The sequence below is a fragment of the Chiloscyllium punctatum genome, chromosome 42 (genome assembly GCF_047496795.1).
Source record: "Chiloscyllium punctatum isolate Juve2018m chromosome 42, sChiPun1.3, whole genome shotgun sequence".
Lineage (NCBI taxonomy): Eukaryota > Metazoa > Chordata > Chondrichthyes > Orectolobiformes > Hemiscylliidae > Chiloscyllium > Chiloscyllium punctatum.
The window spans coordinates 17,513,791-17,800,173 of record NC_092780.1 but is presented as its reverse complement, the minus strand read 5'-3'; the positions used below and the strand labels follow the sequence as shown (position 1 = coordinate 17,800,173).

Here is a 286,383-nt window from a genome sequence, read left to right as displayed (position 1 = left end):
AGCCCCAATCAGGGAACTCATATTCTATTAGATCTATTGTATTCTACCTGGCTGCCATTATCCCAATCACTATAGATGGCAATTTAAAAATCAGGTCTTTGCTCCACAAAGAGCCTAGCTTGTTTTTATAATTACTACCTTATTTTGTTATTACTTCCTATAATCTTTGTATTCTGGGAATACTTCTTTGATCTTTATCTTATTTTGTACTCCAAACCTCATATAACTCCAAGATAACTATGAAAGAGTTGCGCAACTTTTATAGCTCAATAGACTATCGGACTATTGTATTTGTTTTATTCGTATTTGTTAGCTATTATTTCCCATATGGAATTCAGGCAGCCACGAACAGTTTTGATGTTAGCTAAAATAAGTGACTTCAGTTAAGTATCTTCGGTGGCAATCTGGTAAATGATTACCCCAATGAGGTTCAGGAGGATCCTTAACTTTCTAGCATGTGAGGAGAAGCTTAAAATGCACATTATTTTTCGTGCAACATGATGACTCTTTTACCTGGCCAGGAAAGATTGGAGAGTTGGGACTGTATTCCATGGACAGGAGAAGGTTAAGAGGAGATTTGATATGGGATTTCAAAATCATGAGGGATCTGGGCAGAGTGGATAGAGAGAAACTGTTCACGTTGGGTAATGGATAGTGACCTAAGTGTTCTACAAAATAAGCGAATGCAAAGTAGAAAAAACATTTTCACTTAGCAGGTAGTGAGGGCGGGGAATGCACTGCCTGCAAGTGTGACTCAACTGAGGCATTCAAAAAGGCATTGGAAGAATGTTTAAATTGAGACGCTGTGCAAGATTACAGCAAAAAGGCAGGAGATTGACACTTGGTCAAAATGTTCAGAGGGTCAGTGCAGACACAGCTGGCTGAATGACCTCCTTGTACACTGTGAGATTTCTGTGACTTTGATTACGTGACAATAATTTCAGCTTTATCTTTCATGGCACCTTTATGCATCACAAGAATCGCATTTGTGCACAAGTCTTGATTTTTCCAATGAAACAAGGTAATACTCAAAATAAAAGTGGAAACTTTATCACACGTCTTCCTTCAAACCCCAGATTAGGCCAGGAATCAATATTTGTTCAGGTGGTTGGGCTTGGTTCAGTGTTTACACGTAATGTGGCATTCTTGATTTGTAGAAGAGGAAAGGGTTGTGCTACTGGTACATTGTTTGATCTATTTACATCTGACACTTATTACAACTGTAACAGAGGAGAGTAAATATTGTGGCTTGAAAAACAGAATTCTAGCCATAGCTGTCAAGCTGTACTGTTATATAATGAAACTACCAATTCTCAAGGACATGTGTGCTTGGATTTTACTAAAGTCTATGGATCAGAAAATTGCACTTGATAAAAAAATCCTCAATATGGCCAATTCCTCTCTCAACTAAGTATGCATTTAATGACATGATCTCAGTGTTAGGATTCAGGGCCTGAGCTTCATTTTCACCTTAAGTGCACTGTCAGTGTAAATCAAAACCTCTTCACAGAAAACCTCTTCTTTATAGTTGTCAGTGAAAAGGACCAAGAGATTCTGGTACATACTGAGAAGTTTAATGATAGTTGGAACCAACTTCTTGAGTCTCTGTTTGTATCCTTACTGAATATGTTTAAAATCTGGTTCAGACTTAATCTTCCATTGGATGACTAACAACTTGGCAAGAGTTAGCAGACATTGCATCAGCTGTAATGGAGAATGTGGCCCCTGACTGTCAACCACATTTTCTGTTCCCTGATCTGTGCATTTTTTTACTGAGGCTCTACTGTCTTCATAAACATTGTGTTTTCCTGCACCATTTCCCAGTAGCAAATTCAAAGTCGCTCCCACAGACTAGAGTAAACTGGGGAAAGTATTTGCAGACAATAGGAGACCACGCAAGTTTAAATAAAAACTTTATTTAACCAGAGCAGAAAAGTTTGTCTCTGGAAAGCACAATTAGAGCTTAACACTACTCTAAAGCACTAACTTTATAGACAGTAGAGGAGATGCAGACAAGTAACATACGTTTTTACACTGCAATCAATCATGCACTTATGTTATGACAGTTGTAGAATGTACTTGTTCCACTTCATTTCTCTCCAGATTTTCTTTTATTCAGTGGATATGGGCTTCACTTGTTTTATTGCTCATTTGTATTTGCTGTTGAGAAGATGAAGGTGAACTGCCTGTTTGAACTATTGCAGTCCATGTAGAGTTGAGACACCCACAACGCTGTAAGGTGGGGGAAATTCCAGGACTTTGACCTGGTGACAGTGAACAAAAAGTAATATACCTCCAAATCAGGGTGGTGAATATTTATATGTTTCTTTTTAAATTTATTCATTCTCAGTCATTCTCAGGGACAAAGTGTTGCTTGCCCAATCTTAATTACCCTTGAGAAACTAATAGTGAATTGCCTTCATGAACCTCTGCAGGCCGTGTGATTTAGGTGCTGTTAGGAAGGAAATTTCAGGATATTGATCCAGGGACGGTGAAGGAACGGAGATATAGTTTCGAGTGGGATGGTGTGTCAGTTAGAGAAAAACTTGCAGATAATGGTGTTTCACATCTCCTGCTGTTCTGGGTGCTAGAGACTGAAGGTTCGGAAGGTTCTGTTGAAGGAGTTACCGTGAGTTGCTGCAGTGCATCTTGCCAACATGCTCCAGTAGTGAAGGGGGTGAACCTTGAAATATGGATAAGTCACATTAAGCATTGTGGTTTGTTCCAAATCATGTCAAGCTTCTAATATGTTGTTGGTGCAGCATTCAGGAAAGTGAACAGTATTACACTCCTAATTTATGCCTTATAAATGCTGAACAGATTTTGGCAGTGAAGGGGTAAATTACTTGTTGGCACATGGTTCAGTTAGGATAGTAATGGTTTCAGTGAGGGTAGTGATTGTAAACTGGAAAGTTTTGACAACTGTGGATACATATTCCTCACAGAAGATGAAAAATTCTTCACATGTTGCACTTGCAATCCCTTTGAATTTGTGGCAGTATCTTGCTTACATTGATTAAGCACATACACACTGGATCAACATCCTGAAATTTACTTCCTAAAAATACATGGCTCAGATTTAATCTCTGCTTGCAATTACGCTTCTCATCAATGTTGTTGACATAGTTGTGAAATGAATCAACACTGATGTTTATTCATAGTTGCCTAAGTCAGCACTTTTCCTACAAAGTAGATTTCAAAGTTCTCCCATCTTGGAGTTAACATTTCCTATTGGTGCATATTGTTTAAGTTAGAACGTAATTCAGATTGCAGCTGGAATAATTTATATATTATCTATGCCTTCAGCCATTTCCCTCAAGAATATTGATTCCCCTAGGGACAGAGCTAATGAGGGTTATGCCAAGACAACCAACAGTTGAGTTGACTCATTGATGTAGGTGCATAGGGATAGCTCCTGTGGTGCAGTGGTAGTGGCTGTATCTCTGGGCTAGAAAGCCCAAACTCAAGTCGCACTGCTTCAAGATGTGTCAAAACCTGTCTGAACAGATTGTTTAAAAAACAGCTATAAACTGTGAAGGCAGTGCCTGAGGCAAGTAAACTCACATTCTTGTTTGCATGGTAGTTGCGGTTGGAAAAATTGTCCTCAATGTTAATATCCCCAGCTCCCCCCATTCGATATTGCTTGCAGGAATAGCAATAACAACAACATTAATGAAACATTGCATTTGTAAATGACACTCACCCATGAGTTACCCATACTGTGCATTCTGTATCCTGAGATTCTAGTTTTCAGTATTAAATGTATTTGGGGATAGTGTAGTTAGAGGCATAGGCACTTCTGTGACCAGGATTGAGACTCTCAAAAGGTGTGTTGCCTGCCTGGTGCTCAGGTTCAGGATATCTCATCTGGGCTGTAGAAGAGCTTGGAGTGGGAGGGTAAAGATCCAATGTTCAAACAGTCTGCAGGTACCTTGGATAAGTACACCACCACTGTCACAGACTTTATCAGCAAGCGTGTGGAGGATTGCATACCGAGGAAGACAATCTGGGTGTTCCACAACGGGAAACCCTGGATGAATCAGGACATACAGACCTGCTAAAAACCAGGTATAAAGGCCTTCAGATCAGGAGAGCCACTCAAATATAACTAATCCAAGTATGACCTTTGCAGAGCCATTAAGACAGCCAAGGATCAATACCAATCCAAACTAGAGAGCCAGACAGACACCCGGTGACTATGGTAAGGTCTGAATGACATCACAGATTCTAAAAAGAGACAGATCAAGATAGCAGACATATCCCTCCTAGATCGTCTCAACACCTTCTATGCTCGCTTTGAGCAGAATTTCGGCAGACAGGTAACACCTATTCCGACAAGTCCTGACAAACCTATCCCAACAATCTCTGCATCAGCGATCAGTTTTCCTTCGTGTGAATCCAAGGAAAGCAATGGGACCAGACGGAGTACCAGGCCTTGCACTTACAGCATGTGCAGATCAACTGGCAGATGTCTTCTCGGACACCTTCAACCTCTCCCTGCTGCAGGCTACAGTCCCTGCCTGTTTCAAGAGGCCCAACATCATCCCTGTGCTTAAGAAGGCTCTTGCAGCATGTCTCACTGACTATCACCCAGTGGCCCTAACGTCAGTGTATGAAGTACTTTGAAAGGCTGGTCATGGCATTCATCATCTCCAGCCTCCAACATCTTGACACCAAGAACAGCTATATAAGAATCTTATTCATTGACTGCAATTCAGCCTTCAATACTATTATCTCTTCGAGACTGTGTACTAAACTTAGTAATCTAAGGCTAAGCCACACTCTCTGCAACTGGATCCTCAGTTTCCTGACCCACAGGCCACATAATCAGTGAAGATTGGAGTCAATATTTCATCCTCACTAACACTCAACACTGGAGCCCTCCAGGGGTGTGTACTCAGCCCCTACTGTACTTACTGTATACCCATGACTGCATCAAATACCAGACTAATGCCATTTACAAGTTCATTGCTGGTATCACCATAGTTGGTTGAATCTCAGATGGTAATGAAACGGACTACAAACAGGAGGTGGAAAAATGGTGCACTGAGAACAACCTAGCTCCCAATGCTGGCAAAACCAAGGAACTCATTATTGACTTTTGGCAGGATGTTACTCATGCCCCCCTACACATTAACAATACAGAGGTGGAATGAGTGGAGAGTGTCAAGTTCCTGGGAATGGTCATCAACAACAAGCTTTCTTGGATTCTTAATGTGGACACACTGGCTATAAAGGCCCAACATCTCTTCTTCCTCAAGCAGCTGAGAAAATGTGGCACGATGGCGAATACCCTTGCCAACTTTTATAGGTGTACCGTCGAGAGCATAATGTCTGGATGTATCAATACCTGGTAATGGCAACTATACCATTCAAGATTAGAGACGGTTACAGAGAGTGGTGAACTCAGCCTGGACAATCACAAAGGCCAACCTCCCATCTATAGAATCCATCTACCAGGCCCGCTGTCAAGGAAAGGCCGCTGGCATTCTCAAAGATCCATCCCACCCTGGCAATGTTTTTCTACAACCTCTGCCATCGAGGAGAATGTATAGAAGCCTGAATACATGCCCGAGACAGTTTCGAAACAGTTTCTACCCTACTGTCGTTAGAATACTGAATGGACTCACAAACTCTTAGCATTTGCCCGTACCTGTGTTTTCTTTGCCGCTGTTTACCTATTATTTACTTATCTATGCTATTTAACAATGTGATTTGCCTGTATTGCTCACAAGACAATGCTTTTCACTGTGCCTCGGTACACATGACAATAAATTCAATTCAATTCAATTCAATTCAATGGCCATGCACTGTGTAGGTACCAGCAACAAAAAAACTCTGCCCTAGTTTTGTTTGCTAAAGGCATATGAACAGCTCAGTGGATATCTGAATGGGAAGTGTTTGGAGGGAAATGGGTCAGGTGCTGGCAAGTGGGACTAGATTAGGTTAGGATATCTGGTCAGCATGGATGATTTCGACCGAAGGGTCTGTTTCCATCCTGTATATCTCTATGACTCTATGAAAATAACCAAAAAGAGGTTAGAAAATGAAAACAAAAACTGTGAACAGGTCCCCAATCCATACATGCCTGTTACTATTTTACGGTGGTGGATTTTTAAGAATCTGAATCTTTAGGCATTGAGGGGCAGGACATTTCACGAACTTATTTAAATTGGGCTCCTACAATTAGGAGCTTGATTTAAATATTATACTTACTGTTTGGATTTCCCAGATGTTGGCAGCAATGCAAGGGATGTGGCAGCTGGATTGCAAGCCAAGTGCCTTTTTAATAGCATTCCTGCAGGCTGGGCAGAGAAGGAGTGTTCCCTCTCCTCCACAGACTTTCAAGGAAGTCTTCTGTTTCTTGTAGAGTCAGAGAGTCATACTGCACAGAAATTAAATTAGTGTACATTCACAGGACAAAGGTGTCACTGGCCAAGCTAGCATTTATTGCCCATCCCTGGTTGGCTGAAGGGCAGTTAAGAGTCAACCACATTGCTGTGGATCTGGAGACATATAGGCCAGATGAGGTAAGGATGGCAGTTGCTTTTTTTTGTCTCCCTCCTATCAGAAGAGTGTTGTGAAACTTGAAAGGGTTCAGAAACTTCTTACAAGGATGTTGCCAGGGTTGGAGGATTTGAGCTATAGGAAGAGGCTGAATAAGCTGGGGCTGTTTTCCCTGGAGCGTCGGAGGCTGATGGGTGACTTTATAGAGGTTTATAAAATCATGAGGGGCATGAATAGGGTAAATAGACAAGGTTTTTTCCCCTAGTGTGGGGGAGTCCAGAACATGAGGGCATAGGTTTCTGGTGAGAGGGGAAAGATTGAAAAGGGACCTAACTGGCAACTTCTTCACACAGAGGGTGGTGCGTGTGTGGAATGAACTGCCAGAGGAAGTGGTGGAGGCTGGTACAATTGCAGCATTTAAAAGGCATCTGGATGGCTATATGAATAGAAAGGGTTTCGAAGGATATGGGACAAATGCTGGCAAATGGGACTAGATTAGGTTAGAATATCTGGTCAGCACGGACTAGTTGGACCGAAGGGTCTGTTTCTGTCCTTCACATCTCTCTAATTCTATGACATTAGTAAACCACATAGGTTTTACTGCCAATTAACGCTGATTCCTTGGCATCTTTCAGTTCTTAATTCCAGACTTATTTTAGGCCAATTATGCTCTCTTCCTCTACCGTGTGATAACAGTAGAACAGTCCTTTCTTCCACAACAAGCCTAGGTAACTTTTCTTTGAATGCCATAATCAGGACCCTAATGTCAGACTTGAGATGCTTATTTTCCTGCAATTTGCCTGGCAAACACATTGAGACATACAAGATTCTGAGGGAGCTTGATCAAACAGATGCTGAGGGGCAATTTCTATTGGCTGGTGAGTCTTACACACAAAGACTCGTCTCAGATTTTTTCAGACACTGATGAGGAAAATGACTTTATTCAAAGGGGTTTGAATCTTTGGAAAACACCATCCCAAAGGTTTGTGGGTAAAATAGTGGTCATCTTTTCTGTAATGGATATCTAAATACAAAGCAAAACTCTTAATTTTATAGCTCTTCCAAAGGAATAAAATCTCTCCAAATGAATATATATGTCAAAATCTAAACTTTCTCTACTAACATAACTTTAAAAAGAAAATCTTTGTTACATAGTGCCTTTGGTGACTTCAGATTGTCCCAAAGTGCTTCACAGCCAATTGAGTACTTGTTGAACTGCAGTCACTGCTGTGACATAGAAACATGGCAACCAATTTGCACAAAGCCTGGTCCCACAAACTGCAGCATGGTAATTATCAGCTCAACTGTTTTACTAATGAGGAAGGAGTACATATTAGCCAGGACAGTAGAGAGAACTGGCAGCATCTGTGGAAAGAAAGCGGAGCTGATGTTTCAAGTCTAGTGACCCTTCATCAGAACTGGACTTGAAAGGTTAACTCTTCTTTCTTCCCACAGATGCTGCCAGAGTTCTCGCTACTATAAAATATGGCAAAGGACTGCAGGTATAGATCTCCTATACCTGCAGTCCTTTGCCATATTTTATATTCGCGAGAACTCCCTCTTTTTCTAATTAGTGCCATAGGATCTTTTACACCTTAAAAGGGCAGGAAGAGTCTTAGTTTATTCTCTTATTTGAAAGACAGAATTTCTGAGTTGACAACTTCTGCTTCTTCATAAACTGCCAATTCCCTCACCTCCAGTGGGATGACATCACCTGACACATATTCCCCTCCTGTCCCTTGTCAAAATTTCATAACGATCATTCTCTCCTGGCCACCCTGGTCCACTCCCAACACCACCCTATACCGCTATGGCACCTTGCCATGCAATTGCAAGTGTAACAACTGCCTGTTTATCTCCTCTTTCCTCACTCTGCAAGGTTCCAGACACACCTTCCAGGTGAAACAGCAATGTACTCAATCTAGTCTACTGTATTCACTGCTTACAATGTTTTTTTCTCCACATTGGGAAATTGAAAGGCAGAATGAATGACTGCTTTGTGGATTATATACGTTCTGTCCATAACAGTGACCCTGAGCTTCTAGTTGCTTGCCTCTTCAACACACCACTGTGATGTCTGGGCAACATTTCTGATACAGGGTTGATTCAGTGCTTGAGAAAAGTTCTTGGCAAGCTGGAACAACATCATCTCATTTTCTGTTTGAGGGCTCTGCAGCCTTCAGGACCTAACATCGAGTTCAATAATTTTAGGGCCTGAACATACGGTGGCACATTGGTTAGCACTGCTGCCTCATGGGACCTGGGTTCCATTCCAGCCTTGGGAGACTTTTGTCTGTGTGAAGTTTGCATTTTCTCCCCATGTCTCTGTGGGTTTTCATTGGATGCTCCAGTTTCCTCCCAGATTCCAAAAGATATGCAGATTAGGTGGATTTGCCATGGTAAAGACGAGGTTACCCGTATAGTGTGGGGGTTGAATCTGGGTGGGATGCACTGTGCAGGGTTGGTGCAGACTCGATGGGCTGATTGGCCTCTCTACATTGTACAGATTCTAACACACTGCAATAATTAGATATACATTATTTCACACCTAATTCTTTTCCAGTAATATATTTGCACTGGCTGCATTATAATGAATAACTGAATTATTTAAGGTGTTCTTCCGTTGAAGAAAGCAGGAGCTGTGTTAAGTTACCATTAACAGTTCAAAATGATGATAATGGAGCAGCAGCTGAAACGCGAGAGGGCACATGTCCCAAGGGCCGTTCCGTACTACCTCTGCGCATGTCCCTGGACTGCACGGTACAGCGCTCTGCGCAGGTCCCGCGACTGGCTCCGTACTCCGCTCTGCGCATGTCCCGCGACTGGCTCCGTACTCCGCTCTGCGCATGTCCCGCGACTGGCTCCGTACTCCGCTCTGCGCATGTCCCGCGATCTGCTCTGTACTCCACTCTGCGCATGTTCCGCGACCCGCTCCGCGCATACCCCAGTAGCCGTTGAGGAGAAAGTGTTAAGCGATGGCTTTTCAATGTCAGAAGCAATGCTACATGAAGGAGGTAAGAATAAACCAGAGAGGACGGCGAAAACCCCTCCCCATCCCCCACCCCCTCTGCACCCCCACCCCCTCTGCACCCCCACCCCACCCCCTCTGCACCCCCACCCCCACCCCACCCCCTCTCCACCCCACCCCCTCTCCACCCCACCCCCACCCCCACCCTCCAACCACCCCCACCCCCACCCCCACCCCCACCCCACCCCCACCCCCACCCCACCCCCACCCCCACCCTCCTCTCACCCCCACCCCCACCCTCCTCTCACCCCCACCCCCACCCTCCTCTCACCCCCACCCCCACCCTCCACCCCACCCCCACCCTCCTCTCACCCCCACCCTCCTCTCACCCCCACCCTCCTCTAGCTTATCTCTCCACGCTTCAGGCTCACTGCCTTTATTCCTGATGAAGGGCTTTTGCCCGAAACATCGATTTCGAAGCTCCTTAGATGCTGCCTGAACTGCTGTGATCTTCCAGCACCACTAATCCAGAATCATTTTTATAACTATCCATTGCGTCCTACCTTGCTTTGGTCTTCAAATTTGACTTGGTTATACAGATCATTGAACATAGAACAATACAGTGCAGAACAGGCCTTTCGCCCTGCATGTTGCACCGTCCTATGAACTAACCTAATCCCATCACCCTACGGTATTCCATCATCCATGTGCTTATCCAAGGACTGTTTAAATCTCCCTAATGTGGCTGAAGTAACTACATTGGCAGGAGGGGCATTCCAAGCCGTTACTACTCTCTGAGTAAAGAACCTGCCTCTGACATCTGTCTTCAATCCATCACCTTTCAATTCGCAGCTATGCCCCCTTGTACAAGCTGACATCATCATCTTAGGAAAAAAGACTCTCACTGTCCACTTTATCTAATCCTCTGATCATCTTGTATGTCTCTATTAAATCACTTCTTGGCCTTCTTCTCTTCAATGTCTCTCAGCCTTTCCTCGTTAGACCTTCCCTCCAAACCAGGCAACCTGGTAAATCTCCTCTGCACCTTTTCCAATGCTTCCACATCCTTCCCGAAATATGGCGACCAGAACTGTACACAATATCCAAGTGTGGCAGCACTAGCGTTTTGTACACTTGCATCATGACATCACGACTCAGTCCCTCTACCAATAAAACCTAACACACTGTATGCCTTCTTAACAGCACTATCAACCTGGGTGGCAACTTTCAGGTATCTATGTACATACACACCAAGATCTATGCACATCCACACTACCAAGAATCTTTGCATTCACCTAGTATTCTGCCTTCCTGTTATTCTTCCCAAAGTGAATGACCTCACATTTATCTACATTCAACTCTATTTGCCACCTTTCAGCCCAGTTCTGCAGTTTGTCCAAGTCTCCCTGCAACGTGCAACATTTTTCCACACTGTCCACCACTCCACGACTTTAGTGTCATCTGCAAACTGACTAACCCATCCACTTATGCCTGCGCCCAAGTTGTTTATAAAAGTAACAAAACAGCAGTGGTCCCAAATCAGATCCTTGTGGCACACAACTAGTAACTGGACTCCAGACTGAATATTTTCCATCAACCACCACTCATTGCTTTCTTGCAGTAAGCCAGTTTCTAACCCAAACTGCTAAATCGCCTTCAATGCCATGCTTCCATATTTTTTCCAGTAGCCTACCATGTGGAACCTTATCAAGGACTTTGCTGAAGTCCATGTATACCACATCAACTGCCCTACCCTCATCCACATGCTTGGTCACCTTCTCAAAAATCTCAATGAGGTTTGTGAGGCACCACCTGCCCTTGACAAATCCATGTTGACTATTTCCAATTAAATTGTTGCTTGCTAGATGATTATAAATCCTATCTCTTGTAATCCTTTCCAAAACTTTTCCCACAACAGATGTAGAGCTCATTGGTTTGTAATTATCTGGGTTGTTCCTACTGCCCTTCTTGAACAAAGGACACAACATTTGCAATCCTTCAGTCCTCTGGTACTAAATCTGTTGGCAATGATGACTCAAAGATCAAGGCCAAAGGCCCGGCCATCTCCTTCCTAGCTTCCCAGAGAATTCTCGGAAAAGTTCCATCTAGCCCAGGGGACTTAACTACTTTCACACCTCCTTTCTAACCTCAAACCTTTCAAGTCTAATAGCCTGTATCTCAGTCTTCTCCTCTACAATATTCTCCCTTTCCTGAGTGAAAACAGATGAGAAATATTTGTTTAGCACCTCTCCGATCTCCACATGCAATTCCCATTTCTGTCTTTGACTGGCCCTATTCCTACCCTAGTCATCCTTTTATTCCTCTGTCTATAGAAAGCTTTAGGGTTCTCCTTTATTCTACCTGCTAAAGACTGCACATGTCCCCTCCTTGCTCTTCTTAACTCTCTCTTTAAATCCTTCCAAGCTACTCTGTAACTTTCCATCACCCCATCTGAACCAACTTGCCTCAACGTCACATAAGCCTCCCTCTTTCGCTTGACAAGAGCTACAATTTCTTTAGTAAAACACGGTTCCCTTACCTTATCACTTCCTCCTTGCCTGACAGGGACATACCTATCAAAGACGTGCAATATCTGTTCCTTAAACCAGCTCCACATTTCGATTGTTCCCATCCCCTGCATTTTGCTGTCCCATTCTGTGCCACCTAAGTCTTGCCTAATAGCTGTATAATTGCCCTTCCCCCAACTATAACTCTTGCCCTGTGGCATGCACCTATCCCTTTCTATCGTTAAACTCAACATTACCAAATTATGGTCACTCTCTCCAAAGTGCTCACCTACCACTAAATCAAACACCTGGCCTGGTTCATTACCAAGTACCAGATCACGTGTGGCCTCCCTCTTGTCGGCCCGTTGATATACTATGTCGTGCTGGAAAAACACAGCAGGCCAGGCAGCATCCGAGGAGCAGGAGAATCGACGTTTTGGGCCTAAGCCCTTCCTGAAGAAGGATGCTGCCTGGCCTGCTGTGTTTTGCCAGCACAACATTTTTCAACTCTGGTACTCCAGCATCTGCAGTCCTCACTTTCTTCTTTGATATACGATGTCAGGAAACCCTCCTGCACACATTGGACAAAAACTGATCCATCCGATGTACTAGTCTTATAGAATTTCTAGTCAATGGAGATTAACTTCCCCCATAATGACAACCCTGTTCCTTTCACTCGTGCCCAGAATCGATTTGCCAATCCTCTCCTCCACGTCTCTGGAACTTTGCGGAGGTCTATAAAAAAAACTCCCAGTAGTGTGACCTCTCCTCTCCTGTTTCTCACCTCAGACCATACCACCTCTGTAGACAAGTCCTCATCAAATTTTCTTTCAACCACCGTTATACTGTCCTTGATTTAAAAAGCCACACCTCCCCCTCTTTTGCCACCTTCCCTGACCTTAATGAAAGATCTAAACCCTGGAACCTGCAACATCCATTCCTGACCTTGCTCTAACCATGTCTCAGTAATGGCTGCAACATCGAAGTCCCAGGTACCTTTCCATGCTGCAAGCTCACCTACCTTATTCCAGATACTCCTGGCATTAAAGCAGACACACTTCAAACCAGCTTGCTGTCTGCCAACACACTCGTGTGACCATGAAGTCCTGTCCATGTCCTCCCTACTCTCATTCACCTGTACACTGGAACTACAACACAGGTTCCCACCCCTCTGCTGAGCTAGTTTAAATCTACCCGAATAGCACTAGCAAATTTTCAACCCAGGATATTAGTACCCCTCTGGTTCGAGTGAAGATCGTGTTGTTTGTAGAGGTTCAAGTGAAGACTGTCCTCTACAAACAGGATGGTCTTCACTTGAACCAGAGGGGTACTAATTTGTAGAGATTTTGTTGAGATCAGAAGACGATGAAGGAAATAATGAGGGCAGTTTTTCAAGGTAAAGAAATTACATTAAGATAATGGTACATTTACAGTTTAATGTGCCTTTATGGTGTATGTACATAAACATTTATATAGCTACCTTTGTGTAAATGTTTCTATAATGTGAGCCACCCACAAATAATTGGCAGATCCAGATTATAATTGAACAACAAACTGATGTAGAGATTGCCATTGGAAGGGAAGGGCTGACATTCTGTACTATGCCCGGAAAATTCCGTGATCACCAGAGTACTCTTCAGGAAGCAGCAAAGCATGATGTGTAGAAAATGTTCAGATGCCTTCTGGGCATCATGGATCTACAAAAACAAAATTACAAATTGTCATGTACAATAAGAAGCATGGATATTTTCATGACATATATTTACATTTAACTCTTCTCCAGAGCTCTTTAGCTTTACTGTCCCTTAAAGTAACAAGTATATTCTGCACCAGCCATCGTGCAGATTTGAAGATGCTAATTCTCTTGGACATGGTGCTTCCTGGATTGATTCTAGGTCATGCTACTAATATCCATCAAGATAAAAAAAAGCTAAATGTATTTGAATGCATTACCCAGTCTACTGCTTCCAACATATTTATCATTAAAGCTGCAGCACCAGCACTTTGCCCTCGTGTTATAAACTTAAAATGTTCCTTTTGCTTAAAAAAATGTTTGAGAGAAGCAAGTGTCACTAGTAATGCACAATTTGCAAGCATTAAGGATAAGGTGAGCACCTGTTTGTTCATCCCAGTTTGCACAATCTCCTTGTGTCTGTGTGGGTTTCCTTGGTGTGCTCTAGTTTCCTCCCACAGTCTAAAGATGTGCAGGTTAGTTGAATTGGCCATGCTAAATTGCCCATAGTGTTCAGGGATGTGTAGGTTAGATGTATTAGACTGGGGGGTAGGGGAATAGGGGTGGGTGGGTTACTATTCGGAGGATCGAGGTGAACTTGTTGGGCCGAAGGGCCTGTTTCCACACTCTAGGGATTCTACAATTCCTCCACTTTCCCCCCCCATCTCCCCTTTTCCATTTCTCCTTCCCCCACTCAATCTCACCCCCTCCCCCAGTCACCCATCTCCCCTCCCTCTCCGTCTCCCCTCTCCTGCCACCCTGCCTCCCCTCCGTCCCCACCCTGCCTCCCCTCCGTCCCCACCCTGACTCCCCTCCGTCCCCACCCTGACTCCCCTCCGTCCCCACCCTGACTCCCCTCCGTCCCCACCCTGACTCCCCTCAACTCTCCTCTCTCCCCCATCCTGTTTCCTCTCTCCCTGACCTGACTTCCTCCCCCCAACTCTCCTCTCCCTTTCCTGTCTCTCCCCTCCCCGTCTCTCCCCTCCCCGTCTCCCCTCCCCGTCTCCCCTCCCCGTCTCCCCTCCCCGTCTCCCCTCCCCGTCTCCCCTCCCCGTCTCCCCTCCCCCACTATATTCCCCCCACCCCCTTCCCTCCAATACTGTGACCTGCTGTTCCTTTCCAGCTCCACTTTTTATCGACCCTGACTTCCAGCAGCTGCAGTCCTTACTATCACCAGTACCTACAAGTTCATCTAATGCCACACAACATCTTGCTTAGAAACTGTTAACACTGTTTCTTCATTGTCATTGTGTCAAAATATTTCTGACTTAAAGTAAATGTAGAGGTAATTGCAGGCTCAGTTAAATCAACCACGTGGTGATGTCCACACTGACACAGTGGCTTTGTGTGTTATTGAAAGTAAGAAGTGTTGTGATTTCCAAATAATTTCTGTATGACAGTTGTCACATTGGCTGCAGTGAAGCCTTAAAACAAAACTTTAATATCAATTTACAGATCAATTCTCAGCCCAAGACCTGTGATTGGTGCCTCTTGGTCTTTGTCCCTCCCCCTATTCTCATACAATGTATTTTCAAAAGTACATTACATGTAAAATTCTAATTATTACATAAAGTGCAATACACTTCAATTACAGTTAGTATAGCGCTTAGCACACTAAATTCTCTTACTATATCTAATATTAGATTTTATATTTATGATATGAATTTTGCGTCAAATATGCCGCCAGGTTTTCCACCTCTTTGGTGTGTTTTGGCAGCTTTTGTAGCTTTTCCAAATCTACAGTTCAGACAGTTGCCCCAAGCTTTAAGATGTATACCTCAGCACTTGAAATGTGCTGGTTTGCACCACTCCGTTGTCTTTGCTCTGGAAGGTCAGCAGGCACTGGGCAGGTCCAAGCATGTCTCTTCCTGAGTAGATAGACCTTCGGCAACTAATGCTGCGTGACTCAACGAGCTACATTGGGAACAGGAGAAAACAGTTTTTCTTCTAATCTTACAAAAACACCTGTTTATCTCTTAGCCAAAGATCTGTTGGATTGTCTGATCTTTTAAATGCCATAACCAGGTTTTCAACAAATGGTAGCCATGATGTGGAGGTGCTAGTGTTGGACTGGGGTGGACAAAGTTAAAAATCACACAACACCAGGTTATAGTCCAACAGGTTTATTTGAAAATACAAGCTTTCGGAGCACTGCTCCTTCATCGGGTAACTTTTGGGGCAGGATCATAGGACACAGAATTTATTGTAAAAGATTAAAGTGTCATACATATTGAACCAACCTAGATTGCAGTTAAGTGTTTTTTTTAAAAAAACTAGATTCCCTACTGTGTGGAAATAGGCCCTTCGGCCAAACCAGTCCACACCGACCCTCCGAAGAGTAACCTATCCAGACCCATTTCCCTCTGACTAATGCACCTAATACTATGGGTAATTTAGCATGGCCAATTCACCTGACCTACACATCTTTGTGACTGTGGAAGGAAATCGGAGCACCTGGAGGAAACCCATGCAGACACGGGGAGAATGTGCAAACTCCACACAGACATTCGCCGAAGGCTGGAATCGAACCTGGGACCCTGGTGCTGTGAGGCAGCAGTGCTAACCACTGAGTCACTGTGCTGGTTTAATCACTTAAAATGGGGATGCAGGTTTTGATTGATTAATAAGTAAATCCCAGAACTTCTTTGAGTCACAGTCCCAAGACAACTTAAGGTTTTATCAATATAAAAAAAGTTGACCTTAGTTGAGGCAATGTATTAAAGGTGTGAGGTTAGAGTCTGTCTGTATCCCAACCTTGAGTCAGACTCGTTCTCTTTCCAAAGTAGGAATTTATAAAATGTTACATGGATTGACTGCCTGCAGATTATGTGTGTGTGTAAGAGAGAGACAGGGTCTGTGTGAATGTGATTGTGTGTAAGAGAATGTGTTTGCATGTGTGTTTGTATGTATGTCTGCTTGTGTGTGTGTGTTTGTATGTATGTCTGCTTCAGTGTGTGTGAGAGGGAGTGTATAGTGTAGTGAGTTCCCCTGTGTCGTGACATGAACCCAAGATCCTGGTTGAGGCAGTGGCTGATAGCCAAGCTTGGTACCCAAGAGGATGGCTGCTCACTCTCTCATGCATGCACGCACACCCTCGCACGGGCATATACTCACTTGCACACTCTGTCAAGCGCGTGCACACACACAGATACTCTCTGACTCTCACACACACACACGCACACCCACATTTAGGTCCATGGGGTGAATTTGTATTTGCAGATACATGCTATTTTGTTCAAAAAGTGCACACTCTGCAGGCAGTCAGTCCATGTGACATGGTGGAAATAGAAACAGTCTGACTCAAGGTTGGGATACAGGCAGACTCTAATCTCACACCTTTAATGCATTGTCTGAGCTGAGATGTCACTTTTTTATATACTGATAAAACCTTAAGTTGTCTCGGGACTGTGACTTGAAAGAAGCGATTTACATATTAATCAATTGAAACCTGTATCTCCATTCTAAGTGATTAAAGACTTAACAGCAATCTAGGGTGGTTCAATACAAAACATCAGTTATATGAGACATCGATCTTTTACTATAAATTCTGTGTCCTATGATCCTGCCCCAAAAGTTACCCGATGAAGGAGCAGTGCTCCGAAAGCTTGTATTTTCAAATAAACCTGTTGGACTATAACCTGGTGTTGTGTGATTTTTAACTTTCTGCAAATGCTGAGTGACCTGTTGTGTACTAGAAATTTCTACATGTATTTCAGTCTTTTCACTGGTGCACATGTACACCTTTTTTTATTTTATTAACAACTATAATATGTGTGCCTTTGCAGTATAATACCCTAATCCTGTTTTTCTAGATTTTCTCGCAGCTTATGTCTTATTTGTATGATGCCTTTTATTTCAGTTTGAGACCTTGGTGGTATCGTGTACTCCAGCAGAGTTGAAAATCACTGTGAATGGGAAAAAAGAAACTCTGAAAGGTTTTAACGTGATTCTTGAGGACACTCTGCTGTTTCCAGAGGGAGGTGGACAGGTCAGTGGTTTGTTTCTCATAGGGTTGCCTTTATTTCTGCTGTAAATTGGGAGTTGGGGTGAGTGCACTTTCTGCATTTGGAGATGCAGTGTTGGATTGTCTCAAGCAAAAATGCTTTTAGTTTCAGTGCGACTTCCTGTTGCTGAATAATGTAGACCTACCATCTTGGTGAGAGAAGCCATAGTGTTGGCTGATTTGTTTATGTGCAACTGTTCCTGATACCTTTAAAATCACTGCAGGGGTTGCAGTGTGTTTTTAAAGAGCTGGATGGTTTAAGGTAGGTTCTCAGACTTACTTAGTTGAAGGGCACCTTTTAAAATGTATAAGTAATGATGGACAGTCCTTCCACCCATCTAAATTATAACACAATATATGTACAATATGTTTCAGTGACATACTTAAAAATAACTATTTGCTTACAGATATCAGTGAGATGGATCTGTCTGCTTCTTACTGCAAAGTTTGTCTGTCTCTGGCAGGAGATGAAGCTGGAGAGAACAAGAGCTGAGAGAGAGTATTGGGGAGCTGGGTGAAAGCAATAGTCTATAAAGAGCAACAGTGATACAGGGGAGTGAAGGATACAGCACACCTCTGACCACCTGGCACTCATTCACTCTTGATAGGTGCCCTGGGCATTGCCCATGTTGCTCGTGTATAAAGCCAGCTCTGTACCTCAAACTGTCCACATTTTATCTTATTTAAGAGCTAATTAAGAGTCATAGAATCATAGAGATGTACAGCGCAGAAACAGACCCTTTCATCCAACTCATCCATTCTGACCAGATAATCTAAATTAATCTAGTCCCACTTGGCCCATATCCGTCTAAGCCTTCCTATTCATATACCCATCCAGATGCCTTTTAAATGTTGTAATTGTACCAACCTCCGCCACTTCCTCTGGCAGCTCATTCTGCCTCTCGCACCACCCTCTGTGAAAATGTTGCCGCTTAAGTCCCTTTTAAATCTTTCCCATCTCACCTTAAACCTATGCCCTGTAGTTCTAGACTCCTGTATCCCAGGGAAAAGACCTTATCTATTTACCATATCCATGTCCTTCATGATTTTATAAACTTCTATAAGGTCACCCCTCAGCCTCCAATGCTCCAGGGAAAATAGCCCCAGCCTGTTCAGCCTCTCCCTGTAGCTCAAACCCTCCAACCCTGGCAATGACCATGTAAATCTTTTCTGACCCCTTTCAAGTTTCGCAACATCCTTTCGATAGGAGGGAGACCAGAATTGCACATTTTTCAAGTGATTTGTAGTGATACATATGAACAATGATAGAAAGAAAAGTCTGGTCCTTAGAGTCTGTGATCCCTTGTCAATCACAATATAAATGATACCAACAATACACCATGCCCTCCCCCAAAAAAGTTACATGACCTTCTAGAATAGGCAGAAGACCAGATTTACAACCCAGGCCATTTTGAAGTAAAATATCTGCAAACCTCCTTCCTTTCCTTTTTTTTTAAGATTAAACCTAATTTAAGACATCATTCTGGGTCTACTAATATTATCTTTTGGAGGATGTGAAAGTGACAGTTTAACTGCAGTGAGATTAGTGATTAAAAGTAGCAGGAGTGAACTTGTCTTGTGGGGAGCTTTAAACAATTTTGAAGTCTGTGATGTAGTCGCATAACTGTAAACTCATGTTGTTTGGATGATAGAATCTTGGTGCCCGGTGTTGCTTAGGAACAGATTAGATCATAACTGCTTCTTGACCTTGTCCTTAATAAATTTTAATTTCACTTTTAATAACTGCCTTTTTGAAAGATGGGCATAATTGTGCATGTGTCATTACATTGATTTCCACTGTGCCCCCAATGTTTGGAGTCTAAAACCAAATTTTGAAGTGCTGACAGATTTCATAGGGTTGGCATGATTCCTGTTAGATAGTTAGGCAGTTGTTTTTGACAGGCACGGACGCGATGTGCTGCAGATCTCTGACTCTATGAACTGTGAAAATGCACCAATTTCTGGTTGTTCTTTAGGGTAATGGTTTAGAAAGGTTAGTGTTAACATTAACCTGCATTAAGCTTCACCCAATCCGATGATGCCATGCAGCCTTGGGGAAGAATGAAGAATCTAGTTTGAGATTCCACTAGGATACAATGTGTCATTCCTGGCTCCTGATAATCTTGTGTGTGATGTCCAACTAGCCAATTTAACTTGTATGTATTGCATATTGCTATTACGCATTAATCTGCATTTTGTTGTTAAAGCAAGTGCCTCTTTTTTAAGGCTCACAAGTGGTTCATCCTCTACCACTGTTTACCATATTCTAAATGTAGTCAAACTTGGGTCTTGTATAGTTTTGGCAAGACCTCCATATTTTTATACTCCATTCCACTTGGAATAGAGGCCAATATTCCATTTGTCTTCACTACTTTTACTGAAATTGAATGTTAGTCTGTTGTGGTTTATGCATGAGGACTTCAGATCTCTGTGGTGCAGCTTTCTGTTCTTCCTGCAAAAGTGCATAATCTCACACTTTCCAAATTATTATCCCATCTGCCAACTTTTTTGCCCAGTCTCTCAACCTGTCTATATCTCTCCGCAGACGGTTTGCCATCCTTACCACTTGTCTTCCCACCTATTTTTGTATCATGTGCAAACTTAGTGATGCTGCATTCATTTCCCTCATCCAAATCATTCATACAAACTATACAAAGTTGTAGCCCCAGCACTGGTAACTGGCAATTCACTATTTAGTGGTTGCCATCCTGAAAGTGCCCCTGTATCTCAACACTCTCTGTCTCTGTCTCTTCGTCCAATACATGGCAGATCCACTGTGCATGTTTGTTTTTAATAGACATTTTTATTGAAAATTTAACATGTTTTTACAAACTTACAAAATAATGCACACAAATACAAACATTAATATACAATTAAATATTAAATAATTAATAACCAAAACCTAACAAACAAAGCGATAAAGAAAAAAAGGAGAAAACAAAACTCAACTAACTACTAACCTAACCTGTAACTAACCAGAGCATATAATAAAATATCTTACATTACTCAAGAGAAAAAAAGGATAACATAATAATTAAATAGTGAAGTACATGCTCAGAACGTATTCATACAGGATTCCTTCCCCCAAGGGCCTCCGGACCAGCCAGAACTGCTACCACAACCAGATGAAAGCCCTTGACAAAATGGCCGAAATATCTGTATCTATATAATTCAGGAAGGGCTGCCATATTTTATAAAATAATTCAGTTTTTTGGTGCACCATATTTGTAAGGAAATCAAGGGGAATACATTCCACGATCAACCTATGCCAATTCGAAAGTCCTGGAAGGCCCTCAGCTACCTAGTTAACGAAGATATTTTTCCTTGCACAAGAGGAGAGAATGGAAAATAATTTCCTCCCGTGCACATCCAGAGAAGGCAAGCTCGAAAAGCCCAGGAGAAGAGATACTGGATCTACTCTAATTTCCGCTCCAAAGACTTCTGTCAAAGCATTTGCGACTCTGACCCAGTATTTGCGGATCTTATGACATGTCCATAAGCAGTGTGCGAGAGTGCCTACCTCTATTTTACATTTGGGACACATTGGAGATGCTCCTGCCCTAAATTTTGCCAATCGTTCCAGTGCTATATGAGTCCTATGGAGTATCTTTAACTGAATGGCTTGGGTTCTATTACAGATGGAGATTTTTCTTGCACTTTCCCAGATGTCGTCCCACATTTCTGTGGATATTTCCAACCCCAATTCCTGATTCCATGTTCTAAGCAATCGTTCCAAGTCTTCCGAAACTTCATTATGTAATAAATGATAGAGAGTGCTGACCGAGGGTAAACCCATTGGCCACAACACTCTTCATTCCCTATCTGATTTCCAAACACTATCTAATAACGTAATCTTCATCTCTACGTAGTCTCGAATTTGGAAGTATCGAAAGAGGTCTCCATTAGTTAGTCCAAATTTCTGGTGCAGCTGTTCAAAAGACATCATGACACCCTCATCAAACAGATCCCCTAAGCAGGAAATACCCCTAGACCTCCAGGATTTAAATGTGGTGTCTGTGAGCCCCGGTTGTAAACCCCATGCCCCCACTATAGGAGTATAAGAGGAGGTTTTATGTGAATTACCCTCGTTTTGCTGCATTATCTTCCAGGCTTTAATTGTGTTTAATACTACAGGGTTTTTACAATGGTCCATAATGACTTTCATCTTATCTAAAAATAAGAGGTTAATAAGAGGACACTTTGTTTGAGAAGCCTCAATGTCCAGCCAGATTGATTGTGGGTCAGACGAGACCCAATCGGCTATATAGCTTAATAGAGAACTCAGTGGATACTTCCTAAAGTCTGGAAAATCTAGCCCTCCCCTTGCTTGTGGAAGCTGTAGCTTCTTTAACTTAATGAGGGGGATGTCTATGATTCCAGATGAAAGAACCAAGCCATCCATATAATTTGCATAATGCCGGCCTCGGCAGCATCACCGGGAGCATTCTCAAAGGGTATAAGAGACGGGGCAAGACATTTATTTTAATTAGAGCTATTCTACCTAGCCAAGAAATTGGAAGATCCCCTCCAACGTTGAAGGTCCTGCCTTATCCTTTCCAGTAGCCGCACAAAATTGACCTTGTATAGCTGACCAAATATGGGGGTGATAAAAATACCTAAATATAAAAAACTCTCCAGAGACCACCGAAAGGGAAAATGAGGTCTGTCCAATAAGTGGGACATATTAGCAAGACCACCCATCGGCATGGCCTCCGATTTTGAGAAATTAGTTTTGTAACCTGAGAATGCACTAAATAACTTGGATCAGGCGGGGCACAGACATCAAAAGATTACTAGGAAAAAGGACAACATCATTTGCATAAAGGGTAATTTTATGTTTACCTGTACCAACCCTCGGGGCCATTATAATCAGCCCGTATAACTCCTGCTAGTGGCTCAATTATTAGTGTGAATAGTAACGGTGAGAGAGGAATCCTTGACAGCAGCCCCTACCCACACTGAAACTATCCAAGCCAAAACAATTGGTGATCACGGCTGCTTTGGGGTCATTATACAATTAGGGGAAAGTGAGGACTGCAGATGCTGGAAATCAGAGCTTAAAAATGTGTTGCTGGAAAAGCACAGCAGGTCAGGCAGCATCAAAGGAACAGGAGAATCGACGTTTCGGGCATAAGCCGAATTTGGAAGTATCGAAAGAGGTCTCCATTAGTTAGTCCAAATTTCTGGTGCAGCTGTTCAAAAGACATCATGACACCCTCATCAAACAGATCCCCTAAGCAGGAAATACCCCTAGACCTCCAGGATTTCAATGTGGTGTCTGTGACACCACATTTTTAAGGTCATTATACAATGTTGAGACCCATTTAGCAAATACCATTCCAACACCAAACCTTTCCAATGTATAGAACAGATATGACCATTCAATCCTGTCAAATACCTTCTCCGCATCCACTGAGACTACTATTCCCGGTATTATTTCCTGATTAGATTAGATTACATTACATTACAGTGTGGAAACAGGCCCTTCGGCCCAACAAGTCCACACTGACCCACCGAAGCGCAACCCACCCATACCCCTACGTTTACCCCTTACCTAACACTACGGGCAATTTAGCATGGCCAGTTCACCTGAACTGCACATCTTTGGACTGTGGGAGGAAACCGGAGCACCCGGAGGAAACCCACACACACACGGGGAGAACGTGCAAACTCCACACAGTCAGTCGCCTGAGGCGGGAATTGAACCTGGGTCTCTGGCGCTCTGAGGCAACAGTGCTAACCACTGTGCCACCGTGCCGCCCACAAATGGGGTGACAGGCTTGAATCACATTCAAAACCCTTCTAATATTATTAGATGATTGATGGCCCTTGATAGATCCCGTCTGGTCCCCTTTTATGAGGCAGTACCCTCTCCAGCCTCAATGTTAATGTTTTAGAAAGAATTTTAAAATCTACATTTAGCAAAGATATTGGTCTGTATGATGTGCAATCTTCTAGGTCCTTTCCTTTTTTGAGAATGAGAGAAATATTGGCTTCTCTCAACGAAGGCGGGAGGCAGCCCTGACGATATGAGTAGTTGTACATGTCCATAAGTGGACCAGCTAGTACTCCTGTAAACTCTTTGTAGAATTCAACCTGAAGTCCATCTGGGCCACGTGCTTTACTGCTCTGCAGCTGCCTGATAGCGTCAAGTACTTCCTGGGTTGTTAGGGAGCGTTCAGGATCGACACCTGTTCCGGGGTTAAGTCCGGAAAGGCCAGGCTTTTAAAAAAGGACTCCATCTTCTTGGCTCTAGCTTCACAATCCTGCGAGTTATACAAATCAAAGTAAAACTTCCTGAAGATTGTGTTGATCCTTTTATGATCGTGAGTCAAAGTACCAGCACTTTCCCTGATGGACGTGATAGTTTGAGGGGCCTTTTTATCCTTGCGAGAAACGCTAGGTATCTACCAGGCTTATCGCCATATCCATGTAGTCTTTGCTTTGCAAATAATATTTCCCTCTTTGCCGTTTGGGTAAGCACGGTATTCAGGGCTGTCCTAAGGGCTGTAATCCTTTGTAATTTAGCAACAGAGGACCTATCAACGTACGCTGTCTCAGCTGCCTTTAAGCGAGCCTCGAGTAGACACTGTTGTTCTCCCTTTTGTCTTTTCTGGGTCGCCGAGTATGCAATGATCAGACCCCACGCATAAACCTTAATGGTCTCCCACATCACCGGTGAGTTACTAGCCATACCTGAATTAATTTCCAAAAAGTCTTGAGAGAAATATTTTACAAATTTACTATCCTTCGTTAAGACAGCATCCATAACCCAATGTCGGGTAGCCATCTCATTGTTACTAGTCTTGATTTCCATATGCACGGCAGTGTGATCAGAAATTATTATATTACCTATTTTACAAGATAATATGGAATTCAAAAAAGTTGAGGGGCAAAAAACATATCAATTCTAGTGTGACACTTATGTGGATTAGAATAAAAAGAGAAGTCTCTGCCTTGCGGGTGGAGGCACCTCCACGCATCTACTAATCCTAGCTCTTTATTCAAAACCGCCAATTGCCTGGATCTGGGGGATACACCCGTAATACTCTTGGGTATCCTGTCTACCTCCGGGTCCACAATGCAATTAAAATCTCCTCCTATAATTGTGTAGCGAACCCCAAAAGCCATCAGTTTGGAAAATGTTTCCATTATAAATTTGAAAGGATGTGCTGGGGGACAATAAAGATTCAAAATCCCATATTCCTCTCCATTCATAAGGGCTTTAATCAGTATGTACCGTCCAGATTAATTTTTGTCTGAGTTAAGATTTTGAAAGGGAGATTCTTCTGAATGAGAATGACTAGTCCCCTACTTTTTGAACTGAAAGATGAAAAGAAGGCCTGATCAAATCCTCACTCTTGTAATTTCAAGTGCTCTTTATCCAATAAATGTATCTCCTGTAAGAGAGCTATATCAACCCTTTTTTTTTGAGGTTTGATAGTATTTTCTTCCTTTCGATTGGTGAATTACTCCCCTTGACATTCCAGGTGCACCATTTAATTGAATGACTAACCATAATTGTCCAGGCAAGTCCGAGACCCCCCTCTCTACCCCCCTGAGATGATATTAAACAATAAAGGAAATAAGGGGAAAAAAAAGGGTAGACCGGGGTGGGGGGGAGGAAGAACAGCATCATCAACCTCCCTGATTAATTCTTAAATCTATTTAAAATAGTCCAAAAATTCCCTGGCCTTCTCCAGCGATCCAAAGTTATAGACGGATCCTTCATGGTTAGAACATAGCGTCGCTGGGTAGTGCAAGGAGTACTGGATGTTTAAGTCCCTTAGACACTTCTTAGTTTCATCAAACGCCCTCCTCTTGCAGACCAAAGCTGGGGAAAAATCCTGAAACAGCATCCCTTATATGTCATGGCGGGGGATCTTTCCCGAGGGTTCTGGAGGCTTCTAAGAGCTTTTGCTTCTCTCTGTAGAAGTGAAGCCAGAACAGGACCGGGTGGGGGCGCTGGTCCGATCTGGGCCTACGTATAGCAACCCGGTGGGCCCACTCTACCCGCACCAGGCCTGATCCAGCCTCCAGCTTCAACATCTGTGGGAGCCACTGCTCCAAAAATACTGCAATCTGGCCTTCCTCTTCCCGTTCGGAAAGGCCCAGCAAACAAATATTTTTTTGATGACCCCATTCTCGAGGTCGTTGATGTGATCTTCTAAGGCCCGGACTCGCTGTTCAAGAGTCTGGACCTGACCCACGGCCGATTCTACAGCAGCCTCAGAGGTCGCGGCCTTTAGCTCCACCCCTCCAACTCGATGTTCAATCTTTTCAATATCTCGGTCGTGATTTTGCAGCACGACCGAGAGCGACTCCCACCTGCTTCTGGACTCCTCTATGAAGACGTCGATCTTCTCTTCCAGCTTGGTAATCACAGCAACAAGGCTCACCACCTTAGGAAGTCCCTGGGGTAGCTGTGGACATCTCTGCTGCAGCTGGGGGGTGGTGGGGGAGGGGTTCCTGCCTGCTGCGAGCTGCGGGCATTCTTTCCGTTAGTAATTTTAGCAAAGCACCAAACTACTCAAGTTCGATGCAAAATTGTATTGAATAAAAGTTATTTTGAATGATTTGGCAGGTGTGGTGGAGGCGGGCAGCCCATTTTGCCTGAGTCTTGGGCAGAGCACTACAGACTCAGACTTGCTGGATTGCCGCCATTTTGGATCCCCATCCACTCTGCATGTTAACACACTACCCCAACATCATAGATTCTTATTTTAAAGCACCTAATGCACTGAATGTTGTCAAATGCCTTGTGCCATTTGCAAGTTCAAATATATTACAATTACTAGTTCTCCTTTTTCTATTCTGCTGGCTACCTCCTCAAGTAATTTGTCAAGCATGATTTCTCCTTTATGAAATCTCACTAACTCTGTTGGATTATATAATATATTCCTGAATGCACTGCTATTGTGTCCTTTATAATAGACTCTTACATTTTCCCAGCGATAGATACTAAACTAACTGGCCTATTGTTACCATTTTGTTCAACTATCTTCCTAATTAATTATAAGGGTGCTACATTGGTGGTTTTCTAGTCCTCCAGGACCTTTCAGAATCCAACAACTCGGAGAAAATTATAACCGGTCCATCAACTATCTCTGTAGTTACTTTAATATCCTAGGATGCTAAGGTCATATCATGGAGATATGAAAATTACTAATTCACCCAGAAAAACGGTGAATTAAGATGTCTAACCAAATTAACAGGTTGAAGTAAATAGCTTATATACTTCAACGCAGATATTTCAGCAGACTTTTCAAATATTTAGTTGAAAAATACAGATGAGCTGCATGGAACAAATGGAAGCCAGACCAACAGCCATAGATTCAGGACATGGGATGAAAATAGGAAATTGTTTCGTCTAAAAGGATACTCCAAGGAAGAAAGTAGTTTCTTCTGCTGTACAGCTGTTTACTATGAGGGACATTCATGAGATTAAACATATCGCAGATGATGCTATGGGGCAACAACTGATTTAGCAGGAAATGTTCTTCTGCAAAATGAATTCAAGAAAATTTAAAGGTTCTCCAATAGGGTAGTGGGTTTAGCAGGAATTCCATCCTTTGCAAAGGATACCTAAGTCTGAAAAATTTTTCAAGTGGAGAAATTATTTACAGATGATCAGAATCAAGGTCAACAATCCTCAAACCCAAAGACCAGCCATTCTTCCAAGTTTAAAGAGAATGCTTTATGCAAGAGTTATGAAGTATCAGACCACCCAGGTTTGTGAAGTCATAGACTTATTGAGGGAGGAGATTTTCCTGCCCCTCAGATGCTGCCTGACCTGCTGTGCTTTTCCAGCACCACTCTAATCTAGACTCTGGTTTCCAGCATCTGCAGTCCTCACTTTTGCCTTATTGGGGGAGGAGCCTAGTGGTAAATGTAAAAGTAGTTTTATGTTAACAATGGAGCAAATAAAACTTGAGGGGGTATGTTATAGGATCTAATGATTCATGTTGGTGATTGCGTTAAGGTCTTTGCACTCTGATGTCACACATTCTTGGAGGGAGAATGAAGAGCCTAGTTTGAGATCCTTCGCGGAGTCAGACACGCTATTGCTGACTCTTGATAGTCTTTGGAATTATATCTAAATAGATAATGTAACTATTATAAATAAACTACATCCTCTTGTTAAGACAAATGTCTTTTGTTAAGGCTCACTACTGATTCATCCTTTACTGCTTAGGGTGTAGGTTTGTTCGCTGCGCTGTAGGTTTGATATCCAGACGTTTCGTTACCTGGCTAGGTAACATCATCAGTGGCAACCTCCAAGTGAAGCGAAGCTGTTGTCTCCTGCTTTCTATTTATATCTTTCTCCTGGAAGGGATTCCTGGGGTTTGTGGTGATGTCATTTCCTGTTCATTTTCTGAGGGGTTGGTAGATGGCATCTAGATCTATGTGTTTGTTTATGGCGTCGTGGATGGAGTGCCAGGCCTCTAGGAATTCTCTGGCATGTCTTTGCTTAGCCTGTCCCAGTCGAAATGGTGTTTTTTTTCATCCTGGTGTAGGGCTATGAGGGAGAGAGGGTTGTGTCTTTTTGTGGCTAGCTGGTGTTTGTGTATCCTGGTGGCTAACTTTCTTCCTGTTTGTCCTATGACTGGGACAACACATCTATCCTGGGACAGGCTAAGCAAAGACATGCCAGAGAATTCCTAGAGCCTGGCACTCCAACCACGACGCCATAAACAAGCACATAGATCTAGATGCCATCTATCAACCCTTCAGAAAACAAATGGGAAATGACATCACCACAAACCCCAGGAACCCTATCCAGGAGAAAGATATAAATAGAAAGCAGGAGACAACAGCTTCGCTTCACTTGGAGGCCGCCACTGATGATGTTACCTAGCCAGGTAATGAAACGTCTGGATATCAAACCTACAGCTCAGCGAGCAAACCTACACCCTAAACCTCAACCTGAGCTACAAACCTTCACAAATCCTTTACTGCTGTTCACCAAACTGGGCCTGAGACTTTATATAGAAACGAAGATCAATTGGAGCATTCTACCTCAATCGTTAGCTGATAGTGATTGGTTCCACAGAACATACAGCACAATACTAATTAATATCTTATAATAAATGGGCTAAAAGTCTAAGTCAGAGTTTAAGGTTAAGTGAACTGAGAATTTGATATGGAACCATTTGGGTTGATAATTTGATTGAAGATTCCGAACCCATTTAATAAAATGAAATGAATGTAGAAACAGTAATAGAAATACTGGCTACCATGTGCTTTTGAAACAATCTGATTGGTTTCTGGCAAGCACATATCAATTCTGCCCTGCTATTGGTGCCAGATAGATCAATCAACCATGTTAGAGGTTGGACTATATAAATAGAGACTCTAGTAATGCAGAAAGATTGACATGATAAGTCAATTCTCATTTGCTGTTGAATATTGGAAATGCTTTAATTATTGTTGGAATTGAAATGTTGCCTGTGCTTAAAAAGCAATGAAAATAATGTTTTGAAAACTTCATATAATTTATTTCTTAAAGCCTGATGACCGTGGGTTTATAAATGACATTCCTGTGTTACGAGTGACAAGACATGGGCCAGAGGCTATTCACTTTGTGCAATCACTCTTGGAGCCTTTATCTCAGGTTCAGGTGAAGATTGACTGGGAAAGACGATTTGACCACATGCAGCAACATTCAGGTACTCAGCTGTTTCATTGAATTTTTAGGGTGTTCTGGTTTCTCTAAACTAAGCCACTTAATTTATTGCTTCAAAGCAGTGGGAGCATCCTCCTATCTGTCTGCTCTGAGATCCCTTTTTGTCATAGTTCATTTATACAAATTGATAAGGACCATAGAGGTAAGCACAAATGCTGATTATTTAACAGCATTCAGGCTGTTGTCATTCATTGATCAATTATAAATTGATATCTCAACAGGTGTTGTTGAATTGTTCAATTAAAGATTAAAAATGCAACTTTCTTGGAGAGACTTAACAATTTTGTAGTTTTAGACATAGACTTGGACTAAAAATGTCTTCAGTATTGACATTCCACTATACTGCTTAGACCATTTGGCCTATTGTGTTGTTCTGCCATTCAATCATGGCTGATAGGTTTCACAACCCATTTTCCTGTTTTCTCCCTGAAACCCTTGATCCCTTTGACAATCAAGAACCTATCTATCTCTGTCTTTAAAATACTCAATGATCTGGCCTCCACAGCCTTCTGTGACAATGAATTCCATAGATTCACCACTCTCTCTGGCTGAAGAAGTTTACTCTTGTCTCCGGTCTAAAGGGTCTTCCCTTTACTCTAAGGCTGTGCACTCGGGTCTTCGTCTCTCTTACCAATGGAAACATCTTCCCAATGTCCACTCTGTCCAGACTGTTCAGTATTCTGTAAGTTTCAATTAGATCCCCCCTCATCCTTCAAAATTCCATCAATATAGACCCAAAGTCTTCAAATGTTCTTCATGTTAAGCCTTCCATTCCTGGGATCATTCTCATGAACCTCCTCTGGACCTGCTCCAGGGCCAGATCATCCTTCCTGAGATGTGAGTCCCAAAATTGCTCACGATACTCTAAATGTGGTCTGACAGAGCTTTATAAAGCCTCAGAAGTACATCCCTGCTTTTATAATCCAGTCCTCTCAAAATAAATGCCAACATTGTATTTGCCTTCCTAACTAGTGACTCAATCTGCAAAGAATCCTGAATCTACCTGAAAAGAATCCTGGACTAGAATTCCCAAGTCCCTTTGCATTTCAGATTTCTGAATTTTCTCCCCATTTAGAAAATAGTCCATGCCTGTATTCTTCCTAACAAAATCCATGACCTCACACTTTCCCGCACTATATTCCATCTGCCACTTCTTTGCCCACTCTCTTAGCCTGTCAAATCCTTCTGCAGCCTCCCTGCCTCCTCAATATTACCTGTCTCTCCATCTGTCTTTCTATCATCTGTAAACATAGCCTGAATGCCCTCAGTTCCTTCATCTATACTATTAATGTATAAAGCTAAAAGTTGTCGTCCCAACACTGCTCCTTGTGGAACACCACTAGTCACCAGCAACCATCCTGAGAAGGACCCTTTTATCCCCATTCTCTGCTTTCTGCCAGACTGTCAAGTTTCTATCCAAGCTAGTGCCTTGCCTCTAACAACATGGGCCCTTATTCTACTCAGCAGCCTCCTGGTCAGCACTTTGTCAAAGGCCTTCCGGATGTCAAGGTAGATATCATCCATTGCCTCTTCTTGATCTTATTACTTCCTCAAAGAATTCTATCAGATCTGTCAGGCATGACCTTCCCTTGATGAAACCATGCTGATTTCACTCTATTATATCATGCATGCCCAAGTATTCAGAAACCTCCTCCTTCACAATGGGGACTTCAAAGTCTTATCAATGACCAAGGTCAGGCTAATTGGCCTATAATTTACTGTCTTTTGCCTTACTCCCTTCTTAAACGTGATTTTGCTGTTCTCTGGGAACCTCCCTGACTCCAGTGATTCCTGAAATATCATTACTAATGCCTCCTCTGTCTCTTCTGCTATGTCTTTCAGAACTCTGGGGTGTAGCCCATCTGGTCCAGGTGGTTTATCCACTTTCAGACCTTTCTGTTTGTCGAGCACCTTCTTCTTGGTGATGGCCACCATACTTACTTCTGCCCCCAGACTCTCCTGAATTTTTAGGATATTACTTGTGCCTTCCACTGTGAAAACTGACACAAAGTACTTATTCAGTTCCTCAGCCATTTCTTTGTTCCCCATTACTATTTCTCCAGCGTCATTTTCCAGTGGACCAATGTCCACTTTTGCCTCTCTTTTGCCATTTTCTATATCTAAAGAACCACTTGCAATCTTCTTCTATGTTATTGGCTAGCTTGCCTTCATATTTAATCTCCTCCCTCCCTATTTCTTTTCTCATTCTCCTCTTGGTCTTTGTCGACTCTCCAATCTCTGGTTTCCCACTGCCCTTCACCACATTATGTGCTTTCTCTTTTGTTTTTATACTGTCCCAAGCTTCCCTTGTCAGCCATGGTTGCCTCAACCTCCCTTGGGTATGTTTCTTTTTCCTAGGGATGAATTTTTGCTGTATCTCCCGAATTATTCCCAGAAACTTATGCCATTTCTGTTGCACTGTCTTTCTTGCTCGGCTCTTCTCCCAGTCAATCTGGTCAGCTCCAACTTCATGCCTCTGTAGTTGCCTTTGTTCAACTGTAATACTGTTACATCTCATTCCACCTTCTTCTCAAATTGCAGAATAAATATGGCAGAATATTATGGTCACTGCCTCCCAAGGGTTCCTTCACCTTAAGCTCCTTTATCAAGTCTGCCTCCTTGCATAGCACTAAATTCAGTATTGCCTGTTCCCTAGTGTGCTCCACCACAAACTGCTCCAGAAAGCCATCTGGTAGACATTACACAAATTCCTTTTCTTGCGACTGGCACTACAGCCTGATTTTCCCAGTTAACCTGCATATTGAAATCCCCCCGTGACCACTGTAACCATGCCTTTCTTACAATTATTTCTATCTCCTGGTGTATCTTGTGCCCAAAACCTCCTGTTTGGAGGCCTTAGATAAGTCTCACTGCGGTTTTTTTTATCTTTGCATTTTCTCAACTTTACCTACACCGATTCTACATCGTCTGACCATACTTCATATCTATTATTGATTTAAATTCATTTCAAACCAACGAGGCAACACTACCCTCTCTGCCCATCTTCCTGTCTTTTTGATAAGCTGTACAGAGGAATGTCGATTACCCGAATATCAGTTAACTGATTTTCGGATTATCTGAAGAAGATCTCAAGGTCATGATAGAAGCAATACATCAAAGAGGTGTTTCAACACTATTTGCGTCTTTTATTTACAATGATTAAAATGAACCCAGCTTACTGAAGTGCTGCTGAGAGCAGTCCTGGACATTGATGGGAGCCCAGGCACCATCTCCAAATGACTGAACACCCACCCTCCCTCTCTCTGGTGAAGGGGGGATTTAGGGTACATCCCTGTACATGGGGTAGGGTCGGATAGGGTTGGGGGGTGACGGGGCGGAAGTGGATGGGGTTGGGGAGGGCGGGGGCAGATCGTGAGGTTGATGGGGGCCGTGTTGGATGGGGTTGTGGGGCGAATGGGGCCAGGGTGGGGGGTGCAGACTGGGGGCTGGGGTGGATGGGAGCAGGGGTGGACAGTGTAGGGGTGGCAGATGGGGGTCAAGGGTGGATGGGATTGGGGGGGCAGATGGGGGTGGCGGATGAGGGCGGGGGTGGATGAGATTGGGGGAGCGGACTGGTTGCGGGGGTGAGTGGAGTTGGGGGTGCGGATAGGGGTTGGGGTGAATGGAATTGGGGGTGCAGATGGGGGGGGGTGTGGGGGTGGAAGGGGGTCGGGGTTGGGGGGCTCGGGTCTTGCGCACGGTGTGCTGCTGCCTACTCTCCTGAATGGGGAGCAAACCTAGCGAGCGCTTGCTGCATCAATCCCATTGAATTGATGGGGTTGGAGGGGAGGGAGAAGGATCCAGCAATGCTGCAGGTCTCTTGTGTGTCTGCTCAGAAACAAACCCTAAGACAGAGAGAGGGAGCAAGGCAGGCAGAGTGAGGAAACAGGAAACTTCAGAAACCTCCTAGCCCCAGAGGAGAGGCATTGAATCAATTAAACGAATAATCAACTATCCGAATGAAATAGTGCCCGCCCATCTCATTTGGATAATCAAGGTTCCTCTGTACATCCTTGGATATTTAGGTCCTTGTCCTAACCGCCTTGCAGCCACGCCTCTGTGATGCCCACCATGTCATACCTGCCAATTTCGGTCTCAGAGCTTAGAGCAGACACTTGTAGAAAGTGTTCTGCTCCCATAAAATTACTATTATGTTGACTGGAGGTAACCCAGAAAACTTGCTCTGTTCAGCCTAATTCTTGTCAATTTGTTGACAGGAATCTGTTGGGCTGGCCGTAGCTCACTGGGGTATGAAATAATGTTGGTGTTTCAGGGTGGGCCTGTCAGGGATCTCAGATGATGCTATTAGTGTAAGGGAGTAGTGGAAACTGAGTTTTGGAGTTGCCAAGCCTGAGGCTTCATCTGGGGCATGAACATAGCCCTTCCCTTCCCCAGGAGAATATGAGGACTGCAGATGCTGGAGATCAGAGTCAAAAAGTGTGGCACTGCAAAAGCAAAAGGTCAGGCAGCATCTGAGGAGCAGGAGAGTCAACGTTTCAGGCATAAGCTTTACCAATGATTATGAGGTTCAACATGGTGCAAGTCGAAATCATGGCAGTGGTCCCATTTGGCCAGCCAGTCATTTTTCTTTGTCCAAATTGTTCTTCTAGCTTTCTGAATGAATTGAAATCCTAAATTACTCAATCCCCTCTAACTGGTGTTTATTGACAGAGTCTGAGCGGATGTCTGGTGCAGATGTTTCTCAATAGTTACAGTGGAAAACCTATACTGATTTTGTGGCCTTCTTCTAAGATATTATTAAATATCTGACATATTCTTATTATTGAAGAAAATTTTCAATTTCTGAAATACCTTCATTTTGCTTTTTACATTTGCATTAAATTTTGACTGGCACTTTTACTTAAGAATAAGTCTGGATCTTTTTATTCCATTCTGTTTCAGGGCAACATTTAATTACAGCCATAGCAGATTTGATGTTTGGTTTCAAAACGACCTCTTGGTAAGCATAAATTATAAGTAGAGTCATAATCTATGTACAGAATCATTTCCTGATGGCATTTGTTTTTCCCTTCAGTTTCCATTGTTAAATAATTATAAATTAATGTTCAGTCCTGACCAGTGTGAGAAAAGAACATTCCAACTGGAGTCAATGACTGAATTTATCATGGGACCTTCTCCAGTTTCTGAATAAAATCAAACCATGACCAAAATATCTTTCTGTTATTATTCTGTTGAATGCGGCTTTTGATTTTTCTTTGGAAGAGTCATAATTGCCTCAAAGCATGAACTCTTTTACTTTCTTCACAGATATTGCTAGACCTCTTGAGTATTTCCAGTGTCCATTGTATATTGTCTTTGTGACCCCTTTACAAATTGGACTAAAATTTCCACTGTTCTGGGATTGGCAAATTTCTTTTGTTTTGTTCTCTAATCTTGACTCGAAGTTGATCCTTTAGTCTTGTGTTAAGTAACCAAGTCAAATAACCTGTTTGCTTCTAATTAATTAAGGCCCTTCATTATTTATAGACTTGAATCATGACTCACCTCAATCTTTTCTCCTGAGGAATGTATCTTTAATCACTGGAGCATTTTATTTTCACTGCTTAATTAACCTATGAAATGATACGATTGTAAGTCCGTGTTTTCTGAACCTCTATCTTTTAAAGTGAGTTTTTAAATACAGCAATAATCAATATAAGGTTTGTACAGGTCATTATTCGAACTGAAAATAATGGATAGCAATTTAAGAATACCAATTCTCAAGTGGTAATTGTACCTCATCCATCTGAAGTGCAGGCAGCTTTATTTTCAGTGACAATTGTAGAAAGGTTTAGGAAGTGAACATTAGTTTCTTCTTCTAATGATAAGTCACAGACCTGAAAGGTTAACATTCTTCGTGGATGCTGCTTGATCTGCTGAGCATGTCTGACATTTTCTGTTTTTATTTCTGTGGTGCTGCTTGAACTCGGCACAAATGTTGCTTCTTTGTTGGGGTGCTGGTTGAGTTGAGACAGGAAGCATTTTCCATCTTATCTGTATTTTATCCAATTTGCAAGTGCTTAATATCAACACTGGACCCAAGGGGAAAATCGTCACATTTCCCACCACTGATATTTATCAGCCTGATGATAATCAATTCATTGAAAAACAACTCTCAAGAATATGTTTACAAACTAATCAGGACGTGGCACAAAGCAGTTGGAAAAATGCATTTCCCCTTTGAGAAATAATACGTTCATGGGAATAGTTTTCAAGAATATCTCCTGATGAGGGATGATATTTGGCTTGCTGAAAAGTTTTTAAGTATTAAAAGTGGTGAAAAAATGGGCAGGAATAAACAATTTGATTTATTAATACTGCCCCAAAAGCATGATGTCTGGAGCATCATAGCTAGATATTTCCTAATCCCTGCAGCCACACATTTTCCTGGAAATACCAAAACCCAGGCCTATAAGGTAAAACAAAACTCTGAAAAATTTCCCTCCATCTGCTCACTCAGTCACACCTAGTTCAGAAAATTTTGTTAAAATTTATTTATTATCTGTTAATTTACTTGTCTTCTATATGATGTATCTGATTTGTCAAAACAGGTCTATGTTCTTCACAATTTATATGTTGTGTGAACAATAAAATATTCCAGTAATTTTGGAGAAAATGATAAAACATGATTAATATTGCAGCATTGAATGTTGTACCAGACCTAATCTAGTAATTTGGGACTTTTTAAATGTGTTTTTTTCCCAGGGAGCTGGGCCGTCAGCGTAGTTTCATTGAACTGGACACACCTTCAGTGACGGGTGAGCAGGTTGAAGCTCTGGAAGTAGCAGTAAATGAGAAAATCAGGGAACACATTCCTGTCAATGTGCGAGTTGTATCTGTAGATGACCCAGAGGTAGAAAAGGTAAATTAAGATCGAGGGACACTTAGTTTTGAATTTTCATTATTTGCTCGTATCCCTGACACCCTCCAGTTATGTCTCTGCTCTCCTGAGTGTGCATCCTAATAACTGGGTTTTGAATCCAATGAAGCCAATAAGTAACCTAAGTGGAAGCCTTCATATGCCATGTGGATTTAGGCACTGAGTATTGGCAAGCTATTTTGTAAAGTAGCGTAGCATAACTCAATCCTCTCCTTCCTTGAACTTTTTAGTAAGGAACACTAGTTGATCAGGAACAAATATCCTGCTTGATGTTTTTCTTCCTCTTGCATAGCTTAACTCAATTACCATCAGAATCACAGTTGCCTCTTGGGCCGGAAGCCTGCGAACTTCTCATTTGTGTGGCTGGCTATAATGGAGTAGAGCAGAGTAGCTTTTATTTGCTATTTCTGCCATATACAACTGATACAGTAAAAACAAGACAGCAGTCCTCCAGGACTGAGGTTGCTACATGGACAAACTACATACGGCACGGTGGCTTAGTGGTTAGCACTGCTGCCTCACAGCACCAGGGTCCCGGGTTCAATCCCAGCCCTGGGCGACTGTCTGTGCGGAGTTTGCACATTCTCCCCATGTCTGTGTGGGTTTCCTCCAGGTATTCTGGTTTCCTCCCACAGTCCAAAGATGTGCACGTCAAGTGAATTGGCCATGCTAAATTGCCCATAGTGTTAGGTGCATTAGTCAGAGGGAAATGGGTCTGGGTGGGTTACTCTTTGGAGGGTCAATGTGGACCGGTTGGGCTGAACGGCCTGTTTTCACACTGTAGGGAATCTAATCTCTCTAATCTCTACACAATCGTACACGCCATAAAGTGCATAAGAAGTGCAAATATGCAAGTTGCAGTCTATTGGAAGAATGATGAATAATAGACATTTTTCTAGTAGCAATACAGAAGAATTTCAGATGGGAAATTGTCCGATTATACTGTGTTAAGGAGCCTGATGGCTTGGGGGAAGAAATTGTTGCACTGTCTGGCGTGAGAGACCAAATGCTTTGGTATCTTCTGCCAGATGGCAGGAGGGAGAAGAGTTTGAGTGAGGGATGTGTGGGGTCTTCCACAATGCTCTTAGCCTTTCGGATGCAATGTGTGGAGTAAAAGTCTGTAATGGAGGGAAGAGGATCCCAACGATCTTCTCAGCTGTCCTCAATGTCCGTTGTAGGGTCTTACGATCCGAGACTGTGCAATTCCTGAACCAGGCAGTGATGCAGCTCTTCAGGGTACTCTCAATGAACCCTCTGTAGAATGTGGTGAGGATGGAGATTGGGAGGTGGGCTTTCTTCAGACTGTGCAGAAAGTAGAGATGCTGCTGGGCTTTCTTGGCTATGGAGCTGGTGTTGAGGGTCCAGGTGAGATTCTCCACCAAGAAATTTGGTGCTCTTCGCGATCTCCACGGGGGGAGCCGTTGATGTCCAGTGAAGAATAATTGCCCTCCTGAAGTCAACAACCATCTCTTTCGTCTTGTCCACGTTCAGAGACAGGTTTTGGCTGTATGGTGGTTGTATGGTAGAGCTAAATAATAATTTGACAAAATGTACTTTTCTTGTGTAGACCCTATCTGTTACCACAGTATCCTTGGTATATGAGGATGAGATACTGACTAAAACGAGATTGACTTGAAACTATTTAAATGAGCGATAAGTACCGATTTGCAATCAATGATTTCGTTCGTTAATGGTCAGGACACACCCATATTAAACGACATGTACTTTGGAAGCACAGTTAGATGGATTCACTCAATTCAGCATGCCATTTAGGATCCAAAAGTGATGTAAATCTATATTTTTAGAATAATTTAGTTTTTAGTATTTTTAGAATTTGAGAGTTGTCGAGGAACAAAGTTTATTATTGACAAGCAAAATGGGAGAAGAAAACTTGAGTTAAATGAACTTAGATTAATGACAGGTTGTGATTCAGGCTCAGGTAAGATGTTAAACCAAAGGGACCATGTGCAAAGAGCTTTAACACCCCCACCACCTGACACCAAGATTGTATTGCAGATCTTGATTCACTCCAGTTGGCTATTTATGTGAGATTAGCTTTTTTTGACAAAGATAAGATAATGTGTCTTATGTTATCTCTGGATGCCTTGCTGTAATGATGCTAGATCTTATATCTAAAGACAGACTAAGGTTATGGCACCAGTTCTGATGCAATCGTTTAGAGATTTTACCTTGTGTCTGAAAATGCCAGTAATAAAGCAACATCTTGTTGCTGTGAGACTTGGAACTTCAGAGATAGGAATATGTACTTTAATATTGATAATGCTATTTTCTTGCAGACTTTATTTTGCTGTACCTACTGTTTTTGATACACAATCATTCCTAGTAATGTCAAGCTTGAATATTAGAAATTTTATCAACTGTAAATTTGTCATGGCCCTTTGATATTGGAAATTCCCATTTATATGGCATATATTAGTGGAAGTGCAATGGTTCTTCAGTGTTCTAATTTTCAGTCTGCCTTTGTGTTAGCATCCAGACTCCATTGTGACCAACCTGTACCAGAGCAACATTAATGTGTGAACAGTGGTAGGAGAGTTTGTGAGTGGAGAAAGCATCAGAAGACCCCCTTTTTTCAGCATTTTATGCACTTTAACCACCCGAAGCTAAAGGAGTGATTTGGAATGAGTTTTTTGATTCCTTTTTTTTCCTGAAGGTGTGTGATTGTTTATAGCAGGCCTGATATACCAGAGTCACTCCATTGCCAAGTTCAGGCTGTGTTGAATGTCCATCTGTTCAAATTATGTAAATAATTGAATGACTTCTGGAAAATTCTTTCATGAAGTGTATTGCTGCTGACTAGGCCAGCATGTATTTCCCAGGTCCTTGGGAAGGAGGTGTCTTCATGAACTGCTGCAGTCACACAGTGCATACATCCATAGAGTTAACAGGAAGGGAATTCCATGGTTTTGACCCAGTGACAGTAAAGAAATTGCAATATAGTTTCAAGTCAGGAGCTGTGTACCTTGGAGGGAACCTTGTGAGTGGTGGTGTTCCCATGCTATTGCCTTTGTCCTTCCAGGTGGTAGAGGTTGTGGGATTGGAAGACACTATCTAAGGAACCTTGGTGAGCTACTGCAGTGTATCTTGTAGATGGTGGCACACTGCTGGCACTGTATGCTGGCCGTTGATGGAGGGAATATTAAAAGTGGTGGATGGGGTGCCAATCAAGCAGGATGCATTGAATTGGATGATATTGAGCTTTTTGAGTGTTGTTGAAGCTGACCTCATCCAAACAAGTGGAGAATATTCCATTACACTTCTGACTTGTGCCTTGTCAGTCCTGCAGCATCTGTGGAAGTCAGGATGTAAGTTACTAGCTACATAATTCTTACCCTCAGACCTGCTCTTCTAGCCAAAGTATTTGTATGGCTAGCCACTTCAGTTTCTGGTCAACGTAATGATGTTGGTACTGCCATTTAATGTCAAAGGCGGATGGTTAGACTCTGTCTTGGACATTGCCTGCCACTTGTGTGGCATGGATGTAACTTGTCCCCTGTCAGCCCAAATGTGCATGGTATTGATGTCCTGCTGCACATTGACATGAAGTGTAGTGTACATTATGGAGGCCGATGTAATCATCAGTGAGCATCCTGATTTCTGGTGTTATGATGGATGCAACTGGTGAAGCAACTGAAAATGATTGTGTCGAGCCCTCACACTGAGGAACTCCTGCCGAGATGTACTGAGATAGATTAATCTCCAACAACCAGTCGTTTTCCTTTGTGTTGTGTGACTCCACCTAGTGGAGAATTCTCCTTCTATTCCCATTCACTGCAGTTTTGCTTGGGCTTCTTGATGCCATACTTTGCCAAATCTCTCTTGTCCTTATTTAACCTAAGGCTGTAATGAGGCCTGGAGCTGAGAGCCTCTGGCTGATCCTGAATTGAGTGTCAATGAGCATTGCATTGTTGACAACACCTTCCATCACTTTGCTGCTGATTGACAGTAGATTGGGACTGTAACTGGCTGGGTTGGATGGAGCACATTTGCACAATTTTCAACATTGCCAGAAGATACCCGTGTTGGAGCTTCCTGGAACAGCTGAGCTGAGGTGCTACCAGTTCAGTCACTTTGTGATATCACATGGGTTGAAGGGAATCAGCTAAAGACCAGCATCTGTGATGCTGAGGACCTCAGACTAGTTGAGAGAGATCATCCACTTGGCACTTCTGGCTACTGATGGTTGCAAATACTTCAACCTTTTGTCCTACTATGCTGGGGTCACCTGCCAATAAGGATGTGCATATTTTATTGTGCTCCAGTATAGTTTTATACTCCAGTTAGTTGTTGACATATTCACCACTATTCACAACTGAATCTGACAAGACTGCAGAGTTTGGATTTGATCCACATTAAAAGTATTTCAAGAAACTTAACTTTTTAATAACTTTACAGAAAGCAAATAACAATTGGGGCTTACAAATGTGATTATGCCAGAAGCTGAAGTGTACAGATTTTTAAAATCTTTTTTTATCATGGATTGGAAAATTTTACATTTTGCAATATAAAGTGGGTTTCAGGGTCAGAAAGGTTGTTGTAAAGTAATTAACACTGATTTTCAAAAATAAGGTACAACTTTTTCAAGGATTTTCACAATCAGAATAACAGCATAATGAAATGGAAATGCACACACGTTCTGAGATTTATAATTGGTTTCGCACATGAGCTGATGCCAGACATTACTGTCATTTCGTCAGAGTAACAACAGCAAATGCTGACAGTTTGGCTATTGTTACAACTGAAAAGTCTGGGCCACTGCTTCAGTAAGTTTTCAGGTTTTACCCGTGATCCGATGATGTGGAAGGTTAGAAGATGTACTCCAGGTTTCACAATACCTCTTGTGCAATGCACTGGTAGATTTATTCTATTAAAAATGATGTGGGACATTTCATTGATGTAGTTTTATTGCTGGCAAAAGGAAAAGTTTGTTTTGTAGGTGAGAAGTCGGGGTTTACCAGATGATCATGCTGGCCCAGTCCGAATTATCGATATTGTCGGAATTGATGCAAATATGTGCTGTGGAACGCACGTATCAAATCTCAGTCATCTACAGGTGAGAACACCTTAATATGTCTCCATTTTCTTTCGCTAAATTATGGACTAAGAATTACTTGGCGACAGGATGGATCAAATTAATTTGCTTGTGCTTTCTAAGTTCAGATCCTTTGATTTGATTTCACATTATGAAAATAAATTTTCCTTCAGAATAACGGGATAGATTTGAGTGTAAGGGATTCACAATTTACTCCTCTTTGCTATCTTTATTAAATAAAAATGTTATTTTCACGAATTGCAGGTTTGTAACATAGTCACCCAGCTGCTACCAAAATTATCATCAAAAGTCATCACGAGAACACAGACATTCCTGAACTCTGGATCTCTGCTTACTGAATCTACATTGAAATTTGCTCAGATTTAGGACTGGTGGTGCACTGATCCCAGAATACCAATAATCACTTGTTCCCTGTTGTTTTTTCTGAATTTTCTGTAAATACTGACCATATCACTTTCAGCTATAGTAATTTGGGAGAAGCTGTATAGACTGGGTCTATTTTGCCTGAAGTATTGGAGGCTGAGAGGTGACCTTACAGATGTTTATAAAATCATGAGAGGCATGGATAGGGTCAGTAGACAAGGTCTTTTCCCCAGGTGGGGGGATACAAACTAGAGTGCATAGGTTTAAGGTGAGAGGGGAAAGATTTAAAAGGAACTTCAGGGGCAACTTTCCCACACAGAGGGTGGTGTGTGTATGGAATGAGCTGCTATAGGAAGTTGTGGAAGTAAGTACAATTACAACATTTAAAAGGCATCTGGATGGATGAATAGGAAAGGTTTAGAGGGATAGGGGCCAAGTGCTGGCAAATGGAACTAGATTTATTTAGGATATCCAGTCAGCATGGACAAGTTGGACCAAAAGATCTGTTTCTGTGCTGTGTATCTCAATGACTCTATGACTTTGTGCAATATACAAGCCAAGGCAACCAGAATAAAAAGCACCCATGAATTTAACCTTCTATCTAAAGAGAAGAACCTTTGCAAACTGAAGCACCCTTTTCTCCTCAAAATGGATTTCTTTTGGGCCAAGTATATGTTATCTGAAAGCCAGATTTCACATAAACTAGATGACTGGAAAAATCTGTATGCAATTTTTGAAACATATTATACACATAATATAATTGAAATAAAAACACAGAATGCTGTTTAAAAGCTGAGCAGGCCAGTCAGTATTTGTGGGGAGTGAAATCGAGTTAATGTTTCAGTTGAGAACAGATTTGGTGAAAAGCCATCAGCCTGAAATTTTAACTGTGTTTCTCTCACAACAGATGCTGCCTGATCTGCTGAGTATTCACAGCATTCTCTATTCTTTTTTGAGATTTTCAACAGTTGTCCTATTTTTTAAGTTTTTATAAAACTGTGGATTAGCTGTTGAGCAATTGATTGAAGCCCCTTCCATATTGTTTGTGACTGAATTATGTGTAACATGCCAATGAAGTTACACAATTCTCAACTCCTTCCTGCCAGTGGCAATGATATCTTTCAACTCATCAAATATAAAGATGGCCAGTATTATTTTTGCTGCTCTGATTGCAGCTCTGATAATCTGTGCATCTTGGCCTATTTTCCAGGTCATTAAAATTTTAGGAACAGATAAAGGAAAGAAGAACAAAACAAACTTAATTTTCCTGGCTGGCAATAGAGTCTTAAAATATGCAGAGAAAAGCTACACAGTGGAAAAATCTTTAACATCAATTCTCAAGTAAGTGGAATGCTTTTTCTGGAATACCATCATGTAAAACAGCTGAAATCACTTTTGTATTGGTCTGCTAATAGAATGTATGAACTGTTAAATAACAGAATAAAAATGTGCACGTCCTATGAAATGTAACATTGTGTTAAGTATACAATTTATTTGTGAGTTCAGATAACAAGACTGAGCAACCTTGGTTTATTTTGTTGAAGATGAGGAGGTTGAATTCTGAGGATGTCTGTTTTTGTTTTGCTGGGCAGGCCTAAGAAGAGTGTTTTAGATATAACTCTGGAGCTTACATTCTAGTAACGTGCATTGCAGCATGTACAGTATGTAAAAACTGACTGTGACACTTTGGCCAGAGAGCGTGAGTGAAGTTCCAGTGTCAAGGCTGCCAAAATGCAATTTCCGATTAACAATGTGGCCATTCATATGCTGCCATCAGAATTTTTAGTCATGACTTCAGAACATGAGATATCCCTGCACAGCAGTGCATTTGTCAGGGAAATAGGCAAAACAGATCCAGTCAGCGGAATCATTTTAAGTAACATCTTTCAGATGACACGTCCCTACAAAGCTGTCAAGCAATTGGCATTGAATGAGCTAAATTCACATCAGAAAATCATCAGGGGCATAGACAAAGTGAATGACTTTTCTCTCGGGTGGGGGAGTTCAAAATCAGGGGCCATATTTTTAAGGTGAGAGGAGAAAGATTTAAAAAGGATGTGAGGCATTTTTACACAGGCAGTGGTTCTTTTGTGGAATGAGCTGCCAGAGAAAATGGTGGATGCAGGCACAGTTACAACATATAAAAGACATTTGGATAAGTTCATGAATAGGAAAGGTTTGGAGGGATATGGGCCAAGTGGAGGCAGGTGGAACTAGTTTGGGATCATGGTCTGCGTTCTTGGACAGAAGGGTCTATTTCCATGCTGTGTGACTATGACTATGTTCAACTTATAATAATAAAACTTTGAATTCCAGAACAGGGTCATGATCTACTTTACCAAAGTATCTTAATCATTTTTTTGCAAGACAGTATAGTGAGGGAGGGACTCAGTCCAACTACAAAATCTTCTTTCTTTGTCTTGATTGAAAGTAGCAAGAATGTTTGATTATATTAAAAACATTGAAGTTGTGACATTGTATAGAATATTTAGAATTTTTGTGTATTCGAAAGGCGTTTCAGTGAATTTGTTTGAAATGAATTTGTTCACCCAATTTTTCAGGAATGGACCAGAGGAACACATTGAAGCTGTGGATAAATTGCAAAAATCAGTCAAATTGCTACAGAAGGTATTCCTGATAATTCAGTTTGATTATGACGTCAATTAAGAACTGTATTTGACCAATAATAATAGTCTAAATAATGAACTAACTACCTTGAAAATGTTTCTAAAGGGAGACTTTGAGGTAAAAAATTTTCTGATAAGAGAGATTAACAGTAGTGCTTTGTCAAAAATTATGTTAAACAAATTTTGAACTGTAACGATTATTTACACAAAGAGCTGTAAGTTCTTTTAAAGGTACATTATTATCCAATTACCAAGTGCATGAGGCAGAGCATTACTCCTCTATTTGTTAACTGGTTGCTTTGAAATAGGGGAACGAAGAATGTTATGCTAATATTTTAGCAATTATGGCAACAGTAATTTTCAGACTAATATTTCAGGTTTTACATGTTTAAGTGTGGTGACTGATGATTTCGATGAGTTCACTGAGTTTTACTGAGTGAACATGCTTTTTATGTTACTTGCAATGTAAAGAAAGGATTTATGATCTTATTCCTTATGACTCACAAAGGCAAACCTTCTCCAAAAGTTAATTTTGTCTGGATTAATACCAGGTTTATATAGATTGAGAGCAACTGGAAATTATATCTTCTGCTTCCTGGCAAGAAGCATTGCTCCGAAAACCATTCCATTTTCATTTATTAAAGTCATATCTGATGTCTTTTGTTTCAATTGCAAACTCAATTCCATTTCCAATACTTTTTGTATAAGTGTTAGAAATTTTCAATCGCTAAATCTTTGTGGTCGGAATTAAAAGTGTTAGATTGATTTGCAAATACTTGATATGACCGTTAAGGTTTACCTAGTAGTTACCACTTTACAAACAGTTTTAATGCAAAAAAAGCTTAGATTTAACCAAGGTATCTCTCCAGAGTGAGACTCACATGTTAGGAGAGTATAGATAAAGTTGACATAGCTTTATGATACCATAGGGCTGCTCTCTCGTTATAGAAAGAGGTGGTGGTTTAACCTGAGGGTCACCATGCCTCGGGCAAGGGGAGAAGCTGAGAAGGAGAATCCTTCATGGTAATCTCAGCCAGGAATTGAACCCAGTGTTGTGACATCACTCTGCACTGCAAACTTGCCATCCACCCAACCGAGCTATCTTACCTCTATGTTAGATGAGCTTATGAATATCTAAACGGAGAGATCTATGGGGAAGTTTTGCAAATATTTAGATAATGAACAGGTAATCATGAGATTGCTGTCTTCTGTTCCTGAAATACTCTTCCTACATATTTGTCAATGCAAGGAAAGAAAAAAATTACAAAATCTTGAATCGTGTTTGAGGTTGTGTTCTGTGGCAGTCGCTACAAGCTTTACTGGATGTTTATTTTATTTTGAGCACTTTTGGGAATAATTAAACCCTTGGGTGGAACTTACACGTAATATGTTTTTTCTTTTCTGTGCTCTAAAGAACAATCTAAACCTACTCAGGGATTTGGCTCTGTTAACAGCAAAAAGCTTTAGGAATGATCCAAACAAGGGCAAGTTATTAGTTTTGCATAGGTAAGTAACTTGATATTCTGTCATTATTCTTGTATATACACTGATGTTGATCGGGTTTGGAGCACAGCTTTTTCACTGAAGACAATAGAAGCTTATGCAGGTCAGAGTTTTGCTTTATTAAGTAAGCCATGTATCAAACTGAATGTAGGTCACATAACGTTCTGACCTTGAGTTGCAGTGCAGAGATTGCAATCAGTGGAAGCCAATACACAGTTGTGAAGCTAGTCAGTCAAAGAAAATCACAAGTTTGTGGCATAGTTGTTGATCTAAAATTAAGTTAATGATCTAACTAAATCACATAAACATATAGAGAATGGACAGCTATGTTTTAAACAAAGACTTCAATATCAAGACAGAAGAATGATCAGCTCTCATAGATCTTGAAGTTTATTTTTCTTAGTCATTCATAAGATGTGGGTGTCATTGGCTAGGCTAGTATTTATTGTCCATTCATAATTGTCCTTGAGAAAGTGATGCTGAGCTGTTGCCTTAAACCAGTTGCTGTCCACGTGTGGCAGGTGCATCCTCCATACCGTTGAGAGTGGAGTTCCAAGATCTTAACCCAGTGATATTGAATGAATGACAATATAGTTTTGTGTCAGGATTGTGTTTGTCTTGGAGGGAAACTTGTAAGTGGCAATGTTACCATGTATTCACCGCCCTTGTCCTTCTAGGTGGTGGAGATCTTGGAAGATGTTGTCTGAGGAACCTTGGTGAGTGGTTGCTGTGCATCTTGCAGAAGCTGCGTATGCTGCCACTGTGTACTGTTAGTGAAGGTGATGGATGCAGTGCAGGCTGTTTTGTCTTGGATGATGTTAAGTGTTGTTGGAGCTGCATTCATCTAGTCAAGTGGAGAGAATTCCATTGCACCTCTGACTTGTGCCTAGTAGATGGGTGGATGGGCTCTGGAAAGTTAGGGTGAGTTACTCATTGTAGAATTGAGAGCCTTTGATTTTGCTTTTGTAGCCACAGAAGGCCGGACCAGTTCAGCTTCTGGTCAGCGGTAATCCCCAGAATGTTGATAATGGGATAATGCCATTGAATATCAAGGGTTTAAAGTTTAGATTTTGTCTTTCTTGTAATGGTCATTTGTCTGTACTTGTTTCACATGAATGTTATTTGCTACTTACTAACCCAGGCTTGGATATTTATCCAGGGATTGCTTCAGTGTCTAACTCATCACAAATGATGCTGAGCATTGTGCAATCATCAGTGAACAAGCCCACTTCTGACCTTATGATGGAGGGAAGCTTATAGTTGAAGGAGTTAAAATGGTTAGGCCTGGGATACGACTGAAATGAGCTCCGGCACTGTTGTCCTAGGACTGAGATGATTTACCTCTAACCACCACCCATCTTTGCTTGTGTGAAGTATGTATCAACCAACAGAGAGTTTTCCCTCAATTTCCATTGACTCCACTTCTTCTAAGGTTTCTTGACGTAGCTCTCAGTCAAATGTGCCCTTGGTGTCAAGGGCTATCACCCTCACTTGCCATCTGGCGTTCAGCTCTTATGTTCGTGTTTGGACAAAGTCTGTACCAAGGTTAGGAGCTGTTGGCTTAATGGAACCCAAAGTGAGCATCATCGAGCAGGTTATTGTTGTGTTAAGAGCTACTTGGGGGCATGTCAACAACACATCGCTTTGATTGCGAGTGGTCTGAGGGAGCACTAATAGCTGAGTTTGATTTGCCTTGTACTTTGTGGACAGATATACCTGGGCTATTTTCCACATATCTTCAAGGTATTTTGTATATGAGCATCCTTGCACTAAGTGAAACTTCCTAATGCTCCTCCAGCTAGAGTAAAGAATCTGCCATTATGTCCCATTTTAAAAATATTTTTGGAAAAAGAATTAAAGTCGAGAGATATACTATTTTGGCCACTCAAAGCCGTGTTATCTCAAGCAGCCTATCCACAGTGAAGTCCTCTGTCAGTATGAAACCAGTATGACGGTTTCTACAGCCTTTTGTCCATTTGAAACCAGATGCCCCACTTTTAATTGATTTTTTTAATGATCGCTAATTTTCTCAGCAATGCTTTTTCAAAAATGTTGTTTTGAAAACCCAAGATATATTTGAAGTTTTAAGTTTCTGTAGACTTCTGTTTTGTTCTTCAAACTATGAGTTATGACTGCAGTATAGTCAGAGCTTTAGTTTAAAGGAAAGACTTTTGGCTTGCCTTCATCGATCAGAGCATTGAGTACAGAAGTCGAGATGTCATGTTACAACTGTACAAGGCATTGGTTAAGGCCACATTTGAAGCACTATGTACAATTCCAGTCACCCTGCTATAGGAAGGACGTTATTAAACTGGAAAGGGTGCAAACAAGATTTACAAGGATGTTACCAAGATCTTGGTAGGTTTGAGTTATAAGGAAAGGCTGGATAGGCTGAGAATTTTTCCCTGGAGTGTAAGAGGCTGCGGGGTGACCTTATAGAAGTTCATGAAAGGGCCATAAATAAGGTCCAGAGCTAAGGAATTTTCACGAGGATAGGGGAGTCCAAAACTAGAGGACATAGGTTTAAGGTGAGAGGAAAAAGATTTGAAAGGGAGTTGAGGGACACCTTTTCCGCACAAAGGGTGGTGCATAAATGGAATGAGCTGCCAGAAGAAGTGGTAGGGCAGGTACAATCAAACATTTAAAAGAAATTTGCACAGAAACATGGATAGGAAAGGTTTAGAGGAATATGGGCTAAAGGCAGGCAATTCAGCTGAGATATCTGGATAGCATGGGTGAGTTGGGCCGCAGGGCCAGTTTTCATGCTCTATGACTGTGTGACTCTAAGACTTTTTTATGTAGGACATGTTAAAATACAGTTAATGAAGTATTTTAAAATGTAGCCACTGTTCTTCTCTTAATTAGTTCCTCTACAGCACTGGAACTATATTGTATCTGACCTGGAATGTTTAATGCTGGTACTAGTGCGAATGTGTTGCTGTTCCCAGCAGTGACATGTCCTCAATTTTGAGAGCACAAAATAAGGTTTAATAAAACATAACAGAAGTACTTCTATATGTAACAATGTAGCTGTGAGGAAAGATTGGACAGGTGTTCCCTTTGGAAGAGAGAAGGCCGAGGAGAAAGTTGATTAAGATGTGCAAAATTGTGGGAAGTCTGGATGAAGCTTTCCTATTTACCTTAGTGGAGAGGTCACTGACTAGGGGGCATATATTTAATGTGACTGGTAGGGAGGTTAGAAGTGAGAAAATGTAACAAATTTTCACCGAGAGGCCTGGAGGGGTCTGGAGCTCATACCTGAAAAGCTAGTACATGGCAAAACTCTCTACTAATTAAAACAATGTCTGGATATGTACCTCAAATTGTGGAATGAGAAGGGCTACAGATCAAATTTTGCAAGGTAAGACTGGACTCAGTGACTGAGTTCTTTCAGCTGGCCCACATGTGATTGACCAAGTGGCCTTTTTTTGTGCTGTAAAGATTTGAAACTTCCACAGTGGATAACTGCCTATACTCTCATATTGTTTATAATGAACTGCCCTTTCAAAATTTCCACATCTATTTCCATTATTTTCTTTCAGAAAAGATGGAGACAATGAATTTATGAATATTATAGCAAATGAAGTTAGTGCTGAGGTAAGGTAGAGCAACTTTTACTGGTTATTTTAAAAGGTGATTTATTTTTGTTTATTCAACAGATTCTTGTTGATTGCATTAGTATCTGATCTTCAATAATGACCTCTTACTCCCACTAATATCTACCTTTCTCACCTTTCATATTCATTTTGTCTAATTGCATTGCTGACTCTCCAGGTTTTGTTTTGCTTTGGCCTTTGCTTTCTTTCCGTGTGTGTCTGTCCAACGCCTTTCTTGTTTTTTCTGTTGCGTGAACCATTCCATCACTATCTATGTCACTGAGCTGACTATTCCCACTCTCCTGCTGTGGAGTTTATTGTGGGGCGTGCTGGTGGCCATCAGCGGCAGTGCTGTGCTAGTTCATTGTAGCTCTCTTCCAATGGCATCAAGCATTAGATATGAAATTCAGATCAGATCAGCAGCCTCAAATCATTAGTTATTTTTGCATGTAATCAGCACAATACAAACCAGAATTTGTCAATTGTTGGAGTTAAATAAGCAATCCCATTTGATCAGGCAGCCTGCAGGATCAAATTTTTTCCCCCCAATATCACTATCATGAGTCTTATTGACTTGGCCTTATATTGAGCTTTTCTGACCATATGATACCTCAAGTTGCTGTACCGCCAAAGAAAATCCTATGAAGGACACACTGTTGTAATATAGGAAATGCAGCAGCGAAATTGTTCTCAGGAGGCTCCCACAGATAGATATGTGAAAATGACCAACAATCTGTTTTTGTGATGTTGATTTAAGAATAAATATTGGCCAGGACGTCAGACAGAACTCCACCATACCTGTTTGAAAATAGTGCTATGGGATATTTTATGCCTGCTTGAGAGGGTAGATGGGGGGGGGTCTCCATTTAATGTCCAATTCAAATGATGACACCTCTGACCATGGAACATTTTCTCAGGGTGTCAGCCTTTTTATTGTGTGATCAAATCCAGGAATGAGACTTGAATCCACAAACTTCAGTCTCAAGTGACAGTTCTACCCACTGAGATCCAGTTAACAGTAGAATAATGTCACACTAGTGGAATCCTTGTTCAGAGCATTGTTTTGAATAAACGTGCAGGCCTTTTCAGCTAATCCCTTCTGTCCTAAAGCTATCTGACCTTGGGTTTTGAACACAATCACAGCAGTTCTACAATATAGAAGTAGACCACATCTTTGTACACTAAATACCCATCCAATATGCCTCATATTGTACTTGCCTCCACCATAGCCACACTCTGGCAATGCATTCCAAACATTAACTACTCACCTTGTGCAAACGTTTATTTTCTCACCTTGTATTTGCTTGTTTTGCAAATCATTTTAAATCCATGCCTTCTTGTTCACTTTACAAACAGAAAATAGTCTCTCTCTAGACAGCTGGCTTACAATTTTGAAAACCTCAGATCTCCTCTCAGCTGCCTTCTCTCCAAGAAAAATAGTCCCAATGTCTTCAATCTATCCTCAAAACTAATTTTCTCATTCCTGAAGCCATTCTTGTAAATGGCTTTTGCACTCTCTCCAAAGAATTCACATAATGTGGTAGCCAGATCTGTACATAGTAGTCCAGTTGAGTTCTAAAAACTGTCTTGAACAAGTTCAGTAACACTTCCTTGCTCTGTGCTCTAAATCCTATTATGAAGCTGTACACTATATGCTTTATTAACTGCTCCATCCGTCTGTCCTGCTAAAATCACTGATCTGTGCACATTTACCCTCTGCTCCTGAAACCCCTTTAGAATTTTACCCCCCTATCATTTATTACCTTTCAATGGTCTTCCTATCGAAGTGCATCACCTCTCACTTCTTCACATTGAATCCTATCTGCCAACTACCCACCCACTCCATTAACCTTTCTATGCTCTTTTGGAGTTCTACACTGTCCTCCTCTCAGCCTACATAGAGTCATAGAAGATGATTAGCATGGAAACAGACTCTTCGGTAAAACTCGTCTACGCCGACCAGATCTCCCAATCCAATGTAGTCCCACCTGCCAGCACCTGGCCCATATCCCTTCAAACCCTTCCTATGCATATTATCCAGATACCTTTTAAATGTTGCAATTGTACTAACCTCTACAACTTCCTCTGGCAGCTCATTTCATACACGTACCACCCTCTCAGTGAAAAAGTTGTCCTTTAGGTCACTTTTATATCTTTCCCCTCTCACCCTAAACCTATGGCCTCTAGTTCTGGACTCCCCCACTCCAGGGAAAAGACTTTGTCTATTTATCCTATCCATGCCCCTCATGATTTTGTAAACCTCTATAAGGTCACCCCTCAGCCTCCGACGCTCCAGGGAAAACAGCCCTAGCATATTCAACCTCTCCTTATAGCTCCAATCCTCCAACCCTGGCAACGTCCTTGTAAATCTTTTCTGAACCCTTTAAAGTTTCACAAATCTTCCTGATACAGTTTTGTATCATCTACAAACTTTGAAATTGTTCCCCACAACCCACAATCTAGATCATTGTACCCTGTGCATTAACATCTAGATCAATAGTGCTGCCAAATTCAAAGGAGAGCCAAGTTTTATTGCCTGGTACAGATTCTTGTTGTCTTGATAAACACAAATAAATGTTTAACATCTTGGAGATCATCTTCTGTTTATTGTATTTCCTCAGGTAGTGCTTGCATTTCTTACAGTGGGTGATGAAAAAGGAGCAGGCCTATTCCTATTAACAGGTCAAGTGGATGCTGTCGAAGCACTAGGTTCAAAGTAAGGTCACATTGTCTAGTTTCTGTAACTGTTCAGACAACTTGTGAAATGCCAACTTCATTGCACCTATGGCTTACGTTTTTTTAAAAGCAATATTGATTGACAATTGCAAGATACTTTAAGCCCCTCCTAATACACCAGGACTTTCCAAATTGACCCCCAGTATGGTCAGGCTAAGATTTGGGAACATTAGCTCCAAGTGCTAACAGCTGCGAGGCTGCTTTAACTTGTGCAGTTTTCAAGTAGTGGGAGTGATCCAGCAATTCAATGTTGTCGGCATAAATCCAGTCCTAACCTAACTAATGGGAATGTAGGTGCTCTTTACCTGAAAATCCTGAGCATTAAGCAACTTTCCTTCCTGTTGCCCTCATGGGTTTCTTTCACTATCCCCTAGTCATGTTCCCACTGTCACAGACACCCAAATTCCCCATCCCCAGCTGTCGGCCCTTGTCCTGCTCCATAGCTGTGGATGTTTGACATGTTTCAAGCACCAAGATGGGCTCATAATGGGACCATGTTTGGGCGAAAGCACTGTATTATAAAGTCTCAGTAAATATTCTGTAAGTGTTAGCAGAGCAGCTGTCTTAGCACTAGGCAGTATTAATATACATAAAGAGAGGATCTATCTGATCCTGGTTTGGAAGAGGGATATGTAATAATATTACCTTCCTGAATAGAACCAAAATCTTAACTTAATCCACCTCCTTTCTGCAACATATTTTGGGCTAATTGTACAACAAGACTAATATCATGGGTGTGGTGGATTTTTCTCATTTTACCTTCCCAGTTGAAAGAAGCTGGTATTAGTGAGAACCAAGAAACAAACAGAGGGACATTGTTTTTAATAGATGGAGCAATTCTATAATTCTCTCTGAAATAAAACAAAATTGGTTTCTCCTTATGGTTTCACTTGCATACTAACTTGGCAGCCAATGAATGAGCTTGATCAGTTCTTTGCAGCATTATTGAGGAGAAACTTCTAATTCACTTTTAAATATTCAAACCCCCACCAGGAAAAAGTGAAATTTCCGCCTCATTCAAGCAACTCTGAAAAAAGGAATCAAATTGAGGGGAGGTGGGAGAAGTTTGATAATGCAAACCAAACGTTATCAGGCATTGTCTGTCCCATAGGGAGTGAAACGGATGTAATTAATTTCCCATTGTTAATTGAGCAAAACGAATTGGAAAGTACCACAGCTTCAGTAAAATGGGTAAAAGAAAGCGATTTATTGGCTGTCTCATTTGATTTTGTTCTTCAATGCAGGGTTGCTCAAATTCTTGATGGAAAAGGTGCCGGAAAGCGGGGACGTTATCAAGGTAAAGCAAACAAGATGAGCAAACGGCCAGAGGTGGAGGCCCTCCTTTGGCAACATGTGAGCAAGTTGGACACAAAAGAGGAATGAAGACACACAGTGAATACTAATGTAAATTTACATGTATAATACCATTTTGTCTTTAAAAAAAACTTCATCTTGACCATTTGCTCTTTCAAATGTAGTCCTACAGTATATCTGTGTCCACCATTACGTTTGTGAGTGCAAATGTTGCCAAGGCTGGCTCTGAAGGAAAAGGAGCGAGATCACCTCTTCCAAGGACTGTCATTCTTGCTCCTTGCAATACTGGACACAGCTATGACTCCCTAGTGTTTGCACTATAACTGTGGAGTCAAGGTGAAGTATCAGCTCGACAGTCTGAATGAATGTTTGCATGATCACTCCATTTACTACTGAATAGGGTTCAATGCTGGTCTGTACTTGGGGTATATCATATGGTGTACACTATCAATAAAATATTTTGTCTTTTAAGTTGTTTTGAGGCATTTTTCCTTTGTAAAATGTAAGGGAATTATGTTTTCCACAGCAACAGTTTTGCAAACTATAACAAAATAAAATGTCTTCACAGGAATATTTTTAAATTAGTGTAGCATACTAAGCCACATAAAAACAGGTTAATATAAATGACCAAAAGCTTGGGCAGTGGTAGCTTAAAATGAGCGGCTTAGAGAAGGGATGCAAGGTAGAAATGTAGGGAGAATGTTGCAGACTTTAATACCTAAGCAACTGAAGGCATGGCCACCAATGAAAATTAAGTATGTAAGAGAGGCCAGAATTAGAAGAGCATAGATATCTTGGTTAAAAACAGAAATTGCTAAAAAAAACTCAGCAGGTCTGGCAGCATCTGTGGAAAGAAAGCAGAGTTAACAGTTTGGAAGAAGGGTCACTGGACTCGTCATTGTTAACCCTACTTTCTCTCCCCTGATTTAGGTACAGAAAACTAGCACAATCTGCCTAATAATTCTACATGTCTGTACTACAAACTTACTTCCCAGCTTTTTCCCAGTAACATAGTATTACTGAAATTCAGAAAATACTTCGTTGTTGTTACCATTCATTTATGTTTAAAGAAATATTTCTAACCATTTAAAATTCTGTTTGTAAACAGCACCCACTTAAAGGACTGATAAACAGGGTGTCTGTTGAGGATGAAACCAAATATATGCTGCTTCAGCATTGGGACATTCCCTTGGGCTGACAGTGAAGATTAACACAAGCAATCAACAGGGAAACAAAAAAGCCAGCATATTAGTGAGTGGGGAGAGGCAGAGCACCAGAACTCCTATGTAGAACCAGCATCAGTATTTACTGGAACATACGTCCTTCCAGCTATTTGGGAGTGTTTCTTTCAGTTCCATATCTGAAAAATATACTTGGAGAGTTTATAGAAATATCTTTGGGAGTAGTTAAAGTTGTGAAAGACTAGAACACCATTGGCAGTGGCAGCATATTGCAGCATTTGAAAGATCCTCAATAACATGCAAGAGATTTGGAACATGTAGAGAAGGCGAATCTTTAGAGAGTTATAAGACTCTAGAATTCAAGAGCTTATGGTTGAGGTAGAAACTTATGTCAGCATTCACAATTTGATTGAAAGGTAAAGTGATAAACGGGCAAGCAAATGTCACTAGAAGTATTTGTTTGGATGAAAGACATATGAAAGCAGGGATTGGTTCGCAAGAATGGCCATTTCCATGTTGTAAACCTCTACGTATTTCTAAGAACATTTCATTTTCTTTTTAAAGTCCAAATTAAGAACATTTTCAATCCACTTGCTATCTAAAACAGCTTTCAGTGATTCACAGTTCTATTGTTCCTTTCACATTTGTACACCTGGTATAAAGTTGAGTGGTGTTTTGTGTTCTAGTCAAACACATGACCTTTTGGCTTGAGATTGAAAAAAAAACTTTATAGTGAGTCAAAATGGACTTCCATACTTTGATGAATAATATCTCCACAAAGTCCAACAGTTGGTGCACCATAGAATATTCTGTTTTCTGATCTTGAATTAGAGCACTAGGTCATTATATCATGGGACAAACAACTGGTACTGTATTTCTAATCAAACAATTGAATAGTAAGTTCTATTCTCTCGACAATAGATTGTAATAAACAATATATTTGAGAACCTTAGAAGAAAGTTATTAATGAATTTGCAATATGCTGAACAGTGCTTGTGTCATCTATGGAAAACCAATTGGATATCACAAAGTTATGTGAAGGTTGGATAAGTCAATATATTCCAAGTATGAAGGAATGCAAGATGCTGAGCTTCCATTATTTATGAATGGATTTAGCTGGTTGATTCACGCTGCAATTTCAAAGGTGGTATTCTATCCCCTCCACCTCCTGAGTGTTGATAATGGAGGATTCAGTAATGGTCCTATCATTGAATGTAAAACAAAAACGCTTGGATTTTCTCTTGTTTGAGATAGTCATTGCCTGACACTTGTGTGGTTTGCCACTTATCAATCCACGTTTGGATGTTAGAACATAGAACTATACAGTATAGGAACGGGCCCCTTGGCCCATGATGTTGTGCCAAACATGACACCAAATTAAACTAATCACTTCTGCCTGCTCTTAGTCCATGTCCGTCCATTCCTTGCATATCCATGTGCTTATCTAAAAGTCCCTTAATCTCCCCTATTGTATCTGTCTCCACCACCATCCCTGGCGGCGCTTTCCAGACTTCTAACCTTCTCTGTGTGAAAAAACTTGCCCTTCATATCTCTTTTGAACTTTTTCCTTCTCACCATAAATGCATGCTCCCTCGTTTTAGACATTTCAACTCTGTGAAGAAGATTCTGACCATCAACCCTACCTACGCATTTCATAATTTTATAGACTCCAGAGAAAACAACCTGCGTTTTTCTAGTCATTCATTTCAGCTTGTACCTTGTAATCCAGGCTGCATCCTGCAAACCTCTTCTGCCAGCACTCCAAAGTCTCCACATTCTTCCTGTAATGTGGTGACCAGAAATAAACATAATATTGTAAGTGTGGCCTAATCAAAGTCTTTCAAAACTGCAACATAACATCTTGAACCTTGTAGTCAATTCCCTGACCAATAAAGGTAAACATGCCATATGCCTTCTTTATCCACTTGCATGGCCACTTTCAGAGAGCTTTGAATTTGAACCCCAATAGCTTCCCAACCACCAATGTGAGACTCACTGGTCTATAATTTTCTGGATTTTCCCCATTTCCGTTCTTGATCAAGGGAACAACCTTAGCTACTTGCCAGTCCTCTAGGACCCCTCCAGTGGCTGGCAAGGATACAGAAATTTTGGTCATAGCTCCAGCAATTTCTTCTTTTGCCTCTCTCAATAACTTGGGGTGGATACCATTGGGCCCTGGGGACTTATCCACCTTAATGCTCTTCAAGAGACCCAACACCACTTTTATTTAATCTCAATATGCCCTAGCATATTAGCATGCTCCACACAAATCTCATTATCCTCCATAACTTCTCTTGGGTGAATACCGCCGCATATTGGTATTGTTGTGTACGAACACAAATTACTTCATTGCAAACGATGTTGAACATTGTGCAAGCTGTGAACTTGCTGACATCTGGATCTTATGGAGAGAAGTTAATTGAATGAAGCAGCTGGAGATGATTCTGGTAGACTGCTAACTTGAGAAACTAAGTACCCTGTGGTGTGGTGGTAGTGCCTGGAGCCCACATCTCTGGAGGTGTGCCATAACACCTTTGAACAGATTGACTGAAATGTTTCTCCTATGAGGATCTTCTGCAGTAACGTCAGAGTACTAAGATGTCTGAACTCATGCAAATACTGCAGACACTAGGAATCTGAAATAAAATAAAGAATTTGCTGGGATTCTCTTCAGGTCAAACAGCAACTGTGCAGACAGAAACCAGGTTGACATTTCAGGTTGATAGCCTGTCATTTGAAGAAAGTATAGGTTAATTCAATATCAAAATGATTTTTTTTTAAAGTTTTATTTTTAAATTTGACATTTAAGAGTTAAACTATCACCTGAAAGAATATGATGCCACAATTTAGTAGTTAATTTGTAGCACTTGAGAGATTGACTGGTAGCAATTAACAGTTATCAAGTTGCCAAAAGGACTATTTACAACCAATATCAATGATGAAGGTAGAGACTATGAGTGATGAGTCTAAGTTTGTTGATTGGGGGTCCTCTTGTGGTGCAGTGGTAATGTCCCCACCACTAAACCAGCAGGCCCAGATTTCAGCCCAACCTCCTCCAGAGATCTGCAATAAGGTCCCTGGATGGGGTTGATTAGAAAAATAGTTTTATGTTTGTTGATGTTGCAAAGCTAATGGGAATGTAAGCTGTGAGGAGGACTCAGCAAGGCTGAAAAATGATACAGATTAAAGGAGCTGTCAACATGATGGTTGATTATGAATAAAATAAGATAATGTGTAAGGTTATTCATTAAAATAGAAAAAGGAATAATTAATGTTCAGAGATACTTGGATATACTTGTACAAGGAATTCAAAGCAGTTGTAGCAAGCAAGTAAGAAGGCAAAATGATTTGTTATTCTATAATGCAAGGAGAATGGAGCTTGAAAATAAAGGGGTCTAGCTATATATCTAAAGGGCTTTAGTGAAGCTGCATCTGAAGTGTGCACTGTACTTCATTTCATGGCACTATAGCAAAGCTTCACCAGACGTTGAGATAAGAGGCTGAACAAATTGGGCATATGTGCTTCAGAGTTCGGTTGAATGCGAGGTGTTGCATTTTGGTAAAACAAACAAGGACAGGACTTTACAATTAATGGTTGGGACCTGGGGTTCACATGCGTAATTCTTTGAAATTTGCATCACTGGTAGACAGGGTGGTTAAGAAGGCATTTAGCACGCTTGCCTTCATCGCTCAGAGTTGAGTGCTGGAGTTGAGATGACATGTTGAAGTTGTGCAAGACATTGGTGAGGCCTCTTGAAGTACTGTGCACATTCCTGGTTGTCCTGCTATAGGAAGGATATTGTTAAATTGGAGAGAGTTCAGAAAAATTTGCCAGGAATGAAGGGATTGAGTTTTAAAAATAGGCTGGGATCTTTTTATACTGGAGTTTAGGAGATTGAGAGGTGACCTTGTAGAGGTATAGATATGGTGAATAGCAAAGGCCGTCTCCATAGGGTTGGGGAGTTCAAAACTAGGGGGTTATTTTTAAGGTGAGAGGAGAAAGTTTTAAAAATGATATGACCGGCAACTTTTTCACACAGAGGGTGGTTTGTGCATGGAATGAACTGCCAGAGGTAGTGCTGATGCAGATACAGTTACAACATTTAAAAGACATTCCGATAAGTATATGAAAAGGAAATGTTTATAGGGATATGAGCCAAACGCAGGTAAGTGGGCCTAGTTTAGTTTGGGAACATGGTCAGCGAGAACTAGTTGGACCGAAGGGTCTGTTTCCATGCGATATGCCTGCTAATTAAAGTAGATAAGACCTTGAAAGGGCCTTCAGGGTAAACACATGTTACTGCTAGATGGAAAATCTTGAACACTGGTACAGGTTTGGGATAAGGGGTCAGAGTCCATGCTGACCAGATATCCTAATCTAGTCCCATTTGCCAGCACTTGGCCCATATCCCTCTAAACCCTTCCGATTCAGATACCCATCCATTTGCCTTTTAAATATTGTAATTGTACCAGCCTCCACCACTTCCTCTAGCAGCTCATTTCATACACACACACCACCATTTGCGTGAAAGGTTTGCCCCTTATGTCCCTTTTAAATCTTTCCTCTCTTACACTAAACCTATGCCCTCTAGTTCTGGACATCTGCAACCAGGGAAAAGAACTTGTCTATTTACCCTATCCATGCCCCTCATGATTTTATAAACCTCTATAAGGTCACCCCTCAGCTTCCGACGCTCCAGGGAAAACAGCCCCAGCCTATGATCATTTAGGATTCGAGAAATTCTTGATTCAGAAGGTGGTGACACTTCAGTAGATACTGAATAGCATGTCCAATAATAAAAATAACATTTAGACTTTATTAATATTGCTTAAAACAGAAGACTTTATTCCGAGTGACTTAGACTGAAATTGCGTCTACTGGATTTATTGAGTACAGCAGTTGGGAGGTCATGTAGCGGCTGTACAGGACATTGGTTAGGCCACGGTTGGAATATTGCGTGCAATTCTGGTCTCCTTCCTATGGGAAAGATGCTGTGAAACTTGAAAAGGTTCAGAAAAGATTTACAAGGATGTTGCCACGGTTGGAGGATTTGAGCTATAAGGAGAGGCTGAACAGGCTGGGGCTGTTTTCCCTGGAGCGTTGGAGACTGAGGGGTGACCTTACACGAGGTTTAGAAAATCATGAGGGGCATGGACAGGATAAATAGACAAAGTCTTTTCCCTGGGGTCGGGGAGTCCAGAACTAGAGGGCATAGGTTTACGGTGAGAGGGGAAAAATATAAAAGAGACCTAAGAGGCAACTTTTTCACGCAGAGGGTGGTACGTGTATGGACTGAGCTGCCAGAGGAAGTGGTGGAGGCTGGTACAATTGCAACATTTAAAAGGCATCTGGATGGGTATATGAATAGGCAGGGTTTGGAGGGATATGGGCCAGGTGCTGGCAGGTGGGACTAGATTGGATTAGGATATCTGGTCGGCATGGACGGATTGGACAGAAGGGTCTGTTTCCATGCTGTACATCTCTTTGACTATGTGATTAATTCACTGTATGTTTAACTGTAAATTTTAATTTATGACCAGTGATTACAGTGGGGTCTTAACATCTTTTCTATATACAATTTTGAGGATAAGGTTGATTTAACAGACCCTCACAAGAATGATTCCTCCCTGCCTATGAACAGTTAGCAGGATGATTAGTCTGTCCAACACGAAGGTTTAATGAACTTGCACGAAAACACAAACCTTGTGATGCGTGGTAACCACAATTCACTCTGAGTTCAAATCCCACCATTAGACTTGATGGCCATAAACATGGAGTTTCGTCATGCGGTGAAAGGTTTCTCATCAATCAGTAATTACAGTAAGGTCAGGAGAGTAACTTGCCCAGCCAGAATCATGTGGTAGCTACATTGTAACAGCTGTTGCATGTTAAAAGATTCCTCATGCAGGCTATTGTCATTGCCCTCATTCTGAGGGACTATCACAATTCCACAAATATGCAACTTTACAGTGAATGAAGTCATCCTTTAGCACCAGACACGCCCTGCTGCACAATAGGTCAAGATTCAGAGTTGCCATTACGACTTAATGGAATTTGAGTTCCATACTTTCTAACTCAAGTGTGAAAATGTACCCTTAAGTGAAAAGCATCTTCTGAGAACAGCAGGTTCCAGGTGGCAGCCTTTGGGACAGAACAGTAGCCTACTCCGTTTTGCGGTCTATTTATTTTCTAAACAGAACAATGTCGTCTGATGCAGAGTATGAGCAAGCAATGATCCCTTTCAGCAGTAGACTTGGAGGTGCCTGTTTTGAACTTGGGGCAGTGTTGTGGTGATTTTTAACTTTCAGCAGTAGGTGGCAGCAATCTCGACTATTTTGTAGCTATGTTATTAGCTGCCCTCTTGAGGGACTCTAGGCTGGTTAAGGTTCAGTAAGTGTTTGTTATTTGTGCATCCAAATTAATTAGTGATTTACGTTCCCAGACTTGATAAAAGCACTGAGTACCTGTAGTATTAAAATGCATTGCTCTCCTGTCTCTATGACTTGGAGGTGCTGGTGTTGGACTGGGGTGTACAAAGTTAAATATCACACAACACCAGGTCATAGTCTAACAGGTTTAATTGGAAGCACTAGCTTTCGGAGTGCTGCTCTTTCATAGGTGTATAAGGAGTATACAATTGTAAGACAAAGAATTTATAGCGAATGTTTACAGTGTGATGTAACTAAAACTATACATTGAAAAATACTTTGATTGTTTAAGTCTCATCTGTTAGAATGACCATGTTAGTTTCACTTCTTTCATATATAAATCACAAAACCTTTTTTTAAAAGTTACATTCTCAGGTTAACTTTAACAATTGGTGTCAGCCCAGATAATGTGTTGTAGGTATTAGCCCCCGAGTGCTGCCGTCTGTGCCAAATTGTTTAGACTGATTCTAATCTAAAAAATGAATTAACAGAATCTTACATGGATTCATGCAATTTTTGAGCAAAGTACAATGTAACTCTGCAAGTACAAATTCACCCCACAAACGTGTGTGTATGTGTGTGTGTGGCGGGGGGGAGGGGGTGGGTGTGGTGTAGGGGTTGTGAGTTCTGTGAGAGAGAGTGTATATGTATGTGTGTGAGTGTAAAGGGGTCTAAGTCTGTGAGACGTTTATTTGGAAGCACTAGCTTTCGGAGCACCGCTCCTTCATCAGGTGGTTGTTGAGGTTAAGGTCATGCTGACAAAATTTATAGCCAAAGGAGCTGAACGACGACGCCATGTTCTTTGCAGCCTGCAACACATTTATCATTGAGGATGAGCACCTCACCAAGACCTTCCCTGCACCTCCACAACCACCAAACAGATCATGATTCGTAGTAAGCTGCCCAGCCTTCAGGACAACAACACCATACAACCCTGCCCCAGAAGCTGCTGCAAGATGTGTCAGAATATCGACACGGATAACACCATTACACGTGGGGAGACCTCCCACCATGTATGCAGCCAGTACTCCTGTGACTCAGCCAACGTGGTCTATCCTATACACTGCAGGCAAAGCTGCCCCTGAGGCATGAAGCATTGGCGAGACCGAGCAGACGCTACAACAACAGATGAATGGATACTGCACAACAATCACCAGGCAGGAGTGTTCCCTCCCAGTCAGGGAACACTTCAGCAGTTCGGGACATTTGACCCTGGACCTTCAGGTGACCATCCTCCAAGGCAGACTTCGGGACAAGCAACAACATAGAACGGCTGAGCAGAAGCTGATAGCAAAGTTCGGTCGCCATGGGAATGGCCTCAACTGGGATCTTGGGTTCATGTCACACTACAGGTGACCCCACTGCACGATACACTCTCTGTCAAACACAAACATACTTACATACTTACACACCCATGTAGACCCTCCCTCATACACAAGGTCTCTCTCATAAGCACACACATACACCCCCTGCCCTCACACAGACATATGCACCCTCTCACACTTATGCCATCACGCTCACACACACTTAACCAAGCTTACACACACATATGTAGACATACTCTCACACCCACATGCACACATTCACATGCACACTCAATCTGTCGCTCCTAAGTGTGCATACATATAAGTTTATGGGTTGAATTTGTTTTTTCAGAATTACATGACATGTTATTTTGTTCAAAAACTGCATGAATCCTTGTAAATCTATACAGAGTGTTTGTCAGTCTGACACAGCATTGGGACACAGACGGATTTCACACCTATTGTTTAAAAAGCTGAGCTGTCTTGAGATTTTTAATTTTAAAAGAAGTTCTGGGATTTACATATCAAAGAACAGAAACCAGCATATCCCATTATAAAAGATGGAAGTTTTAATCTAAGATTGTTTACGGTGTCACATCTCCATGATCCTGGACTCCTTTGGCTATAAATTCTGTGAGCATGATCTTAACCTCCACAACCACCTGATGAAGGAGCAATGCTCCGATAGCGAGTGCTTCCAATAAACCAGTTGGACTATAACCTGGTGTTGTGTGATTTTTAACTTTGCTCCTGTCTTTGAAAGTCTACATTGAGGAGACAGCACTACTGCTGAATTACTTTACCTTCCTATTAACCAACTTCTGATGTTTTGTTCTTTTAGCTAGCGTAGATCGTTCCTTAACTGAGAATCAATGTGCTGTTGAGTCTAACAAAACTTGCATTTAGTATTTGCATTTATATTTGAATATCCTATTGACGTTGTCACATGCTCTTAGAACTGAACTGAAAAAAAATTGTGGTTGTTAACAGGTCAAAATACAACCCTGAATTTTTTTGCGCATGCACTTGCGTGTACTGACGGGATCTGTAAATATTAGATGTTTTATACAAGTTAATTCACGATAGTGAGTATGTGAGGATTTGAGTTAGGAGCCAGCTCCTTGAGCCTGCACCACTGTTTAATAACACTGTAGCTGATCAGATTGTAATCTTCAATGCCATTTTCTCACCTACCCTGCCCTCACCTACTCTCACCTACTGCCTAACCTTTTATTCTCTTGATTCCTTAAAATCTATCCATCTCTGCCTTAAAAATATTCAAAGACTTTTTGTCAAAAGGCTGTGGAACAGAGTTATGAAGACTGATGACCCTCAGAAAGAAGATATCTCCTTTTTGTTGTCTTGTATGGACAACACCTTATTTTTAAACAGACCACTGTTTCTAAATTCTCCCACAAGAGAAAACACCCTTTCCACAACTCCCCTGTCAAGCTCCCTCAAGATGTTATAAATTTCAATCAAGTCACCTGTCACTCTCCTAAACTCCAGAGATACAAACCTAGCCTGTCCAACCTTTCTTGCTAATGCTCAGCATAACTGAAACATAATCTCCCCAGTTTTGTGTTCAATTCCCTTGCAATAAGCATTCACATTCTTTTAGCCTTTCTAATTACTTGCTAGACATCCATATTAACCTTTTGTGACTCACGCACTAGGACACCCAGTTAGCCAGTGGTAAATATGGACGAAGAAATTTTAACTTTTATCATTTGATTGTTATATCTTTCATGAACTAAAATGGTCTATAGGCAGCATGGTGGCTCAGTGGTTAGAATTGCTGCCTCACAGGGACCTGGGTTCGATTCCTGTCTTGAGCGACTGTTTGTGTGGAGTTTGCACATTCTCCCTGTGTCTGTGTGGGTTTGTTCTGGTTTCCTCCCACAGTCCAAAGATGTGCAGGTCATGCTAAATTGCCCATAGTGATAGGTGCATTAGTCAGGGTAGGGGAATGGGTCTGGATGGGTTACTTTTCGGAGGGTTAGTGTGGACTTGTTGGGCCAAATGGCCTGTTTCCATACTGTAGGGAATCTCATCTAAAGAAAAGGCCAAATAGTGATCTAAAATGGATGCCGCAATCACCTGGCCACAGAGTGAGGACTGCGCAGGTGACCATTGTAGAAGAAATTTGGACTGGAATTGCCATTTTATCTAAAGACATTGAAACTCGATAACTGAATCAACATTAAGAAATTCACATAATCTGATTTAATTCACAACTGTACGATAAGTGTACATATTGGAAAATGAAAGGCTTGTTTGCCAGATAGCCAACTTGGAAGACAATGGAGCCAGACTTGAAAATGCAAACCTTATTTCAGTACCAATTTATGAGCAGCAGGGTGGAGAAAAGAAAAATTAATTTGTGACTACAGTAGTTGGAAGTCTCTCTCTCTCTCTCTTTCTGACTCTCAGCTGCTCCAAAAGCAAAATTGATAATAAAAGCAGATTGGGGGGAGCAACTGTTCATCAAGATCGCAAAGATGTCTCTGAACTTTACTACTGTGAAGGGTGCCAATCAACAATTAAACATTTGTGGTCTCAGGTTAAAAATCTAATACCTCAAGGATTCTGATGACGTTTAAAGTGCATAATCTTTATTTTTCTTTTCTATACTGGACACTTTCTCCTTTTTAAACTTATTATTACCTGCATTAAGGTCTAGGTCCTTTGTATGTTTTGAGGGGGTTTGTTCTGGTCCATAACAGTCTACAGATGGCTTGCTTCACCAAGCTCGAACTGCCCATTTCTCTGAACTCTAATCTTGCTCAGTTGCATTCAGCAAATCCTGCTAATGGGCTTCTTTCACTCACTGTACTGAATTACTCTTATAATGCTTCTTACAAATCCTGTCCCATGATTCCCAAGATTTTGTTTTCTGAGCCTTAGCCCCAGTACCTAGCTGTAGCTACTAACCATGAAACATTTCCTGAGTCTGAACTGCACAAGGCTATCAAACAGTTTGAGGGACTTCTTCTTAAGCCCCTAAGCCTAGAACCAGGGTCGTCAATCATTCTCACAGTGGCATAAGTAACAGCAGTCTTCACACATGGAGCCTCACTCTCTCTCTCTCGCTCTCTCCGTCTCTCGTTCTATGTTACTGAGACTAACTCTAACCCTTAAGCTGTTCTTCAGTGACTTATTGAAATCCTCACAAACTGCTATTGTTAAGCAGATATTAATGTAAATAATATTGGAACACCAAGTTTCCTGAATGTCACGAATGTCAACGCTTGCTGATCTGCTCAGAATAAATGGGCACAAAATGAAATGGGACCTCGTCATCACAATATCAGTGTGTAAGGTGCATCCAAGACCTAGCAGCAATATTTTCACCGAGAAGCCAATAATCGTTTTTATGTTGACTGTCTCTCTATCAACAGATTGCTTGTCTGAAATCTTGACTGAAATTTCATCCAATTGGGAATTGTCGTCCCACCATAAATTCTGTTCACTGACCTCAAGTTCTACTTCCTTCGTTGCCCACTGACTTGGACTCAACCAATTCTTAATTCAGTCTGAATTCCTCAAGTTATCAATCCCTACGCCTACCTCAGCTTGTCAGAGGCTGAAATGCTCATCCGCGCTTTCTTTGTTAACGCTGAACAAATTGTATAAGAGAAGGACACTATGAAATGATTTGGAATTGCAATGCAGTTAGGGTTCAGATGAGAGAAATATAAAGGATAGATTGCGAGTTATGTGCAAAGTAAGATGATAAGAGTACTTAACAACTGAAGTTACAACACTGATTTCAAGTGCAGGAGCTGGAAAGCATGGTCTGGAATGGAAATCTCAACAGCACTATCACTTCCTGGAAAATGATTCACTACAGTTAATTAGACAAGCTCAACATTGTGCAATAGATAACAGTCCAACATGCTGTGAGCAGACTGTAAGCATGTGGGATGTGCATGCACTATACGCCTGTACAGTTTATGTGCTCCTTTCAATTTGTATTCTTGTGGACTGAGGCCAGAATGTCATGATCTAGGATAAACTTCTAATTTATCAAAGAATTCACTCACCAAGTGTATCTCCTAACTTGTTTGCACCAAAGAAAAATCACTGCAGACAAAAAACATTCCGAATGCTGGTCATCTGAAATAAAAAGTAAAAGTGCAAGAAATATGAAACATGAAAATATCTGAAAGAGAAAGGAAATATCAGTTTCTTGCATCTGGAAACTTTGGGTTGCCTTTTAGTCTTTAGGCTTGCTGCGAGTTTTCATAATTTTTTGTTATTATTTCAAATAATGTAACTACTTTTTCTCCCAGGCTTAGATGAAATAGAACATTCTTCTAAATTTACTTATGTAGGTTTTGCTGGTTAGGCCAGCAAATCATATGAAATGTGATACACATATGTTGAGGTTCATATAAAATGTTAGGACTAGTTGCAGATCATTTTAAATGTTAGGGCTTCCTGCGAATCATACAAAATCATCCCTAGCTGACAGAAAGTCAACTCTTATTGTGGGTCTGGAATCACATGTAGGCCAGACCAGGTAAGGATGGCAGACTTCTTTCCCTAAAGGAAATTAACAAATCCCAGATGGTTTTTGTAACAATCAAATCTACTTACATGGTCACCACTAGGCAATTTTATTCAACTTTGACCATCTGCTCCAGTGGGATTTGAAGCCATGACCCTCAGAACATTTGCCGGAAGGTCTGGATTACTAGTCGCACAACAATCAATAGACAGGAGTGTTCCCTCCCAGTTGGGAAACACTTCAGCGGTCCAGGACATTTAACCTCGGACCTTCGGGTGACCATCCTCCAAGGTGGACTTCGGGACAGGCAGCAGCGAAAAGTGGCTGAGCAGAGGCTGATAGCTAAGTTCGTACCCATAGGGAGGGCCTCAATCGGGACCTTGGGTTCATGTCACACTACAGGTGACCACCATTACACTAAACACACACACAGACACTCACACACACCCTTACAGACTAACACATGCATCCTCTCAGAGACTTAGACCACTCTACACTCATGCAGACACAAATACACTCTCTCTCACAGACACTCACAACCCCCCACCCAGACATACACACACACTCCCACACTCACACATGCACCCCCTCACAGACTTAAGACACCCTACACTCACATACACACATATACGCTCTCACTCACACTCAGAACTCCCCCAACCCAGACAGACAGACAGACACACACACACAAAGACCCACATGCACACATATTACATATATATTTGTGGGGTGAACTTGGACTTGCAGAATTACATTGTACTTTGCTCAAAAACTGCATGAATTCATGTAAAACTCTGTCATTTCACTTTTTAGGTTACAATCAGTCTAAAATTATAGCACAGACAGGGAACACAGTGGGCTAACACCTTCAACATATTGTCTAGCTAACACCAATTCTTACAGTTAACCTGAGAATGCAACGTTTTAAAAAAAAAGTTTGTGATTTACACATGAAAGAAGTGAAACTATCATGGTATTCGAACAGTTGAAAGATTCAACAAACAATCAAGGTATTTTTCAATGTATAATTTCAGTTACATCACACTGTAAACTTCTGCTATAAATTCTGTGTCTTACAATTGTGTCCTCCACAACCACCTGATGAAGGACTGGCGCTCAGAAAGCTAGTGCTTCCAATTAAACCTGTTGGACTATAACCTGGTGTTGTGTGATCTTTAACTTTGTACACCCCAGTCTAACACCAACATCTCCAAATCATAGTCTAGAGATATTATTGCCGTCACCATTTCCCAGAAATATAAACAATGCTCACTGAGTTAAGTCCAGGGGGTCCTCAATTTACACACCTGACTTATCAACAATTGGACTCACAATCGGGATCCCATACATAGAGGTGTATTAATATTAACTTTAAAGATCTGACATGTACTTTTGTCTCTTGGGGATGGGGTCCCCTTAGTGTTTACTTTCCAGTTGCCTGTGCTCAATTCAGAATATTAAGCCTGGAACTGCCCCCTCCCTTTCTATGGCTAAAAGATTCTAACGGATGCAATTTAGAAATTTGTTCCTTCTCTACGCACACTATCCCAGACATTATTTGGGTAATTAAAATCTATTACTTTAACCTCTGAACTTTGATTATATATTTGATCCTCTATCTCTCCATGATAGTCTGCAGGTGCATGTTACCCACACAATGATGTGTTTACCATATTGTGTTTTTTTACTTCTATATAGCCAAATTTGATGACCCTTCCAAGATATCATCCTTCCTCACTGTTATAATTAATTCTTTGATCGGTATTGCAAACCTCCTCCCTCCCTTTTCCATTCCCTCTCTCTATCTTATCTGAATACCTTATAATCAGAAATAATCAGCTTCCAATCCATCCCATCATTCAGCCAAGTCTCAGTCAGAGATATATCATACGTGCACATGGCTCAGCTTGTCTATCTTATTCTGGGGTAGACCATTTAGGACAGAGATGAGGAGAAACTTCTTCACCCAGAGAGTGGTGGCTGTGTGGAATGCTCTGCCCCAGAGGACAGTGAGGCCCAGTCTCTGGATTCATTTAAGAAAGAGTTGGATAGAGCTCTCAAGAATAGTGGGGAATCAAGGATTATGGAGATAAGGCAGGAACAGGATACAGATTAAGGATGATCAGCCATGATCATATTGAATGGTGATGCAGGCTTGAAGGGCAGAATGGCCTACTCCTGCACCTATTGTCTATTGTCTATTGTCAGCCTCATGTTTTTACTCATGTTTTAACTACTAATTCCACTTCAGCCTCTCTCTCCTCTGAACTGTCAGGATCCCATTCCCCTACCAATCCAGTTTAAGTCCATTCCAACAGCATGAGCAAACCTCCCCATGAGAATGTTGGTCACATTCCTGTTCCCATGTAACCTGCCAACTTGTACAGTTCCCACCTCCTCCAGAAACCATCCCAATGCCTCAGAACTCTAAAACCCTTCCTCCTGCACTATCTCTCCTGCCATGCATTCATTTGCTCTATCCTTCTTTTTCTATACTCATTGCTGTGTGACACAGGGTGAAATCCAGACATTTGGATGTTTGAAGTCCTCCTTTTCAATTTCCTATCTAACTTGCTGACATCTGCTTACAGAATCTTGTTCCTGGTTATTGGTCCCAATATGGACCATGGCCTCTGGTTGTTAAGCCCCTCATTCCAGAATATTGTGCGGCTGTTCCAGGATATCCTTTACCCGGGAGGCAATGTATCATTCTGGAGTTACATCTGCTACTGCAGATCTGCCTATCTAGTCTCCTTGTAATTAATTCCCTAATACTATGCCTTCCTACACTCTAACTCCCCCACCTCATGCCAAGCTAATGGCATCCAGAGAGGAGCCAGCATTCTGAGAAGACATTAGTCTATCTATTTCTGGAACATCTTCTGTTGCTGCTGTTACCAATTTCCATGCAAGTATGACTTTATCTGAAAATTGGGAAGCCATTGCCCATTCTGTCTGTTTTCCACTCCCCTGACATTGCCACATCTGCTGAATGTTCCCAGCTTCCATGAATTGGAGTTAATTGCTTTTTACTTTGGAACTACATTAGATGGTTAAGTTGTTATCAAGATTGTGAGTTCAAAATAATAAACTGAGTTGTACTTTCTCAGAAGCTACCAATAATGCAAATCAAGATTCGTTTCTATGTTTGGAAGTACTTACTTAAGCTAACAGGGACTTTTAAAAAAACAGTCATTGCAAACACTTGACTTAGATTTGTGTTGCAAGTGCTTGTTCAAGTGCTATATTTCTGTTGGAGATGTTTAATATACTTTTTGCAATTTATCAGGTGTTGCATTGATTTGGAACAGGAGAAACTCGAAATAATACCTGGAATTCTTCTGTTCAGTAAGGCCTTCCTGAATGCAGAGTGACAGACCTTTTCCCTTAGAGAGTGAGGGAATATTAAAGGGAAGAAACTTCAATTGCTTAATTGTACTTCCTGGTATTAAAAAGAGCAGGGAACTGGTGACCAGGTTACTCCATTAGTTGAGTTTGATGTGTTCATAGACTCGTCTAAACAGCTTTTTGTAAAGTTGGCACACTTAGAAAGCGATAAGAACTAAATTTTGGCAAAGTGGGCAAATACATAATTCTGGAGAATTCTTATTACCTTGGGCAAATGCTTCTAAAATAAAGCACTGGGCATGTGTATCTAGTTAAAAAGCAATAAGAAAGAATAATTGGTTAATGTTTGAGCATTGTCAGAGCTTTCACCTAGACTGAATGTACTCCCTGGAAAATGTGAGGACTGTAGATGCTGGAGATCAGGGTCGGGAGAGTGGTGCTTGGAAAGCACAACAGGTCAGGCAGCTTCCTGATGAAGGGCTTATGCCCGAAACATTGATTCTCCTGCTCCTCGGATGCAGCCTGACCTGCTGTACTTTTCCAACACCACACTCTCGGCTCTGAAATATACTCCCTTATTGGTTACAGCTGTCAGTTGCATAGCAGATAGCACTGGCCTCACTGCATAATGGAAAAAGAACCCAGCAATGCCGGAATCAGATTTTCACAGTGCAATCAACTCAAGAATGTGGAGCATACCAGAAGGAAGTCAAAATTAGATTTGGAAATAAGTATTTTCGCTGTAGCAGGCCTTGTAAAAAAAGAAGCAGAGTTATAAAGAAATCCAATTGTTATTAACATAGTTATCTCTCTTTCATTCAGTTGGTGGTGCTGGTCAATAGATTTATTTCGTTCATTCATAGAATGTGGGCATTGCTGGCTCAGACAGCATTTATTGCTCAGTGGACAGTTAAGCATGAACCACAATGCTGTGGGTCTGGAGGCATTTGCCAGTCAGAACAAATAAAGGTGGCAAATTTCCTGCCAAAAGTAAATCAGATGGGTTTTTAATGCCAGTTCACATGAGTTACGTGGTCACCCATTAGATCAGCTTTTTAATGGACTCAAATTTCAACATCTTCAATTGTGCGATTGAACTCATTTCTCCAAAATGCTTGGCTGGAACTCTTGATTATTAATATCGTGACAATGTTACAATCCCCAATGAACCTCAAGCTTTAAGCATGTCACCTGCAATTCATGAGAGTCCCATTGTTTTTGACTTAGATGCTACACCCAATCCTAATGTCACTGATCTGGTAGCTCAGGTGAACATCAAAGGTACAGTTTGAAGAATGCCAGTGAATTCCTTCATTGTTAAAGTCAACTTTCCCTCTCCACCAATTTGGCAGATTGTAGGCTGTTGAGTCTATTATGCCATTTCAAATGATAATTATTGATCAATGTCATTTATCCACACCATCGCCATAACCCTTTATGCCATTGCTATGCAACCTTTACTTTAAATATACTCAAAGACTGAGCTTCCACAGCCCACTGAATTGAGAATTCCAATGATTCACCAATCAGAGTAAAACAAAACATTTTCTTCATCTTGCCCCTAAATGTCAGTTCCCTTGTTTTTAAATGATGACCCCTAGTTCTAGATTCTCCAACTAGGGGATGCATCTTTCCTGCAACTAACCTGTCTAACCCTTCACATGTTTTGTAGGTTTTAGTGAGATCACCTCTAGAAATTACAAGCCAGTTTTTCCAGTCTCTCTTTTCATAGGACAGTCCTACCATCCCAGCCACAAGTCTGGAGAATCTTTAATGCACATCCTGTATGGTAATATTATCTTTCCTCAGAGAAGGAGACCAACACTGCATGCAGTACTTCAGGTTCGGACTAACCAAGCTCCTACTAATATGAAGAAAGACTTCACTATTCTTGTACTTAAATCTTCTTGCGTTAAAAGCTTTCTAATAACTTGCTGCACCTACACGTTAGCTGTGACTTATTGACAAAGATAGATAAATCCCATTTACACAGCTACACTTTCTAACCTCTCATCATTTAAGAAATACCTTGCACATCTGTTCCTCCTACATAATTGGATAACCTCATATCTTTCCATGTTAAGTTGCATCTGACATGTTCTTGACCAATCAGGAAGCCTGCCAAAATCCTACTGAAAACATTTTACATTTTCCTCGCAACATTTATTCCTGCTTTTCTTTGTATCATTTGCAAATTTGGAAAAATTAAATTTGGTCCCTATTTCCAAATCATTGATATATATTGTGAATAGCTGGGGCCAATTACTGAGACTTGTAGTACCTCACAGGTCATCGTCTGCCACCACAAAAATGAGCCAGGTAGTCCTACTCATTTTTCTGTCTGTTAGTCAATCATTAATTCAAACCAATAGAGTCATAGAGTCACAGAGATGTACAGTATGGAAACAGACTCTTCCGTTCAACCTGTCCATGCCGACCAGATATCCCAACCCAATCTAGTCCCACCTGCCAGCACCCGACCCATATCCCTCCAAACCCTTCCTATTCATATACCCATCCAAATGCCTCTTAAATGTTGCAATTGTACCAGCCTCCACCACATCCTCTGGCAGCTCATTCCATTCACGTACCACCCTCTGCATGAAGAAGTTGCCCCTTAGGACTCTTTTATATCTTTCCCCTCTCACCCTAAACCTATGCCCTCTAGTTCTGGACTCCCCGACCCCAGGGAAAAGACTTTGTCTATTTATCCTATCCATGCCCCTCATAATTTTGTAAACCTCTATAAGGTCACCCCTCTGTCTCTGATGCTCCAGGGAAAACAACCCTGGCAACATCCTTGTAAATCTTTTCTGAACCCTTTCAAGTTTCACAACATCTTTCTGATAGGAAGGAGACCAGAATTGCATGCAATATTCCAACAGTGGCCTAACCTGTACAGCCACAACATGACCTCCCAACTCCTGTACTCAATACTCTGACCGATAAAGGAAAGCATACCAAATGCCTCCTTCACTATCCTATCTATCTGTGACTCCACTTTCAAGGAGCTATGAACCTGCACTCTTAGTTCAGCAACAGTCCCTAGGACCTTACCATTAAGTGTATAAGTCCTGCTAAGATAAACGCAGCACCTCGCATTTATCTGAATAAAACTCCATCTGCCACTTCTCAGCCCATTGGCCCATCTGGTCCAGATCCTGTTGTAATCTGAGGGAACCCTCTTCGCTGTCCACTACACCTCCAATTTTGGTGTCATCTGCAAACTTACTAACCGTACTTCTTATGCTCGCATCCAAATCATTTATGTAAATGACAAAACGTAGAGGACCCAGCACCGATCCTTGTGGCACTCCACTGGTCACAAGCCTCCAGTCTGAAAAACAATCCTACACCACCACCCTCTGTCTTCTACCTTTGAGCCAGTTCTGTATGCAAATGGCTAGTTCTCCCTGTATTCCATGAGATCTAACCTTGCTAATCAGTCTCCCATGGGGAACCTTGTTGAACGCCTTACTGAAGTCCATATAGATCTCATCTACTGCTCTGCCCTCATCAATCTTCTTTGTTACTTCTTCAAAAAACTCAGTCAAGTGTGTGAGACATGATTTCCCACACACAAAGCCATGTTGACTATCCCTAATCAGTCCTTGCCTTTCCAAATACATGGACATCCTGTCCCTCAGGATTCCCTCCAACAACTTTCCCACCACTGAGGTCAGGCTCACCAGTCTATATTTCCCTGGCTTGTCTTTACCGCCCTTCCTAAACAGTGGCACCACGTTTGCCAACCTTCAGTTGTCCGGCACCTCACCTGTGACTATCGATGATACAAATATCTCAGCAAGAGGCCCAGCAATCACTTCTCTAGCTTCCCAGAGTTCTCGGGTACATCTGATCATGTCCTGGGGATTTATCCACTTTTAACCGTTTCAAGACACCCAGCACTTCGTCCTCTGTAATCTGGACATTTTGCAAGATGTCACCATCTATTTCCCTACAGTCAATATCTTCCATATCCTTTTCCACAGTAAATACTGATGCAAAATATTCATTTAGTATCTCCCCCATTTTCTATGGCTCCACACAAAGGCCGCCTTCTCTCCCTAATTACCCATTTGTTCTTAATCTATTTGTAAAAACCCTTTGGATTCTCCTTAATTCTATTTGCCAAAGCTATCTCATGTCCCTGTTTTGCCCTCCTGATTTCCCTCTTAAGTATACTCCTACTTTCTTTATACTCTAGGGATTCACTTGATCTATCCTGTCTATACCTGACATATGCTTCCTTCTTTTTCTTAACCAAACCCTCAATTTCTTTAGTCATCCAGCATTCCCTATACCTACCAGCCTTCCCTTTCACCCTGACAGGAATATACTTTCTCTGGATTCTTGTTATCTCATTTCTGAAGGCTTCCCATTTTCTAGCCGTCCCTTTACCTGCAAACATCTGCCTCCAATCAGCATAATACCGTCAAAATTGACCTTTCTCCAATTTAGAACTTCAACTTTTAGATCTGGTCTATCCTTATCCATCACGATTTTAAAACAAATAGAATTATGGTCGCTGGCCCCAAAGTGCTCCCCCACTGACACCTCAGTCACCTGCCCTGCCTTATTTCCCAAGAGTAGGTCAAATTTTACACCTTCTCTAGTAGGTACATCCACATACTGAATCAAAAAAATGTCTTGTATGCACTTAAGAAATTCCTCTCCATCTAAACCCTAAACACAATGGCAGTCCCAGTCAACGTTTGGAAAGTTAAAATCCCCGACCATGACTACCCTATTATTCTCACAGATAGCTGAGATCTCCTTACAAGTTTGTTTCTCAATTTCCCTCTGACTATTATGGGGTCTATAATACAATCCCAATAAAGTAATCATCCCTTTCTTATTTCTCAGTTCCACCCAAATAACCTCCCTGGATGTATTTCCAGGAATATCCTCCTTCAGCACAGCTGTAATGCTATCTCTTATCAAAAATGCCACTCCCCCTCCTCTCTTGCCTCCCTTTCTATCCTTCCTGTAGCATTTGTATCCTGGAACATTAAGCTGCCAGTCCTGCCCATCCCTGAGCCATGTTTCAGTAATTGCTATGATATCCCAGTCCCATGTTCCTAACCATGCCCTGAGTTCATCTGCGTTCCCTGTTAGGCCCCTTGCATTGAAATAAATGCAGTTTAATTTATTAGTCCTACCTTGTCCCTGCCTGCCCTGACTGTTTGACTCACTTCTGTTCTCAGCTGTACCCATCTCAGATTGATCTCTTTCTTCACTATCTCCCTGGGGTTCCCCCCCCCCATCCCCCTCCCCCCACCTTATTAGTTTAAATCCTCCCAAGTCGTTCTAGCAAATTTCCCTGCCAGTATATTAGTCCCCTTCCAATTTAGGTGCAATCCGTCCTTCTTGTCCAGGTCACTTCTACCCCAAAAGAGATTCCCATGATCCAAAAATGTGAATCCTTCTCCCATAAACCAGCTCCTCAGCCATGCATTCATCTGCTCCATCCTCCTATTCCTGCCCTCACCAGCTCGTAGCACTGGGAATAATCCAGACATTACTATCCTTGAGGACCTCCTTTTTAAATTTCTGCCTAACTCTCTGTAATCTCCCTTCAAAGTCTCAACCTTTTCCCTTTCAATGTCATTGGTTCCAATGTGGACAATGACCTCCTGCTGGCCCCTCTCCCCTGTGAGAACATTCTGTACCCTCTCTGATACATCCTTGATCCTGGCACCAAGGAAACAACACACGATTCTGCTTTTTCGCTGCTGGCCACAGAAACGTCTGTCTGTACCTCAGACTACAGAATCCCCCATCACAATTGATCTCTTGGAAGCCGATGTACCCCTTGTTGCATTAGAGCCAGTCTCAATACCAGAAACCTGGCTGTTCATGCTACGTTCCCCTGAGAATCCATTACCCCCTACATTTTCCAAAACAGCATACCTGATGAAATGGGTATATCCACAAAAGACTCCTGTGGTAGGTGCTGACCTCTCTTACCCTTCCTGGAGTTAACCCATCTATGTGACTGTATCCATGACTTGCCCCCCTTCCTATAACTGCCATCCATCACATAATGTTGCTGTTGCAAATTCTTCATCGCTTCTATCTGTCTCTCCAACCGATCCACTCGATCTGTTAAGATTGGCATCCAAAAGCATTTATGGCAGATATAATCTGTAGTAACCCTTAAACTCTCTTTAAACTCCCACATCTGACAAGAAGTACATATCACTGCAAAGGCCATTTTTGTTCCTTCACAATCTACAGACCCAGAAAGTAACACCGTCTTATTCCTCTACAAAACACTGCACCAGGTTAAATTAATAGCTATGGCTTATATTTTAAGTTTAATCAAGATACTTATCTCCAAAAACATATAATCAAGAAAGAACCCACTGTACTCACTAATACAGCCTTTCTCTTGGACAGACTTAAAACAACAATTAACTTATCTGATTCTGTGCTGTGAACTATGGCCAAACCTCCAAGATTAGTTGTGAAATTCACTGTTTGTTAATTTTTCCAGATGCACTCCAATGTCCAGCGACACATGAATTCAAAAACAGCAAAGGTAGTAACTGTGCAGGTTCTCTCTCTCTCTCTCTCTCCTGCACTTTCCTCACCATGTGCTCCTTTTGTCTGCTCTTCTCCCTTTTAAAACTGCTATTGCTCTGACTTTCTTTTCCAACGTTCCAAAACAATGCAACAGCAAATAAAACAGTAACTGCTGCTCCTGGAATTCAAGGAAATCACCTCCAGCACCTAAAATACCTCAAAAAAGGAGCAGCTCTTACAGACAGAAATTTTTCCTGTCCTCCATCTTGGATTACCCAGAATCCTATAGATTACATCCTATATCATTTGCTTCAATTTTGGTATCCAAACCCCTATGGGAGACCTTATTATAGAATCATAGAATCCCTACAATGTGGAAACAGGCTCTCTGGTCCTACAAGTTTACAGCAACCCTACAAAGAGTATCCCACACATACCCATTCCCCATTACTCTACATTTACCCCTAACCTATCAAATGCCTCCTGAAAATCCAAATATACTTGTTCTATCTAGTCTCCTTTATTGATTTTATTAGTAACACCCTCAAAAAAACCCTAGCAAATTTGTCAAATATCATCTATTCACAAATCCATGCTGACTATGCCCAATCAGTTAATTTTTATCCAAGTGTCTGTTTATCATGTCTTTTATGATAGGTTCTGGCCTTTTTCCTACTACAGGTAAAAGTCTGATGGGACTGTAGTTCCCTATTATGTCTTTGTTCCTTTTTTAAATAACAGGGTGACATTTGTAAGATTCCAATCTTCAGGAATCATTCCAGCATCTATAGAATTTTGGAAAATGATTAATAATACATTGATTTTCTTTATTGTCACCTCAACACTCTGCGATGTAGACAACAACAAAGAACAGGAGAGTACAGGCCCACCAAGACTATGCCAACACATGATGCCTATCTGAATAGAAACCCTTTACAACGTTGTAGTCCGTATCCCTTTGTCCCCATATCTGTCAAGATGCCTCTTAAACATTGCTATTGTATACACCTCCACCATCTCCTCTAAGTTTATTCCAGGCACTTACCACCCTCTCTGTAAATAATTTGTCTCTCACATCTTTTATAAATTGATCCTCTTTTACCTTAAATCTATGTCCCCCAGTAAATGACATTTCTACACTGGGGAAAAAAACCCTCAATTTTTTCATTCTATTCATGGTTCTCACTATCTTGTAAACTTCTATCAGGTCACTCTTCATCGTTCAAGTGAAAGCAAACAAAGTTTGTCCTATCTCTCCTCATAATTGATGCCCTCCAAACCAGGTAACATTCTGGTAAACTGTTTCTATGCTCTCTCCAAAGCCTCCATATCTTTCTGGTAGTGTGGCAACCAGAACTGTACACAATATTCCAAACGTGGCCCAACTATATAGCTGTAACATGACTTGCCAATTTTTATATTACAATTTTTGTACTTTATGTTCCAAGCAATAAAAGCAAGCGTGCAATATGCTTTCTTGAGCACCTTCTTCACTTAAGTTGCTACTTTCAGGAACTGTGGACCTGGACACCGATATCCTTCTGTATGTTGATGGTTCCGCCAATTACTCCATAATTAGGTTCTGGGGATTTAACAGCTTTCAGTCCCTCAATTTCTCCAGTGCAACATTCTTACTTATATTTATTTCCTTCAATTACTCATTCTCACTAGCCACTTGCATCCCTAATTCTGTGAGAATGTTTGTATCTTCCTCAGTCAAAACAACCACAAAGTGTCCAATTAGCTTCTTTGACATTTCCCAAAAACCCCATTGTAAATTCTCCTGATTCTGCTTTTAATGGATACGCCTTCATCTTAGCTAAATGTATCCTTTTGCATATTTATTGAAGCTTTTACAGTCAATTTTTATGATTTTTGCTGGATTCATAGTTTAGTTTCCTGGTCCTCCTTTGTTGTATTCTAAAAGCTTCCTTAAGTTCCTTACAATTTCTACCCACTTTATTTACTTTTTCTTTTATTCTTATACAATCCTGAACTTGATTTGTTAGCTGCACATGATTGACCTTTTGAAATTTTTGCACCTTGAAAGAATGCAAAGTTTCTGTGAGTCATGTAATCATATTGTTTTAAAAACTGACCACTTCTGATCACTTTCAATGTATTTCCAAAGTAGAAATTTATAAAATGTTAAATGGATTGGTTGCCTGCAGATTGTGTGCTTTTGGAACAAAATAGAATTTATCTGCAATTACAATTCTGCAAATGCAAATTCACCCCATAGACTTATATGTGCGTGTGCATGCATGTGAGGGAGAGAGAGAGAGAGAGAGAGTGTATGTGGGAGAGAGTGTGAGTGTGTGCATGTGTGTGTTTGCGTGTGTACTTCTCACATGCACACACTCACACTCTTTCCCACATACACACACTCTCTCTCTCCCTCACATGCATGCATACGCACATATAAGTCTATGGGGTGAATTTGCATTTGCAGAATTGTAATTGCAGATAAATTCTATTTTGTTCCAAAAGCACACAATCTGCAGGCAGTCAATGTAACATTTTATAAATTCCTACTTTGAAAATAGAACCAGTCTGACTCAAAATCGGATAGACAGACTCTAACCTCACACCTTTAATGCATTGTCTGAGCTGAGATGTCATCTTTTTTTAAGTAATCTCGAGAATGTGATTTGAAAGAAGTTCTGGGATTTACATATGAATGAACCAAAACCTGCACCCCTTCTAAAAGGTGAAAGATTTAACAGCAATCTAGGTTTGTTCAATATATCGTATCAGTTGCATGCATGACACTGTGATCTTGTGCTATAAATTCTGCGCCTTATGATCTTGCTCCACAGCCACCTGATGAAGGAGCAGTAGTCCGAAAGTTAGTGCTTCCAAATAAACCTATTGGACTATAACCTGGTGTTGTGTGATTTTTAACTTTGTCCACTCCAGGCCAGCACCAGCATCTCCACATCATGGCTACCAATTTTGGTGTCATCTGCAATCTTACTAACTATCCATTCCATATTCTCATAAATAACAAACAAAAGAAGACCAGAACTGATCCCTGTGGTACATTGCTGGTGACAGGCCTCCAGTCCGAGAAACAACCCTTCACCACCACTTTCTGTCTCCTACTATTAAGACAATTATTTATCCAATTGGCAAGCTCACCCTGAATCCTGTGTGACCTCACATTACACTAGTCTACCATGTGGAACCTTCCCAAAGGCTTTACTAAAACCCAAGTGAACAATGCCTATTGCTCTGCGCGCATTAGTCTTTTTGGTAAGTTCCCGAAAACAACTCAATCACAATTTTCCTCACACAAAATCATGCTGACTATCCCTAATCAATTTTTGCCTCTCTAAATGTCTATTAATCATGTCTTTCAAGAATCATCTCCAACAATTTACCCACAACCAATGTCAATGTTCAGAATGAAGCCAGTCACTGCTGTCTACACTGTACTTAAAATTATTGCTTCCTCCTTTCTCACATTGTGTTTAGAATGCAAGTGTCTCTTTGTGCTCTTTTAAACTTTCTGCTTCCTCTCTTGGTGCTGTGTTTAGAATGGAGCCATTTCTCCCTTTTTGCACTCATGTTAATTTGAAGCCTTATCTCGTGTGGCTTGTTTAGAATGAACACACTCCCTGCTCACTTGAACCTGCAGCCTACTTTCTCAGCACTGTTTTTAGAATCAGATTACTCCCCACTCTCTATGCTCTTTTTACATTGCTGCATCAACCCTATGGAACACTGAATGATTGAATATAAACCTTTCTACCACAATGTTTAACAGAACTTGGAAGATGTATAAAACGTATAGATTAGCTGTTTTGGCTATAATTGGACAATTGTGGTGAATTTGTCTAAATTGCACTGGGTTACAGTTCAACTCCACTAAAATTAATTTGCATAAACACAGATTAACTGGCTACTTTTCACATTTGTTGTGGAATTTTGTTGCATTTGCCTAGATCGCAGCACTCCAAAGTTCTTCATTGTAGGCAAACATTTCAAGATAGTCTCCAGAATTGTGACAAGACACTGGCATAAGCTTTGATGAGGTTACTCTTTGCATGCAGGTAGTTTCAGTGTTACACCATATTTATGAGTTTCCACATTTCTTCTGCCAAGGTTACAGGGAATGTGCAGAAGAACCCCTGTCAAATCAATTATTCCAGGAGTGACTGCTCATGGTACCTTTAGCGGAAATGGCATGAGGAATTAAAAAGGACAACGAACCCATGACAACCATTTCAAATGTGCTTTAAATGTTTATTTAAGAAAGTGAACACTGATATCATCAATTTAGAATTTTAATTTCACTTTTTTCCTATTTGAAACTGGAGTCTTTAAACTAAATTCTACTAAACCTGTGTCAGTGCTTCAAATTTAACATTAATGTAAGTAATTTATAATTTCTTTAATGGAAAAACAGCTTCACTTGATGAATAGCAAACTTTTTTCGTGAAGATCAGTAAAAGCAATAATGAAGTTCAATTTTTAAAATCTTGTTTTTAGCAAATGAAGTCAAGTTGTCAACAACTGAATTAAAAGGTTGTTGAGAAAATCCAACTTTGGTTGAGCAGCAACCGTTGGAGCCTGTAACATTATTTGGTGTCTACTTCTGTAAACGTTTGGAATTTTTCTTTGCTTGGAAGGTGATTGCTAATGACAGCAATGGGAAACAATCAGGAAGAATTCCAACAATACTGAGGAAATAGTATTGAAACGAACTTGACTGGAGTACAGATTTTGCAATTGATTGCCTGCCATCCACTTGCCAGCATGCATTTCTGAAATAGTATTGAATCAGTAAAGAATTTGTTAAGCTTATCATTATTTGAACCTTTTCCTTGCATTCACTGGGTTGAAGTGAACCTGGCTTAAGTACAATAAAAATAAAGCTAATTTTTGCTTAACTGTCTTATTGAGCAGTGGAGAGTGTTTGGAATAGAAATCTTTGACAAGCTATTGGCAGTTGCCTCAGAGTGAGGAGGACTCTTGTCACAGAGTGTGGTCTTTGACAACAACTTGCCAGTGGTGCCTTTTAACTATCTGTTGCAGCTACCGCACAGTTCCGGCTGACCAGGAGACTCTTACAGCCTGTCAAAGGTGTATTAGAAGGAGTTGTTAATTAGGAGTCCCCTGCATTGTAATAATTACATCTTCCCTGAGCCATTACAATTAATTGGGTGGTGTACCGATATATATTTTATTTTGTTGCTATGGATAAGGGTTCCTTCGTGTATTTAAGAGTAATGACCTGATGCAGTTTACTAGTGCAACTAAAAGTAGTGTTATTATCACAAATAAACATGTTTGATAAGGGTGTCCAGTCCACTGTTGTGAATAACCTTATTTAAAATCACAGCAAATGATATCTTAAAAATATATGAAGCCATTGAGTAATGTTACCAGTCAGTTTAATAGCAAATTAAGTATCTTTTCACATGAATATACTTAGGGTGTCTGTGTCCCAAGATAAATGTGATCTATATGGACTTCAGTAAGGCGTTCGACAAGGTTCCCCATGGGAGACTGGTTAGCAAAATTAGATCTCATGGAATAAAGGGAAAACTAGCCATTTGGATACAGAACTGGATCAAAGGTAGAGGACAGAGGGTGATGGTGGAGGGTTGTTTTTCAGACTGGAGGCCTGTGATCAGTGGAGTACCACAAGGATCGGTGCTAGATCCTCTACTTTTTGTCATTTACATGAACGATTTGGACGTGAGCATAAGAGGTACAGTTAGTAAGTTTGCAGATGACACCAAAATTGGAGGTGTAGTGGACAGCGAAGAAGGTTACCTCAGATTACAACAGGATCTTGATCAGATGGGCCAATGGACTGAGAAGTGGCAGATGGAGTTTAATTCAGATAAATGTGAGGTGCTGCATTTTGGGAAAGCAAATCTTAGCAGGACTTATACACTTCATGGTAAGGTCCTAGAGAGTGTTGCTGAACAAAGAGACATTGGAGTGCAGGTTCATAGCTCCTTGAAAGTGGAGTCGCAGGTAGATAGGATAGCGAAGAAGGCGTTTGGTATGCTTTCTTTTATTGGTCAGAGTATTGAGTACAGGAGTTGGGAGGTCATTTTGCAGCTGTACAGGACATTGGTTAGGCCACTGTTGGAATATTGCATGCAATTCTAGTCTCCTTCCTATCGGAAAGATGTTGTGAAACTTGAAAGGGTTCAGAAAAGATTTACAAGGATGTTGCCAGGGTTGGAGGATCTGAGCTATAGGGAGAGGCTGAACAGGCTGGGGCTGTTTTCCCTGGAGTGTCGGAGGCTGAGGGGTGACCTTATAGAGGTTTACAAAATTATGAGGGGCATGGATAGGATAAATAGACAAAATCTTTTCCCTGGGATGGGGGAGTCCAGAACTAGAGGGCATAGTTTTAGGGTGAAAGGGCAATGATATAAAAGGGACCAGGAGTGCTCCCCCTTCACCCGCCTCCATTCAGGACTGCTCCCCCCTCACCCCCCTCACCCGCCTCCACCCAGGACTGCTCCCCCCTCACCCGCCTTCATCCGGGCCTACCTCTGCTCACCCACCTCCACCCAGGACTGTTCCCACCTCACTGGCATCTACCCAGGACTGCTCCTCCCACACTTGCCTCCACCCGAGATTGCTCCCACCTCACCCTCCTCTACCCAGGCCTGCTCCCCCCTCACCCGCCTCCACACAGGACTGCTCCCCCCTCACCTGCCTCCATCCAGGAATGCTCCCACCTCACCAGCCTCTACCCGGGACTGCTCCCACCTCACCAGCCTCTACCCGGGACTGCTCCCACCTCACCCTCCTCTACCCAGGCCTGCTCCCCCCTCACCCGCCTCCACCCAGGACTGCTCCCCCTCACTGGCCTTAATCCGGGACTACTTCCACACACTGGCCTCCGCCCAGGACTGCTCCCCCTTCCTGGTTTCCACCTTGGACTATTTCCCCTCGCCAACCACTGCCCGAGACTACTTCCCCTCACTGACCACTGCCCAGGACTACTTCACCTCGCTGGCCTCTGCCCAGGACTGCTTCCCCTTTTTGGCCTTCACCCGGAACTGTTTCCCCTCGCTAACCTCCATTCAATGACTCGATTCTCATTTCTTTAACTGAATTAGTAAGGACTACTGGCCATGGTCTGAGAATTAGGGCCAGACCATTCAGGAGAGATGTTAGGAAGCACTTCTATAACAAAAGGCTGTAGATGCTTGGAACCCTCTTCCACAAATGGCAGTGGATGCAGAATCAGTTGATAATTTCAAATCTGAGACTGATAAATTTTGGTTAAGCCAAGGTGTTAAGGGGTATGGGCCAAAGGCAGGTATACGTAGGTAAGCCATGATCTCATTGAAGGGTAGAATAGCCTTGAGGTCTGAATGGTCTATTCCTATTCCATTCTAATTTTGTATTTAATTTTTTCATATCTAATATCGGAAGGATGTTGTGAAACTTGAAAGGGTTCAGAAAAGGTTTACAAAAATATTGCCAGGGTTGGAGTATTTGAGCTACAGGGAGAGGCTGAATCGGCTGGGGCTGTTTTCCCTGGAGTGTCGGAGGCTGAGGGGTTACCTTATAGAGGTTTAGAAAATCATGAGGGGCATGGATAGGATAAATAGACAAAGTCTTTTACCTGGGGTGGGGGAGTCCAAAACTAGAGGGCATATGTTTAGGGTGAGAGGGCAATTATATAAAAGGGACCTAAGGGGCAACCTTTTCACACAGAGGGTGGTGCATGTATGGAATCAGCTGCCAAAGGAAGTGGTGGAGGCTGGTATAATTGCAACATTTAAAAGACATCTGAATAGGTTTATGAATAGGAAGGGTTTAGAGCAATACGGGCCAAGTGCTGGTAAATGGGACAAAATTAGATTAGGATATCTGGTCGGCATGGATGAGTTGGAGTGAAGGGTCTGTTTCCGTGCTGTACACCTCTATGACTCTACGACTCTATAATAGGCAGTGATAATATGCCATTTTGTAATGTTCCAACCTTAGAATTTTCACAGAGGTCAAGGACTTCAGGAAATAGAATAAAGACCTATTTATTGATCCAATTTATTGTCACATAATCATGGCAGTGATCCCTGCTTAGCTATATGGCCAGAACATTTTCAAACATTAACTTAAAGGAAAACACTTTGTTGAGTGGAAGTACCATTGGCATCAGAGATACCTGGCTGTTTGCCAGGGCTGAGCTTATGCTACTTTCAACTGGATACTAGTGTATGGGAGTAGGTCAAGTTGATGCAATTTCTATTTTATCAATTATTTCCTTCTGATAAAGAGCCCAGTTTGTCTTCAGTGCAGCCTCTGTTGACACTGCTGAGTTTAGTATCATAATAGATGATAAATCATGAGAGCCAAAGAACATTAAATGTGGAGTACGAAACAAGATATGTCCCCATAGTTCTTTCACAGCTTCTCGAATGTGATTGAACTAGCTGAACATAACACTTATAACCAAGCTTCAAGTATTCAGAAGCATTAAAAAAATTTTTTTTTGGGACAAGATAAACTTTAAACTCTATGAAGTGCCAGAAGTGATCTAACATAACAGAGAGATGGGGAAATATACTTCATCTGTTACAGAAAATCAGAGGAAAATCAGAATACAAAGATGGGTAGAGGGACAAGTAGCATTGAGGAGGCGGGGAGGCTGCAGAATGATTTGGGTAGGTTAGGAGAGTGGGCAAAGAAGTGGCAGATGGAGTACAACGTGGGAAAGTGTGAGGTCATGCACCTTGGTAGGAAGAATAGAGGCATGGACTATTTTCCAAACAGGGAGAAAATTCAGAAGTCTGAAGTGCAAAATCTCTTATGAGTTCTAGTCCAGGATTCTCTCAAGATAAACTTGCAGGTTGAGTTGGTAGTTGGGAAGGCAAATGCAATGATGGCATTTATTTTGAGAGGATGTACTTCTGAGGCTATAAATGGGTCTGGTCAGACCACATGTGGAGTATTGTGCACAGTTTTAGGCCCCATATTTCAGGAAGGATGGTACTTGCCTTGGAGCATGTTCAGAGGAGATTCACGAGAATGCTCCCAGAAATGAAAAGCTTAACGTATGAGGAACGTTTGAGGACTCTGGGTCTATACTTGATGAAGTTTAGAAGGATGAGGGGGGAATCTAATTGAAACATACAGAATAGTGAATGGCCTGTACAGAGTGGATGTTGGGAAGGTGTTTCTATTGGTAGGAGAGACTAGGGCCCAAAGGCATAGCCTTCGAGTAAAGGGAAGAAAGACCTTTTAGAACAGGGTTAAGGAGAAACCCTTGTTCAGCCAGAGAGTAATGAATCAGTGGAATTCACCACCACATAAGGCTGTGAAGGCCACATCACTGAGTATATTTAAGACAGAGATAGATCAGTTCTTGATTGTAAAGGGGATCAAAGGTTACTGGGAGAAAGTCAGAGAATGGGGTTGAGAAACTTTTCAGCCATGATTGAATGACGGAGCAGACAGGATGGCTGAATGGCCTAATTTCTGTTCCTATGTCTTATGGAAAACACAGCAGGGCGCAGTTCTATCACAATGTTTGATGTTTGCAAGCACAAACACCAGTATGGCTATTGATGTTACAATTTGTTCACATACCTCAAATATTACTGATTAACTCAAACACTTGATGCAATTTTTTGTGTTTTTCTCACTTCTGTAAATGTCAACAGCAAAGTCAGAGACAGTTTCAAACCTGATGTCACGCAGTGGTTAACTAAACAAGGCCACAAGTCTCTCGGCAGGACCTACAAGTAAACATATTGTTCCAGGAGTCAAGCAAAATGTTCTAACCTGTTTTGGCACTGATATGAGCAAACAATTTGTTTTTATTTCAATTAAGAGGGCTCAATTGAAGTGAATATGTTGAGTTTAATTGGAGTTAAGATGGGAAAATCAAACACAATTGCCTCAAGTAGCAAGTACTGTCCAGATTAAACAATAGAAACAGATCTACTCCTTCTCTTCTTTCCGATTTCTTCCCAGTGCCTTGGTATGTGTCTAAGATTTCCACTGTACCCAAGTGTTAAGTTGAAGTCAGCACGATTGCCCACAGGAGTTTGTTTCTTTCACCTACTGTATTATCAGTTACTGGTGTATGGAGTTGTTCTTTCAAGTTACAATGCTTCTCATGACAGTATTCACTTTTACCATCCTATAATTCCTAATCAGACTTTTGAACCATGCAATCAGCCATAATGGTCATTTTTATCCTTATTCCACACCGTATTTAAACAAGTACCTTAATTAAACATGGTTAGATTAAGAGGCTGGAGAGCCAGACTTCAGATGGCTCACATCTAATTCAAAATAACATCAACAGGGTGGGTTTGTTTCTGGCTGGTAGACTTGAGACCTGTCCCCATATTGTGCCCCTGAGAGTAGAAGGCAATGGCAAACGGCTACTGATGAGAACTGCTGAATAACCAGCCCAGGATGAAGCATCAGTAAACAATAAATTTATGACGGAAACAGAAACTGTTGGAGAAACTCAGCAAGTCTAGCAGCATCTGTGGAAAGAAAGCAGAGTGAACATTTCGGGTCCAGTGACCATTCATTAAACTAGAATCAGAATAAATATAGGATCTGCATAGCAGTGTGCATGAATCAAACAAAGTCAACACAGCTTTGAAATTACAGTTATTTGTTTTAAGCATCTAACCCAGAGTTTTCCCATTCTTACAGTGTCCTTATCTGAACGTGGTCCTGTTCCAGAAAACCTGCCTTCACTCAAGGGTAATCATTCCACCAGCTTCATTCCAGAGGAGCAAAGCTTACAGCACTGATCTAATGCTTTGCTTATACCAATATAACTTCTAACATAGCTCAATCTTCTGTTCATGTTCATGACTTGCTTGCATTTTTAAAACAAGTTTACACGGAGACAATGCTTTTTTAGAAGTTTGGTTGAATATTGTTTAAAATATTCCCTGTCTATTTAAGAGGGAATATTGACATTTCTCAAGATAATCAGGCAGGTTATGTACATATTAGTCCTGAATATAACCACAAAGGCATCTCATAAACCAACAGTTTGGCTATGTATCTAAGTCAAGATTTGACTGATTGTGATGGTTACTAGTTTAACCTGAGGGTCACCACACCTCGGGTGAGGGGAGATGTTGAGAAGGTGCAATCTTCATGGTGACCACAACCAGTGTGGGAATTGAATCTATGCTGTTGTTGTTATTCTGTGTCAACAACCAGACATCCAGCCAATTGAGCTAGTCTGTTAAAAGGGTTATGGGGAAAAAGCAGGGAAGTGGAGCTGAGGACTGTCAGATCAGCCATGAACTTAATGATTGGTGGAGCAGACTTGACAGATGAATGAACTGCTTCCGCTCCTTTGTTTACTGGTCTAAATAGACAGCAGGAAACTAGTGTCAATGCATGGTTCTTCAGGTTTGATGTGGTGCTGTACTACAGTGGACAGAATGAGAGTGACCTGAACCTCCTCAAACCCTAAGTTCCTTCACCAGGACTAGATTGTTATAATCACAGTTTCTTGCTGGAGATAGTTGTAATCAGCTCTGTCATGCATTGTGCTCACTATTTCTTTCAAAATACCAAATAAAGTGTACTTAGATGCAGATCAAACAACAGTCCGTTGTAATATTTTATGAGTGCTTTCAGAAGTGCAGCAATATTAACATTAGCTTCCCAAGTGACTGAGCAGGGGAGGACAACATGTGCACTGTGAACTGTGTGAGTCACTGTATTCATTGTATGGGTTACCTAAGAGAGAGGATAGCTAACAACTAACCACAGTGACTGATACAGAAATGAAAATCAAATCTTTAACAACTTGCGTTGTTTTTTTGCTGTGATTTTCCAGCATTTTGTATTTTTAATTTTAGACTTCCAGCATCTGCAGTATTTTACTTTAGAATGTGAGAGGTCTCCTCCCGAAGCTTTGAATTGGCTGAGGCAATGAGTATTTCAGACACAAACACAGAGAATTCTGGAGAAACTCAGCAGGCCTGCAGCCTCTATGGAGAGAGAGAAACAGAATTAATATTGCGACTCTGGTATAAAGTGTCACTGTGCATTGCAACTAGAGGGTCTGTTAATTATAGTGGTGGATTTGCATGCTGTATAGCCATAACAGTCCATTCATTTAAATTCCAGAGAAAGACAGATTGTAAACATCTCAAGTAATAATGTGATAACTAAAATCTCACATGCGTGTGTTAATCAAAATTTCCCCCTTGTTACAAAGTAAGGACTCATTAACATTTCACTGACCAGGGACAATGAAAGATTTTCCCATACTCAGCTTCTTTTTAATCTTGTACAGGTTGTTTATTTGAAAATCATGGACTTCAGTACGTGAAGTTAATGTGTGACAAGCAAAAAGGTAGCACTAGGAAAGAACACACAAACCTGTTAAACCTCACATAATATCATAACTCATACAGATATTTCTTCTGTTAAGTACATCTAATGCATTAGACATTGCATTAATGCTTCCAATTTATTCCTGAGCAAATTTGTTGCCAGTGCCATATATCAATTACCCCATTGGTGTGTCCTCATGAACAGTGACCACATGCTGACTTCAACTTCGCACCATCCTTTTCTCTTTTTGACCTTAACACGTCTATTGGGGTGTTAACCCTGTCAATCCCCTTCTCATTACACAAATCACTTCTCTCTAGACTATCTATTCAAGGACTTTACCATTCACCATTACGTTCACATCACCTTTGACTGAAGCTACGCTTGTTATTGGCAACATCTGCCTATTTTCAGAGCCTCTCCATCCCACCCTTTCACTCCAGTTCTACTAATTTCCAAACTTCTCAAGTAGTATCGTGACATTTAGCTGTTGCCCTTCCTCTTCCTTTGAGCTAGTTAACAAAGTTTTTAATAAAAGGTTAATGCATTAAATTGTTTCCCTTCTACAGCCTCCTTTGGGAGATTAGCACAGATGGGGCCAGTTTTCCTCGGTAATGGCTTAAAAACCTCCAGTAGTCTACACTGGAGATTCCTTTGTAGTCACACTTAATATCCAAACATTCCAACCCACAACTTCTTTTCCTTTCCTTCCTATTGACCAAATTACTTGCTTAGGCTGACTAAAGTGATGCGTAATTTTGGTTTGCTTTTCAACTTGCAGGTGTAATTGTCAAAACCCAACAAAACTTTAGAATGAAATCCCAGGGTAATCTGCCACTTAAACTGGCATTTTAATCAGGTTAAAGTTAAGCATTTTGCAGTTAGGCTTGGTTATTGGGATAATGATCAGCAAAAGGAACTTTCATTCATTTTATCCCTTTCTATCCAAAACTCTTGACTCCTCAGTCCTCAGTTACCCCAGCTTAGGCTGTGTCAGTAATGAGGTTTCAGAATGAAGATTTTCCTCACTAATATCTTTCATTGAATGGAATGGAAGGGCTGATGAGGAATAGTATTAAATACAAGGAAACAAAATGTCGATACCCTCAGCAAGAACCTGGATATTAGGAAAGTGCCTGCATAGCAGAAGCTGATGATCTTCACAGAAGAAGGCGAATTGAGTAGTGATACCAACACATATTCTCTTTTCTCCCCGTAATCTAAAAGGGGCTACTCAAGGAAAGTTGGACATCGACTGTGATCTTGTAATTCATTTTTCCCGATAGATTGTATGTCCTTTTGGTCAATTTCTATTGGATAGGGCTTGTCTGTAATTGTTAATATCCTACCAGCAATAAAACTCCCAAGTTTGTGAAATAACTGTTCTTCTGAAAAAAAAAGGATAATAGGTCTAAATTCATTTGCAATGCTAAAGCCTCTGTGAAATTAAGTCTTCCAACCCTGGTATTTCTGAGGAAGCAGGGATGGGATGGGGATATCAGTTAGTGGCTGAGAAGCTCAGGAATGCCAGTAATGTGGATTCCTGTGCTCTCAGATTTTATTGGCAGGACCTCATTAGAATGTTTAGATTCCGCCTGTGCACATAGTTTGATGACTGGTGGGAAAGCCTGGGGTAGAATGCACCAGTCTGAAACCGTGGGGTCTAGTCTTGGTCAATTAGGGAGATCAGAGTTGGTGGAGCTTTAGATCATTGGATGAAGAGAGATTTTGGAGTGCAGTAGCACCTCGACTTATGAACTTAATCCGTTCCGGGACCCGGTTCGCGAACCGAAAAGTTCGCGAACTGAATCCATTTTTCCCATTGTTCGGATAGCGTAAGAATACTTGGACGGCTGTTCACAGTGCACGCGCCAAAGACGAACTGAGTGAGATCACGCAGGGCCCGAGAACTTTTGCGTTCAACAAGCGCATAGCAAAGCAGAACAATGAAACCACGAGGTCACACACGGGCTTTTTGCGTTCGTACCTTCATTCGTATCTTGACTTTTATACGTACGTTGAAGCAAAGCTTTACGTATAATCGTGTTTGTAAACCGATTTGTTTGTGAACGGGGTCGTTTGTATGTCGAGGCGCTACTGTATTTTCAAATTGGGGATGGGCTTGGATCACAGCAGTGGGCCCACACTGCATCCAATAGAAAATGAGATTGGGAGAATGCAATGAGGATTTGGATCACTGTGTGGATTCAAGTCATGGAAAAGCTTCATGGGAGATTGCAGGGTGGGCTGATCTCAGATTCTGGAGGGTTGAATTGTGGTCAAGAGTGTGGCGCTGGAAAAGCACAGCAGCTCAGGCAGCATCTGAGGAGCAGGAAAATTGATGTTTCAGGCAAAAGCCCTTAATCAGGAATGAACTTTTCCAGCACCACACTCTTGGCTCTAATCTCCAGCATCCGCAGTCCTCACTTTCGCCTGAACTATTGTGGTGTTGGGAGATCAGCATCTGGTGAGTAGATAGAATTGGGCACATTTGTTTGGGGTGGGGTGGGATCAGTGGTGGTGAGGAAAGAAGCACTCTTGTTCCTCCTGGACTCCCAAGAAGTGCTTGAAAAGGCACCTACCCACTGGAGATTCCCTCTTCCCATCAGCTGCTGAGATATTTTGAATTCTGGGAGTCTGTGCCTGCAATCATTAATTCTAGATCATGCACACCAGCCTCACTTCTATATTCTAACTACTGGTCTGTCTTTGCAGAAAGAGTTAGTTGTTGAACATCAAGCCCACTGCAGTGGTACTGGAAGTTGAAAGCAGCTTGGGATCAGAATTGAGATTGGTCAAATTTAGACACACCTTCCCCAAGCCCTTCTCCTTCCCCAACCCTTTCCTGGCCTTCAGTATTGTGGAGTTAAAATGACTTTACATACCAGAAACTCTAAAAGTTTCAGTGCAAGAAGGTAATTTGAAAATAACTCACTCAATTTTTTGAAATACGGTAAATCTAATGAATTAGTGCTGTTGCAGAAAGCAATGTTGCAAAATTTAACAAGCTGATTATTCGTCAACCTTTTTTTAAATCATTCACTGGATGTGGGCACAGCAGTTTCATCCAGCAATTATTGCCCATTCCTAGTTACTTTTGGGAAAGTTGTGGTGAGCTGCCTTCTTGAACTGCTACAGTCCATGTGCTGTGGGTTGACCTAACATGTGGAGGTGCCAGTGTTGGATTGGGGTGGACAAAGTTAAAAATCACACAACACCAGGTTGAACCTGTTGGACTATAACCTGGTGTTGTGTGATTTTTAGCCTTGTCTCACAATGCCTTTAGGGAGGGGATTCCAGGGGTTTGACCCAGCGACAGTGAAGGAACGGTGATATATATGTCAGGATGGTGAGTGGCTTAGAGGGGATCTCGTGGGTGGTAAATGTTCCCATGTATCTGCTGGCCTTGTCCTTCAAGATGATGTGTGGTCATGAGTTTGAAAGTTTTAAGGAATTTTAGTGAATTTTTGCAGTTCATCTTGTAGATGGTGGTGATGGTGATGGTGGAGCAAGTGAATGTTTGCTGGTGTGATGCCAATCAAATGTGTTGCTTTCTTCTGTATCATGTCAAGCTTCTTAAGTGCTGTTGGAGCTGAACTCATCCAGGCAAGTGGGGAGTATCCCATCACCTTCCTGACTTGAGCTTTGTAGATGGTGGACAGGCTTTGGGGAGTCAGGAGGTGCGTTGCTCTTTGCACGATTCCCAGCCTCTGACCTTCTGTCGTAACCACAGTATTTATATAATTAGTTCAGTTTCTAGTCAAGTGTAAATCATGTGAATTGGAAACCACTTCTCTCAGTTTGCTTGCTTGGAAGTAGATAAAACAAATACACATTATCTTCACGTGCTTTCAGAGTAGTGTAATTGTGACAGAAATTAATGCATTAATTTGTTACCTTTCTTCCCCATGGAGGTACTCAGAATTTTCTGAAGTGAAGTCGAGTGGGGAAATATAGCTAACTATGAAGTGAAACCTTAAACGCATGAAGATACTAAGATGCCTCCAGTTCCTTTAAATTCCTTTAGAGTGAAATATATGGCCACTGTCATATTGGTACGAATGTTGGATATCTGTACAAAACTGGTAATTTAAGTTAGGAGGTTACTGAGCATGCTGGACACAAAGTGTCAAATTTTCTCCTCATGCCCCTTTGCCTGCAATTCCATCCTCAATATGACTTTCCTTTCCATTTCTGCAATGCATTTGAACTACTGGACCAATTGATCATTTCAGGAAATGCAAGGTTCTTAACAAACTTGTACTATACCATGTGTAAAAATAATTTGAGATACACACTCCAGCTTATCTGTTGAATCCTCCATGATGTATCACCTTCAATAGCTCTACAATATATGGTTAGGATGCTATTACTACTGGCTTGCGATAAAAAAAACTAGATCATTATTAATCTGTAAATTAACTTTTTCTAAAGAGTTAATTACTTTGGTTCTCACTCAGTCAAGAATTGGCTTTTGTCCTCCATTAGGCCATAAAACATGTTTTGAGGGTTGGACAGAGTGGATGTTGAGAGGCTGGCTGTAGGATCTCGAACGACGGATCATAATTTAAGGAGAAAGGTCAACTATTAAAACTTATGATGAGGAGAAATTTTTTTGCTTGGCTGTGAATCTTTGGATTTCTCTGCTGGATAGAGCTGTGGATGTTCGATGTTTGAACATATTTGAAACAGAGATCGGTAGATGTTTGGGCACGGAGGGAAATATGAACAGGATAGAGAGGTGACTTTGAGGTGGAAGATTGGAAATTACCTTTTTGAATGCAGCAGGCTGTATGGACTTTTTCCACCCCTATTTCTTATTAGTTCATGCAGGCAGTCCAAGGCATGCCAAAGTTTGTTAAATTAATGACTGATAAGTAGGAAAAAGCAGTGGACAGCATTTTAATGAGTAACTTACATCTCATATAAATGTACGATAAGCTTTAATGATTTTGCCAGTCGTATTTTAATGGAATTAAGATGAAAACAATACAAATCCACGAATAGTAAGTACTAAAAACTATTTAGTGAGCTCAGTTAAATCCACGTACATTATCTTTTGCAAGTAACCATTCACCAAATCTCAACAGGGAGACACTTGTTGGTGATCTTCTGGAGCAGAATGGATAAAGAGTGAACCTGGAAATGTTCTAATTTGAAAAATCGTTACTAAATGTGTGATCATGATGGTTAGTATGCGATTTAAATTTAAATTGTTCTGCAGTGACAACTAGAAAGATGTGTTACAGAATTAAGAAATATAATCAAAAAGTTCATAACTAACACCCCAAAGTCTATCCACCATTTACAAGGCACAAGTCAGGAGTGTGATGGAATACTCCCCACTTGCCTGGATGGGTGCAGCACCAACAACACTCAAGAGGTCTGACACCAGCCAGAGCAAAGCAACCACATCTACAAACATTCAATCCCTCCACCACCGGTGCTCAGTAGCAGCAATGTGTAGTATCTACAAGATGCACTGCAGAAGTTCGCCAAAGGTCCTTAGGCCACTCCTTCCAAATCCATGACCACTTCCAGCTAGAAGGACTAGGGCAGCAGATACTTGGGAATGCCACCACTAGCATGTTTCCCTCCAAGCCACTTACCACCCTGACTTGGAAATGTACTTCCATCCCTTCGCAGTCGTTGGGTCAAAATCCTGGAATTCCCTCCCTACCGGCATTGTGGGTCAATCCACGGCAAGTGGACTGCGGCAATTCAAGAAAGCAGCTCCCCACCACCTTCTCAAGGACAAATAGTTCATAATGTGCTAAAACATTATCATACTATATGACAAGATACAATTAATGTTTGGAAATATAAATCCTCTGAAAAAACTAAAACGTTCAATTAATTAGTAGAAATAATTAGTTGAACATTTCCCACACACAAATGGTGCAATTATACCAGCCTCCACCACATCCTCTGGCAGCTCATTCCATACACGTACCACCCTCTGCGTGAAAACGTTGTCCCTTAGGTCTCTTTTATATCTTTCCCCTTTCACCCTAAACCTATGCTCTCTAGTTCTGGACTCCCTGATCCCAGGAAAAGACTTTGTCTATTTATCCTATCATGCCCCTCATAATTTTGCGAATCTCTATAAGGTCACCCCTCAGCCTCCGACGCTCCAGGGAAAACAGCCCCAGCCTGTTCAGCCTCTCCTTATAGCTCAAATCCTCCAACCCTGGCAACATTCTTGTAAATCTTTTCTGAACCCTTTCAAGTTTCACAACATCTTTCCAATGGGTAGGAGACCAGAATTGCACGCAATATTCCAACAGTGGCCTAACCAATGTCCTGTACAGCCGCAACATGATCTCCCAACTCCTGTACTCAATACTCTGACCAATAAAGGAAAGCATACCAAACACCTTCTTCACTATCCTATCTACCTGCGACTCCACTTTCAAGGAGCTATGAATCTGCACTCCAAGGTCTCTTTGTTCAGCAACGCTCCCTAGGACTTTAACATTAAGTGTATAAGTCATGCTAAGATTTGCTTTCCCAAAATGCAGCACCTCGCATTTATCTGAATAAAACTCCATCTGCCACTTCTCAGCCCATTGGCCCATCTGGTCCAGATCCTGTTGTAATCTGAGGTAACCCTCTTCGCTGTCCACTACACCTCCAATTTTGGTGTCATCTGCAAACATACTAACTGTACCTCTTATGCCCGCATCCAAATCATTTATGTAAATGACAAAAAGTAGAGGACCCAGTACTGATCCTTGTGGCACTCCACTTGTCACAGGCCTCCAGTCTGAAAAACAATCCTACACCACCACCCTCTGTCTTCTACCTTTGATCCAGTTCTGTATCCAAATGGCTAGTTCTCCCTGTATTCCATGAGATCTAACCTTTCTAATCAGTCTCCCACGGGGAACCTTGTCGAACGCCTTACTGAAGTCCATATAGATCACATCTACTGCTCTACCCTCATCAATCTTCTTTGTTATTTCTTCAAAAAACTCAATCAAGTATGTGAGACATGATTTCCCAAGCACAAAGCCATGTTGACTATCCTTAATCAGTCCTTGTCTTTCCAAATACGTGCACATCCTGTCCCTCAGGATTCCCTCCAACAACTTGCCCACCACTGAGGTCAGGCTCACTGGTCTATAATTCCCAGGTTTGTCTTTACCGCCCTTTTTAAACAGTGGCACCATGTTTGCTAACCTCCAGTCGTTCATCACCTCACCTGTGACTATTGATCATACAAATATCTCAGCAAGAAGCCCTGCAGTCACTCCTTTAGCTTCTCACAGAGTTTGCGGGTACACCTGATCAGGTCCTGGGGATTTATCCACCTTTTACCGTTTCAAGACATCCTTATAGATTCACCATAGAAGGCATCCTATCTCGATGCATCACAGTGTGGTATGGCAATTGTTATTCCCAAGACTGAAAGAAACTACAGAGTTGTGAACACAGCCCACTCCATCATGCAAAAAAGCCTCCCATAAATTGACTCCATCTCCATTTCCCACAGCATCAGGAAAGCAACCAACATAATCAAAGACTCCTCCCACCCTGGTTATACGCTCTTTCAAACTCTTCCACCAGGCATAGATATAAACATACACATATAGATATACACATACAACCTAATTCAAGAACAGTTATCAGACTTTTGAATGGATCTCTTTAATGTTAATGTTGATCTTTCTCTTAAACTTCTCAGCACCTGTAGTATTGTATCCTGCACTCTGTTTTCTTGCCCTAATGCACTATATGGTTTGATTTGCCTGTAAAGCATCTAAGATAACATTTTTCACTGTACCTCAGTACATATGATAATAAATCAAATCAAAAATCACTGGTTTATGACTGAACCAGTTTTTTTATGCATCTTGATATTATTAAAAAAAACTACCCTTTATCAGCTGAATATGAAAAATTATTTTACTTGATTTTGTATTTATTCTGTGGATTTGGGTGTTGCCAGCATTTATCGTTCACTTCTAGTTGTCCTTGAGAATGGAATGGGGAGTCTTCAATTGGAACAAGTGTAGTTTATTCAGTCCCTCAACTCTATTCCACCATTTAACTGGCTCATGGGTTGATTAATATCTTAATTCCACCTACCACCTTCCATAACCTTTAATAATTGCTGAAGAGAAATCTGTCCATTAGTTTTGCAAAAATCATGTGTGTTTGCTTCAATAGCCTTTTTGGGAAAAATTCTAAATTTCTAAAACAGAGTTTGTGATGCCAATGAGATCAATATTTTGTTACATTCCTGACCATAACTGTTAGTAGAATGTAATTGTTAGCGAAGTTATGCTTGTTTTAAGCTTAACTGTGACTACATTTCAGCAGAACTCTCATTACAATTTTCAGTGGTAAGCTTATATTCACCACGATATAAAATATATTCTTTGTACTCTCGAGCGATACATGTGTCTGCTCAAAACAGCATCCAGTTAAATATTGGATTGCACAGATCGCAAATTAGAACTTTGACATTATGTGAAGTATTTTCAAATAACAATTTCATGGTTTAATTAACCACCCAAGTTTGAATGATTAACCAATTAATCATTGATTGAGGGAGTCACCTTCTCTGTATAACCCATAAACAGTTGGTGAAATAACAGTTTCGTTGATTAGCTGGAGAGCAAAATATAGATTTCCACAATGCAGGCAAATTGCCAATTAGATAAAATAAGCAGTTTAGAAATATTTATTTTGATTTAGATTTTTGAGCTGGAATATTGATTATATAATAAAACTGCCACTATGTTCCTTTAAGTGGAGTATTTAAGCCCTTTAATCTGTACGGAGAGTTCAAAATATGCATTTGAAAGCAGTTCTCCCAAAGTGAAAGGCAATTTTAAATTCTTGGTCTAGATTAAATATATAGTTTATCTGATTCAAAGTACACTTAAACCCCAATAAAATATCTGTTTCTCAATTAAGGTTATGTTCCGGTCAGAGTTATTTGTGGATTTTGATTTATTAGTGGCATGCCATATAACCTGATATTTTCACAATGCATTCTAATCAGAAGGTAGTTTCTAATTTAGTTGCAGACTTCTGAGAAATGATGGGCAAGTTGTTTCCGTTCTTATTTCACCCACAATTGGCCACAACTCTGACAATTTTGCATTTCACATAGAGCGCTGGACCACTCAGCCAAGGTGTTTGTATGGATTCTAAAGTACATCTTGTCTAAGACCATTATGAATTGATGCCATTACTCAAGGGAATGCAGTAATCTCATCTGGCCAACCTAATGGAGTGCTATTAAGCAACCCATTAACTGACACTCGATGTCCCGAAAGAAATTTAACATTCAATTGCTATAAATATACAACAGGCACAGATTCACTTGTAGTTGCCTCTAGCTTATAATGGAAACAAACCTAAATTCTTGGTGTATTGAAGTTTTGAAAAAAAAGTGTAACTGATGCAGGTAATCTCACTGCTATGTGGTGAATGCACTGGAGGTAGTGAGTATGACAAAAGAGCTGATTTCAGGTTTGAATGGAAATTACATCATGTAACTTTATTAGAATCAAATGATTCCACACCATTTGAAATTATTATTACAACAAAACAGCCTAAAGTGTTTTGAGGACCATATATACAAAAAGAAAAAATAGAACAATTCATTTTGAGTCTCAGCTGTTGCTGTTTTTTTCTTGGGTGCAGAGCTGGCCACTGGCCTGACTGTGTAATGGAACATTGTGTGGTGGATAACAACATCGATCAACATTGTCATTACCTGGTGGAACAGCATTCCGACATGAAACAGTATTGAAGCAGCTACAATGAAATGTGTAGCATTTCAATGTCTTTCCCAGCTAGGCACAAAGGCCAGACAATGGACTTCAGCAGTCAGAATGAAATTACAGTGGAATATAGACACACATAAAGGATAAAGTGGCTTGCTTAATAGGCATCCTATCCACTACCATGAAAAGTCATCCCTTCCATCACCAATTCGTAGTGGCAGATGATGCAAATCTGATGAGCCGAATGGCCTCCTCTGTGTTTATAATCATTCTGTGAGTGTCATTACAAAAGGCACAGCAGCCACTCATTATATCATTTTCAAAAGCGCTTTCCAGACCCACAGCCTCTATCAGCTAGAAAACAAGGGCAGCAAATGATTGGGAACACCTCCTTCAAACCACAGTATTGCACTTCTTCACTATGGCTGGATCAAAGACCTAGAAATCCCTTCCAAACATCATTGTTTACTTCCACCAGATGGACTGCTGTGGTTCAAGAAGGCGCACACCACCTTTTCCAGGCAGTTAGGGTTGGGCGATAAACAAAAACTCTAGCTTACACTACCCACATCTCTTGAAAGAATGATATTCCAAAAGTCTGAACATACATGGAGTTAACAGAAAACGTTTTAAGAGATGGTACCCAGCCGAAAGCCTGTTCCCAACCCTGAATGTTGATAATTGTTAGAGTGCTCTGATCGTTCAATTGATTTCCCGTTTATCATTCTTTTCTGGCCTGATAACCTCCAGGTTGATCTACATCTGCAGATTTTGCTGAGAAGACAGCAGACCCTCCATCTTCATTTCCTCTTGTGGATGCAAGCCATTAAGCTGTGCCCAGCCCTAAACTAAGGCAGGTACAGTGCCATATTCCCTCAACGAATCAGGTAATTGTATGAAATGTGCATTTGATTCACTATACCTTTAGTGAAAGCACCATTTTTAACCCTGCACCCTCACTAAGTCAAATCGCTGTATCCTCATGACAGAAGGATACAACTGGCTCATACTTAGACTCAGGACAACCAAAGCTATCGACCCTATGAAAATTGGCTCACACAGTTTACTTCTCTATATTAAGGAACAAAGTGACTAACTAATTGTGCATTCAGAAATCCATCAATTGGTTCCTCTGAACACGTTTGTTTTCCTTTCACACGACATGCAAATCAAAATAACATCCAGAAACTAAAAAAGTACAAATGTCCCCAAAAATTTGGAGTTTTTAAAAAATGAAACAGGGGAAAGTAAACAGGAAAACTGATGATTTAGCAGTATCTGGAAAGAGATTGGGTGGATTAACATGCCACCACACTGAAAACACTGACTTCTTTGTCTGTTTTTCACGATTCCTCTGCCCATCGCCTCCTTCAGCATTTTTTCTCATTTCAGATGCAGTGCAATTCTAGTGTTTTCTCTCTGCTTATAAAAGCACACATCAGTGCTGTGAACATGTTTCCAAGTTTTGTGACTTCAGAAATCTATAGAAGCTTTTCCTTCTCCTCTCGGTTTACGATTTGTGACACACAGTATGGAACAAATGCCACAGCAGCCAGAGGTACAGCAGCACTCTTACAGAAAGACAGAAAGTAAAACAGGAATTCCGTCTGAGTCGGGGGCTTCACTGAGTCAAACAGATGCAGGATGAGTAACGAAGCCACTATACAACTTAGTCTGAAGCTGAACTGTTGGCTCCTCTTCCCTTTGCAGCTCTCAGCATAAATGGGGGAGTTGAGAGCTAATCCCAATCCGAACAAGGCCCCCATGTTCCTGACCAGACCAGCGAAGGGAGTGCTGTCGATGTGGACCCATTCTGCTTGGGCGCACCATCTCTGGGCTTTCTCCACTGACCACAGCAAGTCCACCCCCAGCACTTTCAGCACCAGATAGAAGCCCAGAGCGAAGGAGAACAAGGACAGAGTGATCTTCAGGTACTGCGTAAACTTCACATTGTAGATTGCATCAATCCGACCAAACGCTTCAGCCACAATCAATCCTAAGTTTAGAAATTCACAATTAATATCTTTGGTAAATCGATAGCATATGTACATTACAGATAGTGTACGTCAGTAGCAAAATAATTTTATATGTATTTAGTGTATATGAAAGAGTAGCATTTTAATAGGCATTTCAAGCAGCTTTAATGGCTTTTTTTCTCCATTGTTAAAGTTTCTAAGCATTTATAGGACCTGTGCTAGAGTTTTATCTCAATTGGTGACTTAAAATGAATGATATCAAATCAGTCCATTGACTCCATAGTCACATATAGTAATCCATATTAGAAAAGTATCAGTGTTGGTCAATGTGATCAAAAAGTCATTAAGTTGGGTTTATTTTCCCTTGAGAACTCAGTTATGTAGAATACAACCAATGGTTACAGACATTCAAATTAATGCAAACTGCATTGATGCAGAGCTGTATTGTTATATTTTTCAACTGAAATAAAGTATCCTGACCTGAAATAACTCCGAAGAAGACCTGGTGTGGAAAGTGAGCGGCCAGAAACACTCTCGATGCACAGACACAGATCTGAATCACCCAGAACACTGTCCATAGCAGCACGTGGAGACACCTAGAAGTTGGGAGGATAATCATTGAGCAGTTAGTAAAATAATGAATCTCCAAATTGAAACTCACAAGGGACTATAATTGCAGCACAATGCATTGTCTATCCAACTGTCTAATATTTATGCACTGATACTTATTTTTGTTCTCCTTTTACTCAAGATTCAGTTAAATAGGAGTCTGGATGGACATAATGTACAAATAGTACATGCTTCTTAATCATAAATAATATTTGATTGAATTCAAATCAACCTACAGAACATTGTTCCGAAGTTACTTGTAAGTTAGCATTTCTAAGTTGATTCTGATCTTGATAAATGTGGAAGTAATGCGTTTAAATATAGTCAGTTTTTATTCAGAGACATGTAAAGCACTGACTTGCAGAACTGAGTGTGTATTGAGTGGCATCCACACCTCATGTACAAACTATATTTAATGTACATGACCACATAACAGTCCAGACAAACCTAATATTTAAAAGCAGTGCTGATATCCCTATGCTCACATGGTATGTATAATGTCTTAAATCTTACCATTTTTGGAAGATGGGCTGCTTCCTTTGTAATCCAAAGGTCAGTAATGCTGTGACCATCACATGCCAGACTCCGGCTGAACCCATTGCATGACCAGATGGACTTCCTGTCAAATACATCATCCAAAGACTTGATTAGAAAATGTCACTAAACCTTCTAGTATACTTTGTAAACTTTTTAAAAAACAATTCATCTCCCATTACTTTGCCTCCAGTATCCCACAAGGATCTATCCTTGGTCCCCTCCTATCTACATGCCCCTTGGTGACAGCATCTGAAGGTACACGGTTTGTTCACACACGCCCAGTCCACCTCATCACCACTGTTTTCAACTCTCCCACTCTCTCTACATTATCAGATTTCTCATACTGCGTCCAGTGATGGATGGTCAATACTAAAATTGGGAAGACTGCAAACCATTGTCTTTGCTCTTTTCCCTAGTTCCTGACATCATCTCTTTTCCATGCAGCTGTCTGTGGCCAATCCTTGTGTGTATTCTCTCAACTATTCAGAGTTGACTTGCCATCCATTCAGCACCTTTTTCTTACACAGGATGAATTGTTGCTCCCTTTGAAATTTGTCATTCTTGCATTTGTTCTGATGTGTGCCAGCCAAAAACTCTGATTAGGATGCTTCTCTTTTTTTGATTTTACTTTAGCTGCTAGTATTGGATGTATAATGTATAATGAATGATTTACTTCAATTTCAGAATATCAAGTCAGACCAGACAAGAAAAGCAGACAGTGAGGGGATGGCAGAAGCAAAAATAAACAACATTTCAAACTGCAATTCTAGCTGCTGCCTCTGTTCTGTAGTGAATTGCCAGTACCTGGTCCTGTTTCACATGTGATCGGAAATTGCTGCACCACAGGAAGGGAAGAATTAGCATAAAACTGGGTCTCATGGACCCACCAGTAAGGTCTTTGTCCAAATAAGAACCTGTAAAAGAAAAATAATGGGAGAAAGGTTAACCTATATCAAATATGCAGTGTGTAATTTGCTTAAATGCCTTGTATTTAGGTATTCAATTGGGCAACCTCACTCACTGATAACATGAAGAAAATTTCGACCACTGGCTTAGGAAGCATTAAAGGGATCTGGCACGGTGTGGCCAGTGGACCAAAGGGTAGGATATTGGAATTGATTATTCACCAGGTTAAAGCTGGAACTAAACCACAGACTGGAATCCCCAGTTGTGATTTCTTAGCTCTTGCCAAGAGGTAAGTTAAAGTGCAACTTTGCGATGCCAGACTACAGAACAGAAAACGAGAAGGAAAGATTTTCCAACTCTATTACACTGATTTCAACCACAGGCAAAATAAAATTAGGATTATTTCAAACTTGTTTGTTTTAGATGCTAAGTTGATCTCTGACCAAACACTATGAAGTATGAACCAATGCCTAAACACTAGAAGTTACGCTCAAGTAATCATTTTCTTCTGCACAACAAATCAGTTTAATTTTATTAAAAAATCAGTATGACACAAATGTAATTTTCTTAAAAGTCCTAACTTTATTCTGAAACTTCCTCATTGACAAATACAGGAAATTTCAACCATTGGCTTAGCAAGAGTTAAAGGGATCTGGTAATAATGTGGCCAGTGGACCAAAGGATAGGACATCGGAATTGTTGATTCAGCAGGTTTAAGTTGGAACGAAACCACAAACTAGAATCCCCAATTGAGATGACCTAGTTAATATTAAAAATGTTTCAATAACCAGAGATAAGACCAAGAAAAAATTACAAGAAAAATTAAATGATTTATTTTAATATCCATAACTTATTGCAAAATATGCATAATTTAAAATCTGAAACACATTTACTATTATTAGTATAATTTGACTTGATCTCACATGGTACAGAGTGAGGCCTGTCCAATATGTGGTGGGTGGACCTATGATATACTATTTTGATTTCCAGATAATGTATTCCAAATCTCAGTATGTTAACATTGAAAAGTGCAGTGGCCAGATGGTTCAAACACTGCCTTCAAAATGGTCAGTGCTTACTCTATATCCCCACCTTGACCACAACATCTTCTTTGTCAGGTAGAGTTCAATTGTCTGACCACCCCTAAGCTCAGGACAGACCAGGATGGTAGCAGACTATGACACAAGAAATGCAAGAAGAAATGCTGCAAAATGCGTTAATTTATAAACATTTCTCATTTTCACTACTCAAGGTTGAAATAAAAAGAACTATTTGTCTTCAGTCACAAATTTCCAGATCTCAAAGCAAGTTACAGCAAGTATATCTGAGGTTACTTTCAATAAGAAAGAAACCATTGATATAATGTTTTTCATGACCAGTAGACATCACAAAGTACTTAATTCACAGTTTGCTATCTGACCTGTATTAGCGTCTATTCCATTACAAAAAATGAGACCTTTAATAAAACTCTAAAGCGCTTATCTGACAAAACCTACCATTTGAAGATGAGGTTGAGCCAGTCTCCAATGACAGCCACCCAGATGAGTTTGACACCCACGGCTTCACACAGATGGAACCAGATGGGAAAGAAAACAAAGAAAGTGTTTCTCAGGTCAGCAGCGAAAGAGATAAAAGTGAACCAGCTCTGGGAGTCCCTGTAATTCATCTGTAGATACTGCACCAGCTCTACTCCGGAGCTGTGGAGCAGATCCATCCCAGCGTCCATTCTCTGCATGTTCGGAAGCTACTGCAGGTTTTGTCAGCTTAGAGTTCAGTTTCTGATTTTGCCTGCGGTGATTCAGGGTTTATATAGGAGAGGGGAAAGTTTTTTTGTCTCGTTATCAATTCAATTCACAGCCAATAATGACAAAACTTTGAGCATGCCTGGGGAAAACAATGTCAATGGCCTTTTTGGCAACAGCACCTGCGTCATTTGTGTGTCTCAAACCAACATCCTCATGCATGGAGAACGTCACAAGGCCAACCCATATGAAAATATTGGAGTTTGACAAACCTATAAAATTCATCAGTGAAAACACGTCAATCTCTGCTGCTTGCATCATTTGGAAACTAAATAGAAGAGGGAGCTGCGGCAATAGGAAATTTGCTGACAGTATCAAGTTATGCTACTAGATGTAAGAGAAATTTGCTTCACATAAATGATTTACTGAAATTAAATGCACAAAATCCACAATGAGCTGTAGATTGTGATGTCAATGACATATCAAAACAGAAAATATGAATGGTCAGAATGGCTAAAACATTTTGGCTATGAAAGCAACTATTCAGCATGGAGTGATGGAGATTATAAAACTGACTGAAATGTCGCTAAGTTACCTTCAGTCAATAGAGGTTTTCAAAGCCTTGCCACCTTGATACTAAGATTAGTTACTTCCAATGGGAGTTTCAATGCAATTCATTTCAGTTTGCAGCTTAATGGGAAAAATGGATTTCCCACATTCAATGGTTTCTTATGAAGGCACAACCATCACAGCCATGACTGAAGAATGATGAAATCAATTGAAACAGTGCTAATTAACATGGCACTGGCCAACCTAACTTGTTTTTTAATTCAGTCACAGGATGGGGACAGCACTGGCTAAGCCAGCATTGATTGCCCAGAGGGCAGTTAAGAGCCAACCACATGGCTGTGGGGCTAGAGTCACATGTAGGCCAGACCACGTAAGGATGACAGCTTCCTTCCGTCAAGGAGGTAAGTGAACCAGATGGGTGTTTTTCAACAATGGATTCATGGTCATCATTAGACTCTTAATTCTAGATTTTACTGAGTTCAAGTTATACCATCTGCTGTGGTGGGATTAAAATCCAGGTCCCCAGAGCATTATTTGGGTCCTTGGATTAACAGTCTAGCAATAATACCGCTAGGCCATTGCCTTTTTGACTATTCAGTGTAACTGAAAACATATTGTCTTGGAGTGGTAACTTGTTTTCCACATGCAAATTACAAGATCTTTTTTCAGCAGAGTAACTTCCAGAATTAAAGTTTAAGGCTTCATTACATTTTGTCTTGTATTTCTTTGATATCAGTAATTTTTAAGGCACTTCATGAGCACATTCAGGAAACATTCTCCAAAGTCTAAGTAGAAACTAATCAGAAATTTCAAAATGCTTTTCACTGTGTTCACAATAAAATCACATGTGGTTGATTTATTTTCAAATCTGGCAATAGTAGAGCATTGCTATAATAATAGCCGACAAAGGTGTGTGGGAGGTCACCAATCTGAGTACAGAAACAGTAATTGTTGAAGGGTCATGGAAACAAGGTAAAACATCTGAACTCATGTTTTCAAGGGGACCTCAAAACCACTTCATTGCTGCCATTGATTTTGCTCAGTGCTGAAATCATGTTTTTCCACCTTTGTTATCATTTCCACTGACAGTCAATGATTACGACTCTGAGCAATCCCAATGAAAAACAGAGTCAATGCCCTTTCTATCAACAAGACCTGCGTCATTGCAATAGCTGGGTTTGAAACCCTACGTACATTCCTGTTTCGCAAGGACAGTTCTTATGAAAATCATCTGAATTGTTTACAGAAAATTAACTGAGCTTTGGGAGATTGCGTTTTTTTTTACTGCTAATCAAGTAGCCAACTTATAAAATTGCAGTAGCCAACTTATAAAATTATTTTGAAATTCAATTGATTATTGAAATATTGTTGCCTCTCACTGTTATATTTTCTGATTTGCTACACATTGTTTCTGATAAGAAATGCATGAGAAACACTTAATATGCCAAATTAAAAAAAACTGTTTATCAATGTTGATGTTTCCATGGAATCAATGGCAAACCCACTGCAACAGATCGTGGGAATTCTTGAACGTTGGTGAATAATAGGTTATGGGGCAATTCCCTGTACTTTGCTTAGTCTCTCATAATATGGTCCGACTCAAATTACTGAAAGAGTCCAAAGCAATGTAACACAACAGAGGGCGAATACAGCAGGATCTCAATTGAACACAATTCCAAGAAGCTTTTGGGAGAATTGAGAGATATTGCTGCACAGAAAACCAAATAAGAATTATTGAGTGTTGAGTACATTTTCTTTAGAATTGTAATTGCTGACCAGGAGAGCCAACCATTTTGTATTAATGCCAATTGCTATATATTGTTGTCTGAAAGGGTTATTGCTGAGGGCTGTATAAGCACCATCCACTTGGTGGTGTCATATGGACTTGAGGGAGGACAGTGTAGGATCTAAGGAGTGAGAACTCACACTGGACGTTCTTAATTAATTCATTCATGAAATGTGAACATTTCTGACTGGGCAAGCAATTTATTGCCCACATCTGAGTTGGTGATGATGAGTTGCCTTCTTGAACCACTGCAGCCCATGTACTGTGGAGTCACAATGCTGTTAGGGAGAAAATTCCAAGATTTGGAATTCTAAACAATGTAACCTGTAACTAGTTGCTAATGTGCAATTAGTGATATCTTAGAACTACAAGGAACTCTAGTCAGACCAGAAAATGTTTTTCGTTGTTGTATAATGTCAAGCAGCAGATATGCAATATACCTGTAAGAGATATGCTCATGATGTTGTCACTGTATAATGCCATGTAACCTAATGGTTTAAAGGTCTCAGTCTCCATGTTACTGAGTCCATTTGCAGCATGACAGGCTGAGAGAAGCATGCTACAATACAACAGGATTGCTTAGCTTGAGCTCGCTTGCACAAGTGCCTGTGGTCATAGTATCCATTTGGAGATACCAGATCCTGTAATGAAAATTCACTTTGAATTGTTCAGTGCTACATGTCCTAGGTCCTATTCATATGTTGTGGGAACTAACATGTATCACATTGTGATATCTGAAAAACCACCTGTCGTGTCATAGCATGTCAGTTTTCCTCAAATGCACTCTACCAAGCAGATCCTGCCATTTCTGAGAGGATAGTGTCAGCAACCTTTATCATGTGCACTAGCTCATACAGTGTCATATATTGACAGCAGTGTGGATTTGGATTGACTGCTTATATGTTACATGGTTAACAGTGGTATGAAATCTTTGGACTCAACTTCAAGTTCCCTGCATAAACAGCACAGTCAGCAGCAGGGATGAGTTAAAGATTTAAGAACTCAACCCTTGTGGTAGTCCTGAACAGGGAAGAGTACTCCAGTGAATAGTAATAGCATTTTATGCCTAGTAACAGATGCACTGCAACAGGAAAATTAGCAACTGGAAGAAGGAGAATTTGTAACTCCCAGACATACAGGCAATAGTCTGTAGGCGAGGGGTCCCAAGTGGAAGTCTGACTGTGAGTGGTTTGAGAAGATTGAGAAGTTTGTGGTGAGCAGCCATTTTGAACCTCTGCAGTTCATTTTGTGTAGGTAGAAGCAGGAAATCACGGCATAGTATTTTAAAAATCTCTTAAGGAGAGATTACTAACTTTGTATGTGCTTTGCAATTTTAAGTTGACTTTTAAAGAAAAAAAACAATAAATTTTCAGGATGTGAGTATTAATGGCAATGCCAGCATTTATTTATAGATCCCAATTACCCAGATGATGAGTGAATCATCTTCCTCACATATGTCTGGCTCTCTAGGCCATTTCAGAAGGTAGATATGAGTCATTAGTGTCCATGGTGGGCAGTGCTGTTAGGGAGAGAGTTCCAGAATTTTGACTCAGTTACAATAAAGGAAGGCCATTAATCAGGAAAGTTTTGGCGCAGAGGGGAATTTGCAAATGTTGGTGTGGAGTATTCAGTAGAGTCAATTCCTTTGTATACAGTCAAGTTAGTCAAGAATCTGGTATGTTTTTATCTTTCAATTACTACCAGAAAATTCATGTTCTGATAATAATCCTCTTGTTGATAATCTTGGAAAGGAAGTTAGCATGTGTGCAAGATGTGATTGAACTGTGGATGCTGTAAATCAGAAACAAAAACAGAAGTTGCTGGAAAAGCTCAGCAGGTCTGGCAGCACATGTGCAGAAAAATCAAAGTTAATGTTTCTGGTCCGGTGACCCTTCCTCAGAAAATGTAGGTTTATATGCAGAAGATAGGATGGGGGGAGGGGCTAAAGAGTAAACAATAGGTAGGGATAGAGCCCAAAGAGAGAGAAGAGCAGTTGGACAGATAAAGGAGTCAATAATGATCTGGATAGGAGGGTTTTAATGGAGCTTTTAATGGAGACTGTTAGTGGCTAACAATAGATAGTGTGATGTGGAGGTGCCAGTGTTGGACTAGGTGGACAAAGTTAGAAATGATTACAGATTATTGTCCAACAGATTTATTTAAATAGATAGTGTGTAATGTCAGACTATGTGATAACAAAGCCTGGCTTGTGAGGTAGGGGGCTAGGACATGGGGGAGTTAATGTCATTATGATCTATGTGCATGGCTGTGTGTTCCTTTCTGGACTTTCACACAGCCTAATGTTTTCTGGCTTCATAAGTTCCCATGTTGACTATTCCGAGTGAAGTTTAATTAAAGTTATCAATCGGAGGAATTTTGTTCACCCCCCCCCCCCCCCACCCCCCCCAACTCCACATTAAATTGACAGGAGCAATAAAGCAGGTAATAAATATTAATCACCGAAAATAAGAGGCAGAATGATGTCTGCATTCAGTAACGTGTGTTAAAATTGTGCCTATGTTCCAAAATGACATTGTGGTTCAAGGTTCTGCTCAAATGCATTTGCATGATCACAAACAAAGTCTGTTACAAAACCAGTATAATTGGGCAGAGTAATTGATCATTTAAAAATAAATAGAAACAGAAATTGCTGGAAACTTTCAGCAGATTTGGCAGTATCTCTGGAGACAGAAACATTGTCAATGTTTGAAGTCGATTATGACTTTACTCCGGTGAAGTTTAATATTTACACCTTTTTAAATTCCTTAACATTAAAAAAAGTGTATTTAAGAGTGGTAACCTGGTGCAGTTTTATCAGTACACTTGAAAATGGGTTGATCTCAAGAAATAAATATTTTAGTATGGAACTCTAGCCATGCACTTCCCTTTTGCATAGAATCCCTAAAGTGTGGAAACAGGCCACACCAATCCTCCAAAGAGCATCCCATCCAGACCCTGAACACTATGGATAATTTAGCATGGGCCAATCCACCTAACCTGCACGTCCTTTGGAGTGTGGGAGGAAACCGGACCAGCCGGTGGAAATCCACACAGACACAGGGAGAATGTGGGAACACCACACAGACAGTTGCACGAGGGTGAAATCAAACCTGGGTCCCTGGCACTTTAGCGTAACTGCCCTAACCACTGAGCCAAAAAATTACCATTAAAAATGATGTATTCAGAAGTCTATACAAGTTTAACTGGCAAATAGTAATCGATTTCTGGGAATGCTACATATTTTTAAAACTTTCCAGTGCTATACACCAGAAAGCCTGACATAGAAGGATAGAGTGTCACCAAAGTCTTCAAACACTTTTATTTGCAGTGATACAATTGTCTGAACCTTCTCCTATTTACCCGCTTCATAATGCTGTGTGTTTAAAATCAATGAACTCAACTTGAAGAGAATTCTGCGACAGTTGCAAATGGTCACAATTGGTGGAAATGCACGATAATTTTGATTAAGGTTGCTTTCCTTTAGAAATACAATTGGAATCAGAAGTGGGTTTTATTGTCATGTGCTCAAATACAGGCACACAAGGGTACAGTGAAAATTTCACAATTCATGGGCCATTCTTAGGTACAAAATACCTAGGTACCAAATTTTAGGTAAAATGTAGAAAAGTAAAGGAATAAGTTCGACATTATAGTTCTTCTCAGTATAAAGTAATAAATAGGAAATAAAGTTAGAAGTTCCAGATTACAGTCTTTTAGCCATGGGCCTGCAGTGGTTCCATGCTGAGCTTTCCTCACAAGAGCTCGATTTCTCTCTTGTGCTGTACTAGATCTCTCAATTTCCTGCACCTCCATGCTGCCATCTTACTGCCGACCGCCATCCTCTCTCCCATGCTGGATTTGATTGCTCAACCCCAGCGCTACTGTCTTGTTGCTGACTGCCATCCAAGCTCACCAGCTGCCTTGCCTCAGGACTCCAGCACTCTGGGCCCCAGCCATTTCCACAATGCCACCAACCACCAGCGTTCTGCCCGGGCACACCAACCATCTCTGGCCATTTGTGGGAGAGTCTAGGACCAAAAGGCATAATCTCAGTGTAAGGAGTCAACAATTTAAGACAGGGATGAGAAGGGTTCTTTTGTATCAAAAAAGTTGTGGAATGCTTTATCAAAAAGGGATATCAAGGCTAGGTCATTACATATATTCATGGCTGAAGTAGATAGATTTCTAATCAGTAAGGAAATCAAGGATGATAGGGGTAAGGCAGGAACTGGAGTAGAAGTTATCATAAACCCACTTCTCCATCATTAATTCACCAATTTTACCTTTTGTAGAATGAATGTTCATTTTATTAACCCTTCTTTAAATATTTATTGAAATTCTAACCATCTGTATTTATATTTCTGGTTAAATTTCTCTCATATTGTAAGTTTCCCTCCTTACTAATGTTTTTGATCTTTGCTTTTTTTAAATAAACTACTTCATCCCTTTTTTTAGCTTGATACTCATTAACATTTCTAGTGAACTACAGATGGTATGCCAATTCCTAGAAATGTTTTATTTGTTCAAATATATTTATTCTGTATATTCTGAAATATCCCCATAAATCCAGCCACTGCATCTATATTGAATTATTCTTTAAAATAATTTGTCAATTCACTTTAGCCAGCTCAGTTTCCATGTCTGTATAATTTCCTTCATTTTAATTTTAAAAAGATAGCCCTGGACACACTCCTTTCTCTTTCAAACTGAATGTAAAATTCCACCATGTTATGGTGTTGCTACCTAGGGCACGTTCACAGTAAGGTCATTAATTAATCCTAAATCATTGCACAATACAATGTCTGTTATAGCTTGTACTCTGCTCAGCTGTGGAACATGCTGTTCTAAGAAACTACTGTGAAAACATTTTATGAATTCATCATCTAGGCTACCACTATCCATCTGATGTTTCTAGTCAATATGGATATTAAATCTCTTGTGGTTTTTGCCACACTTTTCTGACCAGCTTTCATTATTTCTCGCTTTATGCTTTACCCTACTGTAAGAGTTAAGGTCAGTGTAATGTGCACATAAATTCCTCAATCTTCTAAACTGGCTTAGCAAATGTTGACTAATGGTCTAGTAAAGCCAATACATATTAACAGTCACTGTAAGCTAAGGTGTATTTATCCTATCCATATTAAAAACATATGAATTTTGAACTTTACCCTACCCACTCAAGTTGTCTATTGCAACATGCACCCTTGTAGAAATCAAAGATGAGTATATCGATTGCATTTATACCAAGTGGCAAAATATGTCTGTGAAAGAAAATGTGAAAACCATGCTACTTATGAATAATAGATTGTTTTTTGTGTTTTTCTGTATGTGAAAACCATGCTACTTATGAATAATAGATTGTTTTTTGTGTTTTTATGTATGTGAAAACCATGCTACTTATGAATAATAGATTGTGTTTTGTGTTTTTCTTGAAACTTTCTGGTTGGCTTGTGTAAATTGTATTAACTTCTATGAAGGAGAGGAAAAATTTTCTGTAGGAAAACATATTTAAATCCACTTTATCACAGGAATTATGCAACATCAACTTGTTAGTAATGATTAGTGAATTCCTGAGAAAAGGGTATAATGCTAAGAAATTGGTTATCCAGTCTGAATCTGCAAAACTAGCCATCAGGACCTCCTGGCTAAATTGGGGGAAAAAAATCTCTCCATCATTTAAGCAGGAAGAATGCCCATTTATTCTTTAACAAATTGGAATATTTTTAACAAGCACAATTCTGTACAATGTTTTTCACACTGATATAATGTCACACCATATCACCCCAGGTGACCTTTAAAGGATAGTGCATATATTTGTACAATGTTTACACAGTAATTTAACAGGCATCTGAGCTATTAGTGAAAACTCCAGCTGTTACAGGGTTAACATTTTCTTTATTCTCGTTCAAAATAAATAAGGATATTAAATGTTTTAATTAGTTTACTCTATTTTAAAAATTGGTCAGGCTTAGACCACTGTTACTGCATCTAAAATTAGATGAGATGAAGTGCAATAATGTTAAAAAACACTTCAGTCTTTCCTCCCTAATTGTTTATTAGCTCAATCAATAAATTCAATGGCTTGGATGTTTTTCACCTAATAGGTATCCAAACATGTTTGCGTCAGCTTGACATGATCTTGCTTTGTTCATTGACTCTGTGAACCTAGCACGAGTCCAAAGATCACTGTTTGCGTACTACGCTGCTGGTTAGCACAGTATATAACGGATCCACACAGCACAGCAGAGAAGAGCTAATCCTGCAAAGAGACAGACTGTGAAAGAGATTACTTTAAGTTCCCAAAGGTGCAGAGAATGGACGCTGGGATGGACCTGCTCCACAGCTCCGGAGTAGAGCTGGTGCAGTATCTACAGATGAATTACAAGGACTCCCAGAGTTGGTTCACCTTTATCTCTTTCGCCGCTGACCTGAGAAACACTTTCTTTGTTTTCTTTCCCATCTGGTTCCATCTGTGTGAAGCCGTGGGTGTCAAACTCATCTGGGTGGCTGTCATTGGAGACTGGCTCAACCTCATCTTCAAATGGTAAGTTTCAGAGAAAAAGAAAAACTTCATACATTATCACCTGCAAAATCCCAAAGATAGCCTAAATGTTTCTGAGAACTGGATTTATAGAAAGGAATGGCTCTGTTTCTATTTACACACCAGGAACAAGTTGATGCTGGTTAAAAAGGTTCTCTCATTATTCACTGTTCATCTTGCTGGGATTGAGTGATGCAACATTCTAGCTTCAATGAAGTCAGTGCAATTGACTTCTTTTTTCACTGCATCAGCCCAGGGAAAGTCAGCACCACAGGCTTAGCTAGCTGAGCATTTGGGGCATCTGGAGGCTCATAGGATGGAGGGCACTACTTTTATATTTTCCTTCAAACGTTTCGTTTTGATTGAAAATACTGATTTCCCCTAAGGTGATTCAGCGAACGAAATCAAGTCAACCACAAGGAAATGCATCACTACCAAGCCCTGTCCTCATCACATGTTTAAGCACAACTTGTGTCCAAGATAGTTGATTGTTTGTAGATTAGGAGCATGGCATTATATTGTCTATAATAACCAACCAATTTATTCAAGATTGAGGTTACAAGACAGAACCCCTCTGGCTTATTTTCTCAGTTTTACACCAACAATAGTACTGTATGTTTCTAAATTCTATTCTCATATGTCCTTTAAAGGATACTATCCCTGTTGAACTTCTTATGTTCTTTACCTCCCTTTAGCTGAAGGGAAATTCTTTATTCAGATGCTGGTCAGAACATATGTGCGAATTCAAAGAAATACAGGTCATACTGCTGTTTCATTAACTCAAATTCACTGTAACTCGTCTGACAAACTGGGGACATTTTCTAAAGTGCAAACTTTTAAAATGTGTTTCAGCTGTAACACGATTACATCACCAACATATTAAGCGCTGATTCTAAAGGGCGATTTTTCTATAATGTGGGGTTGTTCAAGAACACAACCATCATGTTATAGAAGAACTGAATGCATAAAACCCAGAGCTAAAGTCACTGCATCATATAGCAGATGTTAAAAAAAGCGAAGGACTTGTATCAATGATCAATCAACATCCCTTGTTTTAACACATTTTAAATGTGCGAATAGTGAGAGGGTGGGTTGAGTTCTGGACCTGTTCCATTCTGCCCATTAAACAGCTGACCACAAAACTTCTCTTCCTGGTTCTCACGTTAACAAATAGAGTCATAGAGTCATACAGCATGGAAACAGACCCTTTGATCCACCTAGTCCACAATGGACCATGATCTCAAACTAAATTAGTTCCACCTGCCTGCACTTGGCCCATATCCTCCAAACCTTTCCTAATCATGAACTTATCCAAATGTCTTTTTAATATTGTAACTTTACCAACATCCACCACTTCCTCTTGCAGTTCATTCCACACATGAACAACTCTCTATGTAAAAACGTTGCCCCCCCCCCCCAAGTCCTTTTTAAAACTTCCTCCTCTCACGCCTTAAAAATATTCCTCCTAATTTTGAACTCGCCCACCCTAGGGAAAAGACACTTGCTATTCACCTCATCTATGCCCCCTCATGATTTAAAAAACCTCTATAAGGTCACCCCCTCAATCTCCTGCAATCCAGTGAAAGTAGACCCTGCCTATTCAGCCTATTTTTATAACTCAAACACTCCATTCACGGCAACATCCTGGTAACTCTTTTATGAACTTTCTCCAATTTAATACTATCCCTCCCACAGCAGGGCGACCAGAACTGCACACAGTACTCCAGAAGAGACCTCACTAACATCCTGTACAACTTCAACGTGACATCCCAACTCCTGTCCTCAAAACTATTGTTATTGTTAACTCCACTCTCAGCTCAGGTACTGTCCGTCAAACCTGACATCACCCTACTTCTCAAGAAAAAACAAATTAACCCTTGACCACTACATTGTTGCAAACACTGTTCTGTACTTGCATTGGAGGCTGTTTCAAGAAAATGCACGTTCCTGGGATGGATGGACTTTTACTGATTATTGTTTAGAAGAACATGAGATGGTCTTTTGAAAGATGTGGCTCTGAGGGAGTTTGACAGGAGATGTTGAAAGGATGTTTCAAACTGGAGAAGCAAAATGACCTACTCCTGCTCCTATTTCTTTTATTCCAACCTTCCTTTCCTCTCCAATACTCTCAAATGTGCTGTCACCACAGTAATAGGACAAATGAACCCTCAGATATCTAACTGCTTCATATGGTATAAGAAACAACCTTCAGGTCTGTTATTGGTGAAACGATGTGGGTGCATTTTGTTCAAACTGGTTTTAGGGGTGTCTAAACAGGGATCAGCAATTAACAAGACCAAGGCAACATTTTAAGATAACCTGTCCACAATCAGGACTCAGTAAATAGAATACACTGCAACCTAGAGTTTTACAATAGTTACACCTGCTGAGTTCAGCTCATTGTTCAAAATACTTCTAAAAAGCATTCCTTATCAGCATTTTCTAGATATTCCTGTGTAAATGTTTAACAAGTGTTGCCTGTTATTTGGCCCTAACATGTTTTGCAGTAGTGTACCTTGGGTGTGAAAACCAGAAATTATCTTTGTTTTAGAACCTAAATATATCAATAACCTTTTTTTTTATAAAAGATGCTTCTCTCTTTTCATTTCAGGATATTATTTGGACAGAGACCTTACTGGTGGGTTCATGAAACATCCTACTACGGTAACTCATCTGTTCCAGTCTTAGAACAATACCCTATCACCTGTGAAACAGGACCAGGTATTAAGAGACTCGCACACTCCCAAAAATATCAGGACTGTGTAGATCTTTTAAAAAATATGCATTGGCTTTTTAAAAAAAATCATTCCTATTGGCCCCAAAACTTTGTCTATTTCAGGAAGCCCATCGGGTCATGCTATGGGATCAGCTGGGGTTTGGTATGTGATGGTGACAGCATTTCTGACCAGCACACTTCAGAATAAGCAGCATCGTGTTCAGAACTGGTGAGTCTTTGAAACATTTAACCTCTTAAAACTTATAAGTTTTGAAGCAATATAAGTTTGATGGGATCCACGAGTAGGAAGAAAGCCTACAAAAACTAGATAGATTTATACCGGAGGTAAAAAAAAACAAGCTCAGGGCAGATCTTGATTTGATATGGGAGATTTTAAAGAGTGTGGATAAATTGATCTTGATCATATTGCTTGACAAAGAGATGAACTCGGTCTCAGAAAATGAATAGCTAAGTTTTTAATCCATTCATGGGATGTCACTCGCTGGACCAGCATTGATGGCCTAATTGCCCAGAATCAACCATATTGTTGTGGGTCTAGATGTGGGCCAGACCAGGAAAAGATGACAGTTTTCTTTCCTAAAAAGGAAATTAGTGAATCAACTATCAGTACTAGTTTCATGATAACTGTTTGACTCTTAATTTCAGATTTTTACTGAATTGAAATTCCACCATTTGCTATGGTGGGATTCAGCCCCAGGACCCCAGCACTTTAACTGGGTCCCTGGATTTATAGTCTCGCAATAATAGCATGAGGTCTTTGCATAATTATTTTATTTAGCATTTAGTGGACTTATAAAGCAAACTTCACAGGAGATAGATAGTGTCTATTAATCCAAGATGGGTCTTGTGAGGAATTTGCCTGATAACGCAATTCACATTTAAGACATTGGGAAAGAAATGAATAAACTTAAAAGTATAAATGCAAGGCAATTTCAAACTTTGGAATATGTAAATGCTTTTAAAAATTATCTGTCAAGTTTTGTTGCAATAAACCTAAAAATTAAAAGAAGTATTTATAAGGGAGTCGATAGTAATTTTTCACTCTTTTATTTCTATATGAAATCTGTCAGGATTTGATTTGGTAATGGTAACTATAAAGTAAGAAAAATTAAAATGACCAACTCTGTTAAACAAATTGGGAGTCCTTGGCTCAAGTGCCTTTCTTGACTTTTCAACAACTGAAAGCTAATGAGTTAATATTGAAGTGTTGTCAGTGTTGGGCTCAGCAAGTTCCCACATGATAGTTAATTCATTTTGGTGATCTTGGTTGAGGGATGAATTCTACCAACAAAACTCCAGGAGAATTGTTTTCCCTACCTTGTAGATATTGACAAGAGATCTTTTGTATCACCAGGCAAATGGTACCTTAGTTTCACTTAAAATACAACAGGACAATATACACTGAGTATGATACCAACATCTCAATTTCCATGTATAGTAAAGGCTGCAAACGCATGCTATAAACTGAGGCTGATCATGTACTCAATCCTTTAAATTTGGTGACAAACATTGTAAATTCTAAAAAGTCAGCAGAATTCAAGCTTTGAGCAGCAAAGCAATAGGTCAGTGAGTATTCCTAAAGTTAAACAAAAAGGGCATAGTTCTGCTGGAAATAAAATTTAGTCAATTGGCAAAACTCCCAAGTTGCCAATTTCCTCCTGTGCCAATTCACCTACACATTCAAACAACTGGAGCACTTTATGACACCAAGACCAGAAGTTTAAGTTGAATATTGGTTAAAATGTGCACGACATATTTTTAAAAATGTTATGGCTGTTCTATGTGCTACTTAGATACTTCACAAGTATGTATGCTTCATTCTAATTGTCATGTTATATCGTCACCCACTGTAATCACTGCTCTCACTATTTCAGGTGTCTGCGTGCTTTACTATGGGCAGTCTTCTGGCTAGTTCAGGTTAACGTCTGTGCGTCCAGAATATTTGTAGCTGCCCATTTCCCGCACCAAGTCTTCCTGGGGGTTATTTCAGGTTAGTGGAAGAATATGACAATCCTTCTTGTATCAAGATCACAATTTACAATCTGTACTGTTATTGGGAATGGCTGATTACTGTTACAAAGAGCTGACACACAGACATGATGAGGTCAAATAATCTGTTTCTGTGCAGCAACCATTTTATGATTTGGTTCAAAATTCCTTTCTGTTTATTTAAAACTTGTCAACCTGTCTGCAAAACTGGCACAGGGGTGATGTTTGTAGTGAGAGTAGTTCAGATTCAACCTTATTTCACCAAAGCACATTTTAAAGTATTGCCTCTTTTTCAACAGAATATTACCACTTAAGTATTTATGCAAAAATGTTTGAACGGAAATTAATAGCTTTGTAATTGGAATTATTTCTCTTTCTACAATTAAGAAAAAAAATGCAGTGTGCTATCACATTCTCTAGATGATCCTAAGTGCTTACAGCCAATGGACTACTTTTGAATTGCTGTCAGCAAACATGCTTTATTCAGAATCTCATGTGAAATTGAGACAATATTTATAAAATTATGAGATTGTTATATTGTTATGCTTTTCAATGTTAAATAAATGCAGTATTACCCATTGTAATAACCAGTTAAGGGTGTGAATTGTATTTCCTAGATTTAACCAAACTGTGTAAAGGTTCATTTGTTTTTTTTATGCAATTAAACTGTTTTGAGTTAACAAATTAAACTTCATACCCAATCAATTAATCAAACATAATTTGAGAAACTACTTAAAGAGGAGTATAGTATCCCTCCTGGAAAGATGGTTTTATGATATTAATGCATATGAATATGCCACTGACTGTTCTAGGACTGCTTTCAGCCTTTTTCCAATGCCTGAAGCTTGGCTTTATAAGACTGCTTCTTTTCCATTTTATTTTCGACTATCAAATTTCTCCCTTCCTGAAGTTGAGACTTCCTTACTGAGATGGAGTTCCATGGGCTCTGAGACCCATTAGTGCCTCTCCCAAGCCATTCTTAATGTGAGCCTGATCACTGAGATTTGACAGAAGGCCATATGCCCTGTCCTCTTCAGCATAAAGTCAGAGAGTCATAGAGATGTACAACATGGAAACAGACCCTTCCGTCCAATCCATCCATGCTAACCAGATATCCCAACTCAATCTAGTCCCACCTGTCAGCACCCGGCCCATATCCCTCCAAACCCTTCCTATTCATATACCCATCCAAATGCCTCCTAAATGTCGCAATTGTACCAGCCTCCACCACATCCTCTGGCAGCTCATTCCATACACGTACCACCCACTGCGTGAAAACATTGCCCCTTAGGTCTCTTTTATATCTTTCCCCTCTCACCCTAAACCTATGCCCTCTAGTTCTGGACTTCCTCAACCCAGGGAAAAGACTTTGTCTATTTACCCTATCCATGCCCCTCATAATTTTGCAAACCTCTATAAGGTCACCCCTCAGCCTCCGACGCTCCAGGAAAAACAGCCCCAGCCTGTTCAGCCTCTCCCTATCGCTCAAATCCTCCAACCCTGGCAACATCCTTGTAAATCTTTTCTGAACCCTTTCTGACCAATAAAGAAAAGCATACCAAACGCCTTCTTCACTATCCTATCTACCTGTGACTCCACTTTCAAGGAGCTATGAACCTGCACTCCAAGTCTCTTTGTTCAGCAACACTCCCTAGGACCTTAGCATTAAGTGTATAAGTCCTGCTAAGATTTGCTTTCTCAAAATGCAGCACCTCGCATTTATCTGAATAAAACTCCATCTGCCACTTCTCAGCCCATTGGCCCATCTGGTCCAGATCCTGTTGTCATCTGAGGTAACCCTCTTCGCTGTCCACTACACCTCCAATTTTGGTATCATCTGCAAACTTAGTAACTGTGCCTCTTATGTTCGCATCCAAATCATTTACATAAATGATAAAAAGTAGAGGGCCCAGTACCGAACCTTGTGGCACTCCACTGGTCACAGGCCTCCAGTCTGAAAAACAACCCTCCACCACCACCTTTGAGCTAGTTCTGTATCCAAATGGCTAGTTCTCCCTGTATTCCATGAGATCTAACCCTGCTAATCAGTCTCCCATGGGGAACCTTGTCGAACGCCTTACTGAAGTCCATATAGATCACATCTACTGCTCTGCCCTCAATCTTCTTTGTTACTTCTTCAAAAAACTCAATCAAGTTTGTGAGACATAATTTCCCACACACAAAGCCATGTTGAATATCCCTAATCAGTCCTTGCCTTTCCAAATACATGGACATCCTGTCCCTCAGGATTCCCTCCAACAACTTGCCCACCACCAAGGTCAGGCTCACTCGTCTATATTTCCCTGGCTTGTCTTTACTGCCCTTCTTAAACTGTGGCACCACGTTTGCCAACCTCCAGTCTGCCGGCACCTCACCTGTGACTATCGATGATACAAATATCTCATGAAGAGGCCCAGCAATCACTTCTCTAGCTTCCCACAGAGTTCTCAGGTACACCTGATCAGGTCCTGGGGAATTATTCACCTTTAACCGTTTCAAGACATCCACTTCCTCCTCTGTAATCTGGACATTTTGCAAGTTGTCCCTACAGTCTATTTCCCTACAGTCTATATCTTCCATATCCTTTTCCACAGTAAATACTGATGCAAAATATTCATTTAGTATCTCCCCTATTTTCTGTGGCCCCACACAAAGGCCACCTTGCTGCTCTTTGAGGGGCCCTATTCTCTCCCTAGTTACCCTTTTGTCCTTAATATATTTGTAAAAACCCTTTGGATTCTCCTTAATTCTATTTGCCAAAGCTATCTCATGTCCCCGTTTTGCCCTTCTGATTTCCCTCTTAAGTATACACCTACTTTCCTTATACGCTAAGGATTCATTCGATCTATCCTGTCTATACCTGACATATGCTTCCTTCTTTTTCGTAACCAAACCCTCAATTTCTTTAGTCATCCAGCATTCCCTATACCTACCAGCCTTCCCTTTCACCCTGACAGGAATATACTTTCTCTGGATTCTTGTTATCTCATTTCTGAAGGCTTCCCATTTTCCAGCCGTCCCTTTACCTGTGAACATCTGCCTCCAATCAGCTTTCGAAAGTTCTTGCCTCATACCATCAAAATTGGCCTTTCTCCAATTTAGAACTTCAACTTTTAGATCTGGTCTATCCTTTTCCATCACGATTTTAAAACAAATAGAATTATGGTTGCTGGCCTCAAAGTGCTCCCCCACTGACACCTCAGTCACCTGCCCTGCCTTATTTCCCAAGAGTAGGTCATGTTTTGCACCTTCTCTAGAAGGTACATCCACATACTGAATCAGAAAATTGTCTTGTACACACTTAACAAATTCCTCTCCATCGAAACCTTTAACACTATGGCAGTCCCAGTCGATGTTTGGAAAGTTAACATCCCCTACTATAACTACCTATTATTCTCACAGATAGCTGAGATCTCCTTACAAGTTTGTTTCTCAATTTCCCTCTGACTATTACGGGGTCTATAATACAATCCCAATAAGGTGATCATCCCTTTCTTATTTCTCAGTTCCACCCAAAAACGTTCCCTGGATGTATTTCCAGGAATATCCCCCCTCAGCACAGCTGTAATGCTATCCCTTGTCAAAAATGCCACTCCCCCTCCTCTCTTGCCTCCCTTTCTATCCTTCCTGTAGCATTTATATCCTGGAACATTAAGCTGCCAGTCCTGCCCATCCCTGAGCCATGTTTCCGTAATTGCTATGATATCCCAGTCCCATGTTCCTAACCATGCCCTGAGTTCATCTGCCTTCCCTGTTAGGCCCCTTGCATTGAAATAAATGCAGTTTAATTTATTAGTCTTACCTTGTTCCTGCCTGCCCTGACTGTTTGGCTCACTTCTGTTCTCAACTGTACCCGTCTCAGATCGATCTCTTTCCTCACTACCTCCCGTGAGAACATTCTGTACCCTCTCTGAGACATCCTTGATCCCGGCACCTTATTAGTTTAAATCATCCCAAGCAGTTCTAGCAAATTTCCCTGCCAATATATTAGTACCCTTCCAATTTAGATGCAATCCGTCCTTCTTGTACAGGTCACTTCTACCCCAAAAGAGATTCCAATGATCCAAAAATGTGAATCCTTCTCCCATACACCAGCTCCTCAGCCATGCATTCATCCTCCTATCCTGCCCTCACTAGCTTGCAGCACTGGGAGTAATCCAGATATTACTACCCTTGAGGACCTCCTTTTTAAATTTCTGCCTCACTCTCTGTAATCTCCCTTCAGAGTCTCAACCTTTTCCCTTCCAATGTCGTTGGTTCCAATGTGGACAATGACCTCTTGCTGGCCCCTCTCCCCCGTGAGAACATTCTGTACCCTCTCTGAGACATCCTTGATCCTGGCACCAGGGAAACAATATACCATTCTGCTTTTTCTCTGCTGGCCACAGAAACATCTGTCTGTACCTCTGACTACAGAATCCCCTAACACAATTGATCTCTCGCAAGCTGACATACCCCTCGTTGCATTAGAGCCAGTCTCAATACCAGAAACCTGGCTGTTCGTGCTACGTTCCCCTGAGAATCCATCACCCTCCATTTTCCAAAACAGCATACCTGTTTGACATGGGTATATCCACAAAAGACTCCTGCACTAGCTGCCTACCTCTTTTACCCTTCCTGGAGTTAACCCATCTATGTGATTGTATCTGAGACATTCCCCCCTTCCTATAACTGCCATCCATCACATAATGTTGGTGTTGCAAATTTCTCATCGCTTCTATCTGTCTCTCCAACCAAGCCACTCGATCTGATAAGATTCGCATCCAACAGCATTTATGGCAGATATAATCCGCAGTAACCCTTAAACTCTCTTTAAACTCCCTCATCTGACAAGAAGTACATATCACTGCAAAGGCCATTTTTGCTCCTTCACAATCTACAGACCCAGAATATAACACCATCTTATTCCTCTACAAAACACTGCCCCAGGTTAAATTATAGCTATGACTTATATTTTAAGTTTAATCAAGAGACTTATCTCCAAAGACATATAATCAAGAAAGAATCCACTATTCTCACTACTGCAGCCTTTCTCTTCGACAGAATTAAAACAGCAATTAACTTATCTGATTCTGTGCTATGAACGGCATGGTGGCACAGTGGTTAGCACTGCTGCCTCACAGTGCCAGAGACCTGGGTTCAATTCCCACCTCAGGTGACTGAGTGTGTGGAGTTTGCATGTTCTCCCCGTGTCTGTGTGAGTTTCCTCCCACAGTCCAAAGATGTGCAGGTCAGGTGAATTGGCCATGCTAAATTGCCCGTAGTGTTAGGTTAGGGGTATGGGTGGGTCGGTGTGGACTTGTTGGGCCAAAGGGCCTGTTTCCACACTGTAATCTAATCTAAACATCGCCCAACAGTTCCTCCAAGATTAGTTGTGAATTTCACTGTTGTTAATTTTCCCAGATGCATTCCAATGTCCAGCGATACACGAATTCAAACAGCAAAGGTTTTATCTCTCACTGTCCTCACCATGTGCTTCCTTTGTCTGCTCTTCTCCCTTTTAAACTGCTGTTGTTATGACTTTTTTTTCCCAAAGTTCCAAAACAATGCAACAGCATATAAAACAGTAATTACTGCTCCTGGAATTTGAGGAAATCACCTCCAACACCTAAAATATCTCAAAAAAAGGAGCAGCTCTTACAGCCAGAAATTTTTCCCGTCCTCCATCTTGGATTACCCAGAATCCTCATTTTAGGTCCAGGTTTAAATCTTACCTGCAGGCTACTATTCTAGAACCATAATGACATTTCACCTGATGTCAGTTAACAGTACAGATTAGGGACTGAATATGACTTCTTCTCTGGCCTCTCTCAGTTATCCATTGCCTTAATCAGTAAACAATGGAGTAAGCTCATGAAGGTAGGGTTAGTACTCAATAGGCCATTATAAGGCATAAAAAAAGAAAATGCTTTTCCTTAGCAAAACTCAACCTCAAACTGTTGCATGAAGTGACAATAAATGAGAATTTGGAATACACAGATCATAGCCAACCTTTCAACTCCTTGCCCAGACCATTAAACTATCGTAGACTCTGTCGATTTCTTTAATTTCCTGATGAAAAGCTCTTCAAATGTTTTGCCTCACCTCAAAAAGTAATTAAGTAAATATATCAATGTTTCAATTCTTGCATCTACTTTATTCCAACAAGCTTTTTTGCCACCTAACAGTTGGTCATACTATTTTGCTTGTTTAATGTGCTCCAACTGCCATGATCCAATTAGTCTTTAATCCCATCTCAAAACAGATATCACTTTTTTCTAGTTTGTTTTATTAGTTAATAGTATTAAAAGCAGATTCACTAGACAATCATCTCATTGAGCAAAAAACCACACAGACATCAATGTGTCAGCTTACGATAGAACAACCGAAGCAATTTAAAGCCACTCATTGTATGCTAAGAACAGTTAGGTGTTCATGATAAAGCCCAACACTGAGACAGTTTTCAGCACTAAACATGGGGAACGGTTAATTTGAGATGACAAACCATTAAAACTATATTTTTCAATAGCCTTCACTATGAATAATGTCACTAGAGGAGTGTTTTCTATCAAAGCTTCGCAATTGTTTCTTGGTCTCTGCAGTCACATTGTTAACTCCTATGCTATTCTGTGTTCAGGGTTGATGGTGGCTGAAGTGTTTGGCCGGATTGATGCAATCTACAACGCAAGCTTCAAGCAGTACCTGAAGATCACTCTGTCCTTGTTCTCCTTCGCTCTGGGCTTCTATCTGGTGCTGAAAGTGCTAGGGGTGGACTTGCTGTGGTCAGTGGAGAAAGCCCAGAGATGGTGCGCCCGAGCAGAATGGGTCCACATCGACAGCACTCCCTTTGCTGGTCTGGTCAGGAACATGGGGGCCTTGTTCGGATTGGGATTAGCTCTCAACTCCCCCATTTATGCTGAGAGCTGCAAAGGGAAGAGGAGCCAACAGTTCAGCTTCAGACTAAGTTGTATAGTGGCTTCGTTACTCATCCTGCATCTGTTTGACTCAGTGAAGCCCCCGACTCAGACGGAATTCCTGTTTTACTTTCTGTCTTTCTGTAAGAGTGCTGCTGTACCTCTGGCTGCTGTGGCAATTATCCCATTCTCTGCATCACATGTCATGAACCAACAAGAGAAAAAAATGCTATAGATCCCTAGAACCAAGATGTTTGTACAATAGGGGAAAATAGTGAAGTCACTTCCAAGAATCAAATCAGTTTGAGTTTGGCTAACTGCTGTACTTTGGCACAGAATCGGAATTCAATCAACATAATATTGCCTGCTGGTTCCACTGAACAGACAAGATCTTGTTAGACATGTGACTTACCCAGAAAAATTGCGTACGGTGCAGATTTCCTGTGGACCAACTGCTCACGTTTTAGATCAGCAGTAGAATTTTTAGTTGTTGTTTCCATCTGTATTCTTTTGTAGCCCAGTGTTTGGACCAAGATACATTTATCCAAATCAAACCTCCAGATAATCAGTCATCCTGCATACTTCTGTGTGGTCAAATAAGCTCTTTAAAGGGCTATGTTTTGTGCACTGTTGTTGCCTTCACTGGACTCCTTGTCAATAAAGCTGCTTTTTTAAAGGCAACACTTGGAGCTCCACTGATAATGCAGTGAAAAACAGCACGTGGTGTTACAAACAGGTCTCTCTTGGCTGATGTTACCTGAGCAGGAAGCGTGGCTCCAGTTCCTAATTAATGGCCTGTATGGAAAGCATGTTTGTATGGATGTGGACAATGCTGTACCAGATCATGATTCACCCCATGGTCGAATATGCTGCTGACACAACTTTTATGCTCATAGAATAAAGAGAAGTCGGTTAAATTTGACACTGAAGGTATATGGGTCTGTGTGAAGTCAGTGTTGGGGAGGGAGCACAATACAATAGATTCGTTTCAAGCATTTTATGTTCTAATTACCATGTTTGACATTAGTAATTGGGAACACATTGTTCATTAATAATAATCTGGTCACAATCTTCATGTCAACAGAATCTAACTCTTCACAATTTGTGTTTTAAGAAGAAAAGGGATTTTAAAATGTATGTGCCTGAATGCACTACCTGTGCATTAGAATATAATGTGGTTCTGACAGTGGGTGGACAGTTATTTATTTTGGATGGGTGTTCTTTCTCACAAAAAGACACTGTTAAGTACTTTAGAAGACCAATTAGATGGTTTAACAATCTGCCACCATTTTATTCTTTTCACTGTGCACATCTTTGAGCAATGGTTTGTTTTGTGTTTTGTTGTAATAAATGTTTTGAAAGTAAAGGCACATTGTTTTATATGTCATTTGTTTTAGATTCTGTGGGTTTTTATACTAATCTATCTTATTTTGAATATCCCAGCACTATATACAGCTCTAGCTGACAGCTGGAAGTATGAGCCATGAGAGCAGCTAAGATCTGCAATTCGCAAATAGATAAAAGTGTTATAGTCTGAGTATCGTGCGTGCTTCCATATTCCTGGGTCTGAGCAAACACAGGATGGATCCTAAGTACAACAGGAGTTGATCGGATAGGTCAATGGGCTGAGGAGTGGCAAATAAAGTTTAATTTAGATAAATGTGAGGTGTTTTATTTTGGAAATACAAATTAGGGGAGGGCTTACATACTTAATAGTAAGGTCCTACGGAGTGTTGAATGAAGAGAACTTGAAGTGCAGGTTCCTAGTTTCTTAAAAGTGGAGTCGCAGGTAGACAGAATAATGAAGAAGGACTTTGGTATGTTTGCCTTTATTGGTCAGGAGTTGGGATGTCATGTGATGGCTGTTCAGGACAGTTTTAGGCTACTTTTGGAAAACTGCATTCACTTCTGGTTCTGGTCTCCCAGATATAGGAAAGATGTTGTGAAACTTGAAAAGGTTTAGAAAAAGATTTACAAGGATGTTGCCAGGATTGGAGGGTTTGACCTATAGAGAGAGGTTGAATAGATTGGCGCTGTGTTCCCTGGAGCGTCAGAGGCTGAGGGGTGACCTTATAGAGGTTTATTAAACCATGACCGACATGAATAGGGTAAATAGCCTAGGTTATTTTCCCAGGGTAGGGGAGCTCATAACTAGAGGACATAGGTTTAATGTGAGAGGGGAAAGATTTAAAAGGGACCTAAGGGCCAACTTTTACACTCAGAGGGTGGTGCATGCATGGAATAAGTTCCCAGAGGAAGTGGCAGAGGCTGGTACAATTACAGCATTTAAAAGGCATCTGGATGGAAGGGTTTAGAGGGGTATGGGCCAAATGCTGGCAAATGGGACTAGGTAAATTTGGGATATCCAGTCAGCATGATGAGTTAGACCAAAGGGTCTTTCCATGTTGTATGATCTATGACTCTACAAGTAGGTCTTTGTAACCTTTTGTCATCCACTTTCTGGCCCAATAGGACTGCATAGAAACTAGATTGTGATTATGTAGCCAAACGACTTTCAATGTTGTTCTGAAAGGGAAACTAAAGAGTGAAGTAAGCAATGAGAAAAAAAATGTTGGGCAGATATGTTAGAGTGAGATGTACTTTCAAGCTGTGACACCAGCAAGGACTGGAGAGGATTCTTTCAGGAATTCAGCAGAGGAGGTTACAGTGTAGAATCAGGAAATGGCTAAGTTATTAAAAAGTACATTGCAGCTATTTACACAACTAAAAATAACACTAGGTCAGTAATGATGGAGGTGCTAGTCAAATTCAATATTTGGAAGTTGATGCAGAAACAGACCCAGCGGGGATTAAAGTCCTTTGCATCCCTAATTCGGCTGGATCTGATGTCATTGCATCATTAATGTCATTGCATCATTAATGTCATTGCCTCATTAATGTCATCAGATTAAGCACTATTAGAAATGAGGACTATGCTGCAAATTACTAACTAATATATTTAATGACTCATTCAAACTCATTCCATTCCATGACTCTGAAAGATACCTATACATTAGATTCCCTAAAGTATGGAGACAGGCCCTTCAGCCCAACAAGTCCACACTGACCCTCCAAAGAGTAACCACCCAGACCTATTCCACCACCCTATATTTGCCCCTGACTAATGCACCCAACACTATAGGCAATTCAGTTTAGCCAATTCACCTGACCTGTGGGAGGAAAACCACACAGGCACTGGGAGAATGTGCAAACTCTATACAGACAGTCACCCAAGGTGGGAATTGAACCCAGGTTCCTGGAACTGCAAACCACTGAGCCACCCATATAATGGCAATGTTTAAGAAAGTACTTGCAGAGTCTAATATTTTTAAAGTGATGCCATCATAGTTTTTGAAAAAGGTGCTCCTCTTTTAATAACTTGGTCAAATTGTTTAAAGTGCTGACAAAACTGGGCACGCTCATTTGTTTTATCTTTTAATTAGCAAAAGACCTTTGGTCAAATGATGTACACAAAACTGTTAGATAAGATTTTATCCAGTGAATTGGATGAACAGATTTGACATTAGGCAGCAAGTTGGCTCTGGTATCATAGCCTGTGGGTAGGCAGTTAATGGAAAAGAACTTCAATTTATTTGGTTACAATAGTGAGACTTTTACCAAATTTAACAACTGTAAAATAGTTCCAACACAGAAGATGGCCATTCAACATATCGCATCCATGTCACTTCTATGTGAGAGCAAATCACCCAGTCCCAATCCCCTACCTTCCTCAATAGCCTTGCATTGTTCTTCTATTCAGATAATTACCTAATTCTCTTTGTAAAGCTACAAATCAATCTGTCTCCAACACTCTGCAGAGCCTATTCAACCACTGTAGAAAAAACATTTTCCTCAAAATTCATTTTCCAATCACTCTGAAACCAGCATCCTCTGGCTTTCAGTCCTCCCCAACAGGAGTAGTATCTGCCTGTCTATTCCATTCAAACCCCTTTGAATCTATCCATCAACTCTTCTTTCGAGTCTTCTCTCCTCCAGTGAGATCAATCTCCAATCTATCCACATCCCCATTCCTGGAATAATTCTCATTTTAGACATTGAATCCCTACAGTGTGGAAGCAGGCCATTCAGTCCATCAAGTCCACACTGACACTCCAAACAGCATCCCACCCAGACTTGCCCTATCCTTTTAACCCTGCATTTACCTAACTTACACATTCCTGGACACTATGGGCATTTTAGTACAGCCAATCCACCTAACCTGCACATCTTTGGACTGTGGGAGGAAACCTGTACAGTCACAGGGAGAATGTACAAATTCCACACAGACAGTCACCCAAGACTGTAATTGAATCTGGGACCCTGGCACTGTGAAGCAGCACTGATAACCACTCAGCAGCTGTTTCTGAACCATCTCTAATGCCTTCTCATCTTTCCTGTAGTGAGCTGCCCAGAACTGGTCACAGTAATCTAATTGAGGGTGGATCAGTGACCTAAATATTATCATAATTTCCTTAATACTCTGTGCCCCTATTTATAAAGCCCAAAGTCCCATGTGCTTTGTTCATTACTTTCACAAGTAATTTTTCAAAAAGTTGCCATCTTCAATGATTTTTGCACATACATTCTCAGGTCCCTCCTTTCCTACATCTTTTCCTGCATCCCCTTTAGAATCGCACCTGATAGTTTATATTGCTTCTCTTCATTCTTCCTACAAAAAATGACTCACCTTGCACCCCTCTCCATTAAATTTCATGTTCCACTTGTCTGCTTTCTTATCCTTTTGAAGTGTATTGCTAGTTTTCTCACAATACGTTCCAGACTTTGTTTCGATTCACATATTTTGAAATTGTCTCCTGCACACCCCGGTCTTGGTCATTTTTATAAGATCAAGAAAATCAGGGGAACTGTCACTAACCTCGATGATCATCAGTTTATACCTTTTCACCACTACTCCCTGTTGCCTGTCACTCAGCCAATTTTGTATCCATGCTGGCACTGTCTATTTTGGTTACAAACATATGAACTGGGGGCAATGTAGGCCATTCAGCCTTTCAAACTTACTCCACTATTCAATAAAACCATGACTGTATCATCAAATCCAAATTCCTACCTACCTACCTCGATAACGTTTCATCTGCTTGCTTAACAAAAAGCCGTAATTGGCATGGTGGCACAGTGGTTAGCACTGCTTCTTCATAGAGCCAGAGACCTGCGTTCGATTCCTCAGGCAACTGTCTGTGTGGAGTTTGCACATTCTCCCCGTGTCTGCGTGGATTTTCTCCGGGTGCTCCGGTTTCCTCCCACAATCCAAAAATGTGTGGGTTAGGTGAATTGGCCATGCTAAATTACCCGTAGTGTTAGATGTAGGGGAATGGGTCTGGGTGGGTTGCTCTTCGGAGGGTCGCTGTGGGTTTGTTGGGCCGAAGAGCCTGTTTCCACACTGTAAATAATCTAAAAAAAAAATTTATAAATTAGATTAGATTCCCTACAGTGTGGTAACAGGCCCTTTGGCTCAACAAGTCCACACTGACCCTCCGAAGAGCAACCCACACAGACCCATTTACCCTTGACTAATGTACCAAACACTACAGGCAATTTAACATGACCAATTAATCTAACCTGCACATTTTTGGATTGTGGGAGGAAACTGGAGCACCCGGAGGAAACCAATGCAGATACAGGGAGAATGTACAAACTCCACACAATCACCCAATGTGGGAATCAAACCTGAGTCCCTGATGCCGTGAGGCAGCAGTGTTAACCACTGAGCCACCGTGTCATCCCAAATTAAGTTATAGACTAGGAAGAATTTTGTTTATCATAGTCCCTTGGAATAAATTCGCAAAAGATGCGTCAAGTATGGATTCTCTGTCGACCTTGAAAAGCAAGTTTGATGAATTATTGAGAATGGAAGGTACCACCAATTATTGAAGATGGATAAAGGATAGTTATAATTATTGGTGTCATGAATCACTCGCTTGAGCTTTGACTTGAAAGTGCCGGTTTTGGACAGGGGTGGACAAAGTTAAAAATCACACACCACCAAGTTATCGTCCAACAAGTTTATTTGGAAGCACTAGCTTTTGGAACACCGCTTCTTCATCAGATGGTTATCCCTGGAGCTTATTTGTTTGGAAATTGGTGAAATGTTTATTTTCCTAAATTGATGGAAGGCTCTTTAGTTTGATTTTAGTTTTGCCTCTCCAAGGGGATTATGTGTCTGGGCCAATCAATGGTGTAGAACCTATGATTTGGAATACCTTTTCTTGTTTTTTTAAATCATAATTTAATAATTCTCAATAAACGCTTCCCTGGTTAAGCTTTCAGACAGAGATGTAGGCCTTGAGAAGGATAAGGTCAAAAATCACATGACACCAGGTTTGAAAACATTACCTTTCGTAGCGTTGTTCTTCACCTGAAAGCTTGTGAATTCAAATAAACCTGTTAGATTATAACCTGGTGTTCTGTGACTTTTGACCTTGTCCACCCCAGTCCAACATCAGCACTTCCACATCGTGAGAAGGATACCTTGTTAGGAAGGGCCACAACTATGGGGAAAAAGACATCTTAGTTTAGTGTGAGATCTCAAGTATGGTGCTGAAAATGTGTTGCTGGAAGAGCGCAGCAGGTCAAACAGTATCCAAGGAGCAGGAGAATCGATGTTTCGGGCATGAACCCTTCTTCAGGATAACCTCTCCATCAAACACCTCTGGACCTCCAGGTTCTAAATGTCGCATCTATCTGCCCTGGCTGAAAATCCCATGCTCCCACTATAGGGGTATAAGGAGGGGTTTTTTGTAAGTTACCCTCATCTTGCTGCATTATCCTCCAAGCTTTAATTGTATTTAATACAATAGGGTTTTTACAATAGTCCATAATAGCTCTCATTTTATTTAAAAATAAAAGATTGATGAGGGACACTTTCTTGGGAGGTCTCAATGTCCAACCAGATTGATTGTGGGTCACAAGAGACCCAATTACCTACATAGCCTAATAGAGAACTCAACTAATACCTCCTAAAGTCTGGAAAATCCAGTCCTCCCCTTGTTTGTGGAAGCTGCAGCTTCTCAAATTTGACAAGGTGCCGTTTATGATTCCAAATAAAGGAACCAAGCCAGCCGTGTTGTTTACGTAATGCCAGTCTCGGCAATATCAAAGGGAGCATTCTCATAGGACATAAGAGACGAGGCAGAATATTCATTTTAACTTGAGCTACTCTGCCTAACCAGGATATTGGGCGATCTCCCCAGCGTTGAAGGTCTTGCCTCATTTTCTCTAGTAGGTGTATAAAATTGGCTTTATACAGCTGACCAAATACCTAAGTATAGAAAACCCTCCAGTAACCACCAAAAAGGGAAAACAAGATCCGTCTGATAAGTTGGATATACTTGCAAGACCACCCAATGACATGGCCTCCAATTTCGTAAAATTGATTTTGTAGCCTGAGAACATACCAAACAGATTAATTACTTGAATTAAGCGGGCTATGGATATCAGAGGATTACAAGAACAGGAGGACATCATCTGCATAGAGAGTGATTTTATATTTACCCGAACCAAACCTCGGAGCCACTATGTTAGAGTCAGTTCATATAACTTCCGCTAGAGATTCAATTATTAGTGTGAATAATAACGTTGAGTGAGGACATCCCTGACGACAGCCCCTGCTCACACTGAAGCTATCCGAACCTAAACCATTGGTGATCACGGCTGCTTTGGGGTCACTGTATAATATTGAGACCCATTTAGAAAATACCTCTCCAAAACCAATACTTTGCAGAGTATAAAAAAGATATGACCATTCAACCCAGTCAAATGCCTTCTCTGCATCTATACCCAGTATTCTTTCATGTTGACAGGCTTGTATCATATTTAAGACCCTTCTAATGTTGTTAGATGATCTACCGCCCTTGATAAACACCGTCTGGTCCTCTTTTATGATACATGGTAAGACCCTCTCCAATCTTTATGCTAATGTTTTAGAAAGGATTTTAAAATCTACCTTTAGCAAGGATATTGGTAAATATGATGAACAATCTTCTGGGGCCTTTCCTTTTTTAAGAATGAGAGAAATATTTGCTTCTCTCAACGAAGGCGGGAGACAGCCTTGACTGTGTGAGCAATTAGACATGTCTGTGAGTGGACCAGCCAGTTCTGCTATGAATTCTTTATAAAATTCAACCTGGAATCCATCCGGTCCAGGTGCTTTGCCACTCTGAAGCTGTTTAATTGCGTCAAGTTCTTTCTGGGTTACCAGGGGTGCAATCAGGATCGACACCTGCTCCGAGGTTAAATCTGGAAAGGCCAAGTTTTTAAAGAAGGACTCCATCATCTTAGTTCTATCCTCACTGTCCTGTGATTTATACAGTTCAAAACCAAACTTTCTAAAGGCTGTATTGACCCTTTTACGATCACTAGTCAGAGTACGAGCACTTTCCCTGATGGACTTAATAGCTTGAGGATCATTTTGTTTCCTAGCAAGATACGCTAGGTATCTGCCAGGCTTGTTGCCATATTCATGTAGTCTTTGCTTTGCAAATAATATTTCCCTCTTTGCTGTTTGGGTAAGTGCGTTATTCAAGGCTGTCCTAAGAGCTGTGATCCTTTGTAGCTTAGTAATAGAGGGCCTATCAACATACGCTGTCTCAGCTGCCTTCAAGCGAGCCTCAAGTAGGCGCTGTTGTTCCCCTTTTGTCTTTTCTGGGTCACGGAACATGAGATGATCAAATCTCACGCATAAGCCTTAATGGTCTCCCACATTGTCGACGGGTTACTGGCCGTACCTGAATTGATTTCCAAAAATGTTTTGAGTTCTTGAAAGAAATATTTTATAAATTTGCTATCCATCATTAAAAAGGAATCCATACGCCAATGTCGGGGACCTGTCCCATCATCCCTAGTCTTAACTTCCACATATACAGCTGCATGATCAGAAATTGCTATGTTACCTATTTTGCAGGACAATATGGAATTCAAAAGGGTCAAGGGAGCAAAAAACATAACAATTCTAGTATGATATTTGTGTGGGTTAGAGTAGAAAGTAAAGTCTCTGCCTTGGGGATGAAGACACCTCCACACATCTACTAACCCTAGCTCCTTCTTCAGATCTGCCTGGATCTAAGAGATACACCCATAGTGCTCTTGGGTATCCTACCTGTCTCTGAGTCCATAATACAATTAAAATCTCCTCCTATAATTGTATGGCGGGCCCTAAAAGCCATCAACTTGGAGAATGCTGCTGTTACAAATTTGAAGGGGTGTGCCGGGGGCAATAAAGATTCAAAATCCTATACTTCTCTCCATTTATTAGGGCTTTGATCAGTATATACCGTCCAGATTCAGCTTTTATCTGGCTTAAGATTTCAACAGGAAGATTCTTCCGAATGAGGATGACTACTCCCCTACTTTCTAAAATAAAAGATGAAAAAAAGACCTGGTCATATCCACCCTGTTGTAATTTTAAGTGCTCTTTGTCAAGTAGATGTGTATCCTGTAAAAGCTATATCAACCTTTTCTTCTTTAAGGTTTGATAGTATCTTCTTCCTTTTGATTGGCGAATGACTCCCCTTGACATTCCAGGTGCACCACCTAAGCAAATGGCTAGCCATGATCATCCAGCCAAGACCGAGACTCCCCAGGAGGAAGAACCCCACTCAAAACACCCTGAGTAAAGACCATGAAGAATTCACAAAAGCAAAAATTCTTTAAGACATTTACACCAATACAATTAAAAACTATTCCTATGTTAAAAAAAATACAAAACACATTTGAAAGGAAATTTTCCCCCTTGCTCCTAGGGGGTGTAACTACCTATCAATAACCCCACCATAACCTCTCCTAACTAGTGCCCCGCCCTCGACCCAGGCATTATAAAATGGAGTAGACAAATTCAAGTGCGCTATAAAACCAAAGTTAAAAGTGAGTGACCCACTACCATCCTCCCTCCCACACCAACACCTAGGTGCGTTTAGCAAACATAATACAAAATATGAATATATAAAACTACAAAGTTATAATCCTGACAATTATTAGGAAACTAAGTCAGATGACTGACGAAGAGAACCCTGCTCTAAAAAAAAATGATAGGACAAAACAACACCTCCTCCCACATAAATCAAATAAGCTGCATGGCTTGTAAAAAGAGAAATCATATAGTGAATAACAAATAAGCCCCCCTCCCTGCGCCCCCTGAAAAGGTAATAAACAAACAAGGGATGGAGAAGGAAAGAAGGGGTAAACTGGGGGGGGTGGGGGGGGGGGTGCGGGGCGCAAAGCAAATTCGCTATCCATACGATTTGAATCTTACAGTCTATTTAAGAGAGTCCAAAAATTCTTTAGCCTTTTCCGGTGATCCAAGGTTGTATATGGCTCCTTTGTGGCTGAACCGCAGCGTTGCTGGGTAATGCAAGGAATATTGGATATTTAGGTCTCTTAGGTGCTTCTTCACCTCATCGAATGCCCTCCTCTTGCGGACCACGGCTAGAGAAAAATCCTGAAATAACATAATTCTGGAACACTTTGTGCATCATGGCCTGGGGATCCTTCCCCAGGACTCTGGAGGCTCCAGGAGCATCAGCTTCTCTTTATAGGATTGGAGCTGGAACAGAACCTGGCGGGGGTGCTGGTCTGGCCCAGGCCTGCATATAGCAACCCGGTGGGCCCACTCTACCCATACCTGGCCTGATCCGGCTTCCAATTTTTAATATTTCAGGGAGCCATTGCTCCAAATAAACTGCAAGCTGGCCTTCCTCTTCCCATTCGGGAAGGCCCAGCAACCGAATATTTTCTCGACAGCCCCAATTATCAAGGTCGTCGATGTGCTCTTCCAACGTCCGGACTCACTGTTCGAGAGCGCAGACCCGGCCCATGGCCGATTCGGTAGCAGCTTCCGAGGTCACGGCCTTTTGCTCGGCCCGCCAATGCGTTGTTTGAGTTTTTCAATTTCTCGGTCGTGCTTCTGCAGCACAACCGAGAACGACTCCCACCTGCCCCTGGATTCTTCGATAAAAGTGTCGATCTTCTCCTGCAGCTTGTTGATCTCGGAGATCAGGCTTGTCTCTGCAGGTAAGTCCCCCCAAGACGGCTACGGACGTCTCCGCTGCTGCTGGACGGGGTGGGGGAGGGGTCCCTGCCTGTTGCGAACTTAAGGAATTTTTGCCCTTAGTCATTTTAAGAACAGCACCAAACTGTTCAAGTTTGCTGCAAAATGACTGAGTATGCTGGGCTAAATCTTTTTTAAATGAATTAAAAGGTCTGGTGAAGACAGGTGCCCCACTTTGCCCGAGTCTTAGGCAGAGCACTACAGACTTAGACTTGCTGGGTTGCCGCCATCTTGAATCTCCCACAGTATACATTAATGATCTATATGAAGGAACTGAGGGCATTCCAGCTATGTTTGCAGATGATGCAAAGGTAGGTAGAGGGACAGATAGCAGAGAGGCTGCAGAAGGATTTGGACAGGTTAGAAGAGTGGGCAAAGAAATGGCAGATGGCATATAACGTGGCAAAGCATGAGGTCATGCACTTTGGTAGGAATATTTGGCATAGACTATTTTTTAAATGGAGAGAAAATTCAGAAGTCTGGAGTGAAAAGAGACTTGGGAGTTCTAGTCCAGGATTCTCTCAAGGTAAACTTGCAGGTTGAGTCAGTAGTTAGGAAAGCAAATGCAAACATGGCATTTTTTTGAGAGAACTTGAATATAAAAGTAGGGATATATTTCTGAGGATCTGGTCATCCCACATTTTGAGATTGTGCGCAGTTTTGGGCCCCATATCTCATGGAGGATGTATTGGCCCTGGAATGTGTTCGGAGGAGGTTCATGAGAATGGTCCCAGGAATAAAAAGCTTAACATATGAGGAACGTTTGAGGACTCTAGGTTTATACTCAATGGTGCTTAGGAGGATGAGGGGTATCTAACTGAAACCTACAGAATACTGATTGACCTGGACACTGTAGATGTTGGGAAGATGTTTCCATTGGTAGGAGAGACTGGGACCCGAGGGCACGGCCTTAGATTAAAGGGAAGATCTTTCAGAATGGAGATAAGGAGAAACTTCTTCAGCCAGAGAGTGTTGAATTTATGGAATTCATTGCCGCAGGAGGCTGTGGAGGCCAGGTCATTGAGTATATTTAAGACTGAGATAGATAGGTCCTTGATTGTAAAGGGGATCAAGGGTTATGGGGAGAAAGCAGGAGAATGGGGTTGAGAAACTTATCAGCCATGATTGAATGGCGGAACAGACTCAATGGGCTGAATGGCCTAATTTCTGCACCTATGTCTTATGGTCTTATGGATCTATTTTTTGCTCTCAAAATTAAACTTACAAGAACTATTAATTATGAGATGGACATTGTTTCCTTTATTTTTGTTATTCTTTTAAATAATGTAGCATCGCTGGCTAGGCCAGCATGGATTGCCCATTTATAGCTGCCCTTGAGAAAGTAATGGTGAGCCACCTCCTTGAACCACCTTTAGTCAATTTGATGTCGGTAGATCCATTGTGATACTCAGAAGGTATTCCAGAGTTTTGACCCACCAACAGTGAAGGAACAGTGGTTTAGTTTCAAATCAGGATGTTGTGTGAGTTAGAAGGGAGCTTGCAGCTGATGGATTTCCTATGCGTCTGCTGCTCTTCGCCTCTGGGTGGTAAAAGTTGGAGGTTTGGAAGGTGCTGTTGAGGGAACCTTGGCAAGTTTCCATGTTGCATCTTGTAGTTGAACACAATAGTGTCACTATGCAGTGATGCTGGCGGGAGTGATATTTAAGGTGCTGGATGTGGTGTGAATCAAACAGTCTGGATGATATTGAACTTCTTGAGAATACTTGGAGCTGCACTTATCCAGGCAAGTGAGGAGTCTTCCATCACAATCCGGACTTGTACCTTGTAGATGGTGGATAGGCTTCAGGGAAACAGCTAGTGCGTTACTTGCTGTAGAATTCCTAACCTCTGATTTTAATCATAGCATCATAGAATGGAATCATCAAATTCTTACAGTGTGGATAGAGACGATTCAGTCCATTAGGTCCCACTGACAGCATCCCATGTTATCTCTGCAACCCTGCATTGATCACAGCTAAGCCACCTAGCCTGCACACCCCTGGACACTGGAGCAATTTACTAAAGCCATTCCATTTAACCTGCACCGCCTTGTCCAATATATGACATAAACATCTCTTATTGATGATTTGTGAGGCAAATGCACAATCCAGTGTGGAGCTAAGCCCTGCAGAAACAAGGATAGGTCAGTTTGACCGTTGGCTTTACACAGCTGATTTCTTAACAGTGCAGAAGAATGTTGATAATAACTGATCTCCCTTGACTATGGAGAAGAACATCTGAGAAGCAGGAAAGTCAATGTTTCAGGCATAAGCCCTTCATCAGGAATTATGCCTGAAACATCGATTCTCCTGCTCCTCGGATGCTGCCTGACCTGCTGTGCTTTTCCAGCAACTCACTTTTTGACTCTGATCTCCAGCTTCTGCAGTCCTCAATTTCTCAAATGGAAAAGAACAGTTGGCTAAAGACTGCAGTTCTGGTTGCTAGCAAAAAGTATCTACTGGAAAAAGACGGTCAATGGATTGCGAATGAAAATAGGATCAGACTAGGTTGCAATTTCCCCACATTCCAATCGCTCATTGGCTGTCACCATCTCGGCTTATGTGTCTTTGTGAGGCTTGTGAAGTAAAGGCAGAGAACATTAGGGAACACAGGAACCATCCTTTGTGTCAGTAGTCTTCGGTAGATTTCTCAAAACTTCAAAATCAGAGATTACAGGATCAGAATTAAATTTGAGGGTGCATAAAGCAAAGAGAAAGACTTTGAGTTTATTTGGGATCACTTGAGAACTCTGGGCATTCTAAAGCGTTTTGCAGTGGATGGCATATTTTAGGTTTGGAGTCAATATAGAACCTAACAATGCCTAGTCACTATGTAAACTACAGAGAATAGAGATTGATTGAATGTGGAGATTGAAGGGCTTGTGTAAACACCATGGAATGAAACCTTGTTATTGCAGACTGCTGACCACCAAAAAAATCTTTCTTGTTATTGATTTATCTGATTCATGGTTTTTTGAACTTTTATTGTTGATCACTGTGGAGTTACTGCCAAGATCAAAAGAGAAACTAACGAAGTTATACGTTACTTTGCTGAACACAATGTTGGTCTTTCACATTTGCAGTTAAAGCAAAAATGAGGTTTTCATCAATTCAAAGATGAAAAGAAATCCATAATGAAACAATTGCAATGAATTGTTTGATTCGAAGACACAGAAAATTCACAAGTTATTGTCTAATTTCCAAAAGTAGTTGATGAATCAATAAGTCAGATACCAAAGGAATTTTCAGTGCAAATGTCCAAAACATATTTGCATCAGCTTAAAATTATGTAATGTCTCTTATTGACTTTGGGTCAATTTTGTGAGTTCAAAGATCACTCCACGCATGTGTGGGTTTCGCAGGTATTTGTATATAACTGGCACGGCAAAGAGAGGTTTGGGCAATAAGTCGAGAAGAGATAAAAGCAAGAACTGAGGAAAATAAGCATTGTGTTGGACACCTCAACCATCTTTGAACATGGAGAGAATGGACGCTGGGATAGACCTGCTCCACAGCTCCGGGGTAGAGCTGGTGCAGTATCTACAGATGAATTACAAGGACTCCCAGAGTTGGTTCACCTTTATCTCTTTTGCTGCTGACCTGAGAAACACTTTCTTTGTTTTCTTTCCCATCTGGTTCCATCTGTGTGAAGCCGTGGGTGTCAAACTCATCTGGGTGGCCGTCATTGGAGACTGGCTCAACCTCATTTTCAAATGGTAAGTATTTACTACTAATGCAACCAAATGTTTTAGGAAGAATCTTAGGCTTTGACTGTCAAGCGTCTTAGGATGGGTAGGTCTGGGGTGCATTGTGCATGGGATGCACATCTGATGATGGTGACTCAACCAAATATACATGGAATCCCTACAAGCATAAAGAGGCCAATCCACCCATCCAGTCTGCACCAGCCCTCTGAAGAGATCCAACCCAGACATACACTTCCTTCCACAACTCCCCCACCCCACCCACCTCCCGACCCCATCCTATCCCCATATCCCTAGGTGGGGTTATTTACAATGGCTATCCACTTAACCTGCACATCCCTGGATACTACGGGGATTTTTTTTATCCTTATAATATTGCCTGTCAATTGTAAGTTCAAGTTAAAAGTTAAAATACCTATAATTATTTCTGTGTTGCAGACTTACCCATTGCTAGTTTAGAATTAAGGCTAGATTCCCACATCAATTTATTCATGAAACTTTCCATAGCTTCAGTTTGTGTCTTTGTCCCATCTTCCTGCCACACAGGGGTCCATTACCAATTAATATATATCAACACCTCATATGATGGTTACATATTTACTTGCCCTTTTATGCAGATATGTTTATGTTTCCTGGACCCTGATTGGCATAGATTAAAAGGTTTTTGTTATTCTAATATGTTACGTTTTTACTGTAAACTCACAGTTTACAGATAGCAGTGAGGATCTCTGAGACAGAAATAACAATCCCCAGCTACCTACCTCTGCTTTGGAGCTCATACATAATAATGTGGAGATGGAGCCGTCACACCTCTGTAAGACTGTGTAGTCCAGATGTGCTGACAATTACAGTTCCATGTGTGAGTGTGAGTGGCAATGAATGATGTGAAAAGTTAGCAAAAGCCCTTTCAATGCCAACATGCTTGGAGTGCAAGCCTGACGAGTTAGCAAAGTTTAATTCTCTAATCAGGTGGGATATTCAAGTTTATGAGATGTTTCAGTCTGGAAAAGGTAGACAGTCCATTTTCACTTGTATCGCTGGGCATTAAAAGGACAGAGTAGGCCTCAGGATGGGATCATCCCAATCATGTGATGGATTCCATTTTGAAAGGGGCTGCACATGAGATGAAATCTCTGAAGCACTTCCCCATTTCATATAGCAGGCCTCTTTGCAAATTAACAGCCTATGATACTGATTGTTTTCTTCATTCGAAAAAGGACAGTGTGTGTGTATCCTCATCTCTCCTCCTGCCCATCTCACCCCAGATCCAACTCTTCAACTCGGCTTTGCTTTCTTGAACTGTCCTATCTGTCCATTTTCTTTCCCACCTATCCACTCCACCCTCCTCTCCAATCTATCACTATTAGCCCCCTTCTCCATCTACCTATCACCTTTCCAATTACCTTGCCCCAGCCCCACACTCACACTTCTATTTTTCACCCAGCCCCCTTCCCTTCCCACATTCCTGATGAAGGGCTTATGCCCAAATGGCTGACTCTCCTGCTCCTCAGATGCTGCCTGACCTGCTGTGCTTTTCCAGCATCCAGTAGTCCTCACTTTCTCCTAGAGCATGTGTTATCCATCACAATAGCAGAGAGAGAGAGAGTGGAGAGTTTGATACCAGGAATTAGCTGAAATACTACTCTATGCCTCCCAAAGGCCCCTTACTCCACTTTAAATTGGCCTTTCTTAAGCAGCTTCATTTCTTGAAGATGCTTTATAGCATTGCATTGAAGAGCACCAACTGAAAGTGTGCACATGTGGCTGCACAATATGAAAAGCTCAGTTCTTTTCACCAAATTTCCTGTTGATACTCATGCCTGCACTCATTCATGAGGAACAAGCCCTTGGACAACAATAAAAGCAAATCCCAGGGTGAGAATGAACTTTAGACATAACATATTCTTTAGTATGGACAGCATCATAGAGTGGTATCTCCTGAAAGGACATTAAATAGATACAGCACTGGAGAGTATTCAGCCCATTGTCTTTTGCTGACCATTTGGAACAGTACTGGATTAATGGTGCTGGAAGAGCACAGCAGTTCAGGCAGCATCCAACGAGCAGCGAAATCGACGTTTCGGGCAAAAGCCCTTCAGATGAAGGGCTTTTGCCCGAAACGTCGATTTCGCTGCTCGTTGGATGCTGCCTGAACTGCTGTGCTCTTCCAGCACCATTAATCCAGTATTTGCTTTCCAGCATCTGCAGTCATTGTTTTAACCCATTTGGAACAGTCACCTAACACTCCTATTCCACTGTTATTTCCCCATTGTCCAACAACTGATTCGTTTCCATCTATGTATACAATTCTCATTGTAAAGTTATTCTTGAATTAACTTTCACCACCATCTCACACAGTGCTTCACAGCTTGTAACAATTTGCCCTGTAAAAAGGTATCCGTCATCAACCCATACCTGAAAATGTGTCTCCTCTCTTTCAGGATATTATTTGGCCAGAGACCTTACTGGTGGGTTCATGAAACGTCCTACTACAGCAACTCGTCATTTCCTGTGCTACAGCAATATCCTATAACTTGTGAAACAGGGCCAGGTATGAGAGACAAGCACACTTTCATATTATAGAGAGTGTAGGTCTTAATAAAACAAAGATTGGATTTCTTCCAGTGTTTCTGTTGACCCCAAGCTTTGCCCGTTTCAGGAAGCCCATCGGGTCATGCTATGGGATCAGCTGGGGTTTGGTATGTGATGGTGACAGCATTTCTGACCAGCACACTTCAGAATAAGCAGCATCGTGTTCAGAACTGGTGAGTCCCACATTATGGATTTGTTGGTTTTATATCAGCAACCTCAGGCTAGGGTTCGAAACAGTTGCTTTCTATTCACATACAATTAACTGAATATGAACAGGAGCAGAGATCTACATGTATTATTTGGTTTAATCAAAGTCACCTCTGGTAATAAGTGCATGATCCCCCAAGTGGACCCTGTCCGAAACTAGGGATTATCGATCTGGAAATTGGCTGCTGGGATTTAATTGAGGCTCTGGCATTACAGCACTGGGCCTGATCTTGCATAATGGGTGGGGAGTTTCCAAATTCTCACCCAAAATTGGATCAAAGTTAAAATCGGACCTCGCGATAATAGTTAAACATTGGTATTAAGTGTTGCTTTGCACTACGCCTCTCTTATGTTCCAGGTGCCTCCGTTCAGTGCTGTGGACAATATTCTGGCTGATGCAGCTCTGTGTCTGTGCATCCAGAGTGTTTGTTGCCGCTCACTTCCCACATCAGGTCTGCCTGGGAGTCACCTCAGGTCAGTGGACACATTACACATAGGTCACAGTTAGAATGGATCTTTGATATTTTCAGCTGTCATGGTATTAGAAATTCAGTTTGATGCATTTGATCATAAGTAGTGAAAAGAGTACCGTGTAGAGTGCATTCTATAGTTGTGAGCTTCAGTCCCTTTAAATAAAGACACTTCCAAATACTTGCAGTTGGTGATGAAATCTTTTCACGATTGGATTTAATGGATATTGCAGGTCCCCTGCTCACTCCTACGCAGGCTTCCTTTGGGTGATTATGAATGTATTTGGGATTCCTGCCAAGGATTACAACACCCAGATCTATCCTATGCTACCATCGGAAAATGTTTCTGCTGTTCACCCAGTCAGCTGTTGTGAGGCATTGCTTTGTTGCCTGCAGTTCACCAGCAGCACTTAAAGTCAAATTTGCCCTTGTCATTCACTCTATTGGGTTTGCTCCCATTTTGGGCTTGAGTTGAATTGCTCAGCCACAGAATGTAACACCCATAAAAGCTGGGGAAAAGAAGTATTAACCCAACATCATCAAAACAGAATATGACTTGTTCAGTCACCACAAAACAATGGCCTTGGTGAGAGATAGTAGTCATGATTTGGAGATGCTGGTGTTGGACTGGGGTGTACAAAGTTAAAAATCACACAACACCAGGTTATAACATCAGGTGGATGAAGGAGCACACCTCCGAAAGCTAGTGCTTCCAATTAAACCTGTTTGACTATAACCTGGTTTTGTGTGATTGTTAACTTGGTGAGAGAGTAATATATAAACTCAGCCTGTCTTTCCTTCCGGCTTATTCATAAAATTGAGGCTTTGTACTGATTTGAAGAATTTCACTTAATCTTCCCAGTGCTAACTGTTGTAATCTATTGTCTTCAGGGTTGATTGTGGCTGAAGCGTTTGGTCGGATTGATGCAATCTACAATGTGAAGTTTACGCAGTACCTGAAGATCACTCTGTCCTTGTTCTCCTTCGCTCTGGGCTTCTATCTGGTGCTGAAAGTGCTGGGGGTGGACTTGCTGTGGTCAGTGGAGAAAGCCCAGAGATGGTGCGCCCGAGCAGAATGGGTCCACATCGACAGCACTCCCTTCGCTGGTCTGGTCAGGAACATGGGGGCCTTGTTCGGATTGGGATTAGCTCTCAACTCCCCCATTTATGCTGAGAGCTGCAAAGGGAAGAGGAGCCAACAGTTCAGCTTCAGACTAAGTTGTATAGTGGCTTCATTACTCATCCTGCATCTGTTTGACTCAGTGAAGCCCCCGACTCAGACGGAATTCCTGTTTTACTTTCTGTCTTTCTGTAAGAGTGCTGCTGTACCTCTGGCTGTTGTGGTATTTGTTCCATACTGTGTGTCACAAATCGTAAACCGAGAGGAGAAGGAAAAGCTTCTATAGATTTTGAAAATGAAACATTAACACAGGCATTAAGGTGTGTGTGGTCATGGGGTCCTTAAAGAAAACTCAATCCATATTTAACTGCTTCATGTACAATGCACAATAAAAGCTGCACTGTTTTCTGCTTAAAACTCATTTTCACTGTATATTTTCCTGCAAGAGAGAGCAGAAAATGATACCAAACAAAATGTTTGCAGTCAAGTATCAATGCCCGTATGACAGGTGGAGATGACTGTTGGCTAAAAACAGTGGACAAGATAAACATTTTTTTCTAAAATGCCCCTCCTTCCTCTGGTTTCACAGTGTTGCCAGATTTGTTTTAGATGCTTCTGTTGAGCTACTAGGTCTGGCAAAGGACTGCTGGAGAAACATTTTAAAATTCTTGTTATCGTTCGTTATAAAGTGGGAGTGGTAATCTAGAGTCACTTGGAGTTTGTTTCTCAAGCCGATCGTATCAGATCTGGGTCATTTTCACTTCCTTGGGACTGTATTTTCTAAAATGAATCTCAGCGATTTACAAAAGGGCCGATACCGGAAGTAGTAACCCTATTGTTGAGATTAACATCTGATTAACATCTGAATCAGTGCTATTTTCTTTTACTAAATACCTGTTGTAGGGTTTAGAAAGGGTGAGGGATCAAGATACTGATATGTTTGGGGTGATTTGCTTCACCCTCTGACATCTTCAGTAGCCAGAAATCAAGCTCAGGAAGCTGCTCACATTCGAGCTGCTTGTGTCCAAGCTAAATGGCAAAATGGCTCCTCTTGGCTCCACAAGGAAACTAATGGGTCTCCTTGACAGTGGGTTTCAATTCCCTTCCCAACAAACCTTTCCAATTCCTCCTCCATTGCCAAAGCAAATCAGACCACAAATTGGAGGTACCTTCACCTGGGCAACCTATGGCCCGGAGGACTCAACATTGAGTTATCCAATTTCAAATAACCACCCTTCCCATCCCTCGACTCCCTTTCCAGCCCCTCCCCCTCCCGTCAATTCCTCTCAGCCACCTACTGGTTTCATCTCTCGCATTGACCAACCAGGTCGTACCCCCTACCTGCCTTCACCTATTCCCACCCCATCACCTTGCTCCCCCACCTCCTTCATCTGCAGCTCCCCCATACCCACCCCCAGTCCTGAAGAAGGGTTACATCCAAAACGTTAACTTCTCCACCTCCTGATGCTGCCTGATTTGTAGAATAATCAATCTGATTTCATTTGGCAATGGAGGAGGCCAAGGATGTTCAGGTCGGAGAGAGAGTGTGGGAAGGGGAATTAAAATGAGCAGTGACTGGGAAGTCAGGTTGGTGCCAGTGGGCTGGCTGAGATGCTCAACAAAATGTTCCCATAGTTTACATGTCTGAAAATCCATAAATTACTAATTCTTGAATTCATAATCCAGTCCCAATTAAATTAATGACGGAATCAGCATTTCACATTCAGGATTCTAGATGGCAACAATGCCTCAGGTGAAAAAAACATTCACTTCATCAATGTTTTAGCAAGCTTGGGATTGTTGTCCTTGGACAGAAGAAGGCTAAGAGGAGATTTAGTCATTTTTAAAGTCATGAACGGGCTTGTCAGAATAGATAATGAGAATCTGTAACAACTCATAACAGGATCAAGAACCAGAAGATGCAGGTTTCACTTGATTTGAAAAAGCAAATGTGAGACGAGAAAGCAAATTGTCCCGAACAGTTCGAATCCAAAATGCACTATCAGGAAATGTGGTAGCTGCAGTTGGAGTAGAGGCATTGAAGAGGACATTAGATAATTATTTAAATAGAAATAATGTGGAGGCTAATGGACATAGAGCAGGAGAATGGGACTTACATATAATGCTAATTTGGAAAGCAGGGGCAAATATGATGGGCTGAATTGCCTCCTTCTGCCATATCACCTCTGCTAGTCTATGATCTTTATATACTCCTCTATTTATAAACTCAAATAGTATGTGCTTTTTAACCATCATGCTCACTTGCCCCGTGCTATATCTTTAGGAATTCTTGTATATAGACAGCAAGATCTTTTGCTCCTGCACGATTTTCAAAATCATGTCATTTATGGTGCCTTTGAATATTAATCCTCCTGAGGTTCTTTATTTCACATTCTCTACAGTAAAGGCCATTGGCTATGCATCTGCCCGCTTCAACATCTTGTTCATGTCATCCAGGGGCCTTTGACCATCCTCTTCACGAGGTACTGTACTGTCAACTTCACATTACCTGTAGATTTCACGTTGAGACTTCTTACGCTGAGTCTGGGCCCTTTATTAAGAATTTCATTCTGTAAAACTTTCTGAATCAGTTTTGAAATCGCAAACAGGTTAAACATAGTTATACGGTTTTCAACTTGTTTTGGCTGCAATTCAGGAGGTCAGCATACAGGAGGTCATCTGTTCAGTAGTATGGGTATGGTCAAAAAGCTCTATTTGATTGGGAGATGGTCATCCAATAGAGTTGATCTTTTCTGCCCTTTGGAAGGACCTGACCAACTGCAGCGATGTAAGCAGGCAGTTCACTGACACCTTCTCAAGGGCAACGAGGAGATGGATAATAAACACTGCTCATGCCCATGACACCCATATCAGTTTAAGGAATAAAAGTAATCCCTGAGCTGGTTGTTTATTCACACAGTCTCTGCAGGTAAAAAAAAATTCTATGAGGAAGAGAAGTTGTTGCTTGCACTGTCTTCTTGGATTGTAATATTAGGAATTATCTTCGGGAAGTTTTCAATACAGGAGCCAGGCTTGCATTGCAGAGATTGGGACACCAAGTAACCTTCTGTACATCCACTTGCTTAAACTGTCAGTAATTCTTACTTAGTACTTTCGTAGCAACTGTCCCTGGCACTCCAGAGTAGTAAATTTGACATTAGGGCAAGAATCTTTTAAATGTTTAGACATAGATAAGTATAAACATCTCACCATTATGTAAGCAATGAGATATCATAATTCATTCACTTTTCTGTCAGTATAAAACAATTATATGTAGATGTATTTTCTAACAGACCTTGGAGATTAAATTAACTGAAACTGGCTACAATTGAAAAATAAAACAGATATTTGTGATACACTGTTTACCCAAAATACAGTAAGGAATACCCCTTTAGTTTGCTACAGTGGGAGGAGGGTGTTGGACATATTTCTCTTCTGCTTGTGTCTTGTAACTTTGAACATGCATTGTGGTCATTTGTCACAGAACAAATCTGGCTGATCTCCAAAATACCTTCTCTAGATAGGTGTAATGACATATCAAGCGCTTTGCACTGCAATGGCAAATAACATTTCTTGAAACACATTGCCTCATCCATCAAATCTTTTACTGAAAAGGAGATACATCGTTACAAGCTCATTATACAGGAAGTTACATTGTTTTCTGTTGACTAATAGTTATATATATATAATTGTCAATTAAAAAAATGGAAATAACTGCAAATTACTGCATGAATATACGATTCACTCAATTGCATCAAATTACTCTTTATTTTAAGATCATTCAGAATAAAAGGGTTAAATATACTTTTAAAGAGTCAGAGGCAAATTTGGTATTGGCATGTAAAGTCACATTGTCCCACTCTCATTAGAGATACACAACTGGTAGTAAATTAAACATAGAAGTTAAAAATGCCTCAGACAAGGGTGAGAAGGCAAGACCTGCACAATAATCACAGTTAGTATAGGAATTGAACCTGCACTTTTGGTGTCATCCTGTTTCATAAACCAGCCATGCAGCCAACCAAGCTAAATAACACACATGGCATGCTGAGACTTTGTAATAATTACAGTGACCACCTGAATTCCCCAGTTTAAATCTTGCCTGTATAATTCAGTGATAGTGTACCACATGTAGTCTAAATAACATTCAACCTGATCTTTATTAAAAGTATGTAAATAATTGAACTACAGAAGTATTGGTGAATAGTGCCACCTTCTGAAGTGAACGATTGCTGCTTTACCATAGAATGAGACGGCCTTAGAAATGTGGTTCAAAGATGTCATTCATCTTGATTTAAAAATTGTTAATTTTTTATTTGCCCATTTCTCCTCACTGATTGAAGATGGGGCACACTCAATATTCATATAATCAACAGCTACTCACAGATTTCTCAATCAAATTAGTGGATAGTGTTGATCAGCTAGAATCCTGGTGCAGCCCAATGTTACAGCTGCCCTCAACCAACTTGAGATATTTTGAACAAATCTGAATCTCTTATTATGATGTGGTTGTTACTCAACTACAGCTCAGACCTAAGACTTTGAGGTTTATCAAATGTTTCTTTGTATCATTAATGGCACCTTTTGTGTATTTACCAAAAGTCAGTGCTTATCAGTAATCAGCAGCTAATGTGTAATCCCCATATTCATCACATTTTCAGATGGAAATCCAACTCAAAAAGGCAACAATATAAATTATTTCCATTAATCCCTCTTCAGTTCACAAACAATGAATTTTAATTACATAACCTTTGCAGCCTTAGACTGACTTGGTTATCATGGTGGGGAAGATTTGGGCAACAGGGAACATGTAATTGAGTTGCATCAAGTTGTCCTATTTGAGGTCGGTGAAAACACTGCTGACCATGTCATTAATTTCACCAAACCTATTGTGCTAACACCACTGTGCTCCCGCCAAGCTATGTCTTGATTTCCAAATTTTATCCTTATTTTCAAACCTCTCCATGGCTTTGTCCCCTTCCCTCCGCATCTCTGCATTCTATTTTAGCCTCAAACTTTCTATCTTCGTTCACCTAACTCTTGTCTCTTGTACATCCTCAGTGTTTAATCACTCCAACAATGGTGATCGTGCTGTTATTTATTTTTGTCCTAAATTCTGCAATACCTTTCTTTGCTTTCTGCTTTAAAACATTCCTTAAAATCGACCTCTTTGACCATAGTTGTAGTCATCTGACCTAATATCTTCTCATGTGCTTCATGTTATACCTTGTTTTTTAATGTTCATGCAAAGCACCTTGGGACATTTTAATTTCATTACAGAAGCTTTATAAATGTAAGCTGTTATTGCTGCTATATTATAGACAGTGTTTTGCAGTTTTTAAATATGAAAAGATGAAAGCTATATTTCAAGTCCCACATAATTTTTAAAAAATGTGTGAACAAGGAATAAGAGTAGACCATTAAGTCCTTAAAGCTTGCTCTCCCATTTAATAAGACATAGCTGATCTGACTTAAGTCCAACCCCACATTCCGGCATAGCCCCAATAACCTTTCAACCTCTTGGTAATCAAGAATCAAACTACCTCTCCCTTAAAAATGTTTAAAGATGCTGTATCCACTGCCTTTTGTGGGGAGGACTTCCAAAGACTCTCAACTCTGAGCGAAAAAATGCTGTGATATCTGTGTTTTAAACAGAGTGTCCCTTTTTTTAAAATAATGACCCTTAGTTTTAGATTCTCACAAGAGGAAATACCCTTTTGAAATTCTCCAATCAAGTCCCTTCAGGATCTTCTGCTTCAATTAAGTCACCTCTGACTCTTAATTCCAGAGGCTAAAGGCCTATTCAGCCTTTCTCATAAGTCAATTGCTCATTCTAGTAAATTGAGTAATCCAGCTCTGAACTTCTGGTGATGCAGTAAGATTCTTCCCCAAGTATGGTGACCAGTGTTGTGTGGTCACAAAACGTCAAAATGATTTCAAATGCCTGATTTGAAATCACTATGAATTTAATTATTTTACAAAATGTATGACCCAGACTGGTGATTACAGCAACAGGTATGCCAAAACTCCTGAACACTACATAGTCCGCCATTTCATAATGCTTAACCAGCAACACTTCATTAATCAATTCTGAGAATCTAAAAGGAAATGATTCCTAAACAGAGAAAAGTGAGAACAGTTATTGTATTAAACAAAGGAAACACTGAGGTGATCCGACTTCACTACCTTTACTTCCACGGGAACAAATGCACTCGTAAGCATAATCACAAGGAGTTGGTCAGGACATCAGCAATGAACATTTAAGGAAGACAGCCACTTAAATCTGTGTTGTTAATCTTTGTAAAACAGTTAAAAAAGAAAATCTTTGCACTAAGGTCCATAGAATGGATCCTGATTTTTAGATTAGATTCCCTACAGTGTGGAAACAGGCCCTTCAGTCCAACAAGTCCACACCGACCCTCCGAAGAGCAACCCACCCTTACATTTACCTCTGACTAATCTACCTAACATTACGGGCAATTTAGCATGGCCAATTCACCTAACCTGCACATCTTTGGACTGTGGGAGGAAACCGGAGCACCCGGAGGAAACCCCACGCAGACACGGGGAGAATGTCTATGTGGAGTTTGCACAGTCACCCAAGGTGGGATTTGGTCCCTGGCACTGTGAGGCAGCAGTGCTAATCACTGAGCCACTATGATGCAGATGCCACAAGGAAATGAAAACATTTATGTTGATGGTGTAATTTTGTTTCCTCAATGGCAATCTAACTAAACCACTTTACAGACTACTTTACAGAGATTACATTTCCTCGGGAAAAAATGACTGCTCTTGGTATAGTTTCCATAGCACCACCTGATGTAAAATGAGAAACCACAGATCCAGTCTAACCAGCGTAAACCTGCAATACACGCAGTTTTAAAATTGACAGATGGCCTTATTGCTGAAGACCATTACCCTGATGCAGTATTACCAGTAGTTTTAAAAGAACACTTTTCACTTGGTAACAGTGGTCATTACCAGGCTTTCCTAGTGACAAAGTCTGTGATTCAAAAGCATTATTGGTTATGTACCTCTGATGACGACGATGGTTGATACATTTATTTAGTCCTTTATATATAATATAAAGTGGCCCATTAATGTCTAGAAGAAATAAAATATTCAGCACATTATTGTTGGGATATGCCGAAGTAATTCAGCTTTTGACACTGAAATATGTAGCCCATGGATGTACTTGACTAGATGCATGCTTGCAATGTAAAAAATGTAAAGTTGTTTATAAAGTAACAATTCTGTCTAACAGTGAGATAAGATAAATAAATCTCCATTATGCTTGTCGTAACTAACTTTATGACTTGTTTGGGGAAAAGAAACAAATGGAATCATAGAATTCCTACAGTGTGAAACAGGCCCTTCAGCCCAACAAGTCCACACTGACCCTCTGAAGAGCAACCCACCCAGACCCATTCCCTATACTTACCTCTGACTAATGCACCAAACCTACACATCCCCAAACATTGGCAATTTAGAATGGCTAATTCACCTGACCAGCACATCTTTGGATTGTGGGAAGAAACTGGAGCACCTGGAAGGGAACCCATGCAGACAAAAGGAGAATGTTCTCTTACCTGTCACCTGGTCACTTAAATCAACAGTTATATCAAGGCATGAAGATGTCACTCAACAAGCCAACCAGGTACTAAATGTGATGTTTTCAACCAGTAGGGAATTAAGGGAGAGTTATTCTCTAGTCACTGAACTTTGTGCATTAGCTATACATGCTTAGAATTTGAATGTGGTGGTTGCTGCAGACTAGCAGATTTCTTAGGCAAAAGGTGAGGACTGCAGATGCTGGAAACCAGAGTTTAGATCAGAGTGATGCTGGAAAAGCACAGCAGGTCAGGCAGCATCCAAGGAGCAGGAAAATTGACATTTCGGGCAAAAACCCTTCATCAGGAATGGAGGCAGGGAGCCTTCAGGGTGGAGAGATAAATGGGGAGGTCGGTGGGGGAAGGGGGGGGGGGTGGGGAATGGGGAGAAGGTAGCAAAGAGTACAATAGGTAAATGGGGGTGGGGATTGGAGGTGATAGGTCAGAGAGGAGGGTGGAGCGGATGGGTAGGAAGGGAGATTGGCAGGTAGGACAGGTCATGAGGATGGTGCTGAGCTGGAAGGTTGGAACTGGGGTAAGGTGGGGGGAGGGGAAATGAGGAAACTGGTGAAGTCCACATTGATGCCCTGGGGTTGAAGGGTCCCAAGGCAGAAGATGAGGCGTTCTTCCTTCAGGTGTCGGGTGGTGAGGGAGCAGCGGTGGAGGAGGCCAAGGACCTGCATGTCCTCGGCAGGGTTTCTTGTCCATTAAAATTTGGTGAATAAAGAAGCTTGGCCAGCATACAAGGTCAGTGTCAAGTGCAGAAATTTGAGCAGCCCATTCTGTACTCTCCTTCATTATTTGACATTGGATTACTGGGACTACTAACCACCAAATAAGAAAACAACAGCTTGTACATAATGTCTATCAACCCCAATGTGATTAGTAGAACTGGAGAAACTGCAAGTGGATCATAAGGGGTCTATTTAAATGATTTATTCACTAAGAAGCAATAGAGTTTCATCGAAAGTGATGGTTAGTCATGAGCAATGTTCCCTCTAAGCTGCACAATTGGATGTGTGCAACATTTCCAGGGTTCCGTGCATGGCAAGTGGCATTGGTACACTGATCACAGCATTGACTTCGGTACCTGATGTTGCCGCTGTACATGGTCCTTGGTGTCCAGCGCAGGCGGAAAGAAAATTAGAGGGAGTCATGGTCATGATTAACTTCTCTTTTCAATCTAATTACATCTTGTTAATTATTAACAGCTACTACTTTCAGTCTGTTCCATAGGTAAAATCTGGGAAATAGGGAATACAGGTAGCATACTCTGGTGTACATGCTACAGGGTTGTTCTCGCATCTTTCTACACCCAGAGAAGGATCAATGTAGACAGCATCTTCGGCACTAATAGATGGATCAGTCTGAAAGTAGTTTACTGGTTTTAAATAGAAGCCAACACCATTTCCAGCTGTGGCAGTATTTGGAACATCCTCTGAGTGGGGAATGTGGAGAAATCCTGCTGTAATCCAAGCTACCAGATCCTGTCAATAAACATGAAAAGAAATAGGAGTTTGGTTACAATTTTGGCACAAAACTGATTAAAAAGCAATACAAATTGTCTTCATTCCTTTCCTGAAACAATGGGGGTAAAACTGACCACCACTAGCAGAGCAAAATAGACGAAAAGTCAGAGTCATAGAGCTGTACAGCGTAGAAACAGACTTTCCAGTCCAACTCATCCATGCTGACCAGATATCCTAAATTATTCAAGTCATGATGACATTGTAGATGGACACTTGGCCCACCAGCTTATACTGAATCACCACTGGGGGTCCTTCTTCCTAAGTGGAAGCTTAATCAGTGGCATGTAAAAGCAACAAGACCTAACCAATTCCAGCATCATATACAATTGCATTCTAACACAACACAGTGATATCTGGAGCCTGAGTAAAATCTGTCTTGAGACCAGGGTAATGATGCCAATTATTGTTACTCAAAAGGTACCCTGACTGGACTCAGCCAACCCAGCACATTGTGTTACCATGGCTTGTTGGACTGCACAGTGCAGTTACCTTTCAAATGTCCTGTGGTACACAACAATAGCCTGGGATTATTCTCACACCACTCTCAGTTTCTTTGGGTAATCACGACTGTAATCCATAGTTGGCAGATCCAGAAAAAATGTATCTCCACAATCAAACAATTTTTTAATACACATATTAAAACAAACCTCATTTTGAATACTTTCATCATCAATAAAGCCAGCAAAATAAACAGCAGGATTCCAAGGGTTATTCTGATTGTAAATGCTGCTGCTTCTTTGTTCCCTTTCTTTGTACTTTGTCACTGCCAACTGGTACCTACATTGATTGAAACAATAATATTAACTCACCTTGGATGTGAAATGCACAGATTCAAATACAACAAGTTGCATTTATGTAAGGTCTTTAAAGAATAAAGTCCCTAGGCACTTCATAGAAGGTTTGCAACACACATTTTGATGTAACATAAGATGGCAATAGGCAGAGTACCAAAAGGATGAGTCAAAGAAGTATTTTTGAGGGAGCACATTAAAAGAGGAAAGAGAGGCAGAGAGGTTCTGGAGCTCTAGACCTTTGGAGGCAGTTGGAGACTAAATACTACAGAAAAGGAGACATCGCTGTAGATATAAAGGTTAATGTGAATGAACAGGGCATTTGGATTGCCACTCGTATGGCAACGGAGAGAGTTTGGGTTTGGCATAGAGAGGATGGTAGATAGGAAGCAGACCAAAAAGCTGATAGTACAAAGATGAAAGGAGAAAAGACAAGGCAGGGCTTGCATAGAGGAGATGAGTGAACAGTGGATTAGAGACAGCTATACAAAAAGGAAAGTCATGACGTGGAGGTGCTAGTGTTGGACTGGGGTGGACAAAGTTAAAAATCACACAGCACCAGGTTATAGTCCTACAGGTTTATTTGGAAACATTAGCTTTCGGAGCACTGGTTCCTTCATCAGGTAGCTATGGAACTTCTGGCCAAAGTACGGGTCGGACGAAGACTGGGTTTGTAAATATTTGAATTTATATGTCAATGAAAAACAGCCTTACAGTCAGGAGGAATCAGATTATGCTTAAGTCAGAAGAGCTAGTAGCTGAAGGGCTACTGAGGGTACACTTTGTAACTAAATCATGGTCAAACATCCAGAAAAATATTCAAAAGATATAGGGCTGAAGCAAGGAGCATCCAGAGGTGTTGTTGCAGGAAGCTCAGGAAGTGTCTGTGAGATATGGTGTGTGAGAGAGAAAGAATGAAAAGAGCTGTACAGCTGATAGAAAGTTTAACCCTTTGTGATTTGGTTTGAATGCACATTTGTTTGTTGGTGATTGAATGTTTGCGCTTTATTCCCTGGAGCTTGAGTTCCAGGACTATTTTGAATCTGATTTTTATTACGGAAACTTAACATGAATTCTTTTAAGGTTAAGGATTCTATAGTGATTATAAAAACAAAAATGATAACTCCTGTTCTTTTTACAGGTCATGACTGCCTTACTATCAGTTTCTAACTAATCTCTTTTATCTTTACATAAAAGTGATTTATGGAGGACAGTTGAAGTTTCAGTTCAATATTAGATTGTAGCAAAAACAAAATCTTATGGTTAATATCTGTGACCTTGGATTCGGCCATTGTTCATGCATTAGAAGTTTTTTTAAACTTGAATAGATAAATTCTGTTAAGGCAGCTCCGATTATTTCACGACCTATAGCATTGTAATTGAGCAATGATTGGTCAGGACTACTTAAGAAAACTAATGTTGGATTTAAATTAAGAGACTAAAACTGGGTAATTATAGTGGATTTCAAAGTGGGGAACTGTATGCATTTTACATTTTAAATATTGAATACTGAATAAATGAATGGAAATATATAAATATATTTACAAGTTAGGAACAGGCTTTAAAGTTAGTCAAGCATAAATTGATGAATTGGTATTTGAAGCTATGGAGAGCAAGAAATATTGTAATATTTCTTAAAAAAAAAAAATTCTCAAGGCCTAAATAAAACATTGGGTGATGAAGAACGGCCATGAGGTGGCCCTAAGGCTGTTCAGTTGGTTACATCGGGTCAGCGATTGATCTGGCAACATAACATGAGAAGTGGAAACAAAAGGCAAAAATAATGATAGCCCACGGTTGATGAGATAATAAAGAAAAGGACAAAACTAAAAGAAGAAAGAAACCGAAATGGTCAGGGAGGAGATGTTAAGGGGTCTGGTGGACAGGAACAAGGATCGAAGTGGAAATGCCCACAGGCGGGATGTTATTACTGTGAACGGACGGGTCACTTTAAGAGAGAGTGTCCAGATTTGAAAAAGGAAGTAAAGACCGTACTGTTTATGAACCTTGATGAAAAATAGAGGTGTCAGGAGTTCCTGCCCCCGGGGACCCACCAGGAACCCTTGATAAATTTAAAGGTGGGACCTTATAAAGAGGATGTCGTTTTCCTAGTCGATACAGGGGCAGCAAGGTCATCCTTAAAATTTAAGCCCAAGGTAGGGGGAATGAAAGAGTTTATTGGATTATGGTAACAGTTTTGCGATGAGAGGCACGAAGAATCAGTTTTGCGCTCTTGACAAAATACTGCCACCAAATTGGGACTGAAGTAACTGCAAATGGTGCTATGAAGTCTGTTGAGGTTCTTAAAAATGAATGTGCTCGAGCAAAACAATTACAGAAACAGAATGAGAAAGCACAAGTGACTGGTAAACAAACAGAATTGTGCAATTACAGTTGTAAAAATGTTTTGGTCATTTGTTGCATTTCCACCCTGAATTACAGATAATGATTTTTATATTTATATAATATATAATTAATAATTAATATTTACAATAAATCGATTGTGCTAGCCTGAATCAATATTAATTGGCAACATCCCTTCATGCAGTCTCAGTGACCTGTCATATTGATCCACGGTTAATTTAAAACATGACTGCATTAATTTATTGTTAATTAAAGAATGGAAAGCTGAATTACTGGCTGATGAGGTAATGAAAGAAGCAGCTCTGAATCCACAGGAAGTGGTGGTTTATTCCCTAATACCTACTGTCCCAGGTCCTCGGGAAGTTCCTATCTCTGGCCACTGCCAATCCCAGAAACTAAAGATTTGTTCTTAAAGAAGTATATGCTGGGCTTGTCCTTCTCTTTATCTTTCCTCAGGAAACAGGCTTCATTGGCATAGACTCCACCCCTTGAATTCACCGTTCATCCGATCTGACCGGGAGATTGCGCCATAGAAAAATCAAGGACAGGGACTAAATTGCAACCGGACTGGGAAGGGCCGTATCAGGCTCTTTCGGCCACCGAAACGGCAATAAGGAAGGTGGAGAAAGGCTGGACTCACTACATTCGGATCAAAGGGCCAGTGGAATCTCCAGTTGAGGAAGAAGTCTGGACAGCCGAATCAACGCAAGACCCGCTGAAACTCAGGCTAGAGAGACTTTGAGTAACTGATTATACAATGGTGACACGAGCGCAGGATTATTTCTGTAGGATTGTATATTAAGTCTTTTTGTGCTTCAGCACGTTTTTTTAGAATGCTGGAGATGTTTAGAGTTATGATGCTAGCCCTCTTAGTATTGGGATTTTGTCAAATATCATTTTCATATGTATTATTAACGGTTCCTGAGTCTGATAATCCACAAGTAATAGATGCTGATGCATGCAGCTAAGTAAATTGTGGGGATGTAGATAATCAGAGGCAAGACCGCAGCTCAGAGATACATCTTAAGTCCTATGGGGATGGCCTTGGGGATGGTACTTGGTATAACGGTCTTGTCACAGTACACCGGGCCCCCTTCTGACCAGCTCGCGATTGCCCTGATAAAAAGTGTAACCCAATATACCTAACAATAAAGAAAACCACATGGCACGATGCTATTCTGGGCGGGGGGGGGCACCTATGAGATACAATTAGATGAAACATTTGGGATAGAAATGAAAGCAAACGGGAAGGATTTCTCATGCTGTTGTTTTCAAATTAGTGTAGGACAGGGAAAACAGGTAGAACTACTGGATAATAAGGTACAACCTTTCACCCCTCCCGATGACCCTAAAGTAGTAAAAATTATAGAGATAAAGGACTTGAAACAGACTATCGAAATAGAAACTGGGTAAGGGGGTGCAAATGCCTGGGTTGAATGGGTAAAGTATACTGTAAAACGTCTGAACGAGACCAATTGCTATGCATGTGCCTCCGGGAGGCCAGTGGCCCAGGTGGTTCCCTTTCCGCTCGGGTGGAAGCGAGACAGGAAGGGCATGAAATGTATGATAGCCCTGTATCAGGATGAGACTGCATGGAATGATAGGAATTGTACCTCCCTATCTCTGATGTTCCCTCCCTTGGAGAAGATAGATTTAAAAGCACCCCCTCTACATTTTCCGCCGCAGTTGGAAATCACATGTCGTGAGTGCGTAGACGAGGTACAAATCGGTCGAGAGATTTGGGGGAGCTGAAATTATGTACAGAGATTAAGAATGTTACCGAAACGGAGAAGGGAGGGAACTACTCAGCACTAAAGGTTCCCCGAGCGGATCTGTGGTGGTACTGTGGAGGCAAAATATTGAGACCCACACTACCTCCGGATTGGAGAGGGATATGTGCAATTGTACAATTGGCAATTCCATTTACCCTGGCATTTGAGAAGGAAAAGATAGTAGGGAAAAAGGGAAGGGGTAAGAGATTACTGTTAGATACTTCTTTCGATGACAGGATTTATCTTGATTCTGTAGGAGTCCCTAGGGGATTACCTGATGAATTCAAGGCTCGTAACCAGATTGCAGCAGGCTTTGAGTCAGCTCTCTTTTGGTGGGTAACAATTAATAAAAATGTAGATTGGATGAATTACATTTTCTATAAATCAACAGTGATTTAAAAATTATACAAGAGATGTGGTTAAAGGAATATCAGAACAGCTTGATGCGACAAGTAGGATGGCATGGGAAAACAGAATGGCCTTTGATATGATTTTAGCAGAAAAAGGGGGTGTGTGTGTGATGTTAGGAAGAAGCTGTTGTACCTTTATTCCTAATAACACTGCACCTGATGGTTCAATTACTCGGGCCTTAAGGGGATTGACTACCTTAGCAGAGGAACTGGCTGAGAATTCAGGAGTAGACACATCTCTCACGGGATGGCTTGAATCATGGTTTGGAAAATGGAAGGGGGTGGTGGTTTCTATCCTTACTTCCCTGATAGTAGTAGCCAGGGTATTGATGGCCATTGGCTGTTGTATCATACCCTGTATACGAGGGCTCACCCAAAGACTGATTGAAACAGCCTTGATGAAACAGATGGCTCTAAAAGGGAATCAGGCAGAGGACCTTTATCGACTAAATAATGAGGGGATGAGTGAGACCAAGATGGATGAAATCTCTGGAATGATGCGTGCGAATTTTGGGGGTGATACAAGAAAAATGCAGAAGGTAACAAATGGTAATTATAGAAAAAGGGGAAATTGTGGGACATAGGTAAAGTAAAGTAGTGTTACTTCTGTAATTATAATTACTTATGCAAGGTAAATGAACTCACATCAGTGTGTAATTGTTTCAACTAAGAGCTGAGTCAACAAGAATGCAAACTATGTGGAGGAAATACATAATTGTTTTTGTATTAGCTAAAATTGTATGCAAGAATGAAATGTGACTGCAAAACAATGGTAGAAGTTACAGACAAATAGATAAGGTGCTGTGAGGATGTAGGTTAAGCCAGATATGCTTGCACAAGCAGTAGTTATAAGCATCTGTTTCCACTTTTACAGAAACACAGGAACAAACCCCAATTAGAAGGTCATAAGGATCAGTATGGTTGGGGAAAGCACAGATGGAGGGAGTAGATAATACTTAACAATGGGCCACAGCAGGATGTGGTCAAATGGCCTTGTGAGCATTTTGTCACAGACAAGGCCGGAAAAGGCAAGAGATAAACAGGAGTAATGGGTGCCGGTCTTAGAGAAGTGGAAGATGTAAACAGGGGAGGAGCAATGGGATAAAAAAAGGAACCAAATTACATAAATATAGTGTATTCATTGAATTCAGTGTGTGGGTGTCCCTGCCTTGTAGACAGTGGACATCGCACTCTCTTGCAAGGGTAAAATAAATGACACTAATGATTCAGATCTTGTCTCGGACTGAAACTATTGAAGTGAGTGAGTTTGTTTCTCACACAATACAATCCATAACATTTTGAGTACACAACAATATAACAGCAACTATGAGCTAAAGAGGTAAATGCACCCTACCTTTGCCAGGAAATAGCTTTTTCTTCTGGAATTTCTTCGGGTACACTGTCAGGATTGAAGCTCACCACTTGAATCCTGTAACCACGATAATGGTTCCAGTTATTTGTACGATCTTGATTTACAAAATTCAGATATCTAGGCATTTTTGTCCCAGCTCTGAAAGCAGCCTGGTTTTCTGTCTCTAATATCTGCTTTTTCACAGTGGCTACATATACCTTCTGACCATTTTTCCATGGCACTGATTTGAGCTCATATTCCACATCCTTTGTTTCAATAGAGTTACTTGTTCCTAAAAGCAACAAAAGTAGATATGAGTGGATGATGATTCAAAATATAAAATGAGAATTTCGTATTAGATTTTAATCTTCATTTATGCTAACTAAAACCTGAATGGGAATATGCATTTGTAATAGTTAGAAAATAAAAATCAACATACCAGTACATCAGGAACTTCCAACAATTAATTTCTAAAAGTCTTTTGTTGGCTTTATGTTGCAAAGCTAAATTGAAATACACATCGATGGCTCAAAGTTAAAAATCACACAACACCAGGTTATAGTCCAACAGGTTTATTTGGAAGCACTAGCTTTCGAAGCACTGCTCCTTCATCAGGTGTTTGTAGAGTATAAGATCGTACCCTGTTCTTATGAGGGTATCCTTGAGTACTGCCAGGTGCCCGTCATGTTTTTCCTCATCTGAACAGATCCCTTTTTTAGATTAGAATCAGTCTGACCATTGTGGCACAGACAGTCTCACACATTAAATGCATTATCTGGGCCGACATGACATCAATTGTTAAAGTTCATTTGAGAATGTAACTTTTAAAATGTTCTGCGATTTACATATGAAAGAACTGAAACCAACATGTTCATTCTACACGATGAGAAACTTAAACAATCCAGGTTTTTTTCAATATATAATTTCAGTTACATTACACTGTAAAACTTTTGCTATAAATTTTGTGTCTTACGATGTTATTCTCCACGACCACCTGAAGGAGCAGCGCTCCGTAAGCTAGTGCTTCCAAATAAACCTGGTGTTGTGTGATTTTTAACTTTGCACACCCCAGTCCAACACCGGCGTCTTCAAATCACGGCATTGGTTGCTGTTATTCTACACATTTTGCATTGTTACAATGACAAACTACTCCACTGTATGCAACGATGCACGATAGTAATCTTAGTGGTTGTTAGTTCTAGTCACTGTAATATACATGGATACATTTTATAATAAAACCTTGAAATATTATTTTTGCCTCTACCGATGCAGGTAAAACCCCTTGATGATGCTTATCTTGAACCCCACAACATAAGAAACATGCTGTGGATATTGAAGAATCTGATGGATATTTACTCCAGTTAATGATTTTCTACAAACTCTTTTTTGACTGGGCTAATATTATTTTTAATAGGGCATATCAGCAGAGCCTGCATCCAGTACAGTGTGCAGCTACAGTTAGTGAGTTTGGGTGTTATTTGGGGTGTGTGATATATTGGATGCTCAATGTAATATTTATCCATAGAGTTAGATCATTCCTGATGAATGGCTTTTGTCCGAAACGTCGATTTCGCTGCTCCTTGGATGCTGCCTGAACTGCTGTGCTCTTCCAGCACCACTAATCCAGAATCCGGTTTCCAGAATCTGCAGTCATTGTTTTTGCCACCTTTATGATTTTAATTGTCTGACCTTTCCTGGAATACTTTTAAATTAACAGAAGCAGAGCAGAATTTGCAAATTATTTATGATTTAATTTTACAGTCCTTCAATTTTCCACTGATCTGATTTCTTGAGATGTGGATGTCCTACACAGAGGATTTTTCACTGGCTTGGAATGTATTCAAACTTGCTTAGGACATTATAAATTTTCTTTCTGCTAATCTGAGTGATTGTATTAAACACCCCCACAACTTCAACCATCAGGTTTCAGACAATAGTCATTGTTAATTAATTAATTGCACGTCTTGGCATGGGTCTTTGCTCAAAATTGCAGTACTGCATTAAACATTCAGTCCAATAATGTGAACGTTCAATGGGCAGCCATCCCGCAGGTAGAAACCACACAGAAATATTAGTGTATAAGGAGACTATTCAGCCCATCCTGTGTATGCCAGCTCTCCAAATGAGCATCTCGCCTAGTGCCATATTCGTCATCGCTCCATAACCCTGCACATTGCTCTTCAAATCATCATTTAAGCCCCTATTGAATGCCTCTGTTGTAAATGCCTGCAGCACATGAACAGATCTGAACAACTTACGGCAGGAAAAGGATTTTTCATCATATAACTATAGCTTTTTTTCACCAATTTCTTTATATCAATGCACCTTCATTGTCAATCCTTTTACAAGTGGGAACATTTTCTCAGCATTTACTCTGTCCAAACCTTCTATGACACTGAATCAGATCTCTCCAGCTTTCTCTACTCCATGGAGCACAGTTCAGGCTTCACCAATCTACCTTCATGACTGAAATTCCTAATCCCTGGAACCATTCCCACAACCTCATTTGGAGTATTGCATACAGTTCTGGTCACTGCATTATAGGAAAGATGTGGAAGCTTTTGGAAAGGGATCTGAGTTGATATACTAAGATGTTGCCTGGTATGGAGGTAAAGTCTTATGAGGAAAGGCTGAGGGACTTAAGATTGTTTTTGTTAGAGAGAAGAAGGTTGAAAGATTACTTAATTGAGACATATCAGATAATCAGAGGGTTAGATAGGGTGGACAGTGACAGCCTTTTCCTCGGATGGTGACAGCTAGCGCAAGGTGACATAGCTATAAATTGAGGGGTGATAGATGTAGGACAGATGTCAGAGGTAGTTTCTTTCCACAGAGTAGTGGGGGCATGTTGTTACGCACCACCTGCAATGGTTGTAGTCTTGCCAATTTAAGGGCAGTTAAATGGTCATTGGATAAACATATGCATAAAAAATGGAATAGTGGAAAGAAATCAGAGTTAATGTTTCAGATCCAGTGACCCTTCCTCTGAACCAATTCTGCCAGACCTGCCAAGCTCTTCCAGCAACTTCTATTTTTGTTTGATTTATCGCATTTGCAGTTCTTTCGGTTTTTAATCTATAATTTTGTACCTCATTGTTTTCACAAAATCAGAGAATTGTTACATCACAGAAGAACACTTCATTTATCATGTCCTCACCAACTCTCTGATAAAACATGAAGACTTTAAACCATTTTTTGCTGCTTTCCTTTCACCCCTACAAATTACTTCCACTGAAATGATCATCTAATGCCCTCTTGAATGCTTGGTTTGAACTTGCCTCCACAACACTTCCAGGCAAAGCATTCTAGACCTGAAGAACACATTACATAAAGTCAGTTCTTCTCACATCACATTTACTGGTTTTGCAAATCACTTGAAATCTGCAGTCTCATTCTTCTTGTTTTGCAAATGGGAACAGTTTTTCCTCTGTATACCCTAAACAGGCCTCTCCTGACTGAAAAGTTAAACAAATCCCCTCAGAATCTTCTGAAAGTTCAATAACAGTTCATATACAAGCTGCAAGAACTGGTTAAGACTAGTGTTATCCCTGTCTGTCTGGTCATAAAGGGGTTTAAGAGGTACAATGAGAATGTAACTAGTACCGTATGTGAAATAAACAGTGATGTCACGAAACCCCTAAGGTGTATGGGGTATGTCCACAACTGACCAGTATCATACATTCAAATAAATGCCGATGGGTTTGGCTAGTGACAGTGTTTAGTGCACAGTGTGTGCTGGGTCTCAACTGCACAAGCTGCCAAAACATCCAGATGGTAATGTGATCCATTGTTAATAAAGTATCACAGTTGTGGCAATGCAGGGGAGGCCATTTAGCCCATTGTGCCTGAACCAGCTCTACTCGTCAGTGTCAATCTCCTGCCTTCTCCTCACATCCCTGCATACCATTTCTGTCCAAATAATCATCCAATGCCCTCATGAATGCCTCAGTTGAATCTGCTTCCATCACATTTCCAGGCAGTACATTCCGCACCCAAGCTACACATTGTGAAAAAGTATTTTTCCCCAAATCACCAATGCTTCATTTGTACATCATTTAAAGTCTTTTCCCTCTCGTTCTTTTGCCTTTTATAAGCAAGAACATTTTCTACGTATCAAGCTAGTTCAGATTGCTCATGATTTTACAATTGTACCCACTATGTTATATTGTCTTTCAAAATTCTCCTGATCAGAGTGCATCACTGCACACTTCTCTGCATTGAACCTCATCTGCCACCTTTCTGACCGCTCTAAGAACTTGTCAATGTCCTTTTGGAATCCCATGCTGCTCTCCTCACAGTTTACAATTCTTCCAAAATTAGTGTTACCTGGAAACTTTGAAATTATCCCCTGCACACTGAGATACAGATCATTAAATTAGGAAAAGCAAGGGTTCCAATACAACCCGGCACGGTGGCACAGTGGTTAGCTGCTGCCTCACAGCGCCGGAGACCCGGGTTCAATTCCCGCCTCAGGCGACTGACTGTGTGGAGTTTGCACATTCTCCCCCTGTCTGCGTGGGTTTCCTCCGGGTGCTCCGGTTTCCTCCCACAGTCCAAAAATGTGCAGGTCAGGTGAATTGGCCATGCTAAATTGCCCGTAGTGTTAGGTAAGGGGTAGATGTAGATGTGGGGGTATGGGTGGGTTACGCTTCGGCGGGGCGGTGTGGACTTGTTGGGCCGAAGGGCCTGTTTCCACACTGTAAGTAATCTAATTTTTTTTAAAAATCTAATTAATTAACCCCTGGGAATCTCCACTAAAAACCTTCCTATACAGGCCAGAAAATATCCATTGACCATTACTCTGTGCTTTCCATGGCTCAGCCAATTTTATATCCATGTTGCTGCCATTCTTTTTATACCATGACCTTTACATTTCCTCACAAGGCTGTTGAGTAGCATGGGATCAAAAACTGCCTGGAGATCCATATATACCACAACAACAGCATTATTCTCATCCACCTTTTTGTTAACTCTACAAAAATCTCCAGCAAATTAGTTAAGATGATTTTCCTTTTCGGAATCCATGTTGACTCTTCTAATCAACCTACCATTTTTTTCCCCACGGGACTACTAATTCTATCCAGAATGAACACTCTCAGAAACAAAAAAAAAACAGAAGTTGTTGGCAGCATCTGTGAAGAGAAATCACAGTAAATGTTTCGGCTCCAGTGACTCTGCCTCTCTAATTTCTACGCTCCCTTCCCTCAAAATGCTTGGACGGAGTCCCAATACCTTGTCAACTTCAAGTATCAACAAACTTAGATTTCTTTCTTATTAGTTTTGACCACCTCTAAAGTTTCCTACTGTGTCACCAGAACTGTACACAATACTCCAAATGAGGTATAACGAGTGCCAATCCAGGGTTAGGCATTAAGGGTACAAATCAAAGCTGTTGCTCCAGCGCAGTATTGAGATAGTGCTGCATTGTTGGAGTTGCTGCATTTCACATGAGAAACACAACCACCCTTTCAAATAGTTAGTAAAATTCCATGGTCACTGAAACAGATAATCTGGTTGGTCCCCATTACGGTTGAGGGGAGTCTTGTGTAAATTGTCTACTGCATCCCCAGTGATTACACTAAAGGTACTGCACTTGTTCTGTGTTTTCCCTCTGAGATGGCCATTATTTGTTTCTGTCATTGAGGTTCGTTTTCAGTTCTAATTTCCTCTACAAATTGTAAAGGTTATTATATACGGTATGACAGATCAAACTAATTTTGGTTTATAACTATGAATCGAACACTGTGTTGAAGGGGAGGTCTTGTGGCATTCCAATCCCTGAGCCAGAAATTCAGGGTTTGCCCCCATCTCAAGACTTGGTAGCCAAGGGACATGTCAATGTCACATGGCCAAGCAAGTTGATTATCAACCGGTAATTATTGCAAGGATTTCCAAAGGTGGGAAAGGTCCCTGGTCAGCTCATGTGGTTGTCAGCAAACACTCGCTAGTGAGTAAGATTGTCCACCGAGGAAATTCTGTGTCACTGGTCATGGGTTCTGTGGCTCCCTCTTAGTGGTTTATGAGACTGATCCTAGAGCCACATCTCCACGCGTACATTTTAGGGTTGAATTCCTCTAGGTGGACATCTATAAACATGGGAATGCTGTTGCACATCAGCAGCTATGTGGCCCTTGACAGAAGTGAGATCCAGTTCCAGTGGCAAGGAAATCTCGACAACTGGTGATCCCCTTGGTGCAGGAGTCTTTACCTGCTGTCACAGTCATTGATATTACATGGTTATCTTCCCCCTGCTTACCGAAGACTGGTTTTGGATTGTGCTGTTTAGTTCCTCCCATCTAACCTTACTGCAATGCATGGTCCTGCTAGGAGTTGAGAACTCAACGGAACACAAGCCTCCTCACTACAGTAAGGAGGCAGTCTACAGAATTGGAGCTTCAGCCCCACAGCCTCCCTGTGTTAACAGCCTCTGTTTATAAGCTCTTGTCATGGGTTTCATTCGACAGTCAGCGTTCTCCTTGCTTCTAGAGTCTGTTCAGGAGATTATTTCATATCTGTTCACCTATTTAAATCTTTTCTACTACATTGTGATTTCTCAGGAAGACTATTACACTGCATGGACATGCCTTATGTGGATGCTCCAACTCCAGGCAAAAGTTCAGAGAAACATTGCCGTTCGTATTCATCATATTGCAGAGATGTTAAGCCATTAAAACATTCAATAAACTTTTTCTACTTGCAGTACTCCATTGAATATTTTTGTATGAGTGCTTTGATTAAGGCAAAGAACAAACTAACTGCAAAGTTATCAGTTTCATCCACACTTAATAAAATTCCTCAACATGAAAACAGTTGCTTAGCCTGGTTGTGGCAACTTCCTTCAGGCATATCATCTTTTTGATCTGTATCTTGACCAACACCTACCCCGCATTCAACATCACTAAAATCTAAAATGGCCCGCATTTTGCAGTAACAAATCTGACACAAACAAACAGTCAGCATTATTACTGCTTTGAAACGGATATTAATTTATTTTTGGAGTCTGCACATGTGCAGTTAAACGTGGAAAGCCAGAAAATCTGGTTAATTCTATGCTTCCCCATAGGATACCTGTGAGGTTTCCACAGGCTATAATATGTAAAAATCACAGCTGTGATGTGAGCTTGTTATTTCCTCATGTCCCACTGTGCAATTTCTTAAAAATATTAACTGAGGTGTAACATGGTTTGCAGTGGCCACTAAGTTTAAAATTACTACTGAACAGCCAGTTTCAAAATATTTTTATATCTGTTGAATGACTAAGTTGTCTAGTGGATTTTAAACAAAATCGGATCTTTAAAAATAATTTTAAAATGCTTGTTCATGCTTTAATCCCACCCATAAATCCCTAATTTTCATTTTGTTCTCTGCTTCATTTGAAGTTAGAGTGAATTACTCAGCACATTTTAGTACTTGGTTTGCTATCTGTGAGGATACTTCAATGTAAATGGCTATTTCTCCCGCTTGCTAATATTGTGGCATCCCTTTCAGACAGCCCTTCACTAACTATTGGATTCAAACAGACATTCACAAAAGGAAAATCCACAGATCACTTTGATTTTTGTGAGCAACATTCATTGAGATCACTTATAGGTGCCTTCACTTAAAGTCACCTATCGGAATGATGTTGTGAAACTTGAAAGGGTTCAGAAAAGATTTACAAGGATGTTGCCAGGGTTGAAGGACTTGAGCTATAGGGAGAGGCTGAATAGGCTGGGGCTGTTTTATCTGGAGTGTCGGAGGCTGGGGGGTGACCTTATAGAGGTTTACAAAATCATGAGGGGCATGGATAGGGTAAATAGACAAAGTCTTTTCCCTGGGGTTGGAGAGTCCAGAACTAGAGGGCATAGGTTTAGGTTGAGAGGGGAAAGATATAAAAGAGACCTAAAGGGCAACTTTTTCACACAGAGGGTGGTATGTGTATGGAATGAGCTGCCAGAGGATGTGGTGGAGTCTGGTACAATTGCAACATTTAAGAGGCATTTGGATGGATATATGAATAGGAAGGGTTAAGAGGGATATGGGCTGAGTGCTGGCAGGTGGGACAAGATTGGGTCGGATATCTGGTCGGCATAGACGGGTTGGACCGAAGGATCTGTTTCCAAGCTGTACATCTCTATGACTCTAAATGCACCTGTTCAATACCATATTGCTGTTTGAGAGCGCTTTCTGAGCACAAATTGCCTGCTGCATCTTCTAATTACAACAGTGAGGGCATTCGAAAAGTATTAATTGTTTAAAAACACCACAGAGAATATCTTGACTTTAAAGGTGCTATATAAATGCAATTGTTTACTCTGTTTCTAGGTGTTTCAGTGTCAAAAATCCCCTTGATTTTTCTTTGAAAAGAAGAATGCCTTTTCCCTGTCATGGTGCTGCAGGGAAGAACCATCCACTTCCTCCATTTACTCAAACGCCTGTCTGAATCCCCAACTGAAAATGCACCAATTCAAATCACTATTGTAGTCATTTCGATGTTCGATGCCACACGTTGTAAATCTACTGTGCCACATGCTCAAGTGCTCCATTTAATCTCCAGCAAAGTTTCCAAACCTACATCACTTCAATATAGAACTGTTTAATGACTAGATGCTCAAAACATTTGCTCTGTAAACTTTTCGAAAGAAGCATGGAATGTGATTTACTCCGGGACACAAAGCATTCTTCCAAAAAAGGACAAGCTTGAGCAAAGCTCAAAACTGTCACTATAAAATGAACAGTGGTTTCTAGTCTAGCAACAATACCTGGGGTACAAATGCAGCCTTTGGTTTGTTGGGTTATCTAAGACTTGTCTTTGTGCTTTGCTTCAAGAGTTTTGTCAACTCAAAGTTTCTAAGTAAATCTTAAATATCTTTAAATGTAAGGAACACAGCAGGCATAAGACAACAGGTTGAATTCCTCATCCTGGCATAGACTTGAGGTGGATCAGGTAAGCTGTTAGCAATTAAAATAATTTAACGGAGTTATTATTGATCCCAATAGTTATTAATGTAGCTCCAATGATTTCCTTCCCATCACGTTTATCACACAGAATCAGATCCGGTAGTACAGGGGTTAATAGCTACATGCAAATAGCTACAGCACATCAATAATTTCAGATTACAAAGGTGGATGTGATCTATATGAACTTCAGTAAGGTGTGTGTTCGACAAGTTTCCTCATGGGAGACTGGGTAACAAGGTTCGATCTCATGGAACACAGTGAGAACTAGCCATTTGGATACAGAACTGGCTTGAAGGTAGAAGACAGAGGGTAGTGGTGGAGGGTTGTTTTTCAGACTGGAGGCCTATGACCAGCGGAGTACCACAAGGAACAGTGCTGGGTCCACTACTTTGTTATTTATATAATTGTTTTGGATATGAATATAGGAGGTGTAGTTAGTAAGTTTGCAGATGACACCAAAATTGGAGTTGTAGTGGACAGCGAAGAAGATTACCTCAGAGTATAATGGGCTTGATCAGATGAGCCAATGGGCTGAAGAGTGGATTTTGATAAGTGCGAGGTGTTGTATTTTGGAAAAGCCAGTCAGAGCAGGACTGATACACTTAATGGTGAAGTCCTGCGGAGTGTTGGTGAACAAAGAGAGCTTGGAGTGCAGGTTCACAGTTCCTTGAAAGTAGAGTCACAGATAGATAAGATAGTGAAGGCAGCATTTGGTATGCTTTTCTTTATTGGTCAGAGCATTGAGTATAGGAGTTGGGAGGTCATGTTGCAGCTGTACAGGACCTTGATTAGGCCACTATCGGAATATTGCGTGCAATTCTGGGCTCCTATCGGAAGGATGTTGTGAAACTTGAAAGGGTTCAGAAAAGATTTACAAGGATGTTGCCATGGTCAGAGGATTTGAGCAACGGGGAGAGGTTGAATTGTATAGGGCTGTTTTCCCTGGTGTGTCAGAGGGTGAGGGGTGACCTTAAAGGTTTATAACATCATGAAGAGCGTAGATAGGATAAATAGACAAAGTCTTTTTCCTGTGGTGGGGAATCCAGAACTAGAGGACATAGGTTCAGGGTGAAAGGGGAAAGATATAAAAGGGACATAAGAGGCAACCTTTTCACACAGAGGGTGGTGCGTGTATGGAATGAGATGCCAGAGGAAGTGGTGGCGGCTGGCACAATTACAGCATTTAAAATGCATCTGGATGTGTAGATGAATAGAAAGTGCTGGATCCTACCCCATGAATAGGATATAGGTTGAGAGCATGGTGCTGGAAAAGCACAGCAGGTTAGGCAGCATCCGAGGAGCAGGAGAATCGACGTTTCAGGCAAAAGCCCTTCATCAGCTCATTCCTGCTAACGTATTACCATAGGAAGGTAATAATCTCGACTGGTTTTTTTCCTTTGGGATGGGATTGATCAATCCTATAGACCCTCTTAAGTGTCTTGAGAATCGGGCTCTGCCTGAAGCTGAAAGGGGTTAACTAGGCAGTGCTTAAGATCTAGAATAATTCCAAAAACAAAAAAAGGCTACGAATAGATTACCTACAGTATGGAAACAGGCCCTTCAGCCCACATCGACCCTCCAAAGAGTAACCCACCCAGACTCATTCCCTTACCCTATAGTTACTCCTGACTAATGCACCTAACACTATGGGCAATTTAACATTGCCAATTCACCTAACTTGCACATCTTTGGATTGTGGGAGGAAACCAGTGCACGTGGAGGAAACCCACACAGACACGGGGAGAATGTGCAAACTCCACACAGACAGCTGCCAGAATCGAACCTGGGTCCCCTGGCATTGTGAGGCAATAGTGCTAACCACTGCGCCACCATGCTGCCTGAAATTATGGAAAATAAAGAACATGAAAGCATGGGAAGGGTTAAAGCATGAAGACCACTGGCAATCTGTGGAAGGCAGGATGGGATAAGAATAGTGGAATGATCTGACACCAATTAGCAGAATAAGGTTAAGGCTGAAAGGTCACTATGGTGAGATGAGATAATAGGAAAACTATCTCTACTAACTGTTAAGTGTTAGTATGACAGGATTGGGATCATAAATATTTGGGACATGTTATTAAAATATCTAATTAATAGTTAGTAGAGTCGGCTTGAGACAGGAGACTATTGTAATAGATGGATTAGCTAAATATCTATCATGACAGGTTAGTCTGGAATGGAAGATCACTGTAGCAGAGGTAATAATAAATATCTAATCATGACATTAGGAAAAAATTAAGTAGGGTCTGGAATGAAACACCATTGGTGCAAAGAGTTAGCAATAAATATCTAACCGTGACATTAGAATAACATTAAGTAAAATGTACAACTAAAGAGATAATGGGAACTAACATCACTGGTTTATTGTGTAGCTAGAGTGAGATACTTTGATTAATATAGTTGGCACTGCTCCTTCATCAGGTGGTTGTGGAGAATAAAGATTGTAAGACACAGAATTTGTGACCTACCTGCTACATCCAGATCCGCCTTAAAGTGCAAGAAATGAGTGTGAATATTCCCCAAAACGTTCTCTTCAAGTTTGGCTCCGTACAGAAGACCGCCCTCATAAAGAAATGAGGTCAGTGCATATCCTGAGGGATGGACCTTGGTCTCAATCACACCGTTGTGGTGGAATATGTAATCGAAGATATAATCATAGTTGGCCACGGTGGAGGCTGACCTTATGACCAGCACACAATCGGCCACTCCCCCGTAAGAGGGAGGTGTGTTCCAGCTGAAATAGTGCCGCCTGAGGGGCAATTGTTTATTCTGTTCAAAGATACAGATGGAGTTCTTGATCCGCCTTGGGTTCTCACTCTCTGAGAAGTGAACCGTGTCTACAAAAGTTGCACTGTACGGACAGTCCACCCCTCTCACCAGTTCATTGACATATTTGCCAATTCCATAATTGACGTCGAGAAACTTGGTCCTCATGAAGGAGGGCGAGTCACCTCCATACACAGAGTTGAGCTCCTCCACACTTAGTTCATAGGCGATTCTTTCCTCCCTGAATTGGATATTGAACAACTGCAGCCCATTGACAGTGCTGTGGCGGAAAGCAAATTGCCAATTGAAATATCTCACATGGTTATGGAGCACAGAGTAACGGCGACCCTGGGGCTCATATTGCAAAGGGGAGATAGATTTATGTTGGACATGGGGTTTCACTGAGGCATAGTCCGGATCGGATTGATCTCGGTGCAGTCGGATTTTCCTCACGGTGCCGCGGTCATACTGAGCGACCAATTCCTCAATGCTATCAAAGTATTGGCCATTGTAAAAGACCTGCTTCACCTTCCACTGGGAGGGATTGGAGCTGCTGTGGTCAATGAGCACCTCAAAGCCCACTGGGTGCATAAAGAGGCCGCTCATGTTTCTCAAGAACGGGAACCAGGTTTCCCGGTCCCCTGCTTTGAAACCGCGAGGAGCAGAGTCCAAGTGGATCAGCGTTTTCCAGTCTAAGCCGAAACTTTCCCGAATAACCCGAGAGGCTTTTTCCAATTCCATTCTTGAAATGATGGTTTTATATTCGAAGCCTGTCACAGGTCTGGAGTGAAAACTCAGGTTCTGGTACTTCTGGGAAGAAATGTCTTTGTGGTAGGTTGGATGAGGAAGGGGTCCCACCACATACTCCGTGATATTAGGCTCACTCTGAGCTCCAAATACCACCACCGCTCTGGCTTCTCTCCTCGGCTGGGGTTCCTGCTTGTCCAAAAACTTTAAGACCTCACTTTTCGGGGGGAGGTGCAGTTCGATCATGTAGATGTAATTGTCTGATGGAAGGGCTTCACCGCAGTTCACCAGCTTCACTCTAATCTTCTGCCTCAGGTACTGCACCACGCTGGTTAGCTCCTCACTGTCCAGATCTTGAAATACCAGACTCTGAAACCTCTCCTCACGCATCTCCTCCAGCACATCTATGAACTTGGTGTACTTACAAGTTGCCGATTTCGCGAAGCCCACTATTAAGATCCAATTCAGGGCTATAATCGCGACCAGAGCCACCGCCAAAATAGCGAACAAAATCTTCAAATTCATGGCGAACCAGGAAACAGCTTTTCCCCTGTTTAGCTCAGGAGTAACAACATCCAGATGTTTTATAGCTGAAGGGAAAATATTGCTGATTGGTTCTAAGCAATATGACGCCGCAGGATTTGAATTCCATATCCTTCTGTGAAAACTGGAATCTTGAGAGTTTAACTGTTTACTGACCATCAGTCTGTGAGATGCAAATCTACAGGATAATCTCAAGGGTCCTTTGGCGTTATTCAATCAAACTTTGCACTACTGTTAGCAATCAACTAGATCTTTGAGGGGATCGTCTTAATCATGCATTTTACAGCATTGAAATCAGTTTTTGTGCATAGAGTTCTACAGTAACTTTAATTCGCTCAGCGAAATATTAGTTTTTGAACCAGCAATCCTATTGGATAATGTACAAAATCCCATCTGTGAGAGCAACCATCGTTTTGTCGCTGGCGCTGATGAAACCGGAAATGTGCATGTTCTGATGAAAGGGGCATTATTTATAGAATATAATCCTAATATTTTTGAAATTAGAGTTAGAGAATGCGGGTGTTGCTTCTTTCGTGAAGGCTTTCCTGTCGAACAAGAGGTCAGAACATCAGAACTTGGGCAGGAGTAGGCTCCACCTTTAATACAATCGTAGCTAAGCTCCTGTTGGTGTCCACTGCACTTTGTTGCTCTCCATAACCATTACTGATTTAAACATCTGTCTATTTCCTCTTTACTCTTGTTCAATGACCTGCTATTCACCACTTTCTGGTTTTCTGAATTGCACAGATCCAAGGTACTTTAAAAGTCATTTCTGGTTAAAATCTGCTACCCCTTATCTAAAGCCACAAACTCTCATTGAAGACTGCCCCACAAGAAGAAACATTCTGGCCATGTCTACTTTGTTAATCCCCTTTCACGACATACATACCAAAATTAGATCTCCTTCCATTTGCCTAAACTTGAGAAAGTACCGGCATAAATTTGTCAATCTCTTTTTTGTAAGACAAACCCCTCATCTCTGGAATCAATCTAGTGAACCTTCTCTGAATCAACTCCAATACAATTGTCTCCCTCCTCAAAGGAACAAAAATTATATAATATTTCGGATCACTAATGCCTTGTTCAGATGCAGAAAAGCTTCCCTTCTTTTATGCTCTATTCCTTTATATAGAGAATCTTTTGCTACCAGTTTTTAATATTTTGTACTAGCTTTCTTTCTGAATTTTGCCTTTACCACTTTTATTACATTTTTTAGTAATCCTTTTTGATCTTTAAAAGTTTCCCAATCTTCCAGCCTCCTAAGAAAAGCCTGGTCTTTGTAATGTAGTAGAGACACAGGTAGATAGGATAGTGAAGGTGGCGTTTAGTATGCTTTCCTTTATTAGTCAGAACATTGAGTATAGGGGTTGGGAGTTCATGTTGCAGTTGTACAGGAAGTTGGTTAGGCCACCTTTTGGAACATTGCGTGCAATTCTGGTCTCCTATAGGAAGGATGTTGTGAAACTTGAAAGGGTTCAGAAAAAGATTTACAAGGGTGTTGTTGGGATTGGAGGTATAGGGAGACCTGTCCTACCTACCAATCTTCCTTCCCACCTCTCCGATCTATCATCTTCATCCCCACCTCCACCCACCTATTGTACTCTTAGCAACCTTCTCCCCAGCCCCACCCTCCTCCCATTTATCTCTCCACCCCGGAGGCGCCCAGCCTCATTCCTGGTGAAGGGCTTTTGCCCGAAATATTGATTTTCCTGCTCCTCAGATGCTGCCTGACCTGCGGTGCTTTTCCAGCATCACTCTATTCTTGACTCTGATCTACAGCATCTGCAGTCCTCACTTTAGAATATATGAATAGGAAGGGGGAGGGATAGGGGTTGAGAATGTATTTCTGGAAAAACATAGCAGGTCAGGCAGCATCTGAGGAGCAGGAGAATCGAAATTTCGGGTGAAAGTCCTTTATCAGCTCATTCCTGATTCTCCTGCTCCTTGGATGCTGCCTGACCTGCTGTGCTTTTGCAGCATAACACTCTTGACTCTAATCTTCAGCATCTGCAGTCCTCACTTTCACTTGGAGGGATATGGACTAAGTACTGGCAAATGGGACTAGATAAGCTTAAGGTATCTGGTCGGCAAGGACAAGTTGGACCAAAGGGTCTGTTTCCATGCTGTACATCTCTATGACACGGTAACAAGATCTGAATGAAGAAGGTTTGAATGGACTCTTATTGAACCAAGTCTCCGTACCTTATGTAAAAGAGTTGATGAATATTCATCTGTTTGCACTAGCATGGTATCCAGTCCTCATCTGCCTAAGTATTGTAACATTAATGTATTCCTATCCTTGCTTTCTTTTACCCCACATACTTTCAGATGGTCTTCTAGCTTGTGCAACTTGCTTTGTACATCAGCTGCTGATGGGAAACCAGGATCAAGAGTAAATAAGTACAAGAGATCCAATCTTTATAAAGCTACCCATAATAACACTGGCAGCTATCACATCAACAAATCTCTCAGAATTCTCACAGTCAAAGCTGGCAATCCTGTCGATGGGTTTTTCTGTGAAAGTAAAAGGCACTGAGGCACTGTATGCCTCTGGTGCAGCCTGAAACAACCTGCCTTCAATGCTCAAATTTCATGGAGGCAGTGGATGAATCTTACCAGAAATTCCTCTAATTGCTCAGGAAGATTGACTTACAGGGAAGACCAAAGAAATGTAGCTGAAAGGGGAAGTTCACCCAGAGAATGAGAATAGTTGAATATGAAGGCAAGGAATGTTTGGATGAGAATCTCCAAGCCACCAATATACTGAGCCAAAGTGAGGATGGGGTGTTAAGCAGCTAGACAGAAGCAGCCTTTGTGATCAGGAGGGCAAGATCAAAAGCTAAGCTCAGGACTGAAAATCTGCCGAGTGGAATCTGATGGTTGGGAATGGGAGGAAGAGAGGTGACAACAACAATTCGCACTTGTGACTGAAGATAATTAGTTTGACTCTCCTAGTTCTTGGAAGAAAATTGGACAGATAGTCAAGCAGGTGAATGGCAACCTTGTAGAGTTGTCATTAGTCAACATGTGTCCCATGTCTGCAGTGATTGTAGACTAGAGAAAGGAAGATCAGAATCACTGACAGCTCCCTCAACAGCTCACAGATTTTAATTAAAAAAAAGATTCCTGCCATGGGCACAGAACAGTCTTTCTGCATTTTACCAAGCACCTCCGAAAGGTCAAACTCAATTTTCTTTCCAGCTTATTTCCATTTTCCTGTAAATTACATTGATATATTAGATGATATATCAGAGGAACACAATGGTCACAAAATCTCACATTATCGAAATGTTACAAAAGTCAGTCAATTTAGATTTATATAAATTGACTTTATTGATGTGTGAAAGTGTATGGGTGAAAAACTATGCCAGTAATGTAGAAAAATGTAGTTTAATTTTCCTATCACAAGTTGATTTTATTCTATTTACAAAAAAGGCACCGACAAAGATAAGTTGCGATTAACTACCCCTTCATAGCAATGTGAAATTGATTGTGAGAACAACCATGAAAATACTGATTTTTCTTTTACACCAAGAATGTAAATGTCCAATGTAGGCGCTGATCCTTAAAGCCACAATCAACCAACCAGGCTGACAGTACCTTTCCAACTCATGACAACTGCAAAAGACAAGGGCAGCAGTTACATGGGAACACATCCACCTATGAAGCTCCACCAAAATCTGCTCCCTGTCCTGACGTGGAAGTATATTGCAGTGACATCAGCATCAATGGATGAAATATCTTGGAATCTTAATGGCATTGTGTCCATTTACAGCAAATGGACTGCAGCAAATCAAGAAATCAGCTCACCAGCACCTTGTTAACAGCAACAAGGTATGGACAAGAGATACTGGTCCAGCCAGTGCCACCCACATCCCATGAATGGATTTTAAAAATCAGAAGTGTTCCACATCATAATATCTTAACCAAATCTTCTGACGAAAAGAGAACTGAAGAAATACCTTTCTACTTAGGAAATCAATTATACATTCAGAATTTACATTACATTTCTAAGGAGAATTCAAATAGATTAGATTCCTCACAAACAAAGCACATCTCAGTCATTCAGGCATTAAGGAATCTTACTTTAATACCATATAAATGCCATTCTTTGAATTTTATCTTGGCAACAGCAATTAAAACTTATACTTGGATTGCTTATCAAATAAGAGACTGCTTTTTCCTACTGTCTGAGAGCCATCTCATATTGTGCTTTTGGTTTCCACATAGACATTGACCTACTTGTTGGTTCTTTGATAAACATCTATTTTTCAATTGATATTGTCTCGGTTTTCTGTACTAATAAACTCAAGTATGGCACTTGATTACCCACTTTTTAGGAGGAGTACATATTTAACTCTGTCTCTTATGCAAGAGAATTACAATCTGGCTGTTATTTTAGATAAAATTTTTCCAAAAGAAAGGTAATAACCTCAACTGGCTTTTTTCCTTTGGGATGGGATTGATAGACCCTCTTAAGTCATAGAGATGTGCAGCATGGAAACAGACCCTTCGGTCCAACCCGTCCATGCTGACCAGATATCCCAACCCAATCTAGTCCCACCTGCCAGCACCCGGCCCATATCCCTCCAAACCCTTCCTATTTATATACCCATCCAAATGCCTCTTAAATGTTGCAATTGTACCAGCATCCACCACATCCTCTGGCAGCTCATTCCATACACGTGCCACCTTCTGCGTGAAAAAGTTGCCCTAGTGTCTTGGGAATCTAGCTTTCTCTGCCTGAAGTTGAAAGGCATTAACTGGGCAGTGCTCAAGATCTAGAATACTTCCAAAAATAAAAATAAAACAAATGGCTAGGATTGAAACACACTAACTCTTCATAATCTTCCGCAATCTTTAGTAATCTTGTCATATTTAAAAAGGTCACAGCAGCAGCCGTGTGCCTTTTTCCTCACTTATTATACAGTAGTTACATGACCAATGGGTACTGCAGTGCAGAAATGCCAGAGGATAATTATATGATCTGAAACCAGATTGTAAATCAAAATTAGAAAAGGCTAAAAATACTCAACATGTTTGGAAACATCTGTGGAGAGGCTTATAGAATTATTGTTTCACAGCGGGCAGAAAATGTTTCTGATGCAAGTACTGAGGCAGGGAAATGAGAGAGGAAGAACAACATAAGGGAAGGCTTCTATCAGGGTGAAAGACAGGACAGATTAAAATGACAAAAGCCAAAAGTAGAAGGTATGAGATAAGTAAAAACGCAAATGATGAATCTAGAGAGGTTTCAAAGTGGGAAAGTAGACACCATAATTACCAAGTGCTTTTGTCCAAAAACAACAAGAAAGGACAACACAAAACAGAGAAATGGGGACAGAGGTTATGATTGCAAATTTTGAAATCAATGTTGAGACTGGAAGGTTGTACTTTCAAGGCAGAGATAGATAGATTCTTGGTCAGTTGGGGAATAAAGGGTGACAGGAATGTGGCCAAGAGGAATGTTGGATTATGGGCATGGAGCAGGTTTGAGGGCTGCATAACCTACTCCTATTCCCATTCATGATTTTATGGTCTGAAAATGCATTAGGTGCATCTGGCGGAGGCTTATGCTGAACTGAGATTGAGCACAGAGAAGTCACTGATAATGGGATGAAGTACAAAAGGTTAGGTAACTAGATTCTGGGGATCATGTTACTGGCTGAATACAAGGTCCACAAAAAAGTCACCTCATCTTCCTTTAGCCTCCCTAGATATTAAGAAAATCACACGGTGAGCCACATTTCTGAATGTGAATATTCTATTACATAGAGGAGGAGTGTTTAGCACCTGGATGGTGATAACAGCTTAGGTTGTGGCTCTGGATGTAGGTTTGGTCAGTCAATATTAGAGTGGTGCTGGAAAAGCACAGCAGGTCAGGCAGCATCCGAGGAGCAGGAGGGCTTTTGTCCGAAATGTCGACTTCCCTGCTCCTCGGATGCTGCCTGACCCGCTGTGCTTTTCCAGCATCACTCTAATCTTGATTCCAATCTCCAGCAACTGCAGTGCCCACCTCTACTGTGTAGGTTTGCTCACTGAGCTGGAAGGTTCATTTTCAGATGTTTTGTCACCATTCGATGTGACGTGATCTTACCTAGTATGGTGAAGAAATGTCTGAACCTTCCAGATCGGCCAGCAAACCTAGACCCAGAGGAGAAATTTTATTGAACAGTCCGTGATTTTATTTGGAGGAAATTTTCACCTTTGATATTTAAAGAAAAGAATATACTGAGGAAGAGGAGAACAATAGACTGGACTGCACATGGGCATTCATTAAAAAAAACACAATATAAGAAATGATTGTTAAAGTGATCATAAGACCATAAGACATAGGAGTGGAAGTAAGGCCATTCGGCCCATCGAGTCCACTCCGCCATTCAATCATGGCTGATGCGCATTTCAGCTCCACTTGCCAGCGTTCTCCCCGTAGCCCTTAATTCCTCTAGACAACAAGAACCTAGCAATCTCGGCCTTGAAGACATTTAGCGTCCCGGCTTCCACTGCACTCCGTGGCAATGAATTCCACAGGCCCACCACTCTCTGGCTGAAGAAATGTCTCCGCATTTCTGTTCTGAAATGACCCCCTCTAATTCTAAGGCTGTGTCCACGGGTCCTAGTCTCCTCGCCTAACAGAAACAATGGCTGCAAGGTTCAGCTCCTGACTGGCCGCTACCACGCTGGGTAAAGGAACTTGATACTTTTTTATAAAAAAAGCAACTGAGAACTTTCAGCTCCTGGCGGCCCAGTTGCATGTCAGAGATATCTCCAAACAATAAGATCCTTGCCACAGTTTTCAGAGAACTGTAAATATCAAACATGTTAAAACGGTTCTTAAACATTTAAAGTTACTTTGTAACAAAATTGTTGAAAAAGCTCAGCAGGTTTGGCAGTATCTACAGAGAAGTTAAGAGTTAATGTTTCAGGTCAAGTGATCCCCTCCTCAGAACTGAATGGAAGTTACTGTGTAACCTTGATAGGCGCAAATTACTGCAGATTCTGGCAACTAAAAATACCCAAGCTTGCTCATTCTCCATGGATGCTGCCTGAGCTGCTGTGATCTCCAGCATTTGTTGTTTTCAGTTACTTTGTGACCTTCGTTAAAACAAAAATCACACAACACCAGGTGATGGTGCAACAGGTTTATTTGGAAGCACTGACTTTTGGAGCTCTGCTCCTTCATCAGGTGGTTGTGGAGAATAAAGATTGTAAGACACAGAATTTGTGACCTACCTGCTACATCCAGATCCGCCTTAAAGTGCAAGAAATGAGTGTGAATATTCCCCAAAACGTTCTCTTCAAGTTTGGCTCCGTACAGAAGACCGCCCTCATAAAGAAATGAGGTCAGTGCATATCCTGAGGGATGGACCTTGGTCTCAATCACACCGTTGTGGTGGAATATGTAATCGAAGATATAATCATAGTTGGCCACGGTGGAGGCTGACCTTATGACCAGCACACAATCGGCCACTCCCCCGTAAGAGGGAGGTGTGTTCCAGCTGAAATAGTGCCGCCTGAGGGGCAATTGTTTATTCTGTTCAAAGATACAGATGGAGTTCTTGATCCGCCTTGGGTTCTCACTCTCTGAGAAGTGAACCGTGTCTACAAAAGTTGCACTGTACGGACAGTCCACCCCTCTCACCAGTTCATTGACAGATTTGCCAATTCCATAATTGACGTCGAGAAACTTGGTCCTCATGAAGGAGGGCGAGTCACCTCCATACACAGAGTTGAGCTCCTCCACACTTAGTTCATAGGCGATTCTTTCCTCCCTGAATTGGATATTGAACAACTGCAGCCCATTGACAGTGCTGTGGCGGAAAGCAAATTGCCAATTGAAATATCTCACATGGTTATAGAGCACAGAGTAACGGCGACCCTGGGGCTCATATTGCAAAGGGGAGACAGATTTATGTTGGACATGGGGTTTCAGCGAGGCATAGTCCGGATCGGATTGATCTCGGTGCAGTCGGATTTTCCTCACGGTGCCGCGGTCATACTGAGCGACCAATTCCTCAATGCTATCAAAGTACTGGCCATTGTAAAAGACCTGCTTCACCTTCCACTGGGAGGGATTGGAGCTGCTGTGGTCAATGAGCACCTCAAAGCCCACTGGGTGCATAAAGAGGCCGCTCATGTTTCTCAAGAACGGGAACCAGGTTTCCCGGTCCCCTGCTTTGAAACCGCGAGGAGCAGAGTCCATGTAGATCAGCGTTTTCCAGTCTAAACCGAAACTTTCCCGAATAACCCGAGAGGCTTTTTCCAATTCCATTCTTGAAATGATGGTTTTATATTCGAAGCCTGTCACAGGTCTGGAGTGAAAACTCAGGTTCTGGTATTTCTGGGAAGAAATGTCTTTGTGGTAGGTTGGATGAGGAAGGGGTCCCACCACATACTCCGTGATATTAGGCTCACTCTGAGCTCCAAATACCACCACCGCTCTGGCTTCTCTCCTCGGCTGGGGTTCCTGCTTGTCCAAAAACTTTAAGACCTCACTTTTCGGGGGGAGGTGCAGTTCGATCATGTAGATGTAATTGTCTGATGGAAGGGCTTCACTGCAGTTCTCCAGCTTCACTCTAATCTCCTGCCTCAGGTACTGCACCACGCTGGTTAGCTCCTCACTGTCCAGATCTTGAAATACCAGACTCTGAAACATCTCCTCACGCATCTCCTCCAGCACATCTCTGAACTTGGTGTACTTACAAGTTGTCGATTTCGCGAAGCCCACTATTAAGATCCAATTCAGGGCTATAATCGCGACCAGAGCCACCGCCAAAATAGCGAACAAAATCTTCAAATTCATGGCGAAACAGGGAAACAGCTTTCCCCCTGTTTAGCTCAGGAGTAACAACATCCAGATGTTTTACTGCTGAAGGGAAAATATTGCTGATTGGTTCTAAGCAATATGACGCCGCAGGATTTGAATTCCATATCCTTCTGTGAAAACTGGAATCTTGAGAGTTTAACTGTTTACTGACCATCAGTCTGTGAGATGCAAATCTACAGGATAACCCCAAGGGTCCTTTGGCGTTAGGTTCAATCAAACTTTGCACTACTGTTGGCAATTAACTAGATCTTTAAGGGGATCGTCTTAATTAGGAAATGTCTACCCTACAGTTTCCACACTACTGTTGTTAGAATACTGAATGGACTAACAAACTCTTAACATTCGCCTGTACCTGTGTTTTTGTTTTTGTCGCTGTTTATCTATTATTTATTCATCTATGCTACTTAACTCTGTGATCTGCCTGTATTGCTTGCAAGACAAAGCTTTTCACTGTGCATTGGTACACGTGACAATAAATTCTATTTAATTTTACAGCATTGAAATCAGTTTTTGTGCATAGAGTTCTGCAGTGACCTTTATTCGCTCAGCGAAATGTTAGTTTTTGAACCAGCAATCCTATTGGATAATGTACAAAATCCCATCTGTGAGAACAACTATCGTTTTGTCGCTGGCTCTGATGAAATTGGACATGTTCATGTTGTGATGAAAGGGGCATTATTTATCAAATATAATCCTATCATTTTTGAAGTTTGAGTTTCAAAATAGTCGAATACGGATGTTGCTTCTTTTGTGAAGGTTTTTATGTAGAACAAGAGGTCCGAGCTCGGGGCAGGAGTAAGCTCCACCATGCACCAAATAGGATTAGGTTTGGTATATTTTCTGTTAAAGGTTGTTGTAACTTCATTCTTAATAAAGTTGGGACTGTTTTCTATTGGTGTCATTTTGCATTCGTATTAATTTGACAACTTTTGTAATATGGGGCACCAGGACAAATTCATTCATGACATTCCAGTCACAGTTGTCTAAATTGTTTTAAGGAGAAACTGGACAATACTATTTAACCAATTCTCTGTTTAAACTAATATTTGCCTCTAGTCTCAGATGCTCATAGTTGTTAACAGTCTCATATTTAAAATCTCACTGAATATCTTCTAGAATTCCATATATAAAGTCTTTGCCCTAGTCATGGGGGATTAATCCAGTCAATACGCATATTAAAACCACCTATGATGTTATGGTATTTTTCTTACAAACCCCCAGCATTTCCTGGTTTGCACTGTATTTCACTATGGAACTACTGTTTGGGGTCCTGTGGATTATTCCGACCAGGGATAAAAAACCGAGATTGATAGGTTCTTGTTGTCTAGAGGAATTAAGGGCTACGGGGAGAGTGCTGGCAAGTGGAGCTGAAATGTGCATCAGCCATGATTGAATGGCGGAGTGGAATCGATGGGCCGAATGGCCTTACTTCCACTCCTATGTCTTATGGTCTTATGGACTTCTTTCTTATTTCTACCCAGACTGATTCTACTTCTTGATCTCCGGTGCCTACATCACTTCTCACCACTGGACTGGTTCCTTCTAGAACAGTGACATAATTCAACTTTGGTCAGATTTGATTTATTGTTGTCACATGTACCTAAATACAGTGAAAAGTTTTGTTTTGCATCCAGATCATAACATACAAGGACAAATGGATGATAGGATGTTTAGACAGAGCAAAGCATTTGAAATTAGAGAGGTCCATTCATCAGTATCATAACAGCAGGGATGAAGCTGTTCTTGGTCCTATTGGTGCGTGTATTTTCTCACTGATGGAAGAGGTTGGATGAGAGTGTAATGGGGTAGGAGGGGTCTTTGATGCTGGTTGCCTTTCTGCAGTGTACGAGTCTGTGGATGGGAGGTTGGCTTGCATGATGGTCTGGGCTGTGCTTATAACTTTCTGTAATTTCTCATGGTCCTGGGCAGAGCAGTTGTCGTACCAAGCCATAATACACCCAGATAGAATGATTTTTATGGTGCATCTGTAAAAGTTGGCAAGGGTTCTTATGGACATGCCAAATTTCCTTAGCTGGGGAAGAAGAGGCATTGTTGTGCCTTTTTGACCATCATACGTATGTGGGAGGACCAGAACAAATTCCTGGTTATCATCACTCCGAGGAAGTTGGTGCTCTCGACCTCTCCACCTCAGCTCCATTGATGTAGATAGAGGTGTGGCCACGTCCTTCTTGAAGCCGATGATCAGTTCTTTCGTTTTGCAAATGGTTATAGACCTTTGTGGTATCAATAGAAAAAGGTCCATTACACTGGTGTTTCATTACATAGATTGGAAGAAATTAACTTGTTTTCATTTCAGAATCATCAAGGACTTTATCTTAGTTTTGAAGATTTAGAGATTGAAAACTATGGGGCAGTTCTGAGAAGAATTGGTTAGGATCAGAAGAAAATACAGTTTCTCCCCTTTACAGGATTTCAAGACATTGCAGGGAAATACAGTTACCTCAGTAGATTAGATTAGATTCCCTACAGTGTGGAAATAGGCCCTTCAGCCCATCAAGTCCACACCGAACCTCTGAAGAGCAACATTGCCCTACATTCACCCCTGACTAATGCATCTAACACTACGGGCAATTTTACATGGCCAATTCACCTGATCAGCACATCTTTGGATAATGGGAGGAAACCGGAGCACCCAAAGGAAACCCGGGCAGACACGGGGAGAATGTGCAAACTCTGCACGGAGAGTTGCCCCAGGGAGGAATTGAACCCGGGTCTCTGGCACTGGGAGGCAGCAGTGCTAACCACTGAGCCACTGTGCCAAAAGTTTAATTTGATTAGAGATCTGCAGATTGTTAGAAGTTGGGAAGGTTTAACCTCTCTGTTTTGATAGTATTCATCAAAGAAGACTTCGCAGCTTACATGAAAGTAACTATGAGAATCAATCACATAGGACTTAAATATCTGATATAGAGATTCAAGTTATATCAACGTAAATCTCTGCAGGTCGATGTGGTTGGGAAATAGGTTTAAAACTTGGATTTGCTGTTTGTTTCAAGATATTGTCCTGAGCTGTTTACTTTATCTAGAGAGCTGGGTTTGAAATTAGTTTTATTCTGTTGTCAAGTTTTGCGTAATAAACATGTGTCATTAAAGAAACTTTGCAGTCTCCCGTGACTGGTTGAATGATTGACCACCATATTAAAAAAGTAAACATGATCTAGAGAACCACATTTCACTCTGGAATCTGACTTGTCCAAAGTACCATCAGCTGGGATCATAACAATCTGGGCAGTAGGAGCAGGAGGATGACTATTCTCTGTAAAGAGTTAACAAACAAATAGAAAGTTGAATGTAGCTGAAGAAGCAAAACATATTTTTGTGACAACTTCCATGATAGCAGGGAGTCCCTGACCTATATTGGCTGCCACTTTAAATACACCTCAGTTTTAAAATGTTGATCCTTGTTCTCCAATTCCTCCAGGGCTTCAACCTTTCCTAAAGCTCCTCTCGCCCTACAACCCTCAGGTATCTGAACTCCTTCAATACCAAGTTATTGTTATGAATGCTTGTCATGTTATTAATAATTGAAATGTGGATTCTGAAGTGAACAGAATCTTGTATTGTGTTATGCATGATTGGTAAATCTATATTGTGTGTGTTAAATGGGGCATTTTAATTTTATTTTGAGCTCTGGGTACTGTCAGGTTGTCTGGTTTGTCTACATGCATTTAGATGAAGCCAATAAGAAGCCATTGACTTAAATACTTCAGTTACATTACCTGCACAGTAACCAGGAAATTTAAAATGTGGACATTTATAGTGCAAAGGATCTGATGATGAAATGATTCCTGTGCTTTAGAGTGGCCCTGCCAGACCCAAATAGAGCATCAATGAGCAGGTTATTACAGAGAAAATGTTGATTGTAGCAGTAGAAAACACTGTTGACAATCCCTTCCATAACTATGCAGATGATTGAAAGTAGTAATGGTAATTGGCCATCTTGAATTAATTCTACTTTCTGTGGGAGTGTTGCATATGAAAATACTTTCCTGTAAATGTTTCATTGAGCTTAATTCCTCAAATTATAAAAAAATGAAACCACTTATAATCAAACTGGAGCTTCTTTATATGGTCCAGTTAATCACTCTTCAATTGACATTGGAATGGCTACTTGCACCTGTACTAGGTGAGTATGAAGATGATAGACAACTAATTTTAACTGTTCCATGGACCAAGGGATTAATAAAAGTTTGGGGTGCAGATTGTTAATGAGAAAAAAGTCTAAATGGACATATCTGGCATGGATATAATGTCATAATATTTAGAAGTGAATAGTTTACACAAAAGTTAAAGAGGGCAGGAAAGAAAGGGTCCAGGATCTCATTTCTCCCAGGGCCTCATTTGTTCTGGCACTACTTGATAGTTTGCTTGCCAAGTTTACTAGGCTTCTCTCTGGTAAATCTATCTGTTGGAGTAATTTTACACCAGATGTTAACCATCAGAATGATTTTAAGTTCAAGGTCTACACTTAAGCCTGAAGCCCGACTCGTAATGGCAAGTTGTGCAGTTCCAGCTGGAAATACATCTCCCACCAGGTGACTAAAGAGAAACAAGAGGCATTAGGTTATGTACAAATAAAAAGAACTGGCTTGTTGCCTGGTAGGCATCCTTTCTTTTTGCCCTGGGACAATGGGATCCAGTGCAGACTGATCTAAGGGACATTAGTCCCAGGAATGCCCGCAACACAGCAGGTAACCTTATTTCTCCTGACTCCACACCAACTGGAGGGGATCACTATTCCCAACCAAATAGATAGCAGCTCTATCACCCTATCAGCTTTGAGTGCCCGCAATAAACGTCTGGTCTGTCACCGTCTTGGTGCTGCCTGCAGATGGACCTCAATTCTAGCCAACAGCCCAGGCACCACACAGTACTATAAGTCATGAAGCTGCCAAACCTGAGACTTCATACTCACATTAGATTAGATAACTTACAGGTCCTTCAGCCCAACAAGTCCACACCAATCCACCAAAGCACAACCCACCCAGACCCATTCCCCTACATTTACCCCTTCACCTAACACTACAGGCAATTTAGCATGGCCAATTGACCTAACCTGCACATGTTTTGGATTGTGGGAAGAAACCAGAGCACCCGGAGGAAACCCACGCAGACATGGGGAGAATATGCAAACTCCACACAGTCACCTGAGGTGGGAATTGAACCCGGGTCTCTGGTGCTGTGAGGCAGCAGTGCTGACCACTGTGCCACCATACAGCCCCTTTTTAAACAGATCTGGTTTCTATCAGCCTCCTTTGAAATGAATTGAACTCCAATGGCTGGAGAACTTTGTGCCTCTTTATTGAATCGCAAGGCAAATTAACACAGATTTCAATTTTAGGACACTATTTTAAAACAGAAAGATGTATGATAAATGTCAGCATTGCCAGTTCTTGCGTTTTCCCCATGTCCTTTCCTGAAATCACATGGCAATATTTTTGGTTAGATCTGAAACATTGGATGCTGTTTCCAAAAACAGAAACAATTTGAAAACAGTCACCTGAGGTGTGCAGCCACACATAAACAAGGATTTACTGGCTCCCTGTGATATTTTGCACTAATCATTGCAACTGCACCTAACTTATGTGTCATCTGTAAGCGACACATAAACAACACTGATCAATGTAAATTCACCTCCAGCCAGTGGCAGCTCAGAGGGAAACCCCCAATATAAAAAAAATTGTTACTTGGTATGAACTTACTAGTCATGTATATCTCAAAATGGAGCTGCATTAGGTGAGTTGAAAGCATGCATTATTCTCAAGTTTTAATGGAATTTAGGAATGTAAGGCATAGAACATAATAGGCCATTCATCTCCTCGAAACTGTTCCATCCTTCAATGAGATCTGACTGATCTATGGCCTAACTTCCATATACGTGCCTTTGGCCCATATCGATTAATAGCTTAACAAAATGACCCATCTCAGAATCAAAACAAACTGATCTAGCATCAACAAACAATATCCCTTCTGGGAGGTGCTCTGATCAGCTGAACACAAATGCATAACCCACATTGAGTGATGAATGGGATTTCTGTAACTCTCCAAGCAACTTCCAGAGGACTGCTCCGCTGTGAACAGGAAAGCCACTGATTGCATTCAAATGTCCAGGGCTTTTGCCTGAAACGTTGATTTTCCTGCTCCTTGGATGCTGCCTGACCGGCTGTGCTTTTCCAGCACCACATTCTTGACTCTAATCTCCAGCATCTGCAGTCCTCACTTTGTCCATATTTTTTTGACATCAGCAACAGTGAATGCAAGACACACAGGGATCATTTACTGATTCAGATGCAGTCACATCCATTCCATTACTTGTTACAGTTAAAACTTAATGAAGAGTTAGACCTCTGCCCTGACCAGTGATTCACTCGTGGTATCTGAGCTTAACTACTAACATAACAAAGGGATATCCATGTCAGAGCAAATTACTGTAGATGATGGAATCGTTACTGAAAAACAAATAATGTGGAAATCACAACAGGCCAGGCAGCATCAATGGAGAGAGAACAAGCTAGATGACTCTTCATCAGACTTCAAAGCATCTAGACTCAAAAAGTTAGCTTGTTCTCTCTGCATGAATGCTGCCTTACCTGCTGTGATTGCCAGCATTTTTTGTATTCAGGGAAATCAATGTCTCCTCGAAAGACAATCAGATGATAAAGTTAGGTAACCTGAAAGAATGTTTTTATCATATGAAAATGTCAATGGCTATGCTGCAGTGTCAGGTTGCTTGCTATATCTCTTAATATAATGCCATTGGGAAAGGAACAGCAGGAGTACATGGAACTAACATTAATTCTAGGTAAGGAGGAAACAAGCTCTCCCAAACCATTCCCAGGCTGAGAAAAATGAAAAGGCCATCGCTGATACTTTTATCACGACAGTCAGGTAATATCTTCTTCTTCCCTCATCACATCAAAATGACTAACACAGCATTAAGTGTGTCCCTTAGAAATCTCAATTACACATCTAGAAACACCATACACCCATTAAGAATACATGGTATTTGCAATTATTGATACACTTATAAATTCGCATTCAAAGTCAGTTGTTTATAACAGTTATGGCTTAACCTCGCAGCTGCATATCAAAGCTGTGCTCGTTATTAGCTAGGTATTCCTTCCTGCAGGTCCTGGAAGAGAAGCTTCTGTGGTTGTTGTCAGCAAGATATTCAAAGACACATGGTTTCATGATCCTGATCAACCTGGCACCATGGAACACCTATTTCACTGTCATTGATGATCCTGTAAGTTCTTTAAGAGACAAGGAGGTTGGACTATTTATGTTATACTGTTAAGAAGCAGCATTTTTTTTTGGTTTCAGTTGTTCCATTCAGGATGCCTTACCTGTCACTGTACCTTGCATTGACTGTGGAAGTAAACCACAGAGCAGAGTGAAATTGCTGAAACCAGAAATAATGAAGGAAGTGTGCCGAGGAACTGGAACCTATCCGTACTTTTGCAGATAAAATGTCTGGATAAACTTGTCAAATAATGAAAATATCCATTTGAAAAAAGGACAATTTTTTTTTTATTGTGAAGTCTCATGAGGTTTATATGATACACATGGATTGCCAAAGAAAATGCTAAAACCTTTATCACAATTTTGACGCTCCTTGATCAAAAAGAGCAAGTGCTGATGGATTGGTGTTGTGTCCTAATATGGATTGCTGAACCCAGAGTAAAAGCATCAAGAGGCACTGTATAAAATTGAAAACAGTTTATCTGCAGAAATAGACTGAAGCTGCGATTCAAACAATTGTGACCATTGCTACCAAGTACCTAGTAATAAAATATTCAAATCCCATCAAACCATGATCATTATGACATGGAATGTCCATCCCATATACATTGTCTAACTTGGCATTCAGTGCATTACTTCGGTTTTCTTGCTTACATCACATTCATACACATGCAAAGAACTGTCACCATTTCAAAAAGGGAAACGTGCTAAGAATTCCATAAGTTACTCTTTGCCACAACTTCATTGGCAGGAGAGCGCCCAAATTTTTGTCTCAAACTTCAATTTATTGCACCATACTCCTCAAACAAAAATTATGTTCTATGGTAGAAAACAATCTGTGGTTACAATCAATGATTGAATTGTAAACATATGGGCAATAAAACACTTTGCTGACAGGTTTCTAAATGCTCATCAGTTGATTTAGTTGAGATGGTAACAATAGCTACAAGCCCTTTAGTTTACAGTTCAGTGATTGGAAGTATTTACTTTTCAGTTTTAATGAATGGTACTACATTCTGGCCATGCATTGAATATCATAACACACAACAGCAGCAATTACAAGTTGACTCTTCCACTAATTCTCTATCCCATTGATAAGAGAAATCATTGTGCTTTATGATGTAACAAAACATGGTTAATAAAACATTGTACATGGGCATCTTTGGTAATACAGGATTAAAACTAAGGAACAAAACCAGTTGTGTGAGACTTTATCAGTGGAAACTTTTATAGAAAAAGGCCAGATGTTGGTTTTGCAAAATGCATTTCTCCAACTTGATAAGGACATGCAATTTCATTTTCTTACAATTACTTGGAGGCTATCCATTTGGATTTTGAAACAGCACCTCCCACGTTGCAACTCTGGAAACATTGTACTTTATGTGAAGATGGGTGGGGTGGGAAACAGGGTGGTTATGTGGTTGAAGCGGTGTGGAGAAGAAAGGAAGAAAACCAAAAGCCAAGTAACTGCCTTCCTCTTGCGCACTTCTTATTCCCCTACCACAGGACTTCCAAAAGTGTGGGTTGTGACCTCGACTGGGGTCAAGAGCTGAAATGTTGGGGTCACAAGTTCCAAAGCAGTAATGGCCATTGTGGAGGTCTGACTGAACTATGACAGCTGCAGATTGGCTCCCATTTCCTCAGACTGATTACCCTGCACACCACTTCCGTTCTCACAGGTCTCACTGTGGGGTGTCACAAAAGATTTTAAGCCTTGAAGTGGGGTTACAGTGGGAAAAGTATTTGGGAAGCACTTTCTTATTGACTTCAAGGAAAGCAAGGCTTCCTCTTTACGACACCTAGAAAGCAAACTAAAGTCAAGGCTTTTTTTTGTGACAATTTCAGATGCAAGAATTCAGTTAAACTTGAAATAAGACACCTTGTAAGTAGCTTTACAGTCATTGAATGAGTAATGAAAAAATGTAGATACGCATGAGTACAAGAGGCACATGTTTTCTTTAACTCATTTGAACGACCACAGTTCAAGTTAGTTATCTTTTGTTTGTTTGTTTTAAACCAAACATCTTTTATTTTGCAAGAGTTCTTTTTGAAACTTGGGTAAGTTAGTCAAGTGAGGCTGGAGAATATAAGAGTGCAACAGTGACGTGAAACATCAGCAGCTCCTGTTACTCAAAGAATAGGCAGAAACCAGCAGAGACTCCACACCCACAGTCGATCTACAGAACATTAGGTTATGGTTGAAACTGCAGAACACACATGGCAAAAATAGAATAGGTCACAATATTTGTTTAAAAAAAGCTGTAAAGATCTATTCAAGTCTGTAGGGAGGCCATAAAAAAAAACAGCCTTAGGGTTCCTGTGACCTCACTATTCAAATCATTTCAAGACAATTGAGAACAATGTTCCCATTGTTGGAAACCAAACCAGCTGCAGGAGACAGCTACCTAATAATCCATTTCTCAAATTTAAAGGAGTCAACCATTCTGTAACGATGCAACATGTTAAAAATTAGTGCAGTCTTTACTGAGGTAAATACCACTCAAGCTCCTTTTTTTGAGAAACAAGCGGTCTACAAAGTTCCCTGGGGAAATGTGTTCCATAAATCGTCTGCCAGTCATGTCATCACCACTTAAAACACCTCTCTTTGCTGGTGACTTTAACGATTTCAGAAGAATGTACAGTTAGGAAGAACACTGGCACAAAGATAGTGATAATTCGTGAGGCAAGTTGAGACAAGTCAATAAAAGCAAATGAAGTGAAAAGTTAGAAAGTCAAGTCTAATGAGTAGGGCAGTGTTCTTAAATCAGTTAAAAATGACAGTGTAAACCAGAGTCAAAAAAAGCACAGCAGGTCAGGCAGCATCCGACGTTTTGGACGTAAGCCCTTCTAATCAAACTTGCCTGTAAAATGGGGTTACCTCAATTTGCAAGAAAGCACCGCATTTTGTTCTGTTGTTCTCAGCATAATGCTCCTGACAACTGTGTTGTGTGCAACATAACCAGATTGCAATATGCAAAGCTACTGCATACATCAGACACAGATCCCAAAACACATTGTCTCAGAGGAATGTTTTATTAAGTCTTAGATAATTTCATAGTAGTCGTCATGGTCTGAAAGTTGGGCTCACCAGTAAATGTGCAGTCCACCCACCAAAAGCTCTTGACTAATGAGCTCAACAATCTCAACCTTTGCAAGAAACGAAAAAGGGGTGAATGGACAAATACATAGCAAAGTGCAGAGATGGGGTTTAAAAATTGCAAGCAACTTCACAAGAAAAGGAAGCTGAAAAAGTTAAACTGGAGAAACTAATGCTCAATATCCTAATTTAGGGCAATTAGAAAAATCATAGCAATACGTAATTTACGTAGAATTTATAACTTCATTTATCCCCACTTTGGAGGCTCACACTACACATACAGCACAACTTTTTATTTTAAAAGAACATCTTCAAATACTTCTCTTTAAAAAAAAAATGGTGATCAGGGAAGGGAAATAGAACAGTCAGTGGGTGTACCGTCCCATATAATACGGTGCAATAGATGCTCCTTTCTATAATTTGCAGCCTTCAGACCTGTGCCTGGTGCTCTGTGGGTGTTTGCCTGTATGTAAAAGTTGTACATGACTAGCATTCAGCATTTACAGGATAATTTGTACATCATCTTTCATCTTTTTTAATGAGGGAAGGATATGACAGAAATGGGAAAATACCATATCTCGAAATAAAACTAAGTTACTAAACAGAATTCTTTGCTAAGACCACTAATACTGTACATTACAAAGAGATTTGTCAAGCAAAATGGGAAAGAATTCCTGAGGGTTAAAAACCTCTGTACATCATAAAAAGAAGAGATGAATGAAAATCCCTTTTCAGCTATTCCACTGAAATGTAACAAACGCTGTGCTTCACTTTTGACTTCAATTCTTTCCATCTCAACAAGACCAATCTCACGTAACAAAGCCAAGGCAATCACGGTCTTATATTTGGGGTTACAAAGGTCGGTTTCCAATTCATGAAGCACACCAATTAGTACAATGCATCTGTGTTGCTATTCCTGGGTCGTTTGATTTTTTCAATATTTTTGATGATCATATCATGTAATGTTACCTGTTGAGGAGAAAAAATACAATAGTTAAAATTCATAAAGAAGTGCATTGATAACAGCAAGAATAGTAAATTAGTATGTTTGCTTCTACAGAAGCTGGATGTAAACAAACCTAGATGTTGGAATCCAACATAAGATCAGATTAAGTCTTAATATTGAAAGGACAGCCAATGTCAGAAGCTGAATCATTCACACCAAAGTGGCAGGAAGCTGACTTTTAGGGTAAGTTGTATTATTATAGAAGATTAGAACTAGATATTAGTTTATAATCTATTTGACTAATGCCAATTCACTGCTGAATCTAGCTGCTGGAAAAGTGACCTCCATTAAGTAGCTCACTTTCATGAAAAACAAAAACCAGATTGCTTTTCAGAATTTATTTTGTGTCCTACTGTATACTGTTAAATCATCATGCGTAGTATAGAACATACAATTTCAAAAGAATACACTGACAAACCAGTTTAGGGTGGCTCACAGCATGGCATACCTGCATGTACTGGAAGCTACGTACATTAATACGCGGAAAGACATACATGCACCATGCCTGTTTTAACTCAACAAAATGCATGGCACATACCCACTGACTCATTTCTCAGGGAAAAGCCCTGACCAGAACCAAAGCCTGGTTGACAACTGTCAATCATTATGACACATTCGCCATGGCAACATATCTACCAATCAGAGCACACCTGTCCACAGGTCAGCACCCTCCCATCATGGATGATAAACGTTCCGTTTCTTCTTGAATTATTATTCTTGTGAAACCTCCTGACGAGTGAAAAACTTTTACAAAATGCATCTTTTTAAAAAGCATTTCAGTTTTAAGTCTCAGAAGAACAGCAACAGCCCAAACCAATGATTGTGCTGCTTTTCACTTATGGCAGGGCTTGGGCTCCAAGTGGTGTCATAAACTGACATACTGGGATCAGCAATGTCCAGCGCAGAACTCCAATTCTCCTCTCCTCAAATCTCAAAGGTCTTAACCCCCTGACCTCCAATCATCTGCTCTTAGTTCTCATGGAGGGGCCATACCAATTTCCAAGGCTCAAAATGGGGTCACAAAGGGATAAGGTTTGGGAAGCACTGGCCTATGTATATACTATATCAGGAATTTACTCATTTAGATCAATTAAAAATGCATTCCCACCATTTGAATGGTATCGCAATTCTGGGATTTTTAGTCTTCAGAAATACTGCAACTAGCATAGAAACCTGCACAACCCAAAAATGTAAGCTACCATTTGAATGCTCTTTTGTTCAATGAACTGAACACAGCCGCAAATAGTTCACATTTTGGATACAAGTACTTCTTGCTACATTTCCTCTTCAGAACTAAGCACAGAAAGTTGATTTACATCACCTTGTTTTGGAGAATAAATCAGCCAAAACCACTTTTAATCTTTTAATTTTAAATCACTTAGCACTTTATGAAAAAAAATCCCTGAACCAGATGTGACTGCATTTGTTTTAAAGCCTAATCTGCCTCATTCACAGAATTTGATGTATGAGAACTTCATGAGCACAGCTCAGCAGCAAAACCAAATGACAACAAAGAGGTAACATTTTGGATTGTTGAAACATGAATGATATAATGCTAAGAGGTTATTGTCCAGAGAATTTAATATTGTCTCTCTCCTCAGTTATATAGAAACACAGAAGACAGGAGCTATTCAGCCCATCAAGTCTGCTCTGCCATTCATCACGATCATGGCTGATCGTCCAACTCAACATCCTAATCCTGCTTTCTCCCCATAACCTTTGATCCTTTTTGCCCCAAGTGATACATCTAGCCGCCTCCTGAATACATTCCATGTTTTGGTATCAATTACTTCCTGAAGTAATGAGTTCCACAGACTTACCACACTCTCTTCATCTCTATCCTAAATGGTCTACCCCAAATGCTCAGACTTTGACCCTTTGTTCTGGACACACACAATTGGGAACATCCTCCCTGCAAATACCCTGTTTAGTCCTGTTAGAATTTTATAAGTCTCTGAGATCTCCCCTCATTTGTCTGAACTCCAGCGAAAACAATCTGACCTAGTCAACTTCTCCTTATACGTCAGTCCTGCCATCCCTGGGATTAGCCTGGGAAATCTTCACTACACTCCCTCGAGAGCAAGAGCATCCTTCCTCCGAAAAGGAGACCAAAACTGCACACAATATTCTAGGTGGGCCCTCACCAAGGGCAACTATAATTGCAACACCACATCCCTGCTCCTGTGCGTGAAACCTCTCAGAATGAAGGCCAACGTACCATTAGTCTTCTTTATCAGTTGCTGCACCCACATGGATACATTCAGCGACTGGTGCACAAAGACACCCAGGTCCTGCTGCACAATCCCCTCTCCCAATTAACAGCCATTCAGGTAGTAATCTGCCTTCTTGTTTTTGCTTCCAAAGTGAATAACCTCACAGTTACCCAAATTATACTGCATCTGCCACGGATTTGCCCACTCATGCAATCTGTCCAGATCATGCTGAAGCAACTCTGCAGCTTCGTCACAGGTCACCCTCCCACCCACACTGGTATCATCTGTAAACTTTGAGATGTTACATTTTGTTCCTTCATCTAACTAGGGAATCTAATCTAATTTATTAATATATATTGGGGGACTAACACCAATCCCTGTGGCACCCCGCTAGTTACTGCCTGCTACTTTGAAAAGGACCCATTAATTCTTATTCTTTGGTTCTTCTCTGCCAACCAGCTTTTGATCCATCTCAATACACATCCCCCAGTCCTATGTGCTTTACCTTGAACGTTACTGTTTAAGTTGCTGAGTATTTCCAACATGTTCTGCTTTTTAGTTAAGTTTGAAATAGCATGTTGGGAAGCATGGGGTAGGGTGGAATTAAAAGAGCAGGATAGAAATTCTAAAGATTTGAAATTAATCTTAAGTGGTGGCACAATCCAGATGGTCAACCATTTTGGACCATTACGCTAGATGAGTTTTGAATCTTGAGACTTTGTACATTGGACTTACCAGCAAAGGAAGAGATTTTACTCCTATCCCACCTATCAGTTGGATATCTAAAATATAACAAGTAGCCTGCAAACCAAGAAATCCTACTTGGAGAATGTACTTTGAATACTATTCTTACAAGTCCAGGCAGTTAAGGCATAAACCAGTTCAACATGCCTTACGTCAACATAGAACTTAGAAACTTCCCAATCATGACAATCCTGGACAACAATTTATCTAATTAAGTGAAACTCAGGAAGAATTCAAACCTAGTTAAAACAAGACATAACCAGTGAGATATAATGAGGGAATCTGTTAGTCTTTGGGGTTAGCTTTATGAAATTTAACTGGGTAAACAAAGTTTGTGGTCAGAACATGTTAGAGGCATGTGATTTTTGTCCTTCTTAATCCCAAAGAGAGCGGTTTATCTCACTCTCAGATGGTGAATCACTTTGTACTTAGATGTTACCAACTTCTGACATGCAAGGTCACGCCTATTTGATCGAGAGGTCATTTTAGGATAAGGGGTAGCAGATTTAAAACAGAGATGAGGAGAAATGACTTCTTTCAAAAAGTCATGAATTTATGGAACTCTATCCCAGAGAGTGGTGGTTGCCAGGGCATTGAGAAAGATTTGAGGAGAAGTTAAACAAATTTTTACTTAGTAATGGCTGGACAGATTATGGGGAGTGGGCAGTAAATTGGAGTTGAGGTCAAGATGAGGTCAGTTGTGATTGTATTGAGTAATGAAACAGGCTTGAGCAGATGAATTGCTTACCCCTAAGTTCTTACGCTCTTATTTTAATGTCTCCTTAAAAAAATAACTCCTCTGACATTTTTTGGATGCCACTTTGCATCTTAAGAGATTTCCCATATCACTCACCCTGGAAACTCAGTCATAGAAATGTACAGCATGGAAACAGATCCTTCGGCCCAACCTGTCCATGCCGACCAGATATCCCAAACCCAATCTAGTCTCACCTGCCAGCACCCGGCCCATATCCCTTCAAACCCTTCCTATTCATATACCCATCCAAATGCCTCTTAAATGTTGCAATTGTATCAGCCTCCACCAGATCCTCTGGCAGCTCATTCAATACACATACCACCCTCTGTGTGAAAAAGTTGCCCCTTAGGTCTTTTTTAGATCTTTCCCCTCTCACCCTAAACACTAAACCCCTCTAGTTCTGGACTCCCTCACCCTAGGGAAAAGACTTTGTCTATTTATCCTATCCATGCCCCTCATAATTTTGTAAACCTCTATAAGGTCTCCCCTCAGCCTCAGACGCTCCAGGGAAAACAGCCCCAGCCTGTTCAGCCTCTCCCTGTAGCTCAGATCTTCCAACCCTGGCAACATCCTTGTAAATCTTTTCTAAACCCTTTCAAGTTTCACAACATCTTTCCAATAAGAAGGAGACCAGAATTGCACACAATATTCCAACAGTGGCTTAACCAATGTCCTGTACAGCTGCAACATGACCTCCCAACTCCTTCACTCAATACTCTAACCAATAAAGGAAAGCATACCAAACGCCGCCTTCACTATCCTATCTATCTGCGACTCCACTTTCAAGGAGCTATGAACCTGCACTCCAAGGTCTCTTTGTTCAGCAACACTCCCTAGGACCATATCATTAAGTGTATAAGTTCTGCTAAGATTTGCTTTCCCAAAATGTAGAACCTCGCATTTATCTGAATTAAACTCCATCTGCCACTTCTCAGCCCATTAGCCCATCTGGTCTAGATCCTGTTGTAATCTGAGGGAACCCTCTTTGCTGTACACTACACCTCCAATTTTGGTGTCATTTGCAAACATACTAACTGTACCTATTAGGCTCACATCCAAATCATTTATGTAAATTACAAAACGTTGAGGGTCCAGCACTGTTCCTTGTGGCACTCCACTGGTCACAGGCCTCCAGTCTGAAAAACAACCCTCCACCACTACCCTCTGTCTTCTACCTTTGAGCCAGTTCTGTATCCAAATGGCTAGTTCTCTCTGTATTCCATGAGATCTAACCTTGCTAATCAGTCTCCCATGGGGAACCTTGCCAAATGCCTTACTGAAGTCCATATAGATTACATCTACTGCTCTACCCTCATCAATCTTCTTTGTTACTTCTTCAAAAAACTCAATCAAGTTTGTGAGACATGATTTCCCATGCACAAAGCCATGTTGACTATCCCAAATCAGTCCTTGCCTTTCCAAATACATGTCCATCCTGTCCCTCAGGATTCCCTCCAACAACTTGCCCACCACTATGGTCAGGCTCACTGGTCTATAGTTCCCTGACTGATTGACTCACTTCTGTTCTCAGCTGTACCCATCTCCGATCGATCTCTTTCCTCACTATCTCCCTGGGTCCCACCCACCCCCCCCACCTTACTACTTTAAATCCTCCCAAGCAGTTCTAGCAAATTTCCCTGCCAGTATATTAGTACCCTTCCAATTTAGGTGCAATCTGTCCTTCTTGTAAGGTGACTTCTACCCCAAAAGAGATTCCAATGGTCCAAAAATGTGAATCCTTCTCCCATACACCAGCTCCTCAGCCATGCATTCATCTGCTCTATCCTCCTATTCCTGCCCTCACCACCTTGTATCACTGGGAGTAACCCAGATATTACTACCCTTGAGGACCTCCTTTTTAAATGTCTGCCTAACCCTCTGTAATCTCCCTTCAGAATCTCAATCTTTTCTCTTCCAACTTGCTCAGGTCGAAATGGATTAATCATGGTTAGAATTAGACTGAAACTTTCCATTTCACCCATGTATTTAACGAGGAGAAACGGAATATTTAGTCATTCAGTAAATGGAGATTAACTTTGATTTCATATTGTAAATCAAAAGAACAGCTCTGGTATTGCACCATTGATATCTATACTGTTTTATAAGCTGAATGAGAGGAAGAATAATAGTGTTAGCAATGTGTTTGAGATATCCATAAAGTCAAATTGTTAAAATAGGCAGTGTTCCTCAACCAATGTTATGACTAAACTCAACATACTCTAAGAGACCAGTTTTTGGAACTATAACCTGAATTGGAAGTTGGCCTGCTGTAGCAGAAATCAGGAGTACTACATTCGAAACCAAATACTGCGTATTATTGAGAGTTTTAAAACCATGTTGCTTTGAAACTGTATGGGTGTGAATTCAAGAGTGAACAGCACATGGGAATTGAAGTTAAGGAACTGTTGCCTGACAACAGCCCTCTGATGGTCTAACACTCAATCAATAAGTGCCAAGAGTAGCAGAGAAGCATTCAGATCCTGCAGGCATAAAGCAGCCACCTCTTTCCCTCTCCATGTGGGGAAAGACAGAAAACCAAGAAAACAACTAGACCCATTTCCATGTTACAAACCATCAAACAGAAGAACAACAGACAATAGTGTATCATCACTGCAAAATTCAGAAGGACCAAGTTAAAATAGCTTTCTGTTTTGTGGTCTGCCCTGTTGATTTTCAGATCTTTGCTTACTCTCTATATATTATTTTCCCTCCACAGTATACTTGCCTGTTGTCTGCCTTAATTGAGATGAAGTCAGAAGTTACAAGACACCAGGTTGTGGTCCAACAGATTTATTTGAAATCTAAGCTTTCTGAGCAATTGTCATCAGATGAAATTACTTCACCTAACGAAAGCTGTTCTGAAAGCTTGTAATTTCAAATAAACCTGTAACCTTATGTCATGTGACTTCAGACTTTGCTCACACCAGTCCAACATCTCCACCTCCACATTATTAATCGAGATGGACAGCATGTGAATTTGGGTTCTTGAAGAAGTACATTTTAAGTTAGATAAATAATTAGATATCGTTTCATTTCCACGTTCTTGTTAAAGTTAGCTTTTCTGTTACTGATGAAATCTGGTCTGAATTGTTTTTGTCTTGAATAGCAGTCAATAAAATAAATTGGTCATTTTAGTGGTCTCACTGGGACTTTATACTTTCTGTGGCAGCTTATGGAATAGTGGGGTACGATTATTGGCACACTCTTCCCAGTAAAACTGCACATTTGGAGGACTGGAATACAGATTTGCACCTGCAATTATCCATCAGGCAAATTTTCACACGCTATTATGAATGGTGAGCACCAAACCCACATCAGGACATGTCTCCAAACGATGCTCAGGAGAAGTTATTAGTGGCAACCATTAGATTTGCAAGGGAAACATCATTCCTTAAAAGAGTGGGTATGCAAGTGAAAAATAAGAGATTACTGACATGAAAAAGCTGTAACAATTTTCAAAACACAGCTTGCAACATCAAAAACTAACTTTTTAAAATTTGATCACTATACATGTGGGCTGAATTTGTACTTACATATTGGTTTCTCAGTTCAGAAACAATTAACCGAAGGCTGATGTATTCCTTTTCATCAATTTCAGACACGGTGCGACGGTAATCTTCCTAAACAACAAAACAAGTAAATTATTGCTCCAATTTCTAATTCAGAAGATGCTAACTCATCTCTTCTCTGTAACCCTGCAGCTATAGATACTGACCATTCTTCATATCCTGATTTAGCCTATTTAGGTAGGCATAGCACCACTGACATTACAAGAGATCTAGACATCCAGAGGTCAGGGGGGAAAGCAACCACAATCTCCTGCTCACAGTGTGTATCATGGATTTGAAGCACAATTTTGCTCTTCAATCACATTCCCTCCTTCAAAGACTCCCTATTTATTCTCCTGACAGAATGAAGATTTGATTAAAGATTTTGAAGGTGTCTGACAAAAATGTTAGAGCCAGCAGGAGTCAATATTTATTGCAGGAGGGGATGAGTGGGTCCCCAAAATTTCACCAAGGCAAAATGACTGTGTTAGTCTGTGTTGCTCAAACAATACAGAAGTGAAATACAAAAGTACCAGCATTCAACACAACAAAATAATAACATTAAGTTATACACACAGATCAGTAATAGTTCAGGCAGAGGCAAACTGGATAGGGGTGGATAAATATAACAAAATACTTCATGGTAATATTGATGCCAAATTTTGTAGTACTAATGTTTAGTTTTGAAAAAATTTCATTTTGTACTTAACATCTGATTCTAGCACTTATGGCAAATAGTACATGGATTCGATTTGTAGTATTTTATTTTAATCTGTTTCAATGTGATTCAGTTTCAACTTCTGAACCCAGCACTGTGGCTGCCCAAACTCAGGCTGGATTGAACACAGAACCAGTAGGAACAAAGAGGAAATTGTTCTAACTCATTTTACATTTAACATGGAATTGTTAATATTGCCTCTCAATATTAACATGAGCTAGATTTTTACGCTGGCTGTGAAGTCAAAACGTTTTAAAACAAATGTATAAAAACAAAAGCTAATTGGGATTTTATAATGAAGGAAGTATCTGTGGTGAATAATTCCATTGTCTTACAAAATGCATTTCCCAGTGCATAGCTGTATTTTCCATGTGGCTAACAGAATTATTTACTTTTATTTAAATTATGATTCAGTTTCCTTTGACCACAAGCAATTAAAATTTCAGTGCAATCTTAATACCATTTATTTTGAAAATTACTTCTCAGGTCATACATCCTACTCCTAGACTCTGAATACTCAGATCTCTATTTGGCAATGAAAGTTAAGTGGCATTTAGTGAGATCCCAGACTGACACACTTAGGCCAAAAACAAGAAAAAAATTACACAAGTGAACTTTCACATTTTGCTCTCTAGTGCATCTTGTTGCATTGAATTGTAACTAACACTGCCACAAACAATCTGCTTTTTCAATACATCTGTACAACAGGTATTAAACCTTGCTCCATTTTTAAAAACAAATCACTTTTGTTTTTCTCAATCTTAACAAATCGAACATCCCAAAGCACTTCACAGAGGAAACATGAAACAATATGTCATTTAAGTCATATAAGGTGATATTAAGTCAGATAATCATGGCTTCGACAAACGTAGATTTAAGGAGTAATTTAAAGGAGGGAAAAAAGGCAGGGAGGATTAGAGATGCAATGGACTCATTGTATTTGTGTATTGAATATCTAACCCCATGACCTAGGGGCACAGGCCTGAATCCCTCCACAGCAGATGGTAAAATGTGAATTCAATTAGTCAATTCAGTTAGCTTGATAGTAACCATGTCAATTGTTATAAAATCCCATCTAGATCACTACTGTTCTTTTGGGAAGGAAAGTCTGCCATCTTCACCCAGTCTGGTCTACATGTGATGCCAGATCTACTGCAATGTAGATGATTTTTACCTGCCCTCTGAAATGACCAAGCAAGTCATACCATTCAAAGGCAATGACAGATGGGTAACATATGCTGGTCTTGTTGGTGACACCCACATACCGTAAGAAAAAGAATCCCAAAGTTTAGAGCAGAGGAAGCCAAAGGCACAGCCAATGGTTGACCAATTTACAGTTGGGACAAAGATAGGCGATGTTAAAGAATTGGAAATAGGTGGTTTCAAAGACATCACAAACATCTGGTTGAAGGTCACCAGGGGGATCAACGTCACAGTTTGTGACCTTTAGTTAGATCTCAGTCGGTTATCAAAGAAGGAGCAGAATTGGTGGTCAGGGAGTGGAGTTTATGACAGGATTAAAGACCCCAGTTTTTTCCAATATTTAATCAGAGGAAACTTCCCCATATCTAGTACTGGATATTACAGAAGCAGTCCAACAACTTCGGAACAGAGGGATCAAGAAAGAAGAAAAGATGTAAAGTTTGTTGTAGTTAGTGCACAAAAGTATGTCATTAACTTCAGTCACAATGTTATGATAAAATGCACCCATATGTCTTATCAACTATTGCATACGTGATCAAAAATGTTTGTAGAAGCATAGAAAATAGTGTGATTAACTATTTGCAGTTTATAGGGCTTGATAAGAGGAAGCAGCTGACCGGTTATGCATGTATTTCACTCCAGACGTAACATTGCAAATTTTAGTGACAAATATGCTCTCACATCACAGTTGCACTGCCACTTACCACATGAGGATATTTAGCTACTTTGGACACCAATTTTGCTCTTGTAATGTAGTATCTGGAAAACCACAAAGACATGAATGTGTTTTAATTTGGATTTTGTTGGCTTGTAGAGCCAGGAGGCTGGGCATTATTTATATATTTAACACTCAAAGTTATACTGCCCATCAATTAACATACTAAACCATCAACGTGAGGTTTCATAAAAGCAAGCTGAAAATGTTAAACAGAATGCATTTTACTTAAGAGTGTGTTCTGAAAGATTCTATTAATATCTATTAATGGATAAGTTCAGATAATGAATTAAACACTAAGGTCTATACTTACCGAGAGATCTGATCCAAGTATGAAGCAGCTTCACTTTCAACTGTTCGGAGTTCTGCAACAGTCTCTTCCTTTAATTGAATGTGGGAAGAGAAGCAAAAGGATTGAGTAAATGCTACTGCAATATGGCTGTAACCTTTGTGCAAAGTATTTATCTTGAGTTGCTAATACTGAATTATCGTACAAATTATTTAAAATTGTATTAATGGACTGGTCACAATCGATTGAGAAAATCCCAATTTTAAACTGGACTTAGTTATTTATTCTATCAAACGTTCCCTTAAGTTCCAACACAATATGGGCATGCAAGTGATGGTTAACACTGGGTAATGTTGGTGAAACAGCAACGCTCTTTCAATCCCAAGCAATATCTTGATAAAATAGGGTGTTTATGGTACAGTGGTAATACCCTACCTCTGAGCCAGAAGGTCTGGGTTCAAGTCCCACCTTCCCCATTCATGTGACATAATATCTCTGAATAGGTTGATTAAAAGATCTGTAATGAACTCTGATCAAGTGTCACATGTTGAAAAGCTAGTCATAATAAAAAAAAACACACACCTGAAAAGATATGTTTAGAAGACACTCCAGAAGAGACAAAGTGACATTCCTAAGTTTGCAGCAGCTTTAGTGAGATTTGCCACATAGGACTTCAGCTTTTGCCATAATTAAACTTTTACTTTCAGTGACAAGACTGGCAACGTTGCAAGAAATATTGGCCATTCATAAAACGACTGGGAGTCTGACAGAAACAGATCCAGGTACATCACCCAACATAGCTGTTCAGGTCAGCTTGTCAGATGGTGAATTGCGTTCATTCGCACATTTGAACAGCTGAGAATTTTTGTTTTTAACGTTTTACAGTTTCAGTGTTTCATCAAGAGTACTTTCCATACTGGATTCTTGACAATGCTTGATCATTAAAGAAATGACTCTAATAGAGTCATAGAAATGTACACCATGGAAAGAGACCCTTCGGTCCAACCCGTCCATGCCGACCAGATATCCCAACCCAATCTAGTCTCACCTGCCAGCACCCAGCCCATATCCCTCCAAACCCTTCCTATTCATATACCCATCCAAATGCCTCTTAAATGTTGCAATTGTACCAGCCTCCACCACATCCTCTGGCAGCTCATTCCATACACATACCACCCTCTGCGTGAAAAGGTTGCCCCTTAGGTCTTTTTTATATCTTTCCCCTCTCATCCTAAACCCTAAACCCCTCTAGTTCTGGACTCTCTCACCCCAGGGAAAAGACTTTGTCTATTTATCCTATCCATGCCCCTCATAATTTTGTAAACCTCTATAAGGTCTCCACTCAGCCTCAGACGCTCCAGAGAAAACAGCTCCAGCCTGTTCAGCCTCTCCCTGTAGCTCAGATCCTCCAACCCTGGCAACATCCTTGTAAATCTTTTCTAAACCCTTTCAAGTTTCACAACATCTTTCCAATAGGAAGGAGACCAGAATTGCACACAATATTCCAACAGTGGCTTAACCAATGTCCTGTACAACCGCATCATGACCGCCCAACTCCTGTACTCAATACGCTGACCAATAAAGGAAAGAATACCAAACGCCTTCTTCACTATCCTATCTACCTGCGACTCCACTTTCAAGGAGCTATGAACCTGCACTCCAAGGTCTCTTTATTCAGCAACACTTCCTCAGACCTTACCATTAAGTGTATAAGTCCTGCTAAGATTTGCTTTCCCAAAATGTAGAACCTCACATTTATCTGAATTAAACTCCATCTGCCACTTCTCAGCCCATCTGGTCCGGATCCTGTTGTAATCTGAGATAACCCTCTTCGCTGTTCACTACACCTCCAATTTTGATGTCATCTGCAAACATACTAACTGTACCTCTTATGCTCGCATCCAAATCATTTATGCAAATGACAAAAAGTAGAGGACCCAGCACTGATCCTTGTGGCACTCCCACTGGTCACAGGTCTCCAATCTGAAAAACAACCCTCCACCACCACCCTCTGTCTTCTACCTTTGAGCCAGTTTTGTATCCAAATGGCTAGTTCTCCCTGTATTCCATGAGATCTAACCTTGCTAACCATTCTCCCATGGGGAACCTTGTCGAACGCCTTACTGAAGTCCACATACATCACATCTACCGCTCTGCCCTCATCAATCCTCATTATTACTTCCTCAAAAAACTCAATCAAGTTTGTGAGACATGATTTCCTACGCACAAAGCCATGCTGACTATTCCTAATCAAACAAAATCATAATAAACCAAGGCGGCATAGTCAATGATGAACAGCTGACCTAAAACTGCTACACTGAAATATAACACACAGGCACATATTAATCAATTAAATAAAAACCAAAAGAACTGTGGATGCTGTAAATCAGGAACAAAAACAGAAGTTGCTGGAAAAACTCATTAGGTCTGGCAGCATCTGTGAAGAGAAATCAAAGTTAGCGCTCCGGGTCCGGTGACCCTTCCTTAGAATTGTGTTCTGAGGAAGGGCCACCGGACCTGAAACATTAACTTTGATTTCTCTTCAGAGATGCTGGAGCTTTTCCAGCAACTTCTGGTTTTGTTAGTTAATTAATGCATTCTCATAGAATGCACACATGTAGATAAAATCATCAGTTTCAAAATGTGCCTCTCTTGATATGATGTGCTATCTCATTTGCCTTCTTAGCAGAACAGGCAAACCCGAGAAAACGACAATACACACTGAACTGTGCCTAGTGACACAGACACTTGATCAAAGTACATTATAGATATGTTAATCAACCTATTTGGAGATGTTATGTCACATAATTAGCAAAGGTGGGACTTGAACCTAGGCACATTCGGCACTTGGGTTTAAAGCAGCTCAGGCTGAGGTGAAGGCAGCCATGTCCTAATGGGCAGCAAATTTCTTGTGTGAAATAAGCCTGGATGCTCTGAGGAGATGCTTTCATGCATTTCTACAGAACAAAGCCACCCACAGTTCAACAATCGGAATGGTAATCAGATTACAACAGATTGCACTCTTGCATAGTTGAAACTATGCAGAACACAGTGAAGTTTACAACACCACAGGTCACATTGCACAATTTAACAGTGCTTGATGCCGACATGTAGATATAGCAGCAAGACTCTCCAATTCTAGGTAACAACTCTCAGCTTGATCAATAGGGTGGAGGGAAAAATCCCTAAATGCAAAACAAATAGCAAATCTAGGGTACTGGAAATAAATGTGAGGAAATCTTTAAAAAACAGCAATGCAATGATTGTACCTGAATAGAAACACCAAAGTTATTGCCATCTTCTATCCTTGGTATCAGTAGCTGAACCCACATTTTAACCTAGAGCATGTTCAAAAGAGTTGAGAATGACAGTTGTACAACCCACACGAACAGGAAGTTCAGATAGTGCTACACGACAACACTACAAATACAGCTTTTGCATCTGGAGTCATTATTTTTATTCTCTCTTGTACAGAGTAATCCCATATGGGAGTGAGAAAAGAATAAAATGTTCTCTTGGCTTTGTCTACTGAATATTTGCCAAAATCCGTTTGCAAGTTTCTAGATGTTGAAGCTTGGAAACGTCTGGAGCACATACTTTCTTCTGCAGCCAAATTAATGAAGTTCGCTTCCTTTTAGTATATTAAAATAATTTCTGCATGCTGCTTTCATTGAAAACATTTTCAGCTACCTATAAAACACATTTCAGGTTGTTTCTGCAGGATTCATATTCATGTGACTTAGTATTTAATGTTAACTATACATTGAAAGTCAGACATATGAATTAAAAATTATTTAGCAACTGAGTAAGATAGTTAACAATCATTTTCTGTAAATGAAACACAACTTTTGTTTAAAGTTGTATGGCTGGACTCTGATAGGGAAACTGTACGATGGTTCCAATTCTTCAGGTAGTTGATAAAAACATAGAACACTAGACGTGGCTGTAACCCCCAGTAGCGTGGATCTCAAGATGCACATTCTCCTCAAGTCAAAATTGTTCCTGAACATCATAGAACATTACGATTATGAAGTCAATTTCTTCACTCAGATTATGGTGAATATAATTGTCTACCAGAGAGGTGTGAAAGCTCAGTCACTGAACACATACAAGATAGAAATCAACATATCTTGAGACTATGCCATTAAACGGTATGGAGGTAATGTGGGAAAGTGGCATTGAAGCAGATGACTAGCTCTGACTAATATGAATGGTGAAACAGGCTGGTCTAGCCCTGTTTCTGTGGAATACCTGAATCATATCCCACAATGCATCTCAATGTCCTGAGGTAGAGTCGGGGTAGAGAGCTACCTATTTTAATCTCAGAATGCTCAATTTCAATCCAAATCAGAATTGGCTTCTCCTCCCTGCTGATTATTTGAATCCTATAATTTTCATCTGTTTCCTTACAATCCGATGATTTTGAGAGGACATTTTCAATAGTGTTATTTACCTTGGAGCCTATTTACTGGTTTCCCATTTCTACTATTCACCTCTTTGCTCCCGGAATGTTGACCCCTTATTCCTTCATCCTGCATGCATCTTGTTTAAATGAACAATATTTTAGGTGTACAAGGCTGAATAGGGTCAAGATATTCCATATGAAGAGCAAGAAGCTATTGGTGAAAGAGTGACAAATGTTCACTTCCAATTAGCAGGGCGGTATCAGGAATTTTATCCTATTACAGTATACACTGGGTCTGTATCTGCTTTGTGTTAGGATGAGAGGTCAGATTCCAGATTCATGCTGGGAGCTGCAACTGGAATGAAAATACCTTTCATGTTACAGCATCATTTGTAAACAGCAGTCTTGAAGATACAAGACATTAAACAAAAAAAAAAGAAAAATTTGGCAAAGCATACTTCATCCAAGCTTCAACTTTTTAATCAGTTCTACGAAGTTCTTAAAACTGGAAATGGGAGGGATGACTTTTCCACTCAACATTTCTAACATGACTTTTCTCCACAGGGCAGGATGTGTCTTATGGGTGGAATTTCAACAGCATGGAAAAGTTGGTGCTTGTAGGGCCATGCTTATACTCATCTGTACGTAAATGCAGAAATGTAGCATTAATCAAATTTTGCTAATTGCATGATGCCCAAGCTGCACCAGAATGACAAGTTCCAAAAGATGTCACTTACTGTATTGCACTTCTCCATGAGTGTCCTGATTTCTGGTTTAATTTTCTCAATCATCTCAACCAGCTGCTGGTTACTCTTCAGCATCCCATTTGGAATTACAAACACCTTTGTACCTGTAATTGGAAAATCAAGGTGCGTTGCAAACTTTAAAAAATATTTTGTTCGATACAACGTTGTCACATTTTAAAAAAAGTTATTCATTCCCAATAATAAAAACAGAGGCTGAAAATACACAGCACATCCATCAGAATTTCAGAACAAGACTAGCTGTTTGACCTTGATGTCAAAAGCCCAACAGCTGAACATTTTCAACAATTTGCAAATTTTAACTGTTGAAGCAATTAGCTGTAGTTACACTGCCTGAATCTCAACGTTTCAATGACTGAACGCCAAGTGTGAACAATCTTTGTTGAATTTACTGCTAGGGCTTACTAGCAGGGAATTAATTAAGACTGCTCAATGAAAAGGGTGGCATATTCCCCTCCCTGGAGGTGGTAAGAAAGGGAAATAACAGGAAAGAGTTGGCCATGGCGAGAAGGTGAACACCTTCTCACCCAGCTTACTATTTAAGTTCTGGGTGAGAAGGTTTATGGCAATCTTCACCATCAATTAAAGTCCTTACATGGCCACTAAATGGTCACGTAAAGGCCTCAACTTGCTATGTGGTATGCAAAAGACTGGTTTCATGATGACCTGCTTGCTAGATTTGATAAGAACTATAAAGTAAATGAACTTTCAGTGAAACATCCCAGATTATCTAATGACATTTCTTAGTTTTTCCCACTAGTCTAATGTTCATTAGCTATTTTTAAAAGTTTGTTTTTTTGTTGTTGTTTATAACTCTTCCAAGTAATGTTAAATTTAATATTTTCCTGTCTTTCAGCAGAAAATACTCATGTGATACACCAAACATTAAACCCAAAGTAAAGTTTCCTCAAGCCTGTCCAAATCTCGTATGTTAACAGCAATACTATCTACAACATCAGAGAATCTTCTATCTCAATTCTCTTGTGAAGGAGGTCATGAATCTTTAGGAAATGAAGGATCTTTCCATTGTGCACGCTGGGACTCACTAGGAACTGGAGGCAACTGATTTTCATTCAGGATTGGTTACAGATCAGGAAAAATGCTCCATACACGCAACGCTGATTAAATCTCTCTAATAGATTTTCCACTCCTAACACAAGAACACTAACAAGAAAATAAAGTCATAAATCACCTCCCAGGTAACTGACCCATAAAGCTCAATTTCCTTGGCCCAAAGCCCAACCTCTTCAATATGAGGTTGTGCTCACTCCTCCTCATAAATGGACTACAAAAATTCATTAAACTTGAAAAGTCAATGCTTTTCTCTATTCACAAGTATTATCGGATTCATTTTGCATTTACGGTGATATAACAGCACAGGAGGCCACTGGTTCTATGTCGATTCTGCACAGTAATCTAAATCATCATTCTACCCCTGAAGTTTTTCAAGTTATCTTCCTCAAGGGCCCACCCAATTTTATTCCGAAATCATTCAGCACCTCTAGTGCCAAACCCTTGCTGGGACTAAGTTAGGTTTTCTGTTCAGCTTGAATCTATTCTACTACCTGTTCTGATATGCAGCATCTTATTGAAGATATTTTGAAATAGAGTTTCTGTTCTCCATACAAGAGTTGCGATGCTGCTATTAAAAAAGCCTGGTGTGATGCATCTGCACAATGACACCATAAATGAAATGCAATTTGTAATACAAACTCTGCATAGCTCTCAGTGCCCTATTAAACAGCTGCAAACCACAAGTTGTTTTTGCTGTTTCTTAAAGCCATTATTCCTGAAAAGCTAATTTCCTGGCTGAAGGCTATTCAAAGAGAAAGTGCGAAGATTGGTTACATGTCCCTTAAGGGAGATCACAGCAGTGAAAATGACAGTAGAATACAAAGGGTCTTTTCAAATATCAGGAAAACAAATCAATATAAAAATACAAATGCAGTCAACACTTTGAAGGCTATTCTTAAGGCCTCCACACCAAAGTGCTTTCACTTCTTTGGACCTTATTCACACTTAGTTATAATACACAGCTCTAAATTTAAAAGCTGCATTCCTATTTTATGCATGCACACATATTGCTCCATCCAGTGGTGGCATTGGCCACATGTGCAACCATTTTAAAAATCCATGTTAGATTTAATGTGATGCATGACCCTAACCTGCTCTTTGCTTCTTCAATTGAAATTCAATAAAATTGGCCAAACATCAAAGATGACCTACTCTTTTTAAATCCAAGTTTTTGCTCTCTAAACCTGTAACTTCAAGCTTTAAACCTTGCCATTAAGGTTTCTGCAGCTGCCATAGAGTGACACAACATGGAAACAGACCCTTCAGTCCAACCAGTCCAAGCTGATCATAATTCCAAACGAAACCAGTCCCAGCTGCCTGCACTTGGCCTCATTTTATCAGCACAATTGCTCAACTTAACTTTGAAATTGACAACTATTTATTCAGAAGTAATTCTTCAATTTTATAGCGTTATTTGATTTGAAACTGCATTCCCACTAAGTCTGGTCAGCAACTCATCCTCTGGTGTCTGAAGGAAATACCAGTATCACTCAAACACAAAGTAAATAAACCAGACAAGTTGTACAGAAGAGTTAATGCTGACAGCGCAATGTTTTTATGGTAAAATGATTGGGGTAAGCTTCAGACAACAAACTTCAGCAGCTCAGAGACCCATTATACAAAAGGCTTTGCTCAGACACTGGAGTTATAAAGCAATTTTCCTTACAAAAAACAAACAACACACAATCATATAAACATGGCAAGATATTTGCCCAAAGAAGCTTCATAATTTAGAAGTACCAAACATTAAAATTTGGTCTGAAACTAACATTCCTGTCTTGATGCCAAAGATAACTTTCAATGAGGGGAAGATCAAACATTCTCACACACCTTTAAAAAGTTAAAACATCTGTCTGTTTATTGTTCTTGGAAACGATACCATCTTTTGAAACATCACTCGTGTGTTAATGATTTATTATTGTGGTATTGGCAATCAGGATTTTCTTTTAAAACCTATTGGATAATATAACTTTGGCAAGGTGGCTCAGTGGTTAGCACTGCTGCCTCACAGCGCCAGCGACCTGAGTTCCATCCCAAGCTCAGGCGACTGTCCGTGTGGAGTTTACACATTTTCCGTGTCTGTGTGGGTTTCCTCCCACAGTCCAAAGATGTGCAGGTTAGGTGGATTAGTCATGCTAAATTGCCCATAGTGTGCAGGGATGTGCAGACTGGAAAGATTAGCCATGGGAAATATAGGGTTACAGGAAAAGGGTAGGACATTGGGTCGCTCTTTGGAGGGGTGGACTCATTGCAAATGGCCTGCTTCCATACTGAAGTGATTCTATAATTCTTCTTTTCAATTCCAAGCTGTTATTAATTGTTTCAATATATGAAACTGGGCTGTCTTGGCATTGTTTGGAAACTACATTTGTAATACCACCTCAGAGGGCTAGCTTGCCATCGCCCTGTATAAATGCTCACACACAGAATGGTGAGTTATTGAAGGGTTGCTGCCACATGCCCAACTCTATGTAAGTAACCGCCATCACTGCTGAGGGACAAAAGGAGAAGTAAATTCCTTCAGCTACAGGCTGTTCTGAGATTGCAGTGCAAGGCTATAAAGTATTTAAACAAATGGCTATAATTAAAAAGAAAAAGATTATCTGGACCAGAACACTGCCAACGATGAAATAAATACTGTCCTGCAGGCCAAATCATTAAAAAGCAGTTACACAAACAAACTGGAGTCAGAAACACGCAATCTTAAACAGGCTCGTGAGTTACATAAACAATAGAGAGAAGAATTGTGCAACAGGAAGCTACATGGTTGTAACCTTCAGGTTATTTTCTCAGCCAAATGCTAAAATAGGAATCATGGCAGAGGTTTTTTGCGAGCTTCAGCATCCAGACATTAAGACTAAATGAGAACTCTCCCTTGCCAGAAACAACTGTTGAAGCAACATTCCTGCAAACAGCCTCCCCAACTGGTCGCCTACGAATTTTCAAACTCGCAAACTAGAGTCTCAGACATGAAGGTGCTCTCAGCATTGAAAAGTTAAAGGGCTATTTCAAAGGGGACCAAATGCGTAGGCACCTTGGACTGAAATGCGTAGGCACCTGGGATTGTATACATTGGAGTTTAGAAGATTAACGGGAGATCTAATAGAAACTTACAACATGGAAAGGGTGGACGCGAGGAAATTGTTTCCATTAGGTGAGGAGACTAGCACCCGTGGACACAGCCTTAGAATTAGAGGGGGTAAATTCAGAACAGAAATGTGGAGACATTTCTTCAGCCAGAGAATGGTGGGCCTGTGGAATTCATTGCCGCGGAGCGCAGCGGAGGCCGGGACGCTAAATGTCTTCAAGGCAGAGATTGATAATTCCTTGTGAAATCAAGAATTTAAGGGCTACGGGAGAATGCGGCTAAGTGGAGTTGAAATGCCCATCAGCCATGATTGAATGGCGGAGTGGACTTGATGGGCCGAATGGCCTTACTTCCACTCCTATTTCTTATGGTCTTATGGAAAGGGAAACTTGATTAATAAAAATGTTGGTGCCAACAAGATGGTGGTGGCTGCCAGAGGTCCTCTCTTTGGAGGCTGCAGCCTCGGATGCTGATGGTCGTCAGGACCATCAATTGAGAGACTGCCTTCATAGAAGTGGCGCCTGCTGCACGTGGTTGTAAGTGGAATGTCTGATACAAAAATCTCTCCTAATCAGGGCTACATAAATTAGCTGCCCTCCTTTGTTTCCCATGCTGCTTCAAAAGATGGCCTGAGCCATTTTTCCCCTGTCCTGAGAAAGCTCAGCCCTTGGTTTCAGAAAATGGTCATGATGACAAATTATTAACAAAACGCCCAGTTCCAAGCAGGCCTCTGTTTACCTGGACAATTACTTTCGCCATCTTCTAGTTTTCTCTTCTTAATATTGCGCTGAAATTTTAAAAAAAATTAAAATCAAATTCCAGCATCTGGGAAGGATCAAGTGAGAAATATAATTACAGAACAAAAACAAAAGTTAGCAGAAGCCATGGGGCCATAAAGCAGATATCAAAATAGCTTAAAAGGCCAATTAAATTTATATCTAAAAATTAGAAAGAACACAGTGAACAGTGAGGAGACCATACTTAAATATAATTACAATGGGCAAGAGGCAAATAGTAAATTGAAAGTAAAAGAATTGTCTTAACCTGGTTTTCCTTAATAGTTCAGTAAATGTTCTAATATGTCCCTCTACGTTCTTTGTTTCTCATCAGTTTCTTGGAATTACTCTGCATACTCTTGCAGTATTCCCTCTTATTCATCTGGGGGTGGGGGGTGGGGGTGGGGGGGGTGGGGGTGGGGGTGGGGGTGGGGAGGGGGGGGAATATTAAGCCAATGGAGCAACCTCCTCATTAGTTGAGAATGTACATTCACCTTGGCTGATAGCAAACCTAATACTACATCAGAAAACTTAAAATGCTTATCTTTGGGTAAAGCAAAAATTTAAGGTGAATGTTTCAGAAATGGAAGAGGAAGATTCAGAATTGCACCAAGTGTTTTTCTTGGTTCAAATAAAGATAACTGATGTGAGGAAAAGTCTTCTTATTTTGATAGCCAACTAAAAAATCTAGCTTCCATTAATTGTGAATCCAATTACACAAAACTGCCAGCAATTCATGCACAAGTGGGCAATATCCTTACAAAACCAAAAAGGACAGCTAATGTAAGAAATAAAATTTAAAAAGTGGATAGAGCTGCTTTGAGATCGACACTCAGGAGTTTATTGAAGTGGCAAATGGGAAGCTTTATTCCAAACTGCACCTGATCGGGGACTGTTCTTGTGCCAAAATTGGAAAAGCACTCACAGCTCACCTGCTGAGCAAAAGGTTGTAATAAAAAGGTGAGGATGGAGCACTTGAGAAGTAATAGAGATTGTTCTATTTATTGATGCTTCTCCTTTTGTTTTGCTTCAATTGCTGTTCTTATAAAACTCCCACATAGTCAAACATACTGCGTACAACAATAACAAAGTACAAAAACAACGACAGTTCAAGAAGGATCTCTAAAAACCAACAGAACATTGGGGTAGGTTACAAAATTATCGTCAATGGTAAGGATATTAATATAAGTGCGTAAAGTGCAGCATGGCTGACATTGGACTCAGTTTGTAGACAGACAACGTTGAAGATGCAGTAATATTCTTGTGCATTATACTGTGCTATGTTGTTGCTACATTTTAAAAATAAAATTTGTACCCAAAAAAGCAGCATGGCATTGGTACTCAAAACTTAAAATTGTGCACTTCACAAGGACTTCTATAATTTCTGAAAACATGGATAATGAGGGAGAAATCATGAGGTAGTTACCTTGTCAATTAAAGTGTTGTACACATCCCAATGCAAAGAGACCCTCTCATTCCAAACATATGCATTTTACTAAATGCGATAGGCAGCCAACATTTTGTCATCCGAAGAGCAGTCAGACCCTGACAGATTTACAAATGGTACAGCTGTCAGAGTTGGACAAATCGTTACTTTGTTTTTTGTGATGTCTAAGTTACTATAATGCTCAGCAGTGGAAAGGAATCAGATTTCAGTTCTTCCTTCACATAAGATCAGAAATACTAAGAATTAAATTAATTTAGTCAACCTTCAGGGTCATCTGCTTATCTCTTCAACTTGTTTTGGTTCATCCTGACTGTCACCATCCCAAGAGAGATCTTGTTATAACCTCTTGTCAAATACTCACTGCGCTATCCAAACCATCATGGCTGTTGGTCAGCATTATAGGTTCTGGTACTGGCAAATTGAGGTCTGAATGAATAGTAGCCAAATCCGAAACATTCAAGAGGGGCTCCTAGAAAGAAAATATCTGTTAGATAATTTACAAAAGTAAAACCCACACACAATGCATCATGAAGCCAGTCAGTGCAACCACAGCAATAGTGCATTTTCAGAAAGATAAAGGAAACAAAATAATTTCCATTTGTATCAGTTACCAACAATAATGAGATACTTCCAATAAAAATATCAAGACTCACATTGCTTTACAAATTAAGTTGCCCATTATAATATTAACCATAGATAGAAAGACTGCCAAAGTTTCTTTTTCAACCCATTCAAGGATTAGTTATTTTGTTTTGCACTTGCATTATTATTGGTGCAATAAAAAACGAAAAGATATTGACAAAACTAAATGGAAATTATACAAGTCGCAAAGAGAAACCTGAACACAACTCTTGGACGGCAATTACTGTAGATCTGCAACAAAGCAATAAATTGGCAAATCCCTCATTCCCAGCAAGCAATGCAGATTAGAGATTTCAGGTGTAGAATGTTATATGCCCAACCCAAGAGCCTTTTGAGTAAAATGCCCTGGGTTTGGTGAATTTATCCTAACATCACCAACTTGATGATTGAGTCTTACCTTCAGAAAACCATCTAGCTCCAATAACTTCTTTGGAAAGAAACTTGCAACCAGGTCTTCTGCCTAAAGTATAAGACATAAATGTAAATCAGAAAAATTTCACATGGAATTGACTGCTTCCTTAAAAGCAGTACCACTTGCTGGATAACTAAAGCACAACCCCTCAAAGCCACATTGGAAATTCTAATACGTGAATTATTTATGGTGGAGGCATAAATGGTAATGTCATAGAACGGAGAGTAATATCTTTTGACCATAGGCAGATGGTGAAATCTGAATTCAACAAAATCTGGAAATAAAATTTAGCCTAATGGTTACCTAATGTAACCACTGTTGAGTGTTCCAAAAAACATCTGGTCCACAAATGTAAAATCTGCCATCCCTTAGCTTTGTTTGCATGTACATCCAGATCCAGCAACATGGTTGATCTTAAAACTGTCCTCCGAAATGGATTAGTGGTGCTGGAAGAGCACAGCAGTTCAGGCAGCATCCAACGAGCAGCGAAATCGACGATTTTTTTGCCCGAAACGTCGATTTCGCTGCTCGTTGGATGCTGCCTGAACTGCTGTGCTCTTCCAGCACCACTAATCCAGTATTTGGTTTTCAGCATCTGCAGTCATTGTTTTTACCTTTTGTCCTCCGAAATGGCCTAGTCAGCCACTCAGTTGTATCAAATCGCTACCAAGTCAAAATAAAGAAATGAAATCAACAGTACTCCAGGCATCAACCTCAGCACTAAAAGGACAATAGCAAACACAGCCTTGTGAATTCTGTATAGGCTTCCTTACCCACACCCAAAGATAAGTGACAAAACTGGAATAGCTGTGTCATAGATTAGACAAACAACAGCTTGATATAATCATACTCACAGGATCCTACCTTATGGACACCATTTCAGATACCACCATTGCCATCCCTTGGTACTGCCCCAGGAGAAGGGTAGACTCAGCTGAGTTGGCAGCATAGCAGCATGAGGTCAGGAAGAAGTTGCCCTGGGGGTGGTCAATATTGATTCTGGATACCAAGAGTCTTAATGGCATCAAGTCAAAAATGAGTAAGGAAACTCCTGCTGATTACCACTTATTACCCTTTCTGAACTGATGAAATCAGAAATTGTTGAACACACTTGGAGGATGTACTAAGGGTAGAAAGGGTGCAGAATGTACTCTTGGTGGTGGACTTCAATGTTCATGAGTGGCTCAATAGCACTATTACTGACTGAGTTGGCCAAGTCCGAAATAATACAGCTGGTAGAGTGGGTCTTAAGAAAGCAGCAAGGTAAACAACATGAGACAAAAATTTACTCAATTTACTTTCCACAGATGTGTCTGAAGAGTGACCACTAAACCGTCCTTGTCAAGACAAAGTCCTATCTTCACAATGAAGATGTGTTATGAAATTGAAGGCATGTCCTGTACCTTTAAGAGAGAATGAATGCTGTTTTGCACTGACAGCTTACAAGCACCTGTTACATGACTAGCTAGCAGTCTCAGAGCATACTGGAAAGTTGAAAATATGTAACATTTGGCTGTGAAATAGGTACCTGAGTTGGTTGCTGTTTAAATTATGCCCCAGGATATTAAACACAATCGAGTTTGAGTTTATTGTTTTTGCCAACATCGAACCAATTAGACAATCTGATATTGGGGGTATGAAAACAGGCATTTTGAAAATCAGACAAAGTAACTGCCATCGACAGAGTAACTGCCATCAAAACACTCTCTATCAAAAGTACTTTTTTTTATATGAAACGTCTTTGCAGTAAAAGACAACCACCCCAGGGATATCTTCAGCTGAAAGATAGACACTGGAGATGACAGCTGTTGTATGGTTTTAAGATTAAGTTGATGAAATTTTACTAAGTATTTATTGAAACAGCCTATTTTTATAGAGTTGGAGGCAGGTAATAAACAGTTAAGTGAAAAGGGGGCTTAGAGTTGTGAATAGTTGTTGTTAATGTTCACTTTTAGAGCTAAAGAATAAATTGGTATTATTTTCTTCAAATAGTAGAATTTGGGAGCTCTTGGTCACTTATATTTTAACAGATTATGAGGGGAGGTGAGCTTTTCTGGGTGTGTTTGATCTAATTAACAGAAGGGTTCACCACCACGTCGTAATAGATACCCTCCATCGTTCTGAGCTGCACTACCACTATCCTAAATGGAACAAACTTCAAACAGATCCAGCAACTCAAAACTGGAGATCCAGGAGATGCTTTGGGCCAATCAGCACCAGAATTATACTCATTCATAACCTCAAATCTTATGGACACGCACATCCCTCACTCTACCGTTACCATCAACCCAGGAGATTAACTCTTGCTGAATGAGTCCAGGAGGGCATGCCAGGAAAAGCACCAGGCTTAGCTAAAATTGAAGTGACAACACTATTATGCAAAACAGTGGAAGTAACACTCAACAGATAGATCTAAGTTCTGCAGTTGTGACACTCATGAATGACTTGACAATTCAACAACTAAATTCACAAATATCTCCACTATCAGCGATGGAAAACTTAGCACATCAATGCAAAAGACAACACTAAAGTATTTGCATCTAGCTTCAACCAGAGGTACCAAGTGGATGATTCATCTTGGTCTCCTCCTCAGGTCCCTAGCATCATGGATGCTAATTTCAATCAATTTAGTTCATTCCATATAATAAAGAAACAGCTGTAGGTGGTGGATATTACAAAGGCTTTAAACCCTGAGAATATTCCAGCAATATTCTAAAGACCTGTGCTCCAGAACTAGCTGCACCCCTTATTAAGTTACTCCAGTACAGCTACAACATTGGCATCTACCCAAAAACATGGAAAACTGACTCGTTATGCCATGTGCACAAATAGTAAAACAAATCCAAATGAGCAACTGCCATCCTATCACACTAATTTCCATCGGAAGTGATGAAGCTCATTGAGATTGCTGTCAAGCATCACTTGCAAAAGAATAATCTGCTCACTGACGCTCAGTTTGGGTTCTGCCAGGGCCACTGGCCAGCTTCTGACCTCATCTATAGCCTTGCTTTAAAACACAGGCAAGAGAATTGAACTCCAGAGCTGAATCGAGGGCAAGGTGAGAATGAATGCTGTTGATGCCAAAACAGTATTTGGCAGAGGGGTAACAAGGAAGTTGAGCAAAACTCGTGTCAATGGGAATTAGAGGGGAGCTTTCCACTGGTTGCAGTCATAGCTAGCACAAAGTAGGACGGCTGTAGTTGCTGGCGGTCATTCACTTCAGCTTCAGGACATCACTGTAGCCGTTCGTTAGGGTAGTGTCCTCAGCCCAATCATCTTCAATTGCTTCATCAATGACCTTCCCTCTACCGTAAGGTAGGATGTTCATTGATGATTATGCAATGTTCAGCATCATTTGCAACACACGAGTGTATGCAGTGGTTGGTAAAGAAACTCCAAAGCTTTAATTTGAATAAATCTGATTTAACCTAGTTTAGGTTGTAGTGAACATTAAATAGAAATCTACAGTTCAAATTTTCTACATTCAAATCTTAAGCAGGGTTTCTTATTCAAGGCTTGCAGGGAAAGATAGGATTAATTAAATAGCAATTGGGTCATCATTAAGTGATTTGGGCAGACCACTTCCGTTGGAAGCATATACTAGCAGAAAATGTTGTGTGACTTAGCCCATGAGTGCAACTTGTACTCGAGTGCTGGTTTTGCATACCTTAAGTTCAGCAGAGGACAGACAGAGGCGTTTGGCTGCTTTTGCCTTAACAAAGCAACTGATTGCACATCTGTCTAGTCTTTAAAGATTTTAGTTTCTATTTAGGTCTCAAATCTTTCTCTTTTTCTTAAAAATAGCTTGCTAGTTCTATGACTGATATTGGCACAACAATTGCAATGAAGGGCCAAAAGCAGGAATATTAGAGAGATTAATTAATACATTAAATAAAACATGATAGAGATGGCAGATCAAGGGATAAGTTGCTGCCACTTTAGCATGTGGAGCTGTTAGATTCCAAGCTCTTTCAAAGTAAAAACATCTGTATCAAGTGTTTGCAGCTTGAACGACTTTGGATCCAAGCTGAGGAGGTGGGGTCTGAGCAGAAAGATATTGCACCACTTCAGGGAGGGGAGGTTACCCAGATATTTTGCTCCAGGAGATAGCCACACCCGAGGCAAGGTAATTCAAATTTGGTCTGTGATCAGGAACAGAAGCATTTGACTACAGATGAGGCAGGTCATAGAGTCTTAGAGATGTACAGCATGGAAAGAGATCTTTCGGTCCAACCCGTCCATGCCGACCAGATATCCCAATCCAATCTAGTCCTACCTGCTAGCACCCAGCCCATATCCCTCCAAACCCTTCCTATTTATATACCCAACCAAATGCCTCTTAAACGTTGCAATTGTACCAGCCTCCACCACATCCTCTGGCAGCTCATTCCATACATGTACCACCCCCTGCGTGAAAAAGTTGTCCCTTAGGTCTCTTTTTATATCCTTGCCCTCTCACCATAAACCTATGCCCTCTAGTTCTGGACTCCCCCACCCCAGGGAAAAGACTTTGTCTATTTATCCTATTCATGTCCCTCATAATTTTGTAAACCTCTATAAGGTCACCCTTCAGCCTCTGACGCTCCAGGGAAAACAGCCCCAGCCTGTTCAGCCTCTCCCTGTAGCTCAGATCCTCCAACCCTGGCAACATCCTTGTAAATCTTTTCTGAACCATTTCAAGTTTCACAATATCTTTCCGATAGGAAGGAGACCAAAATTTCATGCAATATTCCAACAGTAGCCTAACCAATGTCCTGTCCAGCCACAACATGACCTCCCAACTCCTGTACTCAATACTCTGACCAATAAAAGAAAGCATACCAAACACCTTCTTCACTATCCTATCTACCTGTGACTCCACTTTCAAGGAGGTATGAACCTGCAGCCCAAGGTCTCTTTGTTCAGCAACACTCCCAAGGACCTTACCATGAAGTGTATAAGTCCTGCTAAGAATGAGAAAGCCTTTGAGATGTCACTTTTCCTGCAGTTATCCATCAGTTATCAAGTTATTGCAAACTGTGTGGATGAGATGGTGTCAGCACAGAGGATGAATGAGCTGACCAAGGCATCATGATACAGAAAGTAAGGGGAGACAACTGTAATGTAATAGTGGTGTTAAGACTATAATCTGGTGGGAAAAAAAAGAGGAGAGGCAGATACTGCTCATAGTAGACATGTGAGAGTCCCTATGGCCATTCTTGGAACCAAGACTAATGACATCCTCAGGGCTGTAGAGTAACTTATGATTGGGATGGGGGGGAATTCAATTGTTGTCATCCATGTAAGTCTATCAATGATGTTGGTACCAAACAAGGAAATTCAATGAAAAGATTTTGAACAGGTAGGAGGTAAATTTAAAAGCAGAATCTTCACAGTAATAATCTGGAATAATCTGGAACCTGAGCCACAGGCAAATCAGCAAAGGATAAATAAAGTCAAGGAGTTAAATGTATAGCTCAAACACTGGTAGAGGAAGAACAAGTTTCAGTTCATAGGATATTGGCACTAGTACTGGGGGAGAAGGAAACTTTTTTTGAAAAGAATTCCTACAGTGTGAAAACAGGCCCTTCGGCCCAACAAGTCTACACTGACCCTCCAAAGAGTAACCCATCCAGACCCATTCCCCCTACCCTAGTACAGCCAATTCACCTTACCTGCACATCTTATGGACTATGAGAGGAAATCCACACAGACACAGGAAGAATGTGCAAACTCCACACAGGCAGTTGCCTGAAGCTGGAATCAAACTGGGTCCCTGGTGCTGTGGGGCAGCAGTGCTAACCACTGAGCCACCGTGCTGCCCAGAAAGAAGCCAAGTGGCCCAGTAAGACTGCATCAACCCTCTGAAGATCCCAGCTAGACCCACTCCATAACTCCACACAGGGGTTTTCTTCACCATAGTTAACCCGCCCAGCCCAAGGCTGGAACAGAACCTAGTGCTAACCACTGTCACCAGTAGGGCAGGCTACACATTGACTGTGCTGGGACTAGTGTCCTAGTGAACTGAATAATTAGCACTGTAGAGTGGGCTTTAAACTATTTCGATGCTGAGGTGGGGTTGGTTCGGAAGAGGGGATATGTAGGCATACTAGGCAAAAGGTATGTCAGCATTATAGAACAGCATTTTACGAATGATAACTAGAGTGGAACAGAAGCAAACAGAGTGTAGAAATATTTAAATAAAAAGCTGCAAATATTGTAATTGTAAAAATGCCCCTAACTTAACACAATCGCTTTCAATCATTAATGCTATGAAGTCAATTTGGCTTTTTACACCCACTCAGTCCCTCTATCCACCCAAGAATCTTGGAGTTTAGTCCACAGGGACCAACCACAGGGGCCATTAAGTACATTCAAGGCGGAGATAGACTGATATTTAATCAGTAAGGAAAGAGAGTGTTCTGGAGAAAAGGCAAGGAGGTGGAGTTAACAAATATTAGCAATGATTTCACGGGTTAAATGGTCTATTTATGCCCCATATATTTTGGCAGCCGTTATGTAATACTGCATGACTTCAGATGCTGCTTCATCTTGTTTTGGTGGCTGGTCGATATCAAACTACCTTCTCTCAGCCACCAAGCTAATTTTGGCGACTGAGATAAACGCTGTAGTGTTCTTTTTCTAGTTGCAAATTTTTCCAGCTATATTTTCTCTTCACCAAGAGACAGACTCACCCACACTCTGCACCCTGAACATTCAAGTTAGTTGATCCTATCCTTCTGGAGAACTGTAAATATTTAACAGCATCTCGTGGGGCAGTGGAACAAAATTCCCAAGGTCAATGGAAACTTACAAGAATGAAATCAAAATGTCATTACAAGGAATGATAATGCATCCATAATGCACACGCTCTGCATCTTCCATCTGCATTGACATCTGGAATAGGTCATAAACACTGACAGGACACAGTCTGATGTTACAACCTCCTTCACTGCCGCTGTGTTGGTCCGCTTTAGCTAGACTGAGAACCAGGACTACAATCTGTCTTCTGATCTGCTGAAACCCACTCTGCATGGGGTGCCCACAGATCAGGAGCAGGTGGGTGATGTGCAACCAAAAATGTAAGTTACTTCTTTAAAAAGGGTTATAAATTAAAACATTCAGAATACATATAAAAACATATATAAAAACTTAGTGGTCTTGAACTAAGCCCCACTCTCTGAAACTGGATCCTCAGCTTCCTGACCCACAGGCCACAAACAGTGAAGACTGGGGACAATATTCCAACCTCACTAACAGTCAACACTGGAGCACCCCCAGCGGTGCATACTCAGCCCCCAACTGCACTCACTCTATACTCATGACTGTGCCGCCAAATACTAGACTAATGCCGTTCACATGTCCACTGATGACACCACCATAGCCAGTCGAATCTCAGATGGCGATGAAACAGACTACTGATAGGAGGTGGAAGACCTGGGAAAATGGTGCACCAAGAACAACCTAGCTCTCAAAACCAAGGAACTCATTATCGACTTTCAGCAGGATGTCATTCATGACCCAGCCCCCCCAAATATTAACAGCACAGAGGTGGAACAAGTGGAGAGTGTCCTACTGGGAGTGGTCAATAATACTTTCCTGGACTCTTCATGGGGATGCACTGGTTACAAAGGCCCAACAACATCTCTTCTTCCTCAAGCAGCTGAGGAAATTTGGCATGTCAGCGAATACCCTTGCCAACTTTTACAGGTGTGCTATCGAGAGCATTTTGTCTCACTACCTGGTATGGCAACTGTACCATTCAAGATCGGAGACGATTACAGAGAGTGGTGAACTTGGCCCAGGCAATCACAAAGGCCAACCTCCTATCTACAGAATCCACCTACAAGGCCCACTGTCAAGGAAAGGCTGCCAACATTCTCAAAGATCCATCCCACCATGGCAATGTTTTTCTACAACCTCTACCATCAGGGAGAAGGTACAGAAGCCTGAACACATGCACCAGCCGGTTTCGAAACAATTTCTACCCTACTATTGTTAGAATACTGAATGACCTCACAAACTCTTAACATTTCACTGTACCGGTGTTTTTGTTTTTGATGCTGTTTACCTATTATTTACTTATCTATGCTACTTAACTATGTGATCTGCCTATGTGATTGCTCGCAAGACAAAGCTTTTCACTGTGCCTCAGTACATGTGACAATAAATTCAATTCAATTAACACAGTTCCCTCCAGGCCACAAAAACACAATCTGGTACACAGCACTTAAATGTTTATTGTGTGACACTGCAACATTCTCCAATCCAGATTCTTGATGGAAAGAAGAAGGAGTCTCCTTATAGAGAACCCTCCACTGGGAATGGCCAAATCCAGGAGTGGGACATTACACCAAGGCATACCCAGGTGGCAGACAAAGGCGAGGAAGTGCCATAACATTAAATCCTTCCATACCCATTTGAAGGAGACAAAATGGACGTCCTCAGGAGGTATTGTGGGGCACTAAAACCCAAGGGAAGACCTAGTATTTTCTATACTTCAAGTGCAGATCCGACTAAAATCATCTCCTGTCAATCCAGAGAAACAGTATACAGTACACACAACCAAAACTGCAATGGCCTGATTTCTGAGAATACACGTAACTTAAACAAAAGAACCTTTCACCAAAACAATTTTTCTTTCCTTTTGTTCAGTCCATCTTTACAGCATGCTTTGGTATGGTCCAAATAAAATGTAAACAAATATAACCTTAAACATTTGATTTTGTAACTAATATTAATAATCAATATTTCTTATGGAGGTAATTACCATCTCTCCAGACTGTGTCCACGAAGAAATTCCTTAGCTTAACAAAGCTGTTTTCAACTTCATTCACTGGATTAAAAGGTTTCTGAATCCATAACAAGCTAAGATAGAAGCTGCCCATCTATTACAGTCATAACGTTCTGTCCTTGCAAGATAAATACAAGCTACCTTTTAAGTGTAATTGCTTGCTTGAGTTGCTTTCACTTGGGATGCATACAAATTTCTTAACCAATAATTCCCAATGATCTTTTAGTTAACATTTTAAACTTTAACTTAAAAGTTATATTCCTGAAACTGTTTTATAAAACTTATGAATCATGAACAAGATTTTCAGAATGTAAAAAGAAAATTCAACCTGTAATAGAGCAGAATGAGTATTACTTTATTATTAATTAAATCTTACCTCCTCCAAGGTTCAGCGTGAACAATGACATTACAGTCATTTACACGCTATGGACCATGTGTGTCTACAGTATCAACAGTGTTTGGGAAGAAAATTTTACATGCAGCACCAAGATGCAAAGGATGAGTGTCCTTCTTACAGGGACTCCAAGTACAAAACACACTTGGTCAGTTCCATTTGTAGGGGTATGATTGCGTTTATGACCGACAATCTTCCTGGATCATGTGCCAGTGTCATTCGACAGGCAGCCAAGTCTCGTCATCATCACTGCTGTTCTGTAATGGTCAGAAACTAACTTAGCAGTCTTTGGACAAATCACCCATTACCTTTCTGGCATCTGCTGGGAGGTATCCACACTCGAGTTAAGTTGTTCCATCAACACATTGAGATTAGCAACAAGGTAAAAGAATACTGCAAGAAGAAATCAGATTGGTCCTCTGTATTTACCATCACAGGACTAAATAACCACAATGGCCAGCACTGTGATACTTACTCCCTTCTCACTCAAATCAAGAGAACAGCAGAAGGGACAGGGTCTGAAAACCTAAACAAACCCTCATCTAACCTACCATTGTCAAAAATTGACCCATGATCCCAACGGTGATACTGCACTGGAATAAATTCAACTCCGGTTTCTATATGAGGCAGAGAGCAAGTCAATAAATAGCTGGTTCCAATTGGAAGGTTAGAGCAGGGCCCTGAGAGCTTACGTTTTACTCCCGAGAGGTGCAAAGTCAGAGGGAAACTGAATGAAATTATAAATAGCCATTTCATGTAAAACATTTGTTTTCAACACTTTGTAAATCAAATTGCTACTTACTTCAGCAGTCATTCGCTCCCTGAAAGCATCCACCTAGAACAGAAAGAAAAGCTATTTTGTGGGTAGTGTAATTTTACCAACGTGTCACAACAATTTTCCAACAGGGCTCCCTTGGTCCTATCTCAATCTTTATTAACCTTCCTTTAAATTTCAGTCATAAGAACACAGCCACAAGACCATTTAGTCTCTAGAGTCTGCTCTGTTATTCAGATAGGCGGAAGTGCAGATGCTGGAGATTAGAGTCAAGATTAGAGACAGCATCCGAGGAGCAGGAAAATCAATGTTTTGGGCAAAAGCCTGATGAAGGACTTTTGCCCGAAACGTCGATTTTCCTGCTCCTCGGATGCTGCCTGACCTACTGTGCTTTTCCAGCCCCATTCTAATCTTGATTCTGCTTTGCCGATCACATCTGTTCCATATACCCACTTTCTCTTCACATCCCTTATTACTAATGGTTAACAGAAATACAGTACACCAATGTCATATTTAAAATTAACAACCAGTATAACTTGTGAGATTTCCAACCTATCAGCTTTTCCACGTACAAGCCTTTCCTAACTTCAGTACTGAAATGTCCATGCTTAATGTTTGACTGTGCTCAAATCTTAGACACTGGCAAACAGTAGAAAAAGTTTATCTGTCCTGTTACCCATAATAACTGATTGTTTTTGATCAAATCATCCCTTAAATTATTTGCAATTGAAAGGAACTCAACCCCATTTCTTATAACTTAATCCTCGAAGTCATTCTGATAAATCAAATGTTACACTCCGTCCCAGGTCAATGTGTCCTTCCTAGGAGCTAGTGTCTAGAACTGGTCACATTAGTCCAGATGTTGTTTAACAGGAATTTGTAGAGTGTAGCATAATCTTTTCCTTGCAATCTGGATATAAAATGTTGGCATTCCATCAGCCTTTTTGATTACTACCTGCATCTGGCCTTTTATCCTTGTACATAAACCCCAGTCGCCTAGAAAACATTTTGAAGTTCCAGTATTTTAAACATTTTTAAAGGATAATTCTGTCACTACTTAGAAAGTACTCTACTTTTCATCATCCTTTTAGGTCAAAATTTTTGACCTCAGATTTGCCCGCATTTAAATCCAGTTGTCAGTTTTGCTCACTCACCTAATCTATTAAAATTAATTGATTTTGTTTGGCTTCTTACCACAATTTGTACAATGGCAAAAAGGGGACATGAAATAGCTTTGGCAAATAGAGTGAAGGAGAATCCAAAGAGTTTTTACACATACATTAACGACGAAAGTGTAACTAGGGAGAGAATAAGGCCCCTCAAAGATCAGCAAGGCGGCCTTTGTGTGGAGCCACAGAAAATGGGGGAGATACTAAACGGGTATTTTGCATCAGTATTTATTGTGGAAAAGAATATGCAAGATATAGAAAGTAGTGAAATAGATGGTGACACCTTGCAAATGGCCATATTACAGAGGAGGAAGTGCTGGATGTCTTGAAACACAAAAGGTGAATAAATCCCTAGGACCTGATCAGGTGCGCCCGAGAACTCTGAGAAGCTAGAGAAGTGATTGCTGGGTGACTTGCTGAGATATTTGTATCATCGATAGTCACAGGTGAGGTGCCGGAAGGTTGGCAAATGTGGTGCCACTGTTTAAGAAGGGTAGTAAGGACAAGCCAGGGAACTATAGACTAGGGAGCCTGATGTTGGTGGTGGGCAAGTTGTTGGAGGGAATCCTGAGGGACAGGACTGATTAGGGATAGTCAACATGGCTTTGTGCGTGAGAAATCATGTCTCACAAACTTGATTGAGTTTTTTGAAGAAGTAGCAAAGAGAATTGATTATGGCAGAGCGGTAGATGTGATCTACATGGACTTCAGTAAGGCGTTTGACGAGGTTCCCCATGGGAGACTGGTTAGCAAGGTTAGATCTCATGGAATACAGGGAGAACTAGCCATTTGGATACAGAACTGGCTCAAAGGTAGAAGACAGAGGGTGCTGGTGGAGGGTTGTTTTTCAGATGGAGGCCTGTGACCAGTGGAGTGCCACAAGGATCAGTGCTGAGTCCTCTACTTTTTGTCAGTTACATAAATGATTTGGATGCGAGCATAAGAGGCACAGTTAGTAAGTTTGCAGATGACACCAAAATTGGAAGTGTAGTGGACAGCTAAGGAGGTTACTTCAGATTACAACAAGATCTTACAACAAGATGGGCCAATGGGCTGAGAAGTAGCAGATGGAGTTTAATTCAGATAAATGCAAGGTGCTGCATTTTGGGAAAGCAAGTCTTAGCAGGACCTATACACTTTATGGTAAGGTCCTAGGGAGTGTTGCTGAACAAAGAGACCTTGGAATGCAGGTTCATAGGTCCTTGAAAGTGGAGTCACAGGTAGATAGGATAGTGAAGGCGGCATTTGGTATGCTTTCCTTTATTGGTCAAAGTATTGAGTACAGGAGTTGGAAGGTCATGTTGAGGCTGTACAGGACATTGGTTAGGCCACTGTTGGAATATTGCGTGCAATTGTGGTCTACTTCCTATCAGAAGAATGTTGTGAAACTTGAAAGGTTCAGAAAAGATTTACAAGAATATTGCCAGGGTTGGAGGATTTGAGCTACAGGGAGAGGCTGAACAGGCTCGGGCTGTTTTCCCTAGAGCGTCGGAGGCTGAGGGGTAACCTTATAGAGGTTTACAAAATTATGAGGGGCATGAATAGGATAAATAGACAAAGTCTTTTCCCTGGGGTGGGGTAGTCCAGAACTAGAGGGCATAGGTTTATGGTGAGAGGGCAAGGATATAAAAAGGGATCTAAGGGGCAACTTTTTCACACAGAGGGTGGTACATGTATGGAATGAGCTGCCAGAGGAAGTGGTGGAGGCTGGTACAATTGCAACATTTAAAAGGAATTTGGATGGATATATGAATAGGAAGGGTTTGGAGGGATATGGGCCAGGTACTGGCAGGTGGGACTAGATTGGGGTGGGATATCTGGTCGACATGGACAGGTTGGACCGAAGGGTCTGTTTCCATGCTGTACATCTCTATGACTCTAAATAAAAACCCAAACTTTAAAAACTCCGTCGTTATCAAAGCTGCCAACAGAAGGCTTACACACAACTCCAGATAGGTTCTTAAAATCTACACACAAAGACTGCAATGAATGCTTAACTGGTTATATTGACTTCTCATTGATGTGATTTCAGCCTTAATCATTGTGGGAATGCTCCCCACCCCCAAAAAAAATCACCTTTCTTTCCTGTATACCTTACAATCTGCTATATAGATTTCAGCCCTCACCTAGTCAATCTGGCATTAATTCTTAGGATTAGAACTTTAGGGAACTAACAGGTGCATTGCTCACCTTTGGATAAAAATACTGTAGATGCTGGAAATCTGAAACAAACACAAATCATTCTGGAGAAGCTTAGCAAGTCTGGCAGCATTTGTGGAGAAAGAAACTGAGTAAATGCTTTGAATCCTGTATGTCTCTTTTCATAATTTTTCAATTGTTGATATCTTTTAGAAGGGAGTCAAGCATCCCGAGGAATACTGCAATATTTCTGGATGGCACCCGTGAATAGATTTGACGATCACTACAGTACATGCAGTATTTCAAGAGATGCCCTTCAGATCAGTTTAGCATATACTCTTTGTAAGGAGGATTCAGCTGATTTTAGAATGAGCAAACATATTGTGGCTACAAAATATAGTAAATGCAAAGTCAAGCGAAATTAATGGATTAAAAAGTAATTTGTAGAGGCAGTGTTGAATGGATAAAATTGTGATTATCAAAGACTTCTGCAAAGTTATACATATGGATCCTAGCTTTGTTGCAAGGCTAGCTGTGGTGTGACAGAATATTAAAAGTGAAAAAAAAATTGAGTGCACAAGAACCAAATGCAACATCTATAAGAGACTGTAACTGTAAAACATTCCATATTAGAAATGGATGGATGTACATTATGGGACTGAATTTAAGTTCTTATTTGTTTTATAATATGCTATTGTGGATTAGTTATTTGAATATTTATTTAGGATATGAACTTTATCACAAAACCCAAATATAGAATTATCAGCATTTAAGATTGGCAGAAAAGGTACAATGTACTAGTCATAATTCAAATTAATTTTTTAACAAGACAAATAGAAGTGTAATTATTTTTGGGTGCATGAGAAAATTCAAGCAATTCAACACAAACATGCCTGTGTTTATGATGCCAGAATTCTTGAAAAAAGGCTAAGACTTCAAAACTTTGGGGATCAGGAACGGTGGCTCAAGAAAAACCACTACCAGTAATGATCTGTCCTTACACCCAACTTGTCTTCTGGCCATGAATAACCTCTTGATGCATTTCTCCTCATCAGGTGTTTAAAAAAAACAAGGAAAAGTGTGTCATTCTTATGATTTTACACGAACAAGTACACAAGAACAATTTAGGACATTATAGATATTTTTAATCAGCATGTTGGCAGGTGGGACTAGATTGGGTTGGGATATCTGGTCGGCATGGATGAGTTGGACGGAAGGGTCTGTTTCGATGCTGTACATCTCGATGACTATGTTCAGACATGTCATTACACACATCTGAAGCCAGTGGGACTTGAGCCCAGATTTCCTGGCCCAGCTGTAAGGACACTACCACTGTACCACAATATTCCCCAATTCAGTGAGTGTATACATGCATATATCCCAGATAATCAGATAATTCAGAGAATCTCTTCCAGCCCTAATTTTATCTGAATATTTCCTTCTGTTCTTTAATAACAAGTTAAACATTCTGATCACTGTCTAGATGAACAACCTTCTGAATTCTTCATTGTATTTATTAGTGATTATCTTGTTCTCTAGATCTAGACACCCCCCCCCCCAACTGCCTTACAACTTTCCTCTTCAATTTTGGCACTTGCCTTGTCTTAATTCTATATCTGACTGTTGCAAAGTATCTACATTCCAAATTGCATCCTTTACTCTTTCAAATCTTCTCTCTCACATTAATGGGCAATAGAAGATACTGATGTCAATTGTGCAACTACTAGTCTGAGCAAAAGATAAATTGAGGAATATTCTCTCCACCCCACCTCCTCAAAGTTGCAGTATTTTTAAAAAGCTTATGCCCTACAGTGTCCGATTTAGTTCCCAGAACAGTGCCTGGTTACCAATAAAGAGAGTGCATAGGAATGTGGAAAAAGAGAGAAACACAACAAGCCTTAAGAATAGTGCTGGACTTAAAAGTCTCCCTCTCCACAGAGGCTGCCACATCTGAACATCTCCAGCACTGTTTTCATTTAGAAAAAATACAAATCTATACGCCGCAAGACACAAAACGTGCTGCTATTCTGAGTCAACGTGAATGCCCCAACATCTGGGCTGAGAGCAAGTAAGCTCCCACACACAGTAGGCCGCCCTGAGCCACATGTAGGGGCTTTCTCAGACTGAGAGAATGGAGGTGATGGGGAGCTCTCGGGGATGGCGGACGGTCGGAGCTGGTAAGGGAAAACCAGGCGTATTAAAGCCCCGGACCCAGCCCAGGAGGAGGGTGGACTGAGGAGGGTAAAGAGGAGCCTCTTTCAGAATGGGTTTGTGTGTGTGTGTGTGCGGATGGGGGAGGGAGTGAGTGCAGCCGGTATCGAGGAGCACGGAATCGGTAGAGGAAAGGAGGGGGGTGTTGAAGCCGCGGGGTATTGGGGGGAGGGGGGTGGGTGGGGGAAGAAGCGCCGGTTCCGGGGACGGCCCTTACCTTGGTCCGGAGCGCATTGTCCAGCTTCAGCAAACCCGACATGTTGCAAAGAGGGAGCGGAGCGCGAGCCCGGCGCCGCCTGACGTCAGCCGCCGCCCGCCCATTGGCTACCTTCATGTAGCAAAAGCGAGGTCGCTACACACACACACACACAGCCCGGAAGTGAAGGCACTTCCGGCTTCAGGGTGGAGGGGGGAAAGGAAAGAGTAGGAAGAGGGAGAAGGAAAAGGAGAAAAGAGTAACAATATTATCGAGTGCTGTGTGTGTGAGAGAGAGAGGGCAGGATATAAACCCTCCTCCTGCCTCACCATGCGGCTGTCCTGAGCTGTTTTTCCAGCATCAGACTCTCTCCTTGTCAAGTGAGAAGCAGATGAGGTACGTTACCCTCGCTGGGGGGGTTCACTTTGTTTCTTGTCAGCGTTTTCACCAGCCGTGACCGAATAGGTTTTAACTAGGCAGCAGTGGGTACGACAGATGCTGGCGATTAGAGTCTAGATTAGAGTGGTGCTGGAAAAGCACAGCAGGTCAGGCAGCATCCGAGGAGCAAGAAAATCGACCTTTCGGGCAAAAGCCCTTCATCAGGAATGAATCTGATGAAGGGCTTTTGCCCGAAAGGTCGATTTTCTTGCTGTGCTTTTCCAGCACCACTCTAATCTTGACCCTGAATAGGTTTTAAGCCTATTCTATTCCCCCCTTTTCCCCCTCGCCTCGCTTGTTTGTTTTTAAACAGAATTGGGGATAGTTGATTTTTAAGGGGAGTGAGCGGACGCTGGTTTCGGGATGAAGAAGCAAATCGCTGTCGGCAATTAAAGGTTAATATTTTAGCTGGGAGCTGTGGCTAGATAAGGGGATGGGAGAACATTTGAAAGTCCATTATTTGGATGTGACTAAGTGGTGGCAGTGAACTTTAACTGAACTGTGCATTTTCTACTTGTATTTTATTGAGTTTTTTTTTAAAAACTTCAAATATCAGATTTGAGGGCGAGGAACTGGGCTTTAATTTTGTCAGCATTAGTTCCCACTTACTCTTCATGAGAAATTATTTGTGGAGTAAGATAATTGCTGGTTTGTGGGTGGGTTTTGTTGCTAGTGATCATCTGTTGGAATGTGCTGTCATATTTTCTGCATTATGGTAACTCAACGCTGATGAAGGGCTTTTGCCCGATACGTCGATTTTTCAGCTCCTCGGATGCTGCCTGACCTATGCTTTTTCAGTACCACACTCTCGACTCTGATCTCCAGCATCTGCAGTCCTCGCTTTCTCCTAACTCTAAATGACAGTTTGTCGTACTTTTTAAAAAAATTTGCTTTAATCTCTCCCCAACTAGAGCTCACCATCTCAAAATCTTGTATTTCCTTCATCATGCTTCCTCTTGTTGCATGCTAAAATAACAAGTCATTTAGCCATCTGTTGCCTGCCATTGTTCCCATTGTAGCTAATTCTGCTTTGTGTATGCCTTACCGTTTTCCCTTTACTTTTCTCAATGACATTCTTGTCATCGGACGAATTTGATGAGGTGACCAGAGTTGGAATGTTCATTTAATTGCTTTCCACACAATTACTAGCCTCATTTAGCTTTCACCATGTCCTTTTTGTTTCAATATACAGCATCTGCAATATTTTCTTTTGTTTTCATGCTTGATCTGCAATGTTCAGTATAATAAGGCAGAATTTATGTGAAAATTTCACACATGAAGTTAGTCTGTCAGAGTTCACAATGGAGCAGACTGTTTCCAGTTTGTGGTAGGAATAGCCAAATTGTTTTCTGTGCTTTCTTATTTTATATAGCTATGGAAGGTTCAAAGTCTTCAAGCTCCACCATGCAAGTGAGCTTTGTATGCCAGCGTTGTAGTCAACCCCTAAAGCTGGATACATCCTTCAATGTTTTAGATAGAGTGACAATTCAGGAACTCACAGGTAAGAAATTGCAATACCTGCATTATTGTTAGTTTTTTAAGTTACTGTCCTGTCTCTAATTCTGTAGGCTGAGGGTTCAAGTCCCATTCCAATCTGAAATTTAAAAATTTGATTTGACCCTCAGTGCAGCCCTTTCTTGCTACTATTTAAATCAGCGATTCTGGTTATCGGCCCCATCTAGAATCATAGAATTTTACAGTACAGAAGGAGGCCACTTGACCCATTGTGTCTGTACTGGCTCCTGAAAAGACTACCAGCTGGTCCCGTTGTCCAGCCCTGTCTCTGTAACCCTCTAAATTCATCACTTTTAAATATATATCCAACTCTCTTTTGAAACATCCACCACTCTCCCAGGCAGTACATTTCAAATCATCATAACTCTGTGAATAAAGAGGTTTCTCTTCATGTCGCTTGGTTCTCTTGCTGATGATCTTGAAACTGTGATCCTGAATTACTGATGTACCAAATAGTGGAAACAAAATATCCTTCTTTACCCTGTAAAAATGAGTTCGTAATTTTGAATACCCAAATAAGGTTATCTCTTGATCTTCTCTGGTCCAAGAAGAATAAGCCCAATTTCTCTAATCTAAAATCCTTCATTCCTGCGATCATTCTCGTAAAATTTCCTTTGAACTCTAACCTGGATTTCAACTTCCTTTCTTAAATAAGATGCCAAGAACTAAATGCACGACACCTAATGTGGTCTGACCATTGGATTTATAGACATGTAGCATCACTTGATTGTTTTTACATTCTCTGCCTCTAGTTTTATACCCAAGGATCCTGTAAGCCACCTTAACAACTATTTTAGCTTAGCTGGCCACCTTCATGTGAACCCTGAAGTCCCACTGCTCCTCTACTCCCCTTAAAGTTGAACCATTAAGCTTGTATTGCATCTCAGTGGTTCCTCTCCCACAATGCATTACCTCAAATTTCTCTGCACTGAAATTCATCTGCCAGATGTCTGCCCATTTGGCCAACTTGTCAATGTCCCTCTGAAGTCACTCAGCATCATCCTCACAATCCACTAATCTCCTTATCCTAGTATCATCTGCAAGTTTAGAGATTTTGCCCTCAATACCCATCTCCAAATCACCTATATAAATTTAAAAAGTCCCAAAATGGATCCCTGGGGAACATCTCTCTTAACTCATGTCCAGTCTGGGAAACGCCATCTGTGACTATCGTCTTCCCCATATTTTAGCCAACTTCTAAATCGTGCTACTGTTAATTCCAAACACTTCTAAATTGCTAAGGAACCTGCCATGTAGTACCATATCAAATGCTTTCTGAAAGTCCAAATATACAACATCCATGGCACTACCCTCTACCACTGCCTTGAAAATGAACTTTATAATAGTCAGACATGAACTACTCTTGATAAAGCAATGTTGACTCTCTGTATTAATCTATTTTTCTCTTGGTGTCTATTTATCTTGTCCTGTATTCTGACCTCCATCAGTTTTCCCATTTGATGTAAAACTGACAGATTGGTAGTTTCCTGGGTTTTCCTTTGCTGCCTTTTTAAACATGGTGTTATATTTGCAATCCTCCAGTCTCTTGGACTAGTCTTGCGTTCAAAGTGGCCTGGAAAATTTCTGTCAATGGCTCTACAACTTGCTCCCTTACCCCTCTCAGCAATCTTGAATGTATCTTGTTTGACCTGGCTACTTCTCTGCCTGGAATGCTACCAGCCTTTCTGGCACCTCTTCTTTATTTACATAGAATCCCTACAGCGTTGGGACACTTTTGGATTGTGGGAGGAAACCGGAAAATGCAGACATGGGGAGAATGTGCAAACCCCACACAAACAGTCGCCCGAGGCTGGAATCGAACCCTGGTGATATGAGGCAGCAGTGCTAACTACTGAGCCACTGTGCCGCCCCTTAGTTTATCATATACTATTTGGTTGCTCAAAACCCCCATTTTCAACTGAGCCATTGTCACCATTTTCTATTTTGGTAAAGGTAGAGCAAAATATTCACTTAGGATCTCTGCCATAGACTTTGCTTCAGTGAGCAGCTTATCCTGCTAATTCCTTGTGGGACCCACTCTACCCTTCATTAATCTTTTACTATTAATACGTTTGAAAAACATTTTACTATTTGCTTTGGTGCAGCCTGTTAACTTTCTCTTTCCAGCCTTAGCCTCTTTCTTGTGTTTTAACTACTCTTCCGATTTCTATTATCATAGAATCCCTGCACTGCAGAAAGAGTTGCAGTTGGTCCCTTGAGTCTGCACCAACCCTTTGAAGAGCATCTTGCGCAGATCCAGTCCCTGTCTTCTCCCTTTAACCCAAGCATTTTACCATGGTAAATCCTCCTAAACTGCCCATCTTTGGGCTATGGGAGGAAACAAGAGCACCTAAAAGAAGCCCACACAGACACAGGGACAATGTGCAAACTCAAAACAGACAGTCACCCAAAACTGGAATCAAATCCAGGTCCCTGGCACTGAGAGCAGCAGTGCTAAGTCACCTAATGATATTGCTATTATTATTCCTGTAAACACACACCTCCTTTTTCTTCTTTTATTTTCTCATCAATATCCTCAGTTATCCAGCGAACTCTGGCCATAGGTGCACATAATTCTCATGGGTATGTACTTCTCATGAGTATGTACATATTTCTCTGTTTTGAAAGTCTCCCATTTTCCATCCACAAAACGTTTCCAATCAACGTGCTCCAGTTAAAATTTTGAACCTTTAAAATCTGCCCTTTTCTGGTCTGGGATCTTAATCCTTGACTGATTTTTATCATTTTCTGACTTAATTGTAATAAGGTTCAATATTGCAATTTATCAAATGCTTCTTCACTCTTACGTTCTCCACTTGTCCTGCCTCATTTCCTAGGACCACATTCAGCAAAGCTCCCTCCCTGGCAGGACTGGAAGTGTCCTGTTCTAGAAGGTTCTCCTGCACACATTGCAGGAAGTTTTCCCCTTCACGCACCATGCCCTGCCTTTATTTCAGTTTGTCCGAGGGTAATTAAAATCATCAATTATCACAGCCCTGCAAATTTCCTTAATCTGCCTACAAATGTTCCCTTCTACTTCCTCCCCAGTATTCGGAGGTCTAAAATAAATAGCCAAAAAGGTGCTTGCTACCTTCCTATTTCTCACTTCCAACCATATATATTCATATCCACCATAGCTATTTCCAGCTTGGAGAAAAAGATCCCAAGAAGTGTTCATTCCGCTCTTTCAAATATACATCCCTCAATCTACATTATAAAAGCAAATTTATCTGCAAAGTTTGTGAGAAGATTTGTAGCTCGGGTGTTCGTTGTTGTGGTTCTGTTCGCCGAGCTGGGAATTTGTGTTGCAGACATTTCGTCCCCTGTCTAGGTGACATCCTTAGTGCTTGGGAGCCTCCTGTGAAGCGCTTCTGTGATCTTTCCTCCAGCATTTATAGTGGTTTGTCTCTGCCACTTCCGGTTGTCAGTTCCAGCAGCCAGGGAATTCCTACAGGCATGGCACTCATCCACAGATTCAATCAATTAGCACATCGACCTGGACCCAATATACTGACCACTGCAGCGGACAGCTGGAACTGACAACTGGAAGCGGCAGAGACAAACCACTATAAATGCTGGAGGAAAGATCACAGAAGCGCTACACAGGAGGCTCCCAAGCACTGAGGATGTCACCTAGACAGGGGACGAAATGTCTGCAACACAAATTCCCAGCTTGGCGAACACAACCACAGCAAATTTATCTGGTTATCATTGCACTGATGTACACGGGGGTGGGAATGGGGGAGGATGTAGTAGGTTGGGGAGAGCAGGCAGTGGTGGTTGAGTCTCTGGGATGATCTTCGGAGGGTTAGTGCAGACCATGTAGGGATTCTATGATCCTCCATTATAGTCCAACATAAATTGTACTTGTGTACAATATACTGATCAATCACCTTACTGCAAACAGAAAGCTAATAGATGTGATTAGTATCCAATCTGATTATGTTGGTGTTGTCTTTGTACATTGACAGTACGTCTGTATTTTTGTTTGATTGGATGAGACAAAGCATGAGTAGATTTGAACTGAAGTTAAAGCTGCTTATAGCAAGGAAGTGCAGAAAGCCCATGGGAGTGAATCTTGAGAATAGTTGGCATATTCTGGACATATCTTGAGATCAAAGAACTACAATGTTTTGGATGGGAATTCCATGAATGAACAGAAATGTTATTGTCGTGACAGGGCTCAGGGGAACAGAGAAGTGGGCCCTAGGATGTAGTAGTTTAGATCAGAGTGGTGCTGGAAAAGCACAGCAGGTCAGGCAGCATCCGAGGAGCAGGCAAATTGATGTTTCGGGCAAAAGCCCTTCATCAGGATCTAGTAATCCTTTTTGAATTTAGTCCACACCCCTACCTCCATATATCATCAGGTTTAAGTCCTAAACTGGGAAGCCTGCATATTTATTTTAATGAATTCTAATAAAGTAAATGTTATTATTCACTTGGATACAACTGCAAATTTCTATACTAATTAATACAAGAAATATTCCAGACACTTGATGAATCAATGGGGAGATTAGTGAGAAATATTTGGGTTTTGTCAGCAAGGAGGAAGAGGGATTTCTAGAGTGTCGGGCCTGGTGATTGAAGGCAGTGGTGGGGGAGGGAGAGGGAGAGGGAGAGGGAGAAATGAGTGAAAGAAGCTATGGAAGTGTGTGTAGAACAGCATGATAGAAAAGTCATTCAAGAAGAGTGAAAGTACAAGTTTCATCATAAACACTTTGAATGGAAGTGCTATACAGAAGCATAGGTGATACTAATGGCAACAGTGCCTTGAGACAGATGATTCTCAGGTACTGGCTCAGCTTTATCAACTTTTTTTTAAAATGTAGCCTATCCTTTTCCCTTTCTCAAAAGTATTCTAATCATTCAAGTACGAGCTGATATCCAAACCTATCGTTTCATAGGGAATTTTTAAAAAAATGTTTTAAAAGCAATTAATATTAAAAGACCAGTATGCTGAAAGTTATCCTGTCTTTTTTTTCCAGCCCCTTTAGTTACAGTTACTCCTGTAAAACCAGAAGAAGGCAGGGTGGAAAATGGCAGCCCTGCAGAGGTAAGAACCGAAGTAGCTGTCTATAAATAAATTCAATTAAATTCAATTTTCGTTGCTGTGTATCTACTATAGTTTAATTGTTAAATATGCTGGTATGTTGTGTGTTGCTGAACTATACTGAGTGCATCATGTCCTGGGAATAACCTGTGCAGGCAGTAAATGTATGGATTGTGCCATGTATAATACACATTGTGAACCTTTTTGTATTGGTGTGTGTGGTGGTATTTTACAGCTGCTTTATGATACATTTTTAAAAAAAAAAGTTCCATTGCACTTTCCAGATAGGCAGATCGCTTTCTTTTCTGTAAAATTGGAGCTTTTAAGGGGAGGGATTTGCTTCACATCCAAATTATAGAAAAATGCAAATAGTGAACACTTCCAGAATATCTATTTTGCCGCGTGGAATGTCAGAATGGAGCAGTGCTGTCTTGGGGATGTCATTAAATGTGGCCATTGAATGTCAAAGTCAAGAGTGTGCAGCTGAAAAGCACAGCAGTTCAGGCAGCATCCAAGGAGCAGGATTATCTTGTGAGGCTTGTGGGCCGGGGGGCTGAGAGGTAAATGGGAGGGTGGGGGGGGTGAGGTAGATAAAGGTGAGGGAGAAGGTGAGAGGTTGAAGGTGGGTGTGGAGTGGATAGATGGGAAAGGTGATGGACACAAGGTGGTGCCGATGCAGTCATCGATATAGCGGAAGGACAGGTGGGGCTGGTGCCGGTCCAACTCGGAAGATGGACTGTTCCACATAGCCAACAAAGAGGCAGGCATAGTCTGGTCCCACATAGCTGCCATGGTTCCCCTTTTGAGTTGGAGGAATTGGGAGGATTGGAAAGAGAAGTTGTTGAGGATGAGGACCAGTTCAGCCAGGTGGGTAAAAGTTGGAAGAGTACTGGTTGGGACAGCATGCCAGGAAGAAACGGAGGGCTTGGAGACCTTTGTCGTGTCGGATCAATGTGGACAGGGACTGGATGTCCATGGTGAAGATGAGGTGTTGGGGGCCGGGGAAATGAAAATCTTGGAGGAGGTGAAGGGCGTGGGTGATGTCCCGAATGTAAGTGGGGAGTTCCTGTACTAAGGAGGTGAGGACTGTCAAGATAGGCACAGGTGAGTTCAGCAGGACAAGCACAGGCTGAGACATTGAGTCGACCAGGGAAGTCAAGTTTGTGAATCTTTGGTAGGAGGAAGAATCAGGCAATGCAGGGTTTCAGATTGACATTCACACTGAATGTCAAAGATCCTGTGGTTCTGCAGGGGGAGCAGCCAAGATTCTCTTGGTGTCTGGACTATATATCTCCAACCACTAATACCATCAGAACAAATTAATTAGTTATTAATTCAGTTGTGTTGTATGTAAAGTGATTTGGCTGCAGGACAATTATTTTATTTCAAAGTAATTCATCCAGTAAAGTGCTTTGCACTGTTTTAGTTAAAATAAGGAGCTATTTGTATCGATCTTTTCTCTCCAATAATTTATTCTGTAATATTACACAAAATATTATTTTAGTTTTGACACAGGCAAGGAGAGGTGAACATGATTATTTTTACTGTTTTCCTCTCCTATCTATATATATTTTTAAAATCTAATTTCTTTATAACCTTTTTTCCTTTTAAAAATAGGTGGTGGTCTGTTTCCCAAGCAGCCCAATTTAAAATGATCTACAGCAAGTTCTTTAGGATTAAAACAAAGTAAGGTTTATTACTGCATTCAAAAGCCAAAGGAATGGTTTGTGATGCATACTCTCTCACACATGCACACAAGAAAGGAAAGAGGAGGGGTGGGGAGGGGAGAAATAAACCAGACTTATGGGAGATAGTGAGACCAGAGACAGGTGCTTAGCTAAGGTGGGAGGTACTTACTCCTGATATTATAAACAGATTATCGAACAAAAATCAAGCTGTATCCTAGAAGGAGAATTAAACAAACCAGCAAGTTCAGTCTTGTAACTAGTTTTTGGTTAAACCGCTTAACTAATCGGTTTTAATGTCCTGCCCCCATCTATTGTATTTTGGATGAGGTATGTGAAGTTGTTGGGACCATATTGAACAATAATGGACTTCAATGGTCGCCTTTTTGCTCAGAACTGACTGGGATAAACATATCGTATATTAATCCTTGATGTTGGCTTGGGTGGAATGGTCATACAGTGCAGAGTTTCATACGCCAGGAAGTGTTGAGTTCACTTTTGTCCAGGTACTTGCTAGAAATTTATGGAAGCAGCCAACTTGCTCATTCTGTTTGATAGCATCCATTTTAAAATCAAGCAAGAGTTCATTTAAAGAAAATTTAAGCATGAGAATATTATATGAAAATCTTTCTCTTGCCCTCTGAGCATTACAGTTTTAAAAAATAAATTGTGTACAAAACATCCAACAGTTGGTCTTCATTTTGGCTTCACTTAAGGTGTTTTATTTTTTAGGAAGCTTGCACAGAAGGTAAACCAGACAGTGTTTCCAGAAAATATATACCTCCTGCTCGGTAAGGACACACAATTTAACTTTCTATGTACTAAACCAAGTCCTAACTTTGCCTTCAGCTTTTAAATAGTGATTAATATATTAAATTCGGCCATGCTGATGGTTTCAACTTATGTTTCACATGCCTTGACGAAAGGTGATGTATCATGGGATATAAGTAGAACTTTGAACTTCACAAGCTGGGAGGGAAGATTCGAGGCCAGGTCATTTGGCTTGTTCTTCCATGTTTCTTTCTTCTGGTTTAAGAATATTCATCAAAGAGGCATGGATCCAGTTTGCTCCATGGAACCTTGTCTTAAAAAATGGGGAAGAATAAGTTGAAAAATTTGATGTTAAAAAAATCCTACAATGTAGTAAAATAATATATTTTCAAATTAGCATTTTACTTTTTTTTGATGATAGTATTCTCTTCCAGAATTACCATGATGTTCTATTGAGCGAGTAATTGTTTTGCATGTTGTGGTGCTGAGGTGTACAGGTTAGAAAGATCCTACTTTTGAAATCTCTCATGCTGATACTGAAGGGATAATAAGAAATGCTATTTATTATTTGCATCATTTAGAATGAGGATGAGTGCTTACTTATTATTGTAAACCAGTGACACATGGTGGAAGTGAAAATATCTCTTAAATTGAAGAGAGGATGTAGCTTTGTCAAGGTACAGCTGTTGGGTAGTTTTGATGCAAGGTTCACTAGATTGATTCCTGGGATCAACAGATTTTGAGAAAGTTGCATATCCAGGGAATGAGAAGAATGAGAATAGTGTGAAACGGGTAGAATGCTTGATACTATCAGGTTGGATTTTGAAAGCTATTTCCCCTGGGTGTCGAGTCTAGAACTAGGACTTAGTCTCAAAGCAGGGCAACATTTACAAACAAGATGGGGAAAAATATTTACTGAAGGAGCTGTTTTTTTTAGAACATTACAGCGCAGTACAGGTCCTTTGCCCCTTGATGTTGTGCCGACCTGTGGAACTAATCTGAAGCCCATCTAACCCACACTATTCCATTCTCGTCTGTGTGCCTATCCAATGAACTTTTAAATGCCCTTTAAACTTGGCGAGTCTACTACTGTTGCAGGCAGTGCATTCTATGCCCCTACTACTGAGTAAAGAAACTACCTCTGACATCTGTCCTATATCTATCATCCCTCAATTTAAAGCTCTGTCTCTTCGTGCTAGCCATCACCATCCGAGGAAAAAGTGTCTCCCTGTCCACCCTATCTAACCCTCTGATTATCTTATATGGCTCAATTGTCACCTCTCAACCTTCCTTTTTCTAATGAAAACAACCTCAAGTCCCTCAGCCTTTCCTCTATAAGATCCTCCCTCCACACAAGGCAACATCCTAGTAAATCTCTTCTGAGCCCTTTCCAAAGCTTTCAAATCCTTCCTTTTTAATGCGGTGACCAGAACTGTACACAATACTCCAAATGTGGCCACACCAGAGTTTGTACAAACTGCAGCATGATCTCATGGTTCCGACACACGATCCCTTTACCAATAAAAGGTAACACACCATATGCCTTCTTAACAACCTTCTCAACCTGGGTGTCAACTTTCAAGGATCTATGTACCTGGACACAGATCTCTATGCTCATCTGCACTACCAAGAATCTCACCATTAGCCCAGTACTCTGCATTCCTATTACTCCTTCCAAAGTGAATCACCTCACACTTTTCCACATTAAACTCCATTTGTCACCTCAGTCCAGCTCTGCAGCTTATCTATGTCTCTCTGTAACTTACAACATCCTTTGTCACTATTCACAACTCTATCGACCTTAGTGTCATCTGCGAATTTACTAACCCATCCTTTTATGCCCTCATTCAGATCATTTATAAAAATGACAAACTACAGTGGCTCCAAAACAGATCCTTGTGGTACCCCACTAGTAACTGAACTCCAGGATGAATATTTCCCATCAACCACCACCCTCTGTCTTCTTTCAGGTAGCCAATTTCTGATCCAAACTGCTAAATCACCCTCAATCCCATGCTCTGTATTTTGTGCACTAGCTGACCGAGGAGAACCTTATCAAATGCCTTAACGAAATCCATATACACCACTCAATCGCTTTACCCTCATCCACCTGTTTGGTCACCTTCTCAAAGAACTCAGTAAGGTTTGTGAGGCACGACCTAACCTTCACAAAATCGTGTTGTCTACCTGTAATCAACTTATTCCTTTCTAGATGATTATTCTAGATTAAATCTTTGGAATTCCCTACTGCAGATGCTCTAATATTATTTATATTTTACTGAGATCAAAAGATGTTTGAGTAAGGGATGAAGGATATGGAGATAATTTCATAATACTATAAGAAATAGAACAGTTTTAGGCTGTTCGGCCCTTCGAACCTGCTCTATCATTCAAAAGAATTATGGCCAAAATGACATTCCTGACATCCACTTTACTGCAATTTTTCCGTAACCCTTTATTCCCCTACTAATCGAGAATCCATCTGTCTCAGCCTTAAATGTACATGAGGACTCTGTCCTCATAGCTCTCTGTGACAAGGAATTTTAAAGATTCTCAACCCTCCAAGAAACATTTCCTTATCTCAGTCTTAAACTGGCACCCCTTTATTCTGAAACTATGTCCTCTGGTCTGAGACACTCCTGTGAGGTGAAGCACCCTCTCAGCATTTACCCTGTGAAGCCCCTTAAGAATCCTGTATGTTTCATTGAAATCACCACTTCTCATTCTCCTAAACTCCACTTAGCAGGGTCTCAACCTAATTAGGCTTTGCTCATAATACAATCCCTCCATAGTTTGGAATTCTGGTAGAAGATCAGTCCTGATTTTATTGATGGAATAGGTTTGAAGGGCTCAGTACTTGCCACCTGCTCTGTTTCTCAAATCTCATGATACCACTGTATTTCTGTCTTGCACTTAAGTGTTTTGTATACTTTGAAATACAGTATACTCTGTGTATTTTGGAACCGTATCCACCAGTAGTTAAGGGAAGAAGAGAAAATGGGGGAAAATCGAAAAATACCTCTATCTTCCTCTTATTACCTTGACTTGTGTCTAAATATCTAGACATTTCATTAAATGGTTTACAATGAATTTGTGAAATTATTCAATATTGCTGAATAGATGAAAATTATCACTTCAAATCCTACATCAGGCATATAATTTAAAATACTTTAATAGTTTTCTTAGAAGACATTTATTCATGTGGTTAATTTAGTTAAGTTATAAGATTCTTAGTATTTTTTCATTGCATCCATAAATAATGTTTTTATTTTCCACAATTAGTGGAACAGCATCTTCTAATTTAAAATAGCAGATGTTTTTTCTAGAGGTTTGAGATTATTTGGAGAATGGCTATAGAAGTTTAATCTTTTATAGGATGTTGTCCACAGAAAGTGCTAATAGTTTTACTCTCATTGGAGAAGCTTCTGATGGTGGCACAATGGAAAACCTAAGCCGAAGACTCAAAGTGAGTTTGTACTTTATTTGGTCTGATAACTATTCATCACTGTTTACTTGTGTATTTAGCAAATATTTTCAAATTATACATTTTAATAATTATTTTTCCAGCAAAACACTCTTGTACATGAAACAGTGTGTCTGTAAAATACTTTCAAACAGACCCCTCTGCTGCACTGATGCTAGGTCAGATTGCATAGTCTTATCCAAAGTTCGTGACACCTTCAGGAAATAATATTCCACTCAAGATTTTCAATATATGATGGCTATTTTTTAATACAGTTTATCTTTATTCAAATGAATTTGTAGACACAGTCTTCAGTGTGTTTTTTCAAATTAAATTAATTTCAAAAGATAGAAATGTTTCTAGAACTTAGATTATAGAAACATTGGTTAAACATTGAATGGCAGATTTTGAAAAGAAACTTATTCTTCAAGTTGATTTCCCATTCTTTGGTCTGAGGTAGTCTGGGATCTGATTATAGTTGTGATGTTTATCATTAAGATGGAGGGGTGTAGGTTTCAGAAAAGGTCTCTATATTCCACAGTTAAATCCCTCTCCTGCTTTGTGGCCCAGGAGAACTGCATGTTTATCCTGCTGCATATTGCTTCTATGAAAATGGCTTTTACTAATCTTGGCCCATCACTGGGAAAAGCCCCACATTTGCTGAGCTGCTCAATGCAAATGCAGGACCGGTACCTGTTTTTTGGGAGAGCTTTGTGACCATCATAAGATGTTTAAGAACCCTTCCCCTTCACTAATTCTCTTTTCTTCCTCCTCCCCCCACCACCACACCTTGCAGAGATTGAGAACATCTGGGCGAGTTCAGGGTGAGCCACCACCTGGGCTCAATGCAGGGTGAAATCCAGTAGGAAGGGAAAGTTGTCACCTTATTGTGAGGATGCTGGCGTAATGTCGCTGGACATAGTAATCCAAATTGTCAGGCAAATTCTGGGACGTGTTCAAATCACACCATAACAGGTGGTGAAATCTGAATTCAATTTCAAAACCTAATATTGCTAGTAAGCTTGATGGTGACCACATAACCATTGCTAATCGTTTAAACCCATTTGGTTCACTAATGTCTTTTAGGGAAGGAAACTGTCATCCTTAGCTGGTCTGGCCTACATGTGACTTCATACCCACAGCAAAGTGGTTCACACTTAACTTTCTTAATTAAGGATAATCAATTAAATGCAGGCCTAGCCAGTGATGCTCACATCCCATGAATGAATTTTTTAAAATTGCCAATGCTAGATCTTGCTGGGGGCATACTAGGAGATGTGCATGCTAGTTACTTTAATTGTGCCGTCCATTTAAATGTCAGAAATTCTTGAACTGGACAGGTGATGTTCTGTTGCTTCATGCTTGTCTATCACATGGTCAAAATTGGGATACAATGTATTGTCAAGCATACTGACTCAATAAGATGAAGTCAAATTTTGTTACTTCCCACATTTTAATTTCTGTATGTTGTAAATGAAAGATTAAAATTGTGTATATCATTAAATTCTGTGGGTACTTGTTATTAAATAGGTGACCAGTGATCTGTTTGACATCATGTCTGGACAGACAGATGTGGACCACCCTCTCTGTGAGGAATGTACTGATACACTGCTTGATCAGTTGGACCAGCAACTGAATGTCACAGAAAATGAATGTCAGAATTACAAGTAGGTTACTAATACTATCTCTATTGTATCCAAAAATTATACAAGCATTGTCATCTAGATTACTTCCACTTGAAAAATATAAAACATTGATCAGAATCCAGGCCATCATGTTCCAGACATTTTAAAGCAGTTAAATGTACCCAAGAAAAAGATTTTATTTAATACCTGAGAATAACATTTTCAAATCTACATTTCTGAAGCTGATTGCGTGGTTTAGATTTTTGGTGAAATAGAATCCACTTGATGAGGATGTTTATATGTTTTTGATGCAGGAACTGTTTAGAGATACTTGAACAAATGAATGAGGAAGATGAAGAGCAACTGCTGCAAGAGCTGAAAGCACTGAACTCCCAAGAGAACTTTTTAATTCAGGAACTTGAAAATGTGGAAATGAAACGGAAGAAGGTAGCAGATGATTTGGCTGAGGTTAGGGCAGAGACAGAGAGACTCCATCAAGAAGAAGCCCAGTGAGTAGACCAGGTTTTCATGTAAAAGTACAAAGCAGTGTGCGCAATAACTGGTGGTGCATGATATTTATTGCTTTCCTCATTAATAGTATGTATGAAACAGGCTTTTTGTTGCAAGATTTTAACATTCTTCTCTCTAAAACCAGAGATACTTGAGGAAAAGGGAGGTATATAATATATCCCAGATCATTTGCTCAACAATGACACTCAACCTGGTTCCAACCAGAAAAAAATCTGAAATACCGATGCATGTATAAAGATTACGTAAATTTCCAATCATTTATAGAAGTGCAAATAAAGTAACTAAACAGAGATTCAGACATAAAGAGAGACTTAAAGAAATTGAGTGTTATTTTCATCTCTACATTATGTATACCAGTACCGAAGATTCATAGCACTTCCTCATTGTTTTGGTTCTTTTATTAGTTGCAGCATGAAATTGGTTCATTTTGAAAGTTTTCAAACTCTTTTAAACTAGAATAAGATGCAAGAAATCAGTCTTTTTTTTTGCTCTTGTATGAATTCTTATGTTGAAGGTACCAGCGGGAGTACTCTGAATTCAAAAGACAGCAATTGGAGCTTGACGATGATTTAACAAGTGTTGGCAATCAGATGCGATATGCCCAGATTCAGCTTGATAAACTCAAGAAAACCAATGTTTTCAATGCTACGTTTCACATATGGTAAGAACTAGTTAACTTTACCTGTATTTTTTAGATTCTCTACAGTGTGGAAACAGGCCCTTCGGCCCAACAAGTCCACACCGCCCCTCCGAAGAGAAACCCACCCATACCCATTCTCCTACCCTATATTTACGCACCTAACACTGTGGGCGCAATTTAGCATGGCCAATTCACCTGACCTGCACATCTTTGGATTGTGGGAGGAAACCGGAGCACCCGGAGAAAACCCACGCAAACACTGAGTATGTGCAAACTCCTCACAGGCGGGAATCGAACCCAGGACCCTGGTGCTGTGAGGCAGCAGTGCTAACAACTGAGCCACCGTGCTGCTCAATAATGAATTTTAATTGCTGTAGGTGTCATCTATAATCATCCTGTATTTGGATCAATATATTCAGAGGCTACATTTTGTTCATTTAAACCTGAACATCCTGACTTGGGTAAGTCTGTGACACAATAGCATGTAAGCACATGTAGTCTCCTACGTGTGGCAGAACTGCATGTTCACCATATTGTTAACTTAGTTCCTTATACATTTTTGTTTGCTTTCCTGTTTCAACATCATACGAGGCTGGCTCGGTTATTTTGAAGTCTTTATATTATCAATTTTTTTCCCCTTCCTTCACGAACTTGAGTCACGGACATTTCAGATCAAAAACGGGATGAATCATAGCTCACTTTTTGTTTGTATTTCTGTATTAATTTTTTGTTTTTCATTACTGGACAATATGAATTTCAGGCACAGTGGACAGTTTGGCACCATCAATAACTTCAGACTAGGACGTCTACCGAGTGTTCCTGTGGAATGGAATGAGATTAATGCAGCTTGGGGGCAGACTGTGCTGTTACTGCACTCACTGGCTAACAAGATGGAACTCCGATTTCAAAGGTGCATTTTGAAATTGCGTAAAGTCTGTACCATTTGTGTAATGATGAGTTTTGAAGTGAGACTGTTTTGCTTGGAATCATAAATGCCAAATGAAAATTGTCTTAAGAGTCTGAACGAAATTGACCTAATTCCTAATAAAACGTTTCAAATATGAGAAAATAAAACTGACAAACGAGACTTTAGCATTTTTAAATAAGGAAATATAAAGATTATATTTCTGGTCCCCATTTTATAATTATTTTTGCTTAAGCATTGCTTGATGTAATTACAGAACTGAGAATTTATTGCTAACATTGTTTTTTGCTAATTAATTATTTAGCATTTACATGATTATGTTTTGGCAATTTTGCTATTTCATTATATTTAAATTGGCATCTTCACATTTCAGCTTCCTCTCTGTCCTTGAGATGACTCTCTCTGCTCAGGGATTATTAACATATGGGAAGTGGAATTCCTGGTTTTTGGAATTTGTGCCAGTACAGTAGAGGGTCAGAAACGTGCACAGAAAGTATGGCCTAATATCCCAAATATTGCAAATTTATTTTATTTGATGAACCTGTGCAGGGATTACAAAAATATGGAGGAAGATTCAGTGGCAATTGATTAGGTCAGAGAAGGGATGACTCATTATTGAAGTAAAATAGGAGGTAGGAGATCATGCGATGGTGTCAAATTGGGATTGGAATCTCACAATCAAGTAGAGTTCTGACCACTTTAGTTTGGTCTGAGACAGTTGCCAAGAGGGTTTGATTTTTAAAAAATTGTTCTTTCCAGTGAGCGAATTTCAGCACATTTTGACACTAGAGGTCAGACCAGGAGTTTGACAACATATATATTGGGAGGGGAGGGAGAGAGACAACACCGTCAGTGATGTTGAGTGAAGTACAATTGGATATTGTGGATATGTGTGGAATTTTTGATGTGGTTTTAATTTACAAAATGTAGGTGAGGAACAGGAGAATACAGTGAATAATTCCTTTGAAGCCACTGTTAACATTGTTGTTGGTGACAGCACAATTGAAGGAACTTCTTCAGCAATTGCTACACATCTAAGAGTGAATCTAGGAGAAGTCTAGGTCCATTCAACTCTACCATGGAGAGGTGACTTTGGTGGTCTGGACTTTGGTCTAACACATTTTAATCAGTGTGGGGAAAATGAACTTCCACTTCAAACTATGCCCTGCTTTCTTTGTTATGTGTGATTGAAAGGGTTGAGAGTAACCCTTTCTGATGTAGAAGAAACAATTCTGTCATGAATGTTTTTCCCTCATCAATAAGTTCCAGAACACGCCGATGTAAAGAATGCCTAAAAATTCAAAATATTGTAAATTGTCGAGTAAACACGCATCTTATACAAAATATTTTCTCTGCTTTTATAGGTATCGTCTTGTCCCTTATGGGAATCATTCATACTTGGAATCACTTACAGACAGAGCAAAGGTCTGTACTGTGGTCGTAAACAGAGAAATGTCTTTGTGAGAATGTTCTCTTCTAGGTTCTAACAGTAAATTTAAAAATGCATTTTCTTTAAATGGGAAAACTGGGTTTTTTTTTCAAAATGGTTTTTAGGAAGACAGAGTATTTGGTGTATACAACTGTGGGGGAGAGGAAAGAGGATCAGACAAACAGAATTAGGACCTGGATTATTTCTGACCTTTTCAGAGACTTTGATTGGGATACTGTCTAGACCGCTGAGTTGAAAACTTATGGCTACATATAAAGTTAGCATGGGATAATCTCAACACATTTCACCCAAATTGAACTCCACAGAGCAACTCATTTGATCTGAAGTTACAAGTTATATTTGGTATCTAAGATTATATTAAGGTATTTAGTTGAAGGAAATGATGCTTCATCCCATGCTGCAGATGACTTAAGTGTTTTAAGTTGACGTTAAGTGGAAAATAGCTTTCCACTTCTCCTATGCACTTTAGATATGTTTGTATATTAAAAACAATAAAATTATTTCACATGGGGAAATGTGCTAATATGTAAAAGTAATTTTATTACTTTAGTTCTCTTGAATACACTTGCGTTTGTTCATTTGTTTTCTTAAATATTATTTTTACAAGAATTATTTGATGTGAGTTTTTCTTTGGCTTTTAGGTGATTGTTGATTTAAATGGATAGTTAATTTTAAAAAAACATATTGTGGCACTGTCATTGTAATGTAGCACAATGGGCTATGTGTGGTGAAATGCAAGTTTGACATTTTTTTCATTCACTAGTGACTACTTAGTTTTAGTAGCTTCTTTGTGGGGGAGCAGAATAATCCTAGGCTACCCTTGCATCACCTAGCAATCTATGCAAACCATTTTGTTTTTAGTTGCAGTTGTTATAGGGAATGGGAGAAAAGATAGTGCTTACCCTCAAATTAAGAAGGATAGACTTGGCTTTTAAAAAATATCGTTTCTTCTAACTTGGTCATATAGGAGCTGCCATTGTACTGTTCCGGAGGATTACGATTCTTCTGGGACAACAAGTTTGATCATGCTATGGTGGCTTTTCTGGATTGCGTTCAACAGTTTAAAGAGGAGGTAGAAAGAGGTGACACTGGCTTCTGCTTACCATACAGGTAGATTATTAAGTACTTCAACCTAGTCTTGAATAACGTAAGAACAGTCAAATATTTCTGTTCCAAGGATAATATTACTTAATTGCATTCATAAATTGAGTTTACATATTTAATAAATGTTTTTATAAATTTTATTTTAATAAATTATCTATTCTGCATTTGGAAGAAAACATCAGGAATAAATTGACAAACACAAGTTCTTTTACAGAAAACATCTGATAAGTCATTGTGTTTGGGTGTGACTGATCCTAAACTCTCCTTCACGTTTGTGTTTTATTTAATTACTGACCCTCAAAACACTAATAACATTAATGACAATGATCCAAAGAACCAGGATCCTATTCCTATTGTATATAAAAGGGGAAACACTCAATTTACTGGTATGTTGTATATCTGTAAACTTTGAGCACATTTAGCAAATTACATGCTATTTTGGGGGTCATGAGTGTTTGACTACAGTATACAATATGATGGCCCTTTCCATTGCTTGGATTTATTAATGCTGTAAAATTAGGATAACCTCCTTGTAATTATGGTATATATAACTGCTGCTCATGACGCAAATAAAAATCTCTGGGATTAATTTTTGCTTTACCTTTACTTTGAAGGAAAGCTAATATTTCAGCAATTACATCCATTTGGAATTTTTCAAAGTCACTGCTTTGCTTTGCAATTCCCCTCGCCTTGCCTTCAAATGTGACCCTACCCCCACCTCCTTGGTAATACCTTATGGCATCTCCACTGAGGATCCTCTCTCGTAACTGTAAATTTTTTTCAAATTACTACTAATATGTACGCAAGCACTGTATATGATCTAAAAGATGAGATCAATTTTATATTTATTTTATAGTCCAATTTTATAGTTAGCATTGTTAATTACAACATTGGGTCGCCAGCTTGAATTGCCTTTTCTTCGGCCACAAAGAGGAGTAACCCCTATTCAGAACTTGATGCTTTTATATCACTTTTATACTGTAGTTACTTCAGTAAATCAGTCAAAGAAATAATCATTAAATTAACCAAGTTAGCAAAAATACAAAATAGTTTGAGTGTTCAATGAATAAAAGTAAAAGATTTGACTACAGGAATAAAGGTGTCTTGATTCATTTGTACGTAAGCTTGGTGAGAGGGGACCTGTTTTGGTTTGGTCTCCTTATCTGGGAAATAATATAATTCCTGTAGAAGTGCAACAGACGTTCACCAGATTAATTCTTAACACAGTGGAATCATCCTATGGGGAGAGACTTGAGGATACTGGTTTGCATCCTCTTAAGTTAAGAAGCAGTGATTACAGTTTATAGTACACCTGTACAGAAAAAGACCTCTTGGTCCATGTCTGCTTCAGCTGAAAAATGAATTTGAATTAGAATTAGCTTTATTTTCATTGTACTCATGCGAATACCTGACAAGTTTAGAAGTCACCATTTACAGCACTATCTTGGGTACAAAGCTACCTAGGTACAGATACTTAAGAAATATCAAGGGATCTGTACTTAAATTTTTCTATTTTATAAGAAGTCCAGCATAAGATTAAAATAGAAAAATAAAGAAATAAGAAATACATGATTTACAGGCATCCTATCCCAGTCCATGCCAGAGCCCTGCTTCAAGTCCAAATCTATTTTATGAGTATGTTGAAGTTTCAAAAAAACAAAAGAAATAACTGACTAGACAAGCTCTTGGGATGAGCCAAACAGTTTTGTTCCACATTCCAGCAGGATAAGCAGTTCAGGTGCCTTATGCAGACACCTTTCAAATGAAATAAGGGTGTCTGCCTTGAGCCTTTCAGGCCATGTGTTTCCTCCTCTCCCTTTAAATCTTTCTATCAACATCACTGAAGCAGTCCATGTCCAAATGTAGAAATATCTGGATAATATCCAAGGTTCAGCTGAAAGGTGGAGAGTAACATTCATGATACTTCAGTGCCAAGCAATGACCATCTCCAATGGAACAGAATTTAACCATCTCCCTTGACATTCGATGGCATTAACATCACTGAATACCCCATTGCCAACATCCTGGTGGTTATCAGAAAATGAACTGGACTAACTGTGTACAGTGGGTAGAAGAGCAGGTTAGAGGCTAGGAATCCTGCAGAGTAACTTACCTCCTGTCTGCCCAAAGTCTCTTCACCATTTACAAGGGACAAGTCAGGACTGTGATGGAATACTCCCAACTTGTTACAACATTATTCAAGAAGCTTGACACCATCAAGGTCAAGGCAGCTACTTGATTGGCATTGCATCCACACTCTCCACTACAGACACTTAGTAGCAGCAGTGTGTACCATCTGCAAGGTGCATTACAGAAACACGCCAAGCCTTCTTAGATAACATCTTCCACACCTACAGCCAGGGCCAGCAAATACATGCTGACACCATCATCTACAGGTTACCCTCCAAACCACTCCTCATCCTGACATGTAAATATTATAGCTGTTCCTTTCAGTGTTGTTTTGTCAAAATTGTGAAATTCCCTTATTGATGGTATTATGGGTCTATCTACAGTACGTGGATTGCAGCAGTTCACCATCATCTTAAGTACTACTAGGGATACGCAAGAAATGCTGGATCTGCTAACAGCATCTACATCCTGATAGGTTTTTAAAAAAAAAATTTACTACTAAATATATGCCCGAGTCACTAGCTTCTCTTCATGATCTAATTGAAACTTATCAAAACTCTTAGAGTCAAACAATGTTTCCCTTTTGGGGGTCTAAACTAGGGACACAGTCTCTGAAGGACAAGTCATTCTGAATGAGACGAGGGAGAACTTCTTCAATGAAGGTAGTGACTCTAAAAAAAATTCAGAAACCTCAGAGGGCTGTGGAAACTGAGTATATTCAAGACAGAGTTTGACAGATTTTTAGATGTCAATGATATCAGGTCGTGGAGAAATAATGCAGAAGTAGTCAGCCATGATTTAGAATTGTGAAGCAGGCTAGATGGCCGGCTTCAATGTTCTTTCATACTCAACTTAAAACTGAATTTAAGTAACTTTTGTAATACTTTTTTGCTGCATAGAATGGATGTGGAGAAGGGAAAGATTGAAGACACGGGAGGAAGTGGAGGATCTTATTCTATAAAAACACAGTTCAACTCTGAGGAACAGTGGACAAAGGCACTCAAATTTATGCTCACCAATTTGAAATGGGGGCTGGCATGGGTGTCTTCTCAATTCTATAATAGGTGATTAAATATTATTTCCTTATTGAATCCATACTGCTTTTGCTGAGCATTGTTCCAAGGTTTCATCCAATGTTATTGCCTGTCTGAGGTGATTCACTGTGCTTATATGTATGCTTTCCTTGAGAAATAAACTGTAAAATCATCAAATGTGACAAACTGAAGAGGTGGCTTGCACAGTGGGTTAGATGTTGAATGCGAGCATTTCAACCATGGACCTAGTTCCAAACCTGACAGAAAGAAAGTTTAGCTTTTAAAGTATTGTGTGAAATGAGTTTGGGTAGATCTAGTCTAATCCTGAATGAACGTGTGGCAGTAATCCAAAGCTGCTTTTAGTGGCAATCTCATGGCAAAGTCACAGAATAGCTGGTGAAAAATGGGGAAGGAATGTCACACTGGTACTGAAACAGAGTGCTGTTTTGATCATTTCTAGCATGTATATCTGACTTGATGACACTCAGTACCTGAAATGGAAAGAGACCTGTTCTGCAACATTTAATGTCTCTTTTACCTTGATAAGCACAAATGGAAAAAAAATACATAAAACGAGAAACAAAGTGACTTGTGTACTTTTTTTTATTTGTGGTTGACATATGCCTGGATTTTGAGTGTAATATCCCAAATCACGATATACTGCACCAACGCAATTGACTAATGTGTTTGAACAGACTGGAAAAATGTTGCTTTTTTTTTACGGATGCTAAATAATTGTAATGTCTGAGTTGTGGAGGATTTCAAACCTAACATTGTTCCCTGTGATGTAACAGTTCAACAATGCCAAATTCTGATAGGCAAGTAGCTAAAGATTTTTGCTGTTAATCTACAGTTCATTCATGTCTTGACCTCTGAATCACATTTGAGCATGTTGAGGTGAGACTTCATTAAATTCGTACATTTTGGCATCAAGACGCTTTTATTTCATTGCACTGCTTTGAGTGCTCACCACTTATCCTGCAGCTGGGCTGGAGTATGTTGCATAGTTTGATTGGTGTGGTTACAAGACATTAAGAAATTCAAAACTATGAACCACAAATGAGATGCAAGCAGTTTTTCATCTGAACCATGGGTTGACAATGCTTTTATCACACCAAAACACACTATTTTAATAATATATGTGTGTATATATTATATATAGAAGTTTTATTTATAACAACTAATTTTGGCATGTTGTGCTACTGTTTGTCCCAAGATGAAATAGAAACAACTTATTTTATACACTGGTGTTATGACTGACTTTAGACAAGATGCTCGGTCCAGTAGGGATACGACATTCACATCGAAGAATTAAATTTATAACTTAATCATTACATCATTTCCAGAATCTGACCTATAGTGGATATTGTACAATAAGTATTATTTAGGCCAGATACAATATGCTTCTGTGAAACAGTATATAATTTCTCAGTAAAACCTGTCCACTGATCCTGTTGTACACTTGGTCTAGCTTTGCACTGTATCAATTAGCTCCTTTTTTTTTATCTTGTATCACTAGAAAACAAATGAAAGCTCTGAAACTGATTCACAAAGTTAAATACATAAAATAAATTTGAATGCCTGTTCAAACTCTAATATACTGTCTTTGACATTTAATTAAAAGTTATCTAAACAGTTTGAATGCATTTCAGGCATTTCTTTGATCTTGGTTTATGATAGAAACAGTCTTGTGGAATTTGACCATGTGGTGATTAGAATCACAGTCAAGCTGTTTTTGTTATATCATTTATTCATATGAATGGAGTGGAAATTTATTGATTAGTCATTGTTTATTCAGAAGCCTGCTGCGATTGTTTGAAGACAGAAGAAGGGTATGATGTTGTGTGACAGGATTTGGAATTGCCTGCTTATTAACATCTTGACTGTGTCATATCTTGCAAGATGGGATGTGAAATGAATAAATTTATACACAGGTGCATTGAGCATTTCGTGTGTGTGTGTGTGTGTGTGTGTGTGTGTGTGTGTGTGTGTGTGTGTGTTCGTTCCATAAAATAAGAAGATGAAAGGTCGAGCACAAAATTCAGTTTCTGATTAAAACTTTACCACCGTTCATGTCGCTTCAAGCATCTTTCTCTATGCAATGCAAAGCTATACGTTCCTAAAGTATGAAGATATTGCACCTATGCTACTGGTAATACATTCATACAATAAACTATAACTGAAGTTATTAAAAGATCAGTCAAAAAATGAGGAAGAATAATGGAATTATCATCAAATTTGCTCTTGATATCATCTCTTTACCAAACTTTAAAGTCCCAGAGGACCATAGGGCTACTCTCTCATTAGAGAAAGACAACTGATGATGGTTTAACCTGAGGGTCACTATGCCTTGAGCGAGGTTGAGAAGGCAGGACCATTGTGGTGTCCTGAGTCACTTGGGAACTGAACCCTACATTACATACCAGCCATTCAGCCAAATGACCCCCAAACCATTGAGTAATTAGAGAACCACCACCAATGCCAAATGTTTTGAAACTTGTGATAATAACTGCATCTAAGAAAGTTTGTACAGTATTCCTTATTACAGCAAATTTAAATTAAAGCAAATTGATGGTTTTGGGTACTTCTCAATAAGCATATCACACACACAAAAAAAAAAGAGTGCTTCCAGGGTATGACGTAATTTTAGGAAAATAGTATTTTGTGGATCTCAACTAGAAGCTGTTTCTTATTAGGAAATAAATGATGACTACCTGAGTTATATATTGTCTTGCAAAGACTAAGTTTTGTCATGTTGGTTAAAGAACTGGGTTTTGAGGCATGCTGAAAAGGAGGAGAGGTGGAGATTTAAGAAGAGAATTCCTGAGCTTGGAGACTAAGTAACTGTAGCTGAAGGATGGCTGCCAATGGTGGAGAGAGAAAACTTGGATATGGGCAGGAAGCCAGAGTGGAAGAGCATGGATCTTGGAGTAATAGGAAGGACTGAAATAATACAGAAATATGAAAAACAGCATTACACTATCCATTCTGAAGATTTTAACTCTGGTTTTTGCAAGTGTGTCAATTACATTATCTGTTGAGGTTTTATATGCTTCAGGTATATGTTGCTATTGTTTCAATGGTAACTTAGTTATAAAGCCAGAATCAAAACAGCTAATAACCAATTCCTCTATTTATAGTATTTTCTTCTCTGCATTTATTTTTCTTATTTTCATATTCCTGAGGAGATTATAGAAAACATTTAAATATTTAATTTAGAATTACTTGTGCTGTAATTTAGAATCATGTGCAGTATAAGAATAGCACTTAAAGTCAACATTTTTGACAAATTGTCTGAAACTGACTTTATATATCAGATTAGTGACATGCAATTCACTCATGCATAATTGACAAAATTACTGCACTGACAAAGTTCAATATCCATTAACATTGGAACCTATTTCAAATGACTTACTCCTGGAAAAATGTTGTTTAATATTATTTGAGAAAACTCAGAGATGCTCTCTTCTGTTACACCACTAATTGAAGCCAGCTGCTGCACAACCTTTTTTGTAAAGTAAAATAATAAAACAAAATTAAGATTTTTTTGTGACAACCTAATGCTTATTTTCTGTTAGAAAAACAGTTATGATCCTTAAGAATAAAAGACAATAGTAAATTCACTAATACAAATTATCAGTGCAACCACTATATTTACTACCTTGAACCATGGTGTGTAGTTCAGTATGAATGCACTTGTTCCAATGACCCCAACAGCTAGAAGCATGCAATCTTCCTTTACCGTCAAAAATTTTGCTCTATAATAAAGTCAAATATTATTTGATTTTGTATTTCCCTGAGAACAAAGGGAACATCTGGATGACTTGCATAAAATAAAAATGCACACAATTGTTAGCTATATAGCTGCCTACCATTCTAACTTGTTAACAGAGTATCTCTGAACCACAGTGTGTCAACAAGGTGTTTTATCATGGGAATTAATGCAATGGCTAATCATTTTTCTGTACTTAAAGTACTGGGGTTTTGAGCAGAACTTGAGGTTTTTTTTCACATTTCTGAAAAATAACTCATTAAGGAGTTCATATAGAAGTAATGATGTGATGAAGATTTATACACAACTTCCATGTAGAAGTCTTACATTTTTTTTCCACTAAATAGACCTGACCTTATCCTATGATTACCTTTTGAGTATTCTGAAAAATCTTCCAAATATTATCATCATTCTTAATATCCACTTTAGCTTGTTTTGTACCTATGCAGCTTATTGTCATATCTCTAACTGCTAACATTTATAAGTACAGAATTAAAATGCTTATACTACCATATTACATTGGTTGTATTCAAAACATTGTACTCATCTGCTGCATCAGTGAAACTAGTAATCAAATGTAGAAAGCTTCTTTTGACCAGGGGGTTGTTTTTTTAAAGAGTATCAGAATGACTCAAACTGAAGGGAAATCTATTTCTGATCTGATGTGACCCATGATTTATAGCAAATTCTGGATTGAATTAGCCCCTTTGTGTATGACTGATTTTATTTTGTTGCAAAGTTTAATTTGAAGCTGCAACACTTTTTGTAAATAGTAAACCTCTGTTTTTTTGAGTTTTAAAAACAACAAAAATGCTTTTTAAAAAACAACTTGATTCTAATGTGACAAAAAAAATTACCTTTGGAGTTCACTAGGTGTAGAATTTTCAATAGCAATTTTGAGTAAGTTTTCATAGATGGTGTTTCTCATGAGATAAACAAATTTTAGCACCTTTAGGGAAATACAGTGTAGATACTTAACGGGAACCGATGGATCATTGTACCCTTTTTAAAAACAAAATCATAAATTAGTTATTTTGAAAGTAGCTTATACTGAAATCTAGTTGTTTAAACTGCACAGGAATGAAACTTAAAACAAGAACATGGATGTTGGAGAAACTAAGCAGGTTTGCCTGCATTTGTGGGGAGAAAGCAGAATTAATATTTAGAGTCCAGTGCCTCATCAGAACTGATAGCAGCTAGGAAAAGGTGGTACTTATGCTAAAGATAAAATTGGGGGGGGGGAAGGAGGAGGAGGGGGGGGGGGGGTTGGGGGGGATGAGAGAGGAGAGGCGAGTGGCTAGGTGGAGATTGAGCACAGAGAAATCGATGAAAAGGGTAAGCAGAGAAGGTGACTATTGATAGTAGGCTTTTCAGTAGAGAACCTGAATAAGTGTTAATTAGACAAAAGTTATTGAATTCTATGTTGAGTCTTAGAGGTTGCAGGGTTTTGAGCTTGCTCTCAGACTTGCTGGAATGCTGGTCTGGGAACATAACGATGTGTTGAAGTGACAGGCAACTGGAAGTTCGGGGTCATTTAACAGACAGAACATAGTAGTTCTGCAGAGTGGTTGCCCATTTCTCCATTATACAGGAGACCACACTGAACAGTGAATACAGTAGCCTAGATTTAATGAAGTGGAGGTAAATCACTGCTTCACCTGGATACTGAGAAAGGAAGTAAACAAACACGTGTTACACCTTCTGCAACTGCATGGGAAGGTGGTGTGGCAAAGTGCTGGAAATGGAGGATATGTGGACCAGGATGTCCCTTAGGGAACAATCCCTACGGAATGTGGACAAAAAAGGGAGTGGAATATGTGCTGGTCCTGACTTCCTACTTGAGAAGGAATTGTGGCTTACAATCATTTGGCTGCAGAGGTTCGTGGAATAGTAAGTGAAGACTGGGGACCCTATTGTTGTGGGAAATAAGAAGGGGTGAAGGCAGAAGTATAGGAGATAGGCATAAATAGCTGAGGGCCCTGTCAAACATAGTAGTGGGGAATCCTTGAGAAAAAAGGGTGGACATTTCTGAGACCCTCCTGCGGAAGGTGGTATCATAACAGCAGTTTTTGAAACTGGGACAACGGAATGGAGTCCTTACAGAAAGCAGAGTGTGAGGATGTGTAGTCCAGGTAATTTTGAGAGTCAGTGAGTTTGCAATGGATATCAGTTCTGGGTGTAGGTTTGTTCGCTCAGCTGGAAGGTTCATTTCCAAACGTTTTGTCACCATACTAGATAACATCATCAGTGAGTCTCCGGATGAAGCATTGGTGGCATAGCCTGCTTTCTATTTATGTGGTGTCCTGTGGTGATGTCATTTCCTGTTCTTTTTCTCAGGGGATGGTAAATGGGATCAAAGTCAATGTGTTTGTTTTTTTTATAAATATTTTACAAAATATCTATATACAAAAAAGAATAATACCAAAAAACAGAAAGATACAGACAGTACAATGTTGTATCTTGATCTGTTAGTAACAAACTACCTCCTATTCTACCAGAATAATTGTATCTACTTAACTTAAACTAAACTACAAACAAATTAAATAAAAACTAAATTAAACTGAATTCAAATTAACTTAAATTATATCTCACTACTTTATTCTATTTCACTCATCACACCTCCACTGAGGTTCCCATCCCTGGGAGTATCCATATTCTTTTCTCCAAGCCTCTCCCTCTCAGGGCCTCACGGACATCCAGACTGATTCCCAAGGCAATACCACAGCCCTAATTAATATTGCTGGTAAGTCTGCGTTAATATAATTTAGAAAGGGCCACCTAGTCTCGTAAAATTGCTCCATTTTGTGGTGCACCATATTTGTGAGGTAGTCTTGGGGAAGCTGCTCCATCACCAGCCTCCACCACCCTGTAAGACCTAGTGGTTTTTCCAGTGTCCGAATCATTAAATGTTCTTCCTCGCACAGTGGGTAAGAATGTTACACAATTTCTTCCCATATTTCCCCAGAGAGGGCAAATTTGGCAACTCCAGAAGAAGAAATACCAGATCCACGTTAACTTCAATCCCCAGGATGTCCTTTAGTTCCCTTACTATAGCACTCCAATATCTCTGGATCTTACAACAGGACCAGTAGCAGTGTGTAAGAATGCCTATACTAATGTTACGTTTGGGACACCCTGATGACACCCTTTTCTTGAACTTAGCTAGCCTCTCTGGCGCCATATCAGCCCTGTGTAACATCTTCAGTTGCATGGCCTGCACTCTGTTACATAGTGAAATTTTCTTTACGTTTTCCCATATATCTTCCCATACTTCCATTGAGATATCCTCCCTAGCTCTCGATTCCACATCCCCTAAGGCATGCTCTTTCTGGAAATGATAAAAAAAAGTACCAACTGAAAGAGCGCCCGTACACAGGATCACTCTTTTTTTCCACATCTGACTTGTAAAACTGAGCCAGGAGTGTGGTCTTCTACATATAATCCCTTATCTGAAAGTACCAGAAAAGGTCCCTAATTAGACAACCCATACTTGTGACTTAGCTGGCTAAATTACATCAAGACAGCCCCCTTGAATAAATCTCCCAGACAAGAGGTTCCCTTATTCGTCCATAACTTAAAGGTGGAGTCTATTGCCCCAGGTTTAAATCCTTGGACTCCCACCAACGGGATAAATGGTGAGGTCTTACCTCATTATTGCCTTCGTCTTGCCTCATTATCCTTCTAGTTTTTGTTGTCTTTAAAATGATTGGACTCTTGTACTGCTTGGTCACGAATTTCATCTTATCCATAAATAATTGATTAACTTGGGGACAGCTTGACCACGAGGCTTCAACATCAAGCCAAACCCGAATTCCCCTCTACCCGGTCACCAACATATACTACCAGGGCGCTTATTTAATATTTCTGTAAGTCCAGAAGATCCACCCCTCCCTCACCCTGCGAAAGCTGCAATTTGGTAAATTTAATTAGGGGGCGCCTCCAACACCAAATAAAAGAACCTAGCCACCACTGAGCCTTGGTAATACTCGTCTAGGTAGCAATAACGGGAGCATTCTCATGGGGTACAACAGGCGAGGAAGAATATTCATTTTAATCAGGGCTATTTGGCCTAACCATGATAATGGTAATGGCTCCCAATGCTGCAAATCCTGTTTTATCCTCTCCAGTAATTGTGCATAGTTAGCTTTATACAGCTGGTGGAAGGCTGGGGTAATAAAAATTCCTTTTGACGACCATCTAAATGGGAACTGCATTCCGTCCTTCAGATCAGACATCTCCACTAATCCCCCACCGTTGATCCCGTAACCTGAGAAACTGCCAAATAAATTAATTGTTTGAATCAATCGAGGAACTGACTCCTCCGGCTTGGCCAAGAACAAAAGCACGTCGTCAGCATGTAGGGTGACCTTATGCTCCACCATTCCCACCCGACGCCACTATTTCAGGATTCCTCCTGATAGCCTCAGCTAACGGCTCAATGGCCAAGGTAAATAATAGCTGTGAAAGAGGGCAAGCTCTGTCGACTACCTCTCCCAATATTAAAGTTATCTGACTTAGTGCCATTTGTGATTACTGCTGTCTTAGGATCATTATACAATACCGCCACCCCCCAGACCAACGCGCTCTAGGACCCCAAACAGTAATGGCCATTTTCTATTTGGTCAAACGCTTTTTCTGCTTCTAGGGAGACCACCAAACCAAGGATCAATCTTTGCTGGCATACCTGCACTATGTTCAGTATCCTCCTGATATTGTTGGAGGAGCTATGGCCCTTTACAAAACTCATCTGATCTTCTTTTATAATATGGGGCAACACCTTTTCCAACCTCAGAGCCAGCATCTAGGATAGAATTTTAAAATCTACAGTCAACAGTGAAATTGGTCTGTATGAAGTATAATCCTTAGGGTCTTTCCCCTTCTTTAAAATGAGTGAAATATTAGCCCTAAGAGAGGATGGCAGACAATCCTGTGTATATGAATAGCTATATATCCCCAGAAATAGCTCCTCCAACATATTTATGATTTCCTTATATAAATCACTTGGGAATCCATCTGTTCCCGGTGTTTTGCCACCCTGGAGTTGCTTTATTGCTTCTTGCATTTCCTGTACCGTCATAGGCGTGTTCAACAGGGAAACCTGTTCCGTGTTTGTGGTGGGGAGATACAGGTTCTCAAAAAAGGACTGCATTCTCGCTGTACCGTGTTTGCCTCCCTCCGACCAATATAACTGCGAAGTATTCCCTAAATCTAACAATGATTTTCTTCAACTCATGGGTAACTGTGCCAGCCTTCTTTAACAGACATAATAGATTGGGCAACTTTTCTCTTCCTCGCCAGATGGGCCAGATATCTACCTGGCTTATCTCCAAATTCAAACAGTCTTTGTTTAGCAGTAGAGACCTCTTTTTTTTTACCACCTGTGTGTGCAATGAGTCGAGAGCCGCCTGGAGGGCCGTGACCCGCTGCAGCTTGACCAAAGAGGGCCTATTATAATATGCTTCCTCAGCTATCTGCAGCCGGGTCTCTAGCATCCGTTGCTGCTCCTCCCTCTGTCTCCTTCTAGTCGTTGAATACGAAATAATCAGGCCTCATAAATATGCCTTAGTAGTCTCCCAAAGTATTGCTGGATTAGTGGCCATACCAAAGTTGATATCCCAGATGGCCCTGAAATCTCTTCTGATGTACTCAACAAATTTGCTATCCTTTAACAGGAATAGGTCCATGCGCCAGTGCCGTGCATCCATTCCACCACACATTTTAACATCTAACTACACTGCTGCATGGTCTGAGACAGCTATATTCCCAATTTTGCCAGCCAACGTTCTGTCCAAATAATCCGATGGCATAAAAAACATGTCAATTCGTGTATGGCACGTGTGTGGGTTGGAATAGAAAGTAGTCTCTTCCATTAGGGTGGAGATGCTTCCACACATCCACTAATCCCAATTCCTCACACATGTCCACCAATGGCTTAGGCTGCATGGGCGTACCTGCCAGGCCCCTTGGCACTCTGGCAACCTTGGGATCTATAAGGCGATTACAATCCCCTCCTATTATCATGCATCGCATTCCAAGACTCATTAATATAGCAACTGTGCCAACTAGAAACTTGAGAGGGTGTGCCGGGGGACAATACACATTCAAGACGCTATACTCTTCTCCATGTATTAGAGCTTTAAGCCGTCCATGTTTGTCCTTAATTTGGAAAGGGAATTCTTCTTAACAGTATAGCTACTCCTCTACTCTTAGAGCTAAAGGAGAAGAATACCCTGCCATAACCCCTCTGCTGCAGTTTCAGATGTTCCTTATCAGTTAAATGTATCTCTTGTAGCAGGGCGATGTCCACCCTTTCCTTCCTAAGGCTTGACAGCACCTTCTTTCTTTTAATGGGGGAATGGCTCACTTTTATATTCCAGGTGTACTATCTGAACAAAGAACTAGTCCAGTGCAGCCCGTGGTTTCCCAAGAGGAGGAAGATTATCTGAGGTGGGGCGAGCGACAAAGACATTAACTCTATAAAGTCTAAAAACTACTTCCATAAAACTACTACAACAAAAAAAAATCATTACATTTAACTTAACACCCAAATAACCCCAATTCACTAGAGATCTCCCCCCTTGCCCACAGGGGGCACTCCTCCCAATCCTTGCTACCATTCCAACTCCCTCTAGTTGAGGCCAAACCCTAGCCCCAGGCAATTCACAAATGAAGAAAACCTGTTATTTCCATTCTGAGAGTTAACAATGGAAGCCCATCACCCCCCAACACACACATCTTAACCACAGGTATAGCCATCCCCAATCTAAAAGCAAAAGGACAGCAGTTAAAAAAAAGCTCCAGATAATACCCAACTGACCGATATATGAGATAATTTCGACTTTACATCAAGGCAGTATGTAAAAAGCCGATAACCACAAAAAAAGGGGACAGAGGAGAAAAAAAGGGACAATAAAAATTTTTTTAAAACCACCGTAATGATGTAATGATGCCCCCCTCCTACCCCCCAACTCCCTCTCGAGTCCTTTAATTCAGAGAATTCAATAAATCCTTCCTCTTTTCTGCAGAATCAAAATTATATATGGTCCCTCCATGAGCGAAACTCAACACAGTCAGGTACCTCAAGGAATATTGAATGTTCAGGTCCCTTACTTCATCAAATGCCCTTCTCTTCTTAATTAGGGCTCCTGAGAAGTCCTGAAAAAACATTCTTCTTGAGCTTTTGCACATTAAAGCCTGTGAATCTATTCCCGGTCTTCTTGCTGTTTCAATCACAAACTGTTTTTCTTTACAATGCAGGGGTTGCACTCCAACCCAGACCTGTGCATTGCGACCCGGTGGGGCTGCTACACACTCAACATGCCCGACTCCAACTCCAGCCCCAGGAACTTTGGGAGCCACTTCTCCAGGAAGCCAACAAGGTCCTCGGCTTCCTCGCATTCTGGAAGACCCACAAGCCATAAGCTTTTTCTTCTATTTTTATTTTCCAGGTTGTCCACTTGCTCCTGAAGGACCCAAACCTGGTCTTCTAGCATTTGGATCCTCCCTCCCAAGACCTCCGCCACAGCCTCCAACGCCACGGTCCTCTGCCACTGCCTTTACTCTTTGTGAGGTAACAGTTGAGAGAATAGTGCTGGAAGAGCACAGCAGGTCAGATAGCATCCAAGCAGCAGGAGAATCAACGTTTTGGGCATAAGGCCTTCATCAGAAATAAGGTCTAACACCCGAAACATTGATTCTTCTGCTCCTCGGATGCTGCCTGATCTGCTATGCCTTTCCAGCACCACACTCTTGACTTTGATCTCCAGCATCTGCAGTACTCACTTTTTCCTCTTTCATTCCTTGTTCCAATCCTAATCGAGCCCTCCTTACAACTCTTTCTCTACTACATCAATATTATCATTGGTGCTGTTTCCCCCTTGTTCAGGACTTGAAAAATGCATCAATTCCACCTTCGAATTCCACTCTGCTCTCATCTTCACCTGGCCCATCTCTGACTCCTGTTTCCCTACCTCCTGCAAAAATGCCATCCTGTATTCCCAATTCCTCCCAGGAGGACCAGTTCCACCACAGAACACACCAGATGGCCTCCTTCTTTAGAGACCACAATTTCCCTTCCCACGTGGTTAAAGATGCCCTCCAACGCATCTCATCCACATCCTGCACCTCCACCCTCAGACCCCACCCCTCCAACCGTAACAAGGACATAACGCCCCTGGTGCTCACCTTCCACCCTACCAACCTTCGCATAAACCAAATCATTCGCCGACATTTCCGCCACCTCCAAACGGACCCCACCACCAGGGATATATTTCTCTCCCCACCCCTTTCCACCTTCCGCAAAGACCGTTCTCTCCGTGACTACCTGGTTAGGTCCACGCCACCCCCCCCCCCCCCCCAACAACCCACCCTCCCATCCCGGCACCTTCCCCTGCCACCGCAGGAATTGCAAAACCTGCGCCCACACCTCCTCCCTCACCTCCATCCAAGGCCCTAAAGGAGCCTTCCACATCTATCAAAGATTTACCTGCACATCCACCAATATCATTTATTGTATCTATTGCTTCCGATGCGGTCTCCTCTACATTGGGGAGACTGGACGCCTCCTAGCAGAGCGCTTTAGGGAACATCTCTGGGACACCCTCACCAATCAACCACACCACCCTGTGGCCCAACATTTCAGCTCCCCCTCCCACTCTGCCGAGGACATGGAGGTCCTGGGCCTCCTTCACTAGTTCCAAACTTCCAGCCCAGCACTGTCCCCATGACTTGTCTTACCTGCCTATCTTCTTTTCCACCTATCCACTCCAACCTCTCCCCCCCGACCTATCACCTTCATCCCCTCCCCCACTCACCTATTGTACTCTATGCTACTTTCTCCCCACCCCACCCTCCTCTCACTTATCTCTCCACCTTTCAGGCTCTCTGCCTGTATTCCTAATGAAGGGCTTTTGCCCGAAACGTCAATTTTACTGCTCCTCGGATGCTGCCTGAACTGCTGTGCTTTTCCATCACCACTCTAATCTAGACTCTATTTCTGTGATATCCATTACTAACTACCAACTCCTACAGTTACCTCCACTGTACATCCTCACAACCTGCTTCCAAGAAGGACTCCATCCTATTGTACCAGTTTCTCCATTTCCATTGCATCTGTTCTGATGATGCCTTTTTAACAGAGTGGCCTCAAAAGTCCATCTTTTTCATCAACTGAGGATCCTCTGCTCACATAGCTGACAGGGCTTTTAGCAATGTCCAACCCATTTCTTGTACTTTGGCCCTCAGCAGTTCTCCTCCCTCTCAGAACAACTATAGTGTTCCTAGCCTTCACTTACCATCCCATCAGCCTATGCATCCAAAGGATTGTAAGCTGCCATTTTCATCAACTCCAGCAGGATACCAGGATCAGTCACATATTCACTTCCTTTATCAGCATCCCTCAGGAACTTTCCCACTGGGACATGCTGGTCCACCCCTCTTTCATTCCCAATACCACCTGTCCGTACAACTGCAGAAGGTGTACCAACTGCCTGTTTACCACCCTCCCTACCCGAGGTTCTGAGGAAGGGTCAGTGGACCTGCAATGTTAACTCTGATTTCTGTCTACAGCTGCTGCCAGACCTGCTGAGCTTTTCCAGCAATTTCTGTTTTGTTCCCATTATCACATTAGGAGTTGTTTTCAGCACAGCCTACATATTCTCACCTACTCTCATTATGAGTTATTTAGCTTCTCTTCTGTCATGATCTGCTATCAGTAATCCCCTCATCTGTCTATCCCTTTCATATCTTAGTCTTCCCTCTCCCTCTTCACAACCCCTTCTTTAGAATAAATATCACTTTTCCTAGCTGCTGGCAGTTCTGATGAAGTCACTAGACTGCTTTCTCCCTATAGATGCTGTCAGACCTACTGAGTTTTTCCTCCAGTTTCTGTTTTCGAGCAAGTTCGTTATCTGGTTACAATACATTCAATTGTTAATTAGTGATTACATGTTTCGCACTCACCCATAACTTCTAATAGTACTTCAGTGTGAGTGAAAGGGGAAGGAACATTGACTTGAAAATTCAAAGTTTCAAGGACAAGCAATTCTGATTCCAGAAAGTCTTCTTTCTTATATGAGCAACCAAGTGACTGGAGAACCTTCAGGGCCATACTAATGTTAACAATCTGAAAAAAACAAATGGGTTGCATTTGTGGTTCTGGTCAAACAGTAAGATGGAATTTGTATTTTATGTAAATGCAGGAAAGGATCTGATGATGCTATATTTTACCTGGTAATGGAATGAGATTTTGCTTGCTATTTGAACACATGACATGATCCGTAGCACAAAATGCTCTTGGATTATATCCTGCAATTGTTCCCAACCAAGTTTTTCTGTACTTTTGTCAGATCCTGTGCATGTAGATGAGTACAGTTTTTCAATGTATCGAATCATAAACCTGTAAAATTAAACAAGTTATAGCTAGTCTCATGATAAACCTTATTTTAAAAGTAAAGAGCCCTGCAATCATGCTTAATAATGACATAAGCTGTTGTCTTCCCGGTATTTTCCTCCACTAATAGTGATGATGCCAAGTAGGTGAAGTAGCCAATTGCACTGAAGTATTCTTAGAGCCAGTAAACCAGGAAGTGCCAAGTTTGTCCTTCACTCTTAATCACCTTTTAATACTGTGATGACAATGAAGCTTAAACATTGCACTGTATTTATATATTATGATGCTAACCACATCAAATAAAAAGCTAACTAGTAAACTGTTTATTCATACAATTCTGGATGTGGACCATTGAATAGAAAAGATGTTTCCCCAGCCCTAAAATGGGCTTATTTTCCAAAACAAAATCACAAGGCATATTATAATTGTTTTACCTTTCCAATAGCTCCACAGCTTGATAACCTGTAACCTGATGAAGTCCCAGTTGTTCACAAAGAAGGAAAACAAATTCTGTGATATGAAATAAAATAAATAGTAGCAGGAAAGTTACAAATTAATCGTGATAACAAGTATTACAAGTTTACAGTTGTTGAATAATGGGCTCTTGTGGCTCAGTGGTTAGTGTCACTATCTCTGGGCTAGAAGGCCCTGGTTCCAGTCCCACCTGTGCCGTAACATATCTGAACAAGTTGATTTAAAAATCTACAATTTCTGACTTTAAACATAAGTACTCGCACGCCTACCAATTAAGGTTGTTTTTTTGAAACAGCCTGCGTGCTGAGAGAGGTTCAGCAGGTTATTTTCATTCTCCTTGGCCACATCAACCAGAAACTCTTCCAACATCTCGGGGGTTACAGCGCTGAAGGACAGCTCTGGAGTATTTTTGCTGCAGCTCTGGCTTTCCTCTGTGTTTACAACCACCACTTTATTCATGGCAACACAACCTTTCGGCCTTCCTCGGGTTAAGTGCCAGTGATTGCGCAAACGTTGCAGGTCCCAAGGAGCGCATCGACTTTGGGTTGTCACAAGACCTGGAATGCTAAGACAGGTTCGAAAGCGGGACACAATTAAACGAAAGGACTGTCGAATGTGTGGTTCCTGGGAAGGTGCTAAAATAAGACAAAAAAATGGCGTCTTCTCCCCAACCCACGTGCTCCTGAGAGGAGAGCCGAGGTGGAAACAACTGTAGCACGCCTGCGCCCAGCCGGCATACCCCCTATCCGCCTGCGCGTTGTGCCTCCTCCTGCTCCGTCCCAAACACCTGTGCCGGGAATGCGCCTGCGCGGTGTATTGGTTGCCGGCTTCTGAGCTCGAGCTGCACCCTCGTGCCGGAGCCGTTGGTCGTTCGATTTGGCCGCGGGAGGTCAAACAACCGGAACTCAAATCAACCCACTGGGTGACAGTAAAAGGGGGGAAAATGGATGAGCTTGAGTGTACAAACACAAAGCTTTCACGTACAAAACCTCAGGATGTCTGGAAATGCTTTGCAGCCAATGAATCACGTTTTGCATGAGACTTCGCCGTGTAGCTATCCCAAACTAAAATCCATATTTCGTCAACGTTTACGAATGTAGTGTGAGAAACAAAGCCCACTCACTTCAATAATTTCAGTCCGAGACAAGATCTGAATCAGTAGTGCCATTTATTTTACACTTGCAAGTGGGTGTGCTGTCCAGTGTCTAAAAAGGCAGAGGACATACACACCAGGTTCAATTCATACATAATATTTATATGATTTGATATCTATTGTTTTACACTGCTCCCTCCCCTGTTTACATCGTCCACTTCCCTAAGACCGGCCCCCATTACCCCTGTTTGCCTCTTGCCTTATCCGGCCTTGTCTGTGATAAAATGCTTATTTCTGGTCTCACAAGGCTGTTTGACCTTACCCTGCTATAGGTCATTGTTAGGCATATCCTTTCTTCATCATTATCTACCCCCTTCATCTGTGCCTTTCCCGAGGCCGTTCTGATCCCTATGACCCTTTTTATTGGGGTTTGTTCCTGTGTTTTTGTAAAAGTGGGAAGCACATGTTTATATCTACTGTTTGTACAGGCGTATCTAGCTTAACTTCATCCCCTCACAACATCTTATCTACTTGCCCATAATGTCTACCTTCTGACATACAGTTTTAGCTAATACAAAAACAATTATATATTTCCTCCACATCGTTTCCATTCTTGTTGACTCAGCTCGTGGCTAAAACAATTACACACTGGTGTGAGTTCATTTTACTTTGTAAGATGGAATTGCAGAATTGCAGAAGTAACATTAATTTACCTATATCCCACAGTAGTGAACAATATAATAATGAGCGGATTTCCCTGTGATGTTAATTGAGGGGTTAATGGCTAAGACACTGGGGATAATTCCCCTCTTCAAAATGGTGATGCCACAGGATGTTTTACATTCACCTGATGGGACCTCAAAATGTTGTCTGGCACCTCTGACCGTGCAAGAACCTATCAGAAACTGGACCATCAAGGTCGACTGCCTGTGGTCAAGTCCTGAAAATTGAAAGTGGAATGTGGGGCACAATCATATCTGGGTCTGCTCTAAACTGAATCAAACCTACTTTCAGAAATATGTGCCGAACTGAGAAACACACCTGCTTAATTTTCATACTGTTGCTTCTATACCAACTGATTCTTTAGATGGTTTCAAAAATACTTTGTTTTGAAGTTCTTCACCCTCGAAAAATGCAGCTTTTATATATCAATTCATTTAGGTTGTCTGAAGTGGTCAAGTTCTGGAGTAAACCTGAATCCAGAAGCTTGCGATTTGGAGACATGAGTTGGACCAACTGAGTCAGGAGTATATTTTTAAAAAGCTAAGCAGATCTTAAAGTTAACTTTTTTTCCAGTAGGGAATCCATTCTAACATCTGGATCACCAAGTTTCTCTTCAAATCCCCAAACCATTAGTCTAACTTTAGCTTTATTTGTCTCGTGGACCACATTTTCAACATGTAGCCATCTGAATGGTAAGGATGGCTGTGAGAAACAAAGCTCACACACTTCAATAATTGCAGTCCGAGACAAAATCTGAATCAGTAGTGTCCTTTATTTTACTCTTGCAAGAGGGTGTGATGTCCAGTGTCTATAAGGCAGGGGACATACACACCCCAAATTCAATTAATACACAACATTTATATAATTTCGTTTCTTTTGTTTTACATTGCTCCTTCCCTGTTTACATCTTCCACTTCCCTAAGACCGGCACCCATTACTCCTGTTTATCTCTTGCCTTTTCCGGCCTTGTCTGTGACAAAATGCTTATTTCTGGCCTCACAAGGCCATTTGACCTCATCCCGCTGTAGGTCATTGTTAGGCATATTCTTTCTTCACCATTATCTACTCCCTCCATCTATACCTTCCCCTGATCCTTATGACCCTTTTAATTGGGGTTTGTTCCTGTGTTTCTGTAAAAGTGGGAAACAGATGTTTATACCTACTGTTTGTACAGGCGTATCTAGCTTAACCTGCTCCCCTCACAGCATCTTATCTATTCGCCTGTAATATCTACCATTGTTTTGCAGTCACATTTCATTCTGGCATACAATTTTAGCTAATACAAAAACAATTATGTATTTCCTCCACATAGTTTCCATTCTTGTTGACTCAGCTCTTGGCTAAAACAATTACACACGGGTGTGAGTTCATTTACTTTGTATAAGTAAATGAAATTGCAGAAGTAACACTATTTTTCCCACATTCCACAATTTCCCCTTTTTCTTTAATTACCATTTGTTATCTTCTGCAATTTTTCTTTTAAGCATCGCCCCCGAAATTCGCAAGCATCATTCTGGAGATTTCATCCGTCTTGGTCTCACTCATCCCCTCATTATTTAGTCGATAAAGTTCCTCTGCCTGATTCCCTTTTAGGGGCATCTGTTTCATCAAGGCTGTTTCAATCAGTCTTTGGGTGAGCCCTCGTATACAGGGTATGATACAACAGCCAATGGCCACCAATACCCTGACTACTACTATCAGGGAAGTAAGGATAGAAACCACCACCTCCTTCCATTTTCCAAACCATGATTCAAGCCATCCCGTGAGAGATGTGTCTACTCCTGAATTCTCAGCCAGTTCCTCTGCTAAGGTAGTCAGTCCTCTTAAGGCCCAAGTAATTGAACCATCAGGTGCAGTGTTATTAGGAATAAAAGAGCTTCCTCCTAACATCACATACACACACCCTTTTTCTGCTAAAATCATATCAAGGGCCATTCTGTTTTCCCATGCCATCCTACTTGTCGCATCAAGCTGTTCTGATATTCCTTTAACCGCATCTCTTGTATAATTTATAAATCGCTGTTGATTGTAGAAAATGTAATTTATCCAATCTACATTTTTATTAATTGTTACCCACCAAAAGAGAGCTGACTCAAAGCCTGCTGCAATCTGGTTACGAGCCTTGAATTCATCAGGTACTCCCCTAGGGACTCCTACCGAATCGAGATAAATCCTGTCATCAAAAGAAGTATCAAACAGTAATCTTTTACCCCTTCCCTTTTTCCCTCCTATCTTTTCCTTCTCAAATGCCAGGGTAAATGGAATTGCCAATTGTACAATTGCACATATCCCTCTCCAATCCGGAGGTAGCGTGAGTCTCAATATTTCGCCTCCACAGTACCACCACAGATCCGCTCGGGGAACCTTTAGTGCTGAGTAGTTCCCTCCCTTCTCCGTTTCGGTGACATTCTTAATCTCTGTACATAATTTCAGCTCCCCCAAATCTCTCGACCGACTTGTACCTCGTCGACACACACGATGTGTGATTTCCAACTGCGGCGGAAAATGTGGGGGGGACTTTTGCATCTTTCTTCTCCAAGGGAGGGAACATCAGACATAGGGAGGTACAATTCCTATCATCCCATGCAGTCTCATCCTGATACAGGGCTATCATACATTTCATGCCCTTCCTATCTCGCTTCCACCCGAGCGGAAAGGGAACCACCTGGGCCACTGGCCTACCGGAGGCACATGCATAGCAATTGCTCTTGTTCAGACTTTTTACAGTATACTTTACCCATTCAACCCAGGCATTTGCATCCCCGTACCCAGTTTCTATTTCGATAGTCTGTTTCAAGTCCTTTACCTCTATAATTTTTACTACTTTAGGATCATCGGGAGGGGTGAAAGGTTGTATCTTATTACCCAGTAGTTCAACCTGTTTTCCCTGTCCTACACTAATTCGAAAACAACAGCCCAAGAAATCCTTCCCATTTGCTTTCATTTCTATCCCAAATGTTTCATTTAATTGTATCTCATAGGTGCCCCCCCCCCCCCCCCCCCCCCCCCAGAATTGCTTTGTGCCATGTGGTGTTCTTTATTGTTAGGTATATTGGGTTACACTTTTTATCGGGATAATCGTGAGTTGGTCGGAAGGGGGCCCGGTGTACTGTGATGAAACCATTATACCAAGTACCATCCCTGAGGCCATCCCCGTAGGACTTAAGATGTATCTCAGAGCTGCGGTACTGTCTCTGATTATCTACATCCCCACAATTTACTAAGCTGCATGCATCAGCGTCTATTACTTGTGGATTATCAGACTCAGGAACCGTTAATAATACATACGAAAATGATATTTGACAAAATCCCAATACTAAGAGGCTAGAATCATAACTCTAAGCATTCCCAGTATTCTAAACATCATGCTGAAGCACAAAAAGACTTAATATACAATCTTACAGAAATAATCCCGCGCTCGCGTCGCCACTGCATAATCAGTTACTCAAAGTCTCTTACGTCTGAGTTTCAGCGGATCTTGCGTTGATTCAGCTGTCCAGACTTCTTCCTCCACAGGAGGGTCCACTGGCCCTTTGATCCGAGTGTAGTGAGTCCAGCCTTTCTCCGCTGTCCTTATTGCCGTTTCGGTAGTCAAAAGAACCTGGTACGGCCCTTCCCAGTCCGGCTGCAATTTAGTCTCTATCCATGATTTTACTAAGATCCAATCGCCCGGCCGGATGGGATGAACGGTGAATTCAAGGGGTGGAGTCTATGCCAATAAACCCTGTTTCCTGAGGAAAGACAAAGAGGAGGACAAGCCCAGACAAATCTTTAGTTTCGGGAATTGGCAATTCTCCATTCGTTCCCAAGTAAGGTAATCCAAATAAGATTTCATAAGAGGATAGTCCCAAATCTTTCCTTGGGGCTGTTTGTACTCGCAAGAGAGCTATAGGTAAACATTTGGTCCAAGGGAGTCTGGTTTCTATTATCAATTTAGAGAGCTGTCGTTTGAGTGTTTGGTTCATTCTCTCAACCCTTCCCAATGATGGTAGGTACCATGGAGTATGGAACTCCCAGGAAATTCTCAACCCTATCATTCCCCCCATAACACTTTAGAGGTAAAATGAGTTCCTTGGTCGGAATCTATACGGTTCACTAGCCCATATCGGGGAATTATGTGCTCTAATATTGTTTTAGACACCCCACTCGCAGTGGCAGTAGTTAAGGGGTATGCCTCAACCCAACCGGATAAATGATCTACTATGACTAACATATATTTTAGTTTTCCTACTCTGGGTAGTTCAGTATAATCTACTTGTATACTTTGGAAGGGTCTCAATCCTGGGTCTCTTCCTCCTGGGGTCTGTTTTCTCAAGACTTTCTTATTTACCTTTCTGCATATGATACATCCCTCGCATATTTGTTTCGCAATTGTATATATTGCTTTACATCCATATTCCCTAAGAACTAAATCACACATTGCTTATACTCCCCAATGGCTGCCTTGGTGTAGGACGGCCATAATCTCTCGCATCATCATTTTGTTTAACATTTCCCTTCCATCAGGTAACCTCCAATGCCCATCTGCTGTATTACAGCCCCTAAATCTCTCAATTCTTTTTCTTCACTTTCAGTAAATATAGGAGCTTCCCTAGGACCTGGGACAGTAGGTATTATGGAATGAATCACCACTTCTTGTGGATTCAGGGCGGCTTCCCTAGCCACTTCATTGGCTAATCTATTTCCCCTAACTTCTGGTTCATTTCCTTTCTGATGACCATTTACATGCACTACTGCTATTTCTCGGGGGAGTAATAGGGATTCCAAGTCCTGTTTAATCAATTCTTCATGTACTAATGCCTCTCCCCCCCCCGGCTATTGATCAGTCCTCTTTCCTGCCATATCTTTCCGAAAGTGTGCACAACACTAAATGCATATTTAGAGTCAGTGTATACTGTTCCCTCTTTATTTTCTAATGCCCTAAGGGCTCTTTCCAGTTCGCAGGTCTGAGCTGACCACCCATTTGGCAACCTTCCTGCCTCCACCACATTACCGTTTGTCCCGTCTACGACTGCATGCCCATTACGTCTTTTCCCTTCCATCACCCGGGATGGTCCGTCTATAAAAAGTCTAGCCCCTGCATGAAGTGGAACATCTCTCAGGTCCATGCGGACCTTAGTTTGGTATTCTATAATGTCAAGGCAGTCGTGCCCTGGATTCTGAGGAGAGTCTCCTTCCCCTTTCCAAAGAAAGGCAGCTGGATTGAAACAATTGTCTGTGACCAACACTAGATCATCCTTTTCTATTAATATTGCCTCATATTTCAGAATCCGCGAGTCTGTCAACCATCGCCCAGCTTTTTGGTTTAGGATTGTTCTCACTTGGTGTGGGGTGCTTACTATTAGGGCTCCCCCAAATGTAAGCTTTCTGCTTTCCTCCACCAACAGTGCAGTGGCAGCCATAGCCTGCACACACTCAGGCCACCCTCAGGATATTGGATCCAATAGCTTCAAAAGATATGCTACTGGCTGTCTCATTCCTCCCCACCTCTGGGTTAATACTCCCAAAGCCGCTCCCTTATCTACAGTAACAAAGAGGTGGAAAGGTTTATCTAGGGAAGGTAAGGCTAACACGGGGGGCATGGATCAGATCTCTTTTGAGTTCCTCAACTAGTTCTTTTTCCTCATCATCCCAACTTAGACATTTTGGTTCCCCCTCTAATAGTTTGAGATATAATTTCTTAGTCTTCAGTGCATAGGAATCAATCCACAATCTGCAATATCCCGTTAGACCCAAAAATTTGCATAACTCCCATTTAGTGCTGGGCAGTGGCATCCCCACTATTCCCTCTATCCGTTCCGGGCTTATCTTTCACTTTCCCTCACTAACTAAATGTCCCAAGTATTTCACTTCTTGCTCTACATATTGTGGTTTGTTTTCCGATACTCGCAGTCCTTGCTGGCCCAGGAAATTCAATAATTTGTTAGTGGCTTCTACTACTCTTTCTCTTCTTTTTCCTGTTACTAAGAGGTTGTCTACATACTGCAACAGGGTAGTCCCCTTGGGGCTGCTAAATTTCTCCAATATTTGTTCTAACACCTGTCCAAATAAATCCGGGGATTCCGTAAACCCCTGGGGGAACACAGTCCACTGGTATTGCTGTTTCCGTCCTGTCTTGGGGTCTTCCCATTCAAAGGCGAACAAATTCCTACTTTCCTCCGCCAAGGGACAAGCCCAAAAGGCATCTTTTAAATCTATCACACTAAACCATTTGTGGTCATGAGGGATCTTACTTAATAACGTATAGGGGTTTGGCACCACTGGGTGCCTGATCTGTACTATTCGATTTAATGTTCTCAAATCCTGCACCAATCGATAAGTTCCATCAGATTTCCGCACTGGTAGAATTGGGGTATTATAAGGAGACATACATGGCTCCAACAATCCATCTCTAATCAGTCCTTCAATTACTGGCTGCAGTCCTCGTTTACCTTCTATGGAAATGGGATATTGTCGCTCACAGACAACGTCCCCTTTTCTTTTTAAATTTATTAGAAGGGGAGGGATCTGTAGTTTTCCACGATTCCCTTCTCTAGCCCATACAATAGGGTCTATCTCTCTCTCCACATCCTCTGTCAACATTTCCATTTGTTCAACTAATTCTTTTTCCTGAATTCCGATCTCCAGTCCTAAGAGGATAATTAAGTCTCTCCCTAGTAAGTTACTTCCTATATCAGGGATATACAGCAGTTCCCCTGTGACCCTATCCTTAGTACCTTCTATCATCATATGTTCAAATACTGGAACAGTAAATCCTTCCCCTTTTACCCCTGAAACAGTAATTGACCGTGTCGACATTTCTACTTTCTTTGGTTTAAAATTCAGCTATGACCATGCTGCCCCCGTATCTACTAGGAAGACTGCCTCTTCCCTATAGGGTACCACCTTCAAGTTTATCAAGGTTCCTGGTGGGCTCCCGTGGGCAGGAACCCCTGACACCCCTATTCTTCATCAAAATTCATAGGCAGAATTGCCCTTTCTTCCCTTTGTAGATCAGGACAGTCCCGCTTAAAATGCCCTATCTTTCCGCAATAATAGCATCCTGCCTGTGGAGACCTCCATCTCTGCCCCTGTCGCTCAAACCCTCTATCAAACGCTCCCCCTTGTCCTCTCCCTCTCTCTCTCCCTCTCCCCCTTCCTCTCTGTCCTACATGCTGCCACCCACCGCTCCGGTTGCTCACTATTGGTTCCACTCTTTTCTTAACTACCTCATCAACCGCAGCTACCATCATTTTCACCTTCTGTTTTTGTCTCTCATCCTCTCTCTTTACAAACACTTTCTGTGCCTCTCTTAACAATTCATCTAATGGTTTGTCACTCCACCCTTCTATCTTCTGTATTTTTCTCTGTATGTCTGGCCATGCCTTTGTCACAAAATGTACTTTCAAAAGACCCTGTGCCACTGGGTCCTCAGGGTTCATTCCAGAATATTTCCTCATTGAGTCTCTTAATCTTTGCAAGAAAGCTGAAGGAGTCTCATCTTTTTCCTGTCTAACTTCAAAGGCTTTAGTCAAATTCTGTGACTTCAGAACTGCCTCTCTTATTCCTTTTAGAATCAGGTCTTTCAATTCCCTCATTTCTTCCCTATGCTCCGGGTTTTGGTTTTCCCACTGGGGTCTCTGAGGGGAAACTTCACCCCTCCCTGTCCAGCATCCCCATCTCCAGTCGGGTGTTCCCTGTCCCATATTTTAATGGCTGCTCCTCGTATAAGTCCCCTTTCTTGCCCAGTAAATAGTATATTCATAATAGACATTAACTCAGCCCAGGTATACAGACTGGGCACCAAATATTGATCAATTTGTTCAGACAACCCCACCGGATCCTCAACCAGGACCTTCATTTCCTTTTAAAATGTTCTGACCTCCCCACTGGTGAGGGGGGAACTTACAAACCCAATCTCTTTGTCCCCTATTGGTACCTCCCGAAGGGGATAAGTCATTACGTTCTTCCCTTTTTTTTTGTGTTCCACCCTTAGGCTTTGATTTAGATCCTCCGGATGCCTCCTCTACACCTACTGTAGCTTTCCTTTCTTTTGCTGAGGATTGAGGGTCAGGAACAACAACATCCCCGTCCACTGCCCCTTCATCCTCCTCTTGTGAGTCATCTGTTCCCTGTCCCTGTCTATCTGTCTTTCCTCCTCCCCCATGTTCACCTAACCTGATTTTATGGTTGGGGGGGGGGGGGGGGTGCAAACAGCCAAGAGGATCCCAGGGACTAGATGGGGCAGAGGGGGAATCCTTTGTCTTTACTACCATCATTCCCAAACAGCCCTTCCAACAGGACGCATAGTCTGCCTCCTCTTGACTAAAAGGTTGTTTTTTATTCACATACAAATCTAAATACTGACAGACCCAATCCTCGTCCGAACCATACTTTGGCCAGAAGACAGTCGGACGAAGGATTGGTTCTTTGGTCCATACTAAACAACAATATTTAATCATTTTCTTTTTATCTTTTGCCCTTGTACAAGTATTGATTGTCCATTCCCGCAACATCCTCCCCAACGACTTTCAGGAGGAATGCTACCAGGGACTTTTTCTTCTTCCTTTACTCCGTGACATCTACTCTGCCTACCCCCTCATTTCGCGGAGCCCTCGCCAGTCCCTCAGCGAGTAAATACCCCTTTTCCTGGTCACCAAGGCAATACCTAAAAGTCAGGTTTCTTACCTTGGTCTGTGCACAGAGTTGCCTGGCCCCTTTTCACCGTATTTTCTATCGAGCTCCTATCACTGTCTGAGTCAGATGTCTCTCTTGTGGGATCCGTACCAGTTGCCCAAGGGAGCGGACCAAACCAGGACACGAGACCGGTCCTCAATTGGGAACAGGACGCGTCTTCCCAGTGTCCAAGGCCAGCCACTCCCCCCGGCAATGGAAGAATATGCCGGACGAGCCCCCAATTGTGTGAAACAAAGCTCACACACTTCAATAATTGCAGTCCGAGACAAAATCTGAATCAGTAGTGTCCTTTATTTTACTCTTGAAAGAGGGTGTGATGTCCAGTGTCTATAAGGCAGGGGACATACACACCCCAAATTCAATTAATACACAACATTTATATAATTTGGTTTCTTTTGTTTTACATTGCTCCTCCCCTGTTTACATCTTCCACTTCCCTAAGACCGGCACCCATTACTCCTGTTTATCTCCTGCCTTTTCCAACCTTGTCTGTGACAAAATGCTTATTTTTGGCCTCACAAGGCCGTTTGACCTCATCCCGCTGTAGGTCATTGTTAGGCATATTCTTTCTTCACCATTATCTACTCCCTCCATCTGTACCTTCCCCTGATCCTTATGACCCTTCTAATTGGGGTTTGTTCCTGTGTTTCTGTAAAAGTGGGAAACAGATGTTTATACCTACTGTTTGTACAGGCGTATCTAGCGTAACTTCCTCCCCTCACAGCATCTTATCTATTCACCTGTAATATCTACCATTGTTTTGCAGTCATGTTTCATTCTGGCATACAATTTTAGCTAATACAAAAACAATTATGTATTTCCTCCATATAGTTTCCATTCTTGTTGACTCAGCTCTTGACTAAAACAATTACACACTGGTGTGAGTTCATTTACTTTGTATAAATAAATGGAATTGCAGAAGTAACACTATTTTTCCCACATCCCACAATGGCTGACTCATACCTGGAACTACAAACTTTTTCCAGCTCTCCATTTTGTCTAGCATCCTTATCAACTTCTTGAGAGTTATTAAAGCATCTTGATTTTAAAGACTTCTACTTCTTGTGGTATTCCCTCCCAGTTCCATAGTCCTTGATCTTGTTAAACCATAACCACAACTTGCTCTTCCATCCAGTTCTGAACAATTGTATAGAAACAGTATATTGTATTCTGTACTTTTGATTGTGGACTAAATTGAAAGCAAAGACTAAAACCAAACATTGGAAGGAATTTGGCACTTTAAAGAAAATTACCAAAACTCATTGTGTGTGGTGTTTTATGTTGCTGCTTTGTTCATACCTGGGAAGATGTTAATTGATGGCACGGCACTATCATGTGCATAGATAGTGAGATTGGGCCAGGACCAGTGGATTGGTTTGTGCAATTGTGACTAGAAGTGAATGCCAATTGTCATCAGCCTGACAAGAACTCTGTAGTTCCTGCAGGACTGAACAGCTTGTGGGTGTGAACAATATAGAGAGAAGCCTTCAGACTGCTGGAAGAGCAGGGTGTGTGTCTCTCTGCAGTAAAAATACCTAAAATCTGAAGGTTAGTTATTCTCTCCTAATAGCTGATGTAAACTGTTGCCTTTAACAAGTAACTTTGTAGGTAGTGTGCCAGTCACCCTGTGCATCCTGTGAAGAAATGGAAGAACTTGGAAAAAAGAAATTGAAAAGCAGACAATCTTGGCAAGCCAAAGGGAACATCCTAACCAACTTTGTGGACTGATGCTATTGAATTGTGTTTCCCAGTTTTTTGTCTCTCCATCCATAAACCAATGTATTTTTGTTTATCTGTGTCTGTCTGTATCTGTGTGTAGATGTTTGAAAAGTGGGTTAGACGTTTAACTAATAGAGTAGATAGTTAATAGCTGTATTTGCTAGGGTCTTTCCTTGCTCTCCCTATAACAGTGGTATTCCTTCATTCACTTGCCTGTTATGGTGCTGACTTTCAGTTGTCCTCTGGGCAAATAGTGAAATCCTGCATCTCTGTATCTTTTCTACAGCCAGCCTTTCATCTGCTGCCATCTGGCCTTCATAATTGTCCAATATATGTGAAGTACATGGTGTCTCCTCACTTTTGACAATGTGTTCAGATGTGTTGGAATCAGTGCCACTTAACCTTGAAACTGAACAGTTTGTTCACCATGCTGTAAAATTATATGCTTTTCCATCGCTATTAGGTAATTAGGGCTGGGCAATAATATTGGCCTAGGCAAAAGTGGGTACTGCAGAGATGATGGTTTGATGTTAGAGGGTGAGGTCATGGTCAAGAGGTGTCTTTGAGTTGGCGCCTGGCTTCAGCAGTATAGAGGTCAGTGCGCCAAACTGACATTGCAGCCCTCCCTCATCCGCTGGTTTGATGGAGTGGAGGTCTGCGCATTGGGAGGGTAGAGGTTGGAGTGGGGGTGGGGGGGTGGGCGGCGGGACGGTCGACAGGTTGAGACGGTTAATGCCTTGGTGGCAGTTGGAAATAAAGAGGTCGAGGGCGGGTAACAGACCGGCACGGGATGTCCATTGGCCTAGCCAGTGATACCCACATCTCATGAGCAAATAAAAAAAATCTATAAACTTATTTTCCACTTTTCTTGCCCTTCTCATTTTGTATATACTAGGTTGCCAGATTAAAGTTTATTTCTGATGGCCTTATCAGACTTGCTGAACTTTCTCTGAAACCTCAACCAAAATAAATGCCCTTCTTCATACATGCTGCACATTCAGGTGCACAAAAAAAGTGGAGCTAACTGTAATCCTACACTAACCTTGCCAGCGAAACAGTTGAGACTACCTCATTGAATATTTTTAAAGCAAAGATAGATAGATTTTTGAACAGTAAAAGAATTAAGGATTATAGTGAGTGGGTAGGTAAATGGAGTTGAATTCATGAAAAATTCAGCCATAATCTTTTTGAATGGCGGAACAGGCTTGACAGGCCAGATGGCCTACTCTTGCTCCTACTTCTTATGTTCTAAACTGTGGGACAATTGATCATTTGCAAAGGAATCATTGGCTGTCTCCCCAAAAAAAATCAATTAATATAGACTGTAGACCCCAAACATTTGGAACAAATTATTTACATGGACTGTAAATTAATTATAAGTTAGTTAATTTACAATTTTGTTGGTCAGCTAGGATTTTGTGAAGCATTTCATTAATTATCATGTGATTTATTTTATAGAATTGTTACTAAAGGGATTTTCTGCTACCATGTTCATTCCATAATGCTCATAATTTCCAACATATCCCTAAATTCATCACTGGCAAATTCCCCTCAGTCAGGAATTTAGCTGATACAGGTACACAATCCTTTTTCTGAAATCCTTGGGCCCAGTTGTTTATCAGATTTTGGAATTTTTTGGATTTCAGAATAAATGACATTTTCACACTGAAATAAAAAAAAAACGTACTGAACAGCACAGCCATTTGTGACTAGGACCAGCGCTGAGACACAACTGACGCCTGCCCGTGCTGGGTCACACTGCCATGTCACACCTGAATGACGTGGGTCGAGTGGGTGTGGAGTTGAGCCACCTGTTCACATGCTAAACAACCTTGTTATGGAAAAAGAAACTTCACAAAAAAGCTTTGGATCTCAGAGCTTTTCGGATTTCGGAATTTCAGATAAACAATTGTGTACCTGTACTTTCAGTCTGGTCCCTATCCATTTCTCCATTAACTTGTCTACTATTAGTCATTTCTCTTTATAAAGTATTTTTGTAGACTGATTAAAGCTAGTTGCGGTCCTGTGAAGTACAAAATGAGAATTCTTTTCCTAAACTCAGTATCTTCAAGTGCTTTGCGACAACATCTTTCAAGTTTCTTGCTAATGGGAGATCAATTAAGAGTCATGATGGTGTACTCCTATATTTTCAGCTAGCTACCTGAAGAAGGAGCGAGGCTCCGAAAGCTTGTAGTTTCAATAAACCTGTTGTACATTAACCCAGTGATCTGTGATTTTTGACTTTGTCTACCCCAGTCCAACACCGGCACCTCGACATCATAGTTTTAATGTAATTAGCCTTTTTAAAAAACCTTTAAATTCATATGTCCTTGTGCCAAAAGCACCCGTGTTAAATGAATCTTGTTAAAGGAATGCAATAATGTCTGGATTGTGTAAACTAAATCCACTGACTTCCCAAAAACAGTTGCTTTGTTGTCTTTCTTGATCAGTTCCATTTGAGCCTTTTTCAAGAACGATCTGCTGAGCATCACTTGATACTATGTCTGAGCATATAGAAGGTTTACCCTTGCCATTTTACGGGGAGTGACCACTCTCATCCTCAACCCTTCTGAAGGAAGCAGGACTCTCAAATTTCTTTACTTTAATCCTTACTACTTAAAGAATCTAGATGCAATTTTTAACCAAACCATTCCACACTCTGGATGTGCATCCACTGTCCAACAAAATGCAGTGGAATCATGTCTGTGACGAAAACATTCATTGCTATGTTGCTGGTTCTTCTAACTAGGGCAATTCCCTCTACCTCATCAATATTACCATCCTTTCCTTCTGAACTTTTCCCATTGTCTATAATTTTGCCCACCTTGTTCTTCATTTAGAAAAGTTCATTGTGTAATGGCATTTTGAGTCACATCTATAATATAGAGGGTACAAGTCTAAAGGGAGTGTGGGAGTTGAGGGACCTTGGTGTATATGTATATAAGTTATTAAAGGTTACAAGACATGTTGAGACAGAAGTTAATAAAACATTCAGTATCATAGGCCGTATTAATAGCAGCGTAAAGTTCAAGAGTAATAATGAACTTACAAAAGACACTGGTTTGACCTCAGCTGCAGTATTTGGTCCAACACCTAAAGAGGTATGTAATGACATTGGAAAGAATGCAGAAGAGGTTTGAGAGTGGTACCATGTATGACGAATTTCAATTATGAATTCAGATCAGAGAAACTGGGACATTTCTCTTTGAAAAGAAGGCTAAATTGAAACAGATTGAAGCATTCAAAATCATGACAAATGTGGACAGAATAAATAGACAATGTTCCCAAGAAGAAAGGCTTTAACTGAAAGCAATGAAGCAAAAGTGATACCTGAAAGTGATTCATGTAACAAAAGTTTTTATCTGGAATATATTGCCTGAGTATGTGAAGGCAGGTTCAGCCCAGGCATTCAAAAGGGAATTAGGTGTTTATTTGAAAAGGAACAATGAGCAGGGTTAAGGGATGAAGGCAGGAGATTAGCACAATGTGATATGCTCATTTGGAGAGCTGGCTTCTTTCTGTACTATAACATTTCCATGATCTGTGATGGTAAATGGTGTTTCATAAAAGGTGGTGAGGAATGGGTTTTATGCACAGATGGCTTGGCTGTTTGTTCATTATTTGCTTCTTTCAAACTCAACTCAGCATTATGCCAGCACTGAACTGTCATTCCTGAATTGGACTAGGGTAGTCGTTTGGTCCTTTAGTGCCACCAAGTGGTTAAAGGTCAGAAGACGTTTCTGTGGCCTCAGTATAATTGACTGAACCTTTAATATTGCAAAATGTATCATAGATTCATAATCCTAAAACAAAACAGATACAGTGCGAGGGAGATATAAGGAGGAATACTAAAAACTTGACCAAAGGAATGCGTTTTAAGGAAAGTCCTAAAAAAGGAGAGATTGCAAGGAAGAAAACCTTAGTGAAGAGATATCAGAATTAATATTTCGGATCCGGTGACCCTTCCTTAGAAGGGTCTGAAGAAGGGTCACTGGACCCGAAACGTTAACTCTGATTTCTCTGCACAGATGCTGCCAGACCTGCTGAGCTTTTCAAGCAACTTCTGTTTTTGTTTCTGATTTACAGTATCCGCAGTTCTTTCGGTTTTTAGAACACGTTAGTGTTTGCATTACATTCATGATATTGAACTTTATTTGTGAATATTAATTTTAATGATGTCATTCATTAATTCTGCAGCACATGTCTATGTTAAAAGCGCTTTTCTTCTTTTGGCTCGTTTCAACATTCATATACCGACTGGCACATTCTGCCTGTAATAAATCAAGGCTACATTTGGGCATCATATCCAATTCCACACCTTATCAAGTCGTGTTCACCTGCCACCCTGTTGCCCTGACCTACATTGGCTCCCATTCAGACAATGTTTCTCCAGATTTAACTGTCATCCTTGTTTTCGGTTCCCCATCGCTATGCTCCTGACTCTGTAACCTCCTATAGTTCAGCAACTGTCGGTGAAATTTATGTACTCCTCCAATTCTTTTATCTTGACGATCCCTGATTTTATCCCATCACTGACAACTCCTTTTCGTTGACTTAGGAATTTCGTAAACTCCGGAATTCCTTCCCTACATTTTACCTCTTCTTCTAAAAGCAGACTTCTTCGGCCAAGCATTTTGTTTGGTGATATTTAATTAAAATTACTAAAATAAGATAACGTAATTTTCCCTATCTGGTCTTATTTCGTACCTGAATGTGTGTTTTCACCGTGATCTGATTATTTGAACTTACCAAGTGGGACAAATCAGTCAGACACAGAACTGGACAGGGAGGACCTTTGCCTTGGCTCAATGACACCAGAGTGGGTAAATGACCCCAGTGAGGAGCTGGATAGCTACCTCAGCCCAGCGAAGGTCCAGGAGTTCGTGCTAACCATGGGGATGTAGACAAGCTACCCCAGAGACAGGACAGTCAAATGGACAATTGTAACCCCATAAACTGGGGGTTAAAGAAGTTTCATTTGCTTTCATATAACAGGGCACCCACTCAGTAGGTGAAGCCACAGCCAAATACCAAGAGACTGGATAGTTAATAAAGGTAACTGTTAATAGGATAACTGTGAATCCGATTAATCCATTTTGTTCTTTGTAACGTTAAGACATGCAATGTATATAACTATGAACAACATGGAAAATTGTACAAGTACCAGAGATTTATTTACATGAACAAAGTATATTTTGAAATTTAAAAAAAGTGGGACCAATCGCGTTGCTGGTTTGATTTGCCCTCTTCAGCTTTCCGTAGTTGAACTTCCGCAAACTGTTCTCCTCGAATTTGGGAAAGAAAAAAAATGGCGGAAATGAATTCTCCAGGAGGGTCGCAGTTTGCGAAACGAGTCGACCCGAAAAGGGACAATCTGACCAAGGAACAGATTGAGTTCATGCAGAAAGTGGAG

The 286,383-nt window shown here is 40.8% G+C and overlaps 9 protein-coding genes and 1 pseudogene across 11 annotated transcripts in view; 5 read left to right on the top strand and 5 right to left on the bottom strand.

The window, feature by feature from the left end:
- Positions 1–9,391: 9,391 nt before the first annotated feature.
- aarsd1 (alanyl-tRNA synthetase domain containing 1) lies at positions 9,392–53,967 on the top strand. Its single transcript, XM_072561542.1, has 12 exons — positions 9,392–9,521; positions 17,574–17,702; positions 29,227–29,386; positions 34,306–34,363; positions 36,109–36,265; positions 41,241–41,357; positions 42,931–43,061; positions 44,282–44,348; positions 45,762–45,853; positions 49,393–49,447; positions 52,068–52,162; positions 53,427–53,967. Exons 1-12 carry the CDS (start codon positions 9,483–9,485, stop codon positions 53,563–53,565), a joined length of 1,239 nt encoding a protein of 412 aa, XP_072417643.1. The 5' UTR covers positions 9,392–9,482; the 3' UTR covers positions 53,566–53,967.
- Positions 53,968–98,598: 44,631 nt separating this feature from the next.
- LOC140465779 (glucose-6-phosphatase catalytic subunit 1-like) lies at positions 98,599–104,649 on the bottom strand. Its single transcript, XM_072561541.1, has 5 exons — positions 104,379–104,649; positions 102,781–102,890; positions 101,953–102,058; positions 101,311–101,426; positions 98,599–100,850 (listed from the first exon to the last, which is right to left on the bottom strand). The coding sequence occupies exons 1-5, from the start codon at positions 104,615–104,617 to the stop codon at positions 100,336–100,338; spliced, it is 1,086 nt and encodes a 361-aa protein (XP_072417642.1). The 5' UTR covers positions 104,618–104,649; the 3' UTR covers positions 98,599–100,335.
- An 8,454-nt stretch (positions 104,650–113,103) lies between these two features.
- On the top strand, positions 113,104–126,506 carry LOC140465778 (glucose-6-phosphatase catalytic subunit 1-like). The gene is made up of 5 exons (XM_072561540.1): positions 113,104–113,524; positions 116,133–116,242; positions 116,361–116,466; positions 118,133–118,248; positions 124,864–126,506. The coding sequence occupies exons 1-5, from the start codon at positions 113,295–113,297 to the stop codon at positions 125,373–125,375; spliced, it is 1,074 nt and encodes a 357-aa protein (XP_072417641.1). The 5' UTR covers positions 113,104–113,294; the 3' UTR covers positions 125,376–126,506.
- Positions 126,507–139,666: 13,160 nt separating this feature from the next.
- On the top strand, positions 139,667–144,625 carry LOC140465559 (glucose-6-phosphatase catalytic subunit 1-like). Its single transcript, XM_072561099.1, has 5 exons — positions 139,667–139,917; positions 142,347–142,456; positions 142,565–142,654; positions 143,044–143,178; positions 144,066–144,625. Exons 1-5 carry the CDS (start codon positions 139,679–139,681, stop codon positions 144,578–144,580), a joined length of 1,089 nt encoding a protein of 362 aa, XP_072417200.1. The 5' UTR covers positions 139,667–139,678; the 3' UTR covers positions 144,581–144,625.
- A 3,257-nt stretch (positions 144,626–147,882) lies between these two features.
- On the bottom strand, positions 147,883–173,145 carry LOC140465777 (amine oxidase [copper-containing] 3-like). The gene is made up of 4 exons (XM_072561539.1): positions 171,530–173,145; positions 160,125–160,413; positions 154,081–154,210; positions 147,883–153,391 (listed from the first exon to the last, which is right to left on the bottom strand). Exons 1-4 carry the CDS (start codon positions 173,097–173,099, stop codon positions 153,125–153,127), a joined length of 2,256 nt encoding a protein of 751 aa, XP_072417640.1. The 5' UTR covers positions 173,100–173,145; the 3' UTR covers positions 147,883–153,124.
- Positions 173,146–179,873: 6,728 nt separating this feature from the next.
- On the bottom strand, positions 179,874–181,978 carry LOC140465525 (amine oxidase [copper-containing] 2 pseudogene; annotated as a pseudogene).
- Positions 181,979–192,221: 10,243 nt separating this feature from the next.
- psme3 (proteasome activator subunit 3) lies at positions 192,222–231,926 on the bottom strand. Its single transcript, XM_072561537.1, has 11 exons — positions 231,784–231,926; positions 226,075–226,107; positions 216,091–216,153; positions 215,413–215,520; positions 213,567–213,615; positions 208,640–208,752; positions 206,767–206,835; positions 203,522–203,589; positions 203,198–203,252; positions 200,558–200,644; positions 192,222–193,273 (listed from the first exon to the last, which is right to left on the bottom strand). Exons 1-11 carry the CDS (start codon positions 231,898–231,900, stop codon positions 193,193–193,195), a joined length of 843 nt encoding a protein of 280 aa, XP_072417638.1. The 5' UTR covers positions 231,901–231,926; the 3' UTR covers positions 192,222–193,192.
- Positions 231,927–231,938: 12 nt separating this feature from the next.
- Positions 231,939–256,194, top strand: becn1 (beclin 1, autophagy related). Of its 3 annotated transcripts, none has more exons than XM_072561534.1 (12): positions 231,939–232,158; positions 233,573–233,701; positions 238,701–238,768; positions 241,183–241,241; positions 244,597–244,687; positions 246,215–246,351; positions 246,624–246,818; positions 247,355–247,501; positions 248,241–248,390; positions 249,770–249,830; positions 250,823–250,965; positions 253,989–256,194. In XM_072561534.1, the coding sequence occupies exons 2-12, from the start codon at positions 233,575–233,577 to the stop codon at positions 254,155–254,157; spliced, it is 1,347 nt and encodes a 448-aa protein (XP_072417635.1). In that variant the 5' UTR covers positions 231,939–232,158; positions 233,573–233,574; the 3' UTR covers positions 254,158–256,194. The 3 variants fall into 3 exon arrangements, with proteins under 3 accessions (XP_072417635.1, XP_072417637.1, XP_072417636.1); XM_072561535.1 differs by lacking the exon at positions 231,939–232,158 and adding an exon at positions 232,484–232,595; XM_072561536.1 differs by lacking the exon at positions 233,573–233,701 and having other exon boundaries at positions 231,941–232,158.
- Positions 254,442–269,375, bottom strand: cntd1 (cyclin N-terminal domain containing 1). Its single transcript, XM_072561063.1, has 8 exons — positions 269,029–269,375; positions 268,720–268,795; positions 268,123–268,291; positions 267,856–268,018; positions 258,753–258,897; positions 257,785–257,881; positions 257,539–257,628; positions 254,442–254,516 (listed from the first exon to the last, which is right to left on the bottom strand). Exons 1-8 carry the CDS (start codon positions 269,216–269,218, stop codon positions 254,442–254,444), a joined length of 1,005 nt encoding a protein of 334 aa, XP_072417164.1. The 5' UTR covers positions 269,219–269,375.
- A 16,868-nt stretch (positions 269,376–286,243) lies between these two features.
- The window catches only part of coa3a (cytochrome C oxidase assembly factor 3a), a 4,305-nt gene continuing 4,165 nt past the window's right edge, over positions 286,244–286,383 (top strand). Inside the window, exon 1 of the mRNA XM_072561533.1 lies at positions 286,244–286,383. This exon is cut by the window's right edge and continues 88 nt beyond it. Coding sequence (XP_072417634.1) covers positions 286,279–286,383 — 105 coding nt within the window. The 5' untranslated portion in view covers positions 286,244–286,278.

Bases quoted from the DNA above. Each gene is read 5' to 3' on its own strand.
- aarsd1 (XM_072561542.1), top strand. From the start codon at position 9,483: ATGGCTTTTCAATGTCAGAAGCAATGCTACATGAAGGAG. The intron at 41,358-42,930 runs GTGAGAACACCT...CCTATTTTCCAG, and splicing joins CAAATCTCAGTCATCTACAG to GTCATTAAAATTTTAGGAAC. The intron at 45,854-49,392 runs GTAAGTAACTTG...ATTTTCTTTCAG, and splicing joins AAGTTATTAGTTTTGCATAG to AAAAGATGGAGACAATGAAT.
- LOC140465779 (XM_072561541.1), bottom strand. From the start codon at position 104,617: ATGCAGAGAATGGACGCTGGGATGGATCTGCTCCACAGCTCCGGAGTA. The intron at 101,427-101,952 runs GTAAGATTTAAG...CCCAACTTCTAG, and splicing joins CAGCCCATCTTCCAAAAATG to GTGTCTCCACGTGCTGCTAT. The intron at 100,851-101,310 runs GTCAGGATACTT...TTCTAAACTTAG, and splicing joins CTTCTTCGGAGTTATTTCAG to GATTGATTGTGGCTGAAGCG.
- LOC140465778 (XM_072561540.1), top strand. From the start codon at position 113,295: ATGGACGCTGGGATGGACCTGCTCCACAGCTCCGGAGTAGAGCTGGTG. The intron at 113,525-116,132 runs GTAAGTTTCAGA...TTTTCATTTCAG, and splicing joins CTCAACCTCATCTTCAAATG to GATATTATTTGGACAGAGAC. The intron at 116,467-118,132 runs GTGAGTCTTTGA...TCACTATTTCAG, and splicing joins CAGCATCGTGTTCAGAACTG to GTGTCTGCGTGCTTTACTAT.
- LOC140465559 (XM_072561099.1), top strand. From the start codon at position 139,679: ATGGAGAGAATGGACGCTGGGATAGACCTGCTCCACAGCTCCGGGGTA. The intron at 142,457-142,564 runs GTATGAGAGACA...TGCCCGTTTCAG, and splicing joins AACTTGTGAAACAGGGCCAG to GAAGCCCATCGGGTCATGCT. The intron at 142,655-143,043 runs ATCGTGTTCAGA...TGCTTTGCACTA, and splicing joins CACACTTCAGAATAAGCAGC to CGCCTCTCTTATGTTCCAGG.
- LOC140465777 (XM_072561539.1), bottom strand. From the start codon at position 173,099: ATGAATTTGAAGATTTTGTTCGCTATTTTGGCGGTGGCTCTGGTCGCG. The intron at 154,211-160,124 runs GTAGGGTGCATT...CAATCAATGTAG, and splicing joins AAAGCTATTTCCTGGCAAAG to GTACCAGTTGGCAGTGACAA. The intron at 153,392-154,080 runs GTTTGTTTTAAT...GTTTATTGACAG, and splicing joins ATGAAAGTATTCAAAATGAG to GATCTGGTAGCTTGGATTAC.
- psme3 (XM_072561537.1), bottom strand. From the start codon at position 231,900: ATGAAGGTAGCCAATGGGCGGGCGGCGGCTGACGTCAGGCGGCGCCGG. The intron at 213,616-215,412 runs GTGAGTATTTGA...TTAAAATTTCAG, and splicing joins ATGATGGTTTGGATAGCGCA to CGCAATATTAAGAAGAGAAA. The intron at 200,645-203,197 runs GTAAGTGGCAGT...TTTGTTGTTTAG, and splicing joins TAGCTAAATATCCTCATGTG to GAAGATTACCGTCGCACCGT.
- becn1 (XM_072561534.1), top strand. From the start codon at position 233,575: ATGGAAGGTTCAAAGTCTTCAAGCTCCACCATGCAAGTGAGCTTTGTA. The intron at 233,702-238,700 runs GTAAGAAATTGC...TTTTTTTTCCAG, and splicing joins GACAATTCAGGAACTCACAG to CCCCTTTAGTTACAGTTACT. The intron at 244,688-246,214 runs GTGAGTTTGTAC...GTTATTAAATAG, and splicing joins ACCTAAGCCGAAGACTCAAA to GTGACCAGTGATCTGTTTGA.
- cntd1 (XM_072561063.1), bottom strand. From the start codon at position 269,218: ATGAATAAAGTGGTGGTTGTAAACACAGAGGAAAGCCAGAGCTGCAGC. The intron at 268,292-268,719 runs GTAAAACAATTA...TTAATTTTACAG, and splicing joins GCTGTGGAGCTATTGGAAAG to GTTTATGATTCGATACATTG. The intron at 268,019-268,122 runs GTAAAATATAGC...TGTTTTTTTCAG, and splicing joins AAATCTCATTCCATTACCAG to ATTGTTAACATTAGTATGGC.